General features: G+C 39.5%; 1 protein-coding gene across 1 annotated transcript; it reads left to right on the top strand.

Moving 5' to 3' along the window:
- The first annotated feature begins 3702 nt into the window (after positions 1-3702).
- On the top strand, positions 3703-212734 carry brinp2 (bone morphogenetic protein/retinoic acid inducible neural-specific 2). The gene is made up of 10 exons (XM_080486630.1): positions 3703-4536; positions 7678-7748; positions 96150-96602; positions 132764-132954; positions 135867-136048; positions 145918-146023; positions 170516-170752; positions 203177-203399; positions 209440-209746; positions 210293-212734. Exons 3-10 carry the CDS (start codon positions 96217-96219, stop codon positions 211112-211114), a joined length of 2454 nt encoding a protein of 817 aa, XP_080342756.1. The 5' UTR covers positions 3703-4536; positions 7678-7748; positions 96150-96216; the 3' UTR covers positions 211115-212734.
- The last annotated feature ends 33730 nt before the right edge of the window (positions 212735-246464 follow it).

Here is a 246464-nt window from a genome sequence, read left to right as displayed (position 1 = left end):
CACAAGACACACCTTGATTTATGCATTCTCTACACATATACTGTGAACATTCCTGGTGGAGGGACGGTTTTTGAAAGAGAAAGGCCATTGTTCACACAAGCGGCAAACTTATTCAGGTGGAAGCAAGAGCAGAACAAGATTGCGAGTTTGGCTCTGTAAATAAAACCACTTTTTGTATATGAGGCGGATATTAGTCTGTGTCTGTTTGACTGCCTCCATGTTTTCACAACTGAGGTGGAGGGAGGGAAAATACTTAACAACCAACAGGCTCAGCCTGCAAAAGTGACTTCACAGGTCTTTGCAATCAGAGCCTTGGGGGGGAAACTATGAGTTGCCTGAGGCTTGAAGATTCACAAGACTCACTGAACTGTTTAAATTTTTTGCAGAGCTCGGTTTCCAACTGTGTGTGAAAACTATTATCTATTTTTTTCCTGTCATGTCACTTGAGTTAATTTCTCTTGATGTCTGTGCTTTGTTGCGTGACGAATAGTTGCAACATGCATAAACGTCGAGTACATTAAAACTAAACAACACCCAAAACTTTTTGGGGGGCTGAAACTTACCTTCAGGATACCATAAGAGAAGTGACTTTCAATTTCATGCATTTTCCATGCAGAAACGGCATCATATGTTTCTGTCATTTCTAAAGCTGGGAAGTCTTATTCTTGACCGAAAAACACTACAAACATTTGATGAATGGATTTTCTCAATTCAATTATCATATCTCATTTGACTTTGATCTAGTTTAAACTTCGTTTTTTCCTGACATGTTATTGTAGTTAGATTTTTAAAAAAAACTTTTTTTTAACTAAAATTAACAGGAGGCACTTCAATTATCCATCAAAGACTTTCACCTGCAGGAATGAAAAAAACCAAAGACAACCAGGCTCTCTTCAGGTATGACCACTACATGTAGCAGGAAAAATGTCCTCGTTGTCCACTGTGCGACATCAAAGCAGACGATGGCAAATAAAAAGAAAGGAGATAAAGCACAGCTACTGAGTGGGTGTTGTACTTTCTAAGCCCTTCGACAAAAGAAGTACATATCCTGTGGATTGCAGTGAGCTGCTGTCATCGTCTTGCTCCTCTCCCATCATAGGCTTCTGTTCCAAGCGACTCTGTTTTAATCCCTCATTTGTTTCAAGCAGAGGGAGGAAGGAATGAAGGTATGACAAGAACAGGAATGAGCGATCCCACACCAAATATCCTGATGAGACATCAAAAAACCTTACTTGGCTTTCACTGTGAGGGAAAATGTAATTCTCTTTTGAAAAAAGCTCCCTCTGCCAATAAAATGTTCTCCTACAACTTTCATACATACATACAGAGAGTTTGAGGTGAGATGCATTATAAAAGTATTTGTTACCTGATAATATCTATTATATTTACTACGTATTTATTGTCCCATTAAACGCCACAAATTCAGTAACTGCACTTATAATGATCACAGCTCTGCAGGTGCTGCTTCGAGTGCAGTCAGATCTTTGAGGTTTGGTAGTTTTTATACAGCCGGTGAGTAAATGAAGGGATGATAACAAAAGAGATGGAAGGGAGTGTGAGAGAAACTCAAGATGCCACAGTGGAGACATGAAGTCAAAATTAAAAGAAAGAGCAGGAACACTGATTCAGCGAGATAATGCAGAGACAAAGAAAAATCTGGAACAGCAAGAAAATATAGTCATCGTTTAACTTTTTAAAAATGTATGGTAATCAAAATCCAACTCGATTAAAAACAGAAGACGGGAAGAAAAACTGAATGCCAAATTGTGTTTTAATTTGTTGAAGATTTGTCACCAAGAGACATAATGACAGTTTTGTTAATTGGCCAATCTGCTCCCCTTTTTATTTAATTATTTTTTTATTTTTTTAACATGAACACAAGACTATTTTGAAATTTCAACATTTACACTTGCATGTCAGATGTGAACTGGTACAACAGTACTTTACAGTGTGTGTGTGTGTTTGTGCGTGTGCGTGTGTGTGTGTACATGAGCTTCAGGGCTGCCGAGGCTTTTTCCTTGCATGATTTTGTAAAAACATTTTGATGAAGAAATGAAAAATGTGTATGAAAACTGGCAATTGTTTCACTAAAACTTCCCTCTAGAGCTGCAGTCGAGACTTGCTATCGGTTTTACAAGATCACTATTTCCAAACCTTTGTAAACTAAGACAAGGGAGGTTATACCTTTAGTTGCATCTCAACAGCCATCAACGATAATATATTATGGTCCAGATTATAGGTATTTTATTTAACATAATGAGTGAACCATTTCTCTACATTTAACCCATCCTATTCATAGTTAACCCTCACTACACATACGAGGAGTGGTGCACTGCTGCAGTGCTCCTCAAACCTCACAAGCTTGCTTTTTTAACCGCCTTCTCACCACCGCCTCTAAACACGAAGGTTTGGCATTCAACCAAAAGTAATACATGGCATGAGGCACACCTCCCCCACACTTTAAAGACTCTTGGTGTACAACATCCACCACCTTCGATCACGGGATTCTTGATGAGCGACTTCAAGCTGCCGCCGCCGCCGTTGATGGCTTTGATTTGAGGAAATCTTGCTGATTTGTTGATGTGATTCTTAAAATAGCTGCAAATATAGGTAGTTTCTACTCCTGTGAACATGTTCCCCAGGTGCCTTTCTAAATAAAATGCTGCCTGGCTTGCGGTGAGCATCTCACTCTGCTATGGCAGTCAGTGATGAATGCTTCATGTGGCTCCAAGTTAACCAAGTTCGTACTGAAACACTCCCTGGAGCGTTGCCATCAATCAAAGCCTCTCCCAGGAGCTGTCAAGTGATTTTGTCGACTTTTTCCTCCCCTGCTACCATGTGCGGTTGTGCCACAACAATATCCGGCCCACCTCATTTGCTCCCATTACAGAGGCAGCTCTGGCTTTTACTTATTTCCCTTCCCGACGCCCCTGGGCAGCATATTCCACATACACTTCACTCTCCAGCCTCCCTTCAACCGCTTACTTATTCATCACAGATTCACCAAGCAGGCTTCTTAGCTGACAGCCACCAAATGTTATAAAAGGAAGTCGACCACAGACAGACAGACAGACAGAAGTGAGTGCTTTAGCAATGGGAGATACCGTCAGCATGAACTCGGCTTGCCCGAAGTCAAAGCAGGTTTTAAGCCGACAAATTTGGCAGAATTTTTAGTGAATTAGAGGAGGGGGTAGAAAGAAAGAAAGAAAAAAAAAAAAAGGAGGGATGCATTTTTACTTTCATTAGCCATTCTGTCCCTTTGGGCTCAAACACACAGTGCTCAGTGCATGAACTCCCGTCCCCTACCACACTCATCCATCCATTCACATTCACATTCACACACACACACACACACACACACACACACACACACACACACACACACACACACACACACACACACACACACACACACACACACACACACACACACACACACACACACACACACACACACACACACACACACACCCTCCTTCATCCTCCCTCCCCCTTCTTACACTCTACTTTTCTCATCTTCATCTCCTCTCTCATCTGTTCTCTCTCTCTCTCCATCTCTCCGTCTCTCCTCAGCGCATCATCCCAGGCTCTCCTCTTGTTTCCTACTTTCCCGTTTTCAGCCAATCGCTGCAGAAAGAGGTGTGGTTTTAACAACTGTGGGACGGACAGAGCCAGTTCAGGAGAGAGAGTGAGAGAGAGCGAGAGAGAGAGGGAGAGAGAGGTGCTGAAAAGAGACGCTTTCCTAAGCGTCTTGGAGAAGCAACGCCAGTCCTGACACTGAGTGATGACCGTGGCGCAGAGAGAGCCGGCGGACCGGGAATAAAATCGCGGAATAAAACACACATATACACTTACAGAGAGGAGCGTGCTCATTTCGTGTATACCTGCGCGTCTTCCCTCCGGCCGCAGGTGCGCTACTGCACCTGTAATTGGAGCCTTTTTTTCTGGGTGAGAGAAGTGACAGACGAAGATATCTTTCTGGGATTATTTCTTTTATTGCACAGCGTCCTGTGTTTTTTTCTCCCCCTCAGACACTTAAAGCAAACTTTATCAGCTCCTGCACCACCTGCAGTCACATTTCAACTCCAGGTTTTGAAGGAAGAGCCTAATTTGGAGGGGGGGTTATTCTCCATCAGAATATAAATTCGCGCTCTGCTCTTTCAGACTGATTTTTGAACGCGGATTACACTGGACAGCTTCTCCAGTCTATAGAAGAATTCCTTTAAACTCTCAACTTCAATGTTGTGACGAGAGACGGAGTCTCTCTATCTATCCCATCGCCGATTTGAACCCATTAATGAAGAGGACAATGCCTGGATTACTGCTGCCACCGTTCAACCTGCCCCGGGGAAGAGAGGCAGAGTGAGAGAAGGTAAAGAAGAGGAAGAGGTGAAGAAAGGAAGTCGGCGGCGCTTGGCTGCCGTCCACCACTTCGTTAGCGCCTTTGCTGGTCGGGCTCTCCAATCTCTCTTTTTTCTTTTCTGGATACGAGACAAACATCGAGACACACGGGGAGGACCAGCGTTCACACCCTGGGTAAGTTTGAGCGTGTTTTCACTCTGGTAAAGACAATAAAAGCGTGAGGGAGGGAGGGGAAGAAGTCAGTTTCGCCGCTGTGCGTTATCGTACCAGGCGCGTTTTTACGCGCAGCGCACTCCGCGCAAGACAATGCGGGATCAGGATGGTCAGTGACGCACGATCGATTAGAGAGGATGAGGAGGGGGACCGACAAGAATCTGATATCAGATGTTACTGATGGGAGGCTCGTTTATAACGTTTTTGCGTCGTTAGGGAGCTGCGCCTGTAAATCGTGACGTTTGGTGTCGGTATTTTGGTAAATAATGTTTTCTCCAAAGAGATCGCACGTGTCGGTAAATATTTGAAATGACATGTGGGTCTAATAGAAACCACCCATTCTTCTTGTCATACAGTGCTGTGTGCATATTCTTGATGCAAGTGCGATCAAATGGGCAGTTTTGAGTTGTGGATCCGCGTATCCGGCTCGTGCTCTGGAAACGTGCGTGTTGGCTCATTGTGGTTGCTATATTGCAGCGTAATACACATTTGCACATACATTTCTGATTCTGTGTGTGTGCGTGTCTTCTGCTGTCGACCCAGCAGTTTATTAATGTCAAATCATTTCATTCATGAACTAAAGTCGAACCTGACTTGTCCTTCAACCTCTGCTCTGCTTCATCTCACCAACGTGTACTGCTGCTCTCGCCTAACGCGTGTGTGTGTGCGCGCGCGCACGTGTGTGTGTTTTATTATTGCTCCATCATTCACCCCGAATGCCTGCTATGCACCGTGCAATTTCTCACAAATTCTCTGAACCATGTAAGCACAACATTTACCTGTCAGCTACTTTGTACTGCATGTGGCCATAGGAAATTCTAGAAGAGGAACTCCTGTCTCAGATTCACACTGAACATCCACCACCACACTACCTCGCTCCCCCCAAAAGAGGTCCTGTCAAACAAATCAAGGAGGAGGAAAAACTAGGTGAAAAGAGAGCACAATTCAAAGCCAGGAGAACTCCACAAACAATAGGTTGATTTTCAAACGCTGCCCCGATTAAATTATTATACTTATTTTCATGCATCAACATTTCAGATTCATCTGGAAAAAGATGGCTATTTCTGTCTTCATTGTGTACATATAGATGAATGTGAGATGTGCAGACACTACAGACATTTCTGTGATATACTGCAGCTGTGAGAGCATGTAAATGAAGGGCTGAGTGCATGACACACTGAGCTCTAATGACACATCGTTTAATGGCAGTGTAAGTGTACATCCATACTGACACAGGACTGGATTGAAAGCAAAAAGGAGCACTGAAAGCTCCAGCCAGTAATGAGTGCACAAGAAGTGTCCATTAGAGAATGCACTCAGGTGGCCGTGGAGGAGTTTCACAAGGCAAACTGTAAAACTTATTGTAAACTAGTATTTTGGTTTTTCCACTAAAGAAAAGGGCCTTGCACGGGTTTCCATGTTGAGCATCTGCAGAACTGTGCTTGATATACACATGGTTACTGTAAAATGGAAAGTATTAAGAGATAACAAATACTGAAATCAACATGTCTGCAACTAACATGACCTATTTTTCTCCTGTTGCATTTAACGTTCAATGAAACTTTCCAGTGAAATTTCCCATTAAGCACCAGTTTGACCCGGATTTCCTGGTACATGTTCAAGTCTTCCAAACTTGAACCACTGAGTTCAAAGCTGCTTATTAAAATATGTAGTCCACAATAAAGACATCTCAAGCACTTCCTTGATTCTTTTCAGAATGTTATATTCACAGGAAATCAAATCACTGTTTGAATATAAATATTTCGGTTTATCTCTTCGTGAGAGTGACACGAGAAAAATCTCACCTTTTTTCTGCCAAGTATGTCCAATGTGAATAAAATTCTAAGCAACTGTGATGACATGCTGATGCAATACATACAACTCAACTTTTTTCATTTGAATCTGACCTTACAGCTATCACATTACTAGATTACATCCTCTTCATACATCATCACATTTAAGTAATTAATTCAAGGTACTCCCACTTGGTGATATGCATGAATCTGAAACACTGAAATGATATAAATATATATCCTGTTTAAAAAAAAGGAGAGGTACATTTAGCATATAAGTGGCACATTGTGTTGAAATTGAAAAAAAGTAATTGTAGATGCTTTAGCACTTTGTTGAGTTTGATTCTTTTTGGAACAGAAAACTGAATAATAAGTTTTCAAAGCTTGGTGCAATTTTAAATGTCCTTAAAGGCTGAAAGATAAGAGTCAAAGAGAGTAATACTCCACAGTAATGGATAATGGATCTGTGACCCAGTACTAGCAAGTATTTAAGTCAGTATACACATTCACACTAACAGGTAAACGGGGGGGATCAATAAGGTACATAAAAGATGAGATTATGATTATGAAAAAAATATCTTAAGCCATGTTAACTAAATTTATGAAGGAAGTGGCTCAAAAAGTTTTACAGTGAGAACTCGGTTTATGTTTATTTTGCTGGCTCGGTGCTTTCTCAACACAAGTTATTTTGTTGCAAGCACATTAAACCAGGCCTGCTTATCGAATCACTGCCTGAAGCCCAGCATTAGACCACACATTAACTTCAACTTAGCCTGCATTACATGGGCAAATGGAAACTCTGTTGTTTCTTGCGTTGTTTTCAAATGCCGCTTTGCTGCTGTATGTCTTTCTGTTCAAGAAACGAAACCTTTGATTCACCCGTTTTACCTTCATGCATTCTCCCAGCCTAACAACATGCTCTCCGCAAAATCAAATAAGCACAAAATTAAGCCACTTCTTATTTTGCTCAGGACCCCGTGGAATCCTTTTAAAAGCCCCTCACAATCCTCCAGTTGGTACTTTTAAAAGTGGAGCTGAAGTGCAAAAATGAAGTTCCTCCGCGCACAAATTAGTTTGCATTCTTGTAATGATGCATCCCTGAACTAGATGGTCCTCTAAAGACACATTTCACAGCTAATAACTCCTTATAAGTTGTCTTCAAGGTGTCAGTTTTATTTCTCATAATTCTGTGGGTATTTCCTCCCATCAATTTACTGAAAGCACACGCAGCGGCAGAAAAAGACTTCACCCTGTGCTGGATTTGTTATTCAGCTCTTCTCATGTTTTGTCTTTTATTGTTTCATCCAAGGTGGCATAATTGAAAGAAAACTCATTTCTGGGCCAACAACTGGAGCTGGATGAAAAGAGCATCATCTAAATGTATGTAATGTGTACATAAATGCAAATGTTTCTACTGTGGAGGTTGACCCATGCGCATGATATAGCTATGCCCTTCAAACTAAGGACAGTTTGAGTTATTGAAAAAGAAGGTTTTTCAACTACTGACACATAATAGCCCACCTTCATATTTCCCACCAGCCTCATTTCTTGGCATCGTAATCTGTCCTTTTCAGCACAAACGATACACAAGCTTCGTCTGTAAATGAAGCCAGCCATGACTATGAAAATGTTGCTTTTCTCTATGAGCTGTGTATATGCGGATGATGTGATGGAAGATTTTAATTAGGCTAAGATGATCTCTGATGAAGATGTACAAAATAAGTGTAGAAACGATTAGTTAACTGCAAAGTTAACTGACTGAGAAATTCTAGACAATGTTCATTTATCTGAAAGCGATCCTGAAGAATTTATAGCCGATTATCATACTGATATAACACATTTGCTCTGTGTTGCCACAAATTGAACAATGACAGAAATAAACCATAAGCCAGTATTATATGGCACAAAAAAGTATTTGGTCAATGGAAAGTAAAAAAAAGACAAAGTCATGGCAAGATATCTTCAGATTAATTATGTTTGCAAAAGGGAGAACTGGGATTGAGATGGGCTCATGTTTCGGAAAAGACACGCATCAGATTTTGTGGGGGGAGTTAGGCTTTGCAATTTAATACAGAGAAAGTGGCGGCATATGGACTTTCTCTTTGGACAGAGCCAGCCTCAATGTTTTCTTGCTGTCAGTCTTCATGCTAACCAAAGATATTTTTTATGACTCTACCTTTCTGTTTATTCCAGTGATGTGAGCGTGCTATTGATCTCCAGAGCGTGGGGGGGGAAAAAAAAAAGAAGCTAATTTCTGATAACGTCAAAATAAGCCCTTTTAATTTCCTGTCATTTGCTTCCGGTAACCTTTAAAGCGGCTGTATGTATGTGGTAAAGTGTTAAAGCCATGAGAGACGTATAGCTATCTCAACACTTGCGGAGCTTTGATCTTTAACTGTTGGTAGACAAAGACAATTCATCGGAAAGTGGGCCTGAAATGAGACGAACCCTCTAATTTTGTAAAATGGGTAATCTTGATGACTGTTACATAGAACTCTGGACTATAACTTTTTGCATCTTTTGACAGCCACGCACTGTCAACTCGGCCAAACTGAGGCTTTCAATTACAACCACAATATAAAGACAAATTAGTAGCTCTATAAAATAATCAATCTTCTTCCTATGAAGGGAAGACAGGTCAGCCATTAAAAAGTTGTCACATTACTTTGATAAGTTACATATGAGGCCTCCCACAAAGCCAACCCTGGTGCTATAATATAGGTAGTTTAAAGTTGCATGGTTGTGCTTCTGCAGCTAATTGCATTTAATTTTCACAATTATTTGATTTTTGATTGGATATAAGATATGGTTAGCGCTAAATCATCGATTTGTCCACATAAATTTGTATCCCACTTAGTCTGCATTTGTCTTCCGAATATGGAGAGCGACGGAGCCCTGAAATCCATCTTCCCTGTAACTTTTTCCAGCTCTTGTGAGTTGATCGCAGGCTGACTGAGCGAGGTAAGCTCTCTCTCTATCCAATTCTGGGTTGACCCCAGAGTTTTTACCCAGTTGGCCATACCTGGTCAAGCCGGGGCGGGGGGGGGGGGGGGGGGGGGGGGGGGGGGGTCGGGGGGCAGGACGGCACCGACCCACCTGAAATGGCTGCTTCTCACTGCGGAGGAGTAGCAGTTCTAGTTTGAGTTCAATCTTGGCGGTGCCAGGAAAAGTCATTTCAACTGCTCGTATCCGTGATCCTCTTCTTTTGGTCATGACCCAAGTTCATTACTGGAGGTGAGGTTCGGGGTGTCGACAGACTGGTAAACAGAAACTTTGCCTCATGGCTCAGCTTCCTCTTCATCACAACAGTCTGGCAAATGCATTGCCGCTGCTGCTTGCACCAGTCTGTGACTGATGTCACAGTCGCTCTTCTTATCGTCATAAATAACACAAAAAATATACTTACATTTAAAACGCTCAACGATTTATTAATATTAGTTAGCAGTTGAATATGTTTGGCTATTCCCTTGATTAACCTTTTCAAACCTTTAAATTGGGCTATATACTATTTTTCAGCCAAGAATTAAACAGTTGTGGAAACAATATAAATGCCACTGTCTTTCTGACTTTGTGAAACATTTGTGTTGTACATTTGCTGGATGGACCAATTTTGTTGTTTCCTTTCACTGTCCTTCCACAACCTTATTTCAAAATGAATGCTCTGTGATATGTCAGTAATACTTCAGCCACTTATATGTTGTTGAGCGAGTTCTAACCTGAATAGTAAACCCCCCCCCCAAAAAAAACAGACTTGCTTGTCTCAGTCTTCAGAAACAAATTCAAATATCATTTGAAAAGGGCTCACTTGGCAACCATGAAACGTAAAAAAACAACAATAAATATTTCACAATCAATCTCATCCCCTTTCAAAAAGACAACAACTGTTCAGAAAGTAACTGGAAGATCGTCTTTTGTTTTTAGTGATCTATTAATTCAAGCAGCCAGAATACTGAGCTTTCTCAACTCTCTATTCAAGGCCGAGATTTTACTTTATCTTCTCCTTTTTTTTTGCCCGTCATTAAAAAACAGTACCTCCAGGGAACAAAAAAAAAAAAAAAAAAAGATGAAACAATAGCTCTCAACATCAGCAGCACTTGCTGCTTCTTCAGTCTGCAGCTCCGACACGCCTCTCGTGGCAAACATCGGATATGTGCCTGGCTTCAGTTGCTTGTTCAAGGCAAAACAGGGGAGCATTGGAGTGGAGGGAGGGAGGAACATGAAAGGCAGTTAAACTCAGTTCTCTCTCTCCTCTTGGCCCTTTCTCCTCCTCTCTTTGTACATCAAAGTGCTTGTCTCTTTGTAAGGAAAAGCCACATGCATCCCACTACAGCTGTAGTAGGAGGGGATGTGGAGAATTGGCCTGAGTGAGCAGTGTGAGTGCGCCATTGTTCCCCATATGTACATTAATCCTGATCCAATGTTAACCGCAGCAGTCCAAAGCCTCGCTGACATTTCAATCTACACAGGGGGTGTATAAGAGTCAGGGGGCATTTGTGTTTGTGTTGTGCATGTGGGTGTGGTGTTTTTAATACCCCTTTCTTACCACTGCATGAAAAAAATAAACACTGCTGTCTTTTTTTTATTTAATCCACAGGATTTTTTTATTTATTTATTTATTTTTTATAAGCTGCTTCCAAATATTCTCTTGGACTAAGCTATTGAGTTGTGTGGAAAAATGTCTGTCACATTAATGAGTTTTTCTTTGGAAAAATCAGTTTGAGGGATTGATCTGTGGGTCCCTGTAAGAAGCCAGTTGGGGAATTGCTTTGTAGACTTGTGTTCCAGCAAAGTTAAGTAGAAAACGTGCACGAAGTGCCGACTTTTCCCATCCGAGTTTTGCCACTAAACTAAATGAGTGAGCTTTGAGAAGCTCAGTAGAAAGTGGAAGTCCCAAGAGGACACTTAGTTTTGTTGATCATCCATACCACCCAAGAAATGTTTTTAAACTTGAAAAATTCGACCAATTTTTCCTCAGCTTGAACCATTTTCATTTACCGCTTATTGTTGGTATAACATTCTGGGTTTTTGTTTGATGTATTTGCAGATGCACTTCACTGGGGTTTGGGAGCTATGCCGATGAATATAATATGATTGAAGCTTGTCAGCCGGAAGAGATTTAACAAGACATTTGGAGTAGTCCACTAATCTATAGGCAGGACTGAGATATGACGACCCTGGATTTGCTTGATCTTTTGCATCGCCGTGCAAGTGACTTAAAAGCTTTCATCCAGGCTTGTTGAATTGATCTCAGCTAACGGACAGCCCACAAACATCTCAACTCGGCTGGACCAGTAAATTCACACAATATATTATTCATTTCAACTACTTTTCAACATTTTTAGTCTTGAAATGTTTTCAATAGTAACAGACACAATGGTAACATTTGTCTTATTCTGAACAGAAGTTGTGAGATTGATCTTACGTCTCTCCTCGAATCGGAATAGTGTGACCCCCAGTGGACAAATTAGAAACATCATTTACTTTAATCAAAAAAAAAAGAAAAAGAAAATACAGCTAAATGCCATCATGCAGGTCCAATGTTTAGCATCATGTTTGACACATTTGCTTCAATGACATATTTTCCACTGGCCATATGCGTGAAAGCTTTCCTGAGGGACTTTCCGCACAATGCCATTTGCAGCATCTGCAAAACAGATGTTGTCTTTACTTCTACTGTAATTTTTTGGCTTCAGCACTTCTATTCTCCACAAACAAAAAAAACCCTCCCTTTGTTGTGAAGTCTCCAGGATTTCGCACAACAAACGTTACAGTATCATGCCACTGTGTTTACTCAAGCAACCCGCCGCTGAAAAAGCTCCCATTGCTATTTTTCTGCGTCTTGTCAGTGATAAAAACTCTAAAAATGGACACGCATTTGCATAAAAATGTAGCACATTGTTGCTTTAACTTCATGTATAAATGATGCGGACTGTAAAAACCTGTCACCCAGGCCCCTGTCAGTCGAGGGAAGAAGGAACATTAAGGAACACCAAACTCTCTTCTGCGCCAAAGTGGTAAATTATTTATAAGTTATCTTCCACTACAATGTCTGATGAATGCGCAAGAATCTCTTTCTCTCACCTTCTGCTCATCAAGGCTTTCCTTCACCTCGTCTCCACTTGCTGTCAATGATTAGAAAAGACACCAAGTGGCGAGAAATACAGTGATTCTAAGTTACAGCATTGATCCTCATATTGAACTATATCATGCAGATTAATTGGCTCTGACATTCAAACTCTCCATTGATTTTTGTTGTTGTTGTTGTTTTACTGTTGCTGTTAAAGGAGATTTACCCCCCCCCCCCCCCCTCCACACACACACCCACCCACACACACTTTCTGTGACATATTCATGAACACACACACACACACACACAAGCTGCTGTAAGCCAAGCAGGTTACACAGATGAAATCTACCAATTGTATTTTCCTGACCCACTTTATCAGCATTCATGTACGCAGTGGTTGTGCAGGCATTTACTCGTGCCTCCTTGGTGCAAGATAGAGGCGGGATGGAGTCTTGATAGTATGAAGAATGCCAAAGAGAGAGCATAGCCACTTATGCATTACTCTATATTCATGTTGTTTTACGTCATGCATGGAGGGCAGTGAATTTGCCGACCGTGCTGAAGAAAAAGAAAACATTCAAACAGCTTGTCTTTCACATCAGTAAGATATTCCTTGGCCCCAGAATACATTTAAAATCCAAACACCGTCCTTATTCCCTTCAGATCGAGCGGGTTGCTTCAAAGCAGGATGAAGCTGAACGGTTGGGTGCGCTTATTAAAAACCTATCACGCAGCTGCATCGGCCTAGCAGACACCGGTGAGAACATCTGGGAAGACACGATAATAGCCTTCCTGCCCGTTTAGACGTGCCCCCACAGCCCCCACTGGAAGCATGTGTCGCCATGATTACGTGCGTGTGAAGGTGTGGAGCAGAAATGTGGAACCTGTGGAGCAATGAATATCGATTTTATTCTTTGTTCACCTGTAGATTAAAAAAAATAATAATAAAGGCAGGTACCAATATTGGAGAGTACGGAATCTGAATTAAAATCTGATCTAAAGGATTCATGAGTATTTGCAAAGTGATACTCTGGACTGTGGATTGTAGATATTTAAGGTTCAAACATGGTCTTTTATGTCAGAAAGATAATAGATATAGCTTTGAAAAAGAAATGTAACCCTTTTTTCTTCTTTTTTTTTTATATGAAGTGACACTTAATTGCATTTATGGTGCTTGGATTGACACATAAGCAAAGACGTTGTTCTGTCTGTCAGCCTTCGGTGCACAAAGTGGGATTTCTACTGTCTTTCTGTCATTAGTACACCCAACATTTATGAAGTCCTCCAACTTTGCTCAATGAGCTGCTACCTTTTTAGTCTGGTGAAAAATGAATGAATGAAATGTCATGCAATTACATTTGAGTGTATTTTTCACATGTTAAGCTTTGTAGAATGTACATTTCCTTGCATCAATTTTTTATTTGCTGTGAAATGCCACTAATTGGCTTTGGCTAGCTATCGGTTTCCAGATGCACACAGCTTGGTCATTTGTGTGCAAGATGAGATTTTGCAGCGCACAACCAGGGTTTTGTATTCATCATAATCTCTTTTGAAAATTGAATATCAGCAATAGTCCATCAGCCGTTCCTCTGTTGTCATAGGAAAATGCGATACTTAACTAGCTGAAATTCCTCCAAGTGCGGTGAAGGAAATGAGTTCCAAATAACCGTGCCTCTAATAATGCAAATTTATTCGTTGAAGAGGCATTTTTCCTTTTTTATTGGCTTGGTTTCAGCGAAGTTAAATCTCCAGATTTGTTTGGCTCCGTTTGCATGCCTGATTACATATTTAATTCATGAGAAGACTTTCCAAAATGTCTGCTAATAAACCTCACTCCTCTCAGCCGCGCCTTCAGGTTCCACGCTTTTGGCTGAGTAACCCAATGTGCGGCTTCAAACTTAATCATTGCGCAAGGTTTTAGGGAACCATTCACAAGAGTCTGACTTAGCGTTTGAAGGCCCCAAACAGATTCCTATTTCACTCTGGGAAGCATTTTATGGAATTGAATACTTGAAAGGTGTGTGCATGTTTCACTTGCTACCTTTTGAAGGATGAAAAAAGTGAGAGCTCTTTTGATCTCAATCAATAGCTATAAATAATAAAGCAGATAAGGGTGGAAACATGAAGGCTGATACTTGAGATAGGCTGCTCGGAGGAGCTTCCGAACAACGGTGCAGAGTTTAAGTGAGGATGTGGTGAACATTGAGGAAGCACGTCTCCGATCTCGAACGCAATACCATATCATAACGCACACGAGGAAGTGTGCATTCGGCCTTGATTGTCAGCCAGTTTACATTGCATTCTTTTCCTAAAAACTTTAGAATACGGCGATGTTTGCCAAGGACGCAGTTTTGATACAAATCGCTGGATCTTTTAGATTTATCGTTTTCACTGTCGCACTCCTGCCAAAATCTAGATGACAGAAAACAAGAGTTGATAAAAACAGCAGGTCCCACAGCACAGAGCTGTCTGCCATATTTTTTTTTGCCATGGATCTCGTCTCTCGGGCCACGTAGCGGCTGGAGCCAGGCGTGGCTGTAAAATATCTCCACTCATGACTGTGATCGCTGCTTTTAATTTTTCAGGATGGTTCTCCTGAAGGCCTATCGATTTCTTCACATAGCGTTTTCTAAAAGCAGGACGCTTCACGAGCAGCAACGAGTGGGTTGCTTCTGTTTACCAGAGAGGAGCACTTAGGAACATGTCTAAAGACAGAGACGATCTGCCCAAGCTGGGCATAAATCTTTTTTTGAAAATATACAGAAGTGTGCATTGTCCAGAAAATCAGATGGCGCACAAGCAATTAAAAGTTTCTATTGATATGTGTCTTTGTTTTCATTTGGATACATGCAATGACCCTCCCTACATATGAAACCTTACTCTGGATTTTTGGTATATTAAAAAACAATGAACATATTTAACTTTTCCACTGCCTGGATGTTGTTATTGTCAGTTTAAATTTTTCACATCAAGATTTCAACAAAATCAGTGAAAGAAATCATTGATTGTATTTTCTACTGGGACAAATTCTGCCCACTTAGAAAACATGAAAACTCCGTTAAAAGGCATTTAATCAAGTGCAGTTGAATTCAATTATTTGAGGTCTTATTTGAGGGAGGGGGGGCGGGGGGGTGGGGGGGGGGGGGGGGGGGGCATGGTGTCATAGAATTGAGCATTCTCATACGATGTCGGGAGGTTGGTTCAACTCCAGCCTCTTGACCCTTCTGTTTGGAGTTTGCACGTTCTCCTTGTGCCTAATTGGGTTATCTATAGGTGCTTTGACTTTGTTCCACAGCCCGTGTGTTTATTATGCTATGAGTCTGATTTGTCTGGAGAGTTGGGTACTTGGTTGATTGTATAGTTCAACGTTTGAAAGCTTTCCCAGGTACCATTCCTCTCACCCCTTCAGGCTGCTATCGGGTGTAACAGGTGGAGAAGTCAAAATGACGAGTTGATTTGAGTGTAATTTTAACACAAACGGGGTCAAAAATACATTTCTAAAACTGCAAGTTAATGACATATTATGTATGCTGCAAGACACAATGATAGACGGGCTGTGCTAGAAAATCTTTGTTCTCTTACTTTTCTTCCTTTCGGTATCAGAAGTGCTTCCAAGTTTCAAGCATCACTTCAAACTTGGCGTCTCGGCTGATCCCGCAGTCAGCCGTGATGTGCCAGCTCCACTGAATAGCTTTAACAGGATTGGACCTTCGCCTCAACAGTGACGCACTAAGCCAGTCAAGGTCACTAACAGCATCACATAAAAGAAGACATCAGTTCTTAATGAAGTCATACATCACATTTAGCATATGGCTCAATTAGAGGCTTCATAGAGATTATTGAGATTATATTATCCCAGTGCATTCATTAGCTAAGCTCCAATAGTCCCCCATCTGATTATAAGCTGTGAGGGGATTTGCTGCTATTGACTGGGAGCAATTCAAGCATGGAGGAAGATGGAGTCACTGGTAATGTCGGGGATGTAGCTTATATGTTTGGGTGGGTGTATGTTTAATTGTGTTAATGGGTGGGTTTTTCATGTAAAAACGCTTGTGGGCAAACACGCGTTCAAGTCTGTAAGCAGCAGCAAATTTAGCTCATAATTGCGCATGTGAGGGTACGTGCAGTGAAGACCAAATAATATACTGTAAAAGTGTCTGCGTGGATGATATCTGCTTTGTGTGCCTACACACGCACGTGTGTACATGTATGTGTGCGCATGAGGGAGCACATTATGTCTGATGGAGAAGTCACGACTCGCCCAGTGACATGAAGTCATGAAAGTTGAGAGTTGAGTTGTATTTTTCCCAGAGAGACACGATGTACCTTTCTGAGTTTCTTTGTTAAAGATAGTATTTTTCACAGTAGTTAGTTTTATTTCAGTTTCAGTTCATCATTAAGTCTATTCCATAATCTCACTCTCAAAACTGACACACATCTATATTTAACATTTGTTCTTACTTTACATGTTTCAAACATTCACTTAAATTATAACTGGCTTTTCTTTGAAAAAAGTAATTTTTGAATACCATCTGGAATGCTATTATTCAACACACGGAACAGAATTTCTAATGTTTTTAAATGTATAATATCCAGAAAGTTTAATGTGGATGATTGTTTGGAAAGTTGATTGGTGGAATCCCGGTAGCCAGCTCTATTTATGATCCTAATCGCTCTTTTCTGCAATTTGATTATTGGATCCAAGTTAGTTTTAGATGTATTCCCCCATATTTTCATACAATATGTCATATAAGGCAGCACAAGTGAACAGTACAATAAATGTAGACATTTATTATTCAGTACGTCTCTAGTTTTGTAAAGAACAGACATAGACTTGGACAATTTTAATTTGACGTGTTTTATGTGAGGTTTCCAACTAAGTTTGCCATCTATTATTACTCCTAATAATGTCGTTTCATAAACCCTTTAAATTTCAACATTACTTCAATGAAGTTTTACTTCAGCATTTGCCCTTTTTCCACCAAACAACAGATTTTGTTTTACTTGCATTTAATGATAACTTATTGAAAACAATAGAAATAAAATTGAACAAGTTAATTTCGCGGTTTGCTTTGAACAATTCCTTAAGGTTCCCCCCCCAGAACAAAAGAAATGAGTGTCATCAGCAAACATTGTAAATCTTAATGCATCACTTACTGGTCAAATATCATTAATATGAAGTAAAAATAAATTAGGTCCCAGTACTGAACCTTGTAGTTTTTTTTCTCCAAATGTTATTTTGAAAAGGCAGACGAGTGGTGTAATCTTAAAGTGAGAAGATCCAGACTTGATTCATTTCAAGGCCTGAGTGGTGCCGGTGGGTCGTCTCTGGACACTCAGACGTCCTCTGACATTCTGAACACGGGTGATGATGTCAATCGGTGACTAACTTGCCTGTGGGTGTGAATATGTAAGTGACTGCATTATTCACTAATGAACTGGTGACCTGTTGATGGTGTCCAAATGGCACATGTCTAGAAGATGCAGGTTTATTTTAGAATAAAGACAGTTGTATTCAATTTGTGTTGCAATGTATTTAAATGTATTTATAATTGTTTACACCAAAAGCAACATGCTGCAAAATAATTTTTGGGAAATTTCTTCTTCTTTTTTTTTTTAGAATATAAACTGGGGGTCTTTAAACTGGAGCTCTATTGAGAACATGTAGAGCATTGTACCGTCTTTTTTTCATTGGCTAGTTTCATGCGCAATAAAAAGAAAATGTTTAATAAAACAACAGCAGTTGCTGTTGCAAGCAAGCGACCTGCTGTAAAGGTCATCGAGAAGCCAATTCAATCATGGGAGGTCATGTGAAAGTCCTGGGCAATCATCATTATTGAAACAATTGTAATTAGTGTTAAGGAGAACCTGATGAGCGGAAGATAAATACATGATGCTGAGGATAAGAAGCATATTTCAGAGATGTTAGTTTGAATCACTTGACTAAGAATTAGTCTGGCATCCACGGTCCTAACTCATCACATTGTTTCAACTATCAGGTTGAGCCTAAAACATCAGTTTTGACTCTCTTTTTTGCACATGTTGCATATCGGTTGAAGGGTCTGTCTCTCCTCCGTTCTTGGTCAAATAGGAGCTCTGGTACGGGTTTCAGTAATTTTCTACTCTCCTGATGGAGGCCTAAGAAAGTACTATGGAAATTCAACAAATTGATTGACAAATTAATGTCTGTTCCCGAGATCAACACCATACTAAATTCCACCTTCATTTACGTCTAACTTTTTTTTTTTTTTTCATCTCAGGCAATTGGCCATATTTAATAATTCCATAATTTCTTCCACACGAAAAATTGTGAGAATGTGTGTAATTGTGTGAATTGACATATACACTGATGTGTTTTGTCACTTTGCCTTGGAGAAGCACCTCTGACTCCGCGAGGACACCTGATTGTTGCTTTTAATTTGAAATTCTGATGAAATATGAGAATCAGCGGCACACTATCCATAAAAATCATTTGCAATAGACACATTGTGGGCAAGTTTAACAACCTTTGTTGCAAATAACACATTGAGGTTCAGGGTACTTTTATTGAATGAGGTCAAGTATGAAATAAATCTGATTTAGACCAAACCGTAAGCTTGAAATCAAGAATTATATGCAAATTTGATCATTACACCAATTTCCCTCAAGGATTTTATTCATTATAAATGGGAAAGCTTTTTGGGGTTTTTATTCTTTCGACTTTTATTGGTTTGAAAATCTGTATTGGAGGTTGACATAACTTCCAAAAAGTCCCCAGGTGGTGATTTTTTAATTTTTGAGTATTTTAGTGAGTGCCCTGCACATGGTTGTGTTCTCAGATTTAGCGTAGCATCACTTGGAATTAATCAATATCTCTACCTTGATTCTTTTCTTATTTACATCAACTGTGAATCAGATTCAATGTAGAGAAGAACCTCGTCCATGATGTTTAAGCATGCAACTCTGAAATGATTAAGAATAACTGTATATATATATATACTGTATATATATATCTGTAACATAACCATTAATGAATACAATGAATACATAAAGAATTAGCTGATGTGTACACACACACACACACACACACACACACACACACACACACACACACACACACACAGCCTCAGGAGCTTATTATGTGCCATGGGCCGGAGGTATTGCTGCAAGGGAAAAATTCCCAATTTGCGATTAAAATATAACTATTACAATATAATTAAACGATATCGTCCCGCATTTCAAACAGATTTACCGTTTCACTGTAGTTGCATATAAACACAGTTTGTATTTGAATGGGTTTGATTGTTCTCTTTACTGAAATACACGCCGATCAACCAAGAATCACGCAGGGAGAGCATACCAACAGCAGAATGCCCACAGTGAAACAATGATGAAATCCATTAAAGCGCCCTGCTTGTGGCGACCAACACATAATCCTTACTTAAAAACGTTGTCCTCCTGAGCTGATCCCATCCGCTTACTCATCCGTGAGGAAGAAAGTTCTGTTCTGTTCCAAAAGATGAATTATGAAATCGCACCTTCAACCCTGAGAGGTTACATCATGTTACTGAGCAGAGTGAGTGCCTTTACTGTTCGGATTTGGTTCCTTCGATTTTCTCTCTCTCTTTTTCCATTTGTCATCCCTCATTCACAGCTGGGACAACAGATCAATGCTGAAGCAGAACGTGGCTCATCTTGGATGCCGCAAATACGGGACTGTCGTCTGAAATAGAAACCTTTACTAATACAGAGAAGCACCTGTAACCTTTTGGATATTCTGTGTCTGCATGAAGCATATTCCTAAAAAGCAAAGAATTAAGGAAAAAAAACAAACTGATGTCTGACAGATGTTCTGAGGTTTATTTGTAAGCCTTCTTTACATTTTTGATCTGGATCTTTCACAGACAGAATCTTTGATCATTTTGTCTCTGTGGTGGGTTTTCAATTTATAATTTATGCAACATATACAGTCACATGACATCATGTTCGATAGATTACAGTGTCTTAAAACATAGTTTCCACTGATTTCTTGAAAGGATCTGCATGTCCCATCAAACACGCTGTCACGGGCTGTTACTCTTTACAATTGTAGATTCAAAGTGAACCTCCTCTGCTCAGCCTGGATTCAATAGCTTGTCTTCAAAGGATTAAAATGCAGGATAATCCTAAAATGCAGCAATGTAACGTTTAAAGACAAGTTCAATGAAACAATTGAAAAAACTATACTTCTATACGATTCTTCTATTTTTGTTTCTCATTTTACAGTTTTATAATTGCATATTTCACTATTGGTGGTAATTGTGAAAAAACAAGGTATCTATTTATTTTTTCCTGAGTAAATATTTTAAGAGTTTTCATTGTGTTATTCGACATTCTTTAATTGACCAGTTCATTTGATTCAAGTTTTTTGACAAATCCATTCATAAATTAGTTGTCATTTCATAAAGATCATCTTTGGGGAAGAACATCCCACTCTTTTACTGTAATGAATGTGAGCATGCCATTTTTGTTGTTGGGACTACAATTCAAGTTGAGTCAAAAACAGGGAGTGTGGTCTCGTCTTGCTCTTTCTCACCCCTCTCAAAAGGAGGTGAAAAGGATGAGGCCCCCGGGAGGAGCTGACAGAGAAGACGGCTCTTCCTGGGCCAGCTGCTCCCTCTGTTGGATCCGCACACACTCCACTTTACAGGCCACAACACGCGGCATTGCTCTAACATCAGAACGGGAGGAAAAAGAAATCCAACGTCTTTTTAAAGGGCACAAAATGACAGCTAATCATGGGGACACAGGTGGCTCCGGATGTGTAAATCTGTTGTGCTCTGTGTGATTGCGCCATGCTGAGAGACTCTCTCTCTCTCTCTTTAATGTGTGCACGTACACAATAAATCACATGTGACTGTGCTCACCGAGCGGCCCAGCCTATCCTGGGGTCATCGCAAAATCACCCGTTAATGTTGAGCGGCGAGGCGGGCATTTGATATCAGCAGCAGATAAAGTGGAATTCCTTGATTGCCTCGGTCAAAGAGGCTCCGCTCGCTGAGAAAATGATTTATTTGACGCGGGGAAGTCGGCGGAGATCAAAGGAGAGCGACGGGCCCGTGACTCACACTGCGGGCCCGGTACGGGCCGGGGCTCATCCAATCACTCGCACCAGCGGGGCCCCTGTCACCGCTGTCGCTGCTTTTTAATTGGCCGCTGAGTGAGAGAGGGAGCAAGGTGTGAGGACGCAAACACTGAAGGGATGGCTAAGGGGGCCCACAGGTCAACAGAGAGTTTCGGCTGAAGCCCATTACTCAGGGAGGAGATAGGAAGGGTCAGCTTGAGTGGAGGGTCAGAGGAGCACTGATTGCAGTGCTCCGAGTTTCCATCGGAGTTGCATGGAGATTACTCCACTGCAGTGTCTTCTGGGTCAGCAAGAAGGTGAGGGGACACGACAGCGGACCAGCGGACATGAAAAGATGGCGAGAGCATTAAAAGCGTGACAATAGGGGTAGTATTGATTTTCAACGAGGGAGAAGATTTGCTCCCAAGATTGAAAGCAATATCATATTAAACCCTGTTGTTGGTCAAGAATGAAAACTGTGAATCACAGCCTCCCCTCCTGTGTGTTTTTTTTAATAACTTCCAGTCTGAACCGCAGCACCGAAGAATTACAGCTTGTGAGATAATTGGAAAAACATCAGAAAGCGAATGCTCAGTTTGCAGGGGAATAAGCATTATTCATAAGGTGTTGTCCAGGTGTTATTGCAAAGAGGAATGAGGCCGTGAAGATAAAAGCTGACCTCTGAGTAAATGGTCGTCATAACACATAATGCAAAATCAATAAAGGTTTGGTACACATTTATCCAGAAGAACCTAAAGGAATTTCATAAATGCATTAACACTTTAAAATTAATTTAAGGCATAAATAGGTTTTTTTTGCCGGCCAGAGGACTGGTGCTCTGCATGTAGGCTTTGGTAAACAGATCTAATAATCTAATATAAGATCATTACTCTTCCTTTTACTGGGATTAACATTTAGTTTGCAGGTTAGATTATGAGCTTGGATTCGATTTTTGTCTTGATCCTGTTGATAAAGCGTTTCGGGGTAGCACACTCATCAATTGTTGAGACGTTTACTCAAGTTAATAAGATTCTTGCCTTAATTAATATGTTAGTTTTTCTAAGATGGCCATTTCCCTTGGGGAAGGTTATGGCAAATGCACAGCTAACTCCTAATTTAAAACAATAATTTCAAGGTGATTCTGCAAATCTTCGGCGGTATCTTTAGAGAATTAGTGTTCCAATAACACTCCAGACCTCCAAAATAACTTTTGAGTTAATATCATATTATAGATTTAAGGAATCGCCAGAAAAGCTGCTGCGGATTGTGATCATCTGTACCAATTTTATAGACAATCCATTCAACTCTTGTAGGTGTCAGAGCTGTGAATGTTATTGTCGCGATGGAACACGAGAATAAGAGGTCATATACAAGTGGGCAGAAATGAGCTTCTGTTCAACATGAATGACTATACAAAATCCACACTGTAATCCATCTAATGAGGTATTTGGCACAGAGCGATAGTACCACTCTCGGAAAATCCCCAACCGTTTATTTAACAAAAGCTGGAGATGTAAAATACACCGAGTTAACAATATGTTATCAGTTCCTTAATAGAATCAGTCTCATAAGTTGACAGCGGTTGCTAATCCATATTGTAGCCGCTTTATGCTTTGATATTGATTTGTTATTAGCTTCAGATTGGTAGTCTTTATGTCTGGGTATGTTGATGTATTAATTGAGTTTCCACTGCTGTTTTGGGAGATGTATTCTGAATATGGTATACTGCGCAGGCAGCCCATTTACGTCTATTGTTGACCGTGGCGGGAGTGCACGCCACCGCCGGGTTCCCCCACAGAGGCACGGAGTCAGGAGTTTATTTTAAATGAAGTAAAGCGCAAATAAATACCAAAAGTCACACAGACAAGCGGCTTCTCTCAGTCTCAGTTACCTGTCACTCCGCGTGTCTGGCGGCTCCTCCTTTTATGGGCAGAGAGGTGAGGCAGCACACCTGATTCCCATCAGGGCCTTAATCACCTCTCTGCCACATTGACTAAAGAGAATTAATGGTGGGCTGATAATGATGAGGCTGACATTAGCATCCAGATGTTTTTCCTCAGTTTTTTTTTTGGGGGGGTTTTCTATTAAATTAGTGTTACAGACACGCAAAATCTATTTATTCAATTCATTAGTAATGCAGCTTTGTATCTTCTTAGCTGTGTCTCATACAGACAATGGAGAATTTCTTTTTTTTTTACCTCAGTGGATTTGAGATATTTTTAATTAAGTTGTTATCGGTACTTTTACTTTTACTTTTAACTGAATATTTTTCAAAGCAGCTCACTTGTTTTAACATCTAGGAGGATGCTAAACTGTTAAAGTGAAAAATATCAAAACAGCCCGCAGTAACAATGGCAGAAGGAAACAAGTTATTCAAGTTACATGATAATGCCAAGACTTCCAGTTTAAATTTTTTTTTTTATTAATTCCTCACAAAACTAAAATCATTAAACAAATTCATAGTGTTTTATATTTTAGTATCTGACTCGAAGCTATGATGAAATTGAATTCTGATCTGTGTCATCACTATGGGTCAAGTTGCTATATCCATGCTCGCAAAGTATTACAATAACAGTTGTTCTATATCCATCTTCATATACACTTGTTTTTTTTCTTATCAGCCCTTGTGCACCCTGAGGTTCTGCACCACCGACCTTTCATTTATTCCAACAGTCCAAAAAAAAATGGTGTCATGGTGAGGCAGGTGTTCAACGTCATGCTGTATATTTGTCGGAGGCCCAGAGAAAGGGTCGACATCTTTAAAAATAGGCTCAAGGTCCTCCTTAATCTGGGTTTTTAATGTAGCTCAGTGGGAGACGGAGAGGGGCCTATTTTTAATTTGTAAAGTACTTTGTGTTGCATGTTACTGTCTGAAAAGTGGTCAATAAATAAAGATTGATTGACGGAAACCCTATAGGTGCACATGCATATGACCCCCGGCACCACCCAAAAAAAAAAAGGTGCAAGATTCCTGAAAAGGGCATTGTGTATGTAGCGCTTAAAAATTATTCTTGACTTTTTGTAATCGAGTGCATTTCACAACCCACACGTTGTTACACAAGTATGTGCACTTCTACTAAAATATTCAGATCTGTGATTGCAAATATGGAGATATCAGAGATTATCTGTTGGAACCAATGTTTCTGCTCAGAACGATGCAGAAGATTTACTGCAGTCAAGCTACACTACTCGTAGTATTGGCACTGCATCACGCGTACAGAAGCTAACGCAGTGAAAGATTTTGTTTGCATATTCTCTGCATGCCGGGTTTTATGCAGAGCGCCGACTGAGCCTGCGGAGTGTAGGAAGGGACAGCCGCAAAATGGGTAAAAAATTGAGATTTATAGCTTAAGCTTAATTAAAATCTCCAGAAACTAATGGTGGGAAAATTGAAATGTTCCTTATAGATTAAATCCCTCACTACCGCCTGGTGCCACAGAAGAGGGAAGCAGACTGTGACCATCTCCTGATCTCCTCCATGTATAATAGAGTTTCCGACATGTAATTGGAAAGTGGGAGCTGTTTGAGAGAGTTGACAGCTCTCCTTGATGCCATGAGACTGAGCCAAACAGGACTGATGCCAGGTTATATTTGCCACTTTCAGAAAAATAAATTGGAAGCAGCACGAGAGTTGGAAATAACAACATTAGTCTGTTATGCTACTTACCTGTTTAACACCATTTCAGTAATTTCAGATTTCCCTACCTACAACTCTGCAGCTAGTTGAAAGTGAGAGCTCTGGTGAAAAATCCATGAGAGATCAGAAAAGTCATTTGCAGGTGTGATTAATGTTAGATCCCCCCCCCCCCCCCCTCTTCAAAATGAATCTAGATTGAAAGGAAAATTCAATTATGGAGCCCTTTGGAGGTCTAATTTTCCAATTTTCTCACCCTTTAAAAATCCAATTATGAATACCTATATTAGAAGCACAACACTGTCAAAAGTCTATCTTTGAAATTCATTGGAAAAACATGACTGCACAGGTTGCTTTATTAACATTAATAAGTGATAGCCACAGTTGAAATTGGCAGTATTAGTGTGGCAATACTGAATAGTGAGGTGAGTGAATTTGTGAAACAGCTTTTATGTTCTACATGGTATAGGCTAATGATATTAATACATTTTGAATTTATTGACTATGAGTTGATGTAAACCCTGGATGTAAGGCCTTTAAACCAAATGAAATTGGTGCTGAGTGGCGCATTTAAAATTCTCCTCCTGTTAAAATCCAAGTGGTCAAGAAAGCACTGGTTTTACATTTGGTTTATATGTCAATTTTTAAAGCGAATATAAGACTAACAGCATCAGTAAATAGCTGCATCTGTTAAAGATGATAACTAAGCAAAACTTTACGAAGCTCATCGCCGATTACAAGAAATGACACTAACCCACTAACAGGCAAGGAACATATCTAGCGCCTGATGTATGTGCTGAATAATGCTGCTCATTCATTTATACTTTCTGGTTGCACACAAATAGAAGTGATCATTTTCCAAATCTGTGTTTTTTTACAAGTGGTATAATACTACACATGTAGTCAGTATTCAGAATAAAGGAAACAGCCTTGATAAAATATAAAGGAACATGCTCTCTGCCTAATATTCTGCCCATGCATTCCCGCGCTGACTATTCTAGATTGTTCTGTGATAAGCTCAAGTAAAAAAACAATTGGTTGGCCTGTAGCTGTCAACAGTTCAGCAGCTGCTGTTAGAATCAGCTCTCACACAAGTTGTTGGCCAAGTTCTCACAACATGGGGTATATCAATTATGTTGCTCACTTGATAGGGTGAGTTGTCTCTCTGTCTGAAGGTTGAAGGTTCGATTCCCCATCTTTCCATATGTTAGTGTCTTTGAGCAAGACACTGAACTCCAAACTGCTGCCAATGGGTGAGTCGAGATGTGAGTGTATGAGGTGAAAAATATAAATTGCTTTTGGGACTGCTGAATCAGTGGAGAAGCACGAAACAAGTGAAATCCATTTAACATCACCAGCTCTTGCGTTTCGCCACCAAGGACGGCGTTGCTTGTTTCAAACGGGAAGGTGCTCAGTGGCTCTTATACTGAGGGATACATATCAGCTGGAATTCATTTTGGTTATATCACTTTGACTTATCTAAAGTTTGACTTTCATTATTTTTGCATTATAAGGTGTCCTTTGTGTTAACCTGCTTTGACACATGGAATGAACTATGGGTCGTATTATGGACCGGCAATTTAAGCTGGAACATTATGAAACCAACATGTTTGTTATCTAAAATGTGAAATAGAGATCGTAAAGTTAATGATCTTTTGGATACTTTTAAAATTTCACTGGCACCTATTTGAAAGTGATGCAGAAAAAAATGTGATTGTTTTACAGGATAGTTCATTTCACGCCTATCATTGGTCCTAAAATGTTTAATCAAACATCAAAGCAACCCTCTAATACTAAATATATATAATGGTGTCTCACTTTGTTTTTGTAATGAGAGTGGTGTCATTGTATTTGAAATAGATCAACAGAAAAGAGGTTGTTGGATGTTGACACAAACACATGTTTTCTTCCACCCAAATGCAGAAAAAAAACCCCAAAAACAAATCACTACCACTTGCAGCAGCATGGTGGGGCATGCACGTCACAGTTCATACTCTTCTGCTCACCACAACAAACACACATTTCTCCAGCGATAACCATGGCACTCCGTGTTGAGAGCTGAAAGTGATTAATGGCATGCATAACTAGAACCGTCTACAGTAGAATGAGAGTGTAACCAGAAAAAGAATTGACTATATTTCACCACTGGGTCGCACTGTCCTGTCTTGGGTCGCAGGTTGGATAATAGCGATGAAAAATTTTCCTGCAAATTTAAAAGGTGGAAGAACTATCACCTGAAATTCATTTTACAGTAACTTGCATTTTGAAATATTACAACTGTGAGACAGAAGCTGCCATTCACCTCAGCTGTGATTCACAAATTTATCATTCGGTTTTCCCTGTAATGACAGCGGGCTACTATTACAATCCATCTGACAATGATGTACAGGTCCATTAAAGACAATACATGACACCATTACACTTACAGTCCTACGCTGAGAAATTCTAGGGAAGCTTGTGAACAGAAGGAATCGCCTGCAAGCCGAGCACAGCTGTTTGGCCTGTCTGAGAGCGTTGTGAGAATTGGAGCTGCAGCTTATGGCACACACTGCATCACAACATATCATTGACCCTGCCGTTTTCGAGTTCCCTCGTTTGCCCTCTACACTTTAAGATGGATGTTTGTCATTATCTGTGTCTGGCCGGGGCCCGATGACCTTTTCCGGGTCCGCCGCTGTCAGGGATTACTTATTGATCAAACATTTCAGGGTAAGGAGCTTTGCTTTGAATGTTTGGCTGTGTGCGTACAGTAAACACATGGGTCTCATAGATGGACGCGCCACTGCAGGCAAGGTGAGGGGGAGAGCGAGTCCACGGTGAAGGTGCGTGCATCTCCTTGACCGAAATTAATGAGCATATCATACATGAATGTGTGCGTGTCTCCTTGAGCGGCTTGATGGGTGTATCAACACACAGAAGCCATTAAAGTTGATGAGGTGGTTTGAAGTGAGCAGTATGACCAATGGGCTGAAGACTGGGCCCCCGAGGACTCGAAAACACACACCCACACACTCTCTGTGTTTCACACTCCCAAACAGGCTAGCTTTTAATGAGGACAGTGAACTTTGATTGATGGCAAATGTATGTCCCATCTCTGATCCACGGCCTGCATCAAGCCGTTACTCTTTTCTTTGTATTGAGCTGTAATTTTATCCTTCTGGGGTCATTCCGGGGTTGCTCTCCAGCAGGGGAACTCAATATGCTGAATGATGAATAATGAGATCACTATGCTGTTTGTCAGGGAGTTAAGCAGCAATGCTGAAAGTGCAAAGGAGAAGGGGATTCTCCACATCGATACACAAATCTTCACTCCACGACCCTTTAATGAAATATGGGCATATAGTGTATATTTGCCATAGCGATTCACGTTGTGGTGTCATCAGTGTCGTGTAGAGATCCTGTTTGGCTTGGTGGGTGTACAGCCGTCGAGGCGGTGGGTTCCCAGCACTGTTCTCCACCTGAGTGTCTCTCTATTGCTTATTGATGAAACAAAATAGTGATTCAACCTCCAGCACGCGAAAGGTTTTAAACACTCGGTTGCACAGGAGGTGATGCATTTAATGTCTGAGGCCGCAGGCTCAGCAGAGTGTTTGGAATAAACAGATTGGTTGCACAGAGAGGAGAAAGCCGTTAAAAGACAGTCAAGTTTCATTAACAGAAAATCCTGAGCTAAAGGAATTGCATTGGATTTAAAGATTTGTTTGACAAGTGATCTGTGAGAAGACAGAGCGTGAAAGAGCTACTGCAGTATCCACAGTGGTTAGCGTCTGAAAAAAGCCCCAGCGAGTAAACTGACAACAAAAAAACACATGCTATACAGTCAATTCCTATTTTTAGGCCGTATTCACTTTGTCAAAACAAATACCACTTTAATATGATTATTTTGGTTTGTATGCTTTTAGGGCTTTAATCAGTTTATTGTTGAGCATTCTTTAACACCATCTCGACATTCGCCACATGCATTATTTATTTGCAGCTGTCAAATTTCCATTGTTTTAAATATTGTTCAATTAATGTGCAGCAGATTTGCAGCGTTGAAGATTCGGTTGGATGCGTGTTTCTGCCAACTTACTGTAACTTGGCCTCTCCGCATCTGTGTCTATCTTGCAGCACAACCTCAAACAACTGATTTCTATCTGACCAATCTGTCCTCCCTCTGATGCAGCCCTTTAACAGCCAACAGTATTACCTCCTGGTTGAGGCACAATTAAGCATGTAGGATCTTACATGGAGAGGGACAACTCTGGCAACTGTGAACCGTGAAAATGTGCAGCAGCAACACCTTTACCACACAAGCCTTTGTTGTCTACTACACAACAAATTGGTTTCTTTTGTTGTTTTGCTTTTACAAACATTTTCCACAATGTGGTTGTATCAGAACTCAATATTTGGTATTCAAATATGTGTGTCAGCATTTGTTCAATTTCATCCTCAGCCTATGTATGATCTGCAAAAAATAGTATATTTACTTCCATGTGGAGAACACTATACCCACCAGGACAGTATATCATGTTTTTCCAACTACAAACCCCGGAACATTCCCAACGTAAAGTTTATTTCATCTTAGAAGAAGTTTCATGAAACACAGAGAAGCTGAAGGCTGTACAGAAGGAGCTGGTGATGATCCTTTGAAAGTAGGAACAGCTACAGGAAGTGTTTGGAGGACAATATGCTCTGACTCTGGAGAGGGCCGAAAAACATCCCTGGGCAGAAAAAAAACTGTGGAGGACAAGAAGTGGGTGAATGCTCAATCCTGTTGAAAAACAGGGCCACCTGCCACATCAACACCTCCAACATCCTGCACTCTTGGCAGCTCCAAATACAACCACCACTTAATAATCCAGCTGCTCCACCTCCACTGCCGTCCTTCAGCCCCTACACACCAAGCTGTCCCACCTCACTGACCAGATGAGAAAAGAGCTTAGGAAGCTCAAGGAAAGAAAAGTGAGTTTTAAAGTTCTGCATGGATCCCTTGTGTATTATTGTGGCGTACCAACCTTTGACCTGAGACCATCCATGGATCCACTGCAGTTTGCCTTTCAGTTCAACATTGGGGTGGATGAAACCTTCATCTTCTGGCTGCACTAGAGTTCTTTCTCACCTGGGTAGAGCCTGGAAGCGCTGAGAGCATCATGTTAAGGGATTTCTCTAGAGTTTTAGAAGAACAAAACAAAGCATTTTTTTATTTTTTTTATTTTTTTTTATCACAAATACAGCAAATGTACAGTACATCATAATTTGGTCTTTGCATTCAATCCATTGCCAGGGAGCAGTATGCAGTGATTATGCAGCACCCGCGGAGCGGTTGGGTATCAAGAGTCTTCCTCATTGGTGAGCAGTGGTAAATTGTAAATTTCATACATGTCACTGTTGTTCCTGCTGAAGGTTTGACCTGCTACACTGACGTGAGAAAGGATCGCTTTAGGAGTTCAATTTGCTAGAAAATGGATATTACAAATGTTATGAGGTCCTCATGGAAAGTTTGCACAAGGGGTAAAATGAAGCGTCTCTCTCTCCCTGCGCAGAAAGTTGGATTGAGTTACATAAATATAGCTTGAAGCCATAAAGTCTCCCATTTGCAGTTCTCATCCCTGTGCTGAATCCGCACTATTCTTTTGGCTTGGCTTTGCAGGAAAAAAAAAAAACTTGCTTCCTGAAACATTGATTTATTAGTATTTTTTTGACAACCTGTGTGTCTTTGTCAGGTCTGCGGGGTCCGTCCAGCGTTTGTCACTCCAGACAACAATGAGCTGTCGCTGCCGGCTTCAAAGAGTAACAGCTTTAGTCATGTGAACACTTTTCCCTTGTGAAAGCTTTGGTCTGATGGATAAATGAGAAGTATAAAAATTACTGTTATCTTGCTTGCTTTTAGCCACTGACTCTGTGCCAGCCTTTAGCTTTCCAAGTGTAACTCAATTACCCAAAACACCCAGTTCTCTCCTTGAATAAATAATGGCACTTTAAAATAATAAAAGAGTTTAGATCTAAAACAGAAACCTTTAAAAAAAAGAATTGAAATTTGTGCTAATCCCAAATTCACTCAAGAGCCAGTTATGGTGATTTCAGTGTCTGCCAAGCTTATTACATTTAGAGTTTGAGTATCTTCTAAAACACTCCTCAATTTTCATATTGTTATGAAAGAAAACAAAAAAAGTAAGTCTTTACGGGTTGATTGTAACATGTCTTATTCCCTGAGGCAGAGGGAAATGCCACATACTGCTGAATGAGTTTCCCAAAGCACCTGCTGCATGATGGAAACATTGCATTAGGATCCTTTGAAACGGCACCATTCAGATAAAAAAAAAAATGATATGACGTAGCCACATGGCACCATCAACATCCTTTCCGACCGCACATTTTAGAATAAATGCACCACAAGCCTGTCAAGCATAAGATATTCTGAGCATTGTTGTTGAGCAAACACGGCATATGTTTTATTAGGCAAATGTGTCATCGCAAGATGAAAATTACATTACAGGTTCCTCAGCATGATGTCGGTATGATGAATAGCCCGCCGAGTGCGTCCTCCAGTGTAAAGGCCTTGACACGTGGATGAGATTTATGTTACTGCTACAACTGATAAATATTCATCAACTAAATAAGCTACAAACATGACTGCTGTGTTGATGAAAAGAGGGAATGTGATATCAGAGTCTCCTTGTGTAGGATACAGCCTCCGTATAAATAGAACGTCATACCCACTCCACCCTGCAGGTCCCAGCACTACCGGTTATCAGAATTCAAACTAACTTTTCATCACTGTGAAATTAGAAGGCTAAACTTTCCATAAAAAATTCAATAGTTAATTCCCATTAGATCACATATGTTAAATGCGATCATCCACATTGATCAAAGCACATATTCATCATTTTGTGTGGACTGCACAGTGGTGTAGTGGTTATATACTCTTAATAACACCCTCAAATCAATTTTGGCGACTCTGTATAGAGTTTGCATGTTTTCCCTGTGCATGCCCCAGTTTTTCTTCTCTGGTTCAATCCAAAGTCGTGCTTGTCTGGTGAATTGGTAACCTTAATTGCCATTTCTGATTGTGTTTTTCACTGTAAACCCGGTGATGGACTGCCTGTTCAATTGTCACCTGGGATTGGCCTCGGCTCTCGGTGACCTTACGAAGGAACAAAACTGCTATAGACGAAGTATGAAGATGATTTTTGTGTAGTTCAAGACACTCACTATTGTGAATGTTGTGGCTATGGATTCACTTTAACACACCACTGATATCTGACTGACGCATGGAGTGATGCCTGGATGTGTTTCTACATTTCTTTATTCATTAAAACTCATTTTAATTAAAAAAACAACATACGAGTTCTAACATGTATTGACAATCTTTTTGGAATGAGGTTTTTTTTTTTATATTTTGTTGTTTTGTGGCACCCACTGACCATTCTTCTGTTCACTCAATCAAAAAAACTAACGAGTAGATGGATTTCAGCCGAAAACTAAATACATGTGGTTATGTGTTCAGTCGTGTTCATTCCTCAGGACACTGAATGTTACACAATGTTATAAAACAGTTTTCAACCGCAAGAGAAAAGCAATCTTAATTGCCAGTAAAAAAAAAAACTAGAAAAATTGGATATTCTAAAACTTTTGAATGGTAGTGTACAGAAACACCAGTTTTGTTAATTTCGCTTTATACTTGTAAAACTAAATGAAATATTCTGTAGGAAATCCGTGGAGTCGTTGGCTAGAGCTAAAAGGTGTCAACGGTAAAATGTGCCTCCTTCTGAATGATTGGTTGAATAGTTCATTGAGATCTTTCTGTCACGTTGGGGCCAATTTGTCTGGCGACGATAATGTGCAAGCAAAGCAGCAAGAACCTGAGCACACAGCAAATTCACCACATAGCGCCGCATAATTGGTGCATCTCACAGACAGAAGACGTTTTCAGGGTGCAGCAGGCAGGACGTCAATCTGGGGAGGAAGCGCAAACCCATTGCTGTTTTTTTTGGAGGTTTTTTTCTTCACCCAACTTATTGTATGGTGATGGAGGAGAAGAAGACCGTGCTGTTTTGGATTGATGTTAATGGATTTATGGAGTCGTTATGAGTGTAGGTCAGACTTTTGGTAATGATGTGCGATACTTAGAGTTTGTATTGATTCACAAAACATGGCATCTGATGAAGTCTTAATACCGGGAAAAAAAACAACTGAATATCAGCCAGTTAAGCTTTTATACTCCATTTTTGTAAAGAAGTTGGGGGAAAAAGAAAAATAATACTAATTCATCCTGCTGTCACAGGAAGGAATAATCAACTTGCCTTTCTGGGAGATTTTTAATCCAACTCAGCAGGCGACACGCAATAACATAATATTTTGTGGCATGTGACAAAATATTGTCAGTAAATTGAGGTGCAATTTGTGCCATTTTGATTGATGTTAAACGTTGCAATTATAATTCTGGTAATATAAACGAGTGGGGACAGAGGGGAAACAAATCACTCCCTGGAACTAACTTTGCAAATGTCACAACGCATCAGCAGCATTCATCACTTCTTTCTTTTTATATTAGCATGATTTTTACAAAATATTTATGTTAGTGAGCCTCATGTTTGGAACTATGAAACACTTCTAAGCTCAACAACTGAACTGAGTGAGCTTATTTCTGATTGATGGTGTTTGGTTGTTTTTCATCCAATATTTAAAATAACCATAAAGCCATTCGATCAGGTTGTAACTTTCTGGTTTTGATTATGAATGCACTTCCTGCCCTCACCAGAATCGGGGGCCCACTTTCTAAAAACTTTCAAAAACTACTTTCAAAAAGGCCTAAACACAAACGCATACAAATATGAAATCTACACATTTCAAAAAAGTAACATTTTTTCAATTAGATTTACATTTTTCACACTACACACAACATACACTCTTCTTTAATACATCATTTGAAAAAAGGTGTGCAAAGCAGGCATGCAACAACAAAACCATGATGTAAATGCCATAGTTAATGGGAGTGTGTGCATATACAAAATACATTTATTGAATGGGCAGAAACAGCAGCAAAATAGCATGATTACTTAAAAATCAGAACTCCGATTTTTCTCTTCAGTTTAAAGAAAAGCAATTGTGAGTATATTTTGAAAAGGTTCACCTTTAATGTAATGAAAATGAAAAAGTGCGTGAAGAAACCCTTTCTACCACAGAGTCTGTTCCTCTGACTAATGCTTGGAAAAACTTTCTTGGCTGCACAGTTTCCACATCCATTATCGTGTTTTTGAAACCTTGCCTCTGCTGTAGGCCTTTCATCCAACTTTTACTCAAATCTTCTTTTCTATGAAAAACATAAAGGACTTGATCGCCTCATTGTTTTAATCCTAAAGAAAACCAATATCATAGATATAAAGATTAAACTTCCATGTGCTGCACAGTAATTGGTCCCCCCCCACCCCACCCTGCATCACTTTTCACAACTGTCCATCAAATAAAAAACTTGCACGCCATTTCTTTATCCTCTGCCATCTTTCACAGGGAGCACCCACATTACATCTGATCCCATGATTCCTCCCGGTATTGGCGTCTCTTTCTCGTTCACTCACATTCACAGTTTCCCAGTCACCTCACCTCTTTCCCCCTTTTGGTTTCTTCTGTCTCGTCACGGGATGCGCCTCACAGTTGGAGGGAGTCTGTTTTGATGGCTGTGCATTCTGCCAGCGGGACGTCAACTTCGGCGTTCCCCTCCATCCATCACTGCCTGCTGCTGCATGTATGCATTAAATATCAAGCTTTGTGGAAGAGAAGAGTGGCGGAATACGTTCACTTGGCAGGTCTGAAGGGAATCTCTCAACGTCTGATGATTAAGCTCAGTTCTCAGTCTATGTAAGCCGGAACAGTTGGTGAAGCAGGGAGAAGCGGCTATGGAGAAGCTTTTAATATCTCCCTGATGTAAAAGCACCACGGGAGCGTTTGAATATTGTATTAAAGCATACTGACTTTAGCACACACGAATGCACACACTCACACACACACACACACACACACACGGTTCTAGATGCAGGCATCTCTCTCTATTTGCATGCATGCAGAAATCTGCTCTCAGACACATGAACGCACACAAACTGGAACATAATTTCATCAAACACACCAGCACTCACATATACCCACAAGGTCATGAGATTAGCATCCTGATGTTCTTGGAAAAATGTGAAGATTTGAGAGGGGTAGGGGAACACTGAGTGAAAAAGAAATCAAGACTCCCTTTAGAATAGAGTTGATGCAGCGCTGATGACCCAGTTTTTTCAGGCACATTTTCCAAGACAAACTTCTTCTTGCTTAGCAAATAAAAAAAAAAGCAGTGATAAGGTGGGGTCTTCATTTACTGGAAACGGAGTCTCTCATGCACTCCCAGAGCTTCTATTATGCTCGCAGAGAATCTGCGAGAAGTTTGCTTGGCTTGATAATTGAGCCATCGAGGAGCTCTTTGATGTGTGTGCATGTGAGCTTACGCAACACGCTGTTGACAACTCTGCAAATCTTCTTCTCTATTCTGCTTCCACCCATAAATATCGTGTGGATTTCCCATCGGTTGTTGGTGTCTCCCCAAAAAGTCAGCCATTTACAAGAAAATCTGCTTTTTTATGACAGTTTTATAATACATATTTAGCACTCTGGCTTGTTTCCAGGGTCATAAAGTAATACCTCGGGGGGAAAGTCAACATCAAAGTTGGCATTACAATGATTTTATAAGGCGGGAACATCATGGCAACTGTCGAGAAATCGCACATTTGCATAACATGAACAGGTGTCCTTTTTACTCCCAACAGATGTAGCAACTGCACTGGTCCCATTTTTACGGTTCCAGTTAAATACAGACCTACTATCACAGCACTAAAAACACTATTAAGATACATTTTTGATAGGACTTATCTGTGAGTTGACGGGCAGAGCTTTGCGGAGACAGGAGAGAAAGAAGAAGCGGCTGCAAATCTCCGCTGGATGGATGCTGAATTGATGCTCGACAGGTGACAGCTTCATGGCTGCAGCCACATATTAATATTGTCAACCTGAGCCGTTGTTTGTCCTGCTGACAAAAGCCATCCACTAATAATTTAAAACAGTATCATAACAGAATCATAAATAACTGTTGATTTGTTAGTGATACTGCAGGAAGTACGACAACAGATGCTCACAATGATATTTCTTTGTACTGCCCCCATAATACTGACCTTTTGTGTGTGCATACATATACATATGTATAAAATCAGTTATTAAAAAAATCTGTTTTGAAAAACCCTGATAGTTTCTCTCTATTTAGTTAATTACTATTACATTGGTGATCTAAAGGGGCCATTGTAAGCCAGAATGTAAGTTGGAATTTCGTATAGGGCACGTTTCCATCCCATTAAAGACATTCTATTATATTTATCATCAACTGCTACATTTTGATTTTATTCTTTCCAATTCTTTAAAAATGGTATTTAATAAGAGTATTTAGCAACTCATGCAACATGCATTGTATACGCATTTCAGTTATATCATTGGAAGGGTCACAAAACTAAAATAAAGCAGTGAATCCTCTCACTTATTCTTTGTTGTCTGGATTGTCTTTTCATCTGGCTCTGTGGTTTTATAGGTATCGTATCAAATGTATTGTCAGTTGCATTTGTTTCATGATCACCTTGCATTTTGTATTCGTTCAGAAGTTATTCAAATCATAGTCACATTTCACAGAACAAGTACTAGGTGACTCCAGGCCCAGTCATCACAAAATGTATTTTGACTATTTTTAATTTTTTTTAATTCTTACATGATTTAAATGTGTCAGATCTCAGGTTGTGACACATTGATGTGCCTTCGTTTCTCTTAAAGGAAAACCTGTTTCGCTGTATTTCTGTCCTTCAGTGATACAAGTAGACTATCCTCACACTGAGGAGTCATTTGGTTAAAGACAGCAAATGTGAGCTAATTATTCAAAAACATCAATAATTGTGAGCCCATTAGATGCATTCTGTAATTTTGCATAATTCAGGTTTTTTCCCTTTTAATGAATCGCAGCAGCTCGGTCAGGAGAAGAATTTGAATGGTTCATTTAATTATTGTTTACTTCCTGGGTGTCTGGTGAAACAATGGAGCTGAAATGTATTACAGGTCAGTGAGGACTCCTTTTAAGAACTCTTGCCCCATGGCAGTATATTATGTTCATGTAATTTGCATGTTTATTCTACTTTTCTGTCTGAACACTGTTCAAAAGTGAAAATCGGTTTTAATGGGGCTCCATCTGCATGAGGCCAACATTTAGTTTGACTGACAGTAGGTCAGTGTGACGGTAAAATGAAAGGGAACACTATCCGTGCCGACAGGATGCCTCCTTTGTCTGATGAGAATCGTTTCTGAATGAGAGACCTGATTGTCCCGTTTAGATGAAGACTGAATAAACTTACCGGAATCCCATGACGCTTTTCACAGTGGCTCTTGCCGTTTTTGACACGATCGCATGATTTACCAAGAAGCCCAACAGCACTGAATGCCAATTTGTTTTGCGAGACTAATCAAGGTTGATGTGTTACTTTATGCACATGTTTTCCTTGTTCAGAGCCTGATCAGGAGAGACGAAGATGGAGCATTTGTTTGTGCGATGGAGCAGGGTTGTCGCCTGCTTTGGCCAGTTGTGCTTTGCCATCGCTGTTTTTCTTTTACGCATTGTGAATGAAAAATGGCACAACAGGCGCTTCATGTGCAAAAAGGTTCAACAGTGAGAAACGTGGATTGGATCATTAGCACGGTTTCTCCACCTCCCGCCATCTGATCGTAATTTGAATTGGACGGGCTAAATCCAGTCAGATTGAAGTGTATAATTGGCATGATTTTAATCAAATTTCCAATTAATCAATAACTACCACTGACGTATAGGGCACCCAAAGGCTCCCAAAGGCAACAAATGGGTGGCTCTGGTACCATTTTTACAATAGCAAAACTGTCCACTGTCAACAGATTATTCTTCCTCTGAGTGATCTGAAGAGATAGAACAGAGGGAAAACTGTTATCTTGCAGCAGATGTGGAGGTGAATGAGTGGCAGCCTGTTTGTGTAAAACAACAACATTCATGGTGGATTGCACAATGAGAACTCGAATTGAGAGTATTGATTTCTTTCCAAGTCCCTTGGAAAAGATTCACCGTTGTGTCGCTGGCAGTCCATCTACAGCTGTGGCTCCGTTGGTAGAGCTAGTGAACTTCCAATTCTAGGGGTTTGGCGATCTGATCCCTTATCTTGCCCTGTCAGGGTGTCGGTAAAGACATCGAACCCCAAGTTACCCCAACGCTTGTGTGATCATTTTGCGTGGCAGCCATCACCACCGGAATGGCTGAATGTGTCTGATCATGTATAGAAACAGTTAAACCTGAAATTCCTCAGCTTTATAAAACTCTTAACTTGGGCCTTGATATTGCTGTAAAGCACAACGTTCTGAACTAAACATTATCTCTGTAATATACTTTTAACACAGTCAATTTGTCCAATTGCTGCTTCACATTCACAGCAGCACAGAGCACAAGAAAGGGGAAATTTTACTCGATTTCTATTAACTTTCTACCAATGTGTCATGTTCACTTTGAGGACAGCCTGGTGAAAAAGATGAAGACCATGTCTGGCAGTTGAAGGAGTTCAAATATTTGGCACTTTAGTCAAACGTTTTATTCAGGTTTGTCACAGCGATGTTGCTCTGAAGAGATTTGTCATATCTTGTCCTTGTCAGACGCAGGCTGTGACTGGGGCTGCGCTCACAACCCGCATGGGGGAAAACAATATTGTAGCGTTGTATAAATGGAGCCAGCCACTGAGTTGTTTTCTATATCATTTAGCAGCTTGGCTTTAGAAAACAACCTCATTATAATTGTTGGTTATCTATGATGTTCTTGTAATTGGAAACTAAAATGTTTTTCACCTTGTATGAAATTGTATTAGTGCCTAATGGATTTTATCATCATGACATGCTTGGCAGTGATATTAAAACGTAATAGAAAAATCAGCTTACTGCTATGGTTTTGCTTTAAGCAATTAATGTAACATTACTTTCCTCTCAACGTTTGTGCATTCCCATCTCATGCAAGCGGTATCTTCGGCAGCATATATTGCACGGTGGGGGTCTGGCTTCTTTGTTGCTTTGCTGTGGAAATTGATCACATTTCCAAAAGTCGATGAAATATATTGAAATTAAACTGCATAGACTTTGAGCAGTCTTCCCTTTGTAGTTTACAAACAATGCAACTGAATTAAACCACTAATTGGCTCAACAAGCCATGACATCCAATAAAAGCCTTTTACTTACACCATAATGCAACAATTTACCCCCCCCCCAAAAAAAAAGGCAAAACCTGTTTGTTTTTTTAATTGACCATGGCTGATATTTCTTGAGCCCCCGGCTAGCTCAGTTGGTAGACATGAGACTCACAATTTCAGGGTAGTGGGTTCATGTCCCATGCCAGGCGCCACCTTCCCGTGGGCTCACCACCTGCAGGAAAAGTTCTTAACCGGTGCAATGTGAGGATTTCAGAGGTATCAGATAAATGACCAAAACATATAGTGAACGTAAGATTTTTAATTATGATATATATGTGTGTATATAATGTACATCTGGAATTTAACCCAAACGTTTAACTTGTGTGGGGAAAACACTGTGCAGTGGGAGTACAAGATTATAATTGAATTAATTTCACTTTGACTGTCTGAGGGACCAGCTTCACTACATTATTTGATGTATTTTATCTACTGATGACGTAGCTTGAATCACTATACATATGGGATCAATCCTCCCCCCTGCAGTAAAAATAATTAAGCAAAGGAGGTTTACTCAGAGCAGTGGGATATATATATATATATTCTGTAATTACTCCAGGAAATCACACCCCCTGCATATTTTTGCTTCTCATCGAAACATGCTGCTCACTAATGACACAGCAACAATCAAGTGAAAACTGCATTCAACATCTTAACAGATGTATATGTTGGAGTGGGTGGAAGAGACCAGGAAATAAGATAACGGTTTGACCCAAATGTGTCACCAAGACAAATACATACTGCCAATATGTCTTTACGATCATTTTGTGAAAACGCACTTCTGTGCAAAAATAAAAGTTGGAATATGTAAAACCGACGAAAGCCACACAATTAATGCTGTATAATCTCAAAATGTCTATAAAATGTTAATATTTCTCTCTGAGAGGTTATACAATCGTTGTCTCTTTAATAGTAACGTCCTCTTGACACATCTTATACTCTTGTAATCCTACTGTCCAAGGATGTTATAAGAAGCATGTTTAGCAACATTTTTGCAATGTCTTTATTATTTGTAAGGTCTTACGCAGACATTACTAAGTCAAATATGTGTTACAAGTATCTGTTTTTATTTTGTCTTATTAAATTGTCATTAACTCATCATTTTTCAATAAAGGTGCTGCAATGGCCGTGTGCAGATATATTCAAGGTTTTTCTCTACTCATCCATTGCTCTCTCTTCTTACTGCACATATGCCTTCTTACCCAATGTTATTCTGCTTTCCCCTCCCTGTCAGCCCGGCTTTGCCGTGGCCCTCAGGCCCTTCATTACCTCGCCGTAGTGCAGTAGCCACTCCTTTTGACTTGCCGCCACTGTGGGATTAACGTTATCTCCATCTCTGTCACTTGCTTATCTATTTTCTAGACTCTTGAAATAAAGCTCGGCCAGACGTGTGATGTACTTCAGATTACCGGAGGCGGGAGGCAGGTATGGAAATCCTCCACCGATTAGATGCCCTTCTGCAGTCTGAGGGAGATGTGCACAGACTGCTGGCAAAACATCTTAAAGATAGACTGATACACTCTAAATCCTGAGTCCAAGAAAGGTGAAGAGAAGTTTGCCTTTTTGCCTGTTACTTTACTGCTGTGTCTCTGAAAGAAACCAGCTATTTTGCAAAGCGTCTTTAAAGAAATGCTTCTTTTGTAGTGACAGTAAAATTAGATTGAATCAATACCCGAATGCAAGTACCCTTAATAGTGAGGGCTGCATAAATTGACAACAAAAACAGCCAAAAAGTCTAAAATTGACTGATGGCAATGAAGTAAGATCAAAGATAAATTTTAATATCCGAAATATTGAAACATCCACTTTGGAAGTATTGCAAGATGCCTTGTTGTCATCCTTTCTCTTAAAATGTAACCAAACTTTCGAGCATATGTGTCGCTTGGGCGCCATCTTTCCTGCTGGCCGGACTGATGAATGATGTGCGTGGTGGCATCATTCCTGCCCACTGGAATTGACGAGGGAATCGTTTGCGAAATTGGAAAATGATTACAAGGAATTGAAACACTGGGAACCGGTTCTCCATTCCCATCCCTAGTTATTACTGTCTGGGTTAGTTTCTTTTCTTTTTTTTTTTTTCAGTCCAAAAAAATGCATATGGGTCTATCCATCCATCCGTCCCCTGTTCTACACTGCAGAACACTGGAGCAAATCCCAACTATTGGCAAAGATAGGGTACAGCCTAGAAAGGTTACTAGTCCAACAAACACTAAGCCAATTTAAACTTGCCAAATACCCTCAGTTGCATGTTTTTGGACTGTGGACAGAAACTGCAGTATACCATATACCCACTGGGGAAACATGCAAACTTGGAAACGCTCAGCTCAGACTCAAACTGGGGATATTCTTCCACTGAGGTATGAGGAAATACATTTAAAAACACATTCACTCTTACTTTGTGTCTGGTAAGTACGTTGGCAATTATTCCGTGTAGTTTGCTCCTGGTTAATCTGACCAGTTTGTGTACTCAGTAGATATTTGTTTGGAAGATATAACAGGGACATGCCTGGTCAGTTGTAAGACTAGACAGTCTCTTGGTTTAAAATAAATCTGTACAAAATTATTGGTTAAGAAAGGAATCAGTGGCATGATGGTCCATTTTTTTTGTCTTGACCTGCTGATGAAAGAGCAGTTCTTTGTGGATTTCTACATGTTGCTGCATGAGTTTTCTTCTTGTTCCTCACACCGACTAAAGGAAACGCATGTCAGTAGGTTGACGGGGGATGTTTGAGCTTGTGTGTCAGGAGGATTGTCCGTCTCTCTGTATTTGCCCCGTGATGGACTGCTGATCTGGTCACTGTGTGGCCTGCCCTTCGCCTGGTGTCAGCCGGGATGTGCTCCAGCTTCGGGCAGCGAGCTGAGACTTGTGATGCTTCCAGAAGTCAGAGTGGAGGTCAGCACCCTTTAAAGGAGACATATCATGCTTTTAAATCCTTCCTTTTTACATATAAATCATACAGTTGTGGTCTATATAAAGCGGAACTGCAATGCTTGGGTCTGAATTCCTCATTATTAGAGCTCCACAGGCCCCTTTTCTACCCCTTTTCTGATGTGCTTCTGAGAGCAACTCGTTTTGGGGCGGTCTCTTCAAATGCAAATGAGACACTTCATACCCCGCCTCCTCTCCAGGTTGCAGAGGTGACACTCGGTTCAACGCCACCCTGTTCGGCCATCTTTGTAGTTTGATAGAACAGATACACTTATCTAGCGGCGCAGAAACTTTATATTCACACATTATTTACAAAATGTCAACAACGGAAGATTTGTCCATCCAGCCATACATGTTGGAGCCAGAGTCGGACCCGGCGGAGCGAGATGAAAATGACGATGATGCACCTTCAGAACAACGTCTTCATATGGATGTAACGCAATGGTGTGTTACTATATTTACACTAACTTCTCCATCCATGCCCACTACTACAATACTGCCTGTATTACAACGACTATTTAACACAGAAGTTACATTATAATCTAAAACGAGCACACAGCGCTAACATATGAAGACGGTGCAACTGCTAATGCTAACAAAACAATGACAGGGACGTCTTATCATCACACTTTTTAGCATTATATACAGCTTACCGAAGTGCTCTGTTCGTCGTCTCCATAGATAGAAGGAACTGACCGCTCAATCAGACGAAGTCTTTCGGCAAATCCTTCTTTATACTGGCGGAGGTTGCTGAAGCAGTCGTCCTTAAAGTGATTCGCGCACACAAAAATGACCTTACCCACAGATGTGGGTACATTTCTGTGAAAAATAAAACTCAACCAGGCACTTCGAAAAGGTTCTGATGCTGGGAGACGGTGTAACGAAGCTTGTGGGTTACTACATCCAACAACCGAACATTTCGACTTATCCTCTCGTAACTTCGGTTGGACTACAAAATCGCAGCGAGAAACAAAAATGGCGGATTGCTCGAAGTGTCGATGTCCTAATTTGGCAGTTCCGCCGGGAATACTGTGACGTAATAGTTCAAAAAACGTAATAGAGAATAGAAAAATCGAAACGGATCGCAAAATATGACCAAAACAGAATATAAAGATATCAACGGAGCACCTGAAGAGACTACTTTGAACTTTTCTGTACTTCTAAACACTCTAAATATACAACAACATGCATTTAAGGGCTAAAAAAGTGGATTTAGCATGATATGTCCCCTTTAAGTATCAGGGAAGATTTGGACAGTTGCAAAATCATCAGTTACTCATAAGTGATTTAATCTTTCTGACCTTATTTACATTTTATTAAATATTGCTTTCGGAGGGAATATCAATTTGACATATTCAACGGTTTTTGTTTAATTTTCTTTTTCCAATACAGAGTAATGTTTTCCTTTTAACTATCAAACTTAAACAAACAAACCAACAAAACAAAAATACACACAACACTGTACCAAAAGTAAATGTTTATTCTTGTAGAATCTCAAAGTAGTGTTTTTGTTGGAGTTGTTTTTGGTCTCTCGGAGCCTGAGGTCAGTGCTTGTCAGCTACCACCTTTTGCTATCTCTGAGCTTAGTGGGGAAACAAATAATTAAAAAAAAAAAAAAAAAAGGGATAACAATCACAACACAGTGATTTGCATCATGGATAAAACACAAAATATTTTGCAAGCATATGAATAAGCCAAGTTTTAAGCAACACTTTGAGCCGCTTGAATCGGTGATTATTCACCGATTGTGCAGCAAAGACTTACGGTTTAGCCAAATCAGTCTGACAGTCACTGATTTACAACAGCCATTTGCCTAGCAGCTTACAGAAGCATTGCACAAAATGACATACACACTACATGCCACACCCGTGTGGATTTTCATGTGTTCATCAGTTGATTTTGTTGATGTTTCCAGGCACACAAACCAGGACTGGTATGGAACTGGCCATACAGTGATGTAGGTGTTTTTACAAAGGCATATTCTACCTTTTTATGCATGTGTTTCCACTAAAGACAAGCTTTTTAGGTTTATTGGTGACTATAGGTGTGAGTTTGTGCGTGGTTGACAGATAAAGTTCAAAAGATGGCTTGATGGTTGCACATTTTACGTGATTATTGAAATAAGCCTCAAATATTTGAAGAATACCAAATGGCACAAGCCTTTTCTCTGAAGTCACTTGAATTGTAGAGAGTAATTCCGTAGAAGCAGGGGCTTTTTTGGAGGCAAGGTAATCTACTATGTAATTTTAGTTCTACTCCCTGTGGGGGAAAAAACATTTAGAGAAACATTTTGTCTGGGTTTCTGTAATCCCTGAGGAAAAGTGTTCAGGCAAAAGCCCAGTTATAGTCATTTGCTCACCTCATGTGAAAAATATGAAATTGTGAAACCACAAGGTATTGCAATGTGACTGTGTCAGCCACCTGTGGTCTACAGAAGATACACGCAAGTATACAAGTACATGTGATGAAACAAATTCTGGAAAAAAAGATCTCAGGAGACTTGACAGTGGCTACAGTATCCTATTAGTGTATGTTGAAATGGTGTGATGCATCACACTGACTAAAGGATGAAGATTATGCTCAGTGTGAGGGATTGCACTCAGAACAAGAGCTGTGGGTTGTTTTGATGTACGTCACTCGGTCATGTATCATCATTCAATCATTCACTGCGTTGGATCATCAATTCATGCTTAAAACACCCTGACATTGCGTTTGCATTGTGGAGTAAATAACTTTTCCCATCTACACTATCCGATAAACTTTGACTGACCTCCAGGGTGGAAGAAGATGCTACTCATTTATCAGTGAAGAAAGTAGAAATGCACCAACGGAAAAAATTAAAGACATGTTAGAAAGGACTGGTTTACCATCAGTGTTACCAATATATCTTTTTACTCAAGAAAATTTCAAAAATAGTGTGTTACGACCCAGCTCTGCTGGGAGAAAGATGTAGTTGCAGGAAGTAACAAGCACCTTGTGAGTTTGGGTGAAATGAGGGTTTTATTAGTAGTTCTCAGCTTTACAACACACACACACACACACACACACACACACACACACACGTTTAGATGTTTAAATGTTGTAATCTATAGCAGCCACTGTTTATCTATACAGAAAGGTTACATCATGATGTGTTGTTGAAATAGGATTACTATCACAACAACACATCAGCAGAAGGGTAAAACTAACCTGCCTTCCTATCATTGTGAAGCCCAATTCACAAAGTGTTGGCTGGTGCACCCACTAATAGTGAACGTGAGCTGGGATTAGACCGTCGTAGTTAGTTTAACCCTACTGATGATGTGTTGTTGTAATAGTAATCCTATTGCAGTAGTAATTGTTTACTGTAGTCCGATATCAGGGATGATCACATTAAAGGAAAGAAGGACACACCAAGCTGACTATTTCTGTGCACCTTGTACATTTACCAGCATGCATGACATGCTGGAGCAATAAAGAACGATAGAATTTATTTAAAGTTCAACTCTATAAAAGGCACTCATTTGTCTTACTGTTTGGTTTCATTGTACAGTGACTTACAAAATGATTCATACCACTTGAACATTTTCATGTTTTGTCATATTTCAACCACAAGTGTAAATGTATTTTATTTGGATATTATGTGATAGACCAACACAGCATCTCACATCATTGTAAAGTGGAAGCAAAATTATACAAGGCTTAAAAAAAATAAGAAAATAAGAAAATCTGGTTGTGTGTGGAAAATTTCAAGTAGTATGAATATTTTTGCAAGACATCTAAAATCACTGCTTTTAAGTTATAACAGAAGTGTCTAATCCTGGCTTTGCTGAAACGCAGCAGATTGCAATGCAGGTCTTTCTTTGAAGCTTGGTGACCACATGATTGTGAGATTCAGGTGTGTCGAAGAAGAGAGATGTTCTTACAAAGAATTTATGATGAGTATTTAACTGAATAAATGACTGAATGTGTAAGTGGATGGATGAAGAAATGTAGTCATACTGTGGGCTACAAGAATAAAATATCTTTGTTAGTATTAGGAAATCAAATGATTTATTATTAATATTATTATTCAACTTAATAAATATTTGATTATACTGAGGTCCAAGATTATTTTAATGATCTCAGCTGAGTGTTGACAGCCTTGTTTATTTTTCTGTAAAATGAATATGAATAACATGAAAATTCCTGTTTTAACCAGATTACAATGATACAAATAATCAATATAAACTGTCTTTTTTTTTTCTTTTTTTAGATGTACTACTATTTGTGACAAATCTGCAGTCACGTTGATGTTTTCTATGAAAAGCTCTCAAATGAAGACAGCAGCTGCTCTTTCCTCACTGTGCTCATCAGCGTACTCGCACCCTCGCGGGTTTTCTGCCGTACGTGAGTGATTTCCTGAGAGTTCCGTTAGGACTGATGGTTATGCAACGCTGCTATTATTCAGGGACAATGGCAGCAGAGAATATGCATGAGGAGACTTTTCACCCCTGCAGTCTATGAGACAGGGTGTAATTTAATGCAACATAAGTGTTTCTGTATGGTGTTCAGCAAAATAAGTAGTTTGCGAGTGAGAATGAGTATAGATATAGAGCCGAGAAAAAGGAAGCACAACAAAGTCATAAAAATCGCTACTGGCTGTGGTTGTTTCCCATCTCCGGTGCGTCATGATGTTAAATGCGTGTCGGGGAAATATATCCACAGGTGTCTGGCCTCTGAACACTCTCAACCTTCTGCGTAGATCATGCATATTTATAGTTGCATGTTGTTGCTGCCTCTCCCCACATTCCTCAGTGCGATTTATGCACCCTGTTTCATGTCGCTGATGATAACAACTGAAAGCAGAAAAGTCAAATAAGCCTGAAAGGAAAAAAAACAAAACCCAAAACACACACACACACACACATAATGTGAAGGAGTAGTGACAGAAGGCTCCAGCGTATAATTTTAGAGGGCATCATTTCCAGCATTGACTCACGCAAACAAGTCCATACACATATTTCACAGCGACAACTGGCAGAAACAGAAAGTGCTTCACTTGGACTGACTTCCTCTTGTCACCTGAGTTATAGTTTTCCCACTGTGAGAGGAGGAAATGTGACTCGGTGTTGTTGTTCTGCTTATTTTCTCCACTTTTTGTCTCTTCTGGTTGGGACTCATCTCCCTGTCCCGTTTCACCTACGGGCACGCATCTGCCTTGCCAGGATTAAACTGAACGGAAGCGCGATTAAATGGCTTTGGCAACTGTCTTCTCATACATCTTAATAGAATTCACAAGTCACTTCTCTTTTTCAGTTTGGGGCAAAATCTGGCCCCAGTCTTGGATGTTGTTTTTTTTTTTTTCTTTCTTTTTTTCTTTCTCTTTCTTGCGTTCATTTATCTGAAGTGAGGGGGCGTCTTTGCGTCGACAACTGGCTTACTGCGCTCATGGCCAGGGCAGAGCAGATTAGTCAATTAAATGAAGACATGGAGGAAAAGGGACTCAGTTTATGCCCATCCTTAAGCCCTTATTCTTTTTCTCCATATAAACTGCTGAGGGACATCAAATGACCAGATTGTAGGGTAGAAAGTGAAGGAGACAAATGCGGTACACAGACATGCTTGAACAAACTCTCTGTAATGCCACAAATTGGGAGAAACTATCTTTCTCTAATTTGGCCGACAGCGGTTCACAAACTCCTCACACACTGAATCAAGGAGAACTGCAGCTGTAAAATGAGAACAAATGCAAAATGCAAAGTTCACATATATGAAAATTTAACACATTTACCTTTTGGTATCTTGAATAAAGTGTCAACAATTATTCAAGTCATTGTGATGAAAATTTCACATTCTCACTTTTTCAGATACCTGCTCAATTAATCTGTTTTCAATATTTTACAATGACAGTTTCACCTTGGGAGCATCTGAAAGGACCATGGTGACTGGTCAGGAATGACTGAACGAATGTTATTAAATGCTCAAATAGAGAGTAACCCTGACATTTAGTTTTCATGGTGGTGCCATAGTTTTGATGGATGGACTTTATTGGTTCACCTCTTCACTTTATTGCTGATTATCACAGGAGAACACCAGTCCCATCTCTCTTTTGCCATCTGTTAGTTGTAGTTAGCGTGCTTGTGTACAAGTGAGAGTATACCCGGTATAAGTCTGACCTTGGGGCCTTATCTGTGTGGCCGTTGGATGCTCCTTCTGGGTCTGTGTGTTTATGTGAGTGTGGTACTCGGCTTTCCTTCCACAGTCCAAAAACACGTTTTGGGTGAAGTGGTGACCATTTAAAAAGGAGATTAAAAAATGGTGTAAAATGCATTACCAGGAAGCACTTTTGGGACAAGGAATTTATCTACCAAACAAGCATTTTCGACAAAACTCAAAACATTAAGTCAAGCTACAGTATACATAGTTGGCGAATACCTTTTAAACTAGCTGTGTTCAGACAAAAGCTGATTTTTACCTTACAAAAGTGCAAATCCGTTTTACTATCCTTTAATGTAAAACTTTCATTGAGTTCAGACAATAAATGGCTACTTGAGCCTGACGTTCTTGTGTGTCAGTTGAATTGTAGATTTGGCATCAATTTAACCCCGACTGGTCAAAGTAAATATGATGGAAGCATTGTGAACAGGAAAAGGTTCAAATGTAAAGTATAATGAATGCTGGTGTCACCAATAACAAGTATAACCAACATAGTCATTAGTTTGTTCCATTTCATGTCCAACCAAAATAGCAACAGCAGTCTGTAGAATTATATTTACTGTACATTAATAATGGCATACCTTCCATCTCTCTCTCTCAAATCTGCCCATTAATCTTGATTTCTTTTTGTCATCAAAGGCGAATGAACATATGTGCTTTTGTAAAGGTTGAAGAACAAATTTAGCACAATGCAGTTAATTCAGCCGCCAAGTGCTGGAAATGGATTATTTGCAAATGGGTATGAATTTTGAATCACAATGACTTGAAAATGAATGATAACGACATTCGACAAGCAGAATGTAGGGAGGGAAAAAAAAAAAAGAAGAAACTTCAGGAGTCTCAGTAATAATAGAGGAGATAATTACAGCTCTCTTTGACGTCGCTGGCAGGATAAAGCAGCATTGTTGCGGCAACGATCTTTAACTAGCCGCATGTCTGCGGCAGACTTGCTTAAAGGTCAGGCCATTGTGTGAAATTAGCAAAGACAGAAAGGTCATTGAGATTGTTCCTGGCTAATAGATAAGACCCAGGGCCTTAATGGGTTCATGTTTCCCTTTTTTTATCAAGGGAGGATAATGCACAGGAGCCAGCGCTTTTGTTTCTACTGACTCACACTGAGATTGACAGAAAGAAATTGTCACACATTAAGTGTGCAAAATGCGAATGATGAGACTCAAAGTTTAAGGGGGAGTAAGTTAATGAATAAGAAATGAAATTTGAAGGATTATGCAATGGTTTGTGTTGCAGTCCTCTCAAAGCGTCTGTGTCTGTAAGTTTGCATCTTTTATTGTCGTTTCAGACTTTAGAATAAGGAAAAATAAAGGAGGTGTGTTCAGGAACTCCAGCTGAAGCCGCACAGCAGCCAAAGTGTATGTCGCACCAATAAATCATTCCTTTTGTTACCTTACAAATAAGAAAAATGTGTAAAGCTTCGGGAAGATTAATTTTTAAATCAAGACTGCAAATCATAAAGGGCTGGCAGCCTTTCTTAGGACACTATGGGCTTTTCATCGACCTGCAAAAGACAACAATCTCAGATTATGAAAGACGGCTTTGTCAAGCGGTCTTTTCTTTTGGTATTTGCCGCAATTGCTCCAAAAAAAGTGCAAGAGTTGTTCAGTATTCTGCTCACAGTTTCTTTGGGACATTCTGTTCTCTCGCAGGCTATGGCCTGTGGTTATTTTATCTATTGAATAAAAACTATTTAGAAGACTGATAGAAAAATTAGAAGAAAGGGGATTACTTTTGTTGTAAGACTTGTGTTTTTCCTCACACCCAGCATTGGCTCAAAGAAATTGTGCTCTTTTCTACTTTTTAAATTGAGTTATTAATCAGTGACATTTACGCTACTGAGCGCAAAAGTGAGAAATTTAAAAAGCATGTCGAGAGAAAATGCAAGTAAAGGGCCATCGAACTCTCTCTATGATATATGTTCTGTGCAAGACGGAACTTTATTTGAAAGACAAGAATATCAACATTTTAATTCATAGAAGTACCTATATAAATAAGGATCAGAGGCTTGGGCCGCTCTGAAATTGACGTATTTACATTATACCTGCAAGGTTTTTTTTTTTTCAAAATGCAGTAGTTAGATCTAATGCAACATACTGTGTACCATGATACAGTCTTGTGTGGTATAATTGAATGTACATGAAGAGCACAGTTTTTAGCTCCTTGTGCACAGGGAATCCGTAACAGTACCATAGCAAATCCCCCTCCCCCTTTTGTTTGAGCGTGTCACAAAGAAAGGCCTCCCAGTGTTTGATTTTTAGCAGCCAATGGCTTCCAGCAACAGAACCACGGCCGACGAGCAACACTCATTACTGTATACCACTGCTGTGCCGGCTTACCCGTTCACACAGATACCATCTCGCCTCTGTCGCATCTCTGGGAAGAGGAATAGAGACGTCGCAGAGGCGGAACAAATGGTTCTGTCCTCTGTTTCTGTGTCGTCACACAAACGACAGGGCGCAGTCGGCATGCACCTACCCTGATGCACGCCGTCTGTGTCAAAGGAGCTCATGGCCCTGTTACAAATATGGCTGACTCAGCCTCATTTTACTGAAGATATATTCAGGTCTCTTTAAGACCTTTTTTTAATAAAGTAAATATGTTTTCCTATTTGTGTTCATAGGCATTTTTCATTTATCATGTGATCTGTGGCTAACTCACCAGAACGAAGCCAATCTAGTGGCCAAAATAGAGCTGATATGTAATCAGTATGAGCTCAATAATAGGTTTGAGGTACTTCTTCTTCACCGTCACCGCATGACGCTACATTTCACTTCCCATCGTTGACATTTCAGAAGGAAAACTTGTACTTTCAACTTCACAACATCTGTTTGACAGCTTCATATTTACTCCTCAGATCAAGATTTGACACCAAGGATAACATAACAAGCTTTTAAATCTCACCGTTCAAGATGAAACCAGAAGTTCCCCCACTTTGTTGCCTCCTGACATTTCACAAAAAGCAGCACACAGTCGGGTTGTATTTCACATGCCTTTGAGTTCGTAACAGCTCCTCAGACGAGCATTTTACCCCCTGAACCTATTATATCACTTCAATGAATGTCTCAAACTTTCAATATTGTGGCAAAAAGTGAAAGATCAGAGCAGTAATGAAACATTTAGATTAATTTGTAAATCAAAACTTCTTCTTGTAACCGAGATCTGTTTACTGTCCTCCAACTGAAGCAGCGACATTGTAACGCTCTATTACAATGCTTCACAATTACAAACATCATGGCTGTATAAATGATGCATTCATACAAGTCATTGCCATTTCAGGTTGATTTAGTTATTGTCCATCCAAAAATATCTACTTTCCCTGCTTTTTCATTATTATTTTGTGTCTTTCAGCTGCTCCCCTCTGGGGTTGGCAAAACCGATCATGTGATCATGTTTGATTCGGCACGAGTTTGCCTATAGTGATACAACCAGACCAGTTGGTTGTGAAAGTCTTCACTTAGGGACTCCCAGTGCTCCTGTCAACAAGAGGAATTCAACCAGTGAACGAGATCGCTTCCCTAGCTTCTGGCACACAACTGCTTCTCAATCTCAAATCTACAATAAGAGCAACAACATGAACAATGACAAGAGTAACACAATGAATTGACATTCAGTTACATTTAATATGAATCAAAGTAATGATCCTGACAGATATCACCATAATGTTACAGCAAATGCAGTCATTTATGACTTTTTGTAGCAAGAAAAAAAAAAGTCGAAATGCTAATATTTACATTAAAAGGTGGTGAAATTGAGTGCTTCTTTGGTTAAAGTGAGGCCACATACATTATGTATTAATATAGCTGAACGTTCATAATAAGCATTTTTTTTTTAATGGGGAATATTTTATTACCAATCCACAAAACACATTTGCAGTTGAACAAAACAATACGACCAAGCTGTAGTTTTAATGACGAGTTTGTCAGTGGATTAAAAGACATGAGAAGCATCTTACATTTCAGGTGCAATTGAGGAATTTATACCAGTTGCTGTTTAATTCGCTCAATCAGAGAAGCAGCGTGTAGTGATGATGTCTGGCAGGAACAAATCCGGGGGCTGCTCCCCTGACAGTAAATAATACTATAACTCCTGGGAGACAATGACAGCAGCCAGGGTAATTTGACTGGGATATGGAACAATTTCTGAATCACAGCTAGAAGCCCTACTTTCAGATACAACTCATTTGCATACACCGCCTCAAAGACAAATGTGTTTATTTGATGTTCTGCCTTGGCATGTGGGTAAGACTCACTGAGGTTTCCCTCTGCACGAGATACTACGTTCGTGCGAAATATGCCAAAAAAATGCAAGATCATTCATGACACTGAATTCTAAAGTCATGTGTTGGGAATGGGTCTTAGCTTTTTGCCACCAGTGTTTTAATTTCGCCGTCTTTGACAGGAAGCAGTTAACAGCTGAGCCTCTCCTCGGGGTGCCCTTGCCCTCTGTTCCTCAGAGAAGACTCACAGCAGGATGGCTTCAGAAACCGCTCACAAAATACAGGCAAAGTAACTGGTGCTCAGGGAATTATGTAATGTCAGGGTTGAAGTAAACACACACACACACACACACACACACACACACACACACACACACACACACACACACACACACACACACACACACACACACACACACACACACACACACACACACCCACCCACCCACCCACCCACCCACCCACCCACCCACCCACACACACACACACACACACACACACACAAACACACACACAAATCCTTGAATTACAGTAGACAACAAACGGAAGCGCAAATAATTATGCCGGATCCTTTCTGATTATCGATCAGATCTATCGATCAGAGCAGCAACAGGTGGTGTTTTTTTGTGTCATGTTATGGATTTATGCTATTAGGTTTACTTCCAGCTTCACTTACCAAAGTTTTTGAACACCAGGGGGTGAAGTGGCCAAATAATTAGATGCCGTGAGCTCATCCAGTTCGGGTTAAATTCATGCTCACGGCCATTTAACAATTGCTGTGTTCACGTGAATCTGCAGCTCCCATCAGCCTTGCAAAGCCTTTTAATGAGTCTCAGCTCATTAGTCAGCCATGCTCTCCTTAAATTTACCGTTCTGGATCGGTTTTTGTCCTCTTCTAGCCTCATAACATTAAAAAACTGTCTTCACACTACCCATAATTATAAGTCCACATACTTCCCTTGTTGAGGGGTAAATAATAAACCGGCTGCGAACATGGTTGCACATATTTTTCTTTTCTTTGCTCTCCCAAATTTGGCAAGTAATTAGTGCCTATAAGTAAATGCTGACCTTTGAGGTTTGCATGCTGTTCTTCGCCTTAATGTCCCATTTGTTTCGCAGTCTCGGGAAAGAAACAAAATGATCCAGAAGCCTCCAGGTGGGAATAAGAGGTGATAAAGGTCTGCTGTGAAAAAAAAAAGCAAGTCACACAGTATAGACTTTTTGAATAAATAATGGTAAACATATGTAAACACACACCTATCTACCCTTCATCAGGCACTACCACCCTGCACTTTCTGCATGCACATCACTGCACTAGAAGCTGCTCCTCAGCTCTTTTAGCTTCCTTAATTAAACCGGCCATCGCTCCTCCACTTTCGCCCCATTAAGGAGCTGTAAATCAGGCAAACAGCACCAACTAACAACAATTTACCCACACAATGATGCAACTGGGTTATATTGGCCTCGCAACCTAATCAGACCCCATGAATAAATTACACGGTGAGGGGGAGGTAGGTGAGGCGTTTGTGATGTGTAAGCATGTATACGGTTGGGCATGTTGGGAAGTGTGTGTCTTTTATTTATGGTTTCTCTCTCTAGGCTTAACGTGCAACCGAGGTGCCGTGGATTGTGTTTATGGAGTCATGTCAGGCTGAACAGATGGAGGGCCAGGAAGTGTGAACACAAAGTGTCAGACATGCAAGAACTTATTGTTTTGCTCGTAGATTTCCTGGAGCCCTTTTGTTTTTAGTATCTGTCAGTTTTGGCCAACAGCAAACTCTGCCATGTGTGTTTGAGAAGATGGCCTGTGTACAGAAGACAGGCCACAATAAAACCTTTTCCAGGTGTGTAGATAAGCACACGAGTGAACTTTTGTTTTCAAAATGAAATATACTAATTTCTAAACTTTCTCAACTTCATAATTAAAAGTACTCAATTTATACAAAGTACCGTAAACTGAGAAATATCAGTGTGAACTCCCTTCTTATTAAAAGCAGAACCATATCTTCAAAAATATTGAGAATGCAAACATTGTTAAAGCACTTGGCAGGTACATTGAGCCAAGGGTATGTGAGAGGCTGTCACAGTATTTATATGGATTTGAACTGGTTTGATACCTTCTATTATTCCCTGTAAGCCCAGACTGACTCTAATAAAGGTTTGATGCTCCCTCTGGGTCACTGAAAAAGGTTCTTTATGACTCTGGTTGTATATCTGGGGTCACTGACTCATCGCTCCCTGAGATTATTGCTTGGGGCAATAGCGCATGTGTAATCTGTAACATCTGTACTTATTAGGTCGCATCACATCAGTGCCTATATGCAGACTGATCATCCAATAGGTCGCAGTAATCTTAACATGTAGTCAGCCACTCTTTTAGGGAAATAATGGATTGCAGAGCTAGAATAAAAGTTAAGAAGTAACTATTGCAGTAGCCAGTTGGAAGCGAGACTTACAGCATTTGCTGTTTATTGAACAACATGTCTTGCTGCAAACTAAACAGAAACCTCTATGTAACTCAATCTCAAGTATTCTTGTTACAATGCAACAGTGCCAGCCATGATTTAACTATGCTTAGGTGCAAGTAGTCACAGTGCTATACTGTTGGTACACTACAGTTATTCAGCAAGAATCTTAACACTATTTGTTGCTTGCACTAGTTCATGAGCACCAGCATTGTGTGAAAGGATGAATGCTCCTTTGATGTTTGTTCTCTCTATTAATGTGGTCCTGAATTAAATAATAATAGAGAACGTGATTTGTTTTAGGTCATTGTTAGAAAGGTGAGTTTTACCCACTAATGCTCTGTTGATACACTACTAAACATGTTCTATTGTATGCAATTTTTGAGAATAATCAGTAAGATCACAGTATAGACAAGTTGAAGTAATTACCTTTTGCATGTGGGTTTTGAAATGAGAACTGTGTTACATTAAACTTGACTTTATTTTATGGAAATCCCTTCAGATTAAGCTGCATAAACACCCAGCAGCTTTACTTTTAAATCTGTATTTGTATTCAAATATGCCTCATGATGCAATGAAAAAGGAAAGGTACTTGATATGACATTGCAAAGGATGACAAACACAGGGTGTCGGTGACAAATGATTTTTGCTCCCCTCTTGAATAGTTGCTGTTTTTTTTTCACCAGCGAACAGAAAACAGACAATAATAATAACAAAATGGGAACACATTTTCTGTCCTGTCAACTGAAGTGGCAAGAGAACACAAGGTGGTGTTTTGTAAACTTGCCTCATATCACTTGTTGTTATACACACCGCGGCATGAATGTAATGTTATTGTTTTATTTTTTTAGCTGTCTAACATTGCCACTGTAGAGGCTCATCAAGCCTTATAAAGTAAAATCATTCATCACAGGGATTTTTGTGCTGTTCTCGGGCAAAAACCAGAGAGGCGTGGCCGGCGTCATTGCAGTCATCTATCACACTTCCCATCATGCATTGTGACTGGCGCCATCTATCATATTTCCCACGATGCATTTTGAGAGTCCAAATATTCAGAGGTGTTCTGGTTTATGTATCACCTGTCGGTCGGATTCAAATTGTATTCGTGTGTGCTTTTTTTCGACTTGAGATGTAGTCGCCATGATGTGAGTGTTTGTAGGAATGAATGGGTGTGTGCATTTGCCTTTAAGATGAGACAGAGCGATGTAAGATAACACCGGCAGGCTAAATGTAAAAAGCACCTTTCAGAACTGCCTTTAAGATAAGGGAAGGGATGAGACAGCTTTATAATGCATCTACATACTCCCGCACTTCTTTAAATCTGCTGCTCTGTGTATTCTGCGTAACACTGCATTATTTGTGGCAAAGGAACGCTGCCTGAAACCTTGTGAGCTAAGATGACAGAGGAGATACTTTGATATGGTCTACAAACGATTTTGCACTTGCCTGGTGGCACAGTCAAGCCCAACGCACTTCTTCAATATTTTCCTATATTATTCAATATTGAAGCGGTTTTGTCTGAGATACTTTATTGCTTTTGGCAAAAGCAAGTACAGAAAAAACGCTACTTAACTTCAGTAGAAGATGAAGAATATTATCTTTCTCTGCTCAGATTGTGGTGTACTCATCACTTCAAACACTATATAAGAAAAAACAAGCAATAAACCTTTATTCCAAATCAGACAATATTAGCTGTCACTAACGGCCAACTTATTTCCTATATTCCCTCCTCAAATATTGTCAATACATTCGAGTTTGATTTAATGGAAATTCATATTTGAAAGAGCATTCACTTGCAAGCAATACAGTAATAGTTTTCCACATTCCTTTGTTGTTACTCCCCTAAAGTCTGAGCTCTTCATCAGTCACTGGTAGCAGATAACAAAAGTAGCCCACATAGTTGTATGTGGACAATAAATGCTTTTGTGTCACTATTTTTCAGTGTTGACTTGGACAAGAGAATAGCAAAACACACCCAGGAATATAAGCCACATAAAAAAGACGTTTGCAGTAGGTGTACTGGAATCAGGAATACAATATTAAGCTCCTTTTCAATTATAATGTGTATGTCTCTGTTGATAGAGGCAGTCTTTATGCCTTCCCTGTACTAGCCAAGATAATTGTATATACCATGCTTGTTTTTTGAAATGGCACTGAGAAAATCAATACATTAATTCAGCTTCCCAAGAATGAGTGTCTTGTGGTATGTTTTGTCTGTGTGTTTTGTACTGTGCCTTCCCTGTTTGTGTATTTTTTCATTGATGGTTTTCTTGTCTGTATTGAAGAAACAGAAGCGGCCACTTACATTAATGCAAATGCGTGTATGTAAAAAGGCAAAAAAAAAAATCCTAACCCCTAACCCTAAAATAAGAAATTGCTAAATGGTGATATTTCAGCTCCATCATATCTATATATAGTTTGTGGATTTCTGCAAATTGATATTGATATTTTCTTGAAGAAATGTCCTATATTGTTTACATGCACCAAATCCAAAGAAAAATAACAACCCCTTTGCAATAAAGTTGTCCAGCCTGACACCTTGTAACTCCAGAACAAGTGAGCTCAGTGTCAGAATCATGTTGCCTGAAGCAAAGGAAATCCAGAGAGCTGAGAGTTAGCTGTCGCAGAGGACGTTTGGAAAGGATAGGCTACAGTGGCAGCTGCTGCTGTGAAGTCGAAAGAATGGATAACAGGGGACCTATCTAACCCCACAGTTTTGCACACAACGCTGAGTACATGTGACGGCTTGGACAAACATTTTTTGGAACTACTTCATGTGTTTGTTTCACCCTGACACCCAGCTCCTCTGCACAATACAGAAGGGTCATGCGGAGGAAAGACTGCAGCTGCTGTGAGAAATGTAAAAATCTGTCCTTGTTGATTAACACTATCTCCACACCAGCTCCGAGCAAAGCCAACTAAGCGCAACATCCGAATCAAAAGCATGAAAAGTGTTTGCATAAATACCTTAATGCTGTCAAGGACATGGCCTGCTTGGATTAGAGCTAATAAACAACATACCAAAGATTTTATCTTCTATCATGTAGTATTATAACAAAAATTGGAACGAGAAATGACAGCAGTGACACGCTTGGCTTAACACGAAGCACCATGACAAATCATCGGAGGTCCCCGTACAAACTGTTGCAGCAGATTAAATGCAACACTGTGAGCTGAGACAATGTTGACATGAACTGCATCACTTTACTGCATCAATTTGTCCGGGCCTCAGTCCATCACGTTCATTGCAACCATTGTTTTCCTTTTTTATACAAAGACCATCAAATTAATTCAGCCCGATCAGATTGACTAGATTCTGAAAAAGGTGACACAGTTCAGTACACCACACTTTCCTTCTCCATGAGTATGTCTCCTTCATCGACGTGTTAAAAACTGATATAGATCAGCAGCAGTTGTGATTTGTTAAGATACACACAATCATTAATATTAACTTGGCAAGTAAAACAAAACTGTCACTATCCTTACATCTTATGTTCATACAATTTGTTAACATATTTACATATATACATGCTTACATCTGTTTCTTTTGTATATGTACATGTACAGTATGTAACTGAGAAAACAAAAGGTTAAAGTAGGCAAGAGAGACGTTTGCAGTTATCGTTAATGGGGTGAATTTGCGTCTTCCTTCGCACTACCAATGCCCTCATCCACCAACATGCTTTCTGTCTTGTGCCTTGTTTAGCCAAGTGAGCAGACAAACCTCGCAAGGACTCAGGGGACATGAGTCACAACTTTCAAAAGTTGGCTTGTGAAAAATATTCTTACAGTTGAACAAAAAAACAACTGAAATAAATATGAGCTCCGAGTCGACACCAAAGCATTTAGCTGTTTTAGTGTTGCTTGATGGAAGAGGTGTTTATCCTGGCTTGAGATATCTCCAGATTTGTGCATATTCAAGTAAGACGAGCTTTTTCCATAAAGAACCAGTCCCCTTCAGCTCTTTTTTTGTTTTGGTCTTCATCAAAGTGCCGCTCTCCTAAAGTTACCTTTCAGTCTACAATGTCAGCTGATTTGAGGGAAGGAGGCGAAAGGGCAGCATAAAGTATATTTGGGCAAGCCCGTATCACATTCAGTGTCCCATTATGCTGTACAAATCCATATCTCTCCGAAATCAGAAGGACAGTCACATTGTGTCATTCCAAAATGATCTCCGCTCTCATTTGGTCTAAATTGCAAGTCATGAGCTATTTCTGGCACAGGCTTTGTCAGCAGTCCTGTGCTGAGAACGCTCCCTGATGAGCCAGGTTAGACTGCTGATGCCCATCTCCAGTGGAAATGACTATCCAATTTAATAATTTCCCTGCTTTGCTGAGGACCACCTGAAATATTCAACATCCCTTTTGGAAACACAATTTCCTATCGGCTTAAGTAGCATGGAAATATAATGGGATTGTATGAGTGTATACAGACGCAGCATGCTGAAATGGATTGGTAGTTCGTGACCAGGCCTGGTCATGGCTGTTATGGGAGTCGAGTACTGTTGCCAAGATGTTGAATATGCAGAAAAGAAAATCTTGCTTATACATTAATCTTTCAGGAGCATAGACAGATTAATCCCTGCACATGAATTAAACAAAGGTACATATATTTGCAAGCTGGTTTTGTTAAACTGGACCTACATGTTGCTGAAGATAGCTAATTACAAGGAGTTCTGCTTGTTCTCAAATCATGTGTTTCTACTTTTCTTGTCATTCAATCATTAAGTGGCATTTATACTCGTGCACATCTGTAGAAACACAACTGTGATTGCTGTTTTTGGGGAAAGGCGAGTAATTATTAATGAACTGAAATCAGATCTTGATTTATTGTTTTTTAATAAAGCGCTCAAATCCTGCTTATATGCAGTGAAAGACACAGTTTTTTTGACGAAACGTTTTTCCAGCATCTGAAGTTGTGTTTGTTGCATTCAGCGGGTAAGTTACGGTAGTGGTCCTTATATTCAGAAAACAAAAGAATAAAAATTTCCTGCAGGATCTGTGTGTAAGACTCAGCGTGCGTTTAGCTATGTGACAAGTGACATGTAATTATTCCCTTATCTGACGCCATGATGACAGGATTGGTCAGGATCTGACGGCTGATGATACTCTGCCCTTTTCAGACAGGAGAGGCGTCGCGGTTACATGGCAACTGTAGCGATATGTGGCACCGTCTAAGTGCTTCCGTTTTTTAATTGGGATGAGAGACGGCACTCTGATTGGTTTATGTCGCATTAAAAAGGTTCAGAAAAGCTGTTTTTTATTGCTCTACATCCAAAATAGAACATACCATTGGATCTTGAACAATATTTTCCTACAGTAAAATGTGAGGACAAATCCACTGAGTGCTCCAGACATCAGGTGATCCGCCGTCGCTCCTTGGTACCATTCCATCATCTGCTTTGTTTGAGAGGACACCTGTTAAAAAAATAAACAGCCTTATACTGGGACTGTAAATGGGTTTTCTTGGTTTTATTTTCCCTCTAGAGTTAGTCCATCAAAGATACACACCTGCATCCAGATGGCCCAAATTTACTGCTTGTTTACTTTTCTTTTTTGTTTTCCCTCAAACTTCTAATGCATATATTATTGATGCGAGCCACTCTACTCATCCTCTAGCAAGTAGATGCTGCTAATTGAGAGCAAAGACACTTTTTAAATGCAATTACTCCATAAAATCATGTTTGTATCCTCCCACATTGTTTTACTCAACATTTTAATCATTGTATTATATTTCAACTTGTCAAACTTTTTATGTCTTTTCCTTCTTATTCTTTCTAATTTAGAAATCTAAATAACTGGCACAATAAAATCTATCATTGGAATCTGACTTTGTGTGCATGTCTGTAGAGAATCTGTCATGGTGACTGGCACCCAGTAACAGTTGAGCTTTTTGAGCCAGAAAAGCAGGTGACCCATTATGTGTAGGACCAATATCCAAACGAGGAGTTTGATATTATGATGTGACAATATATGAAAGTGCCTGATGGCCAACAGTCCCTGATTACACTAGTTTAAACACCCTTCCATATCTTACCATATCTTTTCAATCTTTTGTATTAATGTTACAAGCTATTTCTCTTCTTCTCAAAATCTTCTTTAAACCTCAACCAGAAAAGGCTGATTCTGATCAACTTAACACATCATTTATGTGTGCGCTACACAATTAGGTGTTTGACCAGGGGTCAAACGTTGGAATTGTTTAATCTATTTGAGCTAAAATTATACAGATAAAAAAAGATTTAAAAAAAAGAAAAAAAATGACATTGAATTCACCTTGGATGCTCATTTCTGCAGTTACTTCATGAGTAACCTAATGACTATATAGTTACTTTTGTCTCTTGTGTGATGCCTTAATCATGTGTACATACATACTCTTACTGTGACACCGGAGTTGAGACGTGAATGAATGAGTCGGTGTAATGACTCATTCACGTAAGTTACATCAGATGACTATATGTAAGATGATGTTCAAACACGCACGTTGTGTTTGGTTACGATTGAGTGAATCAGTTGTTATTGAAGTTGGATTTCTTTGAAATGCAAACGTTCTCCAACAAGCAGGACAGAATGTTTTATGTGCATGCAGAACTTGACATCACACCTTTTCTTGAAGGAAATGGATCAATGGGTGGATAAACTGCCACCATGCAGGCAGCCGCAGACAGCTCTTATAAATGTAAGGTAAATGTGTGTTTAGGGGCTGGTAATACATGTCCTGCACTGTGCAGGACAGAGAGAGACAGCAGCTACATTACTACATTATCTCCAGCAAACTCATGGAAACCTCACTAATCTAGCCATTCTTAATTTTGTGACAGTAATAAACCCCCGGTCAAATCGGTGTCGTCAAGAAAAAGAATGGCTGGAGGCGAGTCTATTTATTTTACACACATTCTGCAGGAAAAGTGCGGCAGTAACCTTCATGCTGATGCAGTCTGTCAAACAACATCACCGTTGATGATGATATATAAGTCTTGCAGGAATATCAATGTGAATACCATACGAATAAAAACAACCATTTTAACCTCCCGCAGGTTCATGCAGATCCTTTAGGCTACACCTTTTACATACAACACCAAAGATATCTCAGTGCAGTTTAACGAAAACAGATGTTTTGACAACACACAGATTTCTTTCTGAGAGGTGGGACGGTTAAGAGCAGTTTTTAGAGAGCTAGGCATCGCATTAAGCTGCATGGAGTCTCAAACTGCATACTCATGTTCAGCCAGTTTAAACATAAAAGTCCTCCGCAAAGCTATTCCTTTTCCCCTTACCACTTTATTCCATTGGCGTTATAGAGGCAGGCAGATGAATGGAGGAGGCTGAATAGGAGCCGGAAAATGATGTTGCCCCTCCGCTGCCATGAAGCTGAAAGACAATTCTGAAAATGCCCATGGATATAGATACACGGGGTAAGAGAGAAGGAAGTTATGTGAGATAGAAGGCATGAAGCAGATAGGCCGAATCAGGCAGAACAGAGAGATGGAGAGGGAATAAAAAAAAGGAATACAGAGAAACGCAGCGGGAACGAAGCAGCTGACAGATACAACAGAGACGGGATGTAGCTGCTGCCTTCATTATCTTCTGATGCATTTTTTATAAACTTTTTAGAATTTAGAAAATTAATTTGAAATTTCTACCCCCATGGGGCCACACCGAACCGACTTTAGCCACAGAAGGAGAAATGAGGCTATTCCTCTTCACTAACATGCATGTCTAACTGTGGAGGAAAGCAATCACCGTCCCTGGACTGTGGGGCAAAGCAGCAGAGCCACTACTTTCATTAAAGGACGGTTCAATAAAAAGCGTGGCCATTAATGCTCAGTGAGCTAACCTTTACATCCGTCCAGTAAAATGTTCCAGCTTTTTGTCAGTCGGTGAAACATTCTGATAAAGCTTTAGAAAAAAAACATGTTCAATTCCCTTGATGGATTTTATTCATTATCTCAATTTACAATAAAAAAAAAAAATACTTCAGTACTTTTTGCTTTAATTGCTCAGCATTGTGTCGCTTTACATTTATTTTCTTGTTTTAATTTTTTTCTTTCTTACATTTTTGAACATTCTTTTAACACTAGAATGACGTGCACAGTAAAGAACAGTGATAAAATTGCTTGATCTTGTTTGACGTTGGCACTGTTTATCATAATCTTAAATCCATTTTTTGTTGCTGCCGGGGATTCTGTTGTTGCAACGCAATGAGTATTTTCAAGGTTGAGTTGTAATAGTTCATTTAGCTCTTGGACTACTGTCCACATTGATCACCAGCACATGAAGCCATCAAGCTGCGGCACATTTTAATCTGTGTTACTATTCAGAAGTTCTTTCAGTATTGTAGTTGCTAAACGAGTTCATTCGATCTAATTAAGCCCATGCACAAATCATGACAGGTCCTGACGTTACGTGACTCCTCTGCTTGCTTCTCTTTTATTTTCTAACAGAAAGTCCCATCTCACCATAAAAAAAATGATGCCGGTTATGTGACCTGTACTTCTTCGTCTTGGTTGGTTTTCTTACACTAATATTCATATATATTTCTGATTTCTAAAATTCTAAAATTACTTCAAATAAGTGTTTCCTGTTAGCTACCAAACGTCTATTTTCCTATTCCAATTTTGGGCTGAGACTCGTGTAAGATTTCAAAGTTTGGTAGAAGACCATGCGCTTGGTCACTAACTTTCAAATGTGTTTCTTCTTTCACCAGAAACTCAGTAACTCTTTTCAGTCAATCTGATTGCATGAAACACATGAAATTACGATTGACATAAGCAGGCATGACCACAAGGCTAAATGAATTAAATTAAGGCTTAAATTTCATAGGAGAGGACCAATCTGAAATGATTGAAGTGTTTTTATGATACTACTTTAATTGTACGAGCGTTAAGTCTTATTAAGTCTGACAGTCCATGTAACCACAGCTCGTGTGTGAAAGCAGCTGGATGGTGACGCACAAAACAATGATGAGAGCCGAATTTGAAGCCGAGAATAGCAAAGGAGGGACTTAAAGGATGAAACAAGTGTCTATAAAGCTTAAGAGAACTGAGTTGTGATCCTTTGTAGGATTGTCACTGTAAGCCAAACACATTTGTATCACAGAATATTTACTCCTGTAATTCCCACTAGTATACTATAGGATCTCAGGGTTTTTCCATCTAACAGCATTGGCTAATTCCTGACTTCCATCACGGCCCATTTGTAGAAGGCTCTTCGCAGTGTGTGTCACACAAAAACACCTTCCACATGCAGCACAGAGATACCTGTGCTCATGCACAAAGAAAGTACAACACAGCGCACAACTACCGGCTGTCCTTGTGTCCGACTGCTTCTGAGAGGCATCGGTGAGCAAATGAAGCTCCCATTTATAGTTAGCGTTTGCGTCATCCATCTGCCCTTATCTCAGCCCTCTCCCTTCCTCTCTCTCTCTCTCTCTCTCTCTCTCTCTCTGTGACCCTCACTTTCTCCCTGGGCATCTCTCATTGAGCATCAAGAACAGAGAGGTGTTTGTTTCTGGATAGCTGTTGGCTGCATCCTCCTGGGGGACTGGGCTGTTTTGTAGCGATGCAGGACACATGATTGGAGTTGGCATGGCAGCGCTGCCAGAGGCACTGTGCCTCCAGCATCACAGCCCTGCTCCTACACTCAGAGAAGGGACGATAATCAAAAAAAAAAAAAAAAAGCAAAAAAAAATAAAAAAGCCAATGTTTTCACCTAAAAGTCCCTCGAGCCCATCATTTAAATAATCACATCCTCTCGCTTCTGACATGCTATTTTAGATCTTTATATTTTGTGTAAACACCTTTCGAGGCATGTTGGTTTTTTACAAAGTTCATAAAGGTGACTCAATATTTTAAAGTGACTGACCTTTCCCCTGAGCCCGAGTCCACTCTTTATTGCTTTCCCTCTCCTTTCCTAGCCTCAGGGACAGGCACAGGCATGACAGTGCCGCTCTGCACCCTCTGCGCTCCGCGGCTCCGAAGCCAGCCCACCTGCTCATAATTATTTAACACCACAGTTTGACAAGGCTGGAAATGGTGCATGCCAAAGTCTCAGTAAGTCTTCGTAACATCTGAAATGCATTTGTGCTTGTACGAATTCAAAATAACTTATAAATGTAACATGCTTTATGTAACATTGATAAACAGTGGAGAGTTTTCCTCTTTTTTTTTTTGTCTTTCCTTCAATCTGCCAGGTTAAAGTCCAGAAAGCAGCTTTGAAGCACAATACAGCATAATGCAAATACACTGACAATTACTCAATACAAACACAAAAAGAAAATAAAAAACAACTTTATTTATAGATATGGTGCGCATACATTAAAATTAATTGCAAGGAAACAATGCCTACTTTTTTCGTGGAGACGGCATTGAAATTCAATTCAACTTTATTTATATAGCACCAAATACAACACGGCACTTTTACAGAGAAAACCCAACAGTTCCTTATAAGCGACTGTGGAAAGGAAAAACTTCCCTTTTTAATACAATAATGTAAATAGCACATGTCCCCTCGAAATAAATATAGTAGTAAAGTAATAGCAGTAACTTTTTGTAAAACATTTGGGCATAACGTTTGGACACAGTTGTGTGAAGCAAATTACAGAAGCTTTTGTTCGCTTTTGGAAAGAGCTGATTTGTGATTTTAGACTGAAATGGGGAATGCATTTTAAATGTTTTGGTCTTTAAAATAATGAGCCATGCATAAATGTATAATTTAAAATATGATGTTAAGGGTATTCAAATCAGGAAATGTACATTTGTAAAAGTAATGTTAAAGTCATTTAAGGATGACTTCATGTACATTTGGGCATCTTCTTAAAGATATCCATATAAATATAACTGCCGTTGATTTTACTTTATCTGGGTTACCTTTATTAATTACCTTCACTAAATAACTGCTGACAGTCAGATGATCAAAATTGTGAATTTTTCGGGCATTTTACATGTATTATTGTAAGTACTGTTCTTTCAACATATGTTCTCTGAATATCGGCTGGAACATACCAAAATAACTTTAAAGAGCAGTAATGGTTGTAATTAGGAAACTGGCTAAGGGACTTCAGGGGATCACAACAAAATTGTTTCATTATAATAATGTATTACAAACAAATTCAGGAATATGTATCGACATTTTCAGCAGATTGTGTGTGACTGGTTCTGGTCTGAAAAATGCTTTCACTTTGTATTTGTACGTAGAGAAAAGCAAGGTCAGAAGTGGTCAACAGAATTGACTCTCACACTTCTCTTCAACCCATTCAAATCAAGAAAGTTGCTCTTTTGCTGCCTTTAAGTACCCGGTGCAATTGTGATGTTGTGCAAAAGTGATGCTCTACAGGTTGTTTTTTTTTTCTTCCCAAAATGCTTGTTTTTGTTATTTTCTCTGAACTCACCTCATATGAGGTCAAACACTATGGGTGGAACAAGTTTCATTTCCCAAGAGCCAATGATGAAACCAATCCAAAAACTCACTCCAAAAATGTATGTCCATGTAGTTCAAAAACAATGTTTCTGTGTGTTTTATTAATTCAGTGGCAACTTTTCCAATTCCTTCCTTTACTGTTTGCCAAACATCCACGTCATTCTTTGTTACGTACCCGTGCTCTCACTTTCTCTCTCTCGCTTCCTCGCTCGCTTTATTGGTCTCTCTTGCTCTCTGTTTTCCCTCTCATGCTACCAACAATCTTCCTTGTTATTGATCCGTCTTTAGAGCCTCTTCTCGATAAGTTTTGGATGACAGTGAAATAGGATAGTGAAGCTGGTGAAGCTGGTGCACCTACTGCGTGCATTCAGACACACACTTTAGTAAATGATAAATCTTTAATGATCTTCTTGCTACTAACACCAAAATGCACTGAGAAAAATTATATAGGGGAGTGTCTTGAGTCATATTTGCTATTTTTTGTTGTTATGCTCTCTTGATAAAGGCTTCATAGTTTTTATTAGTGGCATGCACACAGTGAATAAATTCAGAGAAAAAACTATTCTGAGAGGAGCCGTCTGATAGTCTAATAAAAATGGATTGTGGAGGCTGTTTACTCAAGAAATTGAAGAGCAGTAACTGTATTTTTCCTTTCTTTTTTTACCTGAACTATCATGAGAGAAACTTCTCACAACTACAAGAGATAAAATCAATTTTTTTTTTTTTTAAGGCAAAGTTGACTTTACCTTAAGGAAGTATGTTCCATGCAAGAACCACTCCTGCAAACAGGTTCATTTCGAAGAAACGCTTATCTTTACCTCTTTAGTAGAACAAAATTTTCTTCAAACTTTTCTCATTCGATAAATAAATAATAATAATCCGTCAATAATAGAATTGTCTGTAAGCTGTGTGGCTTGCAAATGTGAATACATTTCCGTTGTGCTCTTGTGGTTTCACTACCAGAACCTTTTTATATGGCCTGAAGCAATGTACTCAATCTCCTATCTGTGTATACCACATGTTGTGCTTTGTTAATGTTAAAGTATTAAAACCCAATTTCTATCATGTTGTATGACGATCCCTCAGTGCCAGCAGTAGCTGGCATATCCAGAGCCTCTTGAAAGAATCAAACGGACCACCAAGTTTGGAGGAATATTTACATAGCTACATGCCTCCTATTGGGTAGATCCACATGCTTAACGGCCTCGACCATTTGAGGCATGGACTCCTCTGGGCCGTTGGGCTGTGCACTGCGCTGCACCAGCATGTTAGCTGCAGATCTACTGAGTCCCCCGTGTTACAGACCAAAGCTTTTGGTTTTTGTCAAACTTGTTTTTCCAAATTCTTCAAACACTTACAGTTTTAGGACAAAATGTTCACTCGCTGACATTTTTCAACCACTAACAGATGCCATGAAAAGACAACCCGTCTTTTGTTGTCAAAATGTTATGGCTGATGGTTGTACCTTAATGTCTTGACAAAGGACAGAAAGACGAGCGTAAAACCTCTAAAAAAGTCTTGAAATGTCTTGCCAGTTGCGTGACTCTGAACCCTTTTTGTGAAAACAGACTCAGGTAGTCTTGTGTTGTGGGAATATGGATTATGTTAACAAACCTCTCAAATACGCGTCTACTCATGGATCCATTAAATTTAGCTTTTATGATTTGAACTTCTCTCATTTACATTAACCTCAAAACAGGTTTGTTATAAAATGTTCTCATGAAGCCCATAGTCTCATTTGGTTTTGTAAAGACCCGAGTGCGAGACTAATGCAAATCAAACCTAGAGCATTTAGGTTGGTTTTTTTCATTAAAAGTATGATTGACCTCGATTTTCAATACTGCATCTATTTTATCTGCGAGGACATCGCCAAGCTCAGGATTGCTCAATCTATTTTCCCATCTAGTCTCTGCTCCATGCAGCTCAGCTTGGGGTTATTACAGTGGAATGAAAGCCCATGCACACAGCCACTTTGCAATGATATCACTTGGAGAAAATGATTTGTTGAATGGCTTTCGCAATTCTACAAAGCCCAGGGAGAAGCTCTAATGTTAGCATAGTTGGAAATAAGTAGTTATAACATTACCCTCCCCCTCCACCTGCTCCCTTCAATGCTGGTTCAACTTGAAAAATAGTTCAGGTGATCAATTTCTCCCATTTTCTTATGACAGGCATCATGATCCGAGTAGCATTTCATTGCCAGTTGCATAGAAAAAGAATTCTGCATGTTTAATAATGGCGACTTTCGAAAGCCCAAAACGCGTAATTTCTGAAAATCAAATCAGATTTGATGTTTCTCAAATAGTATTTGTATTATAAACAATACGCTGACTGAAAACATGCAAAAAAAACAGTTTTTGGTTGACAAAATATTTCCATGTTTGGACTTTGCACTGTAAAATTGAATTGAAAGTCACTTTATTTTGGCATAATGTGTGTTGATATAGTTGACCACATGTCTTATTTTGGTAAACATTTAATTATGTTATCTGCTCCCTTACACCCACAAAAAACAAACAATGCTCACTAATTGGGTTGAAGGTGGAGTGACAGAATTGACATTGACAATTTGGTTCACGGCTCAGTAAATCATTTCAATGTACAATAAAAACACGTTATGTAAGACATTCATATATGTGTCCTCCATCATTTTACTTGGAATGTTATTGTGAATTTATTGGAATCAACTTGTGGTTGCTCGAGCATGGGAGGTCATGGTTTTGTTTTGTCTGGGAGCAAATTGAATGACGAACAACTGATTCCAGTCAGTTTTTGCCTATCACACTGACCTTCATGTAGAAGTATGGTGCCACCAGTTGAGGTTCCATATGTTTGGCTTTATCCTCTTTGAAACACAACATATTATGTAAGATACACCATAAACATGTAATCTAAGTGGCTTAGTGAAACTTTAAAAGCTTACAACTGAGCTAACATTCGAATGCTTGTCCTCTCGTAAGTCATTTAACATTTTGCATTCTTCACTTCAGATTCAGAATCCCGTTGATTTTTTTGCATGATGTATTTACGTATCTATTCAGATTCATTGAGCAAAGTTGATTTTTCACCTAAAATGGCAGTGAAACGTAACTCAGATCTTGAAACTTGTCTTATCTGCAATGCAGGAAAAAAAAACACCCTCCAAAAAAACCCCAGCTGCTCAATAATTTCAGGTAGGGCCCCATGAGCAGTCACGCAATAGGTTTTCCTCCGCAGCTTTGCTGATAGAAAAATGTGTTTTTCAAAACTTTTTGCTGCACTAGGAGAGCAGAGAGCAAACAGTGAATGCTCTATAGACACCGCAGAGGCTCTAGAAGTTCTGACAGTATCGAGCAACTTTTACTGACCGCGCAAATACATGCCTTCCCAAAAGAAACATTTCCAGCCTCTAATCTCTGCTGCAGGGATCAGCTGGTGAATCATGCAGCCCATGTGTAATTAATTCAGTGTGCCATGCAGCGCTATTGTTGCATCGACCCACAAAGTGCAACCCTGCTAGAAATGCCGATACATGTGTTATCGATCCAAAAATAGCGGCGGGACTTTGTTAGGCTGTTACATGCTGCTATAGGAGTTAAGTGAAGTGGAAAAACAACTGTTAGTCACTCTCCATTTTCCTTAATACCAGTGAGTGCTGCTAATTTTAGCTGCATGACAGAACAAGTGTGATTTGTCCAAAAACCTTTACTGGGCCTCTCATGCGTGTATGTGCGTGAAGTGGTGACAATGATGACATTCGTGTTTCAGATTTGAGGATCATTTTAATCACAGCCAATCCATGATTGAGCCTTTCGAAGTTGATGTTCTAAAGAAAATATATATGCTATTTATATTCCGGTGATTGATTGGCTAATTCACTATGAAAATGCAATCACTTTTGTTCACAATCATTTTTTTTGTCTCTTTCTCTTCAGAACAACAGATGTCTTAGTATGTAATGCCGCTTTATCTTCTGCTGATCTTTATTGAAATAACTGTGCTTATAGTGTGTTAGAATTCCTCCTAGTCCTTACTCTTCCAACTCAGTTAATTACAAATGACCTTGGTCTAAGACAGTTGAATTTAAAATAGATTAGCTGAAGTTATTTGTACCTTCTCTATCCAACATACAGATCTTTATACAGATGTTGTACAGTTCACCAGAAAACTGATGAGCAAAGTCGCATAAAAACAATATACATTGGTACCAACAACTAATGCGCTTTGTCACAGCGACATGTTGACGTTTCCCTGAAGCGTTTGAGTTTGGAAACAAACTCAATCTGTAAGCAAAAGTTGCTCCTTTCTCTGTGTTGACGCTGGCAAACATTTCATGCATGACTCCAGGGATGGCAGCGTTGGCAGTCCCTTCGGTTTGTTCACTGCATGGGCTTGAAGTCAAAGATAAATGCCAATATTGTTGTGCAATGAACAGAGCAAAATGGCAGCGTGACATCATGACCCTCGTGTGCATTACACCAATCAGCAAAGTACAGAACATTTATTATGCTTGAGCACTAAAAAGTATTGACGCCAATCTAATATTGCACACATGCCAGGATGCAATAATCGATTTATTGCTACTTTTAATATAAAAGCCTTACTTGAACTTCTAACCACTGAGGAACTCGATGACGTTCTTCTGAAATATGAATGAAACAAAAGTAAATTGGAGTGATTTGCATCTATTTTCAACCACACAGAAATTGTAAGAATTCTAAATAAGTTTTTCCCTCCTTGTTCCACCTGGAATAAAATCCGTTAACGAAGCAGTGATGTGAAAAATTTGCTTCATTTTTGAAGAGAATATTATTTGTTTGCACTTCAAATGTGTTGTGGTGAAGCAATGATAATTATAATTATAATAACAAAAGAACAAACAACATCGAACAAAAAGAAAAGAGTCATTATTGAAAGGAATATCAGGATTGGAAGGAAGTGAGTATAAAAGACATTCAAAAAGGAATCTGCACAAAGAAATCAACCCTCACAATATTTTGGTACAAATGACAGTAGAGCATCACTTGCCAAATGTGATATTGTAGAAATATGAAACTTGAAAGCAAAAAGTACCTAACTTTACATACATTTAAATATTACTGTGTTTGAGAACACTGGATGTCAATGTGCTTCAGTTTGTTTCCAATTTCTCACCAAACCTTGTCAGCAAATTCAAATTTCAACAGAGTAGTCCACTTGTCTTTTCTAAGGTCACTTGCTGGAGGCTCTTTTGCTTTAGATTTAGTATACAGCAATCTTTGCTTTGACCTTTTTCCATTGATTTCAGACCTATTGAATGCTTTTGGAACAGTCAGCTCAGACTCAACGCTGAAGATGAAGCCCATCTCAATGTATTTCAATGTATTTACTTCTAACATGGGAGTTGCTTCTGACCGACAGATTCTTCATGCTACCATATATATGCTACATACAAAGAGTGACAAAACGCAATACAAATGTCAGGTTGCTCATATAAAATAAAAGTACTACATGCCTCTCGATATAAAGGGTGAATGGGCCGAGGGAGAGAGCGATCACGACGGACTGTTATAATAACAGTCAAGCAGATGATGGCTCGGCCCCTAACATTTCTGAGACATTTACAGTCCAGATTCAATCGTAACCACAACAATCAATTCAGAAACCGCCCTGAGAATATCAAACATATTTGATATTTGCAGCCATCCACGGGGTCTTGAACTGCTGTGGGGTATGTGAAGCGTTACAGGGACTACAGATAGTCCAGTGTTTGGACAGAAAGAGAGAGGCTGGCTCACATCCATTGTTGTTGCATATCACAGAAGGTCCAACAAGATTAGTAGCCCTGATGTCAGCAGCATGTACCAAATCAGTTTGGGCCGATGTTGGAGCAGTAACGAAATCAAGCATTGAGAAATCAAATTCAGTTTGTTGGCCTCGCTTTTCCGCTCGCAAGTGTTCTGAACGCCAACTAATGTCATACCCTCTCCCAGCTTTTATTTTCATGCTGCTATGCTGTGCTATACTGTTTACAATCTACATAATAACATCATCTGTATTGATTCTGAGAAAGGCCTGGGAATTCGAGGGGGTCTATTTGCATGAGGCCTGCAGTGCTGCATGCCCCCCTGCAGTGAGGTGCTACTGGAAGATTCCTGAGAGTCACACTTCACGTGTATGATTTGTATGTCATGACAAGTGAAGATTGTCTGTGTCTGGTGAAATCCTGACACGGCATGATTGAAGGAGTGTACTGTTGAGTGATGGTGTATGCATGTGCTGTGTAGTAGTAGTACTTTCACCTTGTAGCTAGAATCTCCCAGGTTCGATTACAGACTTATGGGCTTTTTTTGTGGAGGTATTGCATGTTTGCATCCTCTGGGTCCTCAGTTTTCCTTCCACAGTCTAAACACCTGCTTATAAGATGACTTGGTTTCTCTAAAATGACTGACTCAGTGTGTGTGTGTGTGTGTGTGTTTTCCCTGTGATGGACTGGTAACCTGTCTGGCATTTTTCAACCAATACCAGCTACGATAGGCTCAGCACCCTGTGACCCTAAATAATTGGATATAACTTTACACTAGATAGATTTATTGATGCTCAAGGTGTATTTACTTATCCATCCATCCATCCATTTTCTTCCGCTTACCCGTTTCCGGGTCGCGGCAGTGGCAGTCTGAGCACCGTCACCCAGATCACATTGCACCGATTAAGAACCTTTCCTGCAGGTGGTGAGCCCACGGGAAGTATTTACTGATCTCTGTTGGTTAATATCTGTGCCAACCAGTAGAACTAAAGAACCTGCACTATGTGCAGTTTTTGATATCGCTGGCTCATTACATTGGCTGCCAAATTGCTGCCATTGTCTTTATAATCTGGGATGGAGCCTTCAGAAATTGAAGCAGCTTTTTACAAGGCTGGGGAGACGGGGATAAATGGATTTGTTTGCGTGGAGTTGTAAAAATTCAAAAAAATATTGAAGTCTTTAGGTGTTTTATGCTCAGCATTTTGAAAATCTGTTTAGTTTTACGTCTTTGAACCTGCTTTGTTTACAGCACTGAACTGCCCCTGAGTTAGGCAGAGAGAGAGAGAGAGCGAGAGAGAGATGTGAAAAGAACAGACCTCAGAAGCATCATTGTACTGCAGCAGCAGCAGGGTTGAGTGGATGCACATTGTAACCTGAGGGCCAAGAGACCATAACAAAAGCCTGCACACACACCTCATCTGAACCCGCACTTAAGACATGCGCGGGTAAAAAAAAAAAGAAAGCAAAAAAAAAGAAAAAAGGAGCATAAAGGAGAACTTGCTTGCATGTCAGTTCCTTAAGTGCTTGTAGGTATACAATTAAAGGAAATTTAAATTATATATATTTATATTTGCTCGAGCCTCCTTGCTTTTTAGGGAGAAAACAGTGAACTTCCAAACTCTGCCTGTGTTGCCGGAGAGGCACAGTATGAATACTAAGGTGCTGACTGGCAGTGAGCTTTCGTTTCCACTGTCAGTGGTAAAAAGGTTAGATAAAGTGCATTTTTGCAGATGTCATGTGTTGACAGTATCTTCAACTGCTTTGGGCTAATCTTTCCGAGTTTAGAAAGTGCTGAACATTCAGGAGGAAAAACATTTGGCATGGTTACTGTTAAATTAAATTTCTTTGATGTTTCAGACCAGCTTTGGTTGTGATGAGACAAGAAAGAGAGTATATATTGCGGGTCTTGGGCACAGACAAACACACAGTATTGAAAGCGAAAAAAAAGGTGACATTTTAAGTTTTATTTTCATTTACCTCATTCAGAAAATGATCCCTTTGTCAAGCTGTTTATGGCACAATGAGTATTTGGCAAAAACCACATTTCTGGATCACTTCTATAGGTCGAGACAATGAGGATGTTGCTCTGGGGAGTCTTGTTTGGCTTTTGCATATAAATTGTTCACCCAAACGACCCAAACTCCAGAAGTAACACTGCCTTTAATAGTGGGTTTTGCTTAACCAGAGTGCACTTTGAGCTGCACTGTGCAATCTAACGTGCGTGCCAGAGTTTTCATGGACGTAAGAGCTGCTGCACTGACACTTTATGTCTGTGGGACATCGATGTATTGACTTTACTAACCCAGATATCGGAGTAATGCTCCATTAAACTAATTGTTTGAGAAGTGGTGGGAAACTCTCGGAGGACACGCTGCACCAATTAAACATGCACACACACCTACATACAAGTAGAAAGTCAATGAGCACTGGCCTTTGAGTGTGTTGTGAGTGATTTTTAAAATAGTGGTTGGGACGGTTAGGAGATATGTCAGCAGATGCACTGTTATTGATCCCTTCTGTTAACCTTTACTGCCTGTCCACCCATCCCACCACCTCACTCCATGGAAATATCATACATGAGGGTTGCTACAAGAGGCCTACTGAGGGCACTTACACATTTTGGTTGTATGCATGAGTGAACATTAGTACCAACCACGTGAAGTTGCTGAGTGTCATTGCATAAAAATGATCGAGGTCATGACAAGGCTTGCGCGGCTGCAACCACATTGTGTGCTTTTCACAAAGACAGATTATAACCATTACTGAGTAAAAAAAAATCATGTTTTAATGCTTCTCGTCTTCTTTGGTTGTGCCGTTTGATTCAGTTTTCTTGTGCCTAACCTTGTCACTGCCATACCTGCAGTCAGAGTGAAAAAGAAGAAAAAAAAGAAAACTGTGGGTATCTTTGCGCCGTGGGTGCCATTACATTAAAAGTTCCACGAGATGATCTGAGCATTTGGTGGTGCGACACACATGGATGATGAAATTATAGGGGAGAAATCACACAGACTCACAAGGTTGTTTAGAGATATCTGATGGGGTATATATGATTTAACCTTCATGCTGCACTTGGTTTAAAACTGGGTGAATTTTATGCTTGCTTGGGTATTATGCACATAGTGCAGTGACTCTTAATGTGTCACAAGTGAAGGACACAAAATAAATCACTCAACTGGAAATTGTATTTATAACCAACTTTTATAGTTTCCAGATATTAGAGTGAATTCACAGTTCACGTATTTGGGGGTGAAAAATGTCAACTGAATTGTGTTGTGCAATTACAAAAAACCAAGAAAGCTAAGCCTGGGTTGTTTAGCAATTTAGCACATATATTTTCCATTTCTTTTTTAATCATTTCATTAACTATAATATTACTAACTTCTGCTGCTGATAGTGAAATATATAGTAAGCAATGTATTGCATGCATCAGCCTTATATAAATCTCTTAAAACAGATGGGTGGTGCTTATGTTTGTTCACTTTCCTGGAAAATGTCGTAGAAACATGGACGCTGAACATGTTTATCCCCTTGTAATTTTATCTACCAAGGCCCTTTTGTCATGATTTTTGTCCAATATTATTTGACATGCAACATCCAGTGCCTATATTCTGTGCTTGTGAATTTGTTCTGCAATGTAAATCTGTGGCGACGCGTCTTCCTGCTCGAAACAATAAAACCATTAGAGCCTAATGGACAAGATTAACAATGGGCACTCCATCTTCCTTCATGGCTAGCAAGCAATCTTGGTAAGCGTGGCATTAAGGATTGCAAGTTCATGAACAAAAGCATTAACTCCTTAGAACTGAGCTGTTAAAAATGCACATGCCCACAATTAATAGATCTAAATAATTTTTCCAAATAATGTATTGTCAACATAAAAGGCTCTCCTAACTTAATATGCTCACTATTATTTGAATGCACTTTGTGGCAGAGCTTCGCTATCTGTCCCCCAGCTATATGGGCAAATGCTTTTTGAAGGGTAAACTTGTACATCAACATTAAATGAGTCACTTGCCCATATGTCATAATGTGTAATTGTCTACCTGGGTGAAAGCAGTGTGAGAGTGAGTAGTTGGTGGTGGTCGGAGAGGGCCGACGGCGCAGATTGGCAGCCTCGCTTCCGTCAGTCTGCCCCAGGGCAGCGGTGGCTACATATGTAGTTTAGCACCATCGAGTATGGAGTGAATGAATAATGCAATGTAAAGCGTCTTTGAGTGTCCTGAAAAGCGCTATATAAAACCTATGCATTATTAGTATTATTAATTGTGATAAGATATTTTGGAACATTAAATGAACCTTCATGCTTTTTTTGTCAAGCATTGGTTGTTATTGCTTAAAAGGAAATTCTGTCTATTGGACGCAACGCAATGCTTTGTGATGGTCAAAATACAGTCACTTGACAACAAGTACCCTGGATCGAACCATCTTTCAGCATGCTCAGAAAAGCTTTCAGTACTCTGAGAAAGTCACAACCCCATCCTGAGAGAAAGCAAAAAGCTGTTTGTATGTTACTCTGACGTTAATACATTAATTCTTTCACAGCAGAAATCTCACTGAGCTGCTCAAATATTCATAAGGAGCCATTGTATAAATGCCATTATACCCATGTGGATTTTTTGTGCCCGTCATTATGAGTACTTCGGTGCTCTTATACAACTCATCACATTAAACAGGAAATAACAGTCTATCCTCCTGAGTATTACACATTTAGTGATACACATATTGTAAAAAAAAGAGAACATGTGCTAAGACCTCCATTAGAGAATCCAAGAAGGTTCATATATCTTGTAGCACATCAATATGCATGATTCTTTAATGAGATAAGAATAGTGGGTGGATGTTTAAAGTACATGCTGAGCTTTATGAGTCAGTGTTTGAAGGCTCCTGAGACTTTATGCACCTTGAGAGAATTGCTGCAATGGACAAGATGCTCAAGTGACATTCATTTGTTTACCTCTGAAAAGGATTATTTATATTTGCATTAGACAGCCTGCAGATTTAGGTGATTAAAAAGGCTCGATTGGACTCTAATGGATAACCATTACCCGACAGACTTCAGATAAGGTAGCATCCCTAATGATCATCAGTGATACATTGGGACAATATATTGAGGGTTGATTTATTAAAATGTACTTACTGAATAATTAACTCATAGCTTTTTTGGGTTGCTGATACATGGGGTCTCCTTGGGGCTTAGTGCCTACTTAGGCACCACAACAAAGGCTTAAAAGACGTCGATGTGAATCTTACTATGCTTGAAGAGCAGAACAGAGCTGCTAAATAGTTTACTGGAGTTTTTCCTTAAGGTGAAAATCATACAGAGGTAATGGTCTGTCTTCTCAAGAGCCAAACCAAATGATTGTATGCAATGTGTGATAATTATCTGGGTGACAAATCACGCTACGAGAAAATTGCCTGGCTGAAGAATTACATTGAGCTAAGGAATTACATATGTCTAATAATGTTGGCATCAATGACCCAGCACTCATAGCTATCATAACTGCTGTAGTTGTCAATGACTTGATTAAAACACCTGAGTGCCAATTTTATTTTATTTTTTTTAGTTGACCCCATTAGATTTGAGATTTCAGACCAGAAAGGTTAAAGTGACCACAGTGCTGCCATTGGAGGTTAAATACAGCACTGATCCATGTTGAGCTGTATTTATGCTGCTGCGTGCTTCAATTTCCCCTTAGCAAAATCAGGCGTTTGCTCTGCAGCCTGGTGAAGCAATTACAAAACCTCTTCAGGCTTTATTGAGGAACGGCACTGCTAACTAAATGGTTTTCTATAGGAATCCCAGAGGAAAAGATCATTAAGACATGCCGCTCAATCTCTCTGTAATGTAGTGGGAAATGCACTCCGTCCTTAAGTGTGTGTGTGTGTGTGTGTGTGTGTGTGTGTGTGTGTGTGTGTGTGTGTGTGTGTGTGTGTGTGTGTGTGTGTGTGTGTGTGTGTGCGTGTTTGGGGTACATAGTTGGACCAGGGGGACTGCTGTACATCTGTTACAGTTAGAAGGACTTCTTAAACACATTTCAATGAACTGATATAGGCTGCTAATATGCTGCTGGAATGGGGGCAGGTTGTGGCTGACGATGGTAGAAAGGGAAATAAGCCTTCAATCATGCCTTTCCTTTTACTACGGGCCAAGAATGTCTCTGTTTTTAACAGAAGTGAGATGAGGGGGGGAGCTACCCCTGTCCCAGAGGGCAGTCCTGATGAATCGTGGAGATTTCTTTTATTGACATAGCAAAATAAGAATTTCAGATCCTTGTCGCTGACTACTTGCAATTTGCTCACTTATAATACATTCAAATAAAACCATATGCTCCACTGAGAAATCCCTGCACAGCAATCATATTTTTTATTGTAATATTTTTTTATTTGATATTGGTCCTCTGTTTTAAAATCGTGCATCTGCTCAACATGCAAACAAGATCTAATTGCAATGTAGTTAAGATGCTTGAAATAAAGTGCAATTGACTCATGTGTTGACATGTTCTGCCTGCTGCACAAATGAGACGATTGCCTTGATTAGACACCATCACCAGGAGCAATACTGTTCTAATGAGGAGCATATTTCTGTGATGACAGGGTCACAGCGTCCCTGCTCTTTTGTCCACATTCACCATGGTAATATAGCCAAAGTGGGATGCTTCCCAATGGTGACTGGTGATCCATCCTTCCATCCATTTTCTCCCACTTATCCGTTTCCGGGTCGCGGGGGTGGCAGTCTGAGCAGTGTCACCCAGATCAAATTGCACTGATTAAGAACCTTTCCTGCGGGTGGTGAGCCCACGGGAAGGTGGCGCCCGGCGTGGGACATGAACCCACTACCATGAGATTACGAGGTGACTGGTGATGGCCACACACAATTAAAACAAATAGAATGCTCTGCCCACACATATTCTCAATTGTGTTCTATTCTTTTTTCATCTATGTGCCAGGACTTATAATATTTCCTACTGCCTTAGCTGGGGTTCTTTCATGGCAGTCGTGGCAATGAATAATGAGGCTGCATGGGACCCAGGGGATGGGATTACATTTTTCATTCTAGTCCAGTCCAGAAGAGGAAAAAATAACTTTTAGGACCTTTGAATTATGCGGCAGATGTTGCACTGTTTATCAAAAGCCCTAAGATATAGAGGTTATTTGAAAGGATGGAGTCTTTAGAGCAAAGAGATGTATCGAGATTTCACATCAAACCTTTTTACCTAATGATAAAAGAAGCGCTAGGAGGAGAATGAACACTATCCAGCCCATAGTAGCACAATGAAAAGAGCAGCTATTTGTCTGGTCACATGAAATAAGAGCAAAGCTAATAAGAAATTTCTTCACAAAATACCATTGTAATGAAAACAGAATGCTATGTTTACCAGTGGTGACTGGCCTGGCCCCACAAGCTTAGTAAGATTACATCACACACAGTTTGGGCCCAAAACTTTTTGATATAGAAAAACTGATTAAAGCAAAAGCTTGGATTTATCCCTGTGTTGTGACTTGAAGCCAAGGATGGATGAACTTGGCAAGCCATAAAAAAATCTGTGGTTTCATTCCATGGTGCCAAAGATATAAGTGATGAAATGTGAATTCGCCAGAACAATTGAGCCTTTGGCAAAATCAACTTTTGAACAGGGATTGTCAACTCAGAACTTAGCAACTGTTACTCAACATTGGATCCTGCCATGTCTTTTAATTCGTTTTTTACAGATACTAGCTGTATGGCCACCTGTGATGTGATTGTTGCAACCAAAGCTAGTTCAGTTCCAATGACTCCAATGCCTTGCATCACCTGTTCAAGATCGTGTCTAGAATCGCCTCACCTCGAGACTCAAATCAAGATACAAAAGGAAAACACAGCCAATGTTGCTGCACGGCTCCTCTGGTTTGGAGGAATACAGTCCTCTCGGGAACAGGCAGTTAATGTAGGTTACGATAAATGTGGAATTATGAATCGTTTCCTAAGATTGAGAAAATTTCCTTATAGCTCTGTACACAATGCAGTTTGAGTAAAATCATATGATGCAACACAAAACCAGGTTACTTTGATTCTTCTTTAAGCCGTTGTTCTACTGCTGAGGTTCATAGCAGCCATTCCAATAGCGATGAGCTACGCATACATTAATTTAGGCTTTCCTTTATTTTAATGTTACTGTCAGCTTTGAGAGGCATCTTTTTGTCAATTCAGAATACTGTACAATCCAGTTGTATTTCTGCACTCCATAGACAACCCTAACCAGCATTTAATGAGTGGGCATTGTTCCTGCAGCATTATCAGCTTGCGAGCTGTCAAATACTGTCAATGTGGACATTCGACCGTATGCGTTTTCTGAACAGAACCTCTATTCATTTTGTCTGCTTTTTAATCCGTGTTTTTTATACAGGGCAGCTTTCTGTTACCGCATGTTTTAGAAAACTCCGGAGGTATTTCTAAAGTTTTTGCAGCCTTGTAAAGTGTTGGATGACACAAAATCAATATTATTTGTCTATGCGCTCAGCTTAGTAAATACAAGAACAATTCTTTAAAAGAAATGCAGACACCGGGAGAAACAAGATGGGGAGATATTTCCGATAAATCCGCACACACTGTATAGCTCTTTTTGGTAGTCGGGGAATAATTCTCTATGTTTTTGCACTTATTGTTTACTGCTGCTTAGACAGAGCACCATGCTTTTCTAGTTAGTTTTAGCTGCCTAAGAAAATACAATATTTAGCTTGTTTTGCTTTGTTCTGTGTAAGGATTGAAAAACAAACAGCGGACAGTAAATATGTATTCTAAATGTCAATAATCATTCCTTCAAATGTTTCTGCACTAAACACTTAACTTTCTTTATTCTCTTTTAAGTCCCATCAGTCTTATTTCTCTAAAATTCCCACTAAACACCAGTCTTCTCTAAAAAAAAGGTTTAACCATGAAATTCTTTAACAAGCTGAACTTGGAGTCCTATTACTGTATATACCACTTTTAACTCGACCCCTGTGTTCCAGTCTTGCTCCTTCTTGATATATATTGATATATACACTACACGACTCACAGTTTATGCTACAGTGATATTATATCATGACATTAGGGCATTTAAATAGAAGCATACAACAATGATTTCCTCATCTCAAACTATTTTTGGAAACAAAAGCCAACAACAGTTGTGGATTTACCACAACAAAAAATGTCAATATCTCAATAACTTTGTCAGGTGCCCTTGAGCATCAATTACAGCTTGACAACGACGTCTCATGCTGTTCACAAGTCGATTTATTGTCTGCTGAGGCATCCCACTCTTCTTCTGGAGCGGCTGCAGGACATTCAGGTTCTGGGGTACAGAGGTATGAGCCTTAATATGGCGACCCAGCCGATCTCATAGATATTCTGTGGGATTCACCACAGGTGAAAATGCATCTGTGGTACTTATCCAGCAGCTGTTCCCTGATGATGCCACTTTAATGGTTAAATAGTATATTTTTTGGGAACATTGATTGGAAACTATGTTGCAAAGTAAATATATCTAGAAAAAAAACGTCACAACACAAGAACAAATTTTTGCTTATAATCTCCATGACCACAGCCATCGTCATCAGTCTTATCACTGCAACTCTGTGGCAACCATACTTAAACAAAAACTGCTATTGTTGACAGTAAATGTGGAAAAAAGAAAAAACAGGAAAAAAGTTGTTTGAATGGACACCGGGCTTTTGTAGAAAAGATGCTGATGTAATGAGGCTGTAAAGAAACTCACCCATTAGCTTTATTCAGACAAAGTGCTTACTCACTGCTGTTAATGAGATACTTTAAATTTTCAACATCCTCTCCTGCCAGTGGTTGCTAGCACTAAAATTTAATTTGGGCAGTCAGCGTAAATCTGTTCTTCCAAAGCGCCTCCCTGCTTCAGTGTCATGTTGTTTCTTTGGTGAAAATTGACATATTGTTTGTCACTCATTGTGGACTTAGACACACCATCAATGGAGTGAAAAGAAAAAAAAAGATGTGGTTTTAATTACTTGTTAAGTATTGGTGATTAAAGTTCTGATCGGATTCACCTGCTTGCCTTTGTGCAGCTCTTTGCCATAACTGAAAGCTTACATGATTTAATGAAAGTGTAGCTTAATGTTGTTATTATATGTGATTAACCTTCTCCTGATTGGGAGTCATTTCATAGGTCAAGCAAAGAAACTTCAGTATGATTAAACTCCGGCGGAGCAGCTGTGTGGGCGAGCGCTGAATGAGCATAAACATGACAGTTTTAGAAGGAACACTTGCGCCTCCATGGCAGCCAGACGGCCCGTGGTTCTCCACCTGCCCGCTCGCCACTTATTGAAGATGAACGAGCTCCGTGCGGCCATTACTTATCTCGTGAAATGGGCTTAAAAGGGATGGCAGTATAAATGTGACCAAACACCATAAAGTCAGGCTAATTTAAAAAGCAGCATCCACTACATGTACAAAAATGTGACCCAATTACGCTCCTCTGGCCCAACAGTAAATAAGAAAGTAAGCTGGCTGTCTTTTTTTACCGACAGTTCAGTAATGAAGGATGTTCTTTACCTGACTCACATGTTTTGATTGCATCTGCAGTGTTCCTGCAGAACAAGAGAACGTAAAAATCCGCCATCACGGATCACTGTAAAAGCAACAACCACATCAGGGACCAGGGCAAGGGAAGGATCAAGGAAGACATTGAAATCATGAATAAAATTTTAATTCTTCCGCACATTTTAAAACTATTGATTCAATGATGAGGTTAAGAATAGTTTGCAAAACATTTAGATTCAAGTTTTTTGTTTAACTCGAGCTTTTAAAAAATCGATGGCGTGGTTTGAATCTACCACGTCATTGTGTTATTTCGCTTGTAAAATTTGGCTGCTGTCATGCAGCAGAGTCAAAGTGAATTGTTAAAGAACCAGACCCTTAAAACCCTGGAATACTGAGGGGAAAGCAATGTCTACCAGAACTATCCAGATCTCTTGCCTGATAATTCTCATTTCATTCAAGTCATGTGTTTAATGCATCTGTCCAGCATTCGGTCACAGCAGCCTTAACTGACCGATTCCCATAAAAGTTTATCTCCGGTTATGGAGCCGTGACCCAGTATGAGAGTCGAATTGTAAGTCGTCCACATGTGCTTCCAGGTTAGTGTTTGTCTGTGTGGATCAGAGCAATTTGGCAGCGTGGGAGTCGAACACCATGCTTCGCCTATTAGCTCACATATGGCCCGGCTGGCACTGCTCTGATAAGGGCTGAAGTCAGCCCAATTAACAGCCAACTGTTTTCTTCGGAGCGTTCCTTTGACATGAAGTTATCTGATTTTTAGTTTTAACTGTTCTAATACGGCTGATTGTGAGAACAGACTAATGAAACTGATGATGGACTCTGTTTTGAGAGGCTTTTGTTGTGGCAGGCCAGACACATTTTTTTTCTGAAAAAGCTCAGTGATTGCAGAAAAGTATTATCATTTATTGAGTAAATGACTGCTGGAGAAGCGTTTTTATTTGTAATTATTTATTTATTTTATGGAGTGGAAAGAGTGTGTAACAGTGCATGAGATTTGGATTTGTCGAAGTGTCCAGCTCACTCTCATGGCTTTGACTCGTCCTTTGTCTGTCAGATTATCAGGAAGCCTCTGATGGCCGCAAGTGACCTATCCAGCGGTAAATGACCAGCTGTTTGTTTAGCTATGGATTTCCTTTTAACTGTGATGGGCCCACGGCTATGGCTAATTCTACTCATTATAGGCTGTTATTGTCAACTTAGCACTATTGGCAAGAAGCTGAACTGACGACACAGATGATTAATCGGCTCTGCAGAACCAAATGCTGCTCATCGCAGGAGCTCTGGCAGTTCAAATATTATTTGAGTGACACCGTCGCTGAAAATTTCAAGCAATGTAAGTATATCTGCTTTAAGTGTGAATTTTTAAGTACTGTACCTCTAAAATGAGTCATCCCCTGATTAACCTTCAGATGGACATGAACTGTGTTTTCGAAGCGCAGCGGAATAAAAAAAAATCAAATAATTGCATAAAATCGATCAGTAAATGCATCAGCGAACCTTTTGATTTGTACGAAGCTCAATTCAAGCAGCCACTCCTGGACGTTTATGTATGCACAGAAATAAATTCAAGATTCTTGCACTCAAACGGCTGTGCGTCCACACAACAACGTACGTGTTTGGTTGACAGCGTGACTTGAAATCATACTGTTGAATATCTTCAGAATCAGGTTGTCCTGCATCGTTTGTGTCCGTTATCATGGTGACATTATGGCCTGTTAGTTTTCGGTCAGAGCCCTTTCTGTCTGTGCAATAGTGGGAATAATCATTACAGCTACACTAGATTCAGACCACTGCTAATTGCACGGCCGCCCTATTAGCCTACATGGCCAGACTGGTAAGCATCTGACGGCCCACGAGGGGCCTAATGCTCAGTCAATTATCTGCCAACTGTTTGTATATGTAGAAATTTTACTCAGCTGTGGACGATTCTGCTAAGAGCTTGTTAACATTGTTTGTGAGCTTTCTGTCTCAGGCAGCACTGATTATATTTAGCATCAGCTTAGGGTGATTCGGTAATTAGCGGCTATGTTAGCCTGACATTTGAGTTCTCTTCTGTTTTTCACTGTTTTCCAACTGTGTGAGCTTGTGTACTCGGACATAGGTTCACCCAGGAAGCATTTTGGAGGCAGCTTGTTTGATCATGCCGGTTAACTACCCCACACACGATATTGCATTGATGATAAACTTGTCAAGTGATACAAACAATTTCTTCTAAAACTGTAGCTGTATAAAACATGGACTATGTGACACAAAGGTGAAGTGCACCGTACCAGTAATTAAAATGGACAGTGGTTCCAAATGAAGTCACCAGCACCAGATGGCAGCAGTCATTTTGATTTTAATTTGACATAAACATGATGTCAATGCTGACGGGTTGGAATAACGACATTCAGGTCACGACATGCGTTGTTTGTTCTTTATTTGCTCTTGACCAACATTGCCGGCCAAACACCAGCTTGGCCTGTGGAGACTAAAGCGCAGCTGCCTGCTATAGTCTTAAGTGTTACTTTAAGCCTCGACTGAGTCCACAGCAACAACAAATTTACAAGAAAAGTATTTAAAAAGCTGTATTTCATAAACATTATCTGCAGATTCATCACTATAAACAACCCCCCTCAAAAACAAAATTATTCAAAGCACACTTTTTTCGGTTTTACTTTTGGACCATTCTCTTTTTCACATTTACTTTTGAATCTTTTTTTCCCCCAAGATGTGGCACAAGTGACCACTCCGCATCATTACCGTGACTCCAAGAAAGCAGCTTATTCATGCACAGGGATACACTAGCATAAGTGACTTTCATGTATATTTCAAACACAACCTCAGATACGCTTTTACTCCTGTACGATGCGGTGCAATTTGAGTTCCCCATCCCCCACGGTCCTTTCAATTACCAGAATTTGCTTTCTGCCGCTGCTGGCAGAATATCAACTGAAGCCCAGCTGACTCTGTGTGGACCTATTTGGAAAGGATTAAACTAGCTAGCAACTAATAAAAGATATGTTGCAGAATGCATATAGGGACTTTAGAGAGCAGCTTGACTCAGGAGTGAGCAGCTTGTGTAATTATCTGGCCCATAGATGGCGAGAAATAAAGATGGGTGGGCAAGAGTAGTTTTTTCGAGGGGAAAAAAAAAAAAAAGGAGAGCTAATGAGAGAGGGAGAAAAGTGCTGTGGTGGAAGGAGGAAAGGATGGGTAAGAGATGGAGAGACATAGGAAGGGGGCTGTCTGATATAGGCTTCATGGGGGATAATTATGCAGCTGACAGTGTGAGTTCTTTTCAAACATTGGTGATTCCCTAAATTTATAGATGCAGAATATTTAAAATCTTACAGAGCGTCAATTATCCAGTTCTAATCAAAGCACATTGGCAGCATTGCAGTCGCAAACATCTGTAGCTGCCATCTGCAGATACTCTATAGAAGGAAATCCGCGCAGCACAAACATGTGATGAAGTTGTTCTAATATGCAATGAAATAAATTTCTTAATCATGCTCTGCGGAATGACTTTGTTTGTGCAATGCAGAAATAGACATTAAAGAAATAATAATTTCACCCTGAAGTGACACATTATTTCTTAATTTTAAACCAGTGCATTGTATATTGGAATTTCACTCTTTTAACCAGATGCTCCTACGTTGTGTTTTTTTTTTTTTTCATAACATGTACATCTACACAGTAATTTCCATCAGCAGTGTTTCACAACTGGCGCTTTCTTGACTTTGTTGTTTTTGGTCATTTTTCATTGATTATTGCGCACTTCACCTCTCAATAACATTGATGGTTTTTTTTTTTAAATCAGTTTTTACTACTTGTTTGTATTAGTAGTCGTTTTTCATATTTTGTAGTCCTTAACTTGACTGAATGATAAAGTGCATTGAAAAGAGTTATTGCTGTTCAGTTCAGTCAATCTTTCGTGAATATGGAAGCTGTGCATGTTAATATCGCATCACATATCTTGCATCCCTAATATCGGCGCTGTATAAGCCAGCAGAAGCACACATTTTAATAACGAAAACAATAAGCAGTAGTTTTTGGGTTTTTATTTGTTAATAAAGTATTGCTTTTTGATAGGATCAGGGAGAAATATGATGCTGCTGGAGCTGGAGTCAAAAGCGTCTCCAGTTAATTTCAGTCCTGGGGCCTCTCTGGAAGTTATGAAAAGGGTATTAAAACAAGCAAATTAAGCAAGGTGTTGCAGAAGAAAGCTCATCTCACCCTGAGTGAGTGGGCGGGGTGAGTGGGGTGAAGTAAAGTGACTTTCAGCTGAGCGCGTTGCTGACAGGCTGTAGTTTTCTTAATCATCAGCTGGTAAAGATGTTAACAGAGGTATTGATGGGCCTTAATTGACCATATGGCTGTGTGTTTGTCTCGCTGGAAAATGTCCAGCGAATGCACTGATAAGACGCTCATACACACAAACACACACAAACACAGGCATGTGCACCCAGGCTGATCCACACGAGTGGAATATGCAGTGCACAAAAACACAAACACAAGTACACACAGGAAGCCAACACAGCATATAATTTGTAAGGGTTCCAGTTTCTAACCACAAGCTTTCAGAGCGTGTCTCCCAACATTATCGGTGTAATGCTGCGCTCTGACGTTATTGCTGGCTCCGCTGCTTTGTAATCCAGTTGTGTGTGTGTGTGTGTGTGTGTGTGTGTCTTTTGCAGGGGGGGGGGGGGTTGTTCCTTCCCACCTGCCTGTACAAAACCAGATTTCGCCTGTAGGCTTGTGTGTTTGGAGAAAAAAACAATTACATTGTGCTCTTTATTCTCCTTTTAATCAGATGCCCTTTATTTCCCCCTTTTATTGTTCTCTTTTTTTTTTTTTTTTAATTCAGTCACAGTTTTTAACTGCAGGTCACATTTGTTCTTTCTCCTAAATCGTTACAATTTGCCTCGACATGTTTTGGTTAGGAAGCGAGAGAGCTGGCTGGGTGGAGTCAGAGCTTCCCTAATTGTCTCTGCTGGTTTTGCGAAGGCCTCATAAATTATTGACAACTACATGTCGGAGTTAGCTTGAGCAAGACAATCAACCTTTTCCTGCTTTAATCACGAGGCTGTTCCCTTTTTTTCTGCCAGTTTGTCAACAAGCTCTTTTGAACGCTCTGCAGAGCTTCAGAAATAAAGCGTGCCGGAATTAAAGACGGAGATCAATTGAAGAGGCTTAATTTGATGCTGACAGATTGCAGAGGTCTGTAGAATAAATATGGAGTACGCTTCTAGAGACTGGAGTCTGTCTGCCTTTGAGTGGGGAAAGCTTGGATGAATTTCACGTTTCATGCAAACTTCACCAGGCAAAATATTTCGAGTCAATTTATTTTGACAAATTGACATGCAGTGATTTGGGCTTCAACATTTTGGCCTTGTTCTTTCCTATGATGACTTCTTTAAGTCATATTGGCCTTTGGTCTGTTAATATGTCTGCAAAAGCCGCTGCTATTTAGGAGTGAAATACGTAAATTGTGAACCTGAAAAATTCCTTAGAAGTTTTAGTTTCACATTCTGATGAAGTACATTTTATTAGACCTTCGGTTTCAGCTCCTGTTTAAAAACAGCTCCTTTTGATTAAAATGAGAAAACATGTTTTGTGCACAATTGATTCAGGTTCTCAAGCACTACAGATATTTGTACAGATACAGATTGTAGATACAAATCTTTAATTATGTTTAAACAGTGTTTACACTAAGACTGCACATCTATTTCAATCCTACCTGTTTAGTGGGGAAAGACAATGTCATAAACAAGTCAAAGATTTCACATCCATAGTAATCATAGTTGAGGATTTTTAAATGTAATATTTATGACTGTATGTTAAATGTTTAAATGAAGATCACTAAATAATTTTTTGCCAAAAAGCTGATTTATTTGTTGAAATAATCAAATGATTTATTTCTATATCTTTAAGAGGCCGCAACTCCTCCTATAACTTGACCCTGGTTTCTGTGGAAGAAAAAAAAAACCCTTAATAAATATCCCAGATCACATTATCTGGAGGAGTTTTAGTGACACGATTTCAATAAAGGCAACTTGAATCGGTGTGGGACAGACATCATATAGAAATACTTCCCCTTTTTAAAATGATAGACAGTCTGGTGAAAGTCCAAGCCGAGAAATCTGGCATCCGCTTTGTCCGCTCCAGCCAACCTTTTACTATTCACACCCAAACTGAGCCTACGTCAAAATGTAGATCTCATCTCCTTCCTGCCTCTGCCACTCTCCTCCTCTTTTTTTTTTTTGTCCATCTCTCAGCATTCATCCGTCTCTCCTTCTGCCACTCTCTCTTAACTTCCATGTTTGTCTCTGTCCGACTGTCATCCCGTTTCATCAGCATCAGTCGCCCTTCGCTCGCTCTCCGTCCAGCCCTGTCACACCCGCAGTCCCACTCCTGCAGTGGAGATCCTAAATTACAGTGAGGGGGGCGTTGAGATCAGGTGTGCAGCTGGTTGGCTATTGCTGCTGACTCGCATAAACGCTGAAAGGTGAGTAGTGAGCTGCTGGGGTTTTAGAATGCAGCTGGCCTCTAATGCTGATGGACCTCCACCTGCTCTAATGTTTGCCAAGGGCCCGGCCAGGTGCGTGGCGGCATATGCACACGCCTTGAAAGGGATGCAGAATCCGTGCGCAAACACACGTCTACAGCTACCGACACAACAGAAAACACATATGTGTGTCAGGTCCAATAAGGAGTCCCAGCTGCGGTAATTGCAGCACACAGTTAGCGCGCTGATGAATTCCGCTGCAGGTTCAAATTCTGTGCTGCGGAGAAAAATGAAGGTTGCAATTTTGTCTGACTCAGGAAACCGGGGGGGGGGGGGGGGGGGGGAGCTAGGACATGGCTTCCCCACATAATTCCCTGCCCTTCCAACTGGAGCACGAATTACTTAAACGAGTCAGGGAGGTCAAACGGTTTTCACCTCAGCCTTTGGCTCGGTCACAAAGAAGCCGGGTGGGAACTTTAAAAACGAAAGTTGAGCCTTTATTCTCTAGAAGAACCCATGTTTCCAGTAAAAGTTCATCTGTCAATCTGTCGGACCTTGTTTTCCCTCTCGTTCCCTTCCCCAGCTTCCCCTACGTTTTTCATTTTCCTTCTTTTCCTTCTTGCTTACTCCTGTTTTGTGCAAACACGTTACAACAACTCCCTCTTTGCCTGATAATCTCAGTGAAGGCGATGGAAGGAAAAAAAAAAAAAAGAAAAAAAAATCCAATAAACATAAGCCCCAGCTCCCTCTTGACTCAGCTGTCGTCTGTGAGATGTTATTTAAGTGCGACATGTGGTCGATTTCTTCATTTCACCTGGATGCCCTCAGACCCCTGCTGCGTTCGCTGCTTTCCAATATGGATTCTAGATGTTCATGCTCTTACCTTACCGGCTGCTTGCCCAAGTTGGGTCACAAAGAAGGGTAAATACTCAAAGGGTGTGTGAATAATGCAAGCTGAACATTAAATGTCAGGGCTAAAAATTCACAATCTCCTTCTATTGTCTCGCTGGCTTTTGCCGCATGTTTTATGCATTTTATAATTAGCGGGGGTGTCTCGGAGGAGAAGGAAGCCTGGCAGTTATGGCAAACGCTTACATCTGCGAGAGATGGTGTTTTAAGAAGTTACAGAACTCGATTTGAAAGGCAAATCTCAGCTCCTTGGAGAGAAAAACTAGTCCATTTTTCCTCTCTGACTCACCATAAGGTCCAGCATATACAGTATGTATGAGCTATTAAGCAGGTGTACATATGTACATGTGTATATGTATCTTTTCTTATCTACAACCCAAGCAAACGTCGAACGCTGAAAAATGGACGAGTTTTTCTTCAATTAAATAATTGGTTGTGATTTCTCACATCAGTGCATCTGTTTCCTGCTGTTGTTAGAGCTACATGAGTCTATACGATAACTGAAGAAATCCCAATACGCTTTGTTAAAGCTATGTCCAATATTTAGTTTTGAGATGACCAACTATTCTATATATATTGACGAACTTTACTTTTAACATTCATTGCTTATTTTCCATAACGGTGGTGCAGCTTTCAACACTGTCGCAGGTTTGAATCCAATTCACCGCTCGCTGTAGAGTTTGCATGTTCTCTGGGTTATCATGTTTCTTCCGGCGCCACATGACACAGAGTTGGATGAAACTGTACTGAAGATGGACAGATGTGCGATTGTGCTATGAGATCACGTTTGATCGCGATCAGCTCGAGGCGTAACGTTGTGTTGTAATTGTTTTGTATGTGATTTCCGTCCACCAGCATTCATTATTCTCCTTCTTCACCTGCTTTGTGTCCTTATTCTTCGCTTTTGGTTACCGTTTGGTAAACGCTGTAGTGTAAATCAACTGTTTCAAGATCTATTCTGTCCTGGTTGGCTCATTGATGTCTTGACTTAACTCACCCTATTTTCTCGTGTCGGAATCTTACATATTGTTTCACACACAGGACTTTTTCTTTACTCCAACAGGAAACAAAACTGTTTCCACCCTTGCACAGTTGTCATTCAGCACAAGCTGAGAGTCCGACCTGGACATCAACTTTTCGACCAGAAAATTGTCCCCAAATAATCATCATCAATGCTGTGCTGCGGTTTGTTTTTGCAAAAGCTCCGCTAACATGGTCTTTGTCCAGAACTATAATGTTCACATGACCTTTTTTTCCCCCTCACCAATATTAGAGGCTGTTTTGAAGCTTATTGATTGAAAAAGAAGAAAATTGCAGCAGTTTTTGTAACGTGTAGTATACTTGGTATCATAACAAGTGATGAAATGACACTTTAAAAAAGAAAAGCACAGAGTATCCATTTTCCAGCAAAACAAATAAATAAAATATACATGTTTTATTTTTAATTATTAATACAATCTTTAAAAAATTGCCAGGAAATAAAGGGTTTTTTACAAGATAATTACAAATATATTAACAGATCACTAAGAGAATGTTATTGCATGTGTTTGGACTCTTAGAGGAAACCCACACACACAACATGCAAATCCCACACAGAAAGGCCTTGAACCCACGTATTTGAAATAATTACATTCTCAATTTTTATTTCTGAAACTTATTAAAAAATGTGAAAACTGTAGCATACAGAGCTAAATTAAACTGGTCAGGCCAATGAAGAAACTCTCACTAACTGTGGTAAAGGAGGTACTTAGGTCATGGATGTATAGCTGACTTCTCCCAGAGCATATGGTCTCAGGCCCTCTCAGGACATAACAAAATGAGAAATTAGATATCCAAAGGTTGGCACATTTTTAATTTACTCTATCTTTACCTCTGGGCCAAACAGTGTGCGAGCCAGCGTCAGCAGGCTATCCTATTCATCAAGTTTTCATCCTGCTTTTCATTGCATAAATACATTCGTTTGACAGATGACTTTGCTAATTGCCTTTTCAAACCACAGTAATCTCTCGGTGCAGTGGGCGAAAATTAAAAATGCAGCACCCTGAGTATTGTTTCTTCATGTCTGAGCCCGCGTTTATCCACCTGAAATTAATTCTCTAATTTGTTTGTAAGATAAACAGGGAATACTTGGGATCCCAATCCACTTAAAGCATCATCCCCACTACTTTACATATCCGCTCTGAAATGCTGATTCGTCCCCGAAGACTCCCCCCAGGATTCCAGCCAGTCATCACCGGTGAAATGAAGAGCGAGCCTTGACTTTTCTGAAGGGCACTCTAAAGTCTTTTCACAGTGTCACCTCAGAAAAGAGTGTTAATGCCGTGTCAGTTTGTCTGGGCGGAGTAAATGACAGCTACGTCTGAAGTGGGAGTTTGCTGTTAGATACGGAGACTTCACACTCAAACTGTTGTGCGGCTTGTGCCGCGAACACCTCCTGATCTGTTTGGAGGCAGGTGACGGCATGCTTGTCCAAACACACCCGTCATCAAGAAAGCGAAGGCAGTCAAGCTTGTCACGGTGCTGCCACTCGGTGTATTCTCAAGCGTGTCACAAGTTTTTCTGCAAGTAAATGTCAGTCCTCTAAAAAAAAACTAACTTTTTTTATAAAGTCATCCTATGTTTGACCTGTGTAACTTTTCAAAGGTTGTTATCATATACGTCGCGACGGCTAATCCTTTTGCAACATTTTCTTCCGACCTCGCCTGCTGCTGGTCGTCATTTTTTCTTAATGTAGTCCACTCATTTCTTTAAATCCCTAATGCTTCGATGACATCATTGGAAACTTGGCATTAGATTTATGAGTGTGTTAAAAACTGTGTTTTAGCTCATATTAAATGCCCCTTTAGAGTGTTATAAAAGGAGAAGGTTATCTTAAAATCACATTAGCACAATTACAAATGCATCCGTTGCAGAGGATCTTGCTCTCTGGGGTCATGCTGATTATCTGCCTCTGTGTGATTCATCCTTCATCTGCAGCGTCCATCCTTCAGAAAGTTGCAGGAAAGTTGTCTTCAGTGCAGACCAACATGTGTTTAACATCAAGGCTGCAGTCGTAATAAAACAATGTTATGTGATGAAAAGGTCCATCAATAACAAATTTTAGTAAAAAGTCCACTTACTACTATTATTAAACGGATTTCAAGCACACTTTCCAGTCGGACTCAACCATTTCTGTGGTTGTTTTGTTGAGAGTTAAAGACTCTAAAAAGAACACAACTGTATATTTTAGGTGAATGGAAAACCGAATCTGACTTTGGGGAAGGAGAACTGTCTTATAACACCAGTACAATTTCTTTGGATTTTAATGGAACACTTCAGTCTGATTGTCTGAGTTACCTAACCAGAGTAGAGATGAAGTATTTGCAAAGGGTTTCAATACCGGATGTCTCAACAAAACTACCTTCAACCTTTTGAGGCCGTGTTGAATATCTGATCAGTATGTATTTTACCTACCAGCTTCTCTCCGCACAGTTTCTTTCTAAGCCCACACTTTCCACTGAAATATCTGCAGGGCGCTTTGTCCTTGAGCCTTATTTGGAGTTATTACATGTTCTTCAGCACTGCAGTTCTTCAATTGTATGTCAATATGTGACCTTCTCTTTGCCAAAATAGAGATATACCTCAATAAATATGGAAATTTTAAAAAATCTGTACATGAATGTAAAGTTCAGTTAAACAATCGTTTTGAAATCATGTTCCATTATTCTTAAATGTATCAATGTTTCTTAAATACACAGAAGTAATGTTTCTGCACAGTCTCCCATCACTTGACTTATTAATTATGAACGTAATGTCTCATAAACTGTCACAAGATATGAAGCTAAATCAAATCGTATAAACCGCACTTATTTTTCTTCCTTTTTTTTTATAGAGTAATAATTCAATATGGTAAGATTCAGGTGACCTTTATCTGCATTTAAAAAGTTATTACACGAACCTTAATTTGCATGCAAGTGCACGCGCGGACCACCGCTGACAGTCCACCTGGAAGATATTAATGTGCTTGACCGCAGTTGACAACAGACAGACAGCTCGTGGCAGTGGCCTGTAGCGACAAGAAAACAATAATTCATGAGTTTTAATTTAATATTTTACGTGTTATTGAAAGCGGGAAATTGAACAGCGGGCCACCTCAACAGCTGTCATGTGCTGCAGTCATAGCCGAGTAGATACTCATTGTCCGACTGTGTAAAGGCGCTCAAGGAGAAAGTACAGCACCGGAAACCAGTGAATCTGACAGGTTGATTACAATGTTAAAGAAAGCGTCTAATATTCGGTTGGGAAAAAAATAGAGGAATGGGCAGTTGGAATTTTGTCCAGCGTGTATCCTACAGAAATGAAACGGTATTAGAAATAGTCCGAAGTGTTTGACTTGAGGGATGTGTCGTACTGCACTGACTTTGTATTATTCAATTAGCTTTGGTCATTAGCTCAACGATGTCGGGTATGCAGTGGCCTGCTTTGCATTTCAATCAATACCGGCCCAGATTAAAGACAGAATCAACATTTCTCCGTGGGTTTTTTCTTATCTTTAAATGCAATTGCATATGATTGTACCCCTTGGTTTGATTTAATCTTACAGAAACAACAACTTGAGCTATTGCAAATAGATTACGGATTGATTGAAGTTTGAAAAAAGAACTTTTTTAATTAGAGGAGACAAATAAGGGATCTGTGGCTCTTTCACATCTTTGTCCGATAACCACAGTGTTTGTGACCTGTAGAAATATCTGCTGATCTGAGCCTGAAATTATGTGTTTTTTTTTCTGCCCGTCGCTTCAGCTCCGACAGCCTGTCAGCATATATAATCATGTGGAAGCATATTGTGCATGTCTGACCTCTGAATTGTGCAATCACTGTAAAACTGCTTGATAGGAGACCTTTGATTTGCATGAGTGAAGAGGCAGAAACAACATCACACACAGTTTGGTGGTTAAGTTTATACAAGAGCAAAATAATTATACTCTTTTTTTAAATCCATATAAGAACTACACTTTTAAAGATGCCGTGAAACAGTATCCAAGTGATATTTAATTTTTGTCATTTTGTACTTCCAAAGTAGAAATGGTTATTCCAGATTTGATTGACATTTTAATGCTGAAAATTGCATCAAATGTGCATTACACACTATTGAAGCTATTGTTGGTGCAGTCACACCATATATTACACATACAATTATTTACCATGGGGAATTATTAAATGCCTTCAAGTGCATGATGAGTCAGAAAGAAATAAAAAATAAAATGAGCAATGTAGGAGTGTGCTGTAGGAGTAGAATTCTTTTTTTAACAGGATTTTGTACAAATCAGACTTTTAAAGAACAACATGACCGCAGACATGTTGAAACCAGAAAATTTTGTTTTTGAATGTATTGGGATCTCTTAAATTAGGTAAAATTCAATTTTTACACAGAGCAGTGCTGTCATTGGGGGTTGGGCTCAGAACAAAAGCATTAATCTTTTGATTTCTGTATTGTTTATGTTGTGACAATAATGATGACCATGTAAATCTCAGGCACGAAAAGAATACCTCTTACATGAACAGAGTCACACGGCTGTGATTGACGTTGACATGGTGAATAGTAGTTTGAAGAATGTGACGCTGCCTTCATTATCACAATGTGTGGACAGCTGTGTCTATCAGTGATACAGAGCCGCATTTTATGAGGAAATCCTTTGTACACTAAATATATGCTTTTCCAATCTATAAAGAAACTGAATATTAATGTTCCGTGTGTGTGTGTGTGTGTGTGTGTGTGTGTGCTTCTGTCATCTAGGCCTGCGGGAGGTGACTGTCAGAAGAAATGCCGGTCCCAGGTGTCCTAGTCCATCACCACCGGGACCATGGCGACTCGTTGGCCAATGAGAAAAGAGAGGTACTCCCATGCCTGCCTTGCTAGATGGTCAGCGTCCTCCTTGATGCTCCTATGGTTGCCCTGGATGTTACTATGGCTGCCATGGCCGGCCCGAGCTGAACAGGTGGGCAGCGGAGGGCACGGAGGAAAGGTACTTCACGGTTCTCTGTCGTCTCCCTCATCTTCCTCCACCTCCTCCTCCTCGTCCTCCTCGTCCCCGTCGAGCACCTCAGCATTGGGTTTCAACACGAGGCAGAGCGGAGGTCAGCTGGACTGGCTGCTGTCAGAGAAGGGACCTTTCCACAGATGTCCGGAGTACACAGAGTTCAGAGAGCGGTTTCAGCAGGGATTTTCTACCAGATACAAGATCTACAGGTGAGAAAACACTGAATCTGTCCGTGTGAGTGTGTGTGGGAGGCTGCACATTTACCAGATTGGCCACTAGAGGGAAGAAATGGTGCCACAACTGAAACTGCTGGGTGTTGTAGGTTGTCCACCTATCGGTGAAATTAAATGTTCCTTCTCATTCTTTTACTATTTAATTATTCATATTTATTAATTATTTAGTATTTAACCAAATTGGTCCAAATATAGGATGATCATGACTTTTCGATGACCACCACCCCCTTTCCGAATGAAAGGTATTTAAAAACATGGAATCAAACAACTGTTGTTGACATTGTTAAATACTGTTCGTGGGACACAATCTTTGCTGAAACAGTCTGCCGTGTCCTTAGCCGTTTCCTCACATAGATCTGCTGCCTCGCTGATTTCACTCCAGATATCGTTGCTTTCATGCTCCGGTGATGCTGCTCCTCCCGTAGCTCATCATCGTCTCTGCCGTCCAAAGCGTTTGAGATGCAGAATTTTAAAGCTTTGGAGCAGCTTGTTGACATTAGTCTGCAACACTTGTAACTCTTTTTTACTCCCCCGGTATGACCACCACGTCACCGTTCATTGTGCACACCTGACATTTTGGCCATCTCAGTCAGTTGTCTCCAGATCATGACCAGCATGCCCCCCCCCCCCCCCCCCCCCCCACACACACACACACACACATAATGCTGGGATCTGAAAGTCCTAACTCAAACATAAAACTACTCCACTCTTTCACACCAATTCCAAAAAACAAAACAATACAAAAAAGAAAAATAAATAAATATATATATGGACCAATATAGTGTAAAACTATAAAGGAAAGCAACAATGGCAACTTGTATGTTTGTAGGTGTTCGGAAATATTAAAGTGCCACTCACCCCAAATTTCAAGTTGCCACTGAGTTGCAAGAAAGTGTTTTGTTTTAAAAGAAGTACAATTTACCAGTGAAAAAATATTGAATCCCAAGGCTGGCCAACTGTTCTGAGAGCATATCTTTGTAATTTAACGTCAGAAATACAACTCTGAAGGTTTCTCTATTACAAAAAACCATTCTTCTCACTACTCTTCTGCAAAAAGAAGAAAAAACTATCTTGAGGTTCACAGAAGTGTCTTATTGAAGTCCAATTGAGATATTGAGAAAAAGGCCATCACAAACAAATCATGAAAGTTTTAAAAAAGCCACTCCTTCATATGGTAACAGATCATCCAGCAAGCATGACCAAGTTTGTTCATCTGGCTTCTTACTAGATTCATCCGCACACAATAAAGAATATTAATACACACACAGCAGACAAACACAAATGGATAAAATCGCTGTCTTAACACAGAGTTGCTCATTTTCCTCCAGCAGGACACACGATTCATTAGTTCCAAGAAGTAGATCATTTAAAAATCGGGTTCTGTGTGATATATATATATATATTTTTTTTGGTTGAGGTTTGTTTTTATGTGAAGAAATTGCAGATGCTGGCACCCACTCACCACAGGTTAATTATAATTTATTCCTACAGGTGTACATATTTATTTACAGTCGCATGAATTTTTTTAGATAAAAAAACAGTCGCTTAAGTTAATCCTGAGCATTTTGAAACGGCCAGAAGCCAAATACAGACTGGAATGTTAAAGGATGCGTCACACACTAAAATATATCAGAAATTCCACAGTGTGCGTGAAAATCTTGTTTTCAGGTTGGGTTTTTATCTTTTTTATTTTTATTTTTTTAAATGCTGCACTTCAAGAATTAAATCATGAAGTAAAAATACATGACTCGATATAAATTTTTGTTTCGTTTTTTTTCACTGGTAGGGCAAAATGATGGAATATATGCATGTTGGCTGAGGGGGATAAATGAGGAAATGACAAATGTTTCTGAGGATATTCTTATTTGAGACTAGTGGTGGTGGCATCTAAGTTTAGGGGTTTAATTATCTGATTAATTTTAAATGAGCTGCTTATGCAACAACTTGTGCCCTCAGTTTGGGGGCAAAATGATTATAAAGTAAGTTTCTGCTGTGATTCATTCGGCCTTTGCTAATTTATCAAAATAAATTGGGCACTTCAAAGAGTGACTAAACATGGATCTGTGGGAATGGTAAATGTATTTTGTCTGGCAGATTAAAGGCACGCTTTAAATACCCTCAATGTAATGTGTGGATAGATAAAAGAGGAACTGCTCATTTCGAGGACATGCACAGAATGGAGTGGAGCAGCTTGTGTAGGCTGTGCTCCAGTCATATTTGACTCAATCCTGTTGACTTTTTGCTCTTCTATCTGTTCGGATTCACTCTGAAAAACATATCCCGTTTCTGGTCTTAACCAATGTTCTTTATGGTGTTTTTTTTTTTTCTTTCTTTTTTTTTTTTTTTCTCACCTCACACTTATCTGTTTAGACCACCTGGAAGTTGTAAAAAAAACACCCCGATGTGTCAACATATGCTAACAAATATAATGGTTTTTGCAACACGATCCATGTGGAAAACGTAGCACACTCCTCGGCTGATTGACTTGACAAAATATAATTTTTTTCTTTATAAGCAGCTATTAGAACTTGCAGGATAGAATATGATAAAGTAGACATCTATGACGATCCCAGAGGATTTCAACAGGTAACACAGTGCATCATAATATTGTCTTTCCTGGCAGTTTTTATCTCTGTATGAAAAATATCCCTTTCAAATTTCATTCAGAAAGAAGTAAACTGAAGAAAACTGTTAAGATCCAGTGGAGACTTCGAGAGAGGCTTTAATTTGTCCATGTAATGTTTTTACTGTTCATAAAGCTTAAACACACTTCCACTTGAGACGCACCCCCCACCTATGCATGTACTGACTCTATGTTCATGCTCTAGGGCAGGGGTGTCAAACATAAAGCCCGTGGGCCAACACTGGCCCACAAGAGGCTCCAACTCAACACGGCAAACCTGGCAAATTGGGAGAATTTCAAAGAAAAATTTTTATTTTTTTAAATATATTTTTTAAAAGTAGCAGACACAACATCGAGACCCTGAGATCGTTGCGAGCAAACTAGTATTAGCTTCAAAACCATGCTGAGAGTGAGTTTGTAAAAAAAAAAAAAAATAGAAAAAATGCATTATTATAACAGTTTCTTCTTTTTAGACACCAGATGATATTGTTGGAATTGACTATGCTGAGATTGCTATAGTTTTCTGTAATAATTCTCTATTTTTAAAAAAAAAATATATAGACATTTTCATCACATTTACTCTGCACCACGACAAATAAAAACATTAAAGTTTAGATTTAAAGTTTATCATGGCACCACTGTAGCAGTCCGGCCCTCTCAAAATGAAATTGGGCTGTACGTGGCCCCTGAACTAAAATGTGTTTGACACTCCTGCTTGTAGAATTAAGTTTTGACGGCTACTTATACTACAATCCTTCATGTTTTCCTGTATGAAGAAAAACAGGAGGGCAACTACAATTCTGTTGTTCAGAAAGATATTTCTAACAATTGAGAACCTTTACGATAGTGTTGGTTTGACTTAACATGACTGTAAACGATGTTACAAGAATGTTTCCCTCATTCAAAATAGTTAAAACGTGCAAGTGAATGAAGACTTCTACATTTATCAGTTTGTTCTTAGTCTGTAGGAAGTCTAAAAGTGTTCCAGGTGTGAGCTGCAAGTAACCATGACCCTATGGGACTTTGCACACTTTTTTTGTACGCGACTTCACAGCTATTGGTTCCACAAAACTCTCCCATGTTGCTGCCAGGCCACCGGGCACTTCGGCGGGAATACCACCCACAGGCAGTGGTGGGTCTTGACAACTTTACACAGTGCGTTAGCTTCCAAAGACATAGCATGAAGATATGCTTGGATATTTATTTTTAAAAGAGAAAACAAGCAAACAAACAAAAGAATCTTTGCCTGAATAAAATCCTGCTGTGGAGGACAGTGTGAACTCAGTGTGTGTGTGTGTGTGTGTGTGTGTGTGTGTGTGTGTGTGTGTGTGTGTGTGTGTCCTGAGGCTGTCAGCTGCGTGCCATAAATGATGCAGTGCAGTCCTGCTCCAGGTCTAAAGTTCATGTCGGCCCCTGTCACCATTATCATTACTCCAAATTTAATACCACGTGTGATAGATTTCCTCGGCCGCAATTACGTACATTCTTTTAAACTCCGGGATCTCATTTCCTTTCTCTCCTTTCATGTTCTTTTAAAATAGATTCTGTCATGACCATTTGTTCCATCACAAATGTAAATTTGGATTAAAGCGATATCGGCCAATCCTTCGTCCTTTCGGTTATTATCGGCGCTCACTGTGACTCTGTTTTCCAAAGACACGCAGTACATTTTGAGGTGACTCATAGAGACTGTGACTCACTGTCTCACTCCCGCCTTGTTTCTGGCTGTCTTTTTGTTAACACAGGAATAGTCAGCTGAACTTAACCAGCTTGTTCACAGTGAGATCTGCTCTTAGCCAGTCCCAGTTTTAGCTTTCTGCTGCTCATCTCCTTCCTTGGACCACAGATGGTGGTTAGAAATGTCTAATCCAAAGACTTTTTTTTAATCCACTTTCAGTGGACTAGTTTCTTCTCTGTGAAGTCTCACTTAAGCATGAAGTATTTTTCTTTTACAAAACACAAAATGTCAGGTGTTTTTTTGCCTCCATCTATCTGCCTCCCTCACTCCCCACTGTCTTCTCTTCCTTTCCATCTCCCTCTGCCTCGACTTGAATGAAATGGAAATGACAGCATCACTTACAGATGAAGGGGGAAGTGTAGTGTGAAATGACAGGTGAAAGTTTTGTGACATAAGTGGGACAGATTGTCGTATGACTCTTTTTTAGCTGCAGGACACTTCGAGTGATTCTGTATTGCAACTTTTCCGGAGTTTTTTAGATGCTTGATTTGAAAAAAAAATAATAAATCACAAAACCTCTTAGCTGAGACAGAAGACAAACAAGTGAGGATTAATATATCTTTAGCATTTGTGACACTGAGCCCATTAAATCTTTCTCTTTGCTGAGGCATCCTGAGATTTACGAGCTTTAGATTGTCGCCTTATGCAACCTTAAGGTGGTTTTTTTCTTTGATTTTGTGTTTCCAGGTTTTATATTCTTTTGTCACGCTGACTTATTGCATGGAAAGGATTCAAAAGCACACGTTCGTCGCTGATTTGCACTATGTAGTTTTGCATAATAGTAAAAAAACAAAAGGACAAGAGACATGTTCACACCCCAAATCTCCGTTATAGTTATCGGTTGTTTAATTTCTGGAGAATCTCCATACACAAAACACTATTCAAGAATAATGTAAGATGTTGTCTTTATATTTCCATTATGCATGATGACAATTCCAGCAAGTGTTTCCAACTGTGAAGGACAAAAAAAGTACATTTGGAGCTGAAAATAGCTCATGTAATACAGAAGGGAGCTCTCTCTTTAATTCAAAGCTTTTAAATCTTGGATGCTGTATGGAAATTACAGCGTTAGACACTGAGTGAAACTTGTTCCAGTTTAAAATGATAAAAAACAAAACAAAAAAAACCCCAATTTCAATGCTGGGGAAGTTTTATTTCGACCCTGTCCTTGACTTTGAAGAAAAAAGGGAGAAAAGCACCACTGTGTTGTTATAATTTTGAAATGGTATCGCTGAAAGAAAAAAGACAGTTTTACCACATCCCACCAACTCACTGTTAATGGCTCGGTCACTGAACGAACCCTTTGCAAATGCATAAAATATGTACCTGCATGGATATTTATCATGCATGGAAAATTCAAACCCACACCGCCCAGCGAGAACATACAAACTCCTTACAATATTCCCAAGATTCTTAACAACAATTAAACACTTATAGCTGCAGTCACACTTTCAGTTCAAGTCACGGTTCTGCTGCTCGTGCCTCAACTTACTATGATAGCAAATATGTCTAGACACTGCTTTCAGAGACATTATTGAATGTAGTGTGGAACCACAAAGTTTGATGTCACCGAACTTGTGTCCTTGATTTAATGACTGTCGGATAATATAATATGTTCTTTATTCATGATATCAGCACCAAACATGATTTGAATGCTTTACATTCTCCTCTCAAGGTGTTTAAAAATGAGTGCAATGGAAAGGAAAGGAAAGGAAAGGAAAGGAAAACCCTGTACCTTTTCTACTACTTGAATATATAATAATCCTTTAATAACATGCTGAAGGACCCTTGTTTTTTTTTTCATCAATACAATTTTTATTTTATTTTGAACAAGTAATACTAAATGTAGTTAAGAACAGAGAACCTTGATCGCGAACATGATCCTGCCATGATGCAATTACATCTTACAGTTTTCTGTTTTGCTGTGGATGCCTGCCTCCTCTCATTTCTCCTCCTTCACAATCGGAGAGTCACTGCCACCCACTTTGTGCGTGTACTTTTGAAATGCATTTGTAAATTTCTGGGATTGTTTTTGCTTTTTGGTGTGATTGCTGCATCCCCCCGCTACCCACAACAACAAAACACTACAGCGCTTGCGAGTGAAAGTATCCTTCAAGATACGCTGGCACACTTCCTCCCAATTTGTGTGAAAACAATGACAGTGGCAGTGAAAGAAGGCTGGCGGGGGCCTAACGACATTACAGCGTCAGACAGTGCCAGGCAAAATTAAAGGAGTTACTAAAAGCATTCCTATATTAGGTTTGGAATACAGATGCTCAGTTTAATGTTTCATCTCTCTTTTTTTTTAAGAATTTTTTATTTACCTTATGTTTCCAGCTCAACATAGAACACAATCTGTGACAAGATGCAAAACACAAACAAAAGAAAAAAAAAAAAAAAAAAAAAGGATAAAACATATTGCATATATTTTATACATTGCTGCAAATTTGCATTATGATACACATGATACAGTTTAATTATAATGAGAAACAAACATATAAACAAATGAGATTAAATCAATCAATCAATCAATCAATAATCAACTTCTTCTTTCAGGGCCCGTTTCCCCATCTTAACGTTCTACCTTAACAGCCCAGGTTTTTCACCTTGTCAGGTATAGTCCAACCATTCTCCATCTCCGATCAAAATGTTTTCATCTGCAGTGATGCAGTATTTTTTTCCATAAGGTCAACTTTTCTCAATCTTTGCTTCCATTCCGCCACACTCGGTGATTTAACATTCATCCATAATGCCGTTCCATTTTTCTTGGTGACCAATAATAGAATATTCAGAATATATCTTTGGTCAGCAGTGAAAATATCATCCGGTGTAGCACCAAGTAGGTAGAGCTGTACCTTTAATGGAAGTTCTCTGATCAGAATTTTCTCAATTTCATCTTTAATATATTTCCAGTATTCAGAAATAACTGGACAGTCCCAGAATATGTGCGTATGATCACCTATTTTACTGCATTGTCTCCAACACAGAGCTGCAAAGGGAGCTTTAACAAAATTTGAAATGACCAAGGGAGTATGAAAAGATCTTAGCAGTGGAGAGAATTCGACTGGAAACTCAGACTGACTGTTGATGCCTTTATGGGTGTTGTTGCAAAGTTTATCCCAATATTCGTCTTCTATTATAGTGTTACTTTCCAGTTCCCATTTTTCTTTAATACTATAAGTATTCTCTCCACAATCTGACACAAGCCTTTTATAAAGATGGGAAACATGTTTACAGGATGGAAGTCGTTTTTCCTCGATGTTAATAAAATATTGTTCTATACTGTTTTTACTCGGTTTTTGCCAATTTGTTCTTTTTCCTCATGATTCCTAATGTAGTGCCTGATTTGCAAATATCTGTAAAAGTCGCTTGAGGGACCGTCAAATTGTTCCTGCAGTTGGGCAAAGGATTTTAAGTGTACATCTTCAAATAATTGATTCTTCTTCGCTTTTTTTGTTCTTTCTTAATTATCATACTTTACAAATCAACCTTCCTGGTGACTAAATGTGACATTTTTACTGTGGTACCATTGGAAATGCTCATTTGTGTTATGCTGAGTAAAATGAGCAACATCATATTGTTTCTCTAAGATCTGATTAGAGATGACAAAGATAATGATCAAACTAGAACAAGGACAAAATGAATGGAGACTGACAGTCCAGATTAAACACACAATGGTGTGATTAGATTGGAATCGTTACGAAATGTGCCGTTTATTTTCGAGATCACTGATGAAGAATGCCTGCGTTAAAACGGGAAGCCCTGCGACTCCGTGACGTGTACAATGCACTTCTCTCTAGTCTCTAATTGTACTCCAGTGACCTTACTAATGCTAATATCTGATTATCATTAAGGAAAATAAGTGCCAGCAGGCTTTTCCCTGCATTAACTTTCTACAGAGCAGGAGTAAAATTGGCTGCTCTCATTAGCTTTTAATCAGGGGTAATGGAGATGGGAATACATGTTAGCCACATTTTCCTGGGCTAACCCTAATCCGTTAAATCCTTTAATCTCATCATCGCCTAAGTTGCATCAGCTACCATTGCCTTAAAAAAAAAAAAAAAAAAAAAAAGCTGGAAAACTATCTGTGGTGGGGAAGTCTGTGCGTTCCTGTGAGTTTGCTGCCTGCGCTCACGTGACTGAAATCCGTGGCGAAATAATCCAACTCCACAGAGAAGGGCTATTTGGAGGCTCTCCATTGGTGGTTTCGGCATGAAAGTCAAGCTGTTATATCCCTATTGATGGCCGTTAAAAGAATAACGCTGACGATCCCCTATGACCCGCACATGACAGTGAAAGTTTAGTTTTAACAACATCTTGCAACAACTGTGAGGAAACGTCAAACATTTAAATCCCCCAGCTCTTTTGGCTGCAACATAATGCGAATGCATGATATATTCTGGAGTTCACAAAATGTTTTACATTTGCAGTGGTTCAGGATTCTCTCGCTTGGGTCACAGATACTCACAAACAGGCAGATTTTTAAAGATGCTGGAAAATTCAGTTTAGTTTAAGTTTATAAGAAAAGGCAAGAAATGAGTACTCCTGATCTCATCTGGAAGCTTCGGCACTTAAATAGGCTGATTTTAATCGACGTGATGATCGCTGGAATGGATAGAACCCCTGTTTTGGTGAGATCAAGAATTATCGATTGCTTCTGGGATTAATAAAGTACTTTATATTCTGTTTGAACACAGCAAATGTGTTTTATTTGGGTAATATCATGCAAATCTCTAGCCAGTATTGTTTTTTGTGAATGCTGTGCAACATGCATGCAAACTCCGAAAATCTCTAACTAGTTGTTACATATTGTTGCAGTTCAGCAAGATCGAGATTTTAAGAGCAGATGATTAATTGACAGGTCAATTCCTGAGCAGTGCTCAGAGTCACTACCCACTGACAGTGGCCTGATAACTAATGACGAAGTGAGAAGATGTTTGCTTCAACAGGCTTTACGTTGCAAATTCAGGATTTATCTGCCGTCACGTCTGCATCGGATACCACAGCAGTCAGAGGTTTTACAGATGCCACCTCACAGCAGGTCGAGTATTTCAAGGCAACAACCAGCTGGATATAATGGTTACACGTTCAATCCTTCCAGTTAATCACTGTTCTTCCAGCAACCACTGATTGCTGATATGATCAGTACATGGCCATGTTGGTCCCGCACGTGTGGGCCAACATGGTCACGGCCCCAAAAAAGAAAAATTAAAGCAGCAAACCTTTTTTTCAGCGTGTATCCAAAAACTGGGATTATTATGTGTAAATCATCATTTCAACCATTAGTGGCACAGTTTACAGGTTACAATTTTACCATATTAGATTTTCATGGACACAGATCAATAAATAAAAAATATCCCTCAAAAAGACAAATCCTGTACTGCAATTGGGTTTAGCCCCTTTTTCACTGCTTCGTGGAGACACAGCAGCGTTAACTGGATTGTCTGTTGAGCTGCTCGACTTTGCTTCAGCAAATTGTCGCAAATTGCACAAGAATTTGGTTTTTACTCCAAAAAAGTTTAAAAGTTCTTCTGATGAGACACCAGGGGGAACTTTATCATCAAAGTAAAGAAATTGCAATAAAAAATGTTCACATAGTTGTCCATGTTATTTTTCAAAAAACAAAATTATAAACATAATCTTAGTACTATATATATATATAAGCTTAATTGATTACTTTTTATAGTTAAAACAACAAATTCTATCATTGCAAGTAATCCAATAAAACTGAATGAATATAAAAGCGTACAGTGGTTGTATTTCAAACCCACCTCTGTCTAATAGTGATTAATCTAATGGTAATTAGATTGAATTTCAAAACGCTTCATTTGTCCCTTAAGGGTAATTCATAAAGCAGGCAGACTATGAACATAACAGATTCAAACATTTTATAAGAAAGAACATGTGTCTAAAGAAGCAGAAACATTGTACATTAAATACAAAGAAAAACAAGTTAAAAAAACAACATCAAAACAATTAAATGATGATGGTGTAATTTTAGCTGTAGTAATTGGAACTATGAATCATGGGTAACATGAATAGACTGTGCATATTATGCCATGAAATTCATACAGTTTATTCATACAGATTTAAAGTTTGAACTCAGTTGAAAAACAATTTCCTGATGACAGAGTGAAGAAATCACTCCATCCTAATTTGGATATGATGATGTTCAGCCAATCAAATCTTACATCACATCAAACTGCAGCAAAGACCAGTGAAAGGTGTTTGAATGTGACTGTGGGAGAGAGATGCACTGTGGGGAATAATCAAGCTCTTTTAAATTTTCATCTGTCTGAAATGACAAAAAGACCTGTGATGCAGTTCCTGCAGTGACGAACAGGGGTCTGCTTATTTTTTTTTATTTTTTTCACTTGTGCTTTTGTTGGACTTCGAGACAACAGACTGCTGATGAGACCCTGGGTGGGGGTATGTGAGCATGTGGAGGAGGCAGGTAGTTTCGGGGTAGCAGAGCTTAGATTGCGGACTCCTTCTGTGGCCCCAAACATCAGAGATGCACAAAGCTTACTGTGAAAAAAAACAGCAGGCTAGAAACAGGCCTGTGGTTCTGTGATGGAAACAGTCAGGAGGCAACAGCCTACACTGCGGGGAACATTCGCCTCTCGGGAGTCTGTGTGTGTGTGTGTGTGTGTGTGTGTGTGTGTGTGTGTGTGTGTGTGTGTGTGTGTGTGTGTGTGTGTGTGTGTGTGTGTGTGTGTGTGTGTGTGAGTACGTTGCAGCTGACCAACACAACTCTCCCAAATCAAATCAACATAACACAAATGCGAGTCTCACACTGCCACAAACCGGACTGAGAGTCTTTGCAGGTCTCTTTGATGTGTTAACCTCTCTGTTTCATAAAGGGATGAAACAAAAGAAGCGCCAACTGCTGCGTCCATTACCTCTGGTCTCTAACACCAACTGGGTTCAAATGCTCACAGAAAACTACAGCAGAGGGAGAAGGGAGGTTTGAGGGGAGTACAAAGAATAACACAAACATAACAACGTTGAGAGAGGAATATATACTTCTGCGATTGTGTAAGTAGCCATCATGACAGCAAAATGTCCACAAGTGACCCAGAAAGAATATATTTACATGGCACAGTATAGAAACCTGGTACCAGTCATGTCAGGACATTCAGCAGCCAGCAGGACAAACCCACTTGGACGTTCTCCTATGTCGATGTTGTCTTTGTTCAGTGCAGACACGTTGACACAGACGGCAGCCTCGTCTGTGCATACACCCACCAACACCAACCAACTTTGTCCTCCGCCTGTGTCCTGAAGAAGCTTCAACTGTCCCTCTCTGATGTTCTGCACGGTGCAGTCTGCCCTCAGTACCATTATGCCAGTCATTTCTGATGTAAAGTTTCTGTTTGTGGACACAGACACAATATAAACAATCTCCTGCTCGCTTGATGTGACGTCCTCGGATCCAACTTGGTGCTCAAGTGGTCTCCATTATCCAAGTTCCTGCTTCATGTGAATGATATACACCCCTACATTTATCGTAGCTGCTTCATCAGATACATATCTTCGGTGTAGGAAGACCAGGAATGTGGGTGTCTCACTGCTCTCATGTTTCTCAAAGAAAGGATGACTGAAAATCTCTGAGCCTGTATGAAACGCACCTAAATTGTTTGCCAGATTTGGATGCGAGCGGCATATCTTGCAGCACATTTCAGTGCTTTTCTTCTGCTCCGCTCGGTCTGCTGCTTCTTTGTAGGTGGCACAACGCCAACGTAGCTGCTTTACTTTCGCACAGTTCCCCTGCCTCACTGGTTTCACTGCGGCTATCATTGCTCCTTTGCTCCTGTTCCACCTGCTCCTTCATACCAGAGCATCCTTGCTGCCAGCCAAAGTAAATGCTATGCAGCATTTTAAAGCTATGAAACAGTATTTCAACAATATCTGGCACCTCATCATTGCCCCATCAGTATGATCATTAAATGCATTGCACATTATGCTCAGTTTGGTGGCTGCTGACCACATCCAGCGTGTTCCTCTTTTTCTGAGGCTCCCATACTGTTGTCATGCAGAACTTGACACCATCAGGTGAATATTAGACCTGTGTTACAAGTCGACTCCAGTTTTTCAGACCTATTGACAACAGGGAAAAAAAAAAAAAAAAGGTATCTTATATTCAAACAAATCTGGTATGTATTTTTGATTGTCGCAGATAAAGACTCCTCAGACTTTGTGAAAAATGACTTAAATACTCAAAGTTGTCCCGATATGTCCTGACAATCTGCATCAAGCTGTGTCTGCCTACAACTCTGCCTCCACGGATTTATCACAACACTCCAAGACACCTCGTCGAGTCTTATAGATTAGAGAGAGAAGGGGAATAATTCCACTGCTGCTTGCAAGAGTGAAATTGTGTTACTTTAAAAACTATCAGCAGCCTTTGATAGTGGTTTTGTGATGGCGTGAAAGCTTAGAGTACTTTTTTTTTTTTACTTTTGTCAGATTGTCAGATTAACTTTTTGCATTGCTCAGCACCTCTTTGTGCATGCAACAGATTGTTATGTAAATTACAAATTTTGATTCATACATTGTGTAGCGTTAAAGTCTACGTAAAGCATCAACATATCATTTTCTGTTCTGGTCTTTAGAACATCAATAAAGAACACTGAATTAAGCTGGTCCCTAGTGCACTGCTGTGGTTTATTGCAGCAGAATATGACAAAAACATCACCAGCTAATGTACCTGATCATCAGCAGAAGAAGCAGTTCACCTCAGCTCAGTCCTGTCAGCTTATCGTACGGCAGAATAGAGCTAAAAAAAAAATTGAGGCTACATTAGAGACTAGTTTAATGAATTTTGCTTTTGCACTCGAGGGGGATGGTCATAATTACTGATGTATTACTTTTCTGTATAAAGCCAAAAGGGACTTGCAAAGCAGCAGGTGAATAGTAGAGACAATTTGGCCTTACATACTGAACGAATACAAATATATGCAATGCTCCATGTGAACTCAATGTTACTTAACCTTCCATCTCATGTGTTTGGATCTGAATGTTTCGGGTGTAACGAAAAAAACTCATCCTTCCTAGACTAAATATTTTTCAAAACGCAAGAGTGGGACAAAAAAATATGTATGGGTGTGGGTGTGTGCTTATGCAAATTTTCTTTTGCATTTGGCTTTTATCTAGTTTCAAAATCATGAAAGTTCCAGTCATAAAAAAAAAAAAAATTCTTATAAAAAGACTGAGTTCTTTAACTCCGACAGTTCACAACAGGCTGCAGGATTTAAAGGTGCATGCCACTTTAAATATTTTGAATGTGGAACTCTCCCCCTGCGAGCTTAAAATGTGGCTTTGAAAAGTTTGCTGGTTATTTATTCTTTGCAGAGGTCAGGCTTTGAATTCAGACACATGCATCGAGAACAACAGATTCTCATGAGAAAACCTGCATTAAAACTACCCATTGTCTGCTTCTTGGTTAATGGCTCACACTGCCAGTCTGTTCAAAAACAAATACTGAAAATGAAATGCGAATCCATTTCAAAAAAGGTTGAGACAATATGCCACTCTTCATGTTAACAGGACACAATGCGTTGTTATTCTCATTGAAACACTGTTCATTCACAAAATTCCCAACATATGGTTGTTAAAAGCAAAATATTTTACTATTTAGTGATAAAAAAGTAAGAGTTACTAAATAGAAAGAAGTTGGGTGGTCATTTTGGAGCTCGAGCAGGTATGTTGGCAAACGGTAAATAACGTAATTGGGTATAAAAAGAGCCTTTTGGATTGGCAGAGTTTTTAATCTTAAAAAGTCTATATCGGCATGCTGAAGAGTAAAGTGTCTTTGCTTAAAAAAGATAAAAAAGCTGTAATAATACATTCATGAACGAAGTGTCAACGATGCCAAAGGTGCAGCGTAATGAGGTATAATGATATTCCTCGGCTGTATTGTGCTACCAGGCAACAGAATTGATTGTGTTGGGTGTTGTAATCTTGTAATCTTCTGAAGTACATTTTGGCCAAATTTAATCCACCTCCAACAATTTGCATTGTGTACCTCCTATATAATACAAATGCCTTTCATATCGCCCTCAATGCAGTAATTAGAAAGATAAAAGTGTGAATTGTACTTGCCCTAACAAATACAATAAAAGCAAACAACATGCCCACACAGCTCTAAAAACATTAATCAGCCGTGTTAATTAAATACTCCTGTGTGGGCTTACCATAAATAGATTGTGTGTTTTTAACAAAGCCTTGTCTGAAAGCCTTCTCATTTTATCTAACAGCTAAGTAATTGGAAGCATGCATATAGATATTGTCCAACACCAGCTTTTTGTTATTCCATAATATCACCACGTCATGTAGTTATTGAACAAGTTGCCTGGACCACCAAAGGGGCCGATCCAGCTCTGTCCCAATAATAAAACAAGTTTGACACCAATGCCAAGACACCTTTTAAACACAGCCAGGGGACTCCAAAAAGCGCCGCCCTTCACTCTTGCCACTCATTTTATTGACTGCGCCATAAATGTTTGATTGATGGGCTGCTTCTCTGAAGGTTGCCCATCTCAACATCTGGAGCAATATGGAGAACTAAGGAAGCCTGTTGAATGGTATTTGAATTGTCTTCAATACCCAAAGCAAGTCCAGTTGTTTTTTTAAACAAGAAACTAAAGGTCTTTCTGGTAGTTTTAACTTCTAGGACCAAACAGTGGACGCTGCTACATTTTAGAGTGGGCTGTTAGTAGTGATTACAAAAAAATCAGCTGTGTAAAATATGTCAAATAATTTAAATATATTCTGTATTTCACCTGAAGTTCAGGAATCTACCGATATTCTGCGTCATACATTGTGTAGGAACATTAAATGTGAATACCGATGGCATTATGAAAATAATTTAGAGTGCGTGAGTGGAGAGAGGAGGAGGTTTTGAAACTACATCTCCAAGTTGCGATGTAAAGATTCCCAGTAGGTCTCGGTATGAAATACGCTCCACACGGTCCCTTTGACTGATGATCAGACACTCAGACTCAAACACGTACTTAGAAGTCAACATATGCATGTGTGTGCATTTGCGTATGCATGTGTGTGTGTGTGTGTGTGTGTGTGTGCCTCGGAAGAAATGTCGCTACAAAAAAAACAAAACAATAAAACATCAAAAAGAGCTCTCCGTCAAAGAAGAAAGAAAAGACGCTTGATACAACACCGATGGGATGGAAAACCAGGCAATAGTTTTCTCTTTTTTCATCATCAAAAGATTAGGTTTTCTGAATAAAACACTCCTCCACCCCCTCCACTCCCCTCTAAAACAGACTTATTCAGATAACCACAGCAGCACACGCTCCACTCGTCTCCCAGTGGCCCTCCTTACTCTCTCTTTTCTCCCCTCTCTTGCTCTATCCATTTACATCTTCTTTAACAAACACGCAGAACAGGGGAGCTGATAAAATTCAAAAAAGGGGCTGATGTGATTAGAGTTTGATTAGCAAGTAGTTCACATCAGTTGGAAAAATGGCAGTGTTATTAATATGATTTCATTTACTCACAGTGGGACATATGACGATATCTCCACTTTGGTTTCTTTTGCATTCCTTGTCTTTACAGATTTTAGCCAGAAGTCGGCAGAATGTATGCGTTTTAAAGGAAATAAATGCTTATACTATGTTTCCCTTTATTTTGTCGGTCGGCTTGCATGGAATTGCTGAAACGAAGCCAATAATCAAACCAATAATCAACAATTCGCAGTGATGTAGTCCATGTGATATGCAGGCATACCCCACATACCACCTAAGGGTGTTCCTGTATAACAAGTGAAAAAACACACAAACTTATCACTGTAGTATTGCAGCAACTATATTATCTGTTTTTTAAAAGCATGTTCTGGTTCCACTGTCATTGACTTTGAGTGTTGCACTAGCAGCTGGTTAACAGAATTAGTAAAGTATCTCCATTGCAGGATTATACTGTAATGTAAGAATTTAATGGTGTCCAAAAACTTTTTTTTCCCCACCACTGTATATACCCTTGATTCATTGCAAGTTTGAAAACACGTTGAAAAGTCCGCCGTGGTGAAATGCCGGCAGCAGTGAAGCAGCGGGCAGCACAGTGGAGCTGCGGCTAACTGGGTTAATAAAGAGGCTGCTGATTAGTGGTTGGCACCATGTGGTGGGAATAAGAGTCTGGGAAGGTGGTTTGAACCAGGGAGGAGTTCCCTTTTGAATTGAAATTGGGGGAAGTTATAGAGATGGACAGAAGCCAAAGGGCAAAGCTGAAGTGGAGTAATGATTCTTCCTCCATTTATCTGATCTATAAATTCCAAACGCTTGCCAGCAGACATTAACGATTTCGGAGTATGACAGAAAAGCAATATTTGCTTTTGTAATTTGTGGGATCAATACAATGAGGAGCACATGTATTAAATTTACTGTTAATCATCATTATTATTAACATTTTTCTTTAATGCAAGCATGGGGCCCATGTGTTCTATGTGTGAAATTATGTTACGGTAATCATACAGGAACCAAGAAAATTGCTAAATGTGGAATTAAACCCACAGAAAACCATATTTAAAATGCTGTGTGAATCATCTGGAGTTTGGGAGAAGTCTTCACCAACACGTTTTCTGACTTTTCAGAAAGAGCCACTGACATTTACACCCACATGAAAACACATAAAGCTCTTGGAAAGAGATCAAGGAGGCAGTGTTATGCAGTCTTGTGGGAAGGCTTCGACTGCAAACTTTTCTCTATCGAGGTTGGCCATTCCCTACATGGATAAACACTTTTTGCCTTCACACATTGATGTCACAGGGACATGTTTTTCAGGTACCACTCCAATACAATAGGTGCAATTTCTGGATTGGTCAAAAATGTCATACCGATCAGTTGTTTTTGTGTTTTTGATTGAGTTGATGACTCATACTGGTTGGAATTCCAGCCTCTTTCACTTGTTCAGAATGTTTCGAATTGCTCGAATGATTACAGGTCCTGTGTAAATCTCAATTGATAACAAAGCGCTAATGTTTGAGTTTTACACCACTGGATCTATTTCATGTCCATTGCATTCTCGAGATGTAAATGCAGGATGTTAGCCTGCACTTTTACATACGTGGCAGCCGAAAGATCCTTTTACTTATTCCAAACCAGAATGCAGAATTCTTTAGGATCTTGCTTGTCTTCATTTCAGGTGAGCTGTGACCCAAACACAGTTTTTCTGTTGGACAGTATCTTTAACAGTTTTTTTCACTACGGGTATGGAACAATATTGATAGCAATGTATTCAGATATGGTGAATATTTGAAAATGTATCCAGATCATGCCAATAAAGGACAATAAGTACAGCAGAGAGGATTTGCTGTTGATCCAAATGTAGATCATTTTTAGACCTGGGTAGTGCTTGGCCTATTCACAAAGCCTCTTCAGTAGTGATGGCAGTGTTCAGTTCCTTTAAACTCCTATCAATCACCTAAAAATGCTTGTGACTAATAGGAGCAAAACAATACAAGACAGAGCTAATGGTGCACCCAACTCAAGTTGATCTTGAACCAAGGTTTGTTATGATCAGATCAAATACTGCCCGGCTTTTAACAACAAATAAAATCTCCATGGTTTCTGTTCTGTTTTTGTTCTGTACAGTCCAGTTGGTTTGTACAGCCCTTTTCAGATAATCAAAGCTTGCGACCACTTTAAACTACAGCAGACTGATAAGTATGTTTCAAAAACTCATTTAGTCCGTCTAACATTCAGGAAGAAAATGTTCACTTTGCTGTTTGGAGGTGGATTATAAGTACATGTCAAGTCAGAAGTGCCATCCTTTTAAATTGTGTGTTGCCAGGTTTGTCCTCTTCAGTTGAGTAACGGTGCTGCGCGCAGTGTTACCAATAGCAACTGATTCCAGACAAACCCCTGTTGGGTCTTTCACATCCATGTTCATTGGCATCTGATGTTATTTTAGCACTATGATACAAGAAGGTTGACAGCTTTGTGCTCCATGCTGTGTCTTATAACGGAATGAGTCACGATTTGGCAGAAAACAAAATATGCGAGGAACTAGATTCTGTTGACATCAGTTTTTGCAACCCATCTTAAAATTCTGTTGCAAGGATTTGCAACTGTGCCAAAGAGAGTAAATATTGAAAATCGACCATCTACTTTTTGCCAAAACATTATGTGACACAATACAGTAATCACATATTTTGTTAAACTACACAGGAAACAAGCAAAGGACTTGCATCGTCTATTCAGAAAAACAACAGACTTTATTTTTATTTCCCTTCCATTTATGGCCTGATGTTATAGCTGAAATCATTTTGCTGTATTATGTTTGCTTAGTTCAGGCTTATCCTTCCTTCCATGATCCACAGACAAGTCTCTGGATGGAATAAACTCAGTGGCTGCAGAAGCAAACTGGTTGTGAAATGGCAGACAAGAGAGCTCCTAAAAAGGCAGTAGGAAGGCAACTAAATAATCAAGTCTTTGTCTGGATGTTAGCAGGTCAAAAAACAGATAAATGGGGAAAGGAAAGAGATGCAAGGTAAAGAGGTACAAGGAAGGAAGCCATTGAGAGGAAAAAGACTGACAATACGTATTAAGAGGCACTGGGTAAAGAAGGGAGTGGGTGGAGGGCAGTGCTTTTTCTGGGGAAAAAACAAAAACAAGTAGGGAAGTCTCTATGAGTGTGTGTTTGCACACACACTCGTTTGTTTTCACTTCAGTGTGGGGGCGGAAGACAAATTGACCATATGGATAAGAGCAGACGGTGGCCAGGTTGCACTAAGAACCGGTTCGGTCTACCACATTGTGTTGCTTGGCAGTACGCCTAATGCTTAGCACTCTGGGAACTGGCAAAGTAATGGAAACACGCAAACTGCCACAGCGCTCACTTTTTAAGGCTTCGAGGACACTGCAAGGTGCATTTCCTGGCACCGTGCGACTTGATCCAACACTAAACAACAGTTGTGGAAAATGAGCTATGATCATGTATCTACATAAAAAAAAGTCGAGATGACATGCCATAGCAAAGATGGATGTTTTTGAAGTTTGATCAAGACTGCTGTGTGATTGGTTTGCATTTTTAGATCGACCAAGAAGGCAACTTGAAGATTTAACTGTTTCATGTTTCTGTCTTCCTCTGTCTTTATCACATGGAACTCACAAGTGATACTTTAAAAAAAAAAATTAAGATTTGCTCATGAAAGTTTCGAGTCTGGTATGAGAGTAACAAGTATAATTAAATAAATTCAATGATGAATGTCCCTTATCTCATGTGTGAGAATAACCAATGTATTATTTAGAATATCTAAATAATCCTTCTAAGTTGTTTTGGCTGTATTCAGGATCTTAGCTGCTACTAGCCTATGTATAATGTATTAGGTTTCTAAGCTGCTAAATGTTCCCAGTTTGAAACATCAACTACAGTAGGAGAAATAATTATCTGATCCCCTGCTGAATTTGTAGGTTTGACCCCTCAAAATTGATGAACTATGATTTTTTATCGTAGGCTTATTTTAACAGAGAGCAACAGACTGTCAACAACAAATCCAGAAAAAAAACCCACATCGTATAAAGGTGATAAGTTGATTTGCATTTAATCAAATGAAATAAGTATTTGATCCTCAAGCAAGACATACATTAGTATTTGATGGAGAAACCCTTGTTGGTGACCACAGAGGTCAAATCTTTCTTTTAGTTCATCACCGGGTTTGCAACTATCTCAGGAGGGATTCTGGTCCACTCCTCTTTACAGATCTTCTCCAAATCTTTAAGGTCTTGAGGCTGTCGCTTGGCAACTCAAAGTTTCAGCTACCTCCACAGATATTCTGTAAGATTCCAGCCTGGAGACTGGCTCGGCTTCTCCATTTTCTGATGTGCTTTCTCTTGAGCCACTCCTTTGTTGCTTTGTTGTTTTTGGGTCATTGTCATGCTGGAAAACCCATAAATGAGCCACGCTCTTGTTGAAGAAAGAAGGTTGTCATTGTAGTTTTTTTTTTTTTTTTACATTCTTTCATTGAAGTGTTGTTGTACCATTAGATAAACAGCCACAAAGCATGATGCTACCCCCTCCATGCTTGACAGTGGGGATGGTCTTTTGGGGATCATAGTCTTCTCCAATACTATACCATTCCATACCATACCAAACTATACCATTTTTATTTATGAAGCACTTTGACAGAACCATGGCTGAAACTAAAATAATTGGGACAAGGAAAAAAGTCTGAGGATCTTTAACAGAGGACAGCATTTACTAATTCCAGTGCATTTATTTACATTCAAATAATTTAACTGGATGCGTCTTATTAGATTTTTCCTCACCACAACACAGAAGTCCAATTTTCCAGGTCTCAAGATGCTGGAGTCTGTGCAGGATTCTGGGACATATTAGTCAGAAATACTTCAAATACTGAAAGTAAGCCTGACAATACCATACCACTTTCAAATGGTAGTAGTATGAGGGAAAAGGGAATGTCATAATGGACATCACAGTGAAATAATTTGGGTGATAGCATCTGCTGCAAAGAAAGTCATTGCAAAGCACTGGAAGGATCCTGCATCCCCCACAACACACAATGTGGGAAGCTATTGTCATTTTTGGAGCGATACATAATGGAATAAATATCTTTCTCACTTTGCCTACAAATAGATTCACTATCCTTTGGCTAGATAGTAAATGTATTGTTTGGATACAAAGCCTATCATTAGAAACAAAGGAGTTACCACATTTCCACATTGTGTCGCTGTCTCATTTTCTATTTTCTCTCCTTTTGCTGGTACATGCTACATACATGTCGAAGGCTGAAAGATATTCTTTAGGCCTCTTTGTCTTCATTAAAGTATGTTAAAAGGTTTTTCTGCGCTCACTCGACACTTGAATCTATTTAAACAAAATATGTATGTGTGTGTGTGTGTGTGTGTATATATGTACAGTATATTATTGGACCACACGCAGTAGGCCCACATGTCTAGTGCATGTGAGCACATGTCTGCATGCAGTATGCAAATGAGATGGCAAAATGGGCACGCACCAGGATATGGTCAAATTGTGATAATTAGTGCAATTGTGTATTTGTATTAATGTGCTCGTTCAATTATATCATCCCAGCTGGATTTAAAGGGGGGAAAAAAAAGGGAAGAAACCCCAGCAACAAGCAGGTTCTTTGGTGCGCTCCTGACTTTTCTGGCTTGACAGTAAGAAGACAGTAAAAAGCAGAATAAGCTGCATTTGTATGCTTGCCACTCGCACTCTCTCTTTCAATTTAGCAAGAGTCAATTTGAATTATAATTCCAAGGTTCGTTCTCAATTCACTAAGTGCTTGGTGGGAGTTGGTGGTGGAGGTCGGTATGGGGGGGGGGGGGGGGGGGGAGATCCACCCGTGCCTCTAACAGTGCCTGATCTAATTTGGTTGAAATTGTCCCTATTACAAAATAAGAAAAACTGACATTTTTTTTTCTGCTTTGCTTTTGGCTGCAGGGCAAATTATTATGTTCACTGACAAAGCAATTTTGTTTTTCACGAGAGGTTATGTTTAAGTGGCAGAAGAGGGACAAAGGAACAGGCAAACTGTACCAAGTGAGATATCATCAAAACTCTATACTTCAAACAGATTAACTTATAGAAACTTATGATGGCCTTTCAATGGGTGCAATCAGATTCCAGTTTCACAACAGCCATCATTGGAACATCTCTCCAGAATCTCATTCACAGTGTTGTGTATCACTCCAGCCGTGTCAGGATCAGAAAACACTTCATCGCCAGCTGCTGTAAAAAAAAAAAAAAAAAAACATTTTACAGGACAGGAGTATTTTTCTACATTTGAACTCCTACTGCGGAAGTGAAAGGTTTCTGATATGTATCCTAATGTAGGTAAAAAAAAAACTGATTATTACCAAAGTTTTAGATGTCCCTGCCAAAATTCTAGAACAAGTTGATGTGAACAGCAACCAACTAATCCAGAAACTTCAGTAAATCCACGTTTTATCAATTATTCCACATTCTGGATCAATCTTTCATTCATAAGTGAGCTGACATTTTGTAGCTGACACAAGGAGGTGAATTGCTCAATCCGCTTCAACATACAGAAGCTGGAGGCTTCGATGGGCTGGAGATCAGGTCGGAGCTGGATTCCAGAAATTGTCTTGGATATTCTGTAACATGCAAATCCCATGACCTCCGACATACGTAGGTTTGAAACCATTTTTTTTCCCAATTTATTTTGAGGGTGTTTGCTATATTGTCTACATATTTAAATTAAACTGCTCCATAAAAAAATAATAACATTGAAATTAGGTGTCTTAAATATTTTATAGGCAATTAGAATTGTGAAAAAGAGGTTTCACCTCTAACCCTGTACAGTTGTAATCACTGTGCATGGCACATTATAAATATGATATATTTAAACATAGATTTGAGTCAATAAAATACAGAGAAGCAACGAAAAATACAAGTAATTATTGAAACAAGATTGGTAAAAGAACCCAAAATGTTCAAGTGATTAACTAACAAGTTTACTATTAATACAATTGTGGTCCAAAAGACTCATGGCAAACTTTAATGCATATTTTAACCCTCAAATAATTTTTAGCCAATGATCCTACATGAGTTTGCGTCTTCGATTTAAGTGAGCATTTCAATGCAATCGGCCCCATAACTCTTCAGAAACTTTTTTACTGGGTGATTCAGGGATACCTATGCACATCAATAAGTAATCTCTCCTACGCAGTAAAAGTTATGAATTATGCAAGTGCCCATATAGCCATGCCTTCTCAGAAACGGATTACTGGGAAGTGGCAGGAGTAACACACAGAGACAGGCAGAGTGTACCTCGACAAATTAACAGTGGCAGTGCACTTTTTTATGTCAAAGACACCCGCGATATTTAATCTCAGAGCCTTTCAGAACAATTATTCAGCCTGAGAAACAATCAAATTGAAGCTTTCTCGTTCAGAATGAATTCATTTTTAGTGCAGAAAGGGTTATCTCATGCTGAAGTAATAGACCTCGTCTCTCTGTTGGGAGCGAGACGGGTGGATGCAAATATTAATAAACCTAAAACCTAGTTTTTCCCGTTTTGAAGGGAAATAGGACACATCAGCCTCCTGTCTCTCACACACACACACACACACACACACACACACACACACACACACACACACACACACACACACACACACACACACACACACACACACACACACACACACACACACACACACAAAATAGCTAAGTGAAATTTAACAGGGAAAGCGAGGCGTTCAGCTCCTTGATTTCGCCGGGATGATACTAATACAGGCAGGCAGATAAATCTGCAATTGGATTCACAGCACGTTGCAAGTTCTCAGGGTTAACTTTAACTGGTTATTTTTTCATTCCTTAAGCCAGCCTGTGCAAAATATGTTATTCTGATATAAACTCGGCACCTCTGAATAAACACCACATCAAGCCTATATCATTTCAATTTGCCCCTTACCAATGAAGTCAAGGTAAAAGACCTATATGTTAAGTGGTTATCATGCTTTCTATTTAATTATGTCTGTATAGAATTATTGTAAAAACAAGGCTGAAGAATAATACTGGAGAATTGTTGTGAACGTTAGAGAAAGAAAACAATATGAAAAAAACCCCAAAAAAACAATGAAATTTGGGCAACTTGAAATAATAATAGGGTCAGTTACAATAACAGAAAAGTGCTTTGGCCGATTTAAGGACTAGTGGTAGCATGATTATGGTTAAATTCCTCATTTTGGGTTTGTTTCCATCTTAGAAAGGTTTACAGTCCCTGATATATAATTTGTGGGCCAGGCTGGGGACTTCCTCCATTTTTGATCTTGTTTTGATAAACCTTTAACTAATAGATTAATCCTCTTTGATCAACAGTCTGTCCCCGCCTTGTTTTGTGATTTCCTGCAAAAAAAGCTTCTCAAAGAGAGAGAAAGCCTTATTCTTATGTGATCACTCTCTTTAGAATTATCAATTCACTGGGATATAAAAATTATTTGGTTTATTAGGTATTTATTAGTCTCCCCTGGGTTTTTCTCTAGATAAAAAGGATGTGTGTGCCTATGCTACTGTAAACTTGAAATAATGTAGAGATAAATGTTATGCATAAACTTTAATTCCAAATAATTTCTTAAAAGGAACATTTTTTTATTATAATTTCAATATTTTGCCTTGAGTCTTTTCAAGCAGCCTTATATAGTATGTGTTACCCTCAATTTTGACTAAAAACGAAATGCTCCAATATGCAACAATTATTTCAAATCACTGCAGTTCCATTGACAAATGTTGTATATATTTCAGTATCTCAGGCCAACGAGATTCAGCTGTAGCATGACAAATTTTGAAAATAGCTGACAGAGACACTCAACCCAGATACGCCAGCTTTTAAGTAGGCAGGTGATGCCTTTTACAGATTTAGGACACTCCGTGCAAATTTTACATCAACACCCATTAAATTGGTTTGGCTTTCCCCTCCGCAGTATAAACTCACAGACTCGGGCCGCTACTCTCTGGAAACTTTCTTCAAAATCTTGACTGTGTTCACCTCAAAGCGGTGTCAAATCTACCATGGATATGTTGCAATGAAGTACAACTTCACGAATAGTCTTCATCTGTCGTCTCACGTCACAGCTCCCATTAGCTGTCATAATGGGATTGCCCTTTGGGGTCTTCTGTGGTGGATTTCCAGTTTAATTCCTTTCAGGAGATGTATAATGGCTCTGATGGGAACAACTCAGACATCATTAAAAAATAATGCTCTGGCTTCCATCCTCCAACATGGGTGGTGGGTCTATTTCTAGTGGTTTCCCAAAAGACAGGAGGGCGTTTTAATGAACCAAGATCCCAGGACAAAAAGGCAGACTTCGTGATTTGGCTCTCTGGTAAAAAAAAACCAACAAAAAAAAAAAACGAACTAAAGGAGACTAGAGATCTGAGCGGGATAGCTTCATTTATTTAAACCATTTGGGAGTAATAACCTTTTGGCAATTGTTTTGAAAAGACATGCTGGGTGGCAGCTTATAGGACCCACGTGACCAGGTTTGCTCCTAACTGAGAGATGTATGAGAAAATAATGAGTATGTCAGTCATCATTTCAAGACTACAAACTTTTCTAATTTAAAGCAATTCAAGTCATTTTACATTAGCTAGGCTGTGTAGGATTATAAAGTGAATGCTCTCCATCCACAACGTTTACACTCTGCCGCTGGGTTGTGAAACATAAGGCCCGCTGGCCAAAAGTAGCACATCCAGGATGACCGGCCTCCGCTGGGTAAAAAAGAGAAAGAAAACAAAGACTGTATTTTTGATTTTGAGGTGCCAACTATTAAAAATGTATCTAGCTGGTGGGGACCTGGAAAAAGACTCGAATGCCATTCTGGAAAGAAAGAATCGGCAGTAACTTGGATTTCAGCCTTTTTTTATATATAGGTTTAAGAAAATAATGAGTGCAATTGTCATGATTTGCTGATTTGCTGATTTGCTGCTTTGCACTCAAGCAAAGGATATAGTGCTATGTTTATGGTATTCCTGCATCATCAATATCAGACTTGATATGGCAAAATAGGTTTGACACCACTTCTGTACAGTATTCAGCTGTGCAACAGTGTGAACTTTTTTTTATTTTTAGTCATACATAATAATGCTATATATGCTTCGAGAATACTAATAAACAAGCTTAATCCCTTCCTACTTTTAAACATTACGTTTGTAGCATTCATTTTATAGCAAGTAATCGCTAAGATGCTCCTTTAACTCCATTTAATTCTACACTGATAATGTATGCTGACTTATAGGAAATGTGAACGGTACTAAAAAGTTGCTCACACATGTGGTACTAGACTTTCATTTGCTAACTGTTCATGAAGTTAGCTTTGTGTCATTTCAGAGAAAAGTCAAAGATACGCAACATATTTCTGGGCTTTGCTGGTTTGGAAAAACACATGCGTAACTTGGCAAAAATTGTAATTATTATCATTATGAACATACTTTAATCCCAAATCCTCGGCCACGAATAGGTAGGTAGAATAAAACTATTATTTCTTGAAGGACAAAAACCAACAAAATGTCATTATATTGGAAGTTTTCAATTCCTTCATCACTTTAGAAAAGTGTCCTTGTCACTTTTCGCGGAGCGTATTTTTTTTTCGATGCTCGTCTCAGCAGTAATCACGGCACCCTGAATATGATAAACACTCAGCAAGATGGGATGAAAACACTAAAAACATGTCAAGGATCAAGGCTCTTTTCCATGGGGGATTGGGTGGGAGCAGCGGGGGATAGTTTCCACGGAGAAACTTGGAAGGTTGTGCACTTCAGTCAGCACCGATTCCAGAAATAACCTGAAGTTGTATGTGGGTCGTTTCTTATTAAGAGGTGAGACTGTACCTTATTCATGTGAAACTGCTCATTACAGAGTTTTGGGCTCTCTTCGTTTGCCACACCACAAACCTCTCATTGCAGGTCAAAGCTTGGAACAAATAGAGAGCAAGAGAGAGAGAGAGAGAGAGAGTTCCCCACATGCCTCTCACTCACTTTCTCACCTTCTCTCTAGTTGTCTTTGCTTTCAAAAGATTGTGTAAAATTCTCAGTTATTTATTCTTTCCAACTGATACTGTAGATGAGGGATGCCTGTTAACACTCTGGCGTCCTAATCGGAATCTCCCCAGTTTTTTTGTTTGTTTGTTTTTTTGTTGTTTTTGGGGGGTTCTGTGTGAAGTTTGCATCTTGACATTGTGTGTGCATAGGTTTATCCAGGGGGACATTTCAATCTACTAGGTACCTTCAAGATTTCACATTGATGCGAGTGTCTGTCTCTGTGTTTTTGCCCTGTACTGAAATAGCAACCTGTCAAAGGTTAAGCCCGCCTTCGCCCAGAATTACCCGGGATTAACTCCAAACCCCAAGACCCCAAGTGAGATATCGAAGACACTAATTACAATTCAATTAACCTTCAGAAACCTTACATTGTGAGAAGGCTTGGTAGATCATCATCAGGAAGTGTCTTTTTCACCATGTTGAGGACCCAAATAAAACTAAAATACTAGGAAAGATGAGGGTGAAAAAACAATCTACAGCATGTTAATGCTGGTTCAATATGTGTATAAAAGCTGTGGCAACAATACCAAGAATACAGATGTGTAAAAAAAAAATGAGATGGCCATGATTTTTAAATTAAGATAACATCTGCTACCTGTTAGGATTTAGCACTGCAGCTTTATCTTCCATATTGACTGGAGAAAAAAATGTAGGAGGCATATAAATGTTTTTCTGACTGATTGCTTGAAAGTTGGTCTGCTTTAGGCTGCATACTGCAATCCGCAGGGATGATTGCCACTTATTTTAAACCTCAACTCTCCTTCATGGTTATTTCTTATGCATTTCAAGCCTCCATGTGCAACCAGATTGCACAGTCATGAATTCATATGAATTCATACAAATCAGACAAAGTAAGTCTCAAGGTTATTTGTTTTTGTGCCTCTTTCAGCAGAAAATTAGTCTGAACATGTTTTCTCATCATTAGATCTGCTTTTTGGTAAATATCAATGACATAATTGGCAGCTTTTCCTTATAGATTATATTATGAAACTCTGTTGCTGTGCATCAACAAAGAAAGAAAAGCAACTGTAAGATTTTTCTCGTACTACTGTTCTATTAAAATGTCACAGCATAGGTTACATGAACAAATGTATTTTCAAAAACAGCCCAAAACACACCACCTGGTAATCACAGTAGGTGTCTATTCCAGGTTCAAGTAATGGCACCACCTACATGTTTTTGTTTAGAAGCATGTAAAACCAAAAGACAGGCATATCTTACTATTAATATGAAAGGAATAATGGAAACTACCAGTCAGTTTCTGCAGTAGAAGGTCAGAAATTGGGAAATCAAAAGATGTAGGCTTCTATTAGTTATAGCAGTGTGATCGCAGCTTCAGGTTATATGGCATAAGAAATAAAGTCAAAGATAAAATTAGAGAAGGAACTTTCTACAGCTTTCCATTGATGTGTGATATCTGCGTCCATATAGACCCCTAACGTTGAACATACTTGTATCCTTTTATTGTCAATGACAGTACTTTTGTTGGTTACACTGTGTACTTCCATCTGAACATAAAATAACTCACACAATAAATGTTTGACATTTAACCCCCTGCTCGAGACCACGTCCGTGTACATAAATGTTTTTAAATAACTGAGTTCTGATATACATAGCTCTGTGGTTGGCTCCTCTCGCACTCCCAGCTTCACTCGTGCGAAGCGCCTGGCAGAGGCAGGGTGTATTCACCCCGAGAGCCTTCCAGTGCTCGCTCTCCATCTGATAGCTAATAACATCCAGGTGTGACTTTCCGACATGCTGCAAGGAGGAACGTCTAAGAGAAATTTCTGCATATCCAGAGACTTTTTCCTCCCTTTCATTTGTTAAAGCAACAACAAAAAAGTAATGCCCTCTGCTTCAGTGAAACTGAGCGCCGGAGCTGCAGGTGCAATCAGCGCTGTGCTAAAACCTTTTAATTAACACCATCTATCATCATTAGCCAAACGGTCAGCCAACAGTCTCACCATTAACTCTTAGAGAGCGAAGCGAGGAGAAAAGCAAATGATGCACTGCGCTTCTTTGCTTTCCGGCCGTGTCGCCGTCAGCCCCCCTTCAGCCGTGCTCAGTCACTGCAGAGCGGCTCAGAAAACACATCAGTCTACATCAGGCCCATTTAATCAGTGTGCAACTACTGGCTGCCGTCCTGCAACTCTCTGTACTAAATACTGAGCTAAAACTAATGCCTGCTGATGCATGTGATAGCTGCAGACTAATTGTAATAGTTTGCTGCATTCAAATGAGTGTGACCTTTGGTTTGGGATATTTGTCATGTAACCGCTGCTGGGATTAGAATGGCTATATTTGTTACTGGGCTGACTTTGACCGTTCTGTTTCGCTTGAAATTGGAAAACCTCAGAAGTGCATACATTTGAGTTTTTAGGCAGTGTCACCCTCCTGCAACGATTTGGTTATGTGGAAGTTTCTGAAATAGAGGACAAGTAGGATAAACGGTATAAGACAAGATGTTTAAAATAATTTCTGCTTGTTGGAAGCCATGTTTCAAGACAGACAGACAGACTTGAGCATTATTCATATAAATTATTTGTTTTGGCATATTGTTGAGTTTTACAAGTAGCCAGAGATAATTAAGTGATCTCTATTGAGGATATTGTTCAGACCATTTGTAGAAATTGCCTACACTGTATAACACCACAATACCAAAAATGTCATAGCATTGCCGAAAAATTCTATTTATTCAATGATACATCTGTAATTGTTGTAGTTCCAATTTGATTTTTGTCATTAATGAAACATTGGAACATAATTTACTCTAAGTTGTCACTTAGAGCCTTTACAACAGACCTGAGGTAACGCCCACATTTGCTGTACAGGGCAGCCCTTCAGATCCAGGTCGCTCATCACTCTGCTTCTGGGTCACGCAGCCCAGACCGAGTCCGGAGGTGCGTTTCTGCTTAATATCCATTTAAAAGGGCTGCTGATGGATGTCTGAACCAGATATGAAACACACACAAAGACCTCAGCTATTTCTTTTTTTTTTTTTCTGTGTCCCATAAATACATGGCAGTTGGAATCAAACATCTTAAATCTGGACTCATTTCATCAAAGTCCAGCTTCCAGCTGGTGTAATGTCCATTCCTTTAGTCTTCTGACCCCAGCAGTTCCCCTCTTTTCATCTGTCTCTTTTCAGTGGTTTCTTTACAGCGATTCCACCATGAAAGCTTTCTTTCACAGAGCCTCCTCCCTGCAGTATGTTTAGATGTGTCTGCTGTTTGAAGCACTGATGTGGGCTCTAATCTGAGGTGCTCTTAATTGGTGATTTCTAAGGATGGAAACTTAAATGAACCCTTCCTCAAAAGCAGAGGGAAGTTTTGGTCTTCTTTTTCTGGGGCGGTCCTCATGAGAGACCGTTTAATCACACCTTTGATGGTTTTTTTTTTTTTGTGACTGCACTTTAAGAAACTCTCCAAAGTTCTTGAATTTTTTTGGAATGACTGACCTTCATGTCCGAAAGTATTGATGGGCTTTCTTTTTTTCTTCATGTCTTTCATGAGTTAGACTGCCTCTGCTTCTTTTATTCATTTTTTTTTTTTTTACTTTTGTTTATGTCATATCACTTTGTATTAAGAAATACAAGATTTGCAACAGTGAGCCTTTAACCACATAAGCCCGATGCTATTTTCTGACATTTCCACCTGAATTAACATTCTCAAACATATTCTGCAGCGCATCTAAAATGTTTGGGTAAATAAACAGCCTTGGGCTTATTGAATAAAACACACCTGAGGGAATTTTTCAATGCATTGAGTCTTTTTGTCTCGATCAGGTCAGACTGAGATCACAAAAACACTCCAGCACATACTGACATTTAAGTTCAGCTGTTTCAAAACTGTATATTAGAGGGTGATGATTAAAACTGATAGAGATTAAGCTGTTCACTTCATTTGATAGAATGGAAAAAAATGCTGAAGCTTATTTCATAACAGTGGTCCTATGTGCCACTTGGTAACCTTGTAAAAAGGGCCTCTTTAGAATAACAGATACAGAGAGCTGCACACAAACTTCCAGAGTTGACACGGTTCATTTATGCCTGGCTAGTGAGGTGGATTTGTTTACTATAATTTGCTTTAGATTCAAAGCGATCCCTTGCACCACACAAATCACAGTCCCGGAGAAGACTTTCTTTTTTTCTGGATCGTACCAGACCGAAATATATAGGAGTAATTTTCCTGCGGTTATTGTCCAACCAATGTATCACAAATGAGGGGCAGTTTGAAAAATAAGATGGTGTGTGGTTGCAGCAATCATCACAGATGAATCAGTGTGAAGGATGAGGCAGATATTGTTTTTACAGGGAGAACAAAGGGCAAAGCTCTACTGCTGTCATGTAGCCTAATGATATCTGCCTGGATCGAGTGAGATGTCTTAGACTCCCAGAAGAGCATACTGTGAAAATGCAGGTAGAAGAAAGGAAAGTCTTGATAGTGTAAGTATCACTGCAAAAATATCTGTATAATTTGTCACCTGGCAGGAGTTGGTGCTGATGTTTCAGGCTGTAAAAAGACAGACAGCATGAGTGAGTCATAAAATCACAAAACTGAAATGGGCTCACCCAAAGAAAATAAAAAGAAAGTGTCACTGTGCCTTTAGTGCTGCAACTGGAAATGCAGTTTGCATGTATGAGTGATTGTTTAGAGAATAAATGTGTTAATTGTGTTACTTAAATGTGGTGACAGAATTGTACTTTACATGCAGTGAGGACAAAGATGGATAAACGTGGGGTAATAATAATCATGTGTGATATTGATGACCAACCGATTCTACATAGACCGTTCAGTATTCACTGTTTACCTTTTATTACTGCGTTTTATGTTGTTTCAGGAGTCACTTAAGAGATTTACAGTTAAGAGATTGGATTTCATTGCTGCAAAAATCACTTTACTGAGGACATATCATCATGTGAAATGATTCCAGTGGTAATGGGATATGGGAAAGCATCATTGTTCTTTGAGAATGCAAAATGAACAATTAGGATCTCTAAAATTGGAATATGATTTTCTGAGAATCTTATTGAAGGAGAAAGACAATCAGTGCTAATGTAAAAGACAACGAGAAGGAAACGGAGCAAATGTTGAATTACTGCTGAAATTAATGTAGTGTACATGAAAATGATTGATGACAATCATGTCATTTGTCTTGAGGGATCTTAAATAAAGCTCTTACAAAGTTTTAAGTAGTTTATTGCATTATTCAAACAGAGAGTGATCTTTTCATCACAAAGGTACAAACCAGGAGGAACGTACGTCTCTGTAGTCTTTTTTTTTTTTTTTTTAAATGGTTTCAGACAGTTTTTGTTATTTCACAGTGTGCATATTGCACATGCATATATCATTATTACACAAACAGTCTGATATCCGACTAACTAATCATCCTTTATTAGATGATGATGATCAACATGTTCTTAGTGAATGTAGTGAACATATGATTAGATTGGTTTCATAGACATGATTTGAGGTTTCATGTCTAATTTGTACATTTCAAGCTTTTAGTTTTCTTCCCCCTTTCAGCAGCTTGTTTAAAGCCATTGTTTGTCCTCTTTGTGGCAGGATGTTGGCTTTTAGTTAGTAAACTCTGTATCTGTGGTGAATTTGCCTTTATGCCTCTTGGTGAACAAAGCCTGAGGTATTTATCTCTGGCGTGGTCACATTCGATGCTATTTAGAAATAATTGATCCAGTTTCACAAGACTTGCAGTGCTCTTGAAGAAAGTTTTAGTCTCGTCGTCATCTGATGCTCAGACGTCCCTCTTTGTGAAACGGGGGGAGAAAGGGTTTGTGACACATTTTACACAGTTCTGCCTTTTCGTTCTCCCACTTTCACAATCATCTTTAGTCAGCAATGTTCTGCTAGAAACTTCAGGCACAGCAGTATTTCCAACAGCTGAACAGTGACAGCAAGTTGCTTTACTTGTGCAAGCTTCACTCTTTGTCGTGACTTCCAGTTCAGAAAATGTAACAAGCTTCGCGTGGTTACAGTGGTGAGGCAAATAGGGTTCTTGTCTTGTATTGGTTCACATGGAGTGCGACATAAATCAGTTCAATTTTATTAATAAATAAACAATTTTAATTAAAAATCTTGAGTGAGATAGAAAGATCTGAATCTGTCATACTGGAATAAGTAAAATTACACAAGTACTAAAAGTAAATCTAATTTATGTTTTCAACTTCAACCATTTTTTTACTCACATACCACACAATCAAGAGATCTGATTCAGATAGATGACCAGCAAAAGCATAAATACATAATTTTTTTTTTGGTTTTCCCAGTATGTCATACCAATATTGTCTGTAAGGTTAGAGCATTATATTTTTCACTTTGTGATTTTTCCCACTTAAAGTGAACTTCACGGTTGTGCATCTTCACCTGAGCAAAATGAACGTTTTAGGACTCAATGAATCAAAATGCTTCAACCACAATTGCAGCTATTTCCATCCACAAAATACTGTGAATGGATATCCACTGTATGTGCTGTATGTCTCCACTAATGGCCACACACTGTAGAGAGCTGAGCAGGCCGAGGATAAAATCAAAAGTTTCCCTTCTGCTTTTCTCGCTCTTTGTTTTTTTTCCCCCCTACAAACATTTCTCTTGCAGCTCCAAACACTGCCCTTGGACTCAGTTTGTCTGAATTGGCCTGACTGAACAATGTGGCTGAAGTTAATGATAGCTTGTACAAATTGCACTGCGTCTGTGGCCAGGCTACAAACATTAATTGGTGCATTATGTGCGAATGAACCTCCTAATGAAGGACTAGTTTGACCGTGTGCTCCCCAGGCCATTCCTTCTAACAAAAGCTTTGTCATGCTTGCTGCTAAATTGTTACAAATTTGAGCTATTCTTTTGAAGACTAATGTGCAACGTGGCACCCGAAAATAATTACAGCCCATCACTGGCTATACTGTAGTGCATGCGAATGACCCTATGCATATTTACAGTGTATCAGGGTGTGACTTGGTGTATTGTATGTGTTCTACTGCAGCCCCTGAGCTGTCAACAGCGTGATTATAGCGTTGTGTCGTAGGAAATAGTAAACTTCTGACCACAGAAGGCACCGTAGGAGCAGCCCCTGGGAGTCTGAGACAATTATGCCGTATATGCACCTCCCTCTGTGCATGTTCCAGTCTTGAGTGTGAGTGCGCAAGAGCGTACACTCATGGGAAAACAGTGTGTCAATGCTGGTATTTTGCTCATAGCAAATTTGAACACAATGCACTAATATACAACATTGGTTTCCAGCAAATGTATGCAGATGAGGTGAATCTGTTCTTCCCTGCTCGCATTTGCATATCGTAACATACCTCAGGGTTCGACTGTGGCAGGAAAGAAGGGATACAATTATCATCTGCCACTTGAAATGAATGAATTTTCCAGACTCATCTCTCTGCCTGCCACCGTGACTTGTTGACCATTTGTTAGGTAATTGCGGTTTCCTGGCATTTGTCTAGACAGCTAAAGAACTGGATTCACTTAAGGTCTACTATTTAAATGTCACTCAGTCCCACATATAGAGTGCAATTTATGTCATCAGTAGACTTCAAATGACCTAAGCATTGCCGATGCCTCCAGTGTAACAGATCAGGGTGGTGCAGTTTTCTTTTTAAACACCAGACTCAAAATTTCTACCCACCGAAAAAATGTCTTAATACTCTGTATGTGTTTTGACACATACAGCACAGTGTCAATGAGCAACACCAAGATCCAACGCAGTTCTAAATATTTCCCCCAGTTATACCTACAAAACTAACTAATCAACAAAAATGACAGCAAAAAAAGAGTTTCATGATGCCCAGATTGGTCAATTACTGATTTAAATATACAATTTGATATAATTCTATGTACCACGTTACTCTTGAGATATTATTGAGTTAAAAGTGAGCAAATAAAGCCAAGGTAACTCTGTACTCAATAAAACATGTACACATGGATGGGTGTAAACAATACAAATTCAAACTATTTAATTATCAATAATTAACAGGCAACCTTTTTTTTAACCTTCTGACCAACCTCTTGTTTTTTTACAGACGTGCAATTTTCTAAAATTGCAAATAATTGCATTCTTCATATACTCTTACGACCACAATGTTGCAAAACCAGGCAGGACTACATGCCACTTTACATCACAGCTCTGGTCACACCAAACAATTCCATAATCACAGCTTTCTATACATTTGTGTTTTTGTATGTCAGCTGTTTTTAGTCAAATAATACTTTGATTAAGGCATTGAGCTCACTGTGATTTGTCTGCTCTATTGTCTATATTTTTTGGAGTAATTTCAACATTGGTGTGCTTCATTTTGAGTAATGTGGGGCGTTTTTTTTTTTTTATTTACCATGCAAAATCTCACTGCCTTTAGGAGGTAAAACTCAAAATGTATAACCTCAGCTTTCACACTTTAAACATTACACAGTTGGAGCACACAGAAACAATTTCCTTCTTCTTTCAAAGTTTTCTATGTAACAGCAACTGAAAGATGGAGTGATGGACTGGAAAATCAAACCACACGATGAAATAAAATCTGTCCAATTGCTAGTTCAACTCTGATATTGATAGCACAAAGTATTATTTGTCTGGACATGTTTTCTGTGCGTGTGTTCGTGCATAAAAAGCCCCCGTACTCCAACACTGGTATAGACTGCAACTGTGCTTTTATTGATGTAATATTAATTATTTCCATCCCAACATAGAAGGTGAGACTAAATCTCAGTTTCAAATGTGTTGTGTACTTGTAGTAACAAATTGGACAGATGTTACTTTGAGTTATGTTGACAAAACTGACTGATAAAATAATCAGAACTGACAACCAAGAGACGTAAACTGAAAATTAGCACCTGCTTTGCTATTAAGGATTTATGCCTATTACACCCCCTATACAACTATTTGTATTGATGAAATAATTGCTTGGCTATGTTTAGTGACGTCAGCCGCTACAAGCACAAATCTCTCTCCTGTAAAGATACTTAAGTTTACAGTATCTTTATAGATCCACTGATGATTAGAAGTTACATTTTTCTCACTCATTGCTCTGCATTACTTGCACATGTTTTTATATATGCGAGTATATTTACTGTTCGTTGTAAATACTGAGGCGCTGTGCAACTTTTAACCTCAGTTTTGTTTTTTGTTTTTACCCCCCCCCCCCCCCCCGACAGTCTACATAATGAATTGCATATTGATCAATTTCTGTGTTTGTCATTGTAGGGAGTTCAGCCATTGGAAGGTGAACAGCCTGGCTACAGAGAAGAGAGGTTTCCTCAAAGCTCCAGTGCCCTTAGCTCCAGAGTTCCTCCGAAACTTGCGGTTACTGGGTCGACGGCCAACCCTGCAGCAAATCAACGAAAACCTCATTAAGAAGTATGGGACCCACTTCCTAGTTTCTGCTACCCTGGGAGGTAAGGATGGACTGCAGGTGACACACTCTCCTTTATTTTTGGTATGTTCCGACACTTCCTAACCCGAGAACAGAGGAGCTCCTAATTTCAACTCTCAGAGGAGTCACTGTGGAGCTACAGTTGTGTTGTCCGCACGATTTCTGAAGGGGGGGGAAATCGTGTGAAGAACAATAGCAACGATACCTTGCAGCTGCAGCTTTCAGTGAGGGCTGTTTCTCGCCGTGCTAATTTCTCCACTCATCCTTCCCTTCGACAAACATTACGCGCACCTGCTGAAGCCTTACAAAGCAGAAGAGGGATTAAACTGACCTGTTACTACGTGTGGGTCTCTCTCTATTGGATTTCTTTTTAGCCTCCATCCTGGAAGAGAGCAGAAACTCACAAAACAGAAATCGCCACAAGTATTGATTGTGTGTGTGCCTCACAAAAACAAGTACAAGGCCATGTGTAACATTCAGGGCAACAACCTAGTGTTATCGATACACTGCTGATCCCTGTCATCGCACGGCACAGCTCTAATAAACAGGTGCATTTTTACAGTTGGCTGTGTTTACAGGACAATTTGAGGTAAATAGTATGAAGATCCATGTCAATGGATTCAGATGAAGATATACAAGCCCAGAATACTCAAATGTATCAACTCTGTGAATAAAAAAAGGAAAGGATTCATGCAGAAGTGATATAGTAGATTTTCAATTATGATAAAAAAAAAAATCCCCCAAAAATTCAAAATAGCTCATACATCTTTTCCTGGGTGTGTTGTCGGAGGCTTGCTACGATCTCTCTGGATATATGCCCTTCACATAGCCGACACATTATGTGCAGTGTTCCCTAAGAACCACTTTGATATTTGCATCCACAGACGGCGGACATTGTTGCCACTTATCACTGGATGTATGCGCTGGAGCCAGAGCGTGGGAGACGGAACAGAGATGAATGCAGTGTCAGAGACTGATAGTTAGACTCTATATGTAATTAACAGCCTAAACTAAATGGGCAGAGCCCGTCTGCAGAATAATTACACTCAAGCAGAGAGAAAGCCCACATCCCCGGTATCTAATTCCTGCTGTTTTCCACTACTGTGTTCATTACAATCTGGCCTGCTTTTTATGTCGGCCTCATCTGCTATGGCTGTATTGATCTGTGATGTTGATTTTGCTAAATAGTTTAACTGAATACATTTATCTAATGGTTGTTAGAAATAGGCTGTAAGACCTCAAAATATTCAATTTAGCACTATTAATGCACTGTATCACTTTCAAAATCTTCATGCATACATTTTATCAATACAAACAAATTCGAAAGAATCTAAGGGATTGAAAAAAAAAAAAAAACCACTAAATGGGGCATGTTAAAAAGGAGTGGCTTCAAAAACACCCTGAGTGTCGCAGCTAACTCGGTACCCATAATGTTTAAAACCAGTGTTTGTCTCTGTGTGGTTCTCTTAGTGGCTTTTAAAACCCTTTGACTCGCTCTGTGATTAATGTCCATTAATAATAGAGTGCCTTGTTGGAGGCTAGGAAATTGTGACTTTGGTCAGATACAAACTAAACAGATGCTTGGCTCCATATTTTGAAAGAGCACGCATCCCGTAGATGCCTGATTTAGATTGATCTCCCCATAACTAGTTTTTGTGATTTGTCTTGATCATTTTGGATGAAAAAACAGCATATTAAATTAATTACTTAAAAAAGCCAGTACTATATCTGTGTTAAGTATTTCTGCTCTGTGTATTAGATTTTCGGGTTTTAATATAAGTCAGTCCTACTATTATTAGTATTTTATCAAGTATTTTGTATTTTTAGCAAGACTCGGTGACTTCTAAAGCAAGTTTCACAAAATATGAATTGTTTTCAGGAAAAAATTGCCTAACAATCCAAGCAGTAAATATTGTGTTCAAAATACCTTATAATATTTTTATGATTGTGTGATAATAGTTTGGACATGAAGGGACTAAAACTGTACAAAGCTATGTACAAATATTTAATTACTTTAAAGCTTCATAATACTAGTGACCATAACAGTTTGGATAATATAATATATCCATGCTCTAATTAAACAACTCAACTGCAGAAGAAGTTTGTGAGTTTGCCGAGTTGAAAAAAGAAGTGAGTTATCAACTCACCAAATTACCGGCCAACACAGGACTGGACTGGGTGTTTTTTCCCCCATTAAAATGACTATACAGTATATACCTTGAAAAAAAAAATCCCCAAACCGGTAGTCTCATTGATTAAAACACTGCCTTCACAAGCAGGTGAGCTCATTCCTTTATGTACTGAAGCAGTCTTGTAACTCTGTACAACGATGGATACATCTGGGAATGGGCCAAGATTGACTTTTGTATATTTTTCTTTAGATTTCATGATAACTGCTTGTTAACAGATGGAGTTTGGATATACTGTAACATGTCACTCTCACTTTAACACAGTCCATGCAAACACACAGAAAGCCCCAAAGTCAAGTCAACAGCTATTCAGTTATTCCTACATTGGTCATTAAGTCTTTGTAATACTCATTCAAACAGATATTGAGACTCATGTTATTTATCATTTTTAAAATATTCAGCTTCATTCAAACAATTAACAATAAAGACTTGACTCATAGTCTGAGCCACAATTTAACAATCTATACATTGAAGGTAGTCGTATTTTCTACCTTTAGTGATGATGGCTGCATTACTGACTGGATGAAAGGGAGTGAAGCCAAGGTACATGAAACCTCATTTGCATTACAGCGCATAAACCACAAAACCACAATGAGAATTTGAAGGTCTGCCAAAGAATTGTCAAGTACAAAACCAGAATGTCACTTTACTTCTTTCACTGTCAGTCCGACACACGATAAAGGGAAGATTCATAGACTAAATTGTTCATAAACGGCAGATTTATCGATTGATTCTTGATCCACAGGAGAGGAGTCTCTGACAATTTTCCTGGACAAGCAGAAGCTGAATAAGAAGTCGGAAGGCAACAGCAACAGCTCGGTAGTGTCTCTGGAGCTGCTTCATCAGCTCGCAGCTTCCTACTTCACAGACCGGGAGAGCACCCTGAGGCGACTCCACCACCTCCAGATCGCCACCTCTGCTATTAAGGTACTGCTCTCCCTCTCAGAGCTAATGCACTGACAAAGATAATTTGCTTCTGAGCACTGCAGGACAAAAGGTCTCCTTCAGCATATAGTACATATGTAAATGGAATGTTTATATAACTTATATTATACACCTATGTTTGAAATTCTCTCCATTCACAATCCGATGAAGCACTGATCTACAAAGATGTGCATAAATTAACACTTCGATATCTCTTTAAAAGGCCCAGATTTTTTTCAGATTGTGTTACTTTTTCAAAATACTGCAAGACATATTTTTGAAATATCACTCCTCGTTTAAAGCACAGTTGTTCTACTGTAACCCAAGCTTCCCAGAAAGGTCCAAATATATATTTTCTCAGTGTACCTCTGCATGTGTCATCTGGACTGGGTTGCTGGTTTGTGTGTGTTGTCTTTTGTGTATGCATGTGCCTATATAACACATCAATATTGTTGAAACCACTTCAAACTCTTGAGTTGAAGTGTTGTTTTTATTCCTTCCCAAAGCACATAAGACACTTGTTTGCTTAATACAGTTTATTTAGCGACACACTCAACCATCCACTCACCTTGATGCAGTGGATTATCATTGAGCCAAAACCTACCAGCAGGTTTTTGCTTATTCTTGTCATGAATAATTGCATAGAGGAACCCAAAAAGCACACACAACTAAATCCTGTTATCGTCTCACTGTGTTCCTACCTGGTTGTGATACATTTTGTCTGCGCTCCCCCTCATTGGACGCAAAGCAAAAGCAGTGCAACACATTATTCTCCTCAGAACAAATCTGTGTGCCGTATGTGATAGCAGCAGGTGTGTAGGTGGGCGGATCAAGCTTCCACGCGTCAACTTAAAGAGCAAATCCAAATTGGAGTAATTGCGTAGTGTCAACTTTACCTACACCTCTGAATCTGGTGGCTCATTTTCCGAGTGCAATCGCGGCGGGCAAAGGTGAGATTCACACACAGACACACCACTTGAAGACATTTGCTTACTTTAGTTGTGAATGGTTGTACATGAGAGACAGGAAACACAAAGGCTTCCTTAACTCCGAGCAAATACAACATTATCTCCTTAAAATTAATTATGGGGGGAAACTTTAATTGCCTGAATATATTGGTGTTTGCAGGGAGTGGAAAAACAATGAGTGACTGCAGCGCTGAAACAATTCACGGTCTTTTTGCAAAGAAAAGTGAACAATGGAGATAAATATCCAAGCGTCGACTATTAGGATCTTTTTACAAAATCTATTCGCCTGCTTACCATCCATGCAGTGATAGTGTGAGAAATCTGCTCAAGCAATTTGCAGCTCAATTCAGCTATAAGCCATTAGTCATAATTTACTTTGGAAGGATATGATAGTTTGTCAGATTTACCAGATTCAGCTGGACTGAGTGGATATGTTGAGTCTGAGTAATGCAGCGTTACAAAGAAGCGTTTTTTTTTTAATCAGAATTATCAGCCTATTTGAAGTGGAAACCTTGAAGATTAGGGAGGAAGTTAATTATAATGCCCTTATTTCAGGTAAAGAGGACAATTTTGAAGGTGTCCTAATAAAATGAGGTTGGGTTATCATCCTGGCCTGTGAAGAAACACTGCACTCCTTTTTGGCATAGGCTCAATGCAAGAGCTTCATCGCACGATAACGAACACTGAATATTGAGGTTTATCCTGAGCTTTTACCACACCAACCCATCTTCAATTTCCATTAGACGAACAATTCATATACTGAGTAGCATTTCAAAAAGCTGGTCTAAGGTATAATTCAGTCGGCCACCTTTTCTGTGAGCCTTCGTCAGGCTATAGAGAAAATAAATGGAGGAAATCGGGTATTGCAATAAAACGCGTGAGTAACACTAACTGTCAGCAGCAAGGACACACCAATGACTCTCTCAAACTCCTTTAAAGTATAGGAAGTTCTTCCATCAGCTCAGACTTATGTATTTCAGCAGTTTTGTGACAGGGAAAGCAGAGACCCAGTGTTGGTCTAGATGTATCGTACGCCAGCGATGAAAGAAATCATGCCCCTGGGGATTTGGACTGAAAGGAAGAAACCATCAAAATTACACCTTAAATGGCTGCTGATGTCAGGAGGGAATTTTGATATATATTCAAGGAAAGACACAAATAAGACACAGCTATAAGTAGATATGATAAGGTCATCAGTAGCTTTAGTCCTGTTTTGAGCAGCAAGTCGTTTGTCTGTTGGAGATGGAATGTCTGCCAAATGAGTTATTTGCATATCATGTATGTAAAACTATGCCTGAAGCACTTAACATTTAATATGCTGGACTGTGGGAAGAGTATTACGGGTGCACCAGAAACAATTTAAATATTTTCTTTTCATAAAACCCACTGAGACAAACCACAAAACTGTTGTAGCCCAACAGCAGTTAAAAAAGACATTGACACGTGTTGAAAGCATTTACTGCTTTGGTAGTTTTGGAGTTAAACTGGTCAAGACGTAAAACATGCAACCTCAAGAACTCACCCAAAGAATAACGGCAAGGAAAATACAAAGAAATACAAGTTGATGCTGGTGAGTGTGAGAAAACTGCATTCCTGCCATGGAGAGGTGCAGCTCACATACATTGAAAAAGTAAGCAGTTCTATACTTGTTTGATGCTTTCTCTTCTTTAGCCAACAAGTGACTCGCAAAACAATAACCACCACCCACATTTATACTGTGCACAAGGCCGTGGGCGAGTCACAGTTTGATATAGAAGAAGTGGTGCTAAGAATCACTTTTGTTCAGACGACTTACTGTTGTATATGAATGCGTTACCTCCAGCAAATAAAAACGACGGCTCATAAAAGCGGCCTTGGACGTTTGTGAAAGAAGAATCATGTCATCAGTCAATTGTCATTTTTATTTCTGTTCAAACAAGTTTGCTGAAGTGTGCATAATCAGCCCCTTCTACATTGAAGAGTCAATCTCGTGTCTTAACTGGATCGTAGCACTGTAAAAGTATGTTCCACTGTCTCGAGAATGGGGGGGATGACTTGTGATGGTGACAGTTGTGGACTTCAAATACTTTGATAATAGGACTAAAAGAAAAGTCAATTTGGCTGACAAAAAACTTTCAAGAACAGAAACCTAAACTCAGTCAGTATTTAGTTGAAAGCATAAAATTGAATCCGCTATCCAAATTAATTCTCTTTATAACAAGGTCAAACCAACATTTACATTTTTTTTTTTTTTTTTTTTTTTTTTTTTTTAAATCAGAGGGATTACAAATAATACAAAACAATAGAATAAAAGTGCACATATGAATTAGTAAATAGGAGTGAAGATTTGTCCAAACATTCAGTGATTTATATGCACACACACTCCATCTCACACACGTCCACGTCGAGTTAACAAACAGAGCAACTTCACTGAGTGTAGAGCATGTCTCTGCTAAATGAGGGCAGACCACCTGCCGCACCGTGTTCTGCCACATCATCTTATCATCTGGGAGGAAGCCACACAGAGTGGGATGCTCTTGACCTGTGTCTATGTATGCCTCTGGGCTCGCTGTAGCACAGAGTAAAGAGGCGGGAGCAAAATGCATTATCTTAATCTCCAGCAATAAACTGAAGGGAGCTCAATCACACAATCCAGTGCAGGCTACAGTTCCGAGAGACAAAGAAAGAGACCATCTGGAACTAGAACGTGTATAATTTGCTCTCTGGGAGTGGAAGAGAAGGTAGGATACTTTCAACACGATGCAGTTATCAAGAGCTAAAAGCAGCTGAACATCTGCACAGAGACAATTCATTCATCTATAAAACTTCATCATGTTGTAAAAAAAACAACCAAAAAACTCTTGTACAAATGAATGTATTTTATTGACCAAATAACTGTCAACGGTAACCAGGTCAGTTAAATTATCACAAAAGTGTGGAGATTCATAATCATTTTAGGTAAGTTTTATGGTGTCAAAATTAGGTATGACAATGCCACATCGCAGGAAGAAAATTACTCCTTGATGGTGAATACAGCAGTTTATATGTCCATATGAAGGCTCTGATTGGTATACCATGAAAGAAAGTCAAGTACTGCATCTGACTAATCACATTTCCCAAAGAGTAAGGTATTATTCTATATTTTCCTAATCTCAGATAATCCCGTGCTTATGCTCAGTGTAATCTCATTACTGAACCACTCTCCTACCCTGTCTAATGAACAAAAGTCCATTTTTTAGACATCTGTGAAAATAGGCTTTTCAATTTACAGTGGAAGGGAAGTCATATCCTTGAACAGCTTTGCATGGCAACGTTTATAAAAAACTAAAGTAAATAGTATAAAATTGTACGAGAAGTTCATTTTCCCAGCAGCTGGAGTACTGAGTCCAAATGAACAGCAGTCTTAAATATATTGCAAAAGACCTTCAATAATTCATGTTTCCATACACTGTGAATTTGCACTGTGCATGTCAACATATTTGGTCAATCACTTGGAGCCCCACTGCCCTAGATGCCCACCCATTAGGTAGATTTTGTCTGCTCGTGTTGAAAAGAAATGAAAAAAAAATAAAAACCCACCAAAACCATTCCAGTCACAGCTCATGTAAATTAGAGGTAAACGAAAGAGCATTGTTGTTTGGAAGATCAAATCCCAAATTGCAAATACATGAACATCTTTGTTATTGCAACAATTAACATCATTGCAAATGACATGTTTACATGTGATATCGTACAGCCATAATTTGGAGGCTATAATGACACTTTAAGGGATCAAATAATGACTTACATAATGTCATAATTTAAAAATTATTCATTATTTGGCAAATTAATGTTCATCCCTAGTTATTGACGTTCCCTGCCAAAAACAGATTACCCGGAGGAAACCCACAAGCACACAGTGAGAACATGCAAACTCCACACAGAAAGGCCGCGGGCCGGACCCATGACCTTCTCACTGTGAGGTGTGTGTGCTAACCACTACTCCACCGTTCGGCCCACACTAAACAGCATTTATTACTATATTCAAGTCCAAATTATATATTGAAAAAAAAAATAAAAAATGTTATAAAAAAGTTGGCCTCATGCCATTATCTTTGGATAAAAAAAATGGGTTCAGATTTGGGGAATATGCATTATACCCTGTTTGCAAAATGCTTATTGTAAAATGTAAAAATAAATAAATAAATAAATGGTCCAGGTTGAATGCTCCGCTCATTGAAAGGCTCTTGGGAGTTTCAAACAAAGGCAGAGGCGTGGGTGGCAGCTCTCAGGTGCTTTGTTATTCAAGTTCTTCACAGAAGTTCCAAAAGGGCCCGGTGTGTATTCAGTGCGATACGGCTGAAAGCTCTGATGCATTTATGGTTACAACAGACTAAGTGGAATATGTGTAGGCCTTGGGATATGAAACATAAAAAGATTAAAAATTACAAACAGCATTTGAAAACTTGAAAAACATACAGCGGCCTGATGCATTAAAGGGACTGTTTGGTGTGTCCTTTGTGTTTTAAAAACTGCCACAGACTGTGGGCTTGAAAGTAGCTACATCAAATTAGTATTCTACTGAGCTTGGGTGTGCATTAATTGCTGTTTGAAAAAATATATAACAAAGCTCCTGAACCATTCCTCTTTCATGATATCCAGTGAGATGCTTGGTTGCATTTTTGTTACACTCATTGACATAGAAAGCAAAGATGGGGTCTGGAACCCCATTTTCTTTCTTGAAAGAACAGATACTGTTAGACCTTCCCCAGTTATATCATATCGACCCCCACTGGAAATTGATTGTAGGACAGCTCGTCCACGGATGAGATTTCTGAATTTTTTGAAGAAAAGAAATCCTGCGCAGTATAGTTTTACATATTATTTCTAATTGATATTTTATATACGTTTCATATTTCGAGCATATGCCCATATATATTTAGTATAGTATGATATGGTTTTGTTTCTCCCCGACCACCCCACCACCAAACTTTGGCACTCCTGTGTGCTGCGCATGCACATTCCAGCTCACTTATCAGTCACATTTTAATCATGTTTATCAAGTAACGTCGCTACTGTATGAGCCCCGCAGCTCGTTAACATGTCGGAAGGCGGGCTTACGTGATGCACCTGAACGCATCACTCAAAGCCGTCAGCTACGATACGGCGTTTTAACTTTTGAACTGCACAGGCTAGTTGTTTTCAGAAATACATTCCTGAAGACCGTATCTGAGCCGGTGCACGGTGCGCCCCTGTTGAGTTCTGGGCAGCTGCCCACTTCCCCCTTCGCACAATCCGCCACTGCTTATGTTTTTGTGTCAAATATACTTAATAATCCTTGAAATCCAATCTTTCAAATCAAAAATGCTGAAAACAAAATTGTTGTGGACGAGTTGTATGTAATCACATTGACGAGTTGTCCGGGGTTGCAGTTTTGTGGGCGAGCTGTCTGTTCACCCTGGAAATTGCTTACTGCCTCTCTAACACATGGGAGCTGGTGTTATATGACAAAGATAACTAAATATTTGAATTGACGGCAAACTTAATTCATTTTCGTGTGTTTGCAAGCTTAGTTTAGTTGTAGCTGGACTAAGCAATTTAACTAGACTACCGTCTGTGTTATGCATAGACGTTTGACTAATTTCTTATTGAAGTCAGACCCCATTCAAACTGTTCAGGCCACACCCCTCTATTATCAATTCATCAGGACCAGTTTTTTGTTGTCTGCAGTAGGCTTCATCACTCATCCCACCGACTGTTAACTCTCCCTCCCCGCCCTGAAAAATCATCACAATGCTAAGCCACACATGCATTTATAATATTTTGTAATAAATGTGTAAATAGGTCACTTGTAAATGTGACAAGTGTCATTATCTTGTCTTGTTTTTAATTAATGCTTCCTAAAAAAACACCAAAACAAATTCCTCATATCCTAAGAATACCTCACAATATAAATCTGAAATCATGTTGCCTCCATGATGACAGGAACCCATATGTCTTTCAGTTTGTCAAAATTAGGCCATTTCTAATTGATTTACATTGTCATAGAACAATAGCCAATAGTAAACTGAGAAAGCAGGAAGTGTGTCTCCATGTCTAAAATGAACTCTACTCAGTTTTCACCATGTATATAGTCTGCCGTCTGTTTGAGCACATGTTTACCGTCTCACATACTGTTTGACATACAGTATATTATGGACTCTTTAACAACAACCTGTCGTGAAGAAAAAAAAAAAGAGTCCATAGTATATATATCTAGAACGACAAAAATGAACACAATTCAACTGCTGTTTGACATCTCGGTCAGGATTTGGCATGGGGCTCTACTGCACTGATATCAGTTGAGGTGATGTGTTTACATGTGCTTTTAAAGTGCGACATTAGTTGAATTAATGCAATCATCCCGTTGATTAATTTAATCTGGATGCCACTGGCTTTTATTGCATGGAAGAATTAACTCAAAAGACCAAGTATGAACAACTGTGATTTTCCTCGATGCAAACAAATATTTCACTTCATCTGGAGTCTGAATACCCTTAGAGGATGAATTGTTGCACAGTCAATACAACACATGAATATGCTACCCCAATATGGCCTTTTACCCTTTCATGAATCTTCTTTCACTTCCCATCTTTATCTCCCACTGATCTGTAACATCATCTCAGAATTATTATTTTCTTAATTTTTTTCCTCTTGTTTCTTCAAAGAGATTTGAGATATTTCTTGTGCAACGTGAGTGTGACGATGTGAAGACCAGGGCTCTTGCAAATGCTGCATCATTTACCAAATAGCTTGAATTAGATGGAAAATGGCTTTGCCAGAGGCTCTATCCATCTTCATATTCTGTTATATGCCGAATACCCACTCAGGAAATTAACTATTTGTCAAAAGCCTTCTTTATTTTTTTTTAACACTCTCTCTCTTGCGTCTTTACTACTTTTGCTTTTTTCATTTGCTTATTTATTTCTTTTTTTTGCCTCGTCTTTCTTTTACATTCCTTTCATTCTTTCGTTTTCTCTTCTTCAGTTAGCAGCGTTTTAGTATTTCACATGTGGTCCTCCAGACACTCCACATGAAAGTTTCCATCACACTTGCTCGGCCGGAATGGACATGCTGGGTCGACATTTTTGCTATGATGGGTATTTTATTTACTGACTTTATTAATCTGACTGAAGGACTCTTTATTCCTGCTGAAAGAAAGTTCTCTAATTAATGCCTACTGGAACACAAATACAATATAAAATGTTTTTTCCATCTGTCACTATTTCAAAAGGAAACATAAGCTACATACTCTACATCAAATCTTTGTTGAATGTAGACATGTAGTAGACCTATTATCTAAAAGAGAAAGATTTGGCATACATCATAAAAAGAAATTAACTTTGCATCTATCATCAATTAATTATGTATTTTCTTTTTAATAGTAGTCTATAGCATTAGATAATATGGGGTCAGAATCAGTTCTGTACATAAACACAAAAGCATCACATCTTGAGTGTGAGCAAGTCCAATGCACATTGAGAGCCTTCCAAGGAAATTAATCTAATTGACATTATGATTGGTGGTGAAATTGTTGTGTGGACTCCCAAGGCATACACTAAATTGTATTAAGCTGCCAAAAATGTACTCAAAACTTGAACAATTATTGTTTTTTTTATTCCTTCATTGTTATTGTGGTTAGCCCTTTTGTCTTATCGTGAAATCATCCCTGGTTCAAATCCAGGTTGGGACTTGTGGTAATTTCCATGTGGGATTTGTTTGTTCTCCCTTTGCATTCGTGGTTTTTTTTTCAGGATACTCCAGTTTATTCTGAGAGTCCAAATACATCTTTATTTAATTAGTGACCTTATTTTGCTAGTATGTGGATATGCGAGTGTGTGAAACTGTGTGTCCCGACCTGTCCAGGGTGTTCTCTGTATTAAACCTTGTTCGCTGCAACCTTGAATTAGATAAAGTGCTAATAAAGATGGTTGGATGGTTATCGTTATTGATACCATTGCAGTAGGTTTATATATCTATTTGTTCACAAGATCCCCATCCATCCTGTCACATTTTCTGTCCTCCATTACTACAGCTCTGCAAAGACAAAGCTACGTTTGTTAGTCATGCCATTTTTGCATCATATTAACTGTACTTCCCAAGTGATAGCAGAATGATTATAGTTTGTAAAAATCCTTAAACGGCAAGTATTGCAACAGGCATCAATATAATACAAATGAAAGTCAATATATTCATTGCATTTTCTAAATTTTGAAGCTTTGTAACACAATGAAAAGCTCCATATAAAAGAGTAGGTGTACTGGTAGATGTGTTGTTTGCTTTGCACCATGCGTGACAGATGCGTCAACGGGTCTGAAAGAGTGGGAGGAAAAAAAAAAAGTGTATGTATACATTTTGTTCTACCTTTGAAAAATGAAAAATGAAATCTGTGCATCGTGATATTGATTTGTAGGCACGGACATCAATTTTACTGGTTTTGGGGTATCTTGATCTCAAAAGATCCGATCTACCTCTAAATATACCCAATTTGCAGACATCAAACATAATATATAGGAAAATGCTGTTTTCCTCTCCAGCTGCCAGCAGTTCAGGATGCTTCCTCAAAGTGTGAAACCTTCTTCACAAACACTTGCACCTGCTTGCATTTTCACTTTTCTCCTCTTTCTCCCTCCCTGCTCTTGTTCTCTGAGAGACAGCCCACACACTGCAGCCAGCTGCGGCTGCAGGTGTGGGAGTGAATCAAGAGATGGGGATAGTTTTCTCTGCTGTCAGAGGGCTCTGCCACATCCAGTCCTCTGCCTGCCTTCACACACTCCACCTGCTACATGCTGTGTACCAGTCTGCCAGGAACAAGAACAAACATCTGCCTCATTCACAGCTAATGTGGCATTACGAGATGCATACCTACATGCAAGTAAATAGCTCTGTCCTTCCCCTGTTTCCTAGGTAACTGAAACAAGGACCGGCCCGCTCGGCTGCAGTAACTACGACAGCTTGGATTCGGTTAGCTCCGTGTTGGTGCACAGCCCGGAAAATAAGATCTACCTAAAGGGTAAGGCTGGACAGTACACTCACACCCGCATTTATATTCATTGTAAATGCATGCACACCGCCTTGGCCCTGGAGAAGAGATCCACTCACAGAATAGGATTACACACACACACACACACACACACACACACACACACACACACACACAGAGACACCACCTCTTTCTACCACCCTGCCAAGCCTCTCACCTCCCGTGTGTAGTAGTTGGCTGGGATGACCCTTTACTTTACGCTGCGGTAGTTTATATGTCTGTTTCTGCTCGACTGGCTTTCGGTCTCAAGGGGAATCTGTTATCTTACCAGGCTGCAGATGGATCGTATGCGGTCACGCTGACCTCAGTCTAACCTGTGCACCCACACCTGCTGTGCTCAACTCTGAGAGAAGCTGAAGTGGTCACACATGGGCTGGCCTCCTTGTTCGAGTAGCCTCACAACCAAATTATCACCAAATCACTTTGGGTGAGGAACATGAGTGGAGATATAAAGCCTCCTTTTTTTTTTTTTTTTTTTACATCCAATCAGGCTGTAAGAAAAACAATCACATTGCTTGTTAAATGTGCAGTGCAGTGTTGTGTGGGAATGGACTACTATTTTCAGTAGTTCTTAGTGAGAACTAAGCCACAAGTTAACAGTATTTTTATTAAATTGTCACTTTAGGCATTTATACAACACACCGTTAGGGAAACCTGGTCGACTGCCTGTTTCATGTGAGTTTTGTTATCACAGCATTCACAGTACAGACTAAAACTCCCATGCCCTTGCTTCTTTCCATCTTTATCCACACTGAGGCTGGCTGCCAAGCAGTGCTGGATGCTCATAGTGACAGAGAGCTCAGATTACAATTGACGGATGTGAGTACCTTTCTCAAGTCAGTACATGTGGGTACAACACTGTTAGCAAGCTGACAGACAGCAGCAGGTCTGTTTGGCTGCCCCTTATATCAGTAATAATACCACACATGATGGGAAAATTACAAAACAATACAACAGCCTGTCCTGCTTTGGGATGTATTCAATCTGTGCTGTTAAGTGCACCTTTCTGACAGATATCACACTGTGATAGATTTCTGACCAAATAATCCATATATAGTTTAGATTATCCAAAGATGAATATGAAATGAATGTATTTACTGTCTTCCTTGGATAAAGATGTGTAGGTGAGGTGTTGTTACTCCTAACTGAAATAATTCAATGAAAACAGACAGTCTTTGATAATATCAAGTTTTCTGTTTTCATTTTAATCCACTCAAGTGAACTGCTACCCATTCTTTAATTTTTATACATCTGGAAGCAACCTGGAGATGATTTTATAGATTAAAAGTCAACTGCTAGGAGTTAGCTTTTATATTTTTTCAATACCTCAAGGTAACATTTTCCTGATGATGAGGGGTTAATAATGTCAAACCCATTTAATCTTCTAGGGATAACAAGATCAATATTCCATTTCATCAAGATAAAGGACACCTGTTTACTCGGAGATAGAAGGTTATACGGGAAATCAGACATGCTTACCAGCGTCAAAGTGTCCTGCTCGGTCTACATGTTTTAACATGAGAACCAGCATCTTTATAAAAAGGGCACAAGCGTATCCTTAACAGTATGACTGTTTTGAATACTTCTCTTTGATGCAATCATAAATGCAGATTTGTAGTCGCCTCTATTTTCAAATCTGAAAATTAAAACCGCATCTGTTCCTGGTTGTATTCACACAAGAAAAACAAGATGTGAGCATTTATCTTGTTTTCTAATCATCATTTATCATTTGCACACTTGTTTTTGATTACTGTCCGGGAGTTTTCGGGGATGTGATGAGCAATAGGGAAACAGATCTCCCCTCGGGTAAATGTGACTCCTTCATATCAGCAGTCATCCTGGTGGCATCGGCAAGGTCGGTCAGTCTCCTGTGACACCGCATTCATTATAATCCACACTCAGATTTAGCTAAAGCAATCAAACACACTTTGTATATAATGTGTTTTCAGACTGACCTCAGCGATTAATCCATGTTGTTTGTCCAGATAAACAAATGTGAGCTGGAGGGCACAGAAGAGTATGACACATTTGTCAAGCATAAAGCATCAACCAACATACACCTAAGTTAAACAAAACCATTTAATTTACCCATCAGCGGTTTTGTCCAACAACACCGTGATAAACTGATCACATAATGACAATTCACTTCAGTGATCTCATCTCACAGCCTTGTAGTAGTGATGCTGAAGCTTTTTGTTGCTGTGACGATTGTGAGCCAAATATTTATGGGTGGTCTCAGGACAACATGTAAACCTCAATTAATTCCTGGGTCCAGGCTTCATTAAGAACAAACTTTTTCTTTTTTCTATGGACATTATTTACACTGTTTATTATGCAGTATGTATGAATGATGCCAAAATTAAAGACAGAAAAAACACTGGCTACAGTGAGATAATTCATATGTGAAGACACAGAAAATATATCATCGTCTCAAATCTACAGCTACTTTATATGATGACTTCACACTTATGAAGCAGCACAGCGTGACCTCTGCTCATCTGGTTCATTTTCATACTCCCTGTATTAAAAGTAGGTATTCAGCCTCAACCTTTTACATGGGTCACCGCAGCGAGACGTTGTCCTGCGAGGTGCCTTTCTTGCAGCAACAGGCAGACAGTGGTGTATTGGTACTGGTATATTGATGTATTAAATATTGATGAACAATTTTAGTATTCAGATATTGTGTCCAGGGATACATTTCTGGATACGATATTGCTGAATACAAACCCGCAGTCTTTGCTCCTCACAGACCCACCTGAAATGTAACTCTTCAAAAAGGGAAAAAAAAAAAAAAAAAAGATTGTCACAGAGGCATACGGGCTTGGAAATGCTGATAACAGTGGCTTGTTTGATGATGTTTTGCAGCAGCGTGATTCATTTCTTTTGTAGTCCTGTTTAATGATATAGCAGATTCCCTGCTGTGTTCATGAGAGGGGATGATAATAATCAAGGAAAAAGTGCCTGTTTAGGCTAATTGGTGTTTTCCACGCACATTGCAATGACATTGCTTGAATCAGCCACCTCCGGAGCATAAATTTGACAGTAAACAAGACACATTTACCGAGATAAGACACGCTCGTCATCAGATGTTCTCGGATAATTACAATATTATGCATTTGTTATAAAGTGAAGTTATGTTTAGCTTCGGTGAGGTTCCCGATATCAGTATTTGACACACCGAGCCTGAACGTGTTACTGTCCTGCTCTTTTCAATCATGGTGAGGCACATCATGCCTAACAAAGGTTAGTAAGTAATTTTCTTCTTTTATTTCCTCTTATGTTCTATTTTTCACTTGACTTTAATATCTGTTTGCTTCTGAGGCAATGTTCTGTCATTAATAACTCAGTAGCTGATTCAACTTCTTTTATCGCTTCTTTAAATCAGTGCGACACTAAAATGATGATCACAGCTTTGTTGAAGATTGTAGGGTCTCTTGCTGTGTGGTCTGAAAGTGTGAAAGCGGTTCATATTTATTATAGAACGGTTAGAAAACTAAAAACTATACGGGCGTCTTCCTCTCGGTTCTGAATTTCTTTTGCTGTGAGCAACAGTACGAATTGTGGAGAAGTATTCAGATATACCAAGTTATGTCATCTCCGCGCGATTGGAAAGTTTTCCTGATTGTTTGTGTTCGAATGTCCCCCTGAATGTTCACTGGAGCCAGGTGACTGGATGAAGTTCAATGACAGTCGGCATTACTTGTTCAGCTGATTGGTCTTGCAAAGCTTTAAGCTATATTGTGGTTCACTTTTGCTGCATGTTGTTTTTGACGTCAGTGATGTAAAGAGCTCCCATGTTTGTGAACTTGTAGCTGAAGTGTGCTAAATGTAGCCAGATGAGTAATATAGGTTTGATACACTGCGGTATTGCCTCCTGTTGACAATTTATATACAACCTTCAGTCATCGCCTCAATTTCCAAACATGTATCTCACAGTAAATCAGATCCCCCCCCCCCCTTCATCCACTGTTAAATCTGGTATGATTTTCTACAAGCGCACAGCCTTGTTTTGCTTCTAATGAGGTTGTTTGGAGATGCAACTTGCCCTCTGAGACTACGCCGAGCCAGGACTCTCCCTGATTGAAGTCTTCTGTTTATTGTATAGCTAAATTTGTATTGATTAGATCACTTTTCTGTTTCCTTGGGAAGCTGTGTCTTTTGTTCCTCAGATGTTCCTCTCTTTTGGTTTGCCTTGGTGTGCTTTTGTTAGAAATGAATCAGTTCCTGCCCACCATGCAGAGTCCTTTTTAAAATGTTCATTTTTATTTTTGGATTTCCAATTGAACGCCTGATACTGTCACGATTTCCACCACTTAGTGAGCAATGTTCTGCTGGGAACTTGAGGGACAGACACGGTCATATCAGGGAAACAATGTTTGTAAGTTGAATAGGCATCTGACTGGCTGCTCAAACCCATCTCGGCATCATGTTAACATCACCTCGGTGAAAGAATGCAGCACAAGTGATTTTTACCTTCAGTAGAAAGTAGTTCATACAGTCAGTACCACAAACCAGTTAAATTTCTGACTGAAAAATAGTCTATAATCTGAGGTATTTTTCAATTACTTTGCATAATAGCCACTGACAGTGAAGGTTCTGTCATTGTCAAACCTTTTATATGCTCGGTTGCACGAGAAAATGAAAGGTGTTCAATGTGATCTTAGGGTTTTGAATCCCACTGTATATAATATATGATTATTGTTAGATCAACTTTTACTCTGTCATGAAACGTTTATTTAAAGTTTCATTTTATGTATGATAAATGTAGTGGAAAAATATCCAGAAATCTTTTCTATAAACAGCTGTGCTGTTCAGTGTCACTGCAATATATAACCATTGTTAATATTGGATATAGGAATATATTGAGCATATTTTATTGCAGATCGGTTGTATGGAATCTCATTGAATAGTACAAAGGTATAGAGTGGTAAGCACTCTCCCCTCATCGTGATAACATCGTATTTCCTCCTGTGGAGTTTGCATGTGCTCCCTATGCATTGGTTTTCTCCGGATATTTCAGGGTGTATTTATTTCTGCAGTCCTGTTACGACCCGGCTCTGCTCGGAGAAGGCGAGGGAAGTAACAATCACCGGGTGAGTTTGGGTGAAGTGAGGGTTTTATTGGTAGTTCTTAGGCTTACAATATCCAAACAAACACCCAAGACACAGCAACAATACAACAAAAGGAGGGCCAAAAAGGTACTGTCCAACAAAAAGGGAGCACTTGGGGGGGTGGGGGTATTACCTGTTGGCTAACTATACAACGATAGAGTTAATATAACAAAAAGATAGCAGCTTCTCCTCTAGAAGGCCACACACAAGTGGCAAACCGGAAACAAACAAAAATGCCTAATTAAGTCAAAACAAAGCAGCTGGTACCTTCACCAAACTGCTGGACAATCAGTCATGTTGACTAAAGTTTAACTAAAATCCAAACACTCAAAGACCGGAGTGGAGCGGAGTTCAAACACACACCAAAGTTTTTCAAGGCAGACTGAGCAGACACCTCCCCTCTCAGCCACCATGAGGAGTCTGCTGGAGCTGTTAAATGGCCTCAGCTGGTGGGCGGAGCTGAGCCAATCAGAATGCTCCACATCAGGACAGGAGGAGGAGGAAGTCGGTGAGAGTAAATCCTGTCAGACAAAATCCTGTGTGCCACACACACACACACACACACCAACACACACACACACACACACACACACACACACACACACACACACACACACACACACACACACACACACACACACACACAGAGGCGGAGGTGAGGCCATATAACAAGTCCAGAAATATGTATTTCAAGTGATTCTTTGTGAACGTGATTATGTGTGACTGTCTGTCTCCCTGTGTTTGCCCTGTGATGGACTTGTGACATGTCCAGGGAGTGCCCTGTCTCTGTGCACAATCAGTTGGGATTGGCTCTGTCGCTCTGCGCCCTTGAACTAAATAAAGCGTTATAGAAGACTGAAGGATTGTACAAATGTACCCAATGCGGTGGCATGTGGAAGGATAGGCACATTGTGCCACAGAACAGGATTGTGAATAGAATGCAAAAATACGCAAATAGAATAAAGAAAAAGAATTGCATATCAGAATACCATTATCCCGAGTCAGCGGCCTTGTCCCCTTCTTTAAGAGCTATCATAGAAGGAGTAATCACAACAGTTGATCTGTAGCCTCTCGCAGGAAGGAGACAAACACAGGCCATACTTTCCAGGCATTCAAATGTCCTTGAGAATGTATTGAATCCTAAGTGCAACATATCACACATTGCATTGAGCCACATCTTTATATTGGGTACTTACATTTTCTCCATAACTGATGCATAGGTCACTTTTCTGTCGCAGCGCCAAAGGCAATCGTGTTGTTTAAATGTAGTCCGTTTATGTTGTGCTTCTGGAATGATAGATATTGTCAGCATGGGATCTGGTAACAGTGAGACATTTAACGACATAAAGAATAATAATGAAACTCATATTAGCTCTGTGTCAGACCAGCAATTAACGTCTCTTAAATTACGAATTATCACTCACTTGTGTAGCATATATATATATATATATATATATATATATATATATATATGATTTTATAGTGGGCAGTGCAGGCCCAGAGGTACAGGAAGCAGGCTCATAACTGCAAGTTTGCTGTGTGAAATGTGTGCAAATCCAAACTTGTGAATCACATGATCAATTGTGATATCCCCGGACAAAAGCAACTGCAATGGACATGCACAAATTTCACTACACACAGAGTGCATTTGGTCTTGATTAGAAACTGTCAAAAGAACCCAATCATTTTCAATATTACTGGTCAAGAGATACATTTTTTCCATCGATCTGTTATCAATTTTTTCATTTTCTTTTTTTCCTCTCTTATTTTTGGGTTAAACCCAGGTTTGCTTTTTGTTGCTGATTATCAATTTAGTCTTAATACAATAGGGCCATACATTTCTTTCAGAAGTTAGTGGCTGTCAAAACCTGGTGTTAAAAGAATAACAACCTTTGGCGGAAGTATTTCAAATTATTCCTTATTTCTGGTTCCTGCATGTGTGAAGAGGATTACTTGTTGCCATGTTATTGCTCTTGTTTCTGATATGCTACCTTAGAACATACATTTATTTAAAGGCTTAAAAACACATTTGTAGTGAAAAAAAAACACACACAAAAATCCATGGAAGTGGAATAGTTAAAACATTTGAAATATTAAACCAGCAGCAAAGACGGTGACAGAGGCAAAGCAGTATTGGGATAACAGTGCAAGCTGGCACAGCAGAATAACACACTAGCGCTAATGTTTAACAAAGTTTTACTGCTGTAGAAGTCCTCATGGACTTGTTGACCAAAATAACAGACGAGTGGCTTTATGCTTCCTTTGCATCATCCTGTGTTTAAAGAAACAGTGTGACGGGGGCGACTTGTTATCTCGCTTGTTAAAGGGCTCTTTGGTGAGTGGCTTTAGATTATGGTAGTTTTTTGTGACACACACTCTGAGGCCCCGTATCCTGATTCAAGAAGACTGTTTTGCCAGGTTCAGTCCTATAAGGGAGTTTTCGTCATAAATTAACGTAGACATTGCTTTTAAGGTTGACTGTGTCCAAGCTAATAAATTTCTTGTTCTTTTCCATAAATTTTCATTTGAGATTGTGTGAGTGATGTGTACATTTGCATCCCATTTACTAATGGTATGTTGTATAATGTGTTTGGTTGATATTAATTTTGTAATGGAAATGACCAGAGGGGAAACCTGCCACTCTATTCCAGGCAATTAACTTGATGTTTTCCATTTTTGGTCTTTCAGAGCTCTCTCAGGAGCGAAGTTGCCAAACATTAGGTCGCACAAGTTGTATTGGAATGTGTAGTCACAAGTAAAGCCAATATTTACTGTAGGTACATTTCTTCAAAAACAATTGATCAGAAAAACACAATTACCTTTTCTGTCTGTCTGTAAAGGACGATATTTTAATGGGACTGTGAAAGACTTAGATTGATCACACTTAAGTGTTGGCCTCCACATTTAGTTGAGCTTTTCGCAGTCACTATCCACAACAGTGCATTGCTTGTAGATGTCCTCTCATGAAAGCAAAAGCCATTCTATCTCCATAAGGCCGGATTGGCAAAGATCCTGTGTAAAAGGTGCTAAATTGTATGCTAACAAATGAATTGTGCCCTCAGTGTGTATGTGTTCTGAAGGAGGTAAGCAAAGGAAAATACCATCAGTGAAATCCCACAAAACAGAAATGATCCAAATCCATTAGTTCATGTTTCCATTATAAAGACAGTATTTACTTTACTTTAGCATGGAGTGCCTGTATGGAGCCGCGAGCTCCCACAAGCACAGACTGATTTGTGATGCCATGGAGTTGGACAAGTTGATGGAGAAAGACATCAAAATTACTAGAGCATTAGAGGACAAAATGTGAAAGGAGCAAAAAAAATAAATAAATACAAAATGCTAATTTAAAAAACAAACAACAACTGGGAGATAATAGGTCACAACGTGAGAAAAGAAATTGTGGAAAAGGGAGTGCAAGAGACTGAGAAAAGCTTGTAGACTGAGGAAGAGACACAACAATGACATTTAGTCAGAAATAGAGACAATTATAAATGGCGTGAACGTCTTTAAAGATGTCATTTTGCATTCATCTTTTAGCATAAACTCCAAAGTACTTTACGCATTCTGGAACACACACCTGATGTTCATGAAGGCAAAGACACTACATGAATTGTTTATTTTGCACAGTTAACACATTCATTCCTCAGTCTGTCCCATTGATAAATTGTCTGCGCGCATGCTAAATAAAGTTGGACCAGTGTCTATACGTGCAAATCTTAGGCAGATCAGGCCCATAAGTCTCTGTATTTCTCAGGCTGTACATCCCAAAGAAATCACAAAGAGTAAAAGTATTGGTGTCATTGGACCAAAAAGTGTTGGATCGTATGTTGTTGTACGAGTGCAGAACTGTAAAGCTTAGTACTATGATTTCTCCAGGCAAGCTGTAAACCTTCTCACTGTATTATCTTTTCCCTGAATGCTTCAGTGTTTCACCGTTCTCACTGTCTCTGATCTCTGACTGCGTGCTTGTGTGTGTGTGTGTGTGTGTGCGTGCGTGCGTGCGTGCGTGCGTGCGTGCGTGCGTGCGTGCGTGCGTGCGTGCGTGCGTGCGTGCGTGCGTGCGTGCGTGTGTGTGTGTGTCTTTTAAGCTTTGCCTTGGTATTGTTTGTGTTTTGGTGCAACGACGAGCACTTCTGGGACACCAGCAGCGACTCCTCTTTCCTCTTCAGTAATAGTTGATCAGGATCGCCTGACTTTAGCCTTGAGACAGGAGTAATACTTTGAAAATGCAGTTGAAAACTCAGTATGTGTGCTTTTCTTTTTGCCTTTAAAATTAACGCGATAATCAGTTGGGTGGATTTTATTGAGTATGTGAATGTGTTTGAGTGTAGGAGGCGTGTGTGAGTGCTTCTGCAACACACCAAGAGTCTCGTAAACAGAGAATCACATAGCAGTATGCCAGACTGTGTGGGACAAGGACTCAAAATTCATAAAGTAGTGCAGGAGTCAGTTTAAGCAACCTTCACTTTTACATACTCACGACTCGAAGAAACCAACCCCACTTTCCACACAATACCCTGTGTGAGCAGATGCAGGATGCTGCTGTGAAAAAAAAAAATATTAGGCTGAAATTCTGCCTCAAGGCAAGTGTAGGTCTGATGTTCATCGAAACGCAGGCTTGGAGAGAACATGCCATACATAGGAGTGATCCCTCAGGCAGACGTGGAGCTCGGCTACTCTTGAGAAAAGGTTCACAAGGTCCTACAGTGCTGGAATGAAAATAATCATCTGCCCATGTTCCTTGGATCTTTATTCAACAGTCTTCAGTCGCCCCTAGTGTGAGATCGCTGTTTATCACTGATTGTTATCAAAATGGTGTCCTGATTTCAATACATTTTGCTTTAAAAAAATAAAAAAATAAAAATCCACATCTGAACTGCTTCTGCTCAAAACCATTGTTGCAGATAGACATTTATGCAGTGCGGCTATCTATTGGTTTAACTTGGAAAAAAACAACCGTTTTTTATTTACATGGCTGTCATGTTGACCGTTTGGCTGAATCAGTAAACTCTGCAAGAGCAATGCAACGTGAAGAGCATAATGACCGGCCTCTCACGTCAGCCCTTTCTGCCCACAGCAAACCCTTCATTGTCACAGTCACACAACAAATGCTGCACTGTTTCTCTCACTATCGCCACAGCGCACGACATGACGTTCCCATACGGTTGGATCAGCGAGTGCTTCAGCATGTTGGTTCCGATGATGCTGTGAATAAGCTGAGAGGCCTTATTGTCAGTGGTGTGTTTGTGCACTCCATGCCAGTATTTTTGTCTCAATTATCAGTGCAAGCTATTGGCTGACTTTCTCCAAAGCAATACAAAAGGGTTCTCCTTTGATTGCCTAATCTTATCTCCTTATTGTAAAATTTTAAAAGCAGCAACACCACATTCACCGATGACCTGCGGCATCAATCTTTGCATTTCTTATTAACTTTACATTGTAATTTCCAAATTTAGCAAAACCGCCCAGGAAACTCAGGGAAAAGGCAGCGTTTGGGCAAAAACAGGTTTTTTATTTGACCCGTGATCACTTTTTATTTATTTTTTTATTTCTTTATTATTTAACCACTAGGAGAAAGAATGATCCAATACATAATGAGACTGGATGAAGTTTACTAATCGAATGTTGCCAAACGCAAAAAAATAGAAGGTTGAAATCATGCGTACAGATTACAGCAATGACTGCTAATATCTGCTCCATATAGTTTTGATGGGAACAGCTGGCTATTGTCGAAATGGAAGCTTGGAAGCTCCACATACACTGCCAAATACAGAGTAGGGTTGATGTAACTCAGACCTTTGGGCAGCGGTGCTAACCACCGAGCTCACTGTGCCACCTACTAAAATGTCTCTGAAAGCTTGACCGTTGTCTGCTTTAAGCTATTTTGTTGCTCCGGCTGGATCAGAGGAACTGACATGTTAAAAAAAAAAAAAAAAAAAAAAAAAGTCTTCATTTTTCAAGGTGCAAACACCTTTAGAGAATATCTGGGCATTTTGCCAATTCTCGTGATGATATCTGACTACTATTCTGTTGCAGCCATAGCAAAACTAGCTATTGTTCATGAAAAGAAATGGTCTAAAGTCTTCACTATATGGGTATGCAATCCTCTGAATAGCAATGAATAATGGAGTTAATAATTCTAGATTTTTTGAGAACATTTTCACAGAATGAAATTGCTTGCTTATTGTAGCGTTAGATTCAATCTCAGATGGTTTTTCTACTTTTATGGCTATCACTTGGTTCAGTTAAAAAATCTCAATGGAAACCCAGGTGGGTCCTGAGTGGGTGCTGGGATACACTAAACAATCTACCCGTGCCGAATATAAAAAGAACCCTGCTAATGGATTTCAAATGGACACAAACAATGGTAGTCTGCTCAACAGTCATTAAACTAAACTAAACTAAAACTCTACTTTGTTTTCCAAATTGCATCATATGGTAACTCCTGGTTTTTGATGGCACAAACTGTAATCACAGTAGATGTAAATTAATAGGAATAGAAATGTCCTTCCTGGGAATACTGTGCCGATTAACCAGCAAGCAGGTGGTGCCAAAGAGTGAAGGTAGTCCGTTTATTTGCAGCCTTTAAGGGCTTTTCGCACAAACCTTCTCCATAACCTTGTTCCACATTCTCCGCTTATTCTTTTACCACATTCTCTACTCTTTTTAATCCAGCAGCTACATAAAGACATAGCCTTGAATCCGTCCACAGCCTCAGAAGCCCTCTTACATTTCGTTTTTACCGAGAGGCCACTTTCATGAGGACTTGCATAAGGCTTTGCATAGTCCTTGTGCATCATTATAACCGATTACAATCATAGTCTCCTCAGTGCAGGTTAACTGTGATACCAACACACTTTGCTTGAATACAAAAGGTATGTCAATGCCAAGAAAAAAAAAACTCCACAGAAGATAATATTGTGGCAGACGCACCTGCCCCCCCCCCCCCCCCCCCCCCATGCAGACACAGAGGCACAGAGTGGAGTTTCCCGATCATCTCACGCGCACACACACACACACACACACACACACACACACACACACACACACACACACATGCACATACACACACATGCGCACATACACACAGAGCCGCCTCTCACAGGCTCTACTGCTTGGTGTGTTTCCTCAGCCTGTCACCCATGTGACTCTGCGGCTCCTCCTTTATGGACAGAGAGGTGATCAGCACCGAACATGAGTCATGTGCGCTGCCTCTCCTCCTCTCCATCAGATGTATATCCAGATCCCTTTGCAAAACATTATTCAGAGCAGTCTTGACCATACTAATAAACTCATGAATATAAAACCCTATCCCATTGGATTAAACTCAGCCTAATCTGACAATTTAAAGCAAAATTGACAGACATATTGTAGTTGTCTTCAATGTCAACTAACAAGCCCTTCTCTATTATGTTACATTCTGTTAGGAGTTTAAAGAAGAAAATGTTAGTCTTGAGTCGATCTTGTTGGAATGCAAAATCAAGTTATCTATATACACTATTATGATATTTTCAACATGAAGCTTTAGGTCATTGGTTTGACTTCCACATGATGTGAGCATAAAGATCTAGTTTCATGTTATCATTCAGACAAACAATTTCCTAATGACTGGATGGCCTTCTCAGAAGAACTTGAAGAAACCTCTGAGCGATCCTCTCCAGAAGCACCCCACAGGAACCTTTCAGATCTCATTGGGAATTCTATCAATAGCAGGTGCAAGGCCTTGGGGACAGATACTGTACAACACTTGTAAGTTCCTGCAGGGTAAGAGGTCTGTCAAGTGCCTCTCTCTGCTCAGGCCTAACTCTGGGCAGTCAATGAAACAAATTCTCAGTACACCAGCTGTCACTGGTGTAACGCAGCATATAAATCTTTTGCCAAATTCTTCGACAGTGCCTGCTCTGATACCACTGCTCTAAATGCCGGTCTAAGATCTAAAGGGTGTTTAAAGATAATGGGAGACATCATTGAGAAGGAGGGGGGGGGGGGTGGGTTCAGGGTGGTGGCTATTGCCCTTTAAAGTGAAAGACCTACAGCATCTAACTGACTGCACACCGAGCAGGTCTTATCTATTCCCAACCTTCCTGCCCTGCATTTTGAATACATCCACAATGTAAGTCAACCTTTCTGAAAGAGAACAAAAGCACCTTGGGAGAACATGTAACAACCCAGGAAACCTGCTCTGGAAAATGTGTATTTCAGTCCTTGCGGTCTGTCGAAAATGTTCAGTGACAGTCAGATAGAAACGTCAAAAGAAAGAAAGAAATGGGCAGTTGTGTGTGTGTGTGTGTGTGTGTGTGTGTGTGTGTGTGTGTGTGTGTGTGTGTGTGTGTGTGTGTGTGTGTGTGTGTGTGTGTGTGTGTGTGTGTGTGTGTGTGTGTGTGTGTGTGTGTGTGTGTGGTGAAGCATCTAGCGTCCAGCCTCTGTACTCTAATGTATTTTGAAGCTGGGTCCATGCCAAACACTGAGGCCTTGAGAGTAGGAATATAGTCCAAGGGTACCAAGTCCATCTCCTTTCCAGCCGAAAGTGCATTCTTGTGTAGTGGACCAAACACTCACCAAAGTATAGTTTTAGAAAATACACACACACACACACACACACACACACACACACACACACACACACACACACACACACACACACACACACACACCCACACGCACACACTGATAACAGAGGGGATGGTGATCATGGGGGAGGCTTAAGAGCTTCAAATTGTCCAAAATGGAAAGTGTGTTCTCTGCAGGAGATTGAGAGATAGAAAGTGAGGAAGCCTTGGGTATGCTATTTCTGGTTCACTGGGGTGATCTAAATCTGTGTGTGGATGGAAGCAAAGCCTCATGGGTAATGACCCTAAAAGCCACCATCAAAAGGCGACACCCACTGTTTTTTTTTTTTTTCTGAAATTATTGGTGGGCACCGGAGACAGGTCTGACAAAGAGATAAAACTGGAAACGAAACGCGAATGCTGAGATCTTTTTTTAAACACTGCTTCCACACACAGACAGAATTTATAAAGGTCATACAAGCCAAGAAAGACTTTTTAATCTCGAATCTTATAATCAGAAGGCAAAATGTGCTTAGTTAGTCCAAAGTTTGACACTTGGCTCACTATCTGTATGTAATTAAACTTTGTAACACTCACAGTATGGATGATTGATGACTGTTTGATTCATTAAGTGATTAAATGATTGTCTAAATACTCCCTCACAGAGCAGCATGTAATTAATAAAATGACACCGATGTTAGATTAATTAGAATTCAACTTAAGATAGGTTATAAATCAACCAGGAATACTGAGAAAGGTAGCAACCTGAAGCTCTGATAATGAGAGACTATTTTATGTGGGCTCCCTCCTTATTACCATGTTCTTTTCACTGTATTCTGACTGTTGGTGGTTCCACTTTAGTGATCGCTGTGATAGAAATGTCATGGCATATTCATAAAGATACACTCTGTCCCGGTGCAACATTGGGGAAAAGAAGTTTGTGGGACGGTATTAGACAATGATACACCATATTTACCAGTGTGCTTTCTACATTTCATCCTCCCCGTTTCCTTGAGCATTGCTACAAGTTTTGCCGCATTACCACCTCCAGCTGTCAATCAATGAAAGCTGTGATCCAAGAACGTGTATTGGGCATCGATGTGTAAAGAGTCACATAGGGGTTCCCCTTTGTTCTACTAGTTTCTGTAGCTTGAGTTCTCAGTTGACATTTTTTTTTTTATTGATTTTTCTGAAAACATGAAGTGTACTCCTGAGGTTTGACAAAACTGACAAACCACTTCAGACCTTACGATGACAAACTCTGCCTTCAAAGATGTGTAAAAACTACTTTTTGTGGCCACATAGAAAACTAAAGCTCCCATTGAGGATGTTTATCCGAAAGGAACGTAACCATCATGGGGCAGATGTTACCGGGGTATTTTTGTGCATTTTTCTGATGTATGTGTTTTAATTCCCAAACTGCTCTGTTCATATCACCAAATGAACAGAAACGAGTTATATACTGTAAGTGAAGTCCTTTTACCAATGAGATACGTGAGAAAAAAAAACCTCCAGGATTGAACTGTTTCCTTTAGATTCACTGATGGATTCCTCTTTTGGGCTTCCTATTATATCAAACCACTCAGGTTTCACAAAAACAACTAAAAATATTAAAGAAACCAAATAGTGTACTCACTGTATATGCTACAGTATCCTCCCTTCGATCAGTATGCTCCAGGCTTCACATCATTTCTTTGAAAAACAATGAGCCTGGGTTTTATGAAACCCTCAAAATACATTAACATGGACAGAGCATAACCAGGATACTCAAAGAAAATGTGATTGGAATAGTAGTAAGCATGTCAACACACCCAGTTGGAATTTGAATGAGGTTCCTTGACTTCTGAAGAAAAAATAGAAATGTTCTTGTCTCATTTCATCCTACCAGTAAGCAAGCTGGATACACCGCGGAGAGCCTGATATGTCTGCTGATAGAAAGCTGATCAGAGGCTTATACTTCCAAAAAGTTTCCTAAGTTTCATCAGATACGCAGATACTGTTTCAGGTCCCAGAATATGGTATCACAGAGATGAATCTGTAAAACTAGGATGAAATGAAGACACAGTGCTCAGTTCGTCATCTCGGTTTCGCCAGTATTCAGCAAGTGACAATATAATCACACAATGCATATCAGAGTGTCACTTTCCATCCCACTTCATACTATGATCAAGTGCAGTACACATCTGTAAACTTGTTAATCTGAAACGCCTCATAGATTACATTCACAGCTGCATAAGGGTCACTCTTTCAAGTACATGCTATATCACTTGTACAGAGAGCAAACAGTCAACAAACTACGGCCATCACTTGAGAAATGTCAACAAATTTCCACATGACACGGTTTGACATCTGTATTACACTTTTAACAACATATTTCACAACTTATACATTCCCTCAAACAAAGGGGATTAACGGTAACCAATGTTCTCAGTTGGCAAGAACAAGCCCATCATGCCCATTACACCTGCGATGTGGTGTGTTTGTGCCATCTCAAATAACGGAGGCTTTTCTAAGATTTCCTTTTTAAAGTTAACATAAGTGCATGGAAAACACTGTCATACCTTCTTCTCTGGGTAAGTCTTTGAACAAGTCTTGAAGTTTTTCAACACAATAATTATAAGTCTAACCGTAAACGTGACCAAAGGCATATAGTCGGTAGCTAGCTTTTCTATTTGTTCCATCATCTATCCATCCATCCATCCATCCATCCATCCATCCATCCATCCATCCGTGTTCTATACCTGTTTCATAAAGACAAGGTTGTGGGGGTCGTGGTAATTATAAACTGAAAACTAAACCTTAAATCCCCATCATGATGTCAAACATAAATCTGAAGGAAAAATAAATATATAAAGCAGCACCCACTCAATCAAATCTGTTCATTAGCGGGTCTGTAACCAGGCTTTAAATCTTCATACACTGATGTTATGAAACCTATTCTGAAAAGCCTTAAATCATCTGCCAGCATCAGTCCAATAAAAGTAAAGAATGCACCGGTGCATCCATTTCAGTCATGCTAGGGTTAGTTTGCCTTTATGTTGAAGCGATTTGCTCAGTAGCAGGTTTTTGTCCAAGGTGGAAAGCCATGAAAGTGAAAAGACTGACACAATGTGCCATTTATTTGTCATAGAATATATAGCGAAAGTGTCAAACTCACCATAATCTCACATATCTCCTGATTTATAAATATGAATGTGTCGAAATAGGTTGTCTTTCTCTCTGCATCTCTGGTTTTATGTCATAAAATCTTGTTTTCTATTCAGTTTAAAGTAAAAAAAATAAAATACAGCTGATATTACTTGCGGAGATTTAAAAAGGATGGTCACTTTCCTCATTAAGCTTTAACATGAATCGGTAAAGACAAATTGTGACATTTTAACTGACTTTCTGTATAAGCTATCCTTGAAATGCAGTTGCTGTGCATTGAAATTGGCAGGTTCTTGTAAAAGTTGAAGGCGTCACAGTGATGTGCAAACTTGATTGACTTTCTGCTGAAAAGTTTTCCTGTTGAAATGCTGGAGGATGTGACTCCTTTTCAGCTAATAATCCTTTCTAAGCTTATGTGCATTGAACAATTCGAAAAGAGTCAGGATGAAGGCCCTTTTTAAGTTAAATCACTCTGCCGTATCATTCCCACCTCACTAACATCCATTCAGGCTTAATTGCATCTTTGGTGCTTGTGTGTCTTTAGAGGATTTTGAAAATACCAGCTCGAGGCAAATGTTCATCATAGACACATTTTGCAGCACATTCAAGTGTGTTTTTATTCATTTTTGATTAGCAGATGTGAGCTGCATGTTGATCAAGGAAAGCATTCACAATGTGGGACTGCAGCTACAGCGTGTGTGTCAAAGGTGAGGAGCAGCAAGGTGAGAGGAGGTGGAGTCCCTGACAAATGCCTGCCAGAGAGCTGAGATGAATAAAATGCCTTCATTTTCACTCTCCACTTATGTTATGTTTTCATCTAAAAACCGTCCGTCCACCAGCTTGTATTAAATGAAGAGAGCACGTTGCTGTGCAGGCTCCAGGCTGATGCGACTGTGGCTTGTTGTTGATGGCAGCTGCCTCCATTGCTGTGTGAATGCATGTGTGAATGGGTGAATGTGATTAACAATGTAGAGCGCTTTAAGTGAAATCCATTACCATTTACTGTGATCCGTGTCCACACCAACCGAAAATAAATTTTGCTTGTCGAACATTTACAAAGAATAACGAGCAGCCCGACACAGATTAACAATACATACTCGCATACTTCTATCATTCTCTCTCTTTCTGGGCATGTTTGTGATTTTTTCATTTTAATTTTTTTAATTATTGCTTTCAATTAAAATCCATAACAGAATTCTTATGTGCAGAAATGACTGTTCATTCATAGTTGTAGTTTGGGAATTGCTTTAAAATAGAGATTTACCCTATTCCAGATTATCAATATATTCTTCTATCATCAGTCTTGGCTGACGTTAAGCAAGAGTTAGGTGCATTAAGGTAAGACAAACTAAGATCATGAGGGAAATGTTTAAGTTTTTAATAGTGATAACGAAAATGGAAAAGGGAGCAATAACTAATTAACCGTATGATTAAGAACAATGACCAACTAAGGAGAACTGTTGATGGTGCTGGAAAAGAAATTTAGGGTCCAAAAAACAAACTTGTGTGAAGAGTGCAAGTAGAGTAAGGTTTGGACTCGGTAAAGGAAGTGTGCCAGTCAGTAAAGTAGTCAGCAGACAACCATTGAACTAAAAAAGTAAAGTCCAAAGAAAGAACTGTAGCAGGTGGCTATCCTATCTTTCACTTGGGTGGGAAGTGGCTGTGCTGCTAAAATGCCACTCGACGTTGAGTGATGAGATCACTGTCTGTCAGATAATAAGAAATGCAGTTACAGGAAGGTGAAAGTCAGGATTTTCTCTTGGGCTGGAGAGTAGCAAGTTTGTGAAGGACGGGTCACACACGTCACATTCACAACCTCAGACAATTTTGATACAAAAATTGACCCCGAATGCATGATTGTAAACTGTGAGAAAAACCCATAGTACCAAGAGCACCCTCCCCACACAGATGGTTAGAACATGCAAATGCCACACAGAAGGTCCCAGGCATGTAATCTAACTCCTGACCTTTTTGCTATGATGCAACCACTAATCTGCCGTGCAGCCCTCGATCTCAACAAAGAAATTGTAAAGCTTAAGAATAGCACCGCTTGTCTCTCCATCAGGAGCCGACTGATGCCCAGATTAGTAATTCTCAAACAAAATCCTCCAGCGGTCCGAGAATCCGCCCAAGAGGTTCCACTTTAAAGGATTGAATCTTTTCAGAAAGATATACTGAACCAGACTAAGGATTTGAGGAAAGCATGGCACACGCTCATGCAATTGAAAGGGGAAATTTCACCAAGGTAACTTTGCAGCTCAAGCAGATTCTGGCAATGATCAGAGCCCCAGAAGAAACTTAAAGCAGTGACGGCAAAAAGAAACGCAGTGCAGAAGTGAGAATAGAGAAGGGCAGTAAGCATCGGTGGCCATCAAAGAGGAGAAGACTGGTAAAGAAGAGCACGCAAGTTGAAAGCTAAAGTTTATCTGAAATGTTAATATAGAACGTGGTTATCTTATCCTGTCACTGTTGGTATGTATCATAACCATAACTCTTAGACTGATTTACCAAGGTGTCACTTTTGTTAACATGACAATAAAAAAAACAAAAAACAAAACACAACATCATTTTAAATAACTTCCAGACAGTGAAAGCTGAACTTACGTTGAAAGAATATGCACAGGTCCCATTTACCCGACAGCGCTTCAGCGTTTTTGTTTCAGAAAAGTTCCACGTTTACACAGCAATGATTTGAAAATGATGTTCGTTTTACAGACACATAGCAGAAAAGCAGATAATTCGCAATAAACGTTAACAATGGCCAGTACTCGGACATTTCTATGGACAAACGGTGAAGTAATATTGTCATTATGGATTACTCTCAACTATAAAACTACAAAGTCTCAGGAGAATATGCACTGGGAGTACTCTGGAAGTTGCTATTGTTGTTACTGTCCACCTACTCGTGCATGCACAGTTGCAGTATTTCAGAAAAGTTGTGCTTTCCGCCGTCTAACCATAGATGGAGTCAGAGTATTTTCTAGAACGCCCCACTTTAGGAACTATTTTCAAAAAGTCGCATTTTCAGTGACTCCGAGCACCAATGAAGGTGTAAACAAACACCCGAAAGACAACAAAAGTTTTCCATTTTCACTTGAAAACATTGTCGTGTAAACAGGGCCTTAAACACACTCAATTAGAGAGAGGCAGAAAGAAAGAGAGAGAAGGGGGGTTATCACAACAGAAAAGTCGCCACAACAATGACTTTCTATTAAGGCCCCGAAATCTGATGAACTAACATGAAAAATGTTATCGACTATAAGCAGCTGCTGAGTTCATGCAGTCTGAAAATGTCTGCAGTAGCGGCGTTATATCAAGATTTCAATATGACCCGGAGAACCAAAGCTGTCAGTCTGATCCGCACTTTGTTGGAGTTCAGGAGTCTGCTGAAGGGACTGATGTAATTGGTTTCATGTCCCGCCTGATTCCGTAGGTTTTGAGACAGAATAATTTTCCCACTCCGCCAATCATTGAGCAGGCCTATAGCTCTCTGACAGACTGACAAAGCGATATGGCTCGTCTCCGGCCTGTTATGATCAAGCGCCTCAGCCATGATATTTCATGATGAAGGTAAAATCTTTCACCTTAAAATAGGAGAAAGGAAAGTGGAGTATAATGGATCTTGAATCTTTTCAGGCTTCTGCACTAAATTGAGCAAAAGATGAAAGACATTCCGTGCTGTTTAGTGGAAGCTTAGTGTTTTAGATTCATTACACAACAAATTAAAGATTTTCTTAAAAAAGTACTCGGATAATTAACGGCGAGGAGGTTGTCAAATTAAAAAGTCCAGTTTCGTAAAAATATGAGGAGATGTTGTGAGATCACTCAAAAACAAACTTGTGATGAAGAGAAGCCAAACTAAATTGGAGGGGTTGATCATTGCATTGAGGTATTAGGACGATCAGCCTGATCAGTTACTTATGTTCTCGCTGCTTCGATAGCAGGTTCCAGTTCTACTATGGGTCTGAGATTTTTTTTTTTTACCGTCCTCTTAACCCATAAGTTCTCAACAAGTTTCAGTTCAGGCGACTGTGGCTCATTTGGTAGATCCGGTTGGAGGACCGACTCTCTCCTTCTGTTGACTCAATCTTGTTCAAGCCACAGAACCTGTGTGTTAGTACATGAATGTGAAAACTCGTGTTGAGGAATGGTGACTGCACAACAATATTTTTCTAATAATTAGTCCAAGTAAGACACTCCTGTCTTTGCCTCTGACTTAATAATGGCTCACAATGACTGTATATCATTGTCTCTGCCATATCGGATCATCAACTTGTCAAATATGCTTTTCTATTTTCTCAGACATTAAAAGGCATGTAAAGAAAAGGTTAACTAAAGCATTTCGCTTTTTTTTCTTTCTACGTTTCACATAATGGTGATTTATTATTATGTGATTTTAATTACAGACATACGAGACTGGTACTACCACTACTTTACCAGTTTGACAGTGTGAATACAACTGATGGAACAAAAGACAGAAAACGAGACTACATACTGAAGGAAAACATCAACAAACAATGAGGTGGAAGAGCGATAAAGTGCCGGCTGAGGGGAAGAGTGTTATCTTGCTGTCTCCCAAACTGAAGACACCCCTGCCAGATTGGGAACGAGCGAGCGAGCGCACGCACAAACATACACACATGCAGAAACCTCACAGCACCTGCCAAAGCATGGAAGAGGAAAAAAATGTGACTAATTACATCTCTTTCCAAGCCATTGAAAGAGTAAATACCAAAGAAAAGACATGCATATTCATTGCAGGGCACAGCGGGATTGACTTGGCTGTTGAAAATCATCCAGAATGAGATTGTGAAGCAGAGAGAGAGGAAGCTTTTGACACAACAAATTGATGATTAGTAGACAGACCGAAAGGGAGACAGACATGGACCAACAGACAGGTTCAGAGGAGCAGCGTGAGTGCTCCACAGCAAGACTCATGAAAGCTGCCTGCTGGTTCCTCAGAGACGATGGAGCACTTTTAAGATCACACATCCACTTTTGATTCGCTTTAATAAGCTGTGCAGACAGGAAACTTTAGCACTAATAATTAATATATCGTTGTATTTTCATTAGAATTAAATTTTTGAAAAGAGTGCGGTGTTGAAATGTGATGTCACCTGCTGTTTAAAGACATGAAGTCAGGACATGTTTCCCAGTGATTGAGCGTATCCTTGACTCTGCGGGTTGACTTTTCAATTAGTACATCGTGAATGGATTCTTCAATGACACTTTGGAAACTGTACAAGGACCGACAACATTGTATTCCAAATTTCTAGAAGCATCCATTTTAACATCTAATTGCATTTATTTCCATCAGTACAATGGACACATTTGTCCTCTCGCGGTCACACATTACAAAACTGATGTTTATCTCTTGCTAATGATCATATATTTGCGTCATCCTCCTCCTCCTCATCATCATCTGGAGAGTCACATATCCAATAAGTTTATTGACTGCAAATTATGGCACACATACCTTGGATGCTAATTTGTCATGTTATTGACAAAGTTTGGTCATATTCTAGACATTTTACAAATGGAATGCACTCAATGATAAAGAGGGAGTGTTTACGGAGTCATCATATCTATCATGAGGAATTAACCAGATTAATGTGAGAATTAGCCAGAGTTATGTGGCTTAAACAACCCATGGTTATTACTGACATCATGTATCATCTAAAATGTCTGCCATAATGGTCCATCCATCCATCCATCCATCCATCCATCCGTCCATCCATCCACGAATGAAGAATTTCCCCCCTAGAAAGACGATAGGTAATCAGTAACAGCTCTGTTGAGCTTTGTCTCTAAACATCCTCAGTGATCCAGGTTATGGTAATTACAATTCAAGGCCCCATACAGATTCAAAACATCGAGCAGGTCCAGTTACCTTCATGGCCATAATTGGGTCTTTTTCCAGTATCAAATGGCGCATATGAGGCACTTTTGCATCGAACTACCTATAATATCTTCTGTTTAGCTTTGTAATACAACATAGTGTGGGAACCTCTTCTCTCCAGTTCACAATTGCACACTTGCTATGAAACCTGTCTTCATTTTTCTTTCTTCATTTCTTTCATTTGCATTTTTTTGTTGTTTTTACCAGTTTATCTGAAAATGGATGGATACAATTATTAGATAAAAGTAGGTTGACCTGTTATTTAAACATAACAATGTAGCATAGCAGTGACCATGTGTCTCGTTCATTAATGCAATTATTGTAAATTCTACTACATATATATATGCCAAACAATTATGTTTGATACCCTTTGAAATGCACATGTTCAAAATCGAAACAATATGTATTTACGTAATATATCACTGACTTCCCTCTGGGATATGATCACCTCATAGATAATGTGAAGTAATTTTTTAACCCAAACACATTTTTTAAGCAAGAACCCCCCCCCCCCAAAAAAAAAACAAAGCCAATGCATATAACACAATATAGACGAAGATGACAAAAAGTGTGAAAACAAACTTGCTAAAAAAAAATGCTGTGATCATGAAAATAGATTTCAAAATGATCTTCTCAGTAACAGTTTCATTAGATGTTCATTTAAACTGAAAATCTACCATCCTCTTTTGAAAAAATAAAAATACCAAACGCATTCATGCGCTGATGATAATTTGTGGATCTTCATTACACAGCAGGGAGAAGAAATAATGAAAGCTGCTGAAAGGAAACAACTTGCATATGACAGGCTAAAACAGCAGGTTGTTTATGGTGACTGCTCCCAGCAACGGCGGAATATACTCCTGGGTGGGCTCCTCAACTCGTGTAACGCGTAGATGCATTCAACCATCGACACTAAAAATGAAACAGACTAGAAAGTAATTTGAACTGTGGGCCATTCCTTTGAAGCAAGAACACACACACACACACACACACACACACACACACACACACACACACACACACACACACACACACACACACACACACACACACACACACACACACACACACACACACACACACACACACACACACACACACACACACACACACACACACACACACACACACACACACACCCTCCTATATCTATACAGCCAGCTATTATCTGTTGTCGCTTCTATTAGCCTCTGTCATGATAAGGCATGTTATTAGTGTCAGTGTCTCTATGCAGTATTCAGTGATGGTACACAGGCTGTGAAGCAGATGAGCATTTTAATAGATGATGTTCCTATGTATATATTGAAGCTTCAATTAGAGCCGTCACCTTGGTGTCATAGATTGTGGATACAGGGTATATTTGAAAATTGTATTACATGGTTAAAAATATGTCTGTTGAAGATCTGTTTGCGGTAAAATCATGCCTTTTTAACAACGTGCCTATCCAGCAACAGCAATTCAAGCTTGCGATGTCTATGACTACATCTTTATTTAAAATGAAAGTGTGCAACATAACATTTTCAACACCCTCATGTGTGAAAATCCTGTGTCATATAAGAATTGTGTTATTAGTGCACATTGCACTCATGATGCTCTCAATACCAATTGATTTTACGTACGAACGCCAAAGAAAAGAGGTAACAGTGCATTCTTAATACAAATCAGCAAGTAAAGGAAAACATAAAGGCCGTATTCTGAAAATTAAGATGTTTACATTACAATGTATTTCCCTGTCTCGTTTTAATTTTCAAAGGTCTGCAAGATGTCCTGCCCGAGTTTCTGCGTGGGCGTTTTGTGGAAGCAGCCCTCAGCTATGTGGCGTGCAACTCAGAGGGTGAGCTGCTCTGCAGGAACAATGACTGCTGGTGCCGGTGCTCTCCTCGCTTCCCAGAATGCAACTGTCCCTTCGCTGACATCAAGGTCATGGAGGAGAACCTGGTCAAGAGTAAAGAAGCCTGGAACGGCTTCAACCAAGAGTTCATGGAGTCAGGTAGGCGCTGCAGGCATTTTTGGCCATGCCTCAGCATTAAGTTTTAAAGAGACTTTGCACGGGGAAGTTTAGTGTCTAAACTGTGTCTGAAAACAGTGCATGTGTTATGTTTTGTAACCATTTTCTCTCATAATGTTTAGATTTTCATCAAAATATGATCATTTTCACCTTTTAAAACAGGTGAGAATGCAATTTCTAGATCACCTGAAATGAGCCCATACAGTTAGTTGACTCTGAAGACCCAGCTTCTTCCTCATCTAACCATTATTAAGAACCATCACAGTGTTGCCATTAGAAGAAAAAAAAGTCATTGCTGATCATATTAGGGACCATCAGCATCCCCGTGATGTGAAAGAGTCTCTATGAATAAGGCCATGTTTACACAACATTTTAAAGGGAAAACAGTAAACTTTTGTTGTGTTGTAGGTGTCCATTTACACAACCACAGTGCTCAGAGTCATTGAATAATGCAACTTTTTGAAAATGGCTCCCAAAGTGGAACCTTTTGAAAATTCTTCGACTCTCTTTGTGGAAATGGGGAAAAAGCAACTTTTCAAAAACCCTGCTACTGCGCATGTGTACCACGGCCTTAGCAAATCGTTATTTTACACATGGTCAAGTAGATCGACAATCACAACCAATAGCGGACTGAGAGCTGAGATTCACCTGTAAGAGCAATCCAATGCCGCCGTCCGCCGTACGGGTCTCTGCACTCGCCATTTTTGATGTTGAAAGCGTATTGTTCTCTCTGTGCATGTGTGTGAGGTTTCATTACAAAAACAAACAGCACCAACAATGTAAACTGACAGTTTTTTCCCCCAAATGTTATCATTATGCAAAACTTCCTGAAAGGAGAACCCCTGAAACGGGGCCTGAGATGACCAAATTAGACATTTTAATCATCTTTTGCCGGAGCTACAAAACGGCATATATTATATAAGGGGGTGAAAAAACAGTATTTAACTACCATTCAACACGAATGTAATTCATTCATTTTAACCAGGAAGAATTACAAAAAAAAAAAAGTTTTCTGCAAAGCATAAACTGAAAATAAGCTTTTTCTCTCCCCAAATAAGCTTCCTGATTTCATGAAGTTCATCAGATATTCCTCATTGGAAAAATCACATTGCTTTCAATAAGTGAAGGACTAGGTTGACTTTATAAAGTCAATAAAAAAAAAAAAAAAAAACCTCCAGTTGTCTCAGTGTTAAAGCTGCCTGGTTATGCACTGACTGTATTACAGTGAAATAAGAGAGATGGGCTGCGGACAGCCGGACACGTACTCGTGTTGCATAAGTTTGTGCGATTCCAGATGTAGCAGGTGGGATTGTGATGATTTATTGCTCCAAGCTGGATGCAGTTTATTTTCAATAACACTCTGTTTATACAGCATGTACCTGTGAAGTGTTTTTGTGACTATGTTCATAAGTACTTGTGAAAGAACTGACAACCGACAACCAGAGACGAGCGATAATCTACCTGGGTTACAACTGCTGCAGCTTGATATATGCACATCGACATAACTTCAGCATGCTGTACACGACACATTTTATATTGCGTCCGGGAGAATTCTTGGTTATTTGGTATGAATCCTCTGGCGGCGAGCAGGCAAACTTTAGATTGTAGTAGCAGGTGTTGTAAATCTCCGCAGACTGAAACAATGATTGGAACTAATGTTGGCTCCCCTTCATACGGCGCAGACATTAGGAGCAGCTCTTTGTTAATTGTCCTCATCTTTATCCTGTGTTTTCGACTTGCCTTAAAAGATAAATTGGCGTAAATGTTTCTGTTTTAGCACTCATTGTCTGATGTATAATGACTATGGAAACTCATCTTTTTTTATTAACTTAAAATTTGACGCCCATGTGAGATGCTCACATAATCCTTTTTTTTTCTAACCTTACACATTATTCACAAACGTGAAAGATTATCTGCCTTTTTATGAGACGTAAAAGATACTCTACTGCTGTCTGACACCATCCTGTTGAACGAAGCTGACTTAGTATTTTTATGATTATTTCTGAAGTAAGATAAATAAGAATTCACAATTTTCTTAACTTATTCATACTCTAAACCCACAAGACTTAGAATATGACTGAGCTTTCTTTTCCTGGCTCATTCATTGAAACAGCCAACCAAATTAGAAATAATTCAGCATGTCTGCGAGGAGTCTTAAGTCATCCCCATCCTCCGATATGTGAATGTATTATGAAGGTTTCATCAATTCTTGCATCAGAAGGGATGAAGCCATACGGATGAGTGGTCAGACCATTTTAAGACTTCAAGCGAGGTCAGTTGTGTTCATGGAACAATCAGTTGGAGAAGTAATATTGCGTTCTGATGGTAAAGTCATATGTTTTCGTTAACATCCTAATTGTCGTCCCAGCACCTGATGGTGTGCTGATTCTCCGGAAGCCGAGTTTCTTTAGCAAAACTATTCATCACCGACAGCGAGACACAGGTGCGTCATGTAATGGTGGCGATGATGCAGAACCAGTCAGGCGTCACTTCCTAAATTGGCTGAGGCTTTTTTTTCTGGGATGGAGGTGGGGGGGTTGCTACAGCTCCACATATCACAAGCCCCCGTTTCAATGACTTTGGAAGATGTAGGCAGGATTTAATTGGAGACAGGTTTCTGGCATTTTTTTCCTAAAGTTTGTGTGCGTGTTTTGCGTCTGCAGAGTTCAGGCGATTGTGCACGAGCTGCCACTTAGGTGTGAATTGCTTGGGTGAGTGGCACGAGGGAAGTAAACAGCATTTTTCTGCATTCTCGTCGCTTCATTTTGACAGCACCTGACTTTGCATAGTTGCTGCTTATTAAGTCTTTGTAACGATGCGCAGCGCTAAAGCAGAGGGAGGCATGTAATTGCCAGGCTTTTCTTGTTTGCTGACGTTATAGTTTTTGTCGGGAGCTTAACTTTGAGCTGTTAGTCATAAAAAAATGAGCCCTTTAGTATTTTTAGAGGCGAGTGTGTTTGAGTAACGGGCTAAAAATATCAGCATCGGCTCCTCACTTAGCGGCACACACTTGCAAGGATCGACAACAGGCAGGCGTTTACTGTCCAGCCACAGGCATGCCTCCGTTCGCCGGATCATCAAGGTTTTTATCTAATTTTAGGAAACACACACTCGACTCACACGTTCACACACTTGCTATTGCCTCGCATGGGGCAAGAAGGGATGAAAAATGAAGGCAAAAGATGAGAGGGAGGTAATCTACATAGCAAATATTGTTTGACTTTCACAGCGCTGTGTTAGTATTCTTTGTCTCTCTCTCTCTCTCTCCCTCTCGCTCTCTCTTCCTCTTTTTTCCCCCCATCTCTGCCCTCCTACTGAATCCCTTCAAACACACACACACACACACACACACACACACACACACACACACACACACACACACACACACACACACACACACACACACACACACACACACACACACACACACACACACACACACACACACACACACACACAGTGGTTTGTAGCTTCTGGGGGTGCCTCGGAAGTTGGGCTGAATCGTGTCTGCTGGGATCGGCTGATAAATTTATTGTGGCGAGAGGAAAACAACTGGGAGGATGGTGTGTGTGATAGATTGTTCATGTGTGTGTGTGTGTGTGTGTGCCAGAGAGACAGAAGGAGGACAAGAGAGAGACGAAATGATTGTGTGCGCGAGAGGAAAAAAACATGGAGAATTATACCCTCAAACCTTAGCCACTCACCATTTCAAACCCAAAGACTCAAAGCTGGCTCGATAGCACTCGAATACAAATCAGAAGAAGTCTCCACTCTAAGGTTCTTCTCTCGCCTTTTTTTGCATAGATCTCAGCCTCAGTTTGTGGACGGCATAATGTCCTGGGAAGGTGTGAATAAGTTGCGTCAGGAACATCACACCTTTGGTTTTGTGAAATTGGAAAACACAGCCAGCTTCAAAGCTCGCCACCAGATTCCTTAATAACCGGCTCTCTACACTGTGTTTTCTAATTGCAGTGCCAAACTCACAATGCAGCGCTGTAATTTACTTCTTCCCAGTCTCACACTTTGACGTCGTCCGGGATCGTCTTGGCTTAACAGAGCACTGCTTAGTTCTGCTTTCCTACCATTTATTGATGTGTAGTCTGAATGGATTGTAGGTAGTTAGAAAAAGTGAGCTTGTTTTTTAAATATTCAATTCATTCCCATTGGTGTAAAAAAAATTGTTTTCAACAAAACAATATGTGCACTGACAATTTTTGAGATTCAAATTAATAAATGAAATGCTTCATGTATTAGATTGTAGATTATAGATTTGTTTCCCTGCTGAGCATTTCTGGAGGCAAAGCAATTTTTGTTGGACCGCCTCCAAATACATTACAATTTGCATGTTTACTCAAAAAAACAACTAAAACTGCAAGATAAAGTACATTCTATTATCAAGTGGGCAGTTGCATTTGGTTCAAATGAAAATGACTCCTGTATGGCCTTTGTGTAGATTCTTTTCACAGTTGTGCACAACTCACTGCTCTAAGCGGCCGGTAGTTTTCCGGTGACCTGTGCCGAGTCGTCACCCTTGAGTCTGGAACACTGACTTTTGAAGATAATAAACTAACTAGCCCGCACAGGTGACACAACACATCCCTGACTCACCGGTGGAAATGCCAACTTCAAGAGCCAATCTTATAATGGAGCTTCTGCTCGGGGTGAGAATTAGCATATCAATTGCATGTTCCACCCAACAAGCAAGCCATTAAGCCGGATCTGTAGGATATTACCTCAGCCGACGTGAGGGATGGGAGTTCTCGACCACCATACATGTTGCAGAGAGTGAGGAGAGGGTATAACTAACAAATGAGGTCACTCATACATGAAACATAAGACGGGGCTTCTTGGTAATTAAGATTCAATTCCCTGCTCCGAGGGGGGAAGGAGACAGTGTTAACTCCCTACTGAGAGAAATGGAGCTGGAGGAAGAAGGGAAAAAAATCCCACAGTAAAAGTGAGTCTTTCATGTCCTGCCGTATTCCGCTCATGTTGGAGAAAGTAGTGGCTTGCAGATTAGCTGTAAAGCATAATCTGAATCAATCTTCGGGTGCTTCAGGTTTTATTATTTTGCTGCCATTAGATTTTAAAAAAGAATTTACATCAGCTTGCAATCATGTTCAATATTTTAGTAGCTGAACTAAATAAGCCTCTATGAGATTAATTGTAACCATTCTGAGAGTTTTTGCATCAAAAGATTCAATTTCGGACACTAAAAAAAGAAAGTTCAACTCTTTATCCTTCCTTTCACTTATTCTTATCAACTGCTCACATATTTCTTGACTTATTTCTATGCTTTTTAGCTGCTCTGCCAACCCTGAAAAACAAAAGAATCTGCATGGATATTAGTGTATGCTTGTCCGGAGGCTCTCTGTATCTCTTGGAATATGATAAAGGCAAATCACAGATGATGGCAGCCATTATTAGGCATATCAGCCACTTTCATAATTCTTTACCACAGTTACATTTGTGTCCTCCGAGCAGACTCACGCTTAAACTTTTTGCTCAGAATATAATGTCTTCTCTAACAATCAGCCCAGCTTCAGATGCTGTGAAGTTGCTGAAGGTCTTGACCTGTCTTTGTTTACAAGAACAAGCAGTGCTTTCGACTACCTGCAGGTTCCATAGTCCTGCTCATTAGTGCGCGAACAATGAAACACTTCATGTCAACCATGGCCAGACGAAGTCAGACGGCCATTTTAACAATGTCACCAGTGCGAGGAGCCGCTATACCTGATGAATCACTGCACCGTGTTAATTGTATATTCTGAGCAAGCAGAGCTTGTATGAAATGGAAGAGAGTGGTGATGTGGCCATCAGGTTGGGCAGTCAGATCAAAAGGACAATTAAGAACTGTACAGAAAGCACAAATGAAAAAAGCGTTTTTTAGGACGTACGCATGCAACGCATTCACGCTCAACCCAGTGTGACAGTCAAACTGGCAGGATGCAGGTGCACTGCGAAGCACAGCTTCTCCAGTACAGACCTTCTCTATTATTATACGTGAGCTGTGAAAAGTTTGTTCACAATGGACACCTTTAACTCCTTTAACAGCACTGGCACGACAGCTTCTACGAGAAATTGTATTCATTCCACTTCTCCTCATGGTTATACACAGAAGCAAAGGAGCATAAAAGTAATTTGTAAGGACTGATGCATCCCTTGGTGCTGACGATATCACTCTTCATGGCTCAATTATCCCTAAAATTTAGTCTAGTTTTGTAGTCAGACCTAAAGAAATAAACTGGTCACCTCAGGAGGGTAAGTTGCCTTATATGAAGGTCTCAAAAGGTACTTGGCTGTTATTGAGAAACTTTGAGGTATGATCAGGCAAAATCATTTACTTTGGCATTAGAAGTCAACCTGTGGATGGAGATGGGGTGCAAACTGAACAGTTCCCCCGTCAATACTACTACTACTACTACTACTACTACTAATAATAATAATAATAATAATAATAATACTAATAATGCAACCACTCACATTCATAGCTATGGATACCAATTTACCTTATATGCATGCTTTTTGGATTGTGGTAGGAAACCAAAGTACACATAGTACACATAGGGAGAACAAGTAAATTCCATCTTGCCGTGAGGTGAATGTACTAACCACTACAACAGTTATCTCAGTTTAACATCAAACTCAATCCTCTTTTAAGCCAAAATGAAATTGGTCGCCTTCGAGCCTGACACCTAAAGAAACTTGGTTTTTTTTAGACATTGTTTGTGTACAGAACACTTTTTGTTCGAAAAAACAAGAAATCCAACTACATTTTATTTATTTTAAGTGGCTCAAAACTGGACAGTTCAGAAGCATGAAGCTGTTCCAACATGTATCCAACTATATAAACTTATTTCTTTGTCTTATTTGCTAGTTTTTTCCCTCAGCAACGCTCCTAATGTAATTATGAGCACAATAAAAGCGGTCCATAAAAAACTTTATAAAACATTAAAACTTCAGTGAACTTTGACTCAGGCATTGCATTTAGAAATCCACATCTTGAGAGTGTCTATTAGGACAAATTGACGACGTGTTGTTTCAATGTGTTATTCTGAAATTTCACTGGAAATAATAATCAATGAAAGATACTTTCTTGGTTCTTTATAACATTCATACACAGTCACATGCTATAAAAAAAAACGATTTCATTTCGTTTACATTTAGGGTGAGTGGCAAATTCAAATAATGAACAGCAAATCATCTCTTTGATACAGTTGGTGGAAATACAATATGAATGAAATTGTAATCTCAGTCTGAGTGTTTAAATATTCCTCATACCGTCATTATTTAGTTTTCTATTGTCATTTTGCTAAGCAATACAGATCCTCTATTCGTCTCTCTTCCTGTATTATGTTAATGAAAACGCTCCCCTGCAAGCTAACAGAAATCTGTTTGATACTTGGTCCCACCTACAAATAGTCCTGGCATGACTTCCACTCAGTCCTATCAGGACCCCACTGCTTTGAATCTCTGCCCATTTCCGCCTTTATTGCCGTCATAAAGCATTCTGTCTCGGGGTGTAAATGTAGCACATGCACTTCCTGGATTTGTCAAAACAAGGAAGGATTTTTCTCTGTTAGTCGCAGAGATGAATTTCCGCTTGGCTGAAGATTTGGCAACATTTCGCTGAACTTCTCTTTTCATCCTCCTCATTTATTTCACAGAAAGGATACATTTGGCACAAGTGGATTTTTTTTCCCCCCTTTGTTTTTCTTTCCCCCTCTCACTGTAAACTGGATTTTTTTTTTTATGTTTCTCTGCAGGAATACTGAGCCAAATCTGTCTTCGAGCATTCTTTTGTTGTCGCTGTTATTAGCATTGCATCTTGTAGTGGGTTTTTTTTTTAGAACACACTCTGGATTAACGGTTTATTAGTGTGTAGTGTATTCACTTTACTATGCTCTATTGCACAAGAGCAGCATTGGTATTGAATTATAAGTGGTTTTATGAGTTCATAATCATCAGTTCAATACAAATAAATCATTCAACTCGTGTTGTGCTAAGTACCACTCACTTGCCCTATTCTTAACACTCTACATGCAACTTTATTTCGGTTTGGAATTGATAAATACAACATAACCAACATTTCACCATAAAATATTTCTCTATAGTTACTAATTCAAATCACTAAAACTCAGACAGTATAAAGAAACCACTAAGGAAGCATCTCATCAATTATAACAGCCAAAAAAGGGCAAAAAAGAAAATTGTTTGAATAATGGCATTACTTTCATTATTCACATTGTAAATTTAAAAGTAATGCTGTGCGATCTGTAAACATGTGGGAGCCGAGACACACGTTAAACAAATGCCAAGCATGTACTGTACATAGCAAGCTAAATATATAAAGAGTGCTGTCCACACGTTTAAGGTTTATCTGAAATAAATGGAAATCTATCCTGTAATGCCAACAAAGAAAGCATCTGATTGATTTGAACTTATTAAGTTGAATTAGGAGTCATGCAAATAATGACGAGGCCCCCTCAGAGTCCTGATCTGAACATCATGGAATCTGTTTGGGATTGCTTGACACAGAAGAATTTAGAGATAGCCTACAGTGACAGAGGACCTGAGCTTTACTGAGGGGTTTTATACAACCCCTCTGCAGGATTCCTCCGAAGGCTGTCTGCACATTGATGTTTTTGGTGCAAGGGATGGTCATGATATCACACACAATAATTATCACCACCTTCATTAAGGAAAGCCTTTTTACATCCTACTTAAAATGTTTGAACTGTACTGTTTATGCCTGGCTTATTGTATTAGACATTATCAAAACTACAAATGCAAAACTTGAACCTAAAACAGCGTCATTAACTATTATGAAATAAAACCCAATGTTTTTCTTTTTGCATGTTGCAGACGAGCTGAGTAAGGTTACCGGCAGAAAACCGATTTTAGAATCTATGCTGATAATCAGTCAACCATGAATCTAACCGAAAAACACTTTCCACTTGCTCAGAGTTTAGATATCAAAACTAGTGTGAAGCTGTACACAAAGTCTTGAGAGCTGCTTGTTTTGGTGCAAGCTTGAGATTCATTTCAGATTAGAAAAAAACAAGAATAGTCTTGAATATTGTTTATTTGCATGTTGTGCTCATGTTAAACTATAGATTATATGACAATTCCATGAAATTGATAACTGATGTATCGTGTAAAGTAATATTTGTCTGTAAATTTGTTTTTAACAGAAGGCAAGGGTCTTAACTCAACCCTGCTGCAAAACCTTATTGACCTGCAGGAATCCAGATCCACTCTTGATAGGCTGGCACAGACTTGTATTAAATGGCTCAAAAGGAGCTGAAAATGCCAGCATTTCTGAATGGCTGGAAGAATTTGACATTTGATGACAGGTGTCAAATCACTGTTGTGCTTATTTGTTTACAGTGAAACGATTCGAGTCCATTTTGATGAAAGGATCATTGAAAGAAAAAAAAAACATGCATTACCATACACACTGTATAATTACAGTAGACATATACAAGCGAAAAAGATCCAAGCTGCCCCTTTTCCTTGACATATCGATTGTCTTTGGCCCTTGGGATCTCAGGTTTAGCATCAGCTGTGAAGGGCTGAAAAGAGAATGGACACCTGGGGTTGGCTACAGGCACATAATTGCTATTTTCAGGGAAAGTCCCTCTGCAATCTTTCTCAAACAAATGGCTGGTGGCAGGAAAAAAAAAATGTCTATTGAAAGCTGATGAGATATTCTGACCGAAGGCTGAACAGCCATCGCATTTAATCCATGGAGGTAGAGAAGTTATTGCTTTATTTTTATTGGAATTGACTGTCTTCCAGAATTTTGCCACATCTGACAGGAAGATTGTATCTGCAAGTAATATTCAGGTTGGAATATCTATATGGGTAATATGGGGTCAGTCCTTGTGTGTTGTGTCCTTTCATCTCACAGACATGACACAATAGTGAAAACATGTAGTATATTATTTTTCAAAGCTATGACAACACATATCATTGTCAGACAGCTCCTCGTCTCTATCACCATAGTTCAAGTCAGGACTTGCAGTACTTGTCCTTGTGGGACGAGACACTTTTTAGAAACAGGTTAAGGCTTGAGTTATGGTAAGCCATTACTGGTTTCTAAGCTTATGTCTAGTTTTGAAAACGATCTTTATCTAATCTCAAATTTTGTTTTTTGTCCCCGCCAGTGCATAAAAGCAATATGTCTTTCCATGCTTTTTGGGCAACAAGCATGACAAACAATAGCTTTCTTGCAAGTTCTGATCCTAACCATAACACCAACCTTAGGCTAGCCTTGAAATATAGCCTCACTGAGAAGAAGTATTGATTTTCCATATGACAAGTACCAATGATGTATGTAAACAGATCTAGGTTCCCACAACATCGTGAGAAATACGTATTTAACTACACACAAACACACTGAGAAATCCAGCTCTAATGGATTTCATGAAGGCCTTACTGAATTTGTGGTTGCGTCTCTCTCTCCGTCGTGATGTTATTCAGCTACTGAGTTATAAAATATTAGGTGTCTTCTCTGTCCAGGCTTGAATAACACGACAGAGATCACAAAGAAACCGCAGCAATTACTGACGGAAAATACAGATACAGAGTTAAAAGCTTTTTTAATATATAGGTTAGATGTTGTATTGACTATGGGCATAATTGAATTTCCTCGGTTTTTTGGGGCATTATTATAAAAGTTCCCATTATCAAAATGTGTTCATTCGTTTTGCTTTGGAAAAATGGAACAGCATTATCAAACTGAGTTTTTGTCCTTATAATGAGTCACTATTTTCAGTTGTCTCTTTGGTAAATGTTTTTGTTGTTTCCTGCTGTCCTTATAATCAGCTTTTATCACTCATTGTCATCTGGAATTAACTGTGTTTCGGGCAAATGGCTTGACTTCACTAGTTTATGCACTCCATTACTTCTTAAGCATCTGAATCAGCTGAAGTAAACAGAGCGATGTTTGGTCTGCTCAATTCGCTGCAGATGGGTGTCTGCTCCCTGCAAGGAGTTGTTTATCTACACGGATAACACAAACATGAATATTTCTACTAAAACAGTGACCATGAAAAGTTTTGTCAGATTAAAATGGTGCATTTATTCAATACTATATACTGAGGATGATCAAAATATTAACCCTTCACATGATCTTCCCTCTCCCCAGTCTCTGTATCACTACTATGGCTCATACCCTACACACTGTCATAGCAATGGCACACAGTCTCAAGATTTCACAGTGACTATAAGCAGTAAAAAAATTATGTATGTAGGCATCCCGGTGCTTTTGTTTTGTCACAGAGCAGGATTATGTTTGTGAATCAGCTTCACCTCATGTTGGCTCCATATATCTGGACTCCCAAGAAAAGAGTCCATTGAGTATTTCAGAGTAACCAAATACAATTTCTGCAGTCAGTGAGCAATTTGCTTGTAGGCAGCTGGGAACACATCAGAATAGATACCTCATAGCTTCTAGCTCGTCCCACATCATGTATTCACCAAGAGTTCAGAAGAAACTATCTATTGAGTTTTTAGACTGGCTTGAAATCTTGAAGATGTTCCACCTATTCCCCAAAAGGCTCATCAGTTCGGACTAGTCTTGGAGTTCAGTGTTTCTACCATGAATTCATTAATCCCTCAAATGAATGACCTTTCTTATAACCGTTTTCAAACTTGGTCAGACTGATTGTTTGAGAGACGAATGAAACAAGCAAGCCCTGTCAAAATGGAACAATCATCGGTGGACAGAGGAGGGGTTCTGAGACACCACTTGTCCCTAACTTGCAATGGAGTAATTTGTTCCACGCCAAGATGATTGAACCGTCACCCAGAGAAACTCCTGACTGGAAGAATCAACAAAGCACATAATGATGAACTAACTAAGCCAAAACAGAGGTCAAAGGACTTCAAAACCAACTTGGTTACTTTTAACATAAGAATTGGACGTAGCACGACATGGATGACTGAAAATCTTACCAGGCCTAATGGTAAAACCCTTTAAAACTGGAGTGGCATCATATTAAAGGGCTGAGATCTACCACAAAGCAAAACAAATAAAAATTGTCAGCACATACAGACTGTTTATACAGACTTTGTATGGTGCTTGCTGCATATCTTCAATCACAAGTGGACTGTTTATGCTTTCGGTTTTCTCTTGACCTTTCTTCTAGTACCTCCACAATCCAACATTTATAGTTCGGCTACAATAAATACCACAATCTGAAGATGATAGAGGGTTACCTTGACATTTCATACATACACTTGTATTCCCACTGCAGAATGAACCCACCCCACTGCATTGTCTTTTCTTTTCTTTTTGAATGACAGCTATGCACTCTATCTCTTTACAGGTCTGGAAGTGTGATGTCTGCTCTTGTTCCTCAATAATTGGAAAGTCATTTAATGTATTTAAACAATGAATCATGTGACATATTAGGCCACTCACTTGAAAACTAAACTTTGACTAAAGAGCTAATGTACTGTATGTTAAGGGAACAGTCGGTGACTGTAAGTGAATTAACAACTTAAAGCATATGCATGGAAACAGTATATCAGACTAAGTATATCCTTTAGTGGAGAAGAAAATGAGCACCATAAATTAAAGCACCTGCTGCCTAACTGTTTGTCGTATTGTGTTTAATCTGTTTTATGTGTTTTGTTGCATGACATTGCCTTTATTTATGCCATATTAGTTAGTGCTAACAACTACACAACAGTATTATCACTTTGTAGTGACAAAGGCATGGGTTCAGATTTTTTTTCTCAGAGGAGTTTGAATGTTCTCCCTCTGTGTGTGTGTGCCTGGATATTTGGTGACTTAATTAGCCCGTCTGAGTGTCAGCGGATTGGCTAAATCACTAAATGGGGATTTTGTGTCTGTGATGAATGCATGAGCCGACCTTCAATATAATACAAAAGAAAATATGCATTCTTCATCAAAGTTTGAAACCTGTATCTCATTTTGCATTCTTTTTGATGTCTCATGCACAGAATTCATTCACCTTTGTTTTATTCAGTAGTTTCAATAAAAATTACTGTGGTTTCCTGGCGTGATGAGAAGTAACTACAACAGCAGGGTCATTCAGCTACGTTTGAGCTGAACTGAACATTTAGTCAAGATGCATCTCTTCAAAAAGTGGTCTGCATTTGATCTACATGTCAGAAGACTGTTAGTATTCAGACATGAAGTCTCTGGTTAAAAACAAACAAAAACATCAAACTCCTAAGACGAGATCAGAATGTTTTAACCACAAAAGTAAAAAAAAAAAAAAGGGGGTGGGGGGTATACTTCATGTGAACTGTTTGCACTTTCTTATAGCAAACACTTATCTGTCACTTCTTCAGTGGCTGTATTTCAAATCTATCTCATGTGATTCTTTATTAATAATACTTCTATTCTGTCTGCATACGTCAGTAGTTGATCTGCTTCCTAAACTCGTATCCCACAAAATCTCCTCCATGTGACACAAACGCAGGCATCGATGGGAAAAGGTTGAGGAGGAAAGAGGAGGAGGACAGAGCGTGTGGGCAGTCGCTTTCTTCGTATGCGTGTCGTGATGGAAAAGAATTATCTCCCAAAAGACTTGACCGCTGGCATCGGCAATCCAGCGCAGATGTCTGTGGAGGAGGTTTTGGCGGTAGGGGAGACTGAGGGTGGCGGATTGGAGGATTATGCTGAAAGACAGAGGCGGAGAGATGCTCTGGAGCGACAAGTCGACAGACGCAGATAGGTGCAGTTTGATTTTTGACAGAAACAAAGGAGCCTGAAGCAGGGAAGAAAAGTACCAGAGGAAGAAGATCCCCCAAAGGAAAAGAAAAGCTCATCAGGGTTGCTCAATATGCTCCCTTCCTTCCTTACATATGCCACTTTTCAGCCTATAAATAGCCCGAGGGCCTGAGCCCCCAAGCTGACAAATAGGCAAGCAAGAGCAGTTCATCTCAGGACGTTGCTCCGGGTGAGGTGAGGTGACACTGGGGCTCACAGAAGCATGACCTGGTAGTTATTAATCCTTCAACATGCGTAGAGAATAAAAATGAAGAGATGGAAAAGAGGAGAGGAGCAAATGAAGAAAGAGAGGGAGATGAAAAGGGAGGATGTGAAAGCGGTGTGAACGAGAGATTAGAGGGAAGGAGGGGAGGACAGGAGATGAAATGAAGGAGAGAGGTGGAGAAAAGTAATAAACAGACTGAGGAAGATTGGTGCTTGGGGGAAAAAAAAAAAAAAAAGTATAAATCACCTAAAGGAGAAATATGAAAAATGAGGGGAGGAGCAATGGAAAAGTGAGAGACGTGACAAAAGAGTCAAACTAAAATTGGATAGTGGAGTCACTCCCTGGTATCTTGGATTCCTTTTGTTTAAGGCTTGTGACATTGCCACACTTGCAGATTTGTTTTAAATCACAGAGCCTGGAGAGTGTTTCACAGCAGGTGATCAGAGGAGACTGCGCCTCAGGAAGCATGCTCACCCACACACACACACACACACACACTGCTTTACTCCTGATTCCCCATCTCTACTCCTCCCCAAGTCTTGGGTAAAAGCTCTCCTCTTTTCCTGAAGATAGAGATAAGAAAGGGAAAGAGGAGGTGCCGCCTCTCTGTCCGGGGGGGGGGGGGGGGGGGGGGGGGTAATAGAGGAGGGAGCAGTGTAATGAACACTCTCTTATCGCTTCTGCCGCCTCACTTCCTGGAGACAACTTCCGTGAAGCGTAACTAAGACGGTGGTATAGAGGTGCAACAGGGATGCATCATTTACCAGGTAACCGCTGCTGCTGGGACCTTAAGATGATGAGAGTTTGTTGAAATCTCTCACCACCGCACGGAAGTGCGGGGAGCTCCAACCAGGCAGCAAGACTGGGATACAAACCTTGGGAGAGTTTATCTTTGGCATGTTAATTGGTAAACATGCACTTGGAACTTGATGAGGGAGTTTGTTTCATGTCATCTTGGGACAGTGGCACAGTTAATTGTGGATTCAGAAGTGCACTTTTACAAGAGAACGGGGACAAATGCCAAACAAATCTAACGTGAGCTGTTCTCAATTCCTTTGTCTATGATAGTGTGCGAATAGAAAAATGACTGAACGCTAGGTAAAAGGCATTTATTCAATCTGATTTTTTGAATTTGAGTGTGGGGCAGTATGATCAGAATTGTAGATGTTTTGCATGTGGAAATCTGCAAATTAAACTGATGTGACTTAAAGTTACAATTGTCAAAAAATAAATGCAATTGATCATTTGTCACCCTATAAACAAAATTCTATAATAGAAACGATCACAGCAAGATATTCAAAACCAGATATAGCACCAATTTTATGTCCTATTAAGGTGTGATCAAGCTGGACGGATCGAATTAACCCGAGTCAGTGAATTCTATTCAAAAACTCTCATTTCGTGAAGGCAGTGATTACGCTCTTTGTTGCTGTAGTGTGTTTCCCAGCTGCTGCCCTGACTGGCTGAACTGAGACTCTCCTGGTGCCAAGTTCCAATGTGACTCTCCAGAGACTCAATTAGAAAGAGCCTATCAAATGTCATCACAGCATGCGCTTGTGTGTGCATGCATGTGTGTGTCATTGTGTACTTGCGTATATCAGTGTGAGTCCCAGCTGCATACAGCCACTCACAAGGCCTCCCAGTTAATGAGGTGCTCATTAACGACCCTCTTCAGCCAATAACAGTTTTTTTTTTTTTTTTTTTTTTTTTTTCTCAGGGCCTTGTAAAGTTCATCTTCTCTGAAAGGAACTTTTACAAGGTGAACAGCTTGAGAGTCATAGGGGAGGACACACACCAATAGTTATATTTGAAAGAAATCTAATTTATTCAGAGGCGCACGCTAAAATGTATTGTGCTTAAAGTATTGCAGAAGCCCCGTAGCCTGAACTTTAATGATTTGAAAAATGAATTAGGTCACTCAGGAATTGTATCCCCAAGCAAATACTTTCAAGGTGGCCTTTCGCTAATATAACAGCAGTTTTACTGTGGAGTTGTTTGAGAGACAGTTTGCTTGTGATCATTCATGATGTTCAATCAAATAAATAGACGATCATCTGATTGAATTCTTTTCAATTGCGATATCAGACTGTCCCATTTACATGAACTCTGAATAAAATGATCAGATGTATGCACCAAGGATGTTGTACCATTCAGTCAAATTACCAATCCCATAATGCTTTGCACAGTGATATTGGCTGTTTGTGACATGTGCACATAATCCCACGTCCAGCTTTTCCAAGACGCCTGCCAGTATTGTTTTGTCAACTAGACTGATGGAGTTTGTTGTCTTTCTGAAGAAATGGAAACACTAGTGAATCCCTCCGCTCGTTCAGAGTCTGGAAGTCAGGAAGAAATGAACACACCGTGGTCCTTTTTTCAAAACAGGTGATGATTTTCCAAATAGAGATGCACACATCTTTGACAAACTATTGTTTTTTTGGACTCTGATCACATTTTAAACAGGGTTATTCCAACTCCTTGAATCAGATAGACTGAATCTAAACAGACAGGCTTTATGTGATGAAACCTACTTTTCATTTGGATGAGCATTTAATCTGCTCTTTTATAGTCCACAGCAAATGACACATTCCTAAATGGTCATTTGCATGGTATTTCAAGTTTTTTATTTGACTAAACAACAAAGTTATATATATTTTTTTGCTGTGCTCTGCTGTTAAGTAGTGATTACTTTTTAAAGAAAGCAGATGTTCTAAGCTGAAGGTTAGTCGCTTCAGGCTCTGACACAGTGCGTCAGCTGGATTCACAATCAACTCAATCATGAACTGAACCCTTTATGACTACAGCTTCATCAGTCTCAGTCACTCTGTAATCCTATTTCATTAATGATGCAGCTAATTCATTAAATAGTTTTTTTTATCTATTTACATCAGTCTGTAACTCAGCTAAGTCGGTCAGGAGACACAAGTCATTACAATGGCATGATCACCTTTCTTTTCATACCAAATGACATGGAGTATTTATAGACCCTCATTACTCACCTCAGCAGTGACATCTTATTGGTAGGAGATAATTGGGACCAAATTCTCTGTTAATAAATTCACAATGGGCTCTTCATTTGGATTTTTAATTATTTCCCTCCCATACAAAAGGTTAAATGGGGGAGGGGAGGGGAGGGGGGGAGGGGGGGGCTGCTTCATTTCTTCTGCACAAACTGACCAGTGCTAACACTCTCCAAATCCCTTACAGCGATCTCTATCTGCCTCCTTCTCTCAGCCAATCTCTTTTAATCTGTCTCTCCTCCTCCCAGCCTCATAGCCCCTGTGGGGAACAAAGTAATTCCCATTGCTCTGGTACAGAGAGCTCAGAGTGCTGTCTAAGCCTCCTGCAAACAGCTCCTACCTTTACTTTGCCCTGGGCCCCTAACATCTCCAACATCTCACAGGAGAAGGTGAAACACTCCTTTACTCCCTCGTACTGGGAGAACAAAGATGTATAGCTCACTACAAGCACTTCATTGCAGAGAGACATTCTCACCTGTAATTGCTGACACGCTCACCATAGGACACCATCTGTTAGGCAGCCTCAGGACTGGGCACTGCGAGAAATGCTTTGATCAATAAAATAGAGCCTACATTTGGCATCTTAGCTGAGCATGATCTGAGTTGTTTCAACACATTCAAGCCATCGACATTGCAAAGGGTTTCTGTAACAGTTGTGCAAACTCAAATGTTGTGCGAGTACTTAAAGAAGTCTTTTACAAAGGCCAACTTTGTGTTCGCCCGTGTCTTTGTATCTCCTGCAGTGCGAGTGCGGAGGGTTTGGGGTTCCTGTGTCTTTGAGGTGCATTTTATAAAAGCCTCATTACCAAAGCACACATAAGGGTTAACAAAAAGAAGAAGAAGAAAAAAATGTCAAAAGCTGCAACGTTTGAGCAAGAAAAAGATTTCACCTCTTGTGTTCAAAAGGACGAATGATTTAAAAGCAGCTTGTAAGGATCACAAGGTGAATGCTCACAAGGATTGAAGACAAAATGGCTTTCTTTCAGACTGAATGAGGAGAAAATCATTTTCCAGTTTATATCAGTCAGTTCACTTGACACACAAATTAGCGAAACCTATCTAATTGTATATCAAATGCCTCTGTGTCAACAAGATGACACCATTAACTGTAACTATAACACTGACTTCTTCTAAATGCTCTCTGTTAAGCAGCTTTCCCTAGAGAGTAATTATAGTGGAAAGAGTATTGAGGAAGTGAAAGGACATAATTGTAACAAAAATCTGTTGATAGGACAATCTTCTGCCATGTTCAGCTTGGACAAATTATGGTCGGCGAGACACACATACACATGCACACTCTCATATTATTTGTGGATGGATTAGTGTTTGTGAATTTGTTTTGTGAATCACTCAATTAGTATGTCATTGATCTGCCTACTGAAGTGAAATAGCGTCGTGGAAGCCAGGTGCAGTAACTCTGTCGAACAATTGAAAATTGGCATAAAAATATAACTGATCTACAATATTGTTGCATCATTTCTTTAATGCTTTTGTGTGTGAGTCGTCATGTAAACTAAATCATATCCTTACCCCTGCTCTAAAATGTTTCAAATGTTGTAGTGAAAAGTTAAATCTAGTATTTCATCCACATCGTTTAACTCCAGGATAAACTGTAAAACAAGAACCAGCAAGTAACTGCGAACCCAAATTGTTGCGCAAAGTAGTCCAATTACAGCATGTCTATTTGTCTCAGCTTGACATAAATGTATATTTTTCTTTCTTTAAACCCGACCACTTAAATAGCAAATATAAAGTGCTTGTATGTCTCTGCCTAGGCTGCTTATTTTGATTATACCGCTAAACCCACTAAAACTAAGTCCTTAGTGCTGCTGCATTTCCTTTTTGTTGTAATGGCAAGTGCTGTTATTCACATATACTCATAACTTGAGTACCCCCTGCTTTATATATGTTTAGGATTGGTGATTTATCGATTGATCTGATGAGCTTGTGACATTGTGTGCTGTATTAATTCAGTTTGAAGACCTGTTGCACAGAATATATATATCTTTTTTTTATACTTAAATTGTCCATCGTCTTAAAATCAGCAATCCCCAGAAAATCAGCAATGTAGCAAGATGTGTGACTGCTATATTGTGATATATTTGAAGCTACATTCCAAATATGTAAAAAACAAATAATTGGGCGTATAAGTATAGTATTGGGATCCTAATGAAACATAAGCAGCTACCGTCTAAATGATCTGAAATTGCTGGCATCTCTATACATTTGGCGTCATAACCTTCACAAACAAAGAAACACTGCGATAATGCTAAAGGTGTTAAAACATAAACACAGCTCTCCCATTACTTGAAATCATTTACAGCTTGAGCGGGTGCACCGTTAAAACCCATCTGTCTATAGACAAATATGCAGCGTTGGCCCATCTGGGTTCCCATTGCTCTCTGAGACCTTGGGAGTATTCAAGGTTAATGTCCCCTTATTAGGCACAGCCATCATGGCCCACAAAAGCTTCCCCTTAATGTATGAGGTCTGCATGTTAAGGAATACCTAACACTGGTTAAGTAGGGATTTGCCACCATGCATCTGTCCTCCATTTATCCTTTATTAATAATGAGGAAGCAGCTGCAGGCTTTTTCGTGTGCTGATAGGTGGAACCAAATATACTTACGCTGAAATGGTTCATTTAAAAAGAAAGAAACACTTTCAACATAAGTAAGCATAGAATTCATTTTAATTCATTTTGGACCACAAAACATTTGCATGTCAATGATGCACATTGTGTTCTGTAAAAGATGCTACTTTATTAATTGTGGCTACATGCTTCACTGCTTATCCAGAATAGTTGGCTGGTGAAGAGATTTAAAGTGACTAATACCGTCCAGAATTGACTATAACAGTGAAATAGAAGAATAATTAGTTCTTCCTTCAAGAGAAAGTTCTGTTCTCACCGACACAGAGAAAACTTGATTTAAAAAAAAAAGAAGAAAAAGCATTACATTTACATAAATGTTCTTTTCCAGGAAAGCAGTCAGTTTCTACAACATTGTCTTAATATGAAATGTTACAGTGGTAGTGAGTTTGGAGAAGCTTAGGTTTCTCGTTTTCTCTCCTAGTTGGCAAATCATAATGTGAAAAAGGTGACAAAGTCCTACTGACAGTTGCCAAAATTGTCAAACCTGAGTCACTGATGACTAGATTTCAAAAGCTTTGCTCAGTGTTGATGAGCTGTTGATATTCACATACTGTTACATGCTACTTAGAGCACATATTCTCATTTTCCTCATCGACACATGTATAATATGAAAACTGACAGTGCTAGTTGAGAACTTGACTGAAAGATGCCATCTCTCCTGAAACAAATAGAAAAGTGCCAATGCTTGTTCTGAATGGTCACATATTCATGGACATGGAAGTCCACTGTCATACTCGTGGCTCTATCAGTTTCCTTGAGCTTTAAGATGAAGATTTTATTCCAAATTCCAAATTTACAGCATCATACAAAATACCCTGAAACTCAAAGAAATGATTAGAAAAGAAAAGCATTACAAATAAAGAATTAATGTCAGTTAGGTAACAAGAGTGAGGATTAAATATTTCAAAACTCTGAGGCATTCATTTATCGGGCAGATTGAGAGCACACTGGGATAGATATAGTCGTCTGGATCTTCTCCTGGTTGCTGCAGCTCTCCAGCTCTACTGCAGAGGACGACCAATTTCTGGAAACACTGTGTGAAGGGGATCACCTGTCTTTGAGGATGTTGAGGGGGGCTTAAGGTGGCAACATCATGTCTATCACTCGGAAAAAGCAAGAATCTCTGCGATATTGCGGTGATGTTTCGATTGCTTTTTTCAGCCCCACAGAAAATCCTTTAACAACCTGTCCCTAAACAGTACTGGCTGAAACGACGGTGAGTAAAGCTCACCTGCAGTCCGTGTTGTTTTGAAAGAATGAATTTACTAAGCAGCGCCAACTTTCCTTATGGCGCATTTTAAATACAAATTGTGCCACTTGTGAAAACTGTTGCCGAGTTTAAAAAGGGCATAGAGCGGAGGGACACGGGGTTTTGATAAAGTTCACATTATGTTTAGTCAAATTGGTTCATGTGGATGAGGATGTTGTATTCCATGTTCTCCTTCGGGGATTCCATATTCCTTCAGATGAATTTGACTGTGAGGGACCGAGTGATCACCCTGACTCGGGATGTGTTCGGCCTGGTTGTGGTTGAGTGGAGGAGGAAAGGATGAGGTTGTAGTCGGCAAATCAAAAATGAAATTAGTTTTATTTTAAACTTTCTTTTTACAAGAGTTGACTGAACATTTACCTCCAGCCGCACAGCCAGCTGGCTGACTCAGACTTACTCTTTCAGTCTCTCAGTCATCTCTGACACAGAAGGTATGCCTCCTTAAATAAGCCCCAGCCCCACCCTGAATTGGGTCAATCAGGACAGGCTGGGCTGAAACAAAAGTCCAAGTGGTGTTCCAACCACCCTAAATTAACGTCACTCAAACATTTGACAAATAAAGATACATAACAAACAGCAAATGATTATCATACTCAAAATATATACAGTACATTATTTTTAACCAATTTAAATTTATTAAAATTTAAATTATATATATGTGTGTATATATATATATACATACACACAAATACACAAATATACAAACAGTGCACCCGTACATACAGTGAACTGACCCACCTGCCGTCAAACAGGTGAAATACAGCTCCTACAGCGGCGCGCCTTCCGCAGAGGAAAAGTCTGATGGAGCAGGAGCAGGAAGTGCGTGCGGTGAGTTTTGCCACTATTCAGACTGAACACTGTGTACCACTGACATGAGGCATAGTGGGTACCTCACTACAGACTCAGGATGTTGTCAAGTACTGTCAGCAGTGATGATGGATTTGGTTTCTCAGTCTGTTCTGTGGCAAAACGTAGGGCAATGCCCACTCCGGCCCCACTCATGCCAGTGTGGGTGACTCGATGCCACAACCGGTCCCCAACATAAACTCCCAATGGTCACAAGCATTCCCCACTTCATAGTTCTCAGGTGAAAAACACCAAACACTGTGTGCATGTGTTCCAAAAAGTCTGTTTACAGTGAGAAGGGAATATCACCTTCTCACATTGACAAACAAGGTTTGTTGGCTCTTTCAAGTTCAAACTTTGCTTAATCTTTTATAGTTTACTTATTGAAAATAGCAGTACGATGTAAATCACTCCTGCTTTTTTTCCTTTGGAAAGATTGATAGTGTGTTATGGGTACTTACAAAGTCTGCATTATAAGCACTGTGCTTTTTATAAAAGACATCTCTTTTACAAATGCCAGCGGGTTTTCTGCGGCATGGTAGTGACATTTAAGAAGATGAATAGATAAAAGGAAATACATATGGAAGGAAATCTTTCTTCAGCTCTTTTCCCACATCCACTAAAACACACACACACACACTCACACACACGGTTTGCAGACTTGCTTTTATCTTTAATGGGCCTTGTCGTTACGACAGTGCATCCTCCTTTGATCGAACCATCTCAACTAATAGCCTGATTCATTACGATCCCAAATAACTTGCGTTAAATTACATGGTCATGCAACCACATTGAGCTTAATGCATGCATGCAGCTTCTGGGTGATTATATAGCATGAATAACAAGACATGCAAACAGGAGTATTTCACTGAGGCATGTGTTACTACTTGTGTCTACTGTGGAGAGGTTGGATGGGAAATGTGATAATATGAAGTGGAGTGTCACATCATCAGCACTGTAAAAAAAAAAAAACAAGACCAACAGAAGGAAAAAAGAAAAACAGCTCAACCTAAAAAGAGGTACCAAAAGGAAACCGCTTAAACAGTTGTGTAAATCACACGATGCCTGGTAAATCAATCTATTAGCATATACTCCTCACGGTATTTCCTGAAAACGCTCGAAACAGATGTATGTGTGACCGCTATGCATCTATCAGATGCAGTCCTTGTCAGTAAATCAGTTTCCATGCGTGGTTGCATGCGATATCGACTTTGTACGCATTGCAAACGTTGACTAGATCACTGACCTTAAGCTCATTTTTATGGCTGCCCTGAAGCCACACCTGAAATCATATGAGCCCCACTTGTTTTGCACCACAGGTGATGTGGTCCCCACAAGTCTGTATGATTCCAGTTTTCAGCCTCCCGCAATGCGAGACGATTAAGGTCACATGCACGCAAGCATGCACACAAACAATGATTTCCCACATCCTTCATCCAACCACCCTTCAATTTATACCCCACAGTGACACCCCCTACAGTCTTTAGGAAATAATATCATGAAATGTCAAATTGTCACACAATATCTCAATCACACTGGATAGCCATGGAGGTGAACTAATAACGTTGTCCCATTCTTTAACGGATGCTGTTCAGATGCCCTTGAGCAACCTGCAACTGCTCCAATGGAGCAGCAGGAGGCCGCTGCGTTACTGGGCGGCTCCCATCAGCCAATTGTGCAAGGCCACGGTTTCCCCAACAACTCCCCAGTGTGTGTAACCATGTAAGTGTGAAGGAGAACCTAGCTGAAAAGAACATATGTGTTCTGTTAAACCTCCATAGATAAAATGAAGAAAAAAAAATGACTTGAGAGGTTTTTCCCAGCAGTTTGTCCATTATCCCTTTCTGCTCTTGCAGCAGGAATCTGGGAGGTAGTTCATCTTCAAACGGTTATGCTAAAGGCACAGCGGCCTCCCGACGTGTTTGTTTTAGCCAGCGGCAGCTGCATTTGACCTGAAGGATAATACACGGCCGGTGCAGAGTGATTTTACTCATCTACACTATAAAGGCGAGAGGAATCTAAAGGCTTGACATGCCAAGATTGAAAATGTCTCCATTTATTATCTCTATTTATGCAATGACGCCTGGCCGGTGCATCAAAACATGGAGGTGAAATAAATCCATGCAAATGTTAATTGCACAGTCCAAATAAAGCAAAATCTGACATACTAATTTGCATCTTTTTAAAAAACCCCAAAGTAATTTGGGTCCCGATACATCATTTAATCTGATTTAACAAATAATGTATGATTGTTGACATAGCAACAGAAGAGTGATGTGTTTATTTTAAGCCCCTAATTTTTTATTTTTTTTTTCCGTTTTAGTATGTTGGTCCTCTTCTACGTTCACAGTCAGGCAGACTAATGAAGTGATATAAATGAAATAGACATTTGTATATCAGTCACTATACATTTTGAAATAAAAGAGTACAGATTGATGTGATTGTTTTGAGATTGTACACTAGGATTCATTCTCAGTCTTGAGTAAAGCCATATAGTGAACATTTCTTTTTATACTATTCCAATATCGTTTAGCCTTCTCCTTTTATGCTTCATGGCCAAGGTGTAACTTAAGGTGATCCTCCATATGAAATATTACTGAATAGTGTTATTATAGAAAGACTCAAGTCATAACACCACTTAGCTTTTGTGTACAATTGACAAAAATGAATGATTCTTATCGATGGGCATATAATATGTAGGGGCTACTTTAAAAGACATTATGAAAGGTGTTTATGTGCACAGATCAATAATTTTCTTAAGTATTAAGTTATTTAATGCAATTTGAAATCAGACTTTGTGAAGTTAGGATCATAATCCCCTTTTCTTCACTCGTCTTGTCGATAACTATAATCGTATTTCTTAGCCTCTGTGTCTCATAGGTCAAGACACAGAGGAAATATGGGCTTTTATGCTACCTCACCAACCTTGAACAATAGAGGAAATGGTGCTTCTAGTTGAGATTGATCTTCTTCGTGACTTAGTCGAGGCTAAGGGTTCGTCACAGAAGCCTTTTTTCATGTTACGATCACACACTGGAGTCCAATAAGCGCACACCCTGAAGGTATTACTTCCCCGATGTGTTGTGCCTGTGCACATATTGGTTCCCAAACAGAAAGGATTGCCATTCCTCACTTAGACATGAGGTTTGCAAAGGAACACCAGGTGATGTGTTTGAGTTGTAAAGTGTAAATCTGTCACATATGTTTGAATTTGTGCGTCTCTCCCGGGACACGTTTCCGTTCCATTCAGCTGATGCCGTGCCAGGGCGAGGACTGGTTGTCTTCAGTGACTTTTTGTGACTCTGTGTTACAATTCCTCAAGCGAAAAAGGCAGATTTCCCCTGCAGCAATGCCTGCCATGGAGGGGATTGGTCTGTCATTTGGTCCATTTGTATTCCACAGAAAGCTGGAGCCTAGTGATCCGGGTGAAGAATTTGAATGAGAGCTGTTAGTACATGATGTCCTGTCCTCACAGGGGGGGGATGGTAACGCTGTGGAGCGACTCGCTTCGGCCTTACATTTCAGCAATGTAGTAAATATGTTCTATGTTTCCATAGAATAAATGAATGAAAATAAAAGCATGTTGATGTTGCTTTCACAGATTTATTTTTGGAATGTTATACAAACGTATTAAATAGTTGTGAGGTCATTCAAAACTCAAGAAGTTTGGTATACTTTCAAACAGCGACATTTTAAACTGTGGCATATGAATCACTGCATGATGGTTTCCGGATTTAAAGGCTCGTAGACTCAAGATGATGACGCAAATGAATTTAGACTTCCGTCCCTCCATCTTTTATACATCTTTATCCAAATCCCACACTTAGTGCCAATTTGCAAGAACCACTTAGTCTAGCCTAGTAATGCATGAGTACCCAGAAATCCCAAGAATGCACAGAGTGTTAATGCAAACACACAAACCCCAACTGGATTCAAACTGGGATAATCTCAACTGTGAGGGGAGGCACTAAATAGTGACAAACCATATTTCACCAAGTCAACTTGGGAGTAAAGACCAGAGACAAATCATGACCACAACTGATCAATCAAGAAAGTCGTGTATGTATTTCACTGGATACTGTGGAAAACATGAACTTTCTCTCCCGCTGCTTTCCTCCAAAGGCTCCATCTCTATGTTAATGTACCGGCCATATTTTCCATTTGGAGCATCGCGTTCTAAAAATATGATACTGAAATTCAGGTCACCGCTTGATCTATGCCTGAAAAAAAAAAAAAAAAGGTTAGGTCAGTGTCTGAGGCAACGCTGATGGTGAAGCTGCAAAGTCTCACACTGCTGGGATTTTGAAGTGTAATCTAAGCGCAAGCAAGAAAGACATGGACGTCTTCATCAAACAATTAGACAAGGACTTAGGAGTTGGAAAATAGCTTGGAGGAGAGGTCAGTTTCTGTTTTAACTGAGATAATGAGTTTTCCATTTGAGAAATATGTCTTTAACTGCATGGCTCGCACAGACAAAAAGCATGTGTTCTGTTTGTAATTTACATGGTAAAACACTGGTCGGACAAATTCAGCAACACATCCAAAGACTTTTATCTTGAGAGATAAATGCAACTTTAATTACACTGTGAATAATAGATATTCCACTATACAGTTGCTTATGCATTTATGAGAACAGCTTAAGTAAAGCACAGAGAGTTCTCGGGTCTTCTTGAAGACTTTTAGACTAATTATGGAAGATGTGTCTGGAAAAATTGCAAGTCTTTAAGGGATTATAGGCTAATCTGAAAACAAAGAGGCTTATTTTCTTATGGAGCAACTCCAATTCAAGTGTATCACAGTGACAACTTTGCCACTGTGTTCCTTTCAACCTGATCATTTTTCACAGATATGGTTGTGATACAGTAGGTGCAAGAAGCGTATTATAGTCATTATACAAATGTGTAAGATCATGTGTAGTATGCAAAGCATATTGTGCTTTTCCAGTGGGTTCACCATTACTACAATGAAAACAACTCCCCCTGTTCTTCAAATTTCACTGTATTGATTTCTAAAACACTCCCGAAAGCATTCTGGTGTCTCATTACTGAGTATATAAACACAAAAATCTCCCATTTACTTCAAAGATTCATGCCCTTAGTAAGTAAAGTGTTTTTGAAAGATCAGTCAGTCTGCTGAGCAGTGACCAAACTTGCTTCAAAAACTATTTGAAGACTTGTTTTTTGTGGTTGTTGTTTTTTTTTTTTAATTCAGGCGAACTATAGAGACTTCCAGACATGAAATCCTCCCTGCTAACTATAGTCTGAGTGGCAATGTCAGCGATGTATGATGGATGCCACCTTTAATGTGTTACAGACTCTTTGAAGTGATGGAGATAGCAGCTTTCTCGACAGCTTTGGACCCTCTGTTTTCCGCCCCATCTCTCCCAGCTGGCGCTACTGCAGCGAAAAACAGAGAGAAACTGTGAAAAAGAGAAAGACAGAGGCAGAGAGAGAGCTGCCACATTTGCCTGAAGACATCCCAACTCCAACCTTATTGTCTGTCATGTTTGCATTTGAATTATAAGCACAGAGGAAGAAGGATGATTATTGAAGTTGTTGTTGCGAGAAACCATGTGGGATTTAATGAGAGGATCCTCACAAAGATGTGACTGACAGATGGGGGCACTGCACAGTGGAAGGGGAAAAAAAGAAAAAGGCATGTTAAGAGAAACGAGATGTTCCAGACACCAGTGTTCACTGCTACATATGACAGGCAGTTGTAAACCCATCATTTCTAATTCCAGCTCTGACAGGGACACCGTGACACTGAGGATATGCAAGAGTTAGAGCTGATTTATGTACATATTTTGACAGAACATCTTAATTATACGCAGCGTTACAGAATTCCAATGTGAAAAATAAGGCTGAAGTGACGTCAGCGCATATTAATGAGAAGTGACAGAAGCGATCGAGTCCACAATCAAGTCCAGATTGTTCTTAGGGGGCATTTTATTTCTTAACTTTTTACCGGACACTCAGATATCCTCTCTCTTTTTGAAGTAAATTGATGACTGTTGTGTGATCGTCTGTCTCTCTGTGTTTTCCTGTGTGATGGACGAGTGACAGGTCCAGGGTGTGTCCTGCCTTTGCTGATAGTTGGGTTTGGCTCCGGTGCTCACAGTGTTGAGTTTGATAAAGTGGAATAGAATATACGAACACATGAGATCACCTCATATTTGTAACCTTTGGTCCATTCCCCATCATTAGACCGAGTCTAGTAAAGTTTCAGAAAAACTTGAACGATCAATGGAGTTGATGCAGCTCCTCCAGGGTCTTTGCAGCAGGTCACATCATACACATCTTTGACTTAACAACAACAAAATGTTCCAAGACAAAAAAATAGATCATGTGTTTACATTCAGTTTCCAATGCGCCCGCACCAACAATTTTCCTGAGGTATCAACCAACATGCCAATCAATGATCTGATTCTGAAAGCTCACCTTCACAGTACAAGGAAATGCAACAAAAGTAGTGTTATTCATAAACCAATCTCTCTCAAAATCTTTTTTTATTGCTATATTAAAACAGAAATCAGAGCATGGACTCCTCCTTTTCACATCAAAATGATGAGGATAAGTAAAATAATTGGCACTAGTTGAAAGATACTGGAATCTACTCATCTTATAATAATGACAGTTCATTCAAATCATAGGAGGAACTGGAACAATGTGGCTGACTCACTCAAGCGGCACACCCCATAGCGCCGGTGAACACTTGAGTTTGACCGACCTCACTCTCCACCATGTTGTGCTGTGTATGGCTGCCCGGGCTCTTGAAATCCCAGCTCTGACTTTTCAATACCTCACGTCCTTGTAGGGTGTTAGATGAACAGGCCTCAGCCAGCCAGTCACTTAGCTGTCGTCTCTGCTAGATGATGACATGAATCACAAACTCAGCTCAGAGATTGAGATTTCGGGGGCGCACGGTCGGCCATTATGGAAAATAACCCCCCTGGCCTCTTTATCTGATAGATTTTGAGTGAGCCAAATTGTCCATAAATTTAAGACATGGAGTCATAAATGTCAGGGAAAGGGAGGAAAACAGACAGACAAATTCCCCCAGCATGATGGCAGTGCTAATGATTACTACTCAAGAGTGTGTGAAGAGAGTGAGGGAGATGGAGACTCGGGCAGAAAAATGCTAAGAGAGTGCTGGCAATATACTGAGAGCGGGTCTAGAGAATTTAAATAAAATAAATATATCAAGACAGGGGAGGTGCTTGCATACATGGAAAATAAAAGTGAAAACGTATGTGCAAATGATTGACAGGCACAAGAGCAGTAGAGGCGCAAGCTGGATAATTGAGAAATGTATGTGTGCAGTGCAGACATATGGATTTTCCACCCTGCCTCTGTGATACAAATGTAAAAAAAAAAATGAAAATTCTGGCAGATTTGTACATGGAATATTCTAATGGGCTTACTTCAAGAATCAAAGAAGCTCATATGAGGCCATCTGGACGGCCATATTTGTCTCTGTCGAACAACAGTAGCTGTGGTTAACAGATTGAATTTCAGTATTTACACAGATGAACAATAATGGTCACATTCTGTGTCGTTTTTTGACTGAGAACTGATCAGCTTGTTAGTCATCAGTTGTGTTTCGAGCTTTTTGTTTTTTAAAAAGATGTCAGGGTCAGACACTATCCATCCGACTTCTGCTGTGCAGTTACGGTTTAGCTGCAGAAAATAAGCAAAACAAACGTGACCTGTAATTGAGGTCCCTGTAGATTTTTTGTAATGTAAGGGAGCTAGACATGAGGATATTACGGAGGACTAGTAGATTAGACATTTCTCCTCTTAATAGATTTTATTTGTATCAAAGCAACATTCTCGGTTATTTGACATGGCAAAACTTCAAATCCAGTTTCTTCACAAGAACACACTTTTAAGATACTTTTAGTCATACTAATCCTCCTCCGTGCATCTCATAGGACCAGAAAACAAAATAAATTGCAATTGCTCTTGTTAACCGCTTATGTTCATATTAGACTTCATAAAGGGCTGGTTGTAATACCTAAATCTTTTTAGGAAATGCCAGAGACACAAGAGCAAGAATGTCATCCGCACATCTGTAGTTTATATTTAATAAAAAAAAATTTACGACAAAGGATTTTTCTTTCCGTCTCATTCAGGTCATGGAATCTTTGATAGTCCAACCTTGTAAATAAAACTAATCCAAATTATACCAGAGAGAAGATTATAAAGTCCTGCAAATGAAATAAAAAAATAAAATAAAATACCAAAAGCACATAGAAAACAGAAACACAGAAGGCCAAAGCTTTTGCAATATTGACTCATAATTACGTCCTATTCATAAGACATTTGAAATGCTTGTGATTTTGTAAATTACATTTTCACCAGAGTCATCATTGACTTTACAATTCTTTGTTTGCACTTCTCCTCCTCCACTGCTTTAAGCCTTTTCATGTGTGATTTTAAATCCTTGGTTAAATCAAATACACTTCTTTAAAGAGCAACAGACTCACTTTGCACACAGCAACTTTAAAGTTTCACCTAAAAAATGCCAGAGTTTGTGTCCTGGGTGCTGAATTTAATGAATTAAACTTACTTTTCTTGTTGTTGCATTGTGAAGATGCAAAGTAAATGTGAAACGCAACAAGCACTAAAAACAGACTCGCTGAGTGATGCAGCCAGTGAACAGAGTAATAACAGAGTTAATGCTGCCGTACTAATTCAATGTCATGTCAGCGTTGAGTGGAAGAGAAGCTACAGAAACTGATGAGAGAGCTGCAAGGAGCAAGAGACATGGTGAGAGCGATGAGAAGGAGCAAGATAGAAAAGACAGAAAAGTAAAAAAAAAGCATAAGACAATCTTGACTTGGTAGTCCAGAAAAGAAAGATCAAATAGAGGAAAAGAGGCAGACACACACAAAGGGAAGGATGGGGAAAGACAGAGCATTGTGTCATCTGGGATCACTGAGCACTGTAATGGGCTTGAGTCTCGTCAGTTGGGCTCAGCTCAGGTCGGCTTGGCTGCAGATTTCTACGCTGTCTCGCTGCCAAACAGCAGCACATGGGAATATGATTCTCCAGCAAACCCTGAACAATCCTAGAAGGTCTCACTTAGCTGTCTTTGGGAGGAAAGGAAATAATAAGTTCAAGTTTCCCAGAGGCTTCTTGCTGGCACAATGTTTGCCCACTGATTCATAATGGAAGTAAAATGATCTTAACACTGGAATGCTCCCGGCTAACCCAGCACGGGGTTCAAATTGTGTCCTCTCTGCCAGTGCTATTCTGACTGTAATTTACACCGACTGTGTCCAATTCTTCTAATGTTGGAGATTCTAGACAGACGCGTTCTGTGTGTGCGCGCACGCGCGCACACACACACACACACACACACACACACACACACACACACACACACACACACACACACACACACACACACACACACACACACACACACACACACACACACACACACACACACACACACACACACACACACACACACACACACACACACACACAATTTCTCTCCAAATTTTGTTTGTGGCAGAAGCCACAAAGCAACTGCAGTTAGTAAAATACCCGTCTGTTTTTCGCATTTTATTCTGAATAATATCAGTAAACTGAGGCAAGTCTTACTGAATTACAGCTCAAAAATTTAATAAGCTAAAAAGTATATTCTTGTACTTTTGTTAGTTAACACTAACACTAACGCATAGCGACTCATAGTCAAAGAAAATGTCAGAGTAAAAGCATCCTTCCATACTGCACCATCTTGAATAGTTTATTGAAACAAAGTCCGATGCATTCAGCTGGCTTGAAAACCACCCGGTATAATGGTTAACTCATCAGTCATCGTATACGCCTGACGTTTGACTGGTTCAGTCAGGAGCCGCGGCTTGCGTCCAGCATATTTGTCTTCTTTCTGAGGCCTATGTGCAGAATCTTGTATAACACAGGGAGCTGAATGTTGGGACTCCAAATATAAGACAACCTCACTTATTTGCAGGAAAGAAAACTCCAACTAATCTTCAGGACAATGTCGTAAATAAAACCTTGTGAATTTTCCACACACCTGCTGCAACAGATGACAAACCTTTTGTAAACGACATCCTCACCTGTTTTTTTGGGCTGTTGCGTTTTAAAAGGACGTGAGATGAGTAAACAACCCTTCTCCATTTCACCCTCATGCCTTTTATGGGTCCATTCACCCATGATTAAAGATGCTCTATTATTTTGTTTGGGCTTCACCGGAAAGAATTATGACGTAAATAACAATAGCCATCTGTATGTAACGGTATATGGTTACCCGTCTCATAGGTAGTGGTCTTTAATGACAATGGTGCCAATGATGCAACAGCGAGTATGATGGGTTTCTAATGGTGAGATGAATGAGTATAACTGCAGATTGAAGCACAGGTGTTTACTCTGTAATGGCAATTCATTAGAACCTAACAGCGTTTTTGTATTCTAATGACACATGAAAACCCCCTCCAGCTCTTCAGTCATTATCTTTGCCTGCCACCAAGGATAAAACAAAATGCGGTAAATTAGTTTGGATTAGTCAAAAATGGTATTGTGGTAAATGACATGCTGAAAGGCTCTAATTTTGTTCTATTCTTTGGTTAACTTCCTTCTTCCATTGTCTTTGTTAAACCCTCTACAGATGAATTCAAGGCCTTCCTGAAGCGCTTGCCTACTGACCGGTTCTTGAATGTATCCTCCACCGCCAAGTTCTGGTCTGCTGACCTGTCCCTCCAGAAGCGCTACGCCCAGCTGGAGTCCAGCACTGCCCTGGTCCTGGGAAAAACTCAGAAGATTGTCAGGAAACTCTTCACGCTGAGCAAACGCTGCCCTAAACAACCCCGCATCAGTCTTCCCCGAGAAAGGTAACACGCTGTTGGACACTGACAGAAAACAAAGTAAATAAAAGGGGTATGATTTGTGTATTACTGTAAGTTAAGGCAGCTGCTTTGTGCTGATTCATTACAGCTGTAGGCTCTGTAACAGCCGGCTCAAGTGGGGCTGACAGGGAAAAGCCTCAGATATCTTTCTGGAAAGAGCTCAGATTTGAATTGAAAACTCTTAAAACCCTCAAAAGCTATACACACAGGACTGAGAGAAACATAACTATGGGGTATACACTTGGTCCATTTAAGCGGATTCTCATCCAAAACATTTGGTGACTGCTGGCATCCTGATTCCTTGAGTCTCAGCCGTGGGCCATCCCGGACTGCACTGAAGTACATGCGGCATGTCCTGCTGCGCAAGATATCTTTTTGTTCTTTCTTTACTCAAGCAACAGCAATACCAGACTTATAGCTTTACCCAGTATCCACATGATGTATAACTTATTAACAACAACTACATGCAAAAGGGATTTTACAACGCTGTTTGACCTTACATTTTGTGACATGGTCAGTGGCTTGTAATGTAGTGTTAACAATTATTTTTCTACACTGCCAAAAGTAAATACATATAATATAGGCTGGTCATTGAAGTAAACAACTCAGACCGAGACTGTTTTCCAGAGCCTAAATGTAATCATTTATCTTTGGCTACTTGATGCTCCTGTCACTACAGGTGCAAGTATTAAAAAAGCTCCAGGGAACAATAGCAAAAACGGATTGATGTGACCTCATGAGATAAATTGACACTAGATTAAACCAGAGGAAAACAAATCGGTCGACAAATACTTTAAAGTTGTTGGGGGGTTTTTTCTGAAGTGATGCAAGATAAAAATCCATGGTTAAGGTGCATACAGATCGCAAAGCACCACCGGTTACTTTTTGAGAGACACGATGGGTTCCACAGAAGGAGACCCAGGAGTCCTTAACTGTTCAAAGATAAACAAACAAAGGTCTGGGTTGAATTCTCTGTAAATCTGCAATGCTTCTGGGAAAGTGTCCTTTGGGCTGACGAAAAAAACAACAAAAAAAAACTAGAGCTTGTAGGCACATCACAGGGCCTCTGTTTTCAAAGATTTAGGGGGAAAAAACTGTGCCATCTGAGAAAATAAGGACGTGAAGGAGGTGTGATTGTGGTTCGGGTGGCCTTACCTCGCAAGTGTTCAGTAGAAAATGAAATCTCAAGCCAGTCTGAAGACAAAAGGGCCAGTGTTACAAATAATAACCCAAAAGCTACAGTTAAGAGCACAAATACAGCTGAGAACAAAATGCTGACCAGTTCTCAGTTATAGCTGCCAGTCAACATTAGCTTGAAGTTAATTCATACGCAAGCAATATTTTTGTCACAAAACGTTTGATCACATCTGTGTTTAAGGACTAAGTGTAGTTAGCACGGTGCAACAGGGAGTCGTACTCTTAAAATGGTCAACAACCAAAACAAAAACTTTATTGGTGCACAAGCAACAAAATAAATTGGTGTGATGGTTGTCTGCCTCTCTGTTTGCCCTGTGACGGACTAGTGGCCTGTCCAGGAGGTATCCTCCCTTCGCCCATAGATAGATCCAGAGCCGCGCTATCCTTAACAGGATGTATAAGCAGGATAGAAGATGAATGGATGAAGATGATTTGCTGCCCAGTTTGGGTATTTGTGAGTGTCTTCAGTTTCATCCCAAAGTGGAAAAAAAAAAAAAGCTTTTTAACTTGATTGGTGCCTCCAATATCCATTTTAAGAGTGTATGTTGCTGTGTATGATATTGGTCTCTCTTTGACCCGTGACCCATCCTGAGTTGGATAATGCTGTATAAAACATGGATGGATGGATAGAATAGCGAGCACGTGAAAATACATCCTGCACTGTTGTTAATTGTTGATATTGGACACTCATCCGGTCCAGGGTATGAGCTGACAAATCAATCAAAATGGATGTTATTGAGTGAGGACGGTGATTGAGATGTGTTTTCGAAGTGTAAAAGTGTTGGCAGCTGTAAAACACATTTGCTGTTGAGCAGTCGGTGCCACTGGAAAACAAGAAATCAGCAGCACTCCTGTTGAAACTATCCTCTTCCAGATAATTTGACGGTCTAATTTACTACCCTTGCTCGGGTAAGTTTTACACCTCTGGGTGATTTTTGAGCAAGAGACCCTTTCAAGTTTCAGTCAGCTGTCACCGCATGGCTCTTTTCTTCCATCGTACTAATGAGAGACACAGTGATACGAGTGGAAAAGAAGGCAGGGCAGGAAACGGAATCAGAAAGAAAAAATGTACTTTTAAGAAATGCAAATGAAAAAGAGAGACGAGAAGAAAATTCAATACTAGGATGTATGTGGGAGTTGGAACAGAGAATTGATGATGGGATAAAGACTAAAAGAGGAAGAGAGGGGTGAAGAGATGAATGGTCTTGTTACGGTTCTGAGGGCTTTTTTTTCTTGGTGGTGGGGGGGGGGGGGGGGGGGGGGCGCGGTGTGGTGGCATGCTGTAATCAAGTCCTCTCCTGGACTGACAGTTTGGCACTTGTTTACAGAAGACTTTAATTTGCCTGACAGTCTTTTCCCTCCACCGATCACTCCATCTCTCCTCGCACCCTGTCTCGACTGATGTCTTTATTTCTCTCCCTCCACCACCTTTGTGTCGCCTCTGTCACTCACAGGCTTAACCCAGTTTGTACCGGCGACTGCTGCTAGAACTGAAAAGGTTCCCCATTTTCTTCTGCAGAAATCCATTTGTTTTATCATCATTCTTTCTTTTTTTTTTTTTTTTTTTTGCCTATTTACACAGGCCTGGGGGGATGAAATTGAGCGGGAATTTGGGCAATGTTGTGTGTGATTTTCTGAACTTAGCTTGGGGACATAATCTCTGCAGAGCCACATTTCAATCTTAACTTGTTGCTGCTGTTACTGTTTCAAAGTAGACATACATTTATGTCTGCATTGTCTCTATGTGATGTGAATACCTTTATATAAAGGTGTCAGTGATGCTATTTCTGGATAAAATATGCCAAACTGTGAATCTGGATTCTTGAAATGGAAAACAGAACCACCGTTAACTGAGACCCTCATTATTTAGAATTAGAGATTGTTAGTTTTCATGCAGATTCTTCTGTCTTTTGACCCCCTGAACTCAAGATACATAATTCATGTCAAAAAGAAAACATATCAGTTCATTCATAGTTTGCTAAATTAACAATTCACATTTTTTCAGGCGAGCAGTGAGGTTGGTTGTCCAAAAACTATCCAAGAGCAGCGGTCAGCAGCGACAGTAAAATCAACATGTTAGTGACAGGGACTTTGTTTTCATTGGACAATATAGATAAAGTCAATTATGCATCTGAAATGCAAATATTTCTTTTCTTTCTGAATTGGTGTAACATGCAAGCATGAGCCATTTTTGTATGGGTTGTGATATTTCAAAAGTGCCATAGGCAAATTAATTTGAATTATAAACACATTCATTGTCAGTCAAAAAACTAATGTGTTAGACTTTGATAGCTGGATGTAAAGGTCACTGTGTCCTTGTGTTGTGTGTCCTTTCATGAGAAGTCATATCCAAACTCAATCCATTGTCATTAAAATATTTGAAATTGTACTAATAATATGATGAGTTCTGCATATGCACTTTATTTAGTTCATGGTGTTTCTAAGCAAAGGTTTGTAATTATGGTCAGTATAGGAACTGTGTTTAGGTATGAAACAGTTGGATGCTTCTAAACACCAGTCAAAAAATATTGATGTCCGCCTAAATGTTTGTTGATGTTTCGACTAAATCAATGAATCGAGTTATCACTATAATTGTTTATAAGACCTTTGTAAATAACAAGTCCTTTTAAGAGAGAATGGCTTTAGAGAGCCTGTGGTATGGGTTATGATTGGGATAAAGTGAGGGGTCAATAGTAAAGGACTGAACTTGTATGACATGCTTTCACTTTAGTCTTAGCAGCCCCAAAAGTGACATTACACATCGAATGTTGATGGAATCACAATCCAGAGTTTTTGCCACCGCACTGTCTTTCCCAGGGATTCTTGGCCAGCAAACAGGGAAAGCTGGAGATTGAACTGCTAAATGTGCAGTTACAGAATGACCCACATTACCAGCTAAACTCAAACACCCCCACCATTATTTAGGCACTTGTGTGTGGTTTGATGTAGCTTCAGCCAGAACATCTCCAAAGGATGGGTTGTGATTAGCTGGGTTGGACAGTGCTGTGGTCCCTTTGTTCTGCCGCCAGGAAACTATTATATGATCGGTTTCTCTGATTTGTCATCAAACGCCTGCTTTCTTCTTCTTGTAGGCTTCATTCAAACTCATGCTCTTTTATTTCCTCGTGCGACTGGAACTTTCTGATGGCTGTAACCATGTTTTTTTATTTTGTATTTTTAGTTGTCAAGTGTTGTTTTGCATCTTGTTCATTGGCCACATCATAGACCTAATCTGTTTTCTCTCAGACCATACAATGGCACTGAAGGATATCATTTGACTTCTATGCTTTCCTTGACTGCAGGTGCTGCAGTCCAGAAAGTTCACAACTCCTCTGCTGCTGTTTTTCTCTGGCTTCTTATTTCAATGTGTCTTGGAGCCTTTTGTCCAACATGACATTGTATTTTCCCTCTTTCAATTCCCTCCAACGCTGTGGGCCTTGATAACTGTTGTTGATGGAGTTACTCAAAGTAGTCACCTTTTTTTTACATTGATAAAATATATTCTAGACGGTTCTACACCATGGAAAATCTGTTTTCTTTGCTTTCTTTCCAAGACTGAGATGAGGAGATTGAAACCACTTTCATGTGTGTCTCTGGAGCTAGAGCCGGCACACAATTAGTTCAGCTCAGTGCAATAGACTGGATGTAGGTGGAAATGGTCGGTCTGCTGGTTTATGGCATGACAGAAACTAAAACTTATGAGAGTTCAGATGAGACCACATCTATGCATCGTTAGGCTAAGGAGTCTCTCTTAATTAACTGTGCCGAAGTATAAAGCCATGTGATATTTAAAATATTGTTTTTACTTACAAAAATATAACTCCAAAGCACATAATGAGTGTATTAAAATGTTTGTCATGATTGTAGCTGACCTGCTGTTGGACAGTGATTGTTACTCTGTTAGTCACTAGTTTTTTGCAAAGTGACTTTGCTGTTACTGACTGAAGCATGCGTTGGATATGGTCACTCTTGTCCGCCTTTAGCTGAGACAAATCTCTGATGAATCTTTTTTTTTTATCCATCTTACTGTTTTGGTAGCACATCTAAATAATCTGGTTGCTACACTTTCTTTTAAAAAGTCTTTAAAAAAAAAAAAGAAATGGAATATTGAAATTAATTTCTAGTATTGCTATGCTGTTTTAGTCGTGGGTGTATCCACGAAATTGTGTGCTTCTGTTAACAAATTTAAGAGTGAAGCAGAGAAAATTCTTCATCTGAAATCAATCTAAAATCTTCTCACAGTTTAAAAAAACAGGGGTAAACATGGATCATGACGTATTGTTTACTGATTATACCCTGGAGCCCTGATCAGGAAAATCATGTTATGATGCTTTACCAATATGTTTACAACAGTTACTTTCTTATGTAGAGTAGTTGTTTTAACTTGGAATTCATGTGCGTGTTGTGAGTATTCTTTTTATAGTTTTCATGTGCGTGTTGTGAGTATTCTTTTTATAGTTTTCTCAAGTTCAAAGTATAATTTCATCACAAATATATGATAAATCGCTACTGAAGTAACCAAGAAAATCAGAGTCAAGATGTTTTTTTTTTCCTCTATTAAAAAGCCATTATAAATCAACAGTTCTAAGGTTTGTCTGTCACTATTCAAACTTGAGATGGGTGTGTTACAAGGATCAAAGTTTAAACATCTTCAAGTGCGAGATAAAATGTGACTCCCTGAAATAGGTAAAAGCCAAATCCACAGTCCCATGGGATTATGGAAAAAAAACAACAATAGTCCATCAATATAAAGCTTTTAAACACGGCTTTCTCTAAATCATTGCTTTACATGCAACCTTACCAGTGTGCTTCTCTCCTTCCTCTGCAGGCTTGTGGGATTTTGGCTGAACAGAGCTCAGTCCCTACTCTACTGCAACGAACATGGAGTGTTGGGCTCCTTCACTGAGGAGGTGAGGAGCTGCAGTTGCCCTGTGGAGCAGCCTGCCTGCCAGGGAGTCATTCCATGCGTTATAGGCACCTCCTCCACCTCTTGCTCCCTGTGTGCCACTGACAACGCCACCCGCTGTGGAGCCTGTCATCATGGCAACCTCCTCCATCTTGGTTCCTGCCGGCCGAGCATCGCTGCATCCTTGGATCATTACCTGAACTTTGACTTGGACATGCCAGACGCTGAGGTTGTCAGAGTTTAATATATTTACTACATATATTGTAAAGCTTTGGTTCTCAAACCTCTATGGAATGCATGATACCTCTGATTATGTATCTAATAACATGAACAAAATCCAAAGCATACCTTTATACTACATAAATCAGGACAAAAGCAATGGGAATGTAAGTGTGAAAAGCTGCATAAGTCCATCTGTGCAGTATCCCAAACAAAGGAAGACAGGTTGGTATATGGAGCTTGTTCAGAATTGATTTTACTGCATGCAGTTTGAGAGAAGTGTCATGTACCAACAGAACAAAATGTGAGGAAAAATGCTCAATAATTGTCTTTGTAAACATTTCTAAATATCTCCACATCTTGCAGAGTGTTACTCAACCTCTGAACAAAAGCTTAATATGTCTCCTCAGCAGCTTCCTGATGCTGGAGATATCAGAGGGATGAACAAGATATTACAGAAAGCTTTGAGAACCACTGGATCAATGATAAGCCTGTTATTATTAGAGCCAACCTGTAGAATTGAATGCATTCTCACAGTCTCGTAATCCCTCTTCAGGTGAAGTACCTGCTTCAGCGACTCGACAGTCGCATAGAGGTCCACGCCATCTACATCAGCAACGACGTCCGCCTGGGAAGTTGGTTCAATCCTGCCTGGAGGAAGAGGATGCTGCTGACACTTAAGAGTAACAAAAATAAGTCCAACCTCATTCACATGCTGATGGGCATTTCTTTCCAGATATGCTTGACTAAGAATTCAACTTTGGAACCTGTGCCTGCGATTTATGTGAATCCTTTTGGGGGAAGTCACTCAGAGAGCTGGTTCATGCCAGTGAACCAGCCTGACTTCTCCGACTGGCAGAGAACTCGACTGGAAGCCGTCACCACAGCACAGTGTTACAACTGGACTCTGTCGCTGGGCAGCAAGTGGAAGTCCTTCTTTGAAACAGTGCATATCTACCTGCGAAGCCGCATAATCACAGATGATCCAACAGTGAATGAAACTCTATTCTATGAACCCTTGGACCTGGATGACCAGACCTCTAATATGGGCTACATGAAGATCAACACACTAAAAGTCTTTGGATACAGCATGCACTTTGACCCTGAAGGCATCAAGGACCTGATTCTCCAGCTGGACTATCCTTACACGCAGGGTACGCAGGACGCTGCCTTTCTCATGTTGCTGGAGATGAGAGACCGGATTAATCGGCTGTCTCCGCCTGCACCGCAGCCACTAGACCTGTTTTCTTGTCTGCTGCGTCACCGCCTCAAGCTCTCAGCTGGAGAGGTGGCACGCATTAAGGACTCTCTGCAGCTCTTCAACTCCAAACTTCCCAACGCTTCTCCTGAACCGGAGCTGGCTCAGCTGTGCAGCTAGCAAGTTCAGCACAGTTACCAGGTTACGGAATGACACCACCCTTAGAAAGTGGACTTGCTGCTTCAGGCACAACCTCACTGAGTTGGCCTCCTGGATTTAAATTTTCTGGATTAACAGAACATCCGACTCTGAAGGCTAAATGTTTGGGATTCTCCTGTGGACACATTTTTATCTTTGACAAACAGCATCATGTCCTGGACATAAGAGAACTGTTGATCCTTGGACTCTCTCCCCAGAGGCTGTGCTGTACTAGCCCAGAGGCTCACTTTTGCTATTACTGCCCAGCTTTTGGCAAACTGTGTGACTGGAAGTGGATAGGAGGCTCTCTTTATAGGGACAGATTTATGTAAGTTGGAACTCCAGAGAAGATGCCATTAAGCAAACATAGGACCTCTGCCTAACAAAGATAAAGATGATTTTGATATGTAAAGAGGAACTCTTAGGGGGTCTTTTAAAATGAGAAATGGAAGAGGATTCCCCCTTTTCTAACCCTATTTTGTTTGGCTACAGAACTATCTTGGGGAAGGGATAATGGGATAATATTATATATGTGGTGAATGAGTTATGTTATGCTTAACAGTTTAAAATTTGATAACCCTGAACCCTGTTACTGTCTTTGAATATTTCTTTTTAACCCCCCTACCTTCCATTTTATCTGGCATTTGAAAACTTGTAAGTATCTATGCTTAACATCTGAGTGAGAAGCCTGTTAGTGATGTTCTGTCCTTGGTGGCGTGTCTATACCAAAAGAAGGTGAACACATTGGCAAACTGAATGGCAAAATGTCGTAAATATCTGTTTTATTTTCTTCCTTCTTTCGAGCTGAAAATTGTAGAGAAATCTTCTGACGTGGTAACAAAAAGGTTTGCGGATATAGCGCTGTAAATAACGCTCCATCTAACCCCGGGTTGTGGACAAGTGCACATTGCTTTTTAGATAACCGAGTGCAAAGACCAAAAAAATGTTTATAACAGAACAAACTCATGCCTTATATGGAGAGTCAATGTTAAGATAAGAAGCACATTTAGTTTCTGTGTTTGGTTTCCCGGCGAAGGTTGTATTGCTTTTATATTTCAATATTTCTACCAAGACAGAACAACAAACATATTCTCCAGACTACATGGTAATGTGGCTTATTCATGTAAATGCCAGTCACACTTTCTGCAGTTCCTTGTTTTGATTTGGTGTTGTGAAACTTTTGAGCCACTATTCACGGTGCACACCAGTACTTGCATACTGTAATTGTTCTGCAAAATCCTCCAATTAGACTTTCTGCAAAGAAGGACTTCGTTTCTCCATGAAATTAGTTTTTTTTTTTTCTTTTTTGTTTTTTAATGGTTTGGTTTAGTCTCAGGCTCATTTGTATTAGCTTTTTTTGTTTTACATTTTACATACAGGCCAAAAGTCAGCTGCAGTTACCACAATAACTGGGGTAACAAGGTTTCTGTCTGCAGGGCGGTGATGGTTTTCTCAAGAGTTGCAATTTTACCAGGATGATATTTGATATGATTTTACATTTGCTTCACTAATTTCTCACTGAAAGTCAGAAAAATCCTGTATGTCATTTTCAGTCGTTCTTCTGTGCTCAGCTTGCTTAAGTAAAAACAAAGTGGTTTATCTATTTCAGAGCCTTTTCCTTGTTTCCGAAAGAATGCATGCAACCCTCAGTGGTACACGTTGATGTATAAAACTTTTTGGGTCTTTTGTGCAAATAGAAATCCATGAAATTTACAGAGAATATGGAGATGTGCAAATGAGCACAAGAAGACTGGAGGAGAGGATGCCGGTACGATTCACGAGAACATGAGAGAGAAGAAGCCAAATGCTCTTTTTTTTTCTTTTTTCTTTTTTTCTGTTCTAATAGAAAGAGTGCAAAAACTCCCCCAGCTCACTCGGTCTTCCAAGGTAATTCCATATTTATAATTGCAAGGGTTTGACTTCGTACTCGGTCCTTAATTTTCAGTATATTTATTTTTCCTGCTTCTACAGTCAGGCAGCTTTATTAATGAGGTAACTACTACCTCAAAGAATTCAACATTATCCAACTCTGTCACAATTTGATTTTATATCAATAATCAAATGTTTAATGATAAAATATAAATGCAAAATCAAAAGACTTCTAATCCATTTATACATTCAATGTTTCTAATGATTGGTATTAGAAAAACCAAACATTTCATTTTAGAAAGTGTAATTAATTTACTTTTAAACTGTATCGTCATGCTAATCATAGCCTTAAGTAACATTTCTTCAGTTAAAGAAACATCAAACTGTACAATATATTTGTAATGAAGAGGGGATTGAGGCTGTTGTTCCTGGCATTACAAAGTTTTTTGTCTTTTTGTGTGTTTGCAAGTAGAAAATGGACAAAACATGGCTGAGAGAAGTCATGAACATAAAATCCCTCTCTATAAACACACTGCTATCCAAGAAATGATTTGCATCGTATTCCCTTAAGTTGCTCTGCAATTGGGAAATCTGTAAATATTGCACCTACATTGCTGAAGTGGCATTCAGTTCAAATATGGCTGTTTTAAACATCTCACAGAAGTACTCGGGCTACAAAAACTCTCGTGTTTTTGACAGAATGGATGCCCAAACTTCCAATTACCCTCAGCCTCTCATAATAAGATGAATGTCCTCTAATATAGGGACTGCAGTGTTTTTTTGTAAGATGAAAAGCCAATTTCCTGGGTTGTCACGGCGCAAACAAGAACCAAACGCACACTGTCACATTACATCAGGCTGCTGGTTTATCTGGTGGAGAGAGAGAGACAGGTAGAGTGACAGAGACACAGAGGAGAGAGAGTGCTACACCGGCCAGCTTGAGCTGCTAGGTTTTTTTTTCCCCCCCTCTCTCTCTACGCCATAATGAGGTGGGGAAGGAGTCACTCTGCATCGGGTTAATAAACAGTTATTCATCTTCAGCATGGCACCCGGGAAACAGGAGTGGGTTTGCCCTTGGGCTAATCTTCAGGCCTGTGGAAGACAGCCAATCCATCAGAGAACTATTTAGACTGAATAATGCAAACTTTCTGGACCTCCCAAAGAAACGAGGGGAAGAGAGAGAAAATGAGAGAGTGACGGAGGAGAGAGTGTGACGTGAAGGGAGGATAAGGTTGGAAGAAGTAGAAAGGAAGAAAAAGGTGAGAAGGATTGGCCTGCATGTCCTGCAGTGATTTATGATGTTTGGAAAATCAGACTGTTTGAATTAATGAGGTAGAATTGGTGAAATCGACTGGCGCGTGTGTCCGTGTGTGCGTCCAGGAATGTTTCTGGAGTCATGTATCTGTAGGTCATTTGACATAGTCATCAATAACGAGCGTAGATTTGAAATTACGTTTTTACAAATGTATCCACCGAAATTACTCATGTTCGGAGACGGCGGGAGACAGACGTGTTAATGCAAAGTTAGAGACCATCTGACCTTGACTGGTAGAGGCAGAGGTGATCCCATTTACACTTAAGGTGGTTGACTGCAAGTGCATCAACAACAACATCACAGCTGACAGATCTAAAATTCAGGTCTCATCCAGCTCATCAGTTTCACATGACAGCTCACAAACATCCCCAAAAAAATAATTGATTCCCCCATATTGCTTCCCAAGACTCACTTGGCAAACACATTCATTACCTCTGACCGAGAGCAGACAAGGTCATATTCAAAATGCACCAGTGTAGCGGAACGCTTTTTCCACATCAGCATTTTGAAGACAAATTACAATGAAAAAAGGTTTGTTAGTTTTTGCTAAAATCATATCTGCTCACACCAAATCTCCAATCTATCTCATTCTATCCTGAAGCTTATCAAAAAAAGATTCACCAAACATTTTGGATGAAGAAATAAAAGGCAACATCTGTAATATCACATGTATTAATATTGTTTTATTGGTACTTTAAATGGCATCATTTTGTGCTCCAGTTTTGGGGCTTTCTGTACGCCGTTTGCTTGTATGTTTTCATTTTCTCTCGGTGTTCCAGTTTACTCCCACAGTCCCAAAAAAATCTAAATTTTTAGCTTATCAGTGACTCTAAACTGCTGGTAGGTGACCTGTTTCCTCTTAATATGATTTAAATTTTTAATTGCTACTCACAAAAATAACTGGAAAATACAGCCAATATATGCAAGACTTAGAAAGGCTGTGTGGAGTTCCATGACTATAAATGGTGATATTTGTGACTGAGTGTGTGCTAATCCAGCTCTGTGCTTGTCCCTTGATGGATCTCAAAATATGTGCATTATTTTTTATTGATGTATGAAATCAAAGAAATTCCATGTGCATTACAGAATAACAGGTAAAATATGTTGCATAGTTTTGCAAATTGATATGCCCTTAATTATCTTCTCTTCAGAAAATGCAGATTAGGCTCTTCTTAATGATGTTGGCTGAGGTTATCTTGTTACTAATTCTTGGAAAGAAAAAGGCAACATTTCTTTAGATTTCCTACATGGAGATTTTGATGGATTGATTCATTCATTCATTCATTCATTTCGAGCAGCAATTGATAGAGTTTCCATCACAGTCTCCATTGTGGTATAAATAAACAATACATAGATTTTAAATATGAACAGAACCCCCCCCCCAAAAAAATAAGAACATAATGGGTATAATATTCTCTCCAGAAGATTATAAGTCGCGAACAGTCACAAAATCTGTTGTTCAGTTCCCAACACAATTTCACCAAGATGCCCAGGACAACTCGCCAGCTTCCATCCATCCATCCATCTTCTTAACCATTTTTTCCAACTTACGGGTCACAGGGGGGCCCGAGCCAATCCATTACAGGGCAAACACAGACAGAGATAGACAGCGACACACACTCACATCCACACCTATGGACAACTGACAGACATCATTTAACCTCAAATTCATGTGCTGAGACTGGTGGGACTGAAACGAGACAGCCCAGGAAAAGCCAAAGCACACACAGATAAGGAGAACATGCAAAATGAAGAGTGCTGCCCTTTACCCAGCTGTGCAGCTCCAGATTCAATTAACTCTTTCAGGTTTACTCATCTGGCACAGACACTTCGGAAGGAGCTCCATGTTTTAGCCTAAATTGTGCCTGTAATGTAAGTTTTATATTAGTTTTTAAGAGGCTGAAGCATATTGAGTTTGGCATTACTTGCAAAGATGAACTGGTAGTGTTCTCTATTGCATGTTTTTGTTTTTAGTAAACAAGATGTCTTTAATCTCATTTACAATCTTGACGCTTTTTATTAAAAGGTAAGTGTGAGTTTTAGTTTCTTTCTTTATTCTTATATCGCTCTGCTGTTTTGGGGTTTTTTTTTTCTTCAAACTTCCACTGAAATTCAAAGGAAACTGGATCTCTTGCTGCCTATTAGGTCTATTTCTATCTTCTTTGCTTATCCATTTTCCTCCCCACTTTTGTCATAATTACCCATCAGGCTTTTAACCACAGCAACATGTTTTTTCATCATTTTGTTTGATGATTCCTTGGACAGCGAGAGGACTCTAATGGCTCATCAGAGTATATTTACATAACTATTTCCCTCCATGTCTTTGAGTCTGAATACGAGTACAGTTCTTTCATACATTAGAACTCTGATTAATAAAATCGCTATGATGATACAGTATATAAAATCCTCTACTTAACTTACATCATGATTTATCAACACACATTTTTACCAATCATGGCCAGAATCTATGAACTTATATGTTAAACAGAATAATGAAATCCATATGTTGCGCATATTTATTTTTTTTCTGACTGACTCAAGGAGTCAAATTGACTTTTGTAGTGCAACTAACTCACTGCCTCATCTTAGTGAAAGATGTCTAACATAAGTATTCAAACTGATTAATAAATAAAGTGGCTTGCAAAAGTAATTATACCCGTTTAACATTTTGTCACATTACAAACGACAAATGATCAACACAACCCGTCACATAATTGTGAAATGGAAGGAAAATGAAATTAAATGAAAAGTGAGACGTGCAAAAGTATTCCCATCTCCTTGAGCCACTCTCAGCTGCAATTACAACTGCGAGTCTTGGGGTCTGTCTCGACCAGCTTCGCACATCTACAGCCTGAAGTTTTTGCCAATTCTTCTTGGCAAACTGGCTCAAGCTCAGACAGATTGGATGGAGTGTGTCTCTGAACAGCAATTTTCAAGTTATGCAAGTGATTTTTGTTTGGATTAAGGTCTGGACTTTGACTTGGCTATTCTAACACATGAATACACCTCTGGCTGTTTGTTTTGGGTCATTGCCATGCTGGAACTCAAACCTCCAGCACAGTCTTAAGTGTTTTGCAGACCCTTAACAGGTCTTCCTCCACCACCCCGTCAACTCTGAGCAGCCTCCTTGTCCCTCTTGAAGAAAAGCATCCCTACAGCATGATGCTGCCACCATCATGTTTCTCAGTGGGGAAGTTGTGTTCAGGGTGATGTGCAGTGCTAGTTTTTCGCCACACTCAGTGTGCCGAAAAACTCAGTTTTGGTCTCATTTGACAAGAGCACCTTCCTCCACATGTTTGCTGTGTCCCCACCATGACGTGTGGCAAACTGCAAACATGACTTCTTTTGACTTTGTTTCTACAAAGCCATTCTTCTTACCACACATTCCATATAGGCCTGATTTATGACATGCAGTTGTCCTGTGGACAGATTGTCCCACCTGAGTTGTTCATCTCTGCAGTTGGTCAAGAGTTACCATGGGCTTCTCGGCTCTTTCTCTGATCAATGCTCTCCTTGACCAGTCTGTCAGTTTAAGTGGACGGCCATGTCTTGGTAGGTTTGCAGTTGTGCCATATTCTGTCCATTTTTAGATGATGAATTGCACAGTGCCATGTAAGATATTCAAGGCTATATACAGTAAAACCTCTGACGTAGGGACGCCCTAAAATCCAAGGGCAAGTGTCCCCTGAAGACAGGTGTCCTCTCTTCACACAGGTACATGCCATTTGTTAATTAAGTGACTTCTGAAGGCACTTGGTGTTGCTGGTTTTTATTTTCGGCTGTCAGAGTAAAGGGAATACTTTTGCACGCCACACTTTTCAGTGTTTTATTTCTAAAAAAATTTTAAATCACTTTACTTCCACTTCACAATTACATCTGTGACACATTGTGTTCGTCAATTATTTTAAATGCTAGTAAAACACATTTGCATTTGTGGTGGTGTTGTGACAAAATGTGGAAAAGTCAAAGTGGTATGAATACTTTTGCAAGCCACCGTCGCTTCATGCTTTACAGATAGTTTTATTAACATGTTGAAGGATGTTGTAATATTGAGCGTAACAGAAGAAAACAGCACACAGTGCCACTCCAACACGAATGACCGATTCATTTCCAATCTAGCATAATTCAAGTATCATTTATTTTGTGAAAGCATAGTTTATGTTAGGCGCTTTGGGAGATTGCCACATTGAAAAGGAAAGCCCCACTCTTTTTTGTTCCTCATTCACTGCAAGCAGCATCTTTGCCATTGGTCTATTCATTTTGATGTTGTGGTGTTGTAGTCCACTATTTAAAGTCATTAGATTTTTCAATTACAGCAGCCTCTACATAGGTACTATTTCTGTTTGATTTACTTCACAGTGAAAGAAGAAATAGAACAGTTGAAAATCTGCATAAGTGGGGCATAAACAGGGCTTGCAACTACCCCAGACCAAAGGCTCAGAGGGAACGTGTACACAGTGACCATTTCTGCTAATGACCCTCAGCTATAGCAAACTTTGTGCTTTTTTTTGTCTTCATGCTCTGTAGTTTCAGAACTCTTTACTTAAATTCCCTCTTGTCCTTTACAGTTTCCTTCCTTACTTTTCTGTATGTAGGACGCGGGACTACTAATGTGAATTGCTTTGTGCGTCTCCAGAGGGAAACTGTGTGTGCGGAGTTTGGCGAGCAGCTGCGAGTCGTCACAGGAGTCGGCATCAGTTGGCGTAGGAAGAAACAACGGAGCTTACCAGACAGTCTACTGAAAGCTATAAGCCAGTAAGCTTTATAACCCTCCACACGCTTAACACACCTGACTTTGTGATTGAACTGTTGGTCTTCTGAGTAATGAAACTGTCAGAAACAGAACTCAGAAGACAAAGGAAATGATGCCTCTGTTTCTGGGTTTTTCACCTATAACCTTCAAAACATTGCTCACTTCAGTTGTTTCTTGCAACAGGTTTTCCTAAAGGTGTGTGATTGATTTTATTGTCGAGGTCGGGAAATGGAAATCAGTGATATGAGACAAAAAGCACCACTCTTTATATGAAGTTTTAAAATGAAGGTCTGTATCGTGATCATTCTGACCAGCCAGTCTTTGTAAGCTGAGTGATTTTCCTGCTGCTATTCCTCCAGGTCACACTTTCAAAATCGCATGACAGGACATTTTCTCATCATTACACCCCACCAAATGATCTTACTGCATGTGTTACCACTGAATCAGCCCTGATCCATGTCCTTCAATATCTAGTGTTGCTTTTATTCCACTCTCTATAACCTCTGATAGTCAACCCATCTTCTCTCCAACTCCCCCGAGAAAGAGAAAGAGTCGGTTAATCGATGTTTCAACTATCTACTACTCTACTCCATCACCAGCAGCATCCAGACTCCGGAGGTCCCACTTGCCTCACCAGTCATATGGGTGATCTTCAAAAATATGCCTTCATTTCATCTGAATGTGAAACACATGATCTTTCCTTCATGAACAAATTCTCCTGAGTGGGTCACAAACCCCACTACAGAGCTCTGAGTGTGATTTTTCAACAAGCGCAGAATCCGACCTGAACACATCTTGGATTTTCTTTTTTTCTTTTAAATACCCACATTACAATAATGGAGATTTTCTGCAAACTAAAGAATTTTCAAGTCCCTTCAAAACTGGATGTTTACACTGCACTCACCATCTCATCTCAGAGGATTTATTGCAGATGCACTTCAAATAAATTAATCCACCAAAGGTTTGGATCTCAAAATGCAAGGCAGGGAGGCCATTTGAGGACAGCAAAGTAAAGGATTAGTATACCAAGTTCAGTGCATCCTCTTTGTTTTAAAGACCTTGCTTTTAACATGTTTATGTCTATACTTAGTAGTGAGATCAAAGTCTTCTTTCCTTATCAGTATCAAACTGTACCAGGGTTTAGATTTTGTGACAAAAAAGTGACTTAGGTTAGTTTTCTCTGAGCACTGAATGGGCGTGAGAAAAAGAAGGGCTTTTTCTTCTTAAGCTAATGGTGGGAAAAGCGCCAACGTGGATGTTTTGCCAGAGCTAAACCTTTCAGCCATCACTGGAATCAAAGACGCCGTTCAGATCCAGAAGCAGGAGATTAGGAACACTGAATGCCGTTTGTTTGTCCAGAAATGGTCACTTTTGGAACCCTAAAAGCAGGTGCTGGTCAGTGTCAGAGTAGACAGCAAAAGGGCAAACATTGAAGGGTGACCTCAAAAAATATGGACTCTTGTTTTTATTTACTTATTTATTTTTACTCACAAGACATGTCAGCATCACAGTCCCAGTCTGGTAAGGAAAGGACATGATTTAGTTTGACTTTAGTCATTATAGTTCGGATGATATTGAAATAGATTGAGCAGTTTGAGGACCAGGCTCAGCTGGTCTCTAAGCAGCTGGTTTACAGGGGGTCACCACAGCCATTCAGCTGCTTGCTTCAGGCCAGGCCTCTGGCATTATCAGACTGACCTTTATAAACAAGTGGGAGAAGTGGGGGTGATGTCTCTGCATAACAGCCTGTACACATGTGGCTCTTTTTCCATCGATCATTTTTCGGCCCTGAGGAAAACATGCTAATTTGTGGCTCGACAGGATCAGAGTCCAGTCTGAGAACATAACTCATGAGGTCACAGAAATTGTTATGGTTGGACTCGGATCTCGCATGTTTATTTACACAAAAGCTGACTTTGTTCTGATGATCACAAAAAAATATTGCAAAGCTATTTTATTCTCCCGCATTATTGATGTATTAATGCTTTGCAGCCTGTACAATTTTAGCGGTCTTGAGGCCAATTCATACTCCATGAGAACAAGGAGAACGTTTTGTTTGGCACTCCGGGGTCCTGCCAAACAAAATGACGTCGTTTTCTGCGGCCAGCTCCCTCTGGCGGAAGGAATTCAGTTCGGCTGAGCCAACCGTCCTGGCTGAACAATGTAGGTGCCACACTGCCGAAACTTCTGCACTGCCGTGTGCGATTTCCAGCTCCCTACTGACTATCAGTCAATATTTTAATCACATTTAGCTTGTAACTTCGCTACTGTGTGAGTCCCTCAGCTCGTTAACATGTCGGGGGCGGGTTTACGTGACGCACATGCACGCATCACTCAGCTCCTGCAGTTAAAATCGGACCAAAATCGCGACTCAGACAAAAACTCTTTTATTACTGAAATGTATTTCTGAAAGCATCGGAGGTGAGAAATAAGCTATGCCATTGAAAATTAGAAAGCCACTTCACAGAAGTGTGGCTGCCGTGAGGGGGAGTGGCCTGCGAGTTCGACAGCTTGTTATCGGAATATGAACGGTCCTGCCGAAAAAGTTTTTTTTTTCGGCAGCTGGCTGACGTCACTGCTAGATTTTCTTCTTGTTCTTATGGCTTCTAAATGGGAGTATGCAGGGGCCTTCACAAGTCTATTATTTGACACACTGCAACATACATTTCATAAACTTGGCAATGGCAAGATGCATGATATCAATCTTCACTGAATCTGTAGTGATGTATGTAGACATATGGTGGCAGCAGCTACATCATGCTTGATTCCACCAGGACAATGACATATCAAAGTGGTTATCAGTGTCATGGTAGCTTGAGAACGTAATTCATGGACAAGGCTTCTGCTGTCACCGCACTTTTAGGAATACTACAAATCATTTTTCTGCATTTCACCTATATTACACTTTGTCAAGCTGTTCGGTTATTGTGCCGGTGTAGGGTTGATTGTCATACTCCACCCCATTTCTCTTTGTTGGTGAGGAGGCGGTAGCTGTGCAGCGTTTCTGACTCTGTCAGAAAGTGTTTCAGGGTGTTTGCGGTTGTTTGACCATGATATCAGCAGTCCATGAATCCAACTCACTGTACTAACAGAAACAATATCATAAAATCGGCAACAGATTGGCCCATCTTCAGTCTGACACAGCCAAAATCTCTCGTTTTTTTTTTGTAGTGAACACTAAACTGTTATAGAGAAAACCATGTGGTATAGGTTCCAATATTCTCAGAGGAGCCTATTCATTTGCAGAAAGCATGCTGTTTTTAACACTTTATAAGAAGCGTAAAACGTTTTATGACTGAAGTTATCCATAATTGACAATGTGGTCGTCTATACATCTGTGAATTACTTACTTTGTCTTTTTCTCATTCAACATCATCATCAACATTCTCTCTTTAGGTCTTTACACTTTACAAGGCATGTTATATTCACAGTCACACACCAGTGGAAACAAAGCTGTCACCCAGGTGCTTGACAGCCATCACGAGCGACTCGGAGATCAAAGCACCACCTGCTCAACCACCTGAGCCGCAGTCTTTCTTAAAGTATGTCACATTATAATACTATTGTGTCATGGATAAGAAGTATCCTCGTGTTATGGTGAGAATAAGTGCAATGAGGTTTTTGACAGCATGGATCTGAAGTGCTTTTGAGGGCTAAAGTCAACCTCTCACTTATCTCCAGCTCTTTACAGTGATAACTTTTCTCTCTATTTTTCATTTAGCTTATCTTGAGAAGGGTCATTTCTCCATGTCACTAAGTGGTACTTTGAATCTGGCCACAGCTGTTGCGTTCTGAAATGAAGTGGAAACACGAATCTTTGCTCTGACCCCAGAGGGGTAAAAAACAGAACCAAAAAAAAAAAAATCACCTTCCAATGCAGAAAAAGGCAGCAGACATAAAAATAAATAAATAAAGCATATGTCAGTTTGTAGAGAGTTTTAGATTTCAGAATGCTACAAGTCACTGTAAATAGGCTCCTAACATTAAACTCAAACCTTTTCTTTGGAAGTAAGATTCAGTCATTTTACCTAACAATCACGAGGAGTCAAAACTGAAGACATTGTTCCCTTTTTTTTTTTTCCATGTGTTTTAGGGTATTCCAATCAATTGATTGTGCTTATTGAGCCATTTTACTTGTGGGTACTTGATAGTATGTCTACTTGTCATTGTTATTTTAGACTGGTGCAACCAAATAACTGCAGTGAGAGGTTCATGTTGATGTTTTCTCCCGATATTCTCAGAACCAGTTCTACAGAAAACGGTCTGTCCCTGTGCTAGTTGTTGCTGTCAACAGCAGCATGACAGCTGGATTAGTCTTGACAACTGGGCAGAAAGTGCCTTGTTTACAAATGTGTGCAATATCTCAACTCATAATCTGCACTTCTGCATGTTTTGCACACGCACTGCGTCAGTAAACTGGCTACCATGTTGTGTTCACAGTCATAGCATATATAAAATGTCAAGTCGGTAAACTCTACAATAACTGTAAAGCTTGTTCACGGCAGGAAAGGCAGCTTTACGTTGCACAGCTATGAAGCTGAAATTGCACCACTGGCTTTAATGGTCCTTTTGATTTAATTATACATAAATTGCTATTTTCCCGATAGCCATTTAATATTTGATTTATTTCATACTTGAGAATATATAGCTCATAGCCTTTTTTTAACTGACAATATGCAGCATTTGAGTGTCCTAACTGAAAGATTTCACTGGCGCTTGAGTTTTAATTTAGTGCTATTTAGGGTCCCTGAATCATGCATGCTTCTTAACCAGCACAGAACAAACATACTAATGATGATAAACGGCCTGAGAGCAACACCAGTTTGTTCAGTCTAGTCCAATAAACAAGAATATAAATTAGCAAAATGTGCTTTATTTTCTATTGAGCCACAGAATATGGATAGCAGCAGATTAATTCTTGTTTATTTAGATAACAGAGTTTTTACCTTGAGATACAGATTTAGTTACTTGCTGTTTAAAGGTAAGGCCACTGATGAACTCCTGGTGTTTGAGATAAACAGGTAGAAATTACTGCTACAGAGAGGATGGGAGGTTAGACGCATTAAGTGTCATTTGGTTCAGGAGCACACTAATATACACTGCGAGAGGAAATATGAAGTCTGTCTCTCTGCTTTCCTTTTAAAATTTCTCTCTCGCTCTCTTTGGTTTTTGCAGCTTGTCCACAGTGTGTCATCCTCCATACAGTGAAGGAATGACTGACAGAAGGAGTGTGCTGGGTGGAACAAAAGAAGGGAACAGGAAAACAAGAATCTAAGACAATGAAAGGATGACAAATTGAGACGGAGGATGCGGCAGACAGGCTGGCTGACATGCAAATATTCCCCAGCGAAAGTAGCTGCCCCCTGTGATAGCGAGTCTGTCATTTGAGTGAGAGTCTGAACAGAGGAAGATGGCTTACAACAGAACAGGACACTTTATCCTGTTGGGCAGAGCGGAGGGACCGCTGCCACTGTTTAGAGACAAACAGAGCCGGATATGAAGGTGGAGAAAAGTCATTAACACTTGTTAGCTGCACTCACACTTAGTGTACGTACACAGCATTTGGAAAAATAGAGAATATTTCATTCTGGTCATATGATCTACTGATATGTTGAAAGAAAATATAAATCAAATGAATCAAGTGATTCATGACAAATATGGGCTGATCCCAGCTTCTCATAGGTAAAGATGCAGTTCGGTTGATATGGAAACGGAATATCAAGCATTTCCTTACACAATCCGTGCAGATATGAAAATAGACTAAAGAATTCCAATTAGTTTCTTCATCTTTTATTGATTCACTCAGTGCTCAGGGATACTCTTGATTATATAGTGAGTATTTTACATGCTTCAGATGGGGTCAGCATGTTCCTGGAAAGAAGACAGCAATGAGGACATAGTGTACCACTGTGATTAACAAAAAATAACAATCAACTTCTTCAAACCAATTCTGGCCTGAAGAAACATTGACGTATGACCTGTTTGATTTTGCTGCATAATGGTCTTTTATTTTATTTTTTTAAGGTTAGATTTCTAATAGTTGTTTGGTCTGTGTGCCTTCCGCAGTGATTCTCGTCTCCATCTCCAGCCTGGGATTAAGGCCTCAGCACTTCTAGCTCCTCACACATAGACAGCTTTATCCAATCAGCCATTTGGTGCTACTGTGTGTCCCTGTATCTGGAAGGCATTTTATTGGAGACATGCCGATATATTGGATCTGAACACTGTTGTTATAAAAGGTATTTTGGAGAGGCAAACATATATAAAAGTGTTAATTCTGCTCACAGTAGTAGATTGCTTTGTTTACATGCCACTACATCTACCCACTTAAGCAAACTCACAGCAATTCCTCTGAAAAGACACGGGGGGAAAAAAAAGACCTGTCTTTACAGATGCAATCGACAAATATGAGATACATTCCAGTGGAGTTACTGGCATTTTATTTGATGAATGTCACAACTATAACAAATACATTAAGGATATTACATAAAAAGTATGAATTTAGTAACTCCTTTAATGAGAAAAAGCCCTTGTAAAGCTACCACATAAGAAGAATACTATAAATAAACTAGGCTGAGCGAGGGATGTTCTACTACCTGAGGATCATTAAGATTGGTCCTGTTTTAAAGTAATTTAGGACAGTAACCCAATTGCCTGAGTCCTCCAAAGAAGCAATGATTGATAACCACCTTAACTTAATGAGATGTCCTTCTGTACATCGAGGTTCAAGGGCTGGAATAGTATCAAACGTCCACTTCCATCACAATAAATGTGCTTCCGTCGCTGTTTTTAATGCATACTTTCAATTTGCCCCCAGAACCTAAAAACAAAACAAGGCCCTATCACTTGATTTAGGAGAAAAATGATCAGATAAAATTCTGACATCAGCCTTCTATTTAGGAGACTGTAACCTTTATGTAATGAAAATATCAAGGAAACACAAATGTCGTATTTCTGTCATGGTTGACTTTTCATCATTTGAGGCTGACTGATGCTCTTTTTATAATGTCATGTCATTGCGCCCTCGATTTCCTCCTCCGAAGGCTTCTTTTCTCATCAAAGGAACTCCTCTCAGTTGGGATTCTGGAAGCAGCCAATCTCTCTACCTAAAAGAACTGGACTTTTGGGGAAAAAAACTAAAAAACTAAACAATTAAGTTACTCTGAACGAAATAATTATTCGTGCTCTGAGAACCTCTTCATAGCTCTTGGCTTTACTCTTCATGCTACATTTTGATATTTATGTGACGGTTTTCTCTTTTTCTTTCCGTCTATATAACCCTTTAAGTATCTTTGGCTCCAGAGTGGAGAGCTTCTCATCTGAGCTAAGCTATCTGCATGCTGCTCATTGGCTCTCTTGCTGTTCTTTTCTTTCTCTGCTGTCCTTCTACCCCAATCGGTTGAGGCAGATGGTCACCCACCTCTGAGTAAGGTCCTGTCGAAGGTTTCTTTCACTTGAAAAGAAGTTGTTCCTCCTCGGTGACACAAATGGTTTGCCACAGAGGCAATAATACTGAACACTCTTGTTGCTCTCGTACAGAAAAAGCTATAAAAGACATAGAATAGAATGGCACCTTTCACAGACGTGTGTCACAAGGTGCTTTACATATGCATAAAAAAAATGCTTTATTCACAGTTCACAAAATCGACTAAATGACTCCATTTATTTCTACTAATATTCCTGTCTTTGTCACGGAAGCTATAATTATCTAGATTAATCAAACGACAAGCTGTACAGAAAAGACATCGTTTGATAAGGGAAGAAGTACTCGAAGACACTATAATATGTAGATGCTAAAATTAGACTTGGGTCCCATCAGATGTGATTTTTCCACTTTTCTTTATTCATTCACATTAATGTCGCAAAGGACACACAAATAAAAATCTGTCAGAAGCTGCAGAGAGGTGCTATTCTTCTTACTAGTCTCCCTATAATACTCTGTTCCTGGGGAATACAATTAAAAAATGGGTGCATTTTATCTGCCGCAGCAGTTACAATTATGCCTCAACCAATGATTGATGCAAACAATTATGCCTCTCCAAGAGTTTGATGTCACCTTTTCAAATAAATGAAGCTGCACTAGTAGCAGTTTTTTCAATCTTTTAACATTGCGAACTAAGGTAACTAAGTTGTTCCACCTTTTCAGTCCCTGTAGTCATTAAAAGTAATCAGCATGTAAATCATTTGCATGTGAAGTCCTTTTTTTCTAGTTCTACTCATGACTTTTGTGCTTTAGGAAAAAAGATTGACCAACAAGCTCAGTCAACAACCATCTTCGCAAAAGTTCTAGTCAAAGGCATTTTAGATCTTTCTCACATCCCCATTGGCCTGGAACACAAGAGGCTTGAGGAGTCAGGATAAGGGCGAGATAAATTCTGAAATATTTAATAGCCCATGACCGGCAAAGTGCAAGAGAGGAGCGCTAACGCTGACAACTGTTTGACCCAGATGTATTGAATTGAGAGTTACATCTGTAAGGACTAGTGATAACAGTATCAACATGAAATCAGTTCACGCTTTTTCTTCTTGTTCTCCCTATCTTTACAGGACAGAAACAATCTACAAACAACCCCCCACCCTCACCTCCACCCGTGAAACACAAAAACACCAACATGCAACTTGAAACGTGATATGAATGTCCTAGAGCCCTGCAACTGTCCTTGAGTTGGACGGGTGTCTTCTCCCAACTGAATGCTGCAGTAGCCTTCATACATATTTAAGAAAATTCAGATCAGGGTTTATTTTCTTGGGTGCTTTGGGTCGTTATACTGTTGAGAAACTGATGACCTGTAACTTGAGGCATGACTTTCTGTCACAGGGCGCTCGGGCAGAATGCTTCGATAGTCTTGAGAGTTTGTTGTGTCCGCCACAGGTTTACGTCACCACGTGCCAGAAGCAGCAAAAACCGCCATTCTGCATGTTTACCGTTGGCATTGTTCTGCAGCAATGCTTCATAACCTAATATGTAAATGAAACTATTTGCCAAAAGCACCAGTTTTCTTCAAATCTGGCCAAAAAAAAAAAAAAAAAAAAAAAAGAGAGGAGTGATGAAATGGTGTAAGCATACACAAATTCACCTTGCCCTTTCACTTCATATCTTTTTTTTTCCTGTTTAGTCTGGGGTTTATTTTTTCTCGTGGCCATGTGCAGGGAGGTTGGCTGCAATCCCATGAAGCTTGAATTCCTTAATTATATCTTCTACTGCAGTCTGAAGAATGTCAAGCTGCTTGGAGAGGGTCTTAAGTGATGTTCGTTCCACATGCTTCTCTATAATTACTTACTGATCTCCTCAGAAACCTCTCTGCCTTGCTTCCTGGATATTTAATGCTCAAAAGGAAGAGAGTATTGTTTCAATGAGTTGTCCACAAACTTGAACATAGTTGAGCAGCATCTTATAAATCCTTGTTCCATGCTTCACTTCATGAGCTGTGGTCACATGTCTTGAATAATGGACAACGGATGGATTTTTTCTGAAAACAAATATTGTAGAGTAGAACCCCACATTATCGCAGACTGAATATGTCAATCATTCAAAGTACTGTACTATGCAACTATAACAAAAAACAGCTTCTGTTTCTCATTGACTCATCACATTCAGTAGGAGAGGTCATGGGAGTACAAACAGAATGTTAGTGTACTCCGGAGATCAAACTGAGCAACATCAAAGTATTTAGAAAATAATCAGACACACACAGAAGTAATCAATTACATGATTAATGGACTCTCCCGAGTGGTGACGAAGTTAAAGAGCTTGTCCTCCCGGCAGACATCATGTGACCATGGTATTGTGGCCATGTGGTTACTAAGTTACAAACTAATTTGTATGATGAATATGAAATATATTAAGTCAAAGACATGAAGGTTTCAAAAATATATATATATAGTTATGACCGGCTCTGCTAAGAGAAGGTGCAGGTAGTAACAATCACCTGGTGAGTTTGGGGGAAGTGAGAGTTTTATTGGCAGTTCTGAGGTGTACAATAGTAAGACCGAAACCCAAGACACAACAACAATACAACAAATAATATAACGAAAGAAGGGCCAAACAGGTACTGCCCAACAAAAAGAGAAAACAGGGGGGGGGATACCTGTTGGCTAACTATACAATGAGAGTTACTATAACAAAAAGGCGGCAGCTTCTCCTCTGGAAGGCCATTAACTGAAGTTTCAAACAACAAAAATGTACTACACACAAGTGGCAAACCGGAAAAAAACAAAAATGCCTAATTAAGTCAAAACAAAGCAGCTGGTACCTTCACCAAACTGCTGGACATGTTGACTAAAGTTGAACTAAAATTCCAATATTGAAAGACTGGAGTGGAGCGGCGTTCAAACGATTGAACAAACTAGTTCAAACACACACCAAAGCTTTTCGAGGCAGACTGAGCAGACACCTCCCCTCTCAGCCACCATGAGGAGTCTGCTGGAGCTGTTAAATGGCCTCAGCTGGTGGGCGGAGCTGAGCCAATCAGCAGCCATCCTCCAATCCACGTGTTCCACATCAGGACAGGAGGAGGAGGACGTCTGTGTGGATACCACCTGTCAAACAACTCACTTTGACACAAACACACACAGAGGAAGAGGAGAGGCCATATATATATAGAGAGAGAGAGAGAGAGAGAGAGAGAGAGAGAGAGAGAGAGAGAGCGAGAGAGACTTGTTTCTAGAAATAATAAACCTTAAAATATTAAGAATTTTTATAATAATGTTGGATCAGCTTTTTTATTTTATTCAAAGTCCAAAGTATGTATTTCCCAGCCAACTCTACATGACTGTTGTTTAAAAAAAACAATCCAATAAATACAATCAAATTTGACTCAATGTTGGTTTTCTCTTTTCTTTTAAATAACTTTTAAAGAAATATAAAGTTGGAGAGAAACCTCAAGTTTTCTAGAAGACTCTGTCGAAATAAAATAATGCCTAAATGGATGCATATGACTTAAGTCTTATATTCGCCTCAGAAGATGAATAATAAGTATCACGAGTGACAAGCGCATGCAAAATGGCCTTTCGGTCTTAATACCACGCCTTTAACAACACGACGATCACTTCTGAGTATCTGCAACCCTGCACTCTCCTGCTTTATCAGGCTCTCTAAACACCGCTGGCACTCCACTTTTTTACCTCACTCTAAAAGAGCAATATTTCTTGTCACAGTGAAATAAAGTTTAGAATGGATTATTTACCTTCCTGCCAAAACTACTTAAAGCTAAACAAGTCAGAGAGAGAGAGAAAGGGAGAGAAAGAGAGAGATGGGAGAATGGACAAGGGAAAAGTAGACTGTGAGGGAAAAATGTGGGAAAACAGAGAGAAATTGGCATGCAAGCATTTGTCCATGGTCGGACAAAGATCAGTGAATCGATAGGCTGACGGAGGGCTGACAGAATGACAGCTCCATGCTGATCACTGAAGGACATCTTGGGGAGGTGAGAGAGACGCTATAGCACAGGCAGAAAAGGGAAAGAGAGAGGGAGAGAGAGAGAGAGAGAGAGAGGGAGCAATAGAGGCCGACAGAGAGCAATAATGAATGATAATTGTGCATCATGATGTCACATTCAGAATATAAAAGCCAGCATTAATCCCGGTCGCATTTTCAGAGCTCTACACATCACAGTCTCACTTGTCTCAGGCAGGTTATGCGAGTCCTTCTGTGAACTCATTTCTTATCTTCAGACTAACTCTAAACTCACCTGGAACCACTACTCTCACCCCAGCTGCATCGTATCCGTAACTCCAGAAAAAAATCTGTTCAGGGAAAATGTTTGAGGACGAGCTTTTTCTCCCGACAAGGACAAAAAGTCTCCACATCGTGACCGTGTAAACCGATTACAGTCCCCACAACATTATCTCTCACACACACACACACGCAGGGACTCATAGGCTATGTCTGTCTTCTTGAGGTATTTGAGGCGCTGCTAATGTACAGACAGTGGCGCTTGATGATATACATGCAATGATTTATCCCTGTTAATACTTTCCAAACTAAAAATGTCAAAAATGACCTGTATTACTTTTGATAGTCTGAATGACCCACACATAGTGCACTTGCTCATTGAGAATCAGAGATCTATGAATATTAAAATATGTGCTCCTTGCTACTCCAGCAAATAATTAAATAATTTCATCCAAATGGCTGTTTTCACTCCAGACTGTGAACTCACTATCTATTAAACTTGTTCATTTAAAAAAAGTATGGGCAATTTTTTTCATTTTTTTTTTTCTCAGATTAAACTATTCTATAATCACTTCATGTCATTGGAGAGTATTTATGTGCCCCAATATTTGTTTACTGTTTCCAAGAGGAAAACAAATGAAACAGAGACGATCTGTTGAAACAATCAAAAACTTCAACAGCGAAAAAGAAGCACTTATTGCCTCTGTATTTACAAATAGTGTTGCAACGTCTTTCCGGGGTTCGGTTAACTGCATGAATGTAAGTGAGAGAAGACAATGTCAAAAAATGACAATACAGAACATGAGAATACAGCTCAGTATTAACTAAAAAGCAAGATTTGATATATAAACTATGATTGAAGCATTTCACAACAGAAGCAGAGGGGGGAAAAAGCAAAAACAAAGGTCTCTTTTAATATACATACGCTGTATAAAACAAACTGTATAATGAGTGAAAAATTGACAGATTAAACTGTGTTTCCTCAAACTATAGAAAACTAGTGTGGCTTAATGTGTTGATATACATGGTCAATACATTTGGAGTCAACTGTTCAGCTACTACGGGGATTCATAGGTTGACCACAATGAATTCTATGCTTCAGATATACAGTATATGCCAGTCTGATAAAAATAGACCTGGCATGCCAACATAGCAGAGTGGGGACTGGAGCCAGAGTCCCAGGTGGCTGTGAGACCTGTTGGACCCATTGCACTCACAACCTGCTTGAATGGCAGTGAATTGCTTCCGGCAGTGGCAAAAACCCAGAACACGACACAAGGTGCCATTGACATCAGTTCACAGCACAAAACTTTGGTGAGCAGGTATCATGTGTAAACAGAACACACAAACAGGGTGCGAAAGGAGTGTTTTGACACATCAGACCCAGAGCGGTATTTGCATGCCTTTACTTTCAGCGGTGGTGTGTCTTAGAATGTTTTATGGTTTACAGGCATCATGGGCGACATTTCTATTACCTTAGACCTTAACAGGTCCAATAATAAGCTGGGTTGCATGTGCTAATTAATTCTGATTGTTAGATTTAAAGCCAGAGGCTGTTTTGTGTATTTTGGATCTGACAAGCTTCACAAGTTCAATCACTAACAATTCTTATAAAGCATCCAGGAACAACCCTGGCCTGGATAGATACGAGACACACTGGGAAATAGTATTATTCGATTTATTTTTTTTATTATTAAGAATAACCTCACTTTCCACATCTCCAGGACAGAATGATGTTCAGTAAAGCTTCCAACAAGAAATAAAATAAATATATATCTGAACCATTTCCAAAGATTGTAAAGTACAACTTCATCACATTTTCTGCCTCATAAAAAGTATTCATTTTAGTGAGCAGTACTGGCTTTCCTGAATCTGCTAAATTCAACGACTTTAGCGAGTCACTACAAAATGGCATTTTGTTACCAGTTCCATACATCACTGGATGAAAAAGTATATTTTTTGCTTTGAAACTCATGAATTGGTACACACCAAGACAGTAAGTCCAAGTCTGACTGTATCAACTATTACTAGTAATGATGCATGCGGATAAAGTTTGACTTGGTGTTGTGCAGAGTACAGTACAAGCCAGCAGCTTGACTCTGTGTTGCAATGTCTGTCATCACATGGACTGCCATAAATCGTGCAGGCATTTATGGTCCTGAGTGGATAAATCCTTCTTGCATCATCTTCCCCCCCCTTTCAGTTTCCTGTGCAAGCAAATCTAATGACTTCCCACCATTTTCAAATAATCTATCAGAAAAGAGTTTAAACCTGAAATATGTTTTAGCTAATAAATTAAATTCTGCAATGTGTGATAGTGGAGTGCAGGTGAGGATGATAAACTGCCAGAAGGAGAGAAACATAAGGGAGGGAGGAAAGGGAAATGGAGTTAGGGAGGTAGAAAAGTTGTAGGAATGACAGAATTTGCTGTAAAGGTAAAAAAAAAAAGAAAAGAAAAAAAAGCCAAAAAGAAAACAATATAACTGCAAGGAAAGGGGAATGTAAAAGGTGAGAGAAGGAAGTCAAATCAAACTGGGAGATTGGTTATGCCAAGCCTGCAAACAGCAACACTGAAATCTACTACAATGAAAAACAAAGGAGCAAACAGCAAGTGTGAAGGGAAATGATTCACTACCTCAAATCCTGAGGAGAGGAAGTGGAGGGGAGGATTGCCCTACAGCTTCAGAAACAATGAAATAAAAGGAGAACAACGCAAGTCTCGACAATCTGCTTCAGGCTACTGCTGCATGCGACTGTGCAATAACCTGTGAGGAGAACAGCAGATATGCTCATGTTGATGGGTTTGGCTTACTCTGAAGCTGAGAAGAATACACCGGGGAAACTTTTGAGGGGTGTCTGTGGACTTTAAGGGCTATATAAGATGTAAACGTTTCTACCCACACAAGATATCTGCACTTGTTTAACTGACGATGGTGGATGGAAGGGTCTCAAACCTGGTAACACGATGGAATACCACACTCCATGTCTAAATAACTGCAAGTCATAGCCATCAAATGTTTAATGAAAACTGAGTGTAATATTAAACATTTCTTGACAGAATCTTTTGAAATTGAGGCAGCCAATTTAATCTGTCATCTATTTTTCACGTGCTGTAGTAGAAATCCTATTGAAGCTCAGCAACATAATGTATAATGCAAAATATGTCAGCAATTAAAAATGCTAGAACAAGGTTTACAGTGTTAATTCCACTAAAACATGCTGGCAGATTTAGCATGTGCGGTGGTTTTTCATCTAACATTAAGCAATGTAATGTAATCTAATTTAAAGTCATGGGATTTACATAGTCGAAGGCTTCGTAAGAGAGATTTAAATTGAAGACCTGACAAAAACACATCCCAATGAACGGCTCATCAGCTGCAAGCTGAAGGTCATCAGCAGGGAATTGGCTGGCATATGTTTGGAGGGTTCACCTCAAATACAACTTGTCAGCAATCAGCAGAGTGGCCAAGGTCCTGTTGGTGATGGAAACACTCCTCATGCCTGCACAGCAAGTTCAAATAGATTCATGATTGTGATCTTCCGTTGCATTTCGGTTTTTTTTGGGATGGTTTCTGTGAGAGGCTGTGTCAGTGGTACTCAAAAGACAAAAGAAACCATCTGAAACAGAGTGAATATACTTCAAATGACCTGATGGTCAACTATACAGTGATGGATTTAATATAGCAAAAAGGCAGCCAGTCCTCTGAAAGGCCGTTAACTAAAACAAAAAGGAAGCTTCTTCCCTAGAAATCCATTCACTAAAGTTTCCAGGCCAAAACGAGGCTTCTGGAGTCTGTTGACCAAGAACAAGGGCAACACAGAGAAGAAGAAGGCCAGAGAAACAGTGGAAGGGGCCAAGAAAGTTCCAGAGGTCAACAAAACTTCAAGACGACAAGAGAAAGTCAGAAGAGGAGAAAAAGGACCAGATGTAGCTGACAAGGAAACGGACAGAGAAGGAACTTCAAAAGAAGGAACCGGGTTTCTGGCGCAGGTTGTTTTATAGAGGGCAGAAGAAACCAAAAAGGGGAGGAGGCTGTGGAGGGATCAGTAATTCGGTAATTTCTCCCCACCATGGCAAAAACATTCGGTTTATGGTCTTCAGGTACTCTTTACTGACCTTCGGGAACTCTTAAACCTGTTCCAAAGTGTTAGGTTTATCTATGTGCCTTGGTTTTCCTACAACTCAGAGTATAAACCAAAAATATATATATATATTTTAAATGAATCTCAATGAGTCATATGTGTTCATGCTAATGTTCTCTTTTAAGAACCTGACTCTTTCTGTGTCATTGCAGGTTGCAATTGTTGTGAAAGCTCGTGTGATGACTGTAACTCAACTACAACTACTTACATGACGTACTGTGGCTTTGTAGGTTTGATCCAAACAAATTAGCCAGTAAAACAGAAAGAATGTCATTTCCATGTATTTTACTTCGTAAATCTGTTCTTGAAGATAATTACAATCATAAAAGCGACATGTTAAAACGAGGCAACACTGGAAGCGTTGAGGGGAAATGGGCTCTGCTACATTTTATTCTCATTACGTTGACAGATCCTAAACAATATGTAGCCTATTGAGCCATTTCTGAACCATAAAAGGTTCGTTTTTAAGTCGAGGTGTAAATATTATGACACCACACTTCAGTTCCAGTGAAAACCAGGTGTTTGTGCCACATTCAACAATTTCATCAAGTGAATTCGTTTCTGATGTATACAGATCAACCACACGTCTTAACCATGTTCACATACTGCTAATGTGATGCCAATCCAGCAGTCACCTCAAAGAAAACAAGACGAATCAATCACCAGAAAATAACTCAAGTTAGTTGTTTATGAAAGCAACACCTCCTTACAGCGAGGTCACAGTCACTGCTCCCTATTTATGTCTCTTTGGAATGTGTTAAACAAGAGAAATACAGATATTTTAATAAATATATACAGCAGCTGTGCAACACTGTAAAGGTTTAATTTAACAGGAATCAATGGACCGCTATTCATTTTTGGGGGGAAATTTCTTTTGGTACAAATGTAAGTCGGTCAAAATCTGAAAATTACAGAAGCACAGAAAGTTTCAAACCAAATTTCACTTCAGAGCTGCTTAAGTTGAATAAGAAAATGCTTCACAATGTTCAGTTTTTCATATTGCAAATGGACGAAACTGTAGTACACAGTGTGCTGGAGGTTGCTAGATCACTTATTGAATTTCTTTTGTCATGAATGAAAGTTTACAAAAATGATCCAAATTCATTAAAATGCTCACGCTTATCTTCCAAAATCCAGCCTCCCTCTGTTATTCCCTCACATTCTTTCATTTCACACAGTACAGACTGATGAGCATCCTAATAGATGCTCTTTTGCTTTTCCTAATCAAAACTGTATTTCAGGCTTACTCAATATGCAAGTAGGAAAACAAGTGAAAAGTTGTGATTCGTCTATAAAGAATTACACACGATGTTTACTGCTATTTAGAATTTAATATTTCCAACACCACTTCATCATCACACAGGATTTCTCTCGTGCTTACATGAACCTGATTAAACGCCAGATGATCAGGTGTTTAATTTAAATTGAACAAGTCCCTCTAACTCTCATGTCATGAAACAGGAAGTGCAGTATAAGTAGCCTGAACGCAGTCAGCGCGACCTCAAATTTGACACATTGCATCAGAGTCCGGCTCTGATCACAACTGTATGATGACTCCCAGTCGTAACACCATTTGAAGGCAAGGCAATGGTCAAGAACGGCATGGAACAGGAAGTGCAATGTAAATAGACGTAACGTGTTCAGAGTGACCTCAAACTTGATACACAGAGTCCGGTTCTCATCACAGCCATACAGCAATTACGAGCATCAGCCATGGCAGCACCTGATGGAAACAGGAAGTGGGGTGTACATGCTCAGATCTGGCTCTAACGTCACGCGTTGCTTCACAGTCCACATCTGATCACAGCCTGAAGACGGGATTAGCGCCACCTGCTGGTAACAAAATAAGGGAAGACCTGCACAAAACCTCAACATGCAACACAATCCGATGTTCGTGGGTGTGCGAGGACCCATTCAACGCTGCTTGCAGCTTTAATTTTGTATTATGCGTCTCTTCTGTCGCACTACTTCAAATGCTTAAAACATGCCATCTAATGAAAAGCCAGTTCACGCAGTGACTCTTGAGATAATCAATTCATATTGATCATCAGCGTTATAAAGTACAGTTGGCCCGAGGATATCGGGCAAGTTCTGTTTTACAGCAATGCTGAAGACCCATTTGCTTTTAGTTACATCTACTTCTTAATCACTTTGTGCGATATTTTTATGCAAATTCAAGTTTGCTATTGCTCTTCAAATGCTACCATTTGAAATTTGATTGGCCGGCTCGCTAATAAACACTCACCAATATAACCATATTGCTCTCAAGTGAGTTAAGTTATTTTATCTTCATGCTAAAATAGAGAATTCAATGGCCTTCAAATAAAAGCTCACTCTACTAACTCTACCAAATGAAGCAAACAGCATCTCAGCCAGATGGGACAAAAAAAAAAAAGCAAAACTAAGAGGGGAAATTAGTTGGCTTCTTAAAAAGCACCCTTTGAGCACACGTTTACAACTGCTTCGGAGATATGATTCCTGTTCGGTGGAGACTTGCCTTTTATTTCTGATCCAAGCATTCTTTCTTCAGAATCAATCTATGTTTCAAGCAGTCAACAGATACACAGCCAGTGAGATTGGTGAAAGGCGCGTGGAGAGCAAGCGACCGAGGCAAAGGTGGGAAAAGCATCAGAAAGGAGTGTGACAGAGCTTAGACTGGAGAGAAACCGGTGATGTGTGAAAGCATATTCCTCAATCAGGGCTGCGCTTTGTGATTCAAAGAGTTAGGAGGCAGGAGAGGCGAGAAGAAAAGAGCGGGGTGTGTGAGTGATTTTCTAAAAGCAAGAAAACATCTGAGAGTTTCTCCAAGGTCACACATGTAACCTTCGAGCTGGTGTGGAAGTCATGAAATCGTGTTTCGTGGGACTCTTTGTTAAGTACACGCATACTCACGAGCACGTGTGGTGCGTTTAAGTTTGAATTGCCGCCCAAGGAGAAAATACACAAGGAACAAGATACAGACTTTATGCAGACGCACTTCTGCTTTTAAATTCGCACTTCTTACATGACCTCTTTTATATCAGATTTATTTAGGTTATACGAGTGAATTGAATAATACAGTAACACAATCAGAGGTAAGTGCCATAAAACATGTCGATGAGTCATTGTTCCTCTGTGCACGAAGAAGTGACAGAATCACACCGTCGCTTTTAAAGAAAAAAGATCCACAGTCAAATAACCATCAGGAACTAAATGGGTTGCATAGTTACTTAACCAATAATGAATTTATAGAATCAAACACAGATTGAACAGGACATAATGAACTTGGCACACAGTGATCTGTATCAATAGCTCTCAGCCAGCGAGGAAGCAGTGAAGTGAGTTGTGATTGACAGCAGCCCACAGGCCTGAATGCAATGAGGTCGCCCCGCGCCGCCAACACCTTCCACTATTGGCTGCATGTGGGCAGCCGGATCGCTCTGTTAATTCAAATACCAGCTTCTGGGAAATGCTGCTTATTTCGTGGAGGAAGTATAAAAACTTGTTCAACTCCACGAGAAGATTAAACTTTCAATCTGAAGGTATTCTGGATAATGACATTTACTCGTCTGCATGCACGATGACAATTACATATTACTGTATCAGTGAATACTGAACCTTTCTCACGCTCACTCTGTTTGTTGTACATTGCAGTAGATTTATTTCTAGAAACTACACGGGAATAATGGACTGCTGTCTTCTTTATTTTCAGCCTGCATTGATTAAATGTTGCAGCAATAAAACAGCCTACAATTATTTGCAGAAATTATATGAACGTGACCTTTATTCACTATTTCTATGGAAGATGTTTGCATTAATTCAGCGTAGCAGTACAATCTAGAATACAATAGAGGTTTCTACAGTGACTCGAGCAATCAGTATTCAAACACTGATGGATTTCAGATACACAGGCTTATTATTCCAAAATGAAATGTTCTTTAAAGATTTTTTTCAAGTATTTACAGGCATATCATAGCAATAAGTACAATGGCAGTTGCAGGGGGTCTTATGTTTGAACTTAATTAGTATGGAAACATACAGGCATTGTAGACCGAAGCAACCCCCCTCCTTATGAACCTAAAACAAGAGCAAGCGCCCCTCTAATAGAATGTAAGCACTAAATAGCTCACAGCCATTGGCAGCTGATCCATCTGGCACCCCAGAGGTCTCCCCATGACTAACCATGTCCAGATCAGGTCAGTGTCTAGCATTTAAGTCTAACTAATCAGTTTGATTACCGTTTAGGAGCATTACATAAGATGTCACGGGTGTGTGAATGCTCTGATGACATTTGGACAAACTAAGAAACACTCAATCTTAAATACTTAAGATTAATAATAAGGAAAACACACAAAGCAAAGTGTCGTGACAAATCTTTCCACTCGGTACTGATAAACCTGGCTTTTGCTAAGGGTTTGCCCTTTCTGAAATTTGAAGATTTTTTGTGATCACTCATCCAAGTATTTTTTTTAGATATTTATTTGTAACAAACCTCATAAACACCCGCACCCACTTCTTTTTTTATAAATATATTCACATCATTAACAGGATGGGTTTTGAAGCGTATCTCAACCGAAACCTTGGACTCCTTGAAATCCTGTTCGATACCATCTCTAAGTAATCAAAGAGTAAAGTTTCAAATGACTTCTTGTAGCAGTAAAAGAAACTGGTTTGGCACGTTGCCCCTCGTTTTTAAATATGAAATTATGTTCTAGAGAGCAAAAACCAAGAAAAAAAAAACCAAGAAAAAAAAAAACGCGAGAGACCAAAAGTTGAGTGAAAGTAAAACTTGACCTCAATATTTGACAGGTTGACAATTCTGACATGCAAGGAAGGAAAAGGATCCTGGGCGCGACCCTTTTTTGTGACTCTTTCACCCTCTGACCCCCCCTTGGTGTGCTTGACACAGTTCACTGCTTTTTCACAGACTTCAACGTCCCCCATTATACTGCTTCTTGTCACACTGCTGCTTGTCAAAACCCTCAGTGAAATGTGAGGCTTCCCGTTACCTGACCTCTTCTCACACTGCATTCCGATATTCCACTTTCCTTATTAGCTTCAGCTTTTTAGAATTGTTTAGCAAATGCAATGTTTTCGAGGTCCCTTTGGGTCTCCTGCACGATGCCTTTCATACACAGGTTTTCTGTTTTTTTTTTGAAGGAATACAAATGACTTGCTTAAAATCCATGCTCAAGAAAACAGCCTAAATTGAGGATCATAGAAGAAGGCCCAGGCCCTCGTCTGACTGCAGTTACAGCTCCGAGCTTGTCACAAAGAAAGAAAATATCACAAATTAGCCCGCTGGCATGCTCAATGATAACAGCTTATCTTCATGAAAAATGCTTAGAGCCTGGGCATGTGTCCAAGGGAATCACTTACAGGCAGAGAAATGTCAACAAAAAGTAGATAACATGGCAAGTGTAGACATTACATACCCTCATTGTACATACTCAAAAAGAAATACTAGTGTAATTGTGTTTTTTTTTCACTTGACACGAATTAAAGAAAATAACTGAGGAGTCCAAAAACAAGTGCTGTGTGACTGCAGTAATTCCAAGATTCTAGTTATGCAGTATTTCAAGTTTATCAAGGAAGAATCTGAACCCCCTGCAATAGAGCAAAACAAATAAAAACATGAGATTGTATATGACACAAGTGAAGAACACTATTGAGGAGACATACTGTGTAAAAACAACATTAGGCAGGGAGTTGTTGAGCTAAATGCTCCTATACACACAATACACAGATAAGAGTTCCATTTTTAATGTTTCAGTTAGTACATGATTGGCTCTAAATAATGGAGCCAGTGTGTGGTGACAAATCAATGTATTGTATGAACTGCAAATTGAATGTGACGAGGCTACATGGAACATTAACTGATAAGAAAGGTTATTAGAATTAATTTTGAATATGAAAGCAGAATATTTCCCTTTGTATGACAGTAATGGAATGGATTTGTAACCAACAAAACAAATGCAGTTGAGCTTTTTCATTACACCATGAGTGTTCATTCACTTGGTAACATACATATCGGAAATAAGTTCCAATCACAAGGGGCTATTACACTCGTGTAATTTATTACACAAGAAAACAAAATCGACCAAAACATTTTTCTCGTAGATGTTTATACCTGGTGTCAAGGCTCCTCTACCTTGGAAAGGTTATGAGATAAAGGGCGGGATAAGTTGCTCTATAAATGCAGTTGCTGTGAAGAAGGACCGGAGCCATTAAGTGAATATTTCGATTTGCCTGTCAGTCTGCCTCTCTGAACTCACCTGAACTCATGAGTTCTGAGACAGAACTGAAAGCGTTGGATCACAAATAAAAGCAGGCAACGCTTGTTTTGTTTGCAGAGTGGCGGATTCAGCCTCTGATATGGAGAGGAGGAATTAAAAGTGAAGACACTTATTTAATTAGGATATTTGCCTTCATGACTAACATATTGTTCCGGAAATTAATGAGAGGACTCAATCTCATGGTTGGCACTGGGGTGCCTGAGCTCCCCTGCGTGTTATATTTACCAGCAAGACCTAATATCAACGTAGAAAGTAAAATAGTAGATGAGAATGGTTTTTTTGGTACTTTATATTGACTGAATAATACTCATCTCTCCTCCTGCTACAACTGTCGAAAACAACTTCCAGGAGAGCAATTAAATGAGTCATTCCTTAGTTTTGCTGGAGTGTATGGAAATGAGCAAAAATGGCTTTTATGTATTTCTGACAAAGTTTAGTTGTTGTCTGCACATTCATACCGACGATGTAAACAAATGCTGGCATAAACTTCTGTTGGTATTCTGAAGAAAACAACAAGAAAAGAAAATCTTTAGATTTTCAAAAAAAAAAAAAGGGAGATCGGGTTCTCAGTCACAAACGTAAAAGATCCCCTAAAACAATCCTAAAGTTTGTCTTTGAAGCCTGAATTTGACTCGCTGAAATTGTGATTAAAAAAAAAAAAAAGCTGTTCCAACTCTTAGTATTATCACAAGGTTTTAATTCTATCTGTCAGTGTTATTACACAGTGGGCATCGTGATTTACAATTAGTTCCGTTGTTTCGGAAATGAACCCTACAGAAAAGCAATATTTCCATTCAAAGCCTTTTGTATGATGTGTCGTTCAAGTGGTCTCAGATGTTAGCGAGTCTGAATCTTTCTTTCTTTTTTTTTTTCATGAAAAATGAGATCCAACACATACACCACATCCTGTGCCAAAGTTACATCTAATCCTGTTGCTAATTTAGTCTTGGACTACTTGATATAACTGAACAACAGCCACATAAAAACTCAGCGTCTAAGTGTTTTTCCTAAACATTGGAAATTCTGTTTTGCATTTAGCAGACAGGCCCAGTTTATAATGCAGCTGCACAGAAATACACACTGCACGTCTGAAATGTCATTCCTACTATGTTTCAGTCTATTTGAGAAATGGATATTGTGCTTACTGGAGCCAACCGGGCACTTTTATGCTGTTCTTTCACTGCTGATGTGAATATGACAAGAAATAATGCTAAGAGCTTTAATAAAACTCAGTGGCAAATGAAAAAAAAAAAAAAAGCTGCTCTTTCACCCAGGCAACCACAGTATGAATTGAAACTTTTCTGATTTTCATATTTTATTTCAAGCTTAAAACTTGGGTGAACATTCATTCATTTATTTATTTATTTTTTGAATTCCCAAACAAGAATTGGGAAGTTAATTATCAAAGAAAAATAACAGAAAATCCACTGTGATTTGCAATATCTGCAAATAATCATTTTTGAAGAAATTAATTTGTCGGATTCACCAGATACGGCCAAATTCATTTTTCTTTTCAGATATGCATTTTTACCCTTTTACACTACCTTAGAACATTGTATACAAATACACTGAATGCTGCTATGTTGTAATTGATAGACACTATATTACTACTATCATAATTATTTTACTATTTCTTACTATTGTCTTTTTAATGCATTTCTTTATGATTTATATATCTTTAATTTGTGGCTATTGATGGAAACTGTGACTTCACCTTGTGGATTAATGAAGTATCTATCGAGTATGATTTCATGTGCTGCTGAGGACAGTTTTTCAATCGTTCATCATTGTAGGGAAATTTAATGAAAACATGGCACAAAGGCCTCAACTAAAAATCTAAATAATCTAATAAAAGTCAACAGGTTTAGACAATATAATAATTTTCCATGTTGAGTTACCAACAATAGAGAAATTAGGAATAATTTGCTGGACATTATTATATTTTTGTACAGACTTTCCCAAGTTTATTTGCTTCTTAATTGTTGGTAAAATGTCATCAAATGTTCCTTCGAATTCGGTTCTTTCAATTATTTAGTTTTTGTCAGTCCCATTAAATATCAACATGTAGTTGTGAGTAACGTTTCTAATAAGAAATTACATAGGGACACCTAAACACAAGACATCTGTCATTTCAAAACTGTATTTAGCTGAAAGAAGTTAGACAGGGATAATGTAAAGTACTAGATTCATCCATCTTCTATACCAGCTGTATACATGCAACAGTTTCAGGGGTTTGAGTCTTTTTCAAAAATGAATTGTAAAGAAGACACGCAATAATTTACCAGTCTATCATAAGACAATCACTAAAACAAGTATTCAATAGTCAATAATTCAATTCAACTTTATTTATATAGCACCAAGTACAACACAGTCATTTCTAGGTGCTTTTAACAGAGAAACGCAACAATCAAATCCACATGAGCAAGTGGAGCGACTATGGAAAGGAAAGACTCCCTCTACCAGGAAGGAACCTTTGCAGAAACCAGACACGGAGGTGGCGGCTTTCTGCTGGCAATATGGTCAATGCTGTCACCAACTCACCTGAGCAAGTCTCTGGAGCCAGAAAAAAAACCCTAAATGTAATGTTGCAATCACTATGCCTTTAGGAAAAGTATTAAGGGTACAAGCACAATATTGTGTGAGTCGAGCCAGAGGAAGGAGCTGTAATATTGTAATAGAGGGCTTTTTTTTGTTGTTGTTTTTTTGGGAGAAACTTGTTCCATAACGTTCAAGACAGCACTTCATCAGTATGGATATCACAAATCTATGTGTGCTCAAACAGACCATCATTCGTTGTTCGACCAGGAAACACACTACAGCCCAGCAGAGGGATGGAGCACAGGGTCAGATGAGGCGACCTTCGCAACCTTCCTCGGCTAAACCCAAATGACATGATTTGGGTTGAGGTGAATTTCAGAAAAGCAGCCATCAGTACTTTCTGGCTTGTTGACTGGCTTCTCTGGGAGTTTCTAAAAAAAAAACCTCAAGGTTCCAACTGTTGAAGTTGATATCAACACAAAGACAAGATAACCAACTAGAATTGTATAATACTCTTCTAATCTGTTCACACACGAGTTGTAATGTTTAATCCAACAAGACATGGAACTTCAGTTTAATTGTGCAACAGGGAAGATATGTGTAGTAATTGAATCCTTAACATTTTCACTTGTATGTTTGTCTTTTGAGCCTGTCACATGAGAAGAAAAAAAGCTGGAATCATTGTCAAGTACTGCAGCCACTGGACACAAATACCAATATTGACAAACCCCAGATTACAAAAGAAATCCAGACAAGCCAGTCAAAGTGACCTTAATTCACATGAGAAGTGTTTAAATCATCATACAAGCCAGACAAGAACCAAAATCAGCTGAAAAGAGCTTAAAAACAGAGAACATGACAAGAACTCACATTGAAAAGGCTTCTCACACTCCATGACAGCACAAGAGGAGCTGGCGACACTCTTTGGAAAGCGAGAAAAAATAAATAAATGAGATCCAGGTGAAAACAATCAAGATGACACAAGGAGGAGCTACAGAACACCTGAACTGAGATGAAAAAACAAGTAAAAAAAGGCAAAATACACATTAAAAATCAATGCATAAAAAATAGAACGTGAGCATCAGTCTAAGTTATGACAAACAATGATCTTGGAGAACAATTCAGTTGAGTCACGCAGCACCACACCGCCTCATCCTGTCTTTTTCTTTTTGTCACCGTCACACTGACATATTGCCTCCTGTTGCCAATGCTTTTTGAGGCCTATTTGTATCATGTCTAGGCAGTGGCGGCTGGCCAATCGAGGCCACCAGGGCGCCGCCCTCCCTGGGCACAAAAAAAGGATACATTTAAAAAAAATAGATAATAGATTAATAAACTGTAATTCTGTTGAAATATGTTCATGACAACAAACTAACAATCGGCCTTGAAATGTATTTGCTTAATTTTCTATAGACAATCTTCAATAAAAGAGAGGATTTCTTGATTTTTCTCTCTCTCTCTAGTAGTGTGTGTGTGTGTGTGTGTGTGTGTGTGTGTGTGTGTGTCAGCAGCTTGAGGCAACGTGAAAACCGCCCCAGGAAGGCGGGGTTTAGACGTGGTTTCACCAATTACTGATTAACACCAGAGTGATCGACATCGAATTAAACTAATCAGCGTCATTTGATGTCCGAGACGTGGGGCACCGTTTAAACCGCCCCTTGCCAGACCTGCTCAGTGATTTTTCTCGCTTGTTTCTAAGAGATGTGGCGAGGGAGACAAGCGGTGAGTCTCTGATTATTAACTCTGTTACAAACCTTCTAATTTACCTGTTTGAAGCGATACATTTGGCTGAAAAGCTGCAGGTCAGGTTCAACTTTCTCCATCACAGTTATTTTTTAAATGTACACAAACAGAGATATGCTCAGAATTTTGCAAACGTGTCCAGGGGTCTTAATGTTAATAAATGTTTAGCTATGTTGATTTTTATTATTGACTGAGACGCTAAGAGCTGAAAAAATGCACAGTTTATTTTGAAATTCTTTTTTTTGGAGGTTTCTTTTAAAAGCATTGTAAAATGCTGTGAAAGATGAATTGATGTGTTGCTTGAAAATGTACCTGATACTAACTGTCATTTCAAGTAAACCAGCCCCAGAACATATTTATTTTCTTAAAGGGACTAATGAAGCTTCTGCTTGTATTTGTTTACAAGTATGTTAATAAAAGAGTCTTAATAAGTGCTCTCTAATCTCCAGCTGTTTAAAAGTACAAGAATTTTCATCCCTGGGGGCCTCTCTCAATCTAAAAAAGGCGAGATTGTTGTAATATGGTTTAGAAACGCACCGTATTTAAATTAAGTTGACATGGGCTGAAATTGAATAATAATGAAGAGCTCCACCAAAGAAATGTATCACCAGCCGTCACGGCGTTGTCTAGTAAAGCTGCATCTGCTAAATCAATTTTAATACATCTGCAAGTTTGCTTAATGTTGATAATGTCCTAAGAAAATGCAAACGCATTCAGCTAATTTAATAAAGGTCAAGAATTTTGAGGAATAACGTTGATGTAAAAAGAAAGGGTTGAAAAATAAATTGAAAACACTGCTGAGAGCCACCACTGTTTTACCACTGTATAATCTGAGAAGGTGATTCTGCTTCTTGTTTCTCAGTGAAACGATAGCAGGCTTGTTTCTTATAGACGAACACTTTGGAAGTCTGCACGCTGCATCTTGAGTGACACAACTGCTAAACCCGACTTTGTCACCCTTTCTGTCCTCAAATTGCTGAAGAAAACTTCATTTGACATAAAATGATGTTTTGGCTGTGTCA

The sequence above is a fragment of the Lipophrys pholis genome, assembly GCF_963383615.2.
Source record: "Lipophrys pholis genome assembly, chromosome: 1".
In the NCBI taxonomy this organism is placed as follows: Eukaryota; Metazoa; Chordata; class Actinopteri; order Blenniiformes; family Blenniidae; genus Lipophrys; species Lipophrys pholis.
This window is presented reverse-complemented; position numbering and strand designations above follow the sequence as displayed.

Excerpts from the sequence above, each read along its gene's own strand:
- brinp2 (XM_080486630.1), top strand. The coding sequence starts at position 96,217 with ATGGCGACTCGTTGGCCAATGAGAAAAGAGAGGTACTCCCATGCCTGC. Across the intron at positions 132,955-135,866 it reads AGTTTCTGCTACCCTGGGAG|GAGAGGAGTCTCTGACAATT; the intron begins GTAAGGATGGAC and ends CTTGATCCACAG. Across the intron at positions 146,024-170,515 it reads AAATAAGATCTACCTAAAGG|GTCTGCAAGATGTCCTGCCC; the intron begins GTAAGGCTGGAC and ends TAATTTTCAAAG.